We start from the raw sequence: 204,983 nt of genomic DNA on the forward strand, positions 1-204,983 counted from the left end.
TTGTGACATCCAGCTAATTCGATACCTTTTTATGTTTGGATCAGATCTAATTAAATGGGCCAAGGGTTCAATGAGGAGTGCAAATAGGAGGGGCAAGAGAGGACATCCTTGACAGGTGCCTCTTCCAATATGGATAAGGTCCGATTTAAAACCAGCATATTTGATAAATGCATTCGGCTTGACATGTAGAGATGAAATCCACTTAAAAAAATGCAGTCCAAACCTCAGTTTTTGAAGAATATTTTGTAAGTATGGCCATGAGACAGTGTCAAAAGCTTTTCTTATATCGAGCGCTAAAAAAACATGCAGGTAGACATCTGGATTTGGCAACCTGGGCAAGTGAAGAAGCTCTTCGTATATGATCACTTGCTTGGCGCAAGGGGATAAACCCAACTTGATCTCAATGAACAAGTTTGCCAATTACTGGATTCAAGCGGGTCGTGAGTATTTTAGCTAAAAGTTTTTAATGTCAATATTAAGTGAAATAGGACAGGGGTGCCATTAAAGTTCATATGTGTGGTTGGGGCGTGACCGGATGCAGGGATCTGTGTGTGTGAGTGAGACTGTGTGAGGTGTCTCCCCTCCGCTCCTTGCTTGCTTAGTCCTGCAGTGAAGTACTTGCCGTGCCTGGGGATCTGAAGCCGCTGGGGGGGTCTGCTCAGAGGGGGACTTCTTGACTACCTTGAGAGACCCGTGTAGCTGGTGGAGGGTCGGACGGGAGGCACCCCCGAACCCCCTAGACTGAACAGTAAGTCGAAGCCGTGAACCTGCACCAGACATGGACTAGCACGAGATCTCGTGAGATTCTGTGGGCCTTTAATACACACAGACACAGGTTTTGCTGGCATGGCATTTGAATACATTACACGGAGGAGAAGTGGCCAGAAGATGTATAGGAGAGGGAAAGGAGGCATAGTGGAGCACCACAGGAGAAGCTATAGGAGACCTGGCAAGTGGCTCTAACCCCCCCTCTCCTTAATAACAGCCCTAACAAAAAAAAAATCTTAGAGCACCCACCAAGTCCAGGAAGCGAGGTGTTGAGGAGCAACCACTCCAGGAGGGATCCCAAACAACGCGCTCTGCTAAGGAGAAGAGGAACCAGGCGGCGGCCAAGCTGGAGCGCTTTGCGCACACAACATCCCAGTCTCCTGCAAAGGGGGGCCACCCACAGGCAGCAACACAAGTTAAGACCCAGGCGGGGTCCTCATCAGATAGAAAGAGCCAGGGGCCGGCGGCTTAAAATTCAACCACCATAACTGGCGCCAAAACAGTGAGTACTAAAGGGCCTGTGGGAGAAGTACTTGGAACTGTATCTGTGATGTCTGGGACTGCCACTGTGGCTGGCCCCCGTATTGGAGGAGGAGCCTACATTGAGAGATGTATTGTACGTGGTTAATGCCTGTAAGGACTCATTACTAGCCTTGATAATCCGCTAAAAAGCATTAAGGAAGAATTACTTTCAATTAGTCATGAATTTTGTAAGACTGTGGAAAGGACTACCGCTCTAGAAGATGGATTAAGCACAGTTGAGGATGACTTTTACCTGTTAAAACAAGAACTTAAAGGGTTGAAGGTACAAGCGGAAATACAGGGGGCTAAGCTCGATGAAATGGAAAATAGACTTTGCAAAAACAATGTGAGAGTGATAGGCCTCCCAGAGCGGAGTGAGGGCTTTAACCCCATAGTGTAGGGGTGGTATAGGGAAATTTTTGGGCCTACTATTATTTTCAACACTCTTTATGTTTGAAAGAGCCCACAGAGTCCCTTTTAAAGCCCTGCAGGCGGAGGGCTATCCTAGGCCGTTGTTACTGAAGCTTCTCAACTATAACGATAAGGTGGCTTTGCGTCAACAAGTGAGAGAAATGGGGGACATTATGTATAATGGGGTCAGTGTCTCATTTTATTTGCAGAAGCGTAGAGCTGAATTTTTTGGAGAAATATAAAGTTGTATATGCCTTGTTATACCCAGCCCGCTTACGGGTGATGGCACTGGGCAGAACTTTTTTCTTCAGTTCACCGGCCGATGCAGCAAAGTGGTTGGAGGAAAACCGGAAAGACTTGTAGAACTGTAGAATGGAGTGGGCATGGAGTTGTATTGACTATTTAGTTCGGGGGGGGACTGGTTTTCTACTTGGGGCTTCTGTCCCCTGTCCCCACCCCCTTTTTTTTCTCAGTCATGCAAATACCCTTTTTTTTCTGTGGGAGCCTTTTCCCTTTTCTTTCTCTCTGTCTCCCAGTCTACTGTTTTGATTTGATCACTATATCACTATATGATCACTGGTCATCATAAAAATGTTGTTTAAATAGATGGGAGGGGAGACACACTTTTTGATTGGGTGTGATAGATGCATGTAAGAATGGGAGCAAGAGAGCACATGGGGCTCCCACATTGGTTATATTTTACACTAAAATTGCTAACGACACTGGTTTGGAATGCGAAGAGAGAATGGTGGGAGAAGTATGGAAAGGTCACAGGTGAAGCCCTTAGGGTAGGCCCAACTGGGCAGAGGTGGGGAGGCATGGAAGTAAGAGTGGCGGTTGGAGGAGGGGGTAGGGTGGGGGTATAAAAGTATGCACCACAAGTATTAAGGCAGATGGCAGGAATAGATAGAAGTGTGGGAGATTAGAGGAGGAAGGGAGACATGGATTGGAGGAAATATTTAGGGTGGAGGGAAGGGAGCGGAACTATTGGACTGCTTTTTTTTCTGTGTTTTCCTTTTTATTATCTACTCAGATATTTTTCCATGCCGGATAAAAGACGGGTCAGTATAAGTTTTTTTGAATGTTCGAGTCCTAGGGGACCCAACTAAGTGTCCATTCCTACTGTCTGCACTGGAGGGGAGTAGGAATGGACTGCTCTGCTTGCAGGAGATGCATTTGACCAGTGTTACTGTGCCACAAATTCGCAATCGGAAGTTCCAATACCATTCTGTTTATTCTTCCTATTGAAGGAGGGGTCAGCATAATGGTTGGGAGAGGAGTGGCGTTCTCCTGCAGGGAGAGTTGTATCTATGAACAGGGCCAGTATATATTTTTTGTTCTGCTCGATTGAGAACAGGCTATATGTGCTGGCAAATATTTGCCCCCCTCCCCCCCCATTTAAACTTGAGGTCCTGTATAGATTGTTGGAGTTTGCATCGGATAAAGTAGGAATTCCATTAATAGTTGTGGGAGACTTCAATTACGTTTTAGATAAGACCCTAGATAGATTCCCACCATGGAATTGCCTCAATACAACAGGATAGGGTCGACTATCTTAATTCTTAGAGGAAACGGTATTGAGCGATATATGCCGAATCCGCAACCCGCAGGAACGGCAGTACTCATGCTTTTCTAGCACTTACCTCACCCTTTCTAGAATAGATATGGCTCTAGGTAATAGGGAAGCAACATTGTTGGTAAGGAGCATAGAATATGGCCCAAGAGAAGTCTCGGACCACTCCCCGCTGTAACAGGCGCTCCGTGCGCCTGTTACTTCTAGTGGCTGGCGCTTTCGGCGCAGTAGTGCGTTCCGTGCTGGAATGCATACAGCGCTCGCGCGATGACGTCACCGCCCGGCGCCGAGTGCGTTCCAGCTTTGAATGTGGAAGTGCGCAGCTATCAAGGGCGGTTTCTTCAATTCAGTACTGATGCATGGCAGCTGTTCTTGTCTATAAAGGCATTCATTTGAAATAGGAACTTTGTTCTATTATTGTGAGCCGTTCCAGCCACGCTACAAAGGAGGCACCAATATGGCCAGCTAGCAACAGATCCTCCCTGCGTCCAGGCTGCCCATGCTGCAACACCGCTCCAGGCAACAACTACTACTTTAGTGGTAGAGTCCAATAGTGCAGCGCTCCAGTGAATAAAAAAAATATTTATAATAATAATGTGAATATATAAGTCCAAATAAGTATGATCATCAATGAAGTTGAAATGAAGGACCTCCACCAAGGCTTCAGTGTGCAGACAAGGAAACACACCACACCACCGTGCAATCAGTCTGCTTACCAGAAAGACATCATCATGGGCATATAAATCAAATGATGCAAAGGTCAGTGGCAGTCCCACTCCAGACAGGATGTATGGGTGAAAATGATGGTCCACAAACGGCGTCAATGGTAAAGAACGTCCAGAACTCACAAGGACCCAAAAGTGTATATTGCGTTCATCAGCAGGAGTATACCCAAAAATGCAGAGAGGAAATATATTTGCCGACTCGCAAGGTAATGGAATTCAACCCACTAATGAGAGGCCCGAATGTCTTACTTCACTTGCCTCTCCAACACTTGTCATAACAGTTTTGGACAAAAAATATCTTTTGATATAAATTTTCCTGATGTATTTTTGTACATCAATGAAGGCCATCGTATTAATTTACTTAAAGCGGGGGTTCACCCTATAAAAAAAACAAAAACATTTTTTTTCTTCTAGCATAAAATTCGGCATAGTAGCGCGAGCTACAGTATGCCTGTCTTAATTTTTTTATCCCCGTACTCACTGTTATATCGTACATAGAAGATTCCGACTGCCCACGGGGAATGGGCGTTCCAATCCAGACAGAAGGTGATTGACGGCCGGCTCTGGCGCGTCACGCTTCTCCGGAAATAGCCGAAATAGGCTTGGCTCTTCACGGCGCCTGCGCATAGTCTGTGCGCAGGCGCCGTGAAGAGCCGAGACCTACTCCGGCTGTCTTCGGGGAGCGTGACGTGCCAGAGCCGGCCGTCAATCACCCTCCCTCTTGAAAGGAACGCCCATTCCCCGCGGGCAATCAGAATCTTCTATGTACGATATAACAGTGAGTACGGGGATAAAAAAATTAAGACAGGCATACTGTAGCTCGCGCTACTATGCCGAATTTTATGCTAAAAAGTTGTTCTGCAGGGTGAAACACTGCTTTAATAAAAAGTAGAAAGATTTTTTAGCTACTAGAAAACCCATTATGTATTTTTTACCTAAGGTACATAAGAGTTTAACCAACCCTCCAGGGAGACCCATCATTAGTGGGTTGGATTCCATTACCTCGCGAGTCTGCAAATATATTGATGGCTTTTTGCAGCCCTTGGTGTCTGCTACTCCGTCATATGTTAAAGACTCAGCACAAGTAATCCGTAGTTTTGAGGGTATGGTGTGGAAGGAGAATTACATCATGGCCACTGCTGATGTGGCCCCCTTGTACACCATCATCTCTCACAGACACGGATTAGAGGCGGTGTAATTTTTTCTCAAAAGGGATTCCGATTTGATTCTCTCCCAACAGGAGTTAATTTTGGATTTATTAAAATATGCGATGATCCACAATTATTTCTGGTTTGGAGGGGTTCACTATCTGCAAAACAGAGGGGTTGCAATGGGCGCAAAATTTGCGCCCAGTATGGCCAATTTATTTATTGCCTTTGTTCCGCCCACCGGACAAGACGTTGGAACGCATTGGTTCCTTTTTCAGGCTTTTCCCATTAGCGCGCATGCGCGAGTGCGTCATTCATCACCTCGGAAGTAGTGATTGCTGGGTCCTCCTCATTCCCTGACTTTTGTGTACACTTCCTGACCATTCACTAGTACGATCGCACTGGGCATGTGCGAGCAGGAGTGTTTGATGTCGGAAATTGTGCACAGCTGCTTTTGCTGCCATGTGGGCCTATCATGGGCCCGGATAGCTTCTGAACATTTGTATTTATTTGGGCATTCTTGTATCTTCGGCCACGCCTCTGATGATATCCACATAGGATGAAACATGTTAGGCTGGCCGATACAAGTACGCTATGAGCTGCGGAGTTCTTATGTGTTTTGATGCCTGTTTGTTCCTGTAAGTACCATACAATAAACTGCGTGTTGCTTTTACCTACTGGCTTCACTATTGCTGTTTCCTCTCTGCATTTTTGGTTATACTCCTGCTGATGAACGCAATATACACTTTTGGGTCCTTGTAAGTTCTGGACGTTCTTTACCATTGACGCTGTTTGTGGACCATCATTTTTCACCCATACATCCTGTCTGGAGTGGGACTGCCACTGACCTTTTCATCATTTGATTTATATGCCCATCATGATGTCTTTCTGGTAAGCAGACTGATTGCACGGTGGTGTGGTGTGTTTCCTTGTCTACACACTAAAGCCTTGGTGGAGGTCCTTTATTTCAACTTCATTGATGATCATACTTATTTGGAATTATATATTCACATTATTATTATTATAACAATTTTTTTATTCACTGGAGCGCTGCACTATTGGACTCCTATTATTTTTGTTTGCTTTATCTACAAACTGTGCTAGCTGCTTTGTACTAATACTATTGTGTTTCTAAGTTAGCGCAGATATCTGTTCACCCTGTTTTTTTTACTACTTTAGTGCTATTGCACCTACTACAACCTTGAGGCCTTTGCTGAACACCTTACATCACGGATCCTCTATCTCCTGCATGGAAGTCTACAAACGGTTAAGTAGCCATTGTATCACTTGTAGTCCTATAAGAAGATCTACTGCTAGTTTTCCATCTAATATATCTGTGTTACTAAATCTGCCGTGTGGATATTAACATACTATTTGGGAGATACTGCTGTGCTAAGGACTGTTTGCTAAGGAGTACCTTAAAGCGTCAGCTACCCTCAAAATTACTAGAGCTATATTGCCTCTTTTATGCAACTACTATTACATCTGCAATAGTTACCTCATGTATGTAATTACTATTACCTTGGCTATATTGCTTTTTACCTTAGTCGCCTAATGCCCGTTCACCAGAGCTGTTACACCCGCTGATGCTGACAATAAATATCGGGAATAAAGTCCACCCAAGAGAATGGAAAATCAGTCCTTATTGGCTGGAACTGATAAATGACCCCGGAGAAGTGGTGACTGGATTAAATTAATTTGGCCAAATTAATGTGGGCATGGTGTCGGCTGGAGTGGTTTGGGACTCCTTGAAGGCCTATCTTAGAGGCCTTCTGATCCAACAGTTACAAGGACCAATGGGAAAGGGACATTGGGAACGAGACAATGCAGGCAGAGAGGCGATATGTCGAAGATCCAACCCCAGATAGACAAAGGGAATGGCTGAATAAACAGCAAGCTTATAAAATGGCCATTACAAGGGGTATAGAGAACAAGCCAATATTCCAGAGACGGTGTCCTTTTGGAGAAGGAGAGAGAGTGGGTCGTATGCTGTCGCTCTTGATTAGATCCAATACCCCCCTCCACTGTCTCGGCAGTTAGGACATAGAGTGGAGAGATCTCTACAGAAATAATGTACACATTTAATATGAATATTACTCGTCTCTTTATAAATCCAACAGAGGGGCTGGGAGTGAAAGGAGGGATGGTTTTCTTCAGGGAATAACAAAAGGACAGAATGGACATGGAGGCACTGTCCAACCAAAAGTCGCCGGGCCCGGACGGGCTCCCAATAGAAATATACAAATGTTATGGTGAAATATTTCTCCCAGAATTTCTAAAGACACTGAGGTGGACATTAATTAATGGGAGACTTCCCACCTCGATGTCGGAAGCTACCATCACAGTGATATACAAGGAGGGGGAAGAATCAATTGGATGTATCCTCTTACAGCCCAATATCACTGTTATGTACCAATGTATAAATTCTAGTCAAAGTGCTAGCAACCCATCTAAATGGATGTATTCAAAACCTTATACACTGTGACCAGTCGGGCTTCATTCCCAATAGGTCAACTAGTATTAACATCAGAAGAGTCTTTATAAATATGCAGATTCCAACAGACAATGAAGGCTCTAGGGCGGTATTGGCCTTGGATGCCGCTAAGGCTTTTGATAGCCTGGAATGGGACTATGTATGGAGCGTGCTAGAGAGATTTGGGTTTGACCCCTCCTTTATTAATTGGGTGAAATTATTATATACTGAACCAAGAGGGAAAATAAAAATTAATATTGAACATTCAGAGCTGTTTCAGTTGGAAAGAGGGACTAGACAGGGCTGTCCTCTGTCCCCCTTGCTGTTAGCCCTTAGGATGGAACCACTAGCAATTATGACCAGATCAATGTTAGGTATACAGGGGTTCCGAAGGCAGGCAGGGGAGGACAGGATAGCACTATACGCGGACGATGTCTACTATACCCCTAAAAAAATGTTCGAACTTGGGTGGAGACATGATGATAAGTGTCCTAGGTGCAAGGCGATAGATGATTTTCCTCAAATGGTGTGGAAATGCCCAAGGCTATTTAGATATTGGGTGAAGATAATAGATAGGATAAATGAAACCTTCAGGACCACATTGGAGCCGGCAGCCAAGACATGCCTGCTCGCGAGTATGGAGGAATGTAGAGTCCCGGCTGGCACTATTGAAGTGGTATTGAGGTGCCCTTTTCAGGCGAGGAAATTAATTGCACAGAAATGGCAGGCACAGACCCCCCCCCCACAGTGAGAAATTGGGTTGAGACCATAAACGCAATAGTCTGGAGTGAAAGAGTGATATTTGTCAGGCGTAGCAATTACGTGAAGTTTGTGAGGATGTGGAAACCTTGGCTGGATGATATAGTGGGTGTCCACTATAAGGGGATGATGGGGAGCGGACGGGAGTTTCTCCCTTGCTCCTTGCCACCCCCTGCTCATACTCCTCTTTTGCATAGGACCTCGGATGTTCTCTGGGCAGGGATGTTTATTAATTTTTAAAGCCTTAATAGCCGCAATGACTTCTATTGCAGAGATGGGACACTCAAATCGTTCATGGTGGCTTTGTGAGAGTGTTAGAAGGTTGATTTAGGAAAAAGGGCAATCGGCAGCAGCGTGATCAAAATTATGGTTGGGCAAATATAATTTAGCAAGATTTGAGTGGAATGTGTGTAAAATTTTGACAGGGTTACTTGTGTACAAATCACGGTTTAGTTTGTCACACAGATGTCGTAGCTTTTTGCAGTGAGTGTAAGGTTCAAGCTAATAGGGATATCTGGTTTGTTTGCTTTGAGGCAATAAAGGTGGTGTGATTTACGTATTAATTTATCTTCATTACTAGTAAAAAAAAAAAAGGGGAAATGTGTATAATTGGTTTGCGCAAAAGTTATAGCGGCTACAAAATAGGGGATAGAATTGTTTTTTTTTTTTTTTTTATAACTAGTAATGGCGGTTATCTGTGATTTTTTGTTAAATATTTATGCCACCTGTACAACGTTTAGGGCTTTATATCTTTTTCTCAGCTACATTTAGACTTTGATCTACCAAGATTGTACCAATTACTACCAGCTCAGGCACGCTATTCGTGCCCAGTTTGGCTCCCTGGATGATCCCACTGACCTGCCCCCCGTTGAAAAAACTGCTCAGACAGCCAGATCTCACTAAACTTGTCTCCACCTAATGCAGCCCATATGACTGACTTTAACCCCAGGTTTCACAAAGCTCAGGTAAAATGGACCTCTCTGGTAGATGAGGACTGGTCAGAATTTAGTGATACGTATAAAAACCTCTATTATTGTTTCCCAGGACTGCATCATACAGGTCAAAAATTTTCAACAAACCCACCTCACTCCGGCTAGGTTACACAAGATGGTTCTCCTACCCTCGGCTGCCTGTTTCCGCGGCTGTGGCCAAAAGGCCGAATTCTTACACTGCTTCTGGTCATGCCTGGTGGTCCGGGACTTCTGGGAAGAAGTGGGTGCCTTCATCTCATCAGCGCTAGGCCTCCCAAACATAATCCACCTTAAGAACTGCCCATTAGGCATTTTTGGCAAATTACACCCATCATCACATGCCAAGAGACTACTCTGTTAAAAAAAAAAAAAAAATCTATTTTACTGTGCTGGAAGGGCACACAAACTTCTCTAGAATCCCTTTGGTTAAAACTTATTAATGACGCTATCCCACTGTATAAACTTATTTTTAAACTCTAGGAACCGAACAAAATCTTCCACAAAATTTGGGGTAAATGGTTGGCTAGTCCACTAACCCTCTTGCAGCACTGATTGTACTACTATTGCTTGACCATTGATAGGCCAGGGATCTCTGCCTGGTCATTCGCTTTGCTATATCCTGGTATTATACCTGAGCCTTTTACCACTGTGCCTACTTTATATTTTGCACCGATGTCAGTTTATTTTTCTATGTTTGAGTGTATTGCCTAACATTTATGACCAGGTGGTATTATTGTTTTTTTTTTTGTATGTTTTCTATTTGTTGGTTTGTCTTAAACCGAATAAAAATATAATAAAAAGAAGTGTTGCACCCTCAGCCGGGTGTTGGCTAAATTAAGATGTGCTTAAAAAAAATCACTTGATTGATGTGACCCATGTAAAGTTCTATATCCAATAAATCACATATGCAGAAATACATCGGATGATGGAAAATACATAATACATTTTACAGTTGGTGATAAAATGGTAATTTGTGCTCATGAAAAAAATATCAAATATATAAAAAATAAAGGCCAGTGATGGTGAGCAAATGCTTAATCTTGCTTTCGTGCGGTGTGTGACTATATGTGCTCGTTCTATATATGCACTCACAAGAAACGTCTTACCCTCCTGGGGTATGATGCAGCCACAGTATTTGCCACGGTGTAGCAATCTGGTCAGCTCCAGATGTCTTTGGTGTTCCTCCAAAAATTATTATGCAGAAGAGAAAAAGTTGCCCATAGCATAATATTGTTAAAACTCTATTTTATAAAATTATGTGGAAATATACTCACATTCTGACACAATGTTTAAAGACAAAGCAAACACTGGCGCAGAAAAAGCTTGTTTATAGCCCAGACCGGAAGTGATGTACCGACATGCTTAAACTCCTGCCAATTCTCCGCACCTAGGTCCACTGTGGCAGGACGCACTCCAGGCCTGAAAGACACTGGGACGTGGAAGTTGCCTCTTAAAATAAGAAGGCAAGTATTCCACCAACTTAAATGGAGAACACTTTAGGCAAAGAAAATAAAATACAGTAGACATAGCCACAACCAGTCTGAGTATTTAACCAAAAATGGGGATCTGCCCACCACAGTTAGACCTATAGGGGGGGGGGGGGGGGGGAATATATGTTTTGGCATGTACTCCTGGAGGGTCTAGAAACACAAAACTGAGGGTCAGAGGAAGGGGAGGGCCTTTTAAATCATGTCTGATTAGTGTTTCTTGTAGAGGGCGGAGTCAGTTATCTCTCCAAGTAGCTGTCCTGGAAGATGAAGGGGGGGAAGCTGAGCCCTGACCCCTCATTTCTGCACTTGTGGTCTGAAATGCCTGTGAATAAATGTCCCCAGAGGGGTATTTTACAGCAAAGCAGCAGTGGGGGAAAAGGAGGCAGCATGCATCTGTAGGCTGCTGTAACCCAAGATCTGCAAGTGTAAACCACTATCAATGTGACCTCAGGTAGAAGATGTTTGGCTGGCATCCCGATTCCAGAGAGAAAAAGGTAGGGTATGCAAGCACAGTAACCTCCAAGGCATGAGGGGCTGCATGTGCAGAGCATGCTTTAAGCCATGCAGGAGTAGTACTGTGCCACATCATGCACCCTCAGTTAACTAAGGGGTGCCAAAATATGATCACCTGAAGGTAGCTGCATATAATTCAGCTGTAATACACTAAACATTTTTTTACCTTAATGCACATTCCCTGCATTAAATTAAAAAGCTTCATGATGTATGGCCCCTCACCTTATACTTACCCAAGTCCTATATCAATCAAGCCCTGTGCTCAGATGCAGCAACTCCTCCGAGGTTACAAGTACTTTAAAGAAGCCAGTGCCCTGTACCGTACCAATCATGAAATTATCCCACCCAAAGATCAAAACTTAAGGAACAAAGTAAATTGTATTAATAAAGTATACACAGTTGGTATAGAAAGTCTGACACAAAGCCTAAACATGTGACATGGTGGACAGGCTCTCTGTTAGGGACAGCGGTAAAATAACCACTAAGAAATGGCAATAAACATGATTTGGAATGCAGAAAAGAAGGCAAAGTAACGTGTATATACTCGAGTATAAGCAAAGATTTTCAGCCCATTTTTAGGCTGAAAAACTACCCCCATCGGCTCATACTCGAGTCAGCAGTGTAACCCATATGCAGCCATACCTTTTCATTAGTAAAACAGCATGTGTCTGGCGCTGTATAATCCAGTCTGTTTAGCCATCCAGAGAGGAGACCGATTGTTGTTCCTCTGTACTGGGAACACACCATCAGTCACCTCCCCCCTTGTGAGTCCCCTACAGTTGGCATCACTCCCTAGGATACACATTTAACCCATTCCCTGCCAGTCCCATTTAAACAATAATCAGCTTTTTTTTTTATAGCGCCGATCGCTGTATTAATGTGAATGGTCTCAAAATATTATCAAAAGTGTCTGCCGCAATATCGCAGTCACGAATTGCAAAAAAAAAAAAAAAAAAAAAAAAAAAAAACACAGATCACTGCCAAAACACACACACACACACACACACACACACACACACAATAAAAATGCCATAAATGTATCCCCCATTTTGTAGACGCTATAACTTTTGCACAAACCAATCAATATACACTTGAGATTTTTACCAAAAATATGTAGAAGAATATATATCGTCCTAAACTAATTTTTTCCTCCGTTTTTTTTTTTTTAATTGGATCTTTATTATAGCAAAAAGTAAAAAATAGTGTTTTTTCCCCAAATTGTGGCTTTTTGTTTATAGCGCAATAAAAAAACTGCAGAGGTGATCAAATACCACAAAAAGAAAGCTCTATTTGTGCGAGAAAAAAAAGGACAAACATTTCATATGGGTACAGTGTAGCATGACCGCGCAATTGTCATTCAAAGTGTAATAGCTCTGAAAGCTGAAAATTGGTCTGGGCAGGAAGGGGGTGAAAATGCCCCGTATTGAAGTGACAAAGCCGTGTGCAATGCGCTGGGTTTGGCTGTCCTAAGTCAGTAGGGTGCAAAAAAATATGAACAAGTAAAAAATAAATAAAAAAAATTGCCTGGAGAAGAATAAGAGCCCAATCACAACATTATATAGTCACATGACCAGCTCTCCCTGCTACAGTAAACAGAATTCTGTGGGCCACCGCAGTCTCCACAACACAACCTACATTTTATAAATGGACCATAAAACACAGCTTGGTGTGGTGTGTGTGTGTGTGTGTAACCCTGTGGGAGTATAATGGAGACCAGATAAAAACATTCAATGTCATGAAAGACCCCTTTATGTGCACTACTTAGAATTACCTGGTTTACTGCAGTAACTTTCCATAAAATGTGATCTGATCTTCATCTGCGTCATGACAATAGACAAACACAATGTGCTTAACCACTTACCCCCCGGACCATATTGCTGCCCAAAGACCAGAGTACTTTTTGCGATTCGGGACTGCGTCGCTTTAACAGACAATTGCGCGGTCGTGCGACGTGGCTCCCAAACAAAATTGGCGTCCTTTTTTTCCCACAAATAGAGCTTTCTTTTGGTGGTATTTGATCACCTCTGCGTTTTTTTTTTGCGCTATAAACAAAAATAGAACGACAATTTTGAAAAAAATGAATATTTTTTACTTTTTGCTGTAATAAATATCCCCCAAAAATATATAAAAAAACATTTTTTTTCCTCAGTTTAGGCCGATACGTATTCTTCTACATATTTTTCGTAAAAAAAAATCGCAATAAGCGTTTGATTGGTTTGCGCAAAAGTTATAGCGTTTACAAAATAGGGGGTATTTTTATGGCATTTTTATTAATATTTTTTTTACTAGTAATGGCGGCGATCGGCGATTTTTTTTTCGGTATTGCGACATTATGGCGGACACTTCGGACATTTTTGACACATTTTTGGGACCATTGGCATTTTTATAGCGATCAGTGCTATAAAAATGCATTAGATTACTATAAAAATGCCACTGGCAGTGAAGGGGTTAACACTAGGGGGCGGGGAAGGGGTTAAGTATGCCTGGGTGTGTTCTTACTGTGGGGGGGGGGTGGCCTCACTTGGGGAAACACTGATTTTCTGTTCATACATTGTATGAACAGAAAATCAGCATTTCCCCTGCTGACAGGAACGAGAGCTGTGTGTTTACACACACAGCTCCCGTTCCCCGCTCTGTACCGAGCGATCGCGTGTGCCCGGCGGCGATCGCGCCCGCCGGGCACACGCACGGGAGTCGGGGGCGAGCGGGGGGCGCGCGCGTGCGCCCCTAGTGGCGGCTAAAGGGTAGGACGTCCATTTACGTGGTCTCGCCTAGGAGAGCCACCTTGTGGACGTAAAATGACGGTGCGGCGACGGCAAGTAGTTAAGGGGTGTCAGTGGCAAAACAGCACAGAGGACGCTGCCACTCTCCAAAACACGTGTGAGCCTGAAATTTACCAAAGAGCACCCTAATCAACTGCAAAAACCACTGGGAAAATGTTTTGTGGACTGAGGATACAAAAAGATGAATTGTTCGTTAAGAATATCAAATCATCATCCCAATGGTTAGGTATGGTGGAGGTAACATCATGATTTGGGCTTGCTTCACTGCCTCAGGCCCTGGACCACTTGCCATCGAGGGGAAAAATGAATTTGCAAGTTTACCAAAACACCTACAGGATAACGTGAGGGTGGCCGTTTGCTTAGTGCAGTGTTTCTCAATTCCAGTCCTCAGGCCCCCCCAACAGGTCAGGTTTTCCCTCAGATGAAAAGGCTGTGGTGATTACTAAGGCAGTGAAACTGATCAAATCACCTGTGCAAAATAATGGCAATCCTGACCTGTTGGGGGGGCCTGAGGACTGGAATTGAGAAACACTGGCTTAGTGGAAGTTGGGTAACGTGGCAGGACAATGACCCCAAGCATCAAAGTAAATCCACAACAGACTTTCTTCAGGGCCAGTTCACACCACAAAAACACACTCCAGATCCATTATGGATGCTCTTCTGCAAGTGCATTTTTAACACTTTTTGATGTGTTGCCAGATACTTTTTTTCCCCACTGTACTGGGGTCTGGTACATTTTTGTTTGTGCTCCAGTGCAAGAAAAATGCAGCATATTCTACTTTAACCTACTTTTTTTTTCTGCATCAAAAATACATGGAAACACTGGACTGCCTGTGGTTGAAACACAGATTGCACTCAGCAGCTGTTGATATAAGAGTTTTGGCGCAAAGTGGGTAAAGAGATAAATATACATTTATTATCTCTCGATCCATCCATCAAATATTGGCATTCCCTCTTATTTTAAATGAGCATTAAAACAAGAAGTACATTTTGGTACAGGGAAAAAACCGAGCTGCAGCATCATTTAATGTTTCAAGGAAAAAAAAAAAGACATCTTTTACAACATCATTGTAGCAATAAGTTACAGTGCATTGCTAGTACACAATACAGTCCTCTTCAATAACTGTACAAAGAAAGTCCCCATTTTTTTATCTTATAAAGTCTGGAAGATCAATATAAATACTGCTCCAGAAAAAAAAAAAAAAAAAAAAAAAAGTTTAAATCCTGGACTCCAATGTTATTACAATGTTCTCTTCTATAGTCATCTGTAAAAACCCTTTGTTAACGTTGCAGCGACTCTAACTTTCGTAGCTTCAGTGGTGCGTTAGACGTAGAAGCAGCTTGATTTTGTTGGCAATCCTCTGTGTCTGGGGACTGGAACATTACCCGTCCTCTGTGGTTGAAGACATAAAATGAGGGATGGTTCCTTAAAGTATCGAATGTCCTTTGAAAAGGAATAAAAAAATAAAACCATATATTAACTGTATGCAGATATTTTCTGAGCTTGCAGGTTTTTATGGATATACTATACAACTCATAAATAAAATAAGGACGTGCTACAGCAGCCAGACCTCAATAACTGAAACGGGTAAATTAAGCGTAGCCAACTGCCAAGCACCCACCATATGACCAAATGATGCCCAAACAAGTTTGACCACAAAATGTCAAATCCATTCAATTTACAGTGGGGCAAAAAAGTATTTAGTCAGCCACCAATTGTGCAAGTTCTTCCACTTAAAAAAATGAGAGGCCACGCAGGCAGTTATGTGCCTTATACTATTGTTTACCGGTATGTTGTGACGTATGCTCTTGTATACTGTATGATACCTACTTTTCTCTGCATTTATACAATAAAATGTTATTTGATAAAAAAAAAAAAATGAGAGGCCTGAAATTGTCATCATAGGTATACCTCAACTATGAGAGACAAAATGTGGAAACAAATCCAGACAACCACATTGTCTGATTTGGAAAGAATTTATTTGCAAATTATGGTGAAAAATAAGTATTTGGTCAATATCAAAAGTTCATCTCATTACTTTGTTATATATCTTTTGTTGGCAATGACAGAGGTCAAACGTTTTCTGCAAGTCTTCACAAGGTTGTCACACACTGTTGCTGGTATGTTGGTCCATTCCTCCATGCAGATCTCCTCTAGAGCAGTGATGTTTTGGGGTTGTCGCTGGGCAACACAGACTTTCAACTCCCTCCAAAGGTTTTCTATGGGGTTGAGATCTGGAGACTGGCTCGGCCACTCCAGGACCTTGAAATGCTTCTTACGAAGCCGCTCTTTCGTTGCCCAGGCGGTGTGTTTGGGATCATTGTCATGCTAAAAGACCCAGCCACGTTTCATCTTCAATGCCCTTGCTGATGGGAGGAGGTTTGCACTCAAAATCTCACAATACATGGCCCCATTCATTCTTTCATGTACACGGATCAGTCGTCCTGTTCCCTTTGCAGAGAAACAGCTCCAAAGCATGATATTGCCACCCCCATGCTTCACAGTAGGTACGGTGTTCTTTGGTTGCAACTCAGCATTCTCTCTCCTCCAAACATGACAAGTTGTGTTTCTACCAAACAGTTCTACTTTGGTTTCATCTGACCATATGACATTCTCCCAATCCTCTTTTGAATCATCCAAATGCTCTCTAGCAAACCTCAGACGGGCCTGGACGTGTACTGGCTTAAGCAGGGGGACACATCTGGCACTGTAGGAGCTAAGTCCCTGGCGGCGTAGTGCGTTACTGATGGTAGCCTTTGTTATGTTGGTCCCAGCTCTCTGCAGGTCATTCACTAGGTTCCCCTGTGTGGTTCTGGGATTTTTGCTCACTGTTCTTGTCATCATTTTGACCCCACGGGGTGAGATCTTGCATGGAGCCCCAGATCGAGGGAGATTATCAGAGGTCTAGGTCTTCCATTTTCTAATTATTGCTCCCACAGTTGATTTTTTCACACCAAGCTGCTTGCCTACTGCAGATGCAGTCTTGCCAGCCTAGTGCAGGTCTACAATCTTGTTTCTGGTGTCCTTCAACAGCTCTTTGGTCTTCACCATAGTAGAGTATGGAGTGTGACTGTTTGAGGTTGTGGACAGGTGTCTTTTATACTAACAGGTTCAAACAGGTGTCATAATACAGGTAATGTGTGGAGTACAGAGGAGCCTCTTAAAGAAGATACAGGTCTGTGAGCCAAAAATCGTGCTTGGTTGTAGGTGACCAAATACTTATTTTCCACCATAATTTGCAAATAAATTCTTTCCAAATCAGAAAATGCGATTGTCTGGATTTGTTTCCACATTTTGTCTCTCATAGTTGAGGTATACCTATGACGACAATTACAGGCCTCGCTCATCTTTTTAAGTGGGAGAACTTGCACAATTGGTGGCTGACTAAATACTTTTTTGCCCCACTGTATATCCCATCAAGGAGGTCTTTACATGTACTTTGTAGAGATCATAACATGCTTTGTGGTACAGAGATTTGAATCTGATATTGTGCTTAATAAGCAATGCAGAAAGCTCTTACTTTAAAGTGGTTCTAAAGGTTTGAGTTTTTTTTACCTTCATACCTTCTCTGTGCAGCTCCCCCCCAAATAGTTCAGAGTCCCACTGTTATCCAGCGATCGGCTCTCTGGGGACTCTCCCTCCTCACTGGCAGAGACAGAAGGGGGAGCTCCATTAGCTCCTGCTGCTGTCAATCACAGCCAGTGAGCCAATAAGAAGATGGACAGGGCCGAGCTGTGGCTCCATGTGCAAATTGGCACGCAGAGCCGTGGCTCAGGAGCAAGCCTGCATTGTTAGCTGCTTAATCCGTGAGCACAGCCAAAAGGAGGGACCAGGAGCACCGGCGAGGGACAAAAAAATAAAAAAAGAAGAGGTTCGGTGCTCCTCTATGCAAAACCATTGCACAGAGTAGGTAGGCATTACATTAATTTCAATTATGAAATAATACAATTATAATAGATACTGTGACCTTTTGCCCATTCGGAGCAAAGTGATAGTATGTGTAATACCAACAATAGCCGATTTATGCTGACCCCCCCTCCAGCGCTCCCCTGCTGTGGCTGGGACTGCAAAATACCCAGTGCTTTTAGGTATGGAAAAACATATGACGACCTCCCATGATACAGTGCTCAAGCATTGTCACTTGATGAAGAGGGTAGTATTACCAAACAACCCCCCCCCCCCAAATAACACCAGGTATTTTGATGGCAGATTCAAATCGAGGAAGCAGCAGTGGGAAGCGTTCAATTATAAAGTGGTTGGGAGAGGGCTTTGCACAAACATCCTGAATGAGCAAGAGAAAATGGGATTTAAACACTTATTCATTCAGAAGTGTGGAGCAAATGAGAGCTTACTCGTCCAGAAAGATCACAGCATAAAACAAACAAAAAGTACCAAACCAAAGTGGAGTCCAAATTGCTTTAACCTCCTCCCGCCAAAACCTCCCGGCCTGAGGTTGAGGACTCCAGAAGGCGAGGCTTTAAAAAAAAAAAAAAAAAAATCACATGACTGCTGTGGTTGGCTGTCACGTGATCTGAAAAATCCTGATCGCAAGCAGCGATCACAAGCTTTCGGTTAGACGCTGGTAACTGTGCGGGGAGCGCACATGCTCTCGGAACAGCTGCATTGACAGCAATTCATGTAAATATGCAGCCTCTCGGCGCCGAGAGGCTGCATATTTGCGTGCGGCCACCACCAAGGGGTTAAAAAGTATGGGAATTGGAAAAAACAAAACCAAAAAAAAAAATAACACGTTATCCTAGATGACTGTGGCACCGATTCCAGCTGTTTTCTGCCGCCTCTAAGACAGAGAACTGAGTGATCAAACACCATTGATCACTCTCGCTCCCCAGCCTGCAGTGACTGTTAGTCACCAGCTCTCTGCTCTGCCAGGCTGTGGAGGGGGGCGGGAGTGGCCGGCTCAGGTGCTCAGCAGCTCCTTGAGAGGCAGTTGCCGGTGGATCCCGGCATGTTGAAGCCTGCCGTCAGCTGAAAATGGGCCACAGAAGTGCAGAATGAACTGCACTTCTGTGAGCCACAGGGGAAGTATAGCCAAAAAAACTTTAACCACACCTCTTAATTATTCATCAGGTCATCACAGGGTGATTTGCTGTCTCAACTTATACTGACATATGCTGCACAATTGTTCTCTTCTTTTACCAGCAAACTATTTCAATATTTTAAACGAGCCCTGAACTACATCAGCTGCTTTATGTGATCACGAACAATAAAGGATATTGAACTGCTTCATAATTCATGGCACTCTTGTTGTAGATTTTATGCTTTTAAATTCACAAAACTAACACACCAGGATAGGTGTACTTACTTTCATATCATCAAGTGAGATTTAATAATTGGTCATGTGGCTTTATTAGATAGCCAATATCCTTGTGTTACAGTATCTTAACACAAAACCAAAAATATAATACAGTGTATATTGAAGCTCACTAGTTCCAGGTATGGTGCCCGATTAGTTTTCTTTTTGCAAGCTTTACCTGGCAATCTTGCAAAAAAAATAAAATAAAAAAAAAACAACACTTCCTGTCCCTGTATGAATGTCACTCCTGCTCGTATCTATGGAGGAAGCCATGGTTGTCATCCCAGGCTACTCTCCTGACTACAAACATGTCCGTATCTAATCATCTCCATTACATGGGGGACAAGGTAATTTCTGGCATAATCAACAGGTGTTTGCTAAAGTTCTTAACCACTAAGCCTGTTTTCAGACTCTGTTTACAAGATTAAAACAGTAATTTTCTAGCAAAAAAAAAAAAAAAACTTAGAACCCCCAAACATTATAAAAAAAATAAAATTCTAATGGCCTAGAGAATACAATAGCGGTCATTGGAATACTTTTTGTCACACCGTATTTGCGCAACGGTCTTACAAGCACACTTTTTTGGGAAAAGAAAAAACACTTTTTTGAATTAAAAAAAATAGTAAAGTTAGCCCATTTTTTTTTTATATTGTGAAAGATAATGTTACGCCGAGTAAAATGATACCAAACATGTCACGCTTAAAAATTGCACCCGCTCATGTAATGGCGTCAAACTTTTACCCTTAAAAATCTCCATAGGCAAAGTTTAAAAAAATTCTACAGGTTGCATCTTTTGAGTTACAGAGGAGGTCTAGGGCTAGAATTATTGCTCTTGCTCTAATGATCGCAGTGATACCTCACTTGTGTGGTTTGAACACAGTTTTCATATGCGGGCGCTACTCACGTATGCGTTCGCTTCTGCGCGCGAGCTCGTCGGGACAGGGTGCTTTAACCACTTCCCGCCCAAGGACGTCATATGACGTCCTGGACTTTCAGTGGGGATATCTGAATGATGCCTGCAGCTACAGGCATCATTCAGATATCCATCTCTTCAGCCGACGAATCCCTGCACCATAAGAATGATTATAGGCGGCGGGAGGGGACGCCCCCCCTCCCGCCGCCATCCGGTGCTTCTCCGGGCTCTCCTTTGCCATCGGAGACCCGGAGAAACGATCCGCCGGCGTCCGATAGAAGCCATAGAGTAGACGGTCACCAGTCATCTCTATGATCGTCGGAGGCCCGGGCGCGATGTTATGACGTCACGCCCGGGTCCTGGAATGTAAACACAGCCGCAATCGCGGCTGAAAGCATTAGATCAGTGAATTTTTTTTCACGGTCTAATGCTTTCCAGCCTGGAGGAGAGATGTGGGGTCTTATTGACCCTGCATCTCTCCATAAAGAGTACCTGTCACAAACTATTCCTATTACAAGGGATGTTTACATTCCTTGTAATAGGAATAAAAGTGATCCAAAAAAAAAAAAAAAAGACAAAAAAAGTGTAAAAATAAAAGAAATTGAGTAAAATTAAAAAAAAATGTTTCATTATTTTATTTTTTAACGCCCCTATCCACGGTAGCTTGCGCTTAAAAGCGAACATACACGCAAGTCCCGCCCACATATGTAAACGCCGTTCAAACCACACATGTGAGGTATCGCCGCATGCGTTAGAGCGCCAGCAACAATTCTAGCACTAGACCTACTCTGTAACTCTAAATTTGTAACTCGTAAACAAAAAAATAAGCGACGCCTATGGAGATTTTTAAGTACTGACGTTTGGCGCTATTCCATAAGTGAATTTTAAAGCGTGACATGTTAGGTATCTATTTACTCGTCGTAACTTCATATTTCACATTATACACAAAAATTGTGTATTGTGTAAAATTGCGCAAATACTGTGCGAGATAAAAAAAGTTGCAATGGCCGGCATTTTATTCCCTATGGTGTCTGCTAAAAAAACATATATAGTGTTTGAGGGTTCTGAGTAATTTTCTAACAAAAAAATTATGATTTATGCATGTAGGAGAGAAGTGCCAAAATAGGTCCGGTATGGAAGTGGTTAAAAAAATAAATAAATTTGGTTTTATTGATTTTTAATTTTATTCATTTTAACACAAAAAGAAAAAAAAATGGGTCACTTTTATTCCTATGACGAGGAATGTAAACATCCCTCGTTATAGAAAAAATCATGACAGGTCCTCTTAAATATGAGATCTGGGGTCAAAAAGACCTCAGATCTCATATTTTGACTAAAATGCAAAAAAAAAAAAAAAAAAATTAAAAATTTTGGCATTTGAAAAAAATTACAAGAAAATATGCCTTTAAGAAGCATAGGCGGAAGTGACGTTTTGACATCGCTTCCGCCCTGCTATGGAGACAGGTGGGGGCCATCTTGCCCTCACTCATATCCCAGCCAAGCAGGACGCGATGGCCTCCACCGACGGCTCCGGTTAAAGGCGGAGGGCACGGGGGAGGCCCTCTCCCGCCGCTGATAACGGTGATCTTGCGGCGAATCCACCGCGGAGACCATCATTATCGTTAACAGGACCGCTCACAGGAAAGATGGATATCTCGGTTGTGGCAGCGGCTGCTGCCGTTGCCGAGATATCCATCTTTAAAGTACTGACGTACATGTACATGAGCGGGTCCTTAAGTGGCTAATAACATAATGCAGCTGCCCCCCCCCCCCCCATCAACCAATCTAATGAATACAATAAAAACATCATACTTATTCTTTAATTCTGAAGTGGCATCCATGTCTTTAAACTCTCCCGCAATGTGAACTATGCCGTAGCAGGCCACTACAAATGCCAGCAAGGTTTGTAGAACTATCTGCAAGCAAGAGAAAGAATGTGTTAGAGGGCAACATGGAATAGATCACAGTTTTAATCTGTGAAATACCGCGAGATCATCAAGGTGAATCATGTAACGTTCCGTTTAAGAACACACAGATTAAATCAAGTACATTCTGGTGCTCAGTTGACAAACCAAACCATTACCCAACTTTAAAATGAGGGCACACATGCATTACACTGGATTTCTGGGCTATTCAATGTCATTTGTTTGCTTGTGACCCCTCCCCCACACATTTGCAGGATCAAAGGGCAATATCTCCTCCCAGGCTATACTAAACTAGTAGCCGCTGTCTTAGTTTCTACTAGGGAAATGTGGTACTGTGAATATGTATCCTCTAGAGCAGGACTGGGTAAACTACGGCCTGGCTGACCTTTTAATCCGGCCCGTGGAGTGCCAACTACGGGATTGTAGTGGCTGGGCGAATGACATCTTGCAATGCCTCCTCCTGGCTAGTCAGTGGCTGGGCCAGCCAGCAGCTAGTGGGGGGGGCGGGGCCATGGGCAAAGTACGGATTGAGCTGTACGTGCAGGCGCAGGCAGGGAGTTGACATCACGCTAGATGTGAGGAGCAATCCATGCGGCGTGGATGTGATCAGTGACTTGCCCTCCTAGGTGCAGGAAAGTCCCGAGAAATGTCATAGTCATCGGGACTTTCCTTTGGATCTGAACTGATGGTGAGTGATGTTTGGTTGCTATGGTTTGCAATATATTGGTGCCATTAATCATACAATGAACATCTTCCTACTTTTTTCAAGACAAAACCGAGAAAAGAAACATAAAAGGAAAATAACAGGGTAAGTCTGCATGGCTGTCTGAAACGAGCCATGATAAATTGCAGAGTTCCTAATCTCTATAGGAGGAGACGCTGTGAGATGTCATTCCCCATCACCTCTCCATCCTCCTGGTGCAATACACAGGTGAGTCCATGCCATGTATATTACAACCCTAACGTATTACACCAGGAGGATGGAGAGGTGATGGGGAATGACATCTCATTCCCCATCACCTCTCCATTTCTTATGTCTCGTTCATTGTATGATTAATGTTGCAATCTTGCACATGGACTGCTCACAGACTGAAGAATAACATCCATTATTCTATACTTCTCCTTTCTACTTTCTGTGGTGTCGGTCCCTTGTCATGCTTTGTGCCCATTTTATCTTCTCTTTTTTAGTTTCTCACATCATCAGCTGGTTTAATTTTAGCAGCAAAATCAAATGTTAGGTTTCTTCAAAGAGAGGGAGAGAGGAGATATATATATATATATTAATTCACATACACACCATCCATCTACTCTTGGTCTGGCCCCCGGGTCCAATATATGAACCCTGGAGTCAAAAAGTTTGCCCACCCCTGCTCTAGAGCAAAAATGGTTCTGATTTACATGAACAAGAGCCATTTCCATAAACAGATTCCTTTATTCAGCTGAAAGAAGAAATCTGACCGTTCCATTTTGTTTGGATTCTTATAAAGTCAGCCCACTATGCAACAAACAGTATGTTAAAGATCTGCATTTATTTTGCCATAAAATGACAGACAGACATTTTCCATAACATTATCTGTACTTTAAGTTTCTAGTGAGCACTGCTGCCTTGCCAAACACAGTTCCCGTTTCATGAAGGCAAAACCCTTTTGGGAAACACATGCCTCTGGGCTCTCCTGCTTCTTACTGTACTCTTAAACCATACTGCTAGGGATTTATCAAAACTGAAGCACCTTTGCATAGCAATCTTTAATGTTCAAAATGTAACTGATTAAGCTGAAGATAGAAGCCAACTGGCTGTTTTGCCATGCACAGCCGTTTCAGATTCTGTCTCTCCGTTTTTGATAAATTCCCCACAATGGATTCTGTCTACAACGGTCTCTAAACCAAGTGCCACTGCAACCCCCTGGTCTTTTAAGACAGTGGGCCATCAACCCTGTCCTCAGGACAAACCAACAGGCCAAGTTTGCAAGATAAATTAAATACATCACAGGTGATATCATTTGCTGCTTAGTGATTGCAGTATTTTTGTCTGCATCTCCAAGGTAATACATAAAATCTGGCCTGTTAGTGGGCAGAGGACAGGGTTGATGACCACGGTTTTAAAAGGGTCTGAATGTCCAGAGGACATCTTCCTGATTAAGCGATTTTTATTGGCTCACAGTGGTCACATGATTTGAAGATACAGAATGTGTGGGAGCATGCAGCAAGCGCGCTCTTCAGTACAGGAACGCCATTTCTTGTGGATACATGTGCGCAGGAACTTGGATTTAAAGCGGGGGTTCACCCTATATAAAAAAAAAAAAAAAAAAAAAATTTCCCTCTAGCATTAAATCCGGCATAGTAGCGCGAGCCTACTCACTGTTATAGCGTACATAGAAGATTCCGGGGAATGGGCGTTCCTATGGACAGGGAAGGTGATTGACGGCCGGCCGTGGCACGTCACGCTTCTCCGGAAATAGCCGAAATAGGCTTGGCTCTTCACGGCGCCTGCGCATAGCCTGTGCGCAGGCGCCGTGAAGAGCCGAGACCTACTCCGGCTGTCTTCGGGGAGCGTGACGTGCCAGAGCCGGCCGTCAATCACCCTCCCTCTTGCTAGGAACGCCCATTCCCCGCGGCAGACGGAATCGTCTATCTACGATATAACCGTGAGTACGGGGATAAAAAAATTAAGACCGGCATAGTGTAGCTCGCGCTACTATGCCGGATTTTATGCTGCATTGTTGTTAAGGAGGGTGAACCACCGCTTTAAGGCCCATCTTCTGATTATACAGTACAGACCAAAAGTTTGGACACACCTTCTCATTCAAAGAGTTTTCTTTATTTTCACGACTATGAAAATTGTAGATTCACACTGAAGGCATCAAAACTATGAATTAACACATGTGGAATTATACATAACAAAAAAGTGTGAAACAACTGAAAATATATTTCATATTCTAGGTTCTTCAAAGTAGCCACCGTTGGCTTTGATTTTTGCTTTGCACACTCTTGGCATTCTCTTGATGAGCTTCAAGAGGTAGTCACCTGGCGCAGCACCCCATCACTCTCCTTCTTGGTCAAATAGCCCTTACACAGCCTGGAGGTGTTTTTGGGGTCATTGTCCTGTTGAAAAATAAATGATGGTCCAACTAAACGCAAACCGGATGGAATAGCATGCCGCTGCAAGATGCTGTGGTAGCCATGCTGGTTCAATATGCCTTCAATTTTGAATAAATCCCCAACAGTGTCACCAGAAAAGCACCCCCACACCATCACACCTCCTCCTCCATGCTTCACGGTGGGAACCAGGCATGTAGAGTCCATCCGTTCACCTTTTCTGCGTCGCACAAAGACACAGGGGTTGGAACCAAAGATCTCAAGTTTGGACTCATCAGACCAAAGCACAGATTTCCACTGGTCTAATGTCCATTCCTTGTGTTCTTTAGCCCAAACAAGTCTCTTCTGCTTGTTGCCTTTCTTTAGCAGTGGTTTCCTAGCAGATATTCTACCATGAAGGCCTGATTCACACAGTCTCCTCTTAACAGTTCTAGAGATGTGTCTGCTGCAAAAGGTGGCTACTTTGAAGAACCTAGAATATGAAATATATTTTCAGTTGTTTCACACTTTTTTGTTACGTATAATTCCACATGTGTTAATTCATAGTTTTGATGCCTTCAGTGTGAATCTACAATTTTCATAGTCATGAAAATAAAGAAAACTCTTTGAATGAGGTCTGTACTGTATATATATTTTTTTCCCCCATACAGCCAACGGGAACAGGCTAAGAATATGTGTATGTACATAGGACTGCTCCAAGGACATTTAATTCCAAGTGGCAATAAGGGCAAAGACTGAAGTGAATATGAGTATTCTTTGTATAGAGAATATTTCTCAAATTTGCCTGGGCCAAGCCTAAAGGACATACTTGCCATTGAAGTCTGTTCTAGAAAATTTTATTTAATTTTGTACTATATACTTGCCAAGCACCCTGTAACCACCATCTAAAAAGTAAACTTAGCCATGTGGCTCACCCTGATGTTCCACAATGGGGGGGGGGGGGGGGCGCTAAGGTTCTGCAGTGACCCAAGCACTATATGCCACATATGGATGTTAGCTATAAAAACAGAGAATTGGAGGCTTTCCTACATCTGCTTTTCCACTGCAAATATGAACCTAATATTTTACATGTGGCTCATTTATTCAAAGAAACCTTTGAATAAATCTCTTTTGAAAATATAGACCTCTTTTGAAAATATATTCTTGCTTATTAAAGTGGATGTAAACCTTCACATATACCCAGTGAAGAACACAGCCTCAGGTGATACATAGAAATTAAACAAATCTCCCTACATAAATGTTTTATGTATATCTGCTGTCTTCAGCTTTCTACATTCTTTAGAATGTGCACATGGTGTTAGAAAATGTTCTTCCTGTTTCAGCAGAGGGAATCTGGGCATACACTTCAGCCGATTGGAGGAAAGGCACACACCCCCACTCAACATAGGCAGAGGAACAAAGAAACTTGCAGAGCTGTATTGTGAATAGACAAGCTCTCTGCTTATCTGCCTCCAAGCTCGCTCCCCGACACAAATTTCAAGCTGCTTTTATCTCCTGTGTTAGAGAGCTTGTCAGAAGTTATCATGCTGATAACAGAGGAATGGAGTAGCAGAAAGAGAAAGAGAGGGGACTTAGAGCTTTGTAGAGAGATAAGTAAACACTACAAATAAATGTGCCCAGGTAAGATTTCATGAATGGGGTTTACATCCACTTTAACTTTTGAGTAGTTTAAGAACGAAGGGGTAGCTGAATGCAATTGCAAGTATAAGCAGTGCTGGACAAATCCTAAGAGCCAAGTAGCCACTGCTCCTTAAAAATTAAAGGAAGCGCCCCCAATTTTATTTTTTCCTAGTAGTAGTCAATATAAGCAGCTCTAAATAACAATCCTGCTGGCTCCTGGATTGGACATACTGGCTCTTGAACTACATATTTGTTCACTTATGGATAAAAGAATTTGATGAACAAAATCCTATTTTCAGATCTGCACTTAATGAATCCAAAATCATGATAAACTAACTGAAGCCAGCTTACATCTATTGGTAACGTCTCATCTTCCTTTTCAGTCAACCGCATATAAGAACGATCTGAAACAGAATGTAATTAAAGAAAAATGCTTAAAATGCATTCAATGCAGCAAGGAGTATAAAAACAGGAGATTGTAACAAGGTAAAGAAAAACTACAGGGATTTTGGATATACACACACACACACCAGAAAGATTTAAAGGAAAACATTTTTTTAGGATGAGGTAAGTGAAGGAGGACTGCACTAAAGTAAAGGAAGCTATTCAGGAAAACATTTTTTCCCCTTTACAACCCCTTTAAAGGAGTTCTCTGACCTAAAACTTTTAACCCCCGCTGTGCCCGGGCTGTAAAAATATACAAAATAAACTGTCACTTACCTGCCTACGATCCCCCGTTGTTCCGATATCGCCGTCCCGTTCTCCGGTCCCGGGCCCCTTCCGCTTCCTGTGTGTCGGTGACTCATAGTGCGCTCAGCCTATCAGCGGCCGCAGCAATGTCCCGTCGTGGCCGCTGATAGGCTGAGCGCACTATGAGTCACCGACACACAGGAAGCGGAAGAGACCGGGACCGGAGAACGGGACGGCGATATCGGAACAACGGGGGATCGTAGGCAGGTAAGTGACAGTTTATTTTGTATATTTTTACAGCCCGGGCACAGCGGGGGTTAAAAGTTTCAGGTCAGAGAACTCCTTTAAGTTGGAGTAAAACCATTTATTAGAGAAAGCATGCCAGCGAGATAGCAGATGCATCTATGTTTGTATGAATATTGTTTTCAAATGCAGTATTATAATATGGTCAAAGAAAACCCAACATATTTAAAAAGCTCCTATTTAACCACTTGACCACTGGGCACTTAAACCCCCTTAATAACCAGACCAATTTTCAGCTTTCGGTGCTCACATTTTGAATGACAATTACTCAGTCATACAACACTGTACCCATATGATATTTTTGTCTTTTTTTTCCCCCCACAAATTGAGCTTTCTTTTGGTGGTATTTAATCACCGTTGTTTTTTTTATTTTTTGCGCTTTAAAAGAAAAAAAGACTGATAATTCTGTAAAAAAAAAAAAAAAATTCTTGGTTTCTGTTATAAAATTTAGCAAATTTGTAATTTTTCTTCACACATTTTGGCCAAAATTTATACTGCTACATATCTTTGGTAAAAATAAGTACAAATTGGTGAATATTATTTGGTCTTTGTGAAAGTTATAGCGTCCACAAGCTATGGTGCCAATATCTGAAAATTGTTCGGGGTATTGCAGAGTATTGTGCGGGGGTATTGCAGAGTATTGTGCGGGGGTATTGCAGAGTATTGTGCGGGGGTATTGCAGAGTATTGTGCGGGGGTATTGCAGGGATGGCTGGATATGTGACTGCAATAGTCACAGATCCAGCCCACAGCGCTGCTCACACCTGTTCTCTCCTCTCACACAGTACCGATCGGTACAGAGAGAGGAGGGAGGAACCGGCGTCAAATGACGCCGGTTTGTTTACATGTGATCACTCCGTCATTGGACGGAGCGATCACGTGGTAAACAGCCACTATCAGCGGCAATTTACCGCAATCCGTGATGCGCCAGGTCCTCTGGACCCATCGGTCAAGGACACTCCCGTGTGCGCGCCCCAGGGAGCGCGCGATTCTGGGAGGACGTCCTCCCAGAGCTAAGGAACCGCCTTGTAGCTGCAATTCGGCCATGAGGCGGTGATCAAGTGGTTAAAGCCCAAATCTCGGGTACAAAAAAAAAGGTTTTACTAGGGTTGTCCCGATACCACGTTTTTTAGGACTGAGTACAAGTACTGATACTTTTTTTTTTATGTACTCGCCGATACCGATACTTTTTTTTAAATGTGTCCCCATATGCAGCCATGTCCCCCCACATATGCAGCCATGTCCCCCCACATATGCAGCCATGTCCCCCCACGCTCATCCCCACCCCTTTCCTGACCGGCCAGGCTGCATGCTCAGATAAGGGTTTGGTATGGATTTTGTGGGACCACCCCCCCCACACCATTTTTTCGGCATAGGGGTTCCCATTAAAATCCATACCAGACCTAAAGGCCTGGAATGCTCATGGAGGGGAACCCATGCCGGTTTTTTTATTTAAAATTTGGCGTGGAGTTCCCCCTCATAACAGCGGTGAGACTTCCCTCCTCTCTCCAAGGTCATCAAATCCGCAGCTAAAACGCAAAGGAACCGCTGAACAGCTGATTGAAAACTTGGCAAAGAAAACGGAGCTCAAAAACGCAACGCACAAGTGTGAATCCGGCCTCACTATTAAGGTTTACAATTTAGAACAGTCAATACTCCGAAGCACTTGCATTCTTTTCTTATGTATCCTGGATATCGCTTCTGCTTCCATGCCTAAGGCTGGCCCCGACATATTGGACTTCCTTTACTCCCCCCTCTCTTTTTTGCCACAGTGCACAGCCGTGAACTACAAGGACTACATAGACTTTAATTCAGCAGGATCTACCATTGTTTTTGGGCCACATATGTATGTCAGTGTCTGAGACACCAGCATGAGCCCTCTTTTACTGGCATAAACCCCTCACCAGATCCTAGGAGCAGGGACATCTATCAGAGCCTAAGCGCTCCAAAGGGCAGAAAAAGCAGGCCAGCTAGTGATCAAGGGAAAGGCTGGAGGTAGATGAGGGAGGAACAGAAGCTCTGACCACTGAAGGAACTAGCAGGATAAACCCATGGCTTAGAGGGGAGAATAACCCTGCAGGGAACCTGCATCCCAGGCATTGTCCAGGGAGGATAGTGGGGGCAACTACTTATTGATCCACTGAGGTTGCAGATAACACTATAGAGACAGAGCCGCCTCACCACAGAAGTGAAGAGGCTGTTGGCCAGGGTAACATTGCGAATGTGTGCCCCAAGACATTTAAATTGCTTGCCGCCCCAGTCCAGAATGGGGTTGTCGCAACTGACCCAGCGAGTAGTTAAAGGTCTGAGTGCACTTGTTGGCCAGACTGGAGTGACCATTGGATCTAGATTATCCAGCCCATCGCCTTGCCCAGCTGTTGACTGAAGATCTCCACAGAAAGCTTTTTTTTCTATGGAACCCACAGGTCCCAGCAGGGAACTAGGTCTTTACTCTTGAAACACATAGAAATAACTGAGCTGCCTATAACAGAAAGGTGGTTCATACCAGCTAGGGCCTAGTGTCCTACTCCATTAGGTGGCGCTATAAAACCCTGTGGTCAAAGAATTGAAGATCTGTGGCTCAATCAAACTAAGGTACCTTCAGACTGTCAGTGTGGCTGTCTGCCCGTACCTCATAAGGGCAGGCAGTTACTGAATGACAAGAACCATAAATGAACTACCTAAAGCACCCATTAAGGTCCTGGTAGTTCATTGAGAACTACAGGCAGTCAGCCACACTGGATGGCGGTAGCTGTAGTTCACCCATGCTCAGAAAGCTGAATAAATGAGACGGCCGCATAGGAGGAGCCCCGCATGGACACAGATTGTTTTTTAAGCGGTGACAGCGGATGTGGGGAGAAGTTCCCTGGCCCACTGTCACAACAAAACCTTAAACCCCTTTCATAATGAGGCAGTTTTCATTTTAGCGCTAGAAATAGAGCCTGTAAAGCCCCTAAAACCTGCCTCCCATGCTGCCCGAATGTGAAAGCCTGAGTGCTTTCACACTGGGGCGGTGCGCTTGCGGGACATTAAAAGTCCTGCAAGCAGCATATTTGGGGTGGTTTGGGAACGGTTAGCGCTCCTGCCTATTGCAATAAATGAACAGCGCTTCCGAAAAGCGTTTCGGATGCGCCGCAACAGATGTTTTTAACCCCTTCTTTGGGGTTAAAAGCACCCCGCTAGCATTCCAAACACGCAGCTTAAACAGTGGTAAACCGTCGCTAAAAGGAGCGGCACTTTACCGCTAATGCACGGACGGCCCCAGTGTGAAAAGTGGAACTCTACTCCATTCTAATGATGTGACATCTGCAAGCTCCTTCACTGGAGCCAACATTTTCAGCGATAACATAAGAACATAAGTTGCATCAACCAGAAATTCATTCATCCTGGCAAATGCAGAAATTGTACACATGCACCGCTCAGTGTACATCATCGGGAAGAAGGCGGGTATTCAGACGGTGGCTAAGCAGCAGCTTCCAGGTCTTCATGAGGTGATCCTGCCACCTCCTGAATGCCTGTTATTTTTCTGGCACAAACATGCCCAGTGTCTTGCAGGTGCGGCTCAATTGACTTAAAGGGGATGTAAAGGTAAAAAAAAAAAATCCCTAGCTTCCTTTACCTTAGTGTAGTCCTCCTTCACTTACCTCATCCTTCCATTTTGCTTTTAAAATATCCTTATTTCTTCTGAGAAATCCTCACTTCCTGTTCTTCTGTCTGTAACTCCACACAGTAATGCAATGCTTTCTTCCCGGTATGGAGAAAGCCTCTTGAGGGGGGCAAACAGGAGTGTCAGGACGCCCACTAACACACAGCTCCTTTGTCTATCTGCAAAGTAGAGTGTCCTGACACTCCTGCTCGCCCCTGAAGAGGCTTTCTCCACACCAGGGAGAAAGCCTTGCATTACAGTGTGTAGTTACAGACAGAAGAACAGGAAGTGAGAATTTCTCAGAAGAAATAAGGACATTTAAAAGCAAAATGGAAGGATGAGGTAAGTGAAGGAGGACTGCACTAAGGTAAAGGAAGCTATTCAGGGGAATAAATAAATAAATAACCTTTACAACCCCTTTAAAGTGGTTGTAAACCCCACTTTTTGACTTTTACCTACAGGTAAGCCTATAATAAGGCTTACCTGTAGGTATAAAGAATATCTCCTAAACCTGTACGGTTTAGGAGATATTCCCCTCGCAATGCGCCGCTGATTGCAGCGGCGCATGCGCGGGGGGGATCCTCGGCTAACGGGCTTGCCGGAATGAAATCTCCCGAGCGCATGCGCGGGAGTGACGACATTGCCGCTCCAGCCAATCACAGCGCTGGAGCGGCGATACCCGGTAGACACGCCGGAGCAAGATGAACCAGGTAAGTTCCCTACACCTTGTTTTAAGGTAAGTATTTCATAATGAGCTAGTATGCGGTGCACACTAGCTCATTATGGCTTTTACTTTTCAGGTGTAAAAAAACAAAACAAAAAAAACAGATGCGGGTTTACAACCGCTTTAAATGGGCGAGTTTGAGTCAGTACCACCCGTCAGCTCGATATGCCACACTAAATTTGTCCAAAGCACTGCGGCATGTGTACAGCCCCCTTTGGCTGTATGGCAGATCTTAGGGTGGGGGCCTAAAACTGTGGCTTAACCGTATGTTTTTATTGCCCCCTGTCCACCCACCTGAAAGAGGCAGAAGAGTACATCTCTATGCAACACATATCCTGCAAAGTCCTTCATTGTGTGTGTGGGGGGATGGTAAAGCCCTCATTAGCACACCCGACAGGTGTACCAAATAACGGTTTAGACTTCTACCCAGGCCTGATAGGGACCGGTTGTCTTTATATGGAATCACATTTCCCCAGTCTTCTATTTCAGAAATCCAACTCAGTACAATAGCTTCGTCGGCCGCTCTCACCCCCCTCCTTCCCCGGCCTGACAGGCCGAACACACTGCATCTGCCTTTCTCACACACAGCCCTTAGCACCTTTTCTGCACCGGATCCCGACTTACGCTGAGCCGCTGAGAAGGCCGCATGTGCCAAGGCAAAGAGTCCGACCCCTACCAGCCCTTTCCAAATCGAGGACGCCATTTCTCCGAAGCGCCTTCACTCCCAGTTAATACAAACAGCCGGCGGTCGCTGTCCGTGACGTCACACACCCCGTCGACGTTTGATTACGACAGACGTATGACCGTTCTCCCGCATGCGTGCGGGCGCCATGTTGTGGTTGTCAGGATTCAATCTGAGTGTTCTTTGTTAGCAGCGGCTGCTAGATAGAATTATGCTGACTGTTGTTACTTTCTATTGGTAATTCTGGAAAAGCATGTGTCATAATAATAAAGCTCTGGCAGGAAACCAATAATGATTTTAATGTACACAAATAAAAAAATAAAATAAACTAATGTTAAGTATCATATATGTCAGCTGATCGTTCACCTCCCCAACAAGATATCTGATTGGATCCTCCAGTCTCCCCCATGGAGCGACAGATGTCAGCGAAAAGTGACATTTTCGCTGACATCTGCCGCTATCGATTCCTTCTGCAAAATCCAGATGGTTCTATTTTCCATCCGTCTAAAGCAGGGGTCTCCAAACTGCGGCCCGAGAGCCAGATGTGGCCCTTTGCTAGCCTTTTTCTGGCCCTCAGGGCTTTATTCCTCCCACTGATATGAGGCACTATTCTTCCCACTGACTCCAACAAGGGGGCACTTTTTCTTCCACTGATACCAATGATGAGATACAATTACTCCTACTAATAGGGGCACCACTCCCTATCCTACTGATGGCAAACTACGAGGCCATATTTATTCTCACCAATGCTGGGCCCGGGGCTTTTTCTACCCCACTGGCCACAATCCAGCCCTCCTAAAGGCTGAAAAACAATAAACTGGCCCTTTGTTTAAAAAGTTTGGAGACCCCTGGTCTAAAGGATCAGATGAAAACTGGCGGTCAGTTTTCACCCAATTTCCCCATAAAGAAGAGAGGGACTGGGTCTGTCTCTGCTCTGCACAAAGAGCAGGACGAACCTGTTATCCGCCTGCTCAACAGGGATCAGCGGAGCGATAGCCCACTGAGCAAGCAGAGTCTGTCAGGCAGAGCCGCCCATGTGAAAGGGACCAAAGTGAATAAATGTCCATCCTTAGTCCTCATGCAATAACAGTACTGTGAATAAAGGTATGACACTAAGAGAAGGAAATCTTCCACCGCCTCAGGAAGCACACACAGCCTCTTACCAGAAGCAGTTGACCACCTAATTACAAGTGGTCACGACATGCAATAGTACTCCTGGAATGGTTCACAAGGGACCCCACCTATACACAACACCCATCTATCCTTCTATCCAATGGAAAAGAGATAAGAGGCAGTCCTTCTTATATCTGTCCATCCTCCAGGAAGCATTCTGTAGCATCACTAGGGGCAGTGTTTGTCCATGAATCATTGCCACCCGACCTGGGTCAGATCTCTAGTGACAACTATTCGTTGATCTCCTATAGCTCAGTCCATCAGTGATCTTGGCAGCAGTGGCTTTCTTTGAAGCTTTGTTTGCAGACGAGTTAATCATACACTTCAGTCTTTATTACACCAAGTGGTCTGGAGCCAATCTCTACTCCACCGCCAGGGGGCATGAATCAACACCCTGCTGGGTCAACTTGCAACTTCCAACTTAGGCCACCTTGCTGTATCAACCAGGAAGTAAAACTCCAGAAATATGATATTAAAGCGGTAGTAAACCCGCTGCTGGTTTTTTTTTATAACTGAAAAGCTAAGCCACAATGAGCTAGTATGCACCGCATACTAGCTCATTATGAAATACTTACCTTGGAATGAGGTGTGGGGAACTTATCTGGTGCACGCCGAGGGAGATGTCATCTTGCCTCTGCGTGTCTTCCGGGTATCGCCGCTCCAGCGCTGTGATTGGCTGGAGCGGTGATGTCGTCACTCCCGCGCAAGAGTGTGGGAGACTTCTTTCCAGCAAGGTCCGGCAGCTGCCGGGCCTTTAGCCGAGGATCCCTGCTGCGCATGCGCCACTGCAGTCAGCGGCGCATTGCGAGGGCAATATCTCCTAAACCGTACAGGTTTAGGAGATATTCTTTATACCTACAGGTAAGCCTTATTATAGGCTTACCTGTAGGTAAAAGTGGTAGTACAGAGTTTACTACCACTTTAACCACTTGCTTACTGGGCACATATACACCACTCCTGCCCAGGTGAAATTTCAGCTTCCGGCACTGCGTCGCTTTAACTGACAATTGCGCGGTCGTGCGACGTGGCTCCCAAACAAAATTGACTTCCTTTTTTTCCCACAAATAGAGCTTTCTTTTGGTGGTATTTGATCACCTCTGCGGTTTTTATTTTTTTGCGCTATAAACAAAAAAAGAGCGACAATTTTGAAAAAAAATGTAATATTTTTTACTTGTTGCTATAATAAATAGCCCATTTTTTTAAAAAACGTTATTTTTTTCTCAGTCTAGGCCGATACGTATTCTTCTACATATTTTTGGTAAAAAAAAAAAATCGCAATAAGCGACTGGTTTGCGCAAAAGTTATAGCGCCTACAAAATAGGGGACAGAATTATTATTTTTTATTATTTTTTTTTTACTAGTAATGGGGATCTGCGTTTTTTTTTTTGAAACTGCGACATTATGGCGGACACATCGGACACTTTTGACACATTTTTGGCACCATTCACATTTATACTGCGATCAGTGCTATAAATATGCACTAATTACTGTATAAATGTGGCTGGCATTGAAGGGGTTAACACTAAGGGGTGAGGAAGGGGTTAAATGTATACCCTGCATAGTGTTTCTAACTGTGGGGGAAGGGGACTGACTGGGGGAGGTGATCGATCTGTGTCCCTATGTACAAGGGACACAGATTGGTCTCCTCTCTCCCTGACATGACGTGGATCTGTGTGTTTGCGCGCCCCCCAGTGGCCCAGAGGAGCGGAGGCCGTAAAAAGACGGCGGCTCAGAGATTTACAACCACCCTGCGGCCGTATAAAGTCGTAAGGCCGTCAGGAAGTGGTTAAACCATGTTGCCTTCCAATACAAGGGGAGGAAGGAGATAAGGAGGGCTCCAGAAATTATCTTGGAAAAGGATTGTGAGAGCTATGTGTAATTTGGTGCGTTACCTTCTGAGATACAGCTTATTGTATATTATTATATCACTGCTTCTGGTCTCTGCCTGTTCTACCTCTGGTCCCTAATGGAATAAGTAGCTGCATAAGAAGTCTATAAACTGTAAGCAGTGAGCACAGAAACACTCTGTCAGAATTGTTGGTGTGTCGCAGTTACAAGAGGGATGTTGGTAAAAATAATACTTTCATCAGTGCCAAAACTCTCAGTTTCAATCATTCAGCTGCTTAGGTGAAATTTGTGTGAACAAAAAAAATGTTTTCTTTATTTCGAGGATATTTTGTTGACAGTTAGGCAGATTCAGGTATAGTTACGCTGGCGTATCAGTAGATACGCCGTCGTAACTCTGAATCCGCGCCGTCCTACATTTAAGCGTATGCTCAAACTGAGATACGCTTAAATGTTGCTAAGACATGAGCGGCGTAAGTCTTCCTACGCCGTCGTATTTTAGCTGTCTATTTACGCTGGCCGCTAGGGGCGTGTACGCTGATTTACGCCTAGAATATGTAAATCAGCAAGATACGCCTATTCACGAATGTACGCTCGCCCATCGCAGTAAAGATACGCCGTTTACGTTAGGCGCTTTCAGGGGTAAAGATAAACCACCAAAAAGATGGCGCAGCCAATGTTAAGTATAAGTTGTTGCCTTGAATATTTATGGGGCCTTAGCCAATCCCCAGTAGTGGGCTGAAAGGGGACTGAGTTCACCTCATAAATAGACACAGGCCATGCCAGTAAGGGCAGTCTGGTGGTAGACAGACGGAGATGCAGTGTTGAGGAAGCTGTCAGTGGCCCTTGAGGCAAACCCCTAGTCTGGGAGGGCATTGGGCCGGGGCTTGGGTGCTGGAAGGATCCTGCTATAACACAGAGGAGGAAAACTTTCCTGGAGGCATGGGAGCAAGGGAGCACAGAGTGAGTAGTGCAACACTATGGGGACTACCAAAGGGGGAGACTGCCACATGTAGCCACTCTCCCTTAAAGACAGCGGTGTGCTTAAGGGCCCTTTCACACGGGCTGTTCGATCAGGTCTGCTTGTCAGCTCTTCAGGTGGACCTGATCGGATTGCAGTCTCCCCTATGGAGCGGCAGATGTCAGCGGTGACATTTTCGCTGACATCTGCCAATATCCGATACAAAATCCAGACGGGTGGTGGTCCTACTTTCCATCTATGTGGCGGATCAGATCGGATGAAAACAGGGGGTCTGTTTTCATCCGATTTCCCCATAGAAGAGAGCGGAACTGGGTCCCTCTCTGCTCTGCACAAAGAGTGGGACGGACCTGTCACCCGCCTGCTCAACAGGGATCAGTGGAGCGATCCCACACTGAGCAAGCAGAGTCCGTTAGGCAGAGGTGCCCATGTGAAAGGGGCCAAAGTGAATAAACCATCATTGGTCCTCATGTGATAACATTACTGTGAATAAAGATATGACCCTAAGAGAAGGAAATCTTCCACCTCAGTAAGCACACACAGCCACTTACCAGATGGAGTTGACCACCTAAATACAAGTAGTCAAGAAACGCAATAGTACTCCTGGAATGGTTCACAAGGGACCCGGTCCACCAGTATATACCAGCTTAGAACTTTCCCACACTGAATTGGCCAAATTGTAAAAGGCAGTAATCTTCCAAGTATATATCTCTATATTTCTTATAAACCCAATTTTATTAGATAAAAAGAATGCACTCACATGAATCCAGATAAGACACAGCACGATAGCAATGTTCCAAAGTTTCAAACCAGTAAAATGGCCATGCTCCACTCCGGTACGTGATGACATCACATGTCAAAGCTCTACCCTATGCGTTTGGTCATCATAAGACGACAGTAACACTGCCAGTTTCTGCTCTTTTTCTGTTGTAGGATGACAACGTTAAACAGAGGCTCATAATGCTGCAGTAGCATTTGTCACCACATGTTGCACACTTCTGCTTTGGAACTACAGGACACAATACCTTTGAGGTCCTGTTGTCAGCCTTAGACCCAGGCAGCCTCACCTCCCCGGCCTGTCCCAAGGAGCAAGATTGGCTAAGGAAGGCAGTGGCGACATCACACACAGGCTTCAGTCCACCCAAAGCTCTGGTCCCCAGAGACAGGAAGGAATTGAGCTGCGGTCACTTGAGGACTACAAGGTGCAAATAAGAGTAGGATAGAAGTGCTTGCTTAAAGCGGTTGTATAGTCCCAGAATTTTTTATTTTTTTTGTCACCTGTAAGGAAAAAGGCATAATGAGCTAGTATGCACCGCATACTAGCTTATTATGAAATACTTACCTTAGAACGAGGCATCGGTAACTTACCTGGTCCACACCAAGGTAGCTGACATGTTGCCGTCACTCCCGCGAATGCGCGCGGAAGACTTCTTTCTGGCAAGGTCCGGCGTCTGCCAGGCCTTGAGCCGAGAATCCCCTGTGCGCATGCGCTGCTGTCAGCGGCTCATTGCGAGGGGAATATCTCCTAAACCGTAAAGGTTTAGGAGATTTTTTTTTACCTAAAAAGGTAAAAGTACAAAAAAAGTGTGATGCAATTGCCTATATGCTTCAGTCTAATGCTCTCCCTGCTAACTTAATGCTGTTGGTTACAGGTAACAGGTGTTTTATGTGTGATTCATCTCTCTCTGTAAGGACTGTTCATATGTTAAATAAGGCTAGCTTTTGAAAGGCCTTTAATTGTGTGATAACCCTGTCTACAACCTAGTGATTCTCAGAGGTGTTAATAGGTGTCAAACTGGAAGCAGACGAAACGTCTGCTTAGGAAACTCAAGTGTGTGAAGGTGGTTTGTTGTGTAAGGAATGTGCAGTGATTAGACATGATAATTGTCGGTCGGTGCCGACCTGTCTGGAATGTTTTAGTAATTAGCCTTAGTGTGTGATTGGGTTGGGTGGAGATTTCATTGTTGCTTCAATGTCTTGGACTGTATAAAAAGCTGAGAAGAAAAACCATTAAAGGCTGTGTTGTTCAAGCAGTAAGCTGGTCTCATGTGTGGCTTTCTGGGCGATTCCAGGGATATTCCTCCTCGTGGAATATTGGGGTGATTTTCGTTATGGGAAGAAGGGAACGTTGACGGGGATATCATACCGATACCGTCACAATTGGTTGGTAGCAGCGGGATCTTCCCTTCTATTCCCCTTTACACCCGGATTCCAAGCAGACACTGGAAGAACTACTGGAAGTTCGTGGAAGGATTGCTATCAACAAAACCAAGCGGGTCATCATAGCAGAATCAATGGAGCTAGACCAGGAGGACGGGATTGCAGCAACGCCAGCAGTACAAGAGATGGAGACACCAGTGATTCAGGAGGAGGAATCGCCAGCCAACAAGCTAATGAGAGAGAAGCTAGCTTGGTTCGGCCCGAACCCAACGCCGGATGTGGTGCTGAAAGTGATGGACATGTTAGTAAACGCAGAGCTACAGAAGGATAAACAAATAAGGGACGCAGAGCTACAGAAGGATAAACAAATAAGAGACGCAGAGCTACAGTTAAAACTGGCAGCAGTCCAACAAGCAGCCGCACCTTCTACGAACAGTGAGTACAGCACAGCAGACGCAAGGAAGATTCCGTTTAGCGCTTTTAAAGCTTTTGATGAAAAGGACTGTGAGATTGATAACTACCTGACGGATTTTGAGCGACAATGTAACCTGCACCGAATAGCGAGAGGAGAGTGGGTTGCAATATTGTCAGGCAAACTGTCAGGCAAAGCTTCTGATGCTTTCCGGACCGTGCCAGATCAGGATATCCATAGCTACGCCAGGGTTAAAGAAGCGCTCCTGGCTCGTTATGCAGTAACCCCAGAGTCCCACCGACAGAAGTTCAGGGACTCACGCAAAACCACGGAAGACTCTTACGCGGAATGGGCATGCCAGCTGTCCCTGTCGGCCTCTAACTGGGTTAACAGCAGCCAGGCCACCACCGCAGAGGACATTTTGCAACTAATGCTCCTGGAGCAATTTTACAATCACATCCAGACGGACGTCAAGGATTGGGTGAGAGATCGCAGGCCCATGACTCTACCAGAGGCCGCGAAGTTGGCGGATGAATATGCGGATACTCGCAAGACAAACCAGGTCACACCACGGGTACAACCCCCACAACCAACGGCGCCCTCACACCCACCAGCCGCTAGATACCAACCGCCTAACAGACCGATGACATATAGCCCTCGCTACCCACGCCAGGAGGACAACGAACAACGCTGCTTCCGGTGCAAACAGTTGGGTCACTTCAAGCAGAATTGCCCCATGAATGACAACACCAGGTCAAATTGGTCTCAACCTGGGTACCGCCCACCAGCAGCAGCCCATTGTGTAGACTCAGCTTGGGATCCCCAGGAGCTGGGTCAGGAAGAACCATTGGGCACCCCTTACGAAGCCCTCATGGTACAATCTGTTATTACGGACAACAGGGAACACCATTGTCAGCTGGTCATGGGCGACAGCCATGAGCCGGAGGGGCCTTGGAGGGAGCTGGGCAGAAAGAGGCACCGCCAGCTACCCTCCAAGAAGAAGAGGTCCTGGAAGTCATTTAACCAGCGGACCTGGGAGGAGAAGAAGCGACTGGAGGAGATGGAATCGCAGCGGGCGTCCCAGATGCGGGCCGAGATGTTCGCCAAGGGCCCACCGGTGGCCCCTTACACCACCACCCAGTTCCTGATGATGAAGGACCACGTTGAAAGCCTGCAGGACATGAGCAAGCAGGATCTGATCCGTGAGTACATAGAGCTGGAGGAGTGCATAAGCCGCATGGAGGAGGAGAACAACCACCTGAGGTCACAGCGGGCTGACCCCCCCAGGCTCCATGAACTGGAGATGGAGCTGGAAAAGCTCAAAGAGGAGAACCGGCGGCTGCGGAGGGAGCAGGGGGTGGCTGACCTTATGGGGCTCTGAGTCCCCTCTCTCCCCCCCCCCCCCCCCGGACTCTGAGCACCAGTGCTACAGCACTTCAACAAATATAACTTTTTCTTTTTATGAATCTCCTGTGATTGTCACTTCAGAGCCATAACCTGCCCCTCCCATGGCGGGACACCTAGATGGCGGCGCACAGACCCATTCGCCATCTTCACACTGACTTCTGGTGACTTTGCAGATCGCACAAAGACTTGGGGACTGACCGACGTGTGATCTGAAGACCCGGTGGCATACCTGAGTCTGAAGCAGTTGCCAAGGGAGGTCAGTCACGCCAAACGGAGTTAACCTCGGACTAAAATCTCTGAACCCGTCAACCCTACTGGACCAGGGAAGGTCCAACCGGGTTTGCCGGAGCAGGGAGAAAAGGGGGGCCATTGTGATGCAATTGCCTATATGCTTCAGTCTAATGCTCTCCCTGCTAACTTAATGCTGTTGGTTACAGGTAACAGGTGTTTTATGTGTGATTCATCTCTCTCTGTAAGGACTGTTCATATGTTAAATAAGGCTAGCTTTTGAAAGGCCTTTAATTGTGTGATAACCCTGTCTACAACCTAGTGATTCTCAGAGGTGTTAATAGGTGTCAAACTGGAAGCAGACGAAACGTCTGCTTAGGAAACTCAAGTGTGTGAAGGTGGTTTGTTGTGTAAGGAATGTGCAGTGATTAGACATGATAATTGTCGGTCGGTGCCGACCTGTCTGGAATGTTTTAGTAATTAGCCTTAGTGTGTGATTGGGTTGGGTGGAGATTTCATTGTTGCTTCAATGTCTTGGACTGTATAAAAAGCTGAGAAGAAAAACCATTAAAGGCTGTGTTGTTCAAGCAGTAAGCTGGTCTCATGTGTGGCTTTCTGGGCGATTCCAGGGATATTCCTCCTCGTGGAATATTGGGGTGATTTTCGTTATGGGAAGAAGGGAACGTTGACGGGGATATCATACCGATACCGTCACAAAAAGACTATACAACCGTTTAATGCCCCATAGTTTTCTCCAGCACTAGGACTGCCTGTGTGTGGCTCGCTCTCCCCTTGTTCATTCTGTATAGGGTATATGAAAGACAAGAGCAATGCAACAATAACATACGTCCAATAGAAGTTTCATTAAGCATGATACAAAAGTGGGTAGCCAATACGTTTTGGGGGCTCAAAACGTTCTCTTCGTCAGGGATCATATAGATGGGGTGACAGTGCAGCAGCCACTTACCTTTTCCATCATGAAATCCAGGTTATCTTGGAGTGCAAGACTCCCACAACATATATCTGTTTTTTCATTCTACAACGTTCTTTTGTCAACAACCCTACTAAGATTGCGTCCAATTGGCTAATGAATCAGGTGTGCAACACTGTGGGGACTAATAAAGGGGGGAAACCGCCACATGTAGCCAGTCTCCCTTAAAGACAGCAGTGTGCTTAAGGGCCCTTTCACACGGGCTGTCCGATCAGGTCCGCCTGTCAGTTTTTCAGGCGGACCTGATTGGACCTTGAAGTCTCCCCTATGGAGCGACGGATGTCCGCTGACAGCCGCCGTTATCTGATCCGATCATGACCGCAAAATACAGATGGATGGTGGTCCTATTTTGGATCAGATCGGATAGAATCTAATGAAAATGGACAGGCGGCCCGTTTCTACCCGATTTGCCAATAGAGGAGAGCGGGACTGTGTCCGTGTCCGCTCTGCACAGCGGAGCGGACAGGACGTCATTGGGGATCAGCAGAGCCACAGACTGTTCTCTCCCTGGCTGTGCATGAGTGGGGGATCCCTTTCAGGGCTAGGACAAGGGGTGGACAGGAGGGACAGCTGTCCCAGGCACAGCAGAGCAAGGGGACAAAGAATGGACACCAGGCAGTAAATCCATTCTACGACATGCATTGACAGGGGGGTGCAGTTCTGCATCCTTGCCCTGGGCACTAGACAAACCTGTCCCGGTACTGCACACAATCCATGAAAATGTTGCGCCTGTGAAAAGACAGGGTAGGGTATTGACCTTTAGTGAAACTGTGTGTGACACTTTCATGTAATGTAACTGCACGGGGTGGGCAGGACCCAGCAGCTATCAAACTCCAGCCAATAATTGGGCTGCTTAATAAAAAAGTGTTGGGCCACATACACGTAGCGGCCGGCCCGGATCCCATCCCATTGCCTGGTGTTTGATAGCTGCTGGGTCCCACCCCTGACATCAACGCTCAATTTTGACAGTTGGTCTCTCTCTCAGTTACATTACATGACAGTGTCACGCACTCACCGGCTCTGACAAGCAGAACGATCTGCTCAGGGGCTGCACACTCATTGGATTCAGACTTTCACAGTAGTCCCACAGACAGATCTTGGGAGACAGCCGCCACCGGTGACTGTACGGTACCACGGCTGTTTTCATATCCATACAATATACTCCTTACTATGTGGTCATACTATATACTCCTCACTATGAGCCCGGCTGTGAGAAAAAGTGTGAAACTCCCTCTCCTCTGTCAGTGTCAATCAGTGCCACCTGTCAGTGTCAATCAGTGTCACCTATCAGTGCCAATCAGTGCCACCTGTCAGTGTCAATCAGTGCCACCTGCCAGTGCCAATCAGGGATACCTGTCAGTGTCAATCAGTGCCACCTGTCAGTACCAATCAGTGTTTCCAATCAGCGCCACCAGTCAGTGCCAACCAGTGCTACCTTTTAGTGCCAGTGTTTCCAATCAGTGCCATCTGTCAGTGTCAATCAGTGCCACCTGCCAGTACCAATCAGTGGCACCTGTCAGTGTCAATCAGTGCCACCTGTCAGTGCCACCTGTCAGTGTCAATTAGTGCCACCTGCCAGTGCCAATCAGTGATACCTGTTAGTTTCAATCAGTACCACCTGTCAGTACCAATCAGTGTTTCCAATCAGTGCCAATCAGTGCTACCTGTCAGTTCCAATCAGTGCCAGTGTTTCCAATCAGTGTCATCTCTCAGTGCCAATCAGTGCTTCCAACCAGTAGCATCTGTCAGTGCCAATTAGTGCCACCTGTCAGTGCCAGTCAGTGCTAATCAGTGTTTCCAATCAGTGCCCCCTGTCAGTGCCAATCAGTGCTTCCAATCAGTACCATCTGTCAGTGCAAATTAGTGCCACCTGTCAGTGACAGTCAGTGCTAATCAGTGTTTCCAATCAGTGCCACCTGTCAGTGCGAATCAGTGCTTCCAATCAGTGCCACTTGTTAGTGCCAATCAGTGCCTCCTAATATCAGTGCCAACCAATGCCACCTATCAGTGCCAATCAGTGTTTCCAATAAGTGCCACCTACCAGTGCCAATCAGTGCCAGTGTTTTTAATCAGTGACCATCAGTGCTATATATCAGTGCTGCCTATCAGTGCCCATCAGTGCTGCCAATAAATGACCATGAGTGCCACCTATCAGCACCCATCAGTGCTGCCTATCAGTTCTGCCAATTAGTGCCCATCAGTGCTGCCAATCAGTAACACTGAATGCTGCCAATCGGTGCAGCCTATCAGTGCCAATCAGTTCTTTCTATTAGAGCCAATCAGTGCCAATCATTGCCAGTCATTGCTGCCTGCCAGTGCTGGCAATCAGCGCCAATCAAAGGGCCTGGTAATGGACTGGGGGGGGGGACCAATGCCATTTTTCTCAGTAATTTTCATCTATATTGCAGTTTTAAAATACTTTTTTTTTCTTTAGAAAATTTATTTTGTTGTGGTATTGTTCTAAACACAGGAAAACTGCGCCACTTTACAGGTAGGGATGAGCTTCGAGTTCAAGTCGAACTCATGTTCGACTTGAACATTGCCTGTTTGCCTGTTCGGTGAACAGCGAACAATTTGGGGTGTTCGCGGCAAATTCGAAAAGCCGCGGAACACCCTGTTAAAGTCTATGGGAGAAATCTAAAGTGTTAATTTTAAAGGCTAATATACTAGTTATTGTCCTAAAAAGTGTTTGGAGACCCGAGTCCTGCCCCAGGACGTTTTTTCGGGAGCAGTGATTTTAATAATGCTTAAAGTGAAACAATAAAAGTGAAATATTCCTTTAAATTTCGTACCTGGGGGGGGGGGGGGGGTATAGTATGCCTGTGAAGTGGCGCATGTTTTCGGTGCTTAGAACTGTCTCTGCACAAAGTGTAATTTCTGAAGAAAAAAAAGTCATTTAAAATCACTCGCGGCTATAATGAATTGTCGGCTCCCAGCAATTCAGAAAAAAATCATTCATAAAAAAAAGCATGGGGGTCCCCCCAAATTCAATTACCAGGCCCTTCAGGTCTCGTATGGATATTAAGGGGAACCCGCCGTCAATTTTAAAAATTTTTTACGTGGGGTTCCTCCCAAATATCCAGTCTAGACCCTTCAGGTCTGGTGTGGATTTTAAGGGGAACTCCACCCCCCCCAAAAAAAATGGCATGGAGTTCCCCCAAAAATCCACACCAGACCCCTTATCCGAGCATGCAACCTGGCCGGGCACAGAAAAGAGGGGGGAGACGAGAGAGCGCCCCCCCCCTCCTGAACCGTACCAGGCCACATGCCCTCAACATTGGGAGGATGCTTTGGGGGTCTTTTGACGGGGACAAGGGCCTCATCCCCACAACCCTTGCCCGGTGGTTGTGGGGGTCTGCGGGCGGGGGGCTTATCAGAATCTGGAAGACCCCTTAACCACTTCCCGCCTGGTCAATAGTCCCACTTTTGTATATAAATGCAGCCCCACTGTATATATAAATACAGCCCCACTTTTGTATATGAATGCAGTCCCACTTTTGTATATGAATGCAGCCCCACTTTTGTATATAAATGCAGTCCCACTTTTGTATATAAATTCAGTCCCACTTTTGTATATTAATGCAGTCCCACTTTTGTATATGAATGCAGCCCGCTGTATATATAAATGCAGCCCCACTTTTGTATATGAATGCAGCCCCACTTTTGTAAATGAATGCAGTCCCACTTTTGTATATAAATGCAGCCCCACTTTTGTATATAAATGCAGTCCCACTTTTGTATATAAATGCAGTCCCACTTTTGTATATAAATGCAGCCCCACTTTTGTATATTAATGCAGTCCCACTTTTGTATATAAATGCAGCCCCACTTTTGTATATAAATGCAGCCCCACTTTTGTATATTAATGCAGCCCCACTTTTGTCTATGAATGCAGTCCCACTTTGTCTATGAATGCAGTCCCACTTTTGTCTATGAATGCAGTCCCACTTTTGTATATGAATGCAGTCCCACTTTTGTCTATGAATGCAGTCCCACTTTTGTATATTAATGCAGCCCCACTTGTATATTAATGCTGCCCCACTTTTGTATATTAATGCAGCCCCACTTTTGTCTATTAATGCAGTCCCACTTTGTCTATGAATGCAGCCCCACTTTTGTCTATGAATGCAGTCCCACTTTGTCTATGAATGCAGTCCCACTTTTGTCTATGAATGCAGTCCCACTTTTGTATATGAATGCAGTCCTACTTTTGTCTATGAATGCAGCCCCACTTTGTATATTAATGCAGCCCCACTTTGTATATGAATACAGCCCAACTTTGTATATTAATGCAGCCCCACCTTGTATATGAATGCAGCCCCACTTTGTATATTAATGCAACCTCACTTTGTATATTAATGCAGCCCCACTTTGTATATTAATGCAGCCCCACGTTGTATATTAATGCAGCCCCACTTTTGTATATGAATGAAGCCCCACTGTGCATGGCACTCACCATGGCATTGCCTCGATCACACACAGCAGGTATCTCCTCTCCCGACGTGTGTCATGGAACAAACAGGAGCTGTAGGTCTGTGTTCGGCAGGGCAGTGTGCTCTAGCAAGGTCCCCTCCCTAGACGGGCTTGTGTGATAGAAAAAAACACTGATTCAATCAGTGTTCCATCTCCATCTACTATCACACAAGCAGGCCTAGCACAGACAGCACAGCCGAACACAGACCCAGCTCTCACACACAGCGAGAGATGCCCGGTGTCATACACGCAGGAGAGAGGGGGAGCGCTGCAGTCAGCTACAGCTCAAAGCAGCCTCAGGACAGGCAGCCTACCGGGCTGGGCCAGTCCGGCCCTGGTGATGAGAGATAGAGAGTGAGAGACTCGGCAGTGGCAGCTGCAGGCACCGCAAAGCAGTTTTAAAAAAAAATGATAACATTTTTTTTTTAAAAGCCAATGTGACATGATTGTCTCGGGGGGGCAACTACCCTGTTCCCCCCCCCCCTGAATCCGCCGTTGGGTGGAGTTGCCCTTAAAATCCACACCAGACCTGAAGGGTCTGGAATGGATATTTGGGGGGAACCCCACGTCATTTTTGTTTTAATTGACGGCGGGGTTCCCCTTAATATCCATACCAGACCTGAAGAGCCTGGTAATTGAATTGTTGTATAACACATGATGTGAGGAGTACCGTATTTATTGGCGTATAACACGCACACGCATATAACACGCACCTAATTAAAAGGGAAGTTTCAGGAAAAACTTTCCACAGCCCCCTGCGTATAACACGCAGGCACAGTTTACCCCCCATTTCCAGGGTAAAAAAGTGAGTGTTATTCGCCAATAAATACAGTATATTGTATGACACATGTAGGAGTATATTGTATGACACATGTAGGAGTATATTGTATGACACATGTGAGGAGTATATTGTATGACACATGTGAGGAGTATATTGTATGACACATGTTAGGAGTATATTGTATGACACATGTGAGGAGTATATTGTATGACACATAGTGAGGAGTATATTGTATGACACATGTGAGGAGTATATTGTATGACACATGTGAGGAGTATATTGTATGACACATGTTAGGAGTATATTGTATGACATATGTGAGGAGTATATTGTATGACACATGTGAGGAGTATATTGTATGACACATGTGAGGAGTATATTGTATGACACATGTTAGGAGTATATTGTATGACATATGTGAGGAGTATATTGTATGACACATGTGAGGAGTATATTGTATGACACATGTTAGGAGTATATTGTATGACACATGTGAGGAGTATATTGTATGACACATAGTGAGGAGTATATTGTATGACACATGTTAGGAGTATATTGTATGACACATGCAAGAAGTATAATGTATGACACATGTGAGGAGTATATTGTATGACACATGCGACGAGTATATTGTATGACACATGTGAGGAGTATATTGTATGACACATGCGAGTATGTTGTATGACACATGTGAGGAATTTATTGTATGACACATAGTGAGGAGTATATTGTATGACACATAGTGAGGAGTATATTGTATGACACATAGTGAGAAGTATATTGTATGACACATGTGAGGAGTATATTGTATGACACATAGTGAGGAGTATATTGTATGACACATGTGAGGAGTATATTGTATGACACATAGTGAGGAGTATATTGTATGACACATAGTGAGGAGTATATTGTATGACACATAGTGAGGAGTATATTGTATGACACATGTGAGGAGTATATTGTATGACACATGTGAGGAGTATATTGTATGACACATGTGAGGAGTATATTGTATGACACATAGTGAGAAGTATATTGTATGACACATGTGAGAAGTATATTGTATGACACATGTGAGGAGTATATTGTATGACACATAGTGAGAAGTATATTGTATGACACATGTGAGGAGTATATTGTATGACACATGTGAGGAGTATATTGTATGACACATGTGAGAAGTATATTGTATGACACATAGTGAGGAGTATATTGTATGACACATGTGAGGAGTATATTGTATGACACATGTGAGAAGTATATTGTATGACACATAGTGAGGAGTATATTGTATGACACATAGTGAGGAGTATATTGTATGACACATAGTGAGGGGTATATTGTATGACACATAGTGAGAAGTATATTGTATGACACATAGTGAGGAGTATATGACACATAGTGAGGAGTATATTGTATGACACATGTGAGGAGTATATTGTATGACACATGTGAGGAGTATATTGTATGACACATAGTGAGGGATATATTATATGACACATGTGAGGAGTATATTGTATGACACATGTGATAAGTATATTGTATGACACATGTGAGAAGTATATTGTATGACACATGTGAGGAGTATATTGTATGGCACATGTGAGGAGTATATTGTATGACACATAGTGAGGGGTATAGTACAGCACATGATGTGAGAAGTATATTGTATGACACATAGTGAGGGGTATAGTACAGCACATGATGTGAGGTCGGAGTCTCTGTGGGTCGGTGCGTGTGGCAGACCTATACCGTGGCAGTGTATTGGTGGGCGGGTTCCTCCTCCCGGGGGCGGGGCAGTTCGGGCGCTCTGTCTGATTCTCGGGAAGGACTCTGGTTCTCAGATCGGCCCCTGTCATGGCGCCGTGCGGTACGGGAATGCCAGGCTCCCGGGACAGGGGACTCAGGGCGGCAGTGCTGGTGGTTTTGATGGCGGTAGGCCTGAGCCTGGCGGAGGAGGACAGTGCCATGGAGGAGGTAGTCACCGAGAAGCAGGCGGAGGCCAGTCACCGGCAGGACAGTGCCAACCTTCTGATCTTCATCCTGCTCCTCACCCTCACAATCCTCACCATCTGGCTCTTCAAGCATCGCAGGTTCCGCTTCCTCCATGAGACCGGCCTGGCTATGATCTACGGTCAGTGTGTGTGGCCCCCAGGAGCCCCTCATGGCACTCGGGGAGGGCTGTGTTATCTCTGCACTAATCTTGGGACAGGTGTCAGGAAACTTTATTGGGGTTCTCAGGTTGTCCTGTCTGTCAGATGTAGATTGTGACATGTGGGGGGGTTCTCATTGTCTCCCCCACTTCTTGAATGATGAGAGTTGGGGGTGACCCAGCATGTGGGGGGATCTATCCATTATCTTCCATTGATGGAGAGGAGACAACTATGGATGTGGAGCTATGAATAAGACTTGGAAATGTGTGAAGTGGGGGGCTTGTTGTACTAGCAGGGATTTAATAAAGAGTTATTCACACTTTTTTTTTCTTCTGGTGTTTTTCCTTTTAGAAGTATGGGCAGGTGCGCTCTTTCCGGATGGGGCAGGTGCGCGCTTTCCGGATGGGGCAGGTGCGCATGCTTTCCGGATGGGGCAGGTGCGCATGCTTTCCGGATGGGGCAGGTGCGCATGCTTTCCGGATGGGGCAGGTGCGCATGCTTTCCGGATGGGGCAGGTGCGCATGCTTTCCGGATGGGGCAGGTGCGCATGCTTTCCGGATGGGGCAGGTGCGCATGCTTTCCGGATGGGGCAGGTGGGCGATTTCCGGATGGGGCAGGTGCGCGCTTTCCGGATGGGGATGGTGGGCGATTTCCGGATGGGGCAGGTGGGCGCGCCAGTTTGGTAACATTACTGACCTAGGGGATGAATTCAGGTATTGCCTCTACTTTAAGAACCTGTTCTTATGGTGGTACTTGGAACCATACCTTGGCTCCAGTTATGTGATATCCTGGAGCTCCCCGCTGGCATCTTCAAGCTCTTGGGTATCATTTACTGCCTGCTTCCATTGATTGTGGTGATGTGCCCGTAACGCATGCGCAGGAGTTCAGTCGGCTTTGGTATTGCGTGAGGCCCTGCTCCTCTCTCCTATTGGCCAGGGGAGAAGGAGGGAGCCCTGTGGTGACGTCACAGCTCCATAGGAGAGGATACCTGTCCCCTCCCCCCGAAAGGTGCCAATTGTGGCACCGGAGGGGGGAAGGAATAAGATGAGCGGAAGTTCCACTTTTGGGTAGAACTCCGCTATAAGGATACCTACCATAAGGGTACAGCATGTTTTATATGCACAAGTAAAGAGCACCTGTTGCAGTCTAAAGACTTTTCATGTGAATTTGTTTTTTTTAATGTTATACATTAATATTGATTGTGTATATTTTTATTTTATATTACATTTTTAATGCATGCATGAATGAATGAATGAATTTATGCCTTTTGGCACGAAGCATTGCAATATTTACTGCATATACTTGTGAGTATTGGTGGTAACCCCTAAGGGGGGGACATGTATTAAGAGAAGTTTTTGTTTGTTACATATTTGAACGCACATCTTTGGGAGGATTACTGAACGGGGAGGTGTTTTTATAGTTTTGGTTTATTATATACTGTTATATTAATTGATCTCACATTGTATACTAGGGCTGTTTACAGGACAAACTCAATAGAGGGAGTTTTATTTATTTATTTATTTTTTATGTTTTTTAAATCTCGGTGACAGTCACTTTAGGTGGATTTTGCTTTCTTAAAGCGGATGTGCCACTAAAAAAATATATTAAAAGCCAGCAGCTACAAATACTGCAGCTGCTGACTTTTAATATAAGGACACTTACCTGTCCTGGAGTCCAGCGCCGATCGCAGCAGATGACGAGCCGATCGCTCGTCACCCTGTTGCTCCCCCCTCCATCCACGGTGAGGGAACCAGGAAGTGAAGCGCTCCGGCTTCACTGCCCGGTTCCCTACGGCGCATGCGCGAGTCGCGCTGCGCCCGCCGATTGGCTCCCGTTGTGTGCTGGGAGCCGAGTGTTCCCAGCATACAACGGGGGACGGACTGGAAGCAAGGAAAAAACCCGTCTTTTGCCCGTATCGTAGGGCCGGAAGTGGGTGCAGATACCTGTCTGTAGACAGGTATCTGCACCCCCCTCCCCCCTGAAAGGTGTCAAATGTGACACCGGAGGGGGGGAGGGTGCCGATCAGGGCGACTTCACTTTAGAGTGGAGATCCGCTTTAACTGTTTTTTATCTAGAGATCGACCGATAAGGATTTTTCTCTGGCTGATGCCGATATTTAGAAATCGGGGCGGCCGATTGATGATGCCGATTTTTGCGGCCGATATTTTAGGCCGATTTTTTTTTTTTTTTTTTTTTTTTGGCAGGTGGCACTGATTGGCAGGTGGCACTAATTGACACTGGCAGGTGGCACTAGTTAGCATTGGCAGGTGGCACTGATTGGCAGATGGCACTGGTTGGAACTGTCAGGTGGCACAAATTGGCACTGGCAGGTGCAACTGGATGGCAATAGTTGGCACTGGCAGGTGGCACTGGTTGGCATTGGCAGGTGGCACTGGATGGAAGGCGGCACTAATTGGCACTGTATGGTGGCACTGGTATTGACACTGGCAGATTGCACTGGATGGCAGGTGGCACTGGTGCAAAAAAAAATGGTGTCACCAACCCCCTCAGTACAGACCCCCTTTCCCTCCAGTATAGACACCCCCCCCTTGGTACAGACACCCCCGCTCTGCCCCCCTGTAGTACAGACACCCCCCCTCCCTCAGTATAGACACTAGAGAGCTGTGTGTGTGTGTGTGTGTGTGTGTGTGTGTCCCACGAGCGCGGGCCCCTCCTCTGTGGGTGTAAACAGAGGAGGGCTGCCGCTCTGGGTGTACCAAGATGGCCGCGGCCCTGGAGCTAGGTTGAAGCCGCGGCCTTTCCTGATGCTGTGACCGCAGCGGCAATCCGCGGATCAGTGTGCCGATCCGAAGGGGGTGACCCCTTCGGATAACGGATCAACGGTGGTCCGTGGCACCACTAGCGGCCATGTTAAATATCGGCCTAATTTGGATAAAAATTGTCCGATGCCGATTTCTCCAACGGCCAAATTTCAACTTTTCCATTATTTCAGAACTAGGGAACTAACGATTATGTTAACTTTTATGGTATCCAATATCCACCTTGCCACTTTTGTGTACTGAAAAGTATTGCAGTAAATCATCACTGTAAACAATAGAATGCCCTGTAACAGAAGTCTGTTCTCACCCCTGTGGTATCCCAAGTCCCCTCCAGTACCTCCCCTGAGTTCCTGTGGTGTAGCCTCATTCAATCTCTTCAAAGAGTCGAGATCCTGATGATCATGGCTGATCTCTCAGGTGTACCAGTTTATGAAGCTGAGATGGAGAACATGTTCTTCACTTCTCATCACAGGACACACCCTTCTGTCATTCACTTTTACACAGATGACCAGTTTATCTGAAGATCTCACTGGCCATCTCTGTAAAATATCTCCTCCCATATTCTCTAGCTCAGAGGTGGAGAATATGAGTGAGAAGCTGCTGTAATGTTAATCAACAATAGCAAGCTTAAAGACGAAGTAAACTTATTTATTTATTTTTTTTCTGCAAAAATAAACCATGTAAGAGAAAGGCATAATGAGCTAGTATGCATACTAGCTCATTATGAATGACTTACCTGAGATCGAAGAACGCCATGTTGCCTTTCAGTCTCTTCTGTTTATCGCCGCTCCGGCACTGTGACTGGCCGAAGTGGCCATGACGTCACTCCCGCGCATGCGTGGGACCGGCATGATCCCATTGATCATGGGATCATGCCAGGACACTCGGTGCGCCTGCAACATTTGTCTACGGTGAGCATGCGCTGTAGACATCGGTGCAGAGTTTTCTGCAAATATCTCCTTTTTATAGCACTTTTTGATGTGAAAATTACAATGGTTCCAAAAATGTGTCAAAAGTGTCCGATGTGTCCGCCATGATGTCGCAGTCACGAAAAAAAATCGCTGATCACCACCATTAGTAGTATAAAAAAAAAAATTTATTGATAAAAATGCAATAAAACTATCCCCAATTTTTTTTTAATTTTTTTTTTTTACCAAAAATATGTAGAAGAATACGTATCGGCCTAAACTGAGGAGACATTTTTTTTTTATATATATTTTCTGAGGATATTTATTATATCTATTTTTGTTTATAGCGCAAAAAAATAAAAACCGCAGAGGTGATGAAATACCACCAAAAGAAAGCTCTATTTGTGGGAAAAAAAGGACGCCAATTTTGTTTGGGAGCCACGTTGCACGACCGCGCAATTGTCAGTTAAAGCGACGCAGTGCCGAATCGCAATACCTGCATATTGGTCTGGGTCTTAACCAGTTAAAATGCACGTTAAAAGTGTCAAACTAAAAGTGTCAAACTATATGCTAAAATAAGCGCCAAAGTGTGCATTACAAACTACACCAAAATGTGTCTTAAAATAACCTGTGCCAAAATGTGTTTAAAAAAAGTGCCAAAATTCACAATAAAAAAACCACGGTCAGATGCACGTTAAAGCGGGGGTTCACCCAAAAAACTTTTTTTAACATTTACATTCAGCCGAGTTGTCAGAATGACAATCGGCTGTTTTTTTTTTTTTTTTTATCGCCGTACATACCGTATTTTCACCGCCGCTTCCGGGTATGTCTTCTGCGGGACTGGGCGTTCCTAATTGATTGACATCCTTCTGACTGGCGCATACAGCGTGTCACGAGTTGCCGAAAGAAGCCGGACTGCGAGTCGGCTCTATACGGCGCCTGCGCACCGACGTTCGGCTTGATTCGGCAACTTGTGACGCGCAGTATGCGCCGGTCGGAAGGATGTCAATCAATTAGGAACGCCCAGTCCCGCAGAAGACATACCTGGAAGCGGCGGTGAAAATATGGTATGTACGGCAATAAAAAAAAAACAGCCGATTGTCATTCTGACAACTCGACTGAATGTAATGTTAAAAAATGTTTTGGGTGAACGCCCGCTTTAAAAAAAAAAAGGCAAAAATGCATATAAATAATGCAAAATTTGCCAATTAAAAAGTGGCAAAACACACATTTTAAAGTGTGTGTGTGTGTGTGTGTGTGTGTGTGTGTATATGTATGTATGTATGTGTGTGTGTGTGTGTGTGTATATATATATATATATATATATATATATATATATATATATATTATAAAAAAAAGTTTAAAAAGTGCTAATTTTCATGTAATAACACGCTGTTTTTCACTTTTTAAACTCAGCTGCTCTGTAATCAGGTGTATCAGGAGATCGCTTCATAAACAGGGTGATAGAAAAGATTTTTCTCTAAGAACTGCAATGAGATAAATATCAATGTTTGGTAAACATACACCATGATCAGGAATCATAATTTATGGCTTGACTGTAGATGCAGGTGATATAGCCTTTAAATTATTTCTCCTGAGGTTTTGGATCAGGGTCTATAAATTCATTTATACCCTCACCAAAAATAACTTGGCCAAGTCCCCAAAACATGTGTTACTGGGTTGTAAGGTAGAAGAAGGCTCCTCAATTTCATATTTTATATGCGCTAAAATCGCAATAGCCAGGAACTGGAAGTCGGCAGCCATACTGTTTGACCAACATAAACTTTTTTTTTTTTTTTTAGCTCATCTTGCAGGATAAATTAAAATAATTTGAAAGGGTATGGGGTCCCTGGATTGAATATCTGACTTATGATCCCTCCGGGCAGTAGCTGACTGACAGGTTTCCTCCTGGAGTCCCCCTTCCCTTGTATTCGTTCCACCTTCTTGTACTTTTTGACTTCCCTTTTCTTTTTTTGTTTTCCTCTCCTCTTTTTCTCTTCTACTTGGATTTTGATGTTGTAGGGCCTGGACTGCATCCTTTCACGATTGGGGGGCGTACTCTGGGACCTGTTTTAACTAAGCCAATACTATAATATAGGACATATTAAGATGTTTCAGACTTAAAGCGGTTGTAAACCGCATAAACTTTTTTTTTTTTTTTTTTTTTTTTTTAAACCTGCAAGGCAAAAGGCATAATCAGCCAGTATGCACCGCATACTGGCTGATTATGAAATACTTACCTCGGAACGAGGTGAGGAACACTTACCTGGTTCACGCCGAGCGAGATGTCATCTTGCTCCGGCGTGTCTTCCGGGTATCGCCGCTCCAGCGCTGTGATTGGCTGGAGCAGCGATGACGTCACTCCCGCGCGTGAGAGATTTAAATTCGGCAAGGTCCGGCGGCTGCCGGTCCTTTAGCCGAGGATCCCCCCTGCACATGCGCCGCTGCAATCAGCGGCGCATTGTGGGGGGAATATCTCCTAAACCATACAGGTTTAGGAGATATTCTTGATACCTACAGGTGAGCCGTATTATAGGCTTACCTGTAGGTAAAAGTGACAAATAAGGGTTTACAACCACTTTAAAGTCTGCTATACAGCTCGCGTTAAAGCTGTATATGAAGCTGTAAGCTAAGACAAGACAGTCATACGACAGGGACGTGACTTTGATCCCCCAATAATTAGGGGGAACTCCACGCCAATTTAAAAAAAATAAATAAACTGCATGGGTTCCCCCTTCATGAGCATACCTGGCCCTTTGGTCTATTTTAAGGGTAACCCCCACGCTGAAAAAAACGGCATGGAGTCCCCCCTAAAATCCATACCAGACCCTTATCCGAGCGGCCAGTCAGGAAAGGGGGTGGGGAGGAGCGAGCGCCTCCCCCCCCCCCTTCCTGAGCCGTACCAGGCCGCATGCCCTCAACATGGGGGGGTTTGGTGCAGGGGCACCTTGCCCCCATGTAGATGAGGACAAGGCACCCTTCCCAAAAACCCTGGCCGTTGGTTGTCGGGGTTTTGCGGGCGGGGGGCTTATCAGAATCTGGGAGCCCTCTTTAATAAGGGGGCCACCCACCCTAGGTGAATGAGTAATGGGGTACATCTTAGCCCTACCCATTCACCTGGAGGAAAAGTGTAAAAAAAAAATAAACGCACTGCACAGGTTTTTAAAATTATTTATTAGTCAGCTCCGGGGGTCGTCTTCTGACTTCGGGGGTCTTTCGTCTTCTCCGCTTTCTTCTTCTGCTCTCGGGTGTCATCTCCGCGCTCCCTGGTGCTTCTCCCGCTCTCCGGTTCTTTGTTCCTTTTGCCGGGCGTCGCCTTCTTACCTCTTCTCTGATGTTGACTCAACGCTCCCTCCCGCTGTAATGCCGGGTGTGCGGTGCGCAACAATTATATAGGCCTCTTATGTCGTCACCACCTGGAGCATGCTGGGACTGTGACGACATAAGCTCCCTTGTGGTTAACTCCCAAACTGCAATTGTCATTTTCACAGTAAACAATGCATTTTTTATGCATTTTCTGCTGTGAAAATGACAATGGTCCCAAAAATGTGTCACAATTGTCCAAAGTGCCATAATGTCGCAGTCATGAAAAAAATCGCTGATCGCCGCCATTAGTAGTGTAAAAAAAAAAAAAATGCTATAAAACTATACCATATTTTGTAAACGCTATAAATTTTTCCGCAAACCAATCGATAAACGCTTTTTTTTTTTTTTTACCAAAAATAGGTAGAATACGTATTGGCCTAAACTGAGGAATTTTGTTTTTTTATATATATTTTTGGGGGATATTTATTATAGCAAAAAGTAAAAAATATTGATTTTTTTTTTTCAAAATTGACGCTCTATTTTTTGTTTATAGCGCAAAAAATAAAAACCGCAGAGGTGATCAAATACCACCAAAAGAAAGCTCTATTTGTGGGGAAAAAAAGACGCCAATTTTGTTTGGGAGCCACGTCGCACGACCACGCAAAAACTGGCCAGGTCCTTTAGCTGCCTAAAGGTCGGGGTCTTAAGTGGTTAATATTAGGACACTTGCCTGTCCATCAATCCCATGATGTCAGCATCCCAGCTAATTTTACGATCAGCTCTTGGGTGCTGCCGCCATTTGTGGTAAGGTTCCCTACTGCAGGGCTCGAAAAATTCCGGGCGCCAGGTTGCAATTGCGACAAGAAATTGTGACCTGGCGCCCGCGCTCGCCGGTAATTGAGGCCGCGGCCTCAGTTACCGGCCGTCACGGGCCCGGCGATCGCACGGTGGGGGCGCACGGAGGCACAGTGGTCGGTAATTGAGGCCGCTGCCTTGTGAAGTGCCAAGCTTCCTTCTGTGACCTGCGCCACCTGGTGGTGGCCGTTGGCATTACAAGTAAAACAGCATAGAACTGCTGTTTTACTTGTCAATGAGGTTTGTATTGATGGTTCAAACCACAGTCCTGCATTGCTTAAAAAATAAATAAAAATCCTTGCACAATTTCTTTGGCAATACATGTGTCTTAAATAGGAACTTCCATGAAATTGTGAAGAGAAAGGACTGAAGCTGGAGAATATCAGTAATCTGATTACATATTAGAACATATGTAATTTTTCACTGCCATCTCCTTCCCCCAAACATTATATATTTTTTTTATTCTAACACCCTAGAGAATAAAATGGCGATCGTTGCAATACTTTCTGTCACGTCGTATTTGCGCAGCGGCCTTACAAGCGCACTTTTTTTGGGAAAAAAATACACTTTTTTTAATTAAAAAATAAGACAACAGTAAAGTTAGCCCAATTTTTTTTTTTATATTGTGAAAGATAATGTTACACCGAGTAAATTGATACTCAACATGTCACGCTTCAAAATTGTGTCCGCTCGTGGAATGGCGACAAACTTTTACCCTTTAAAATCTCCATAGGCGACATTTAAAAAATTCTACAGGTTGCATGTTTTGAGTTAGAGGAGGTCTAGGGCTAGAATTATTGCTCTCGCTCGAACGATCGCAGCGATACCTCACATGTGGTGTTTGAATACCGTTTACATATGCCGGCGCTACTCACGTATGTGTTCGCTTCTGCGCGCAAACTCCGCGGGGCACGTTTTCTGGCTCCTAACTTTTTTAGCTGGCTCCTAGATTCCAAGCAAATTTGTCAAACCCTGCCCTACTGTGCATGCGTGCTGCGCTTTCTAACTGGTGCGGAGCAAGGAGGAGGGGGGCCGAGGTCTCCTGGAAGTGGGTCAAAACAGGTACCAGCATCCCCCCGAAAAGGTGACAAATCTGGTGACAAATCTGGCATTGGAAGGGAGGAGGAGGAGGCAGATAGCCGGAGCTTACACTTTTGGGTGGAATTCCAAACAGTACAAACTTGTATAGCCCTGACATCAAGTCCAGTATGATAGAACTTAGACAGAAAAACTGAGGCTCTGGAGCCACAATCGGAACATATTTCTTTTTTTTGGTGCACAAATGACACTAATAAATATGGATTACGATTGGTGTATTTGATATGTTTACAAAGCATAGACGTAGCACACCGGTTGACAAAACCTTTACACAAGAACTCAAGGATTCCTGTAGTGTGTGTGTTATATATTCCATAAAGATCAGATATTTTAAACATTTACCACACTGTGTGCCCAGAATGACTTCTTTATGCTCTCAGGATAACTCTAGTGCTGCCAGGTACCATGGTGTAATTGAAAGTGTTATCTCCAATCGCTGTAGGACAAACAAGTCTGTTTGATGTTCTGGTATTGTTACAATTTCTGTGTAACAAACGCTAATCACTGATTTACATTTTCTTGAAAAAGTGACAGATCTGTATGTGCTTGGAGTGCTGTGCTTTATTACACATAGAAATCTTATCATTTTCTGAGCTAAAATATCCATACATGATGAAGTCGAGGAAATCAGCTGCTTGTCTGAAGATCTGCAGGTAGATCGGTTTGATCTGCGGTGAATTGTAGTTTGGGAGGGAGCCCAAGCAATTATTATTTCTGAAATGTATGCTTCTGTGCAGTCTGGACAAATCTGTATGTGCATGCATATGCTATAAATTTAGTGCAACATTGCTTTTTTTTTTTTTTTTTTTGGGCAGTTGGTACCTATTTCTGACAGGTGCCTGCTCCCACATCCGCCTACAACCTCTTTAGATGCATCACATGTCCCAGGAGGCTGCAGGATCAGTCTGCAAGTGCAGCAATTCTCATGCATGGGATGGCTGTGAAACAAGTCGCAGTCGGGCTTCGTACACACGGGCAAGAATCTCGTCAGGAAAAAAAACTTATTGTTTTTCCCGGCGAGATTCTTGTCAAGAATCTCTTGCCGCCCGAGTGTACACACAGACCTTTCAAAAGAACCGCGGTTCTCTTGAAGGGCAAGAACACACAGTGACGTCATAGCGTATGACGAGCATGCGCTTGTCACATTCGATGCTGTCGCCGCCATCTTGCTTCACTCTACCTATGCCGTGGAAGCTACTGCGCATGCGTCAGTCATTTTGAGCATGCGCAGGTTTCCACAGCGACAGGTAAGTATACACACTCTGGGGTTTATCGTCGGGAAACGGGCCGACAATAACCTCGACGAGAGCAGGATCTCTATTTTTCTCGTCGAGATTCTGGCCAGATTTCCAGACGAGAAACCTGAAGCCTCGTACACACGCTCGGTTTACTCAGCAAGAAAGCTCTGCCAGCAGTTTTCTTGCTGGTTCTTGCCAAGAAAACCGAGCATGTGTACGAGGCTTCAGGTTCTCAAGCCAAGATGGCGGTGCTGGGGACCGAAAGATCGGCAAACAACTGACCTGGGCGAAGACGTCGCTGGGCTCCTGGACTGCTGAGTACTTGTTTATTAAAGGCCAGCAGCTACAGTATGTGTAGACGGGTATACTTTTTTTTTTTTTTTTTTTTGAACATCGGTAAAAACCTGAACTAAAGTGACACTAAATATCTTTATTCTCATGAGATAGACTTATCAGCTGAGAATGGACATGGATGGATCAAACTTTAGAAGGTCACTGTTGATTTGGCCAGATTTAGATCTATTTATGAGTGGCGGAGCTATAGGGGTTGCTGCAGTTGCACTTGAGACTGGACGGACCCTGCCGTTCTGCCACTGTCGGGGGGGGGGGGGGGCCAGCAGTGGGGGAGGTGCGATCGGCAGCTCTATGGTGCCAGTGGGCTCTACCAGGGGCTTGTAGATTTCTTTCCGAGTGTCCAGTGTATACAGTGGAGAGGCGAGGGGTTGGGGGGGGCTCTGACCCGAGCAGGTATCGGTTTCAATGAGTCGCTCTGCTTGTACACAGTTGCTGATGCATGCCGGAGTCAGAGGCCCCTCTCCTCTCCGCTGTATATGCTCGGGAGAAGAACTACAAGCCCCAGGGAAATCCCCCTGCCTGTGGACACCATAGAGCTGACGATTGTGCCACCTCCCACCTTCATCAGCCAGGTACACGTGGAACCTCTGGAAGATGGGGGGGAATCAGCTGTCTGGGACCCTGATGTAAGGAGGGGGGGCTTTCTCAGCACACTAATGTAAAGTAGGTGCCCTCTGGGGACCCCAATGTAGGGGGAGGCTGTCTGGGGACCCCAATGTAAGTGGGGAATGCGCACACACGCGTATGTATATACATGTGTATGCCCACCCAAGTGTATGACTTTCTTTACTTCGCTGCTATGGGCTCTAGCCCGAGATCTTTTGTAGACCACGCAACAACCCTGGTGGGGGCCCTTCATGGTTTCTTGCACCGGGGCCCTGGAGATTCTAGTTGCCTCTGGTAATGGGGTGCGGTTCACAGTGTGAACCTAGGCTTACTCCTCCACTGCTTACTGACAATAAAAACCAGACAAGTTCTTGATGTTTTCAAAGATCAGTACACACACTGTAACCACACATAGTGACCGGACACTGGTATCTGAACCGTACAATTACATGCCCATGGGATGAACCTAATTGACTTTGTATAAGTCCCAGTAGGGACTTTGAATACATTTCTCAGATCCATATTATTGTAACTCCATATAAGCCACAATGTATCCCCCCTAATAGTCCCAGGTTGGTGCACAGACATATGACTAAAACTGATGTCTTGGGTCACGGTATTTCTTCATATTGTGCAATGTGTGATAATTATCTTCTCCTGTGTGGGATCACTGATGTTCTGTTGTTCACAAATGACCTTAAACGGTATAATTATGGTGTGCTTGTAGTATCACATGGACAATATCAGCATCTTATCAGTGCCATAAACGCGCTGCTGAATGATATCGGCATAGTCTTATTGCTGCATAACTGAGATCTCACTTCTTTCATAAAGGGGAAGATGCATACAAAACCTATTGCAGTAAAAATGTTTTAAAAGATACCGCTCTTTGTGCACCTTTTATATACAGTAAAACCTTGGATTGCGAGCATAATTCATTCCAGAAACATGCTTGTAATCCAAAGCACTTGTATATCAAAGCCTTTTTTACAGGGTATAAAAGAGAAAAAAGGCACCTCCTAAGCGTGGCAATAAGTTGTTAAATGTTGTACCTTCATTAAATGTAACCATATTGCTACAATTGGAGGCTCCTCTCTTCTTTTTTTATACTTGGTTGTGACATGACGCTACTCTTATATTAAGCCATCGCTTGTATATCAAGGCAAAATGTATTAAAACATTTTGCTTGTCTTGCAAAACGCTCTCAAACCGAGTTACTCTCAGACCAAGGTTTTACTGTATGTTTTTTATTTGGTTGTTGATTAGAAATGCACAGGGTACATTGTAGTATGTTAAAGCGGTTGTTAACCTACAAAAAAAAACATTCCTTTAAAGCATGAATAACTGCACAGTGCTAGTGCTGTGTAATTTGCCCCCCCCTAGATTCTGCCCTCACCTGTAAACTGACCACGGTATATCATGGCTGCCGAGCCCTGACACCGTGGTCAGTGTACATGCCTCTGTCATATGCAGCCCTGCTCTCTGCTCACCTTTGTTTCCTCCCCCCTCCCCTCCCTGCCTGTCAGCTGGTCTGTGTGAGCCGCCTCTCCCCTCCCCTTGTAGCACCGCTCCGAACAGTGCACGCAAGCACTGCAGCCCCACTGCTAGTATAACCTGTAGTGTATGTACTGTGTGCCTTTTTTTACAAAAAATGTATACACTATACACCTGATGTATACACTACAGAGTGAGATGTGAGCTCGGCCCCTCCCTAGTACATGCATCAGGAGAGTGCAACGGGCGGTTATACTACAGGTTATACTAGCAGTGGGGCTGGCGGTTCTTGTGTGCGCACTGCCTTAACAACCCCTTTAAAGCGGAGTTCCACCCAAAAGTGGAACTTCTGCTCATCTTATCCCCCCCCCCCTTTGGTGCCACAATTGGCACCTTTCGGGGGGGGGGGAGGATACAGCATCAGCTGCTGGTGCCGACATTGTTGGACTCCAGGACAGGTAAGTGTCCACTTATTAAAAGCCAGTAGCTGCAGTATGTGTAATGAATGAATTAATGAAAATATATATAATTAATTTTTATTTTTTTATTATTTATTTATTTTATCTGCCTAGTTTGTACATGCATAAAAAAAATCAATTGTTGGGATCACTTCAGTCATTACTGTCATAGTTATAGCATGCCATTTGCAGTATGTAAGGCTGAACTGCAGTACACTTGATAGGCTCCTGGTGTAGCTCTTACTCTCTCGATCTAGTGTACAGGTGATTACAATTGGTTAAAGTGGTTGTAAACCCAACCACACATCTTGCACCTACAGGTAAGCCTAGATTAAAGCTTACCTGTAGGTGCAAGAAATAGCTCTTAAACCTACATGGTTTAGGAGATATTTACAGTAATTACAGGCACCGAGGTCTACGGCGCATGTGCGCCGTAAACGATGGCGCAGGTGCACTGAAAGTGCAGTTTTTTTATGAATGGCATTACCTGGTTTAATGCCGTATTCCTGCGCGCATGCACGGGAGTGACGTCATCGCCGCTCCGGCCAATCACAGCGCCGGAGCGGCGAAAACAGGAAGTATCTGTGAGGACATGGCGGCGGGGAACGAGGAGGACTTTGGGGGCTTCGATTTCAGGTAAGTGCCACATAATGAGCTAGTATGCATACTAGCTCATTATGCCTTTCTCTTGCAGGTTTTAAAAAAAAATAAAAAAATATTTTTTAATGCAGCTGCACATGGAAGTGTGACACGGAGACAACACACACCCCCTCTTTGCTCCCCCTGGGTCCAGATTCGAAGCTCTCTGCTGGCTACCAAGCCTACAAGCTATCCAGCTATTTGAGCCATAACAGAATCTGGGACTCGGTTCAGGGACCCTAGTCGGAGTTTCCGTTGCCGTTCGCCAACTATTACCTTTACAAATCGTGCATTAGCCAGAAGTTTTCTACCTCCATATACCATGATGTTTTAAATAGCCTTTCATATGCCTACTTGGCTGGTTAGGTAACAGCATTGTATATGCCACATATTGATTACCAACGGTCTGTTCCACACATTGCTGCAGAGACCTTTTTTACCTACCGTTATGCTCCTGATGAAGCGTCCTGAATGCGAAACATGGTGAGTAAAAGCAACATCCATCACTCCGCATATCCAATCCAGTCCTAAGGATTTAAAAGTCTTTGTTTACCTTCTGGTGCTGTATGGTTTTGTCTATACGACCATGTGTGCATAAGTATAAGCTTTTATGTAATATGTCCTAAATTGTGTACTGTGATAATATGCTGATTCTGTACCGTTTTGTTCAAGTTCTGTATATCATAATTTTTTCTTGGTACACCCCTTTTCTGTGAATAAATATATTTATAGATTTTCTACAATATTTACTTGTACTGTCAAAAGTCCATTCCATTAGCCTAGATTAATCTCCAGTTGCATATTATCGGGACGTTGGTACACTTTAACATTGGCATTCACAGCTTTTAGTCGCCCTGTGGTTTATGCACTTTTTCTCTAGCAAGACCCATTTAAAGGTTTTATATATCGCCAACAGTTTGTTTGCAGCGCTTAACAAAATAAAGGCAGACATTACCGTTACATTACAATTTGTTACAAGAGGAATCGGAGGGTCCTCATTAGAGCTTACAATCTAAAAAGGGAGGGTCAATTGATACAAAAGGTAATGGCTGTGGGGATGAGCTAATGGAGGAAGTAAAACGGTGTTGATTAGAAGCAGGATAGGCTTCTTTAAAGAGAAGATTTTTCAGGTATCGTCTAAATATGAATAGATTAGGGGACAGTCGGACAGATTGGGGTAGGGAGTTCTAAAGGATGGGAGAAGCTCTGGAGAAATCCTGGAGATGACAAGGGAACTAGAGAGTTGGAGGTCTTGGGAGGACCGAAGAGAGTGGCTTGGTTGGTATTTTGGGATTAGGTTAGTGATGTAGCTGGGGGCCGAGTTGTGGATAACTTTGTAAATTATTGTTCGTACTTTGAATTTATTCGTTGGGTGAGTGGGAGCCAGTAGAGGGATTGTGTATATTCAACTGTGACAGGCTCTTCCCAAGCCAGCACCTTTCAGTGAAAGCCACCACACCTGTATATTGAAACCTTTAGCAGCATTTTTTCTTTTTCTCTTCCTGTGCAGGTTCACAGTGGTGGCAGCTCCACTGCAAGGGGTGATTTTAATTTTCCCTGGAGTCAAACCTGCCATACACTAGTAGATTTTTTTTTAACATCTATATGGACATTCTCATACATTTCTCGTACGTTTGAGGAACTGAGAAATGTTAAGCTGTCGTCAACTTTTTTTTTTTTTTTTAAATTGTACCTACAGCTACACAATAAGGCTTACCTGTAGGTACAGTGAATATCTCCTAAACTTGCAGTGTTTTGGAGATAATCGCACTAGATGCAGCTAGTGACGTCACTGGTGCATGCTCTCTGAAGGTCTGGCATTCCATCCTGGATCTTCATAGTTTGGTGCCCGAGTCAAGGGCTCCCATGCGCAGGAGTGACATCAGTCTCGACCACTCACACAGCCGGAGCTCGCAGACCCAGAAGGAAGACCAAGGCTTTCATTCCAAGATAAGTGTTTTATAATGTGCTAGAATGCAATGCATAATTGCACATTATGCCATTGCTTGGAGGGGATTTTTTTTTTTTTACTTTGTGTGGTGTACTACAGATTTTAAGAGGTTTTCCACTTTGTAAAAAAAGGAATTAAGTTAGCAGCTACAAATCCTTTAGCTGCTGACTTTAAATAACAAGACACCAAGTGTCCAGCGCTGTCTCACCTGAGCTAGATCCCTAGCCTTCATGATCCCGGCGCTGGTATCTTAAACATACTGCTTATGGCTTCGCAGCTGGCTGCCAACTGCACATGTGTAAGCCACTCCGCACTTTGTAAATGGTCCCACAGTCTTCTGGGACCTGTGACGTGTCCCAGAAGACTGCGGGAAGAGGGAGAGGAGAATCTCTGCTTGGATCACCTAGGCGATCCGAGTGGGATTGTAAAAAAAAAAAATAACCTGCCAAATGTGGCAGAGGAGGGAAGGAGGAGGACTTAAAGGGATTGTAAAGGTAAAAAAATGTTTTCCTAAATGGCTTTCTTTACCTTAGTGCAGTCCACCTTCACTTACCTCATCCTTCTATGTTTGCTATTAAATGTCCTTATTTCTTCGGAGAAATCCTCACTTCCTGTTCTTCTGTCTGCCGTCCTGCCGTCGGCCGGGTCCTTCCTTTCCCACGCCGAAGCGGTATTTTCGTCAGGGCCCACGGGCAAACCCTCCCAGGCTGACAAAGGCTCAGCTGGGGGATTAAAACGTCCCTGGGTGCGTAAGCCGATCACGCTGGCACTCAAACCCACCAATGTATGTAGCCTTCCCCCGCCCGTCTCTGGGGGTCTGCGAGGTGGTCTCTTTAGAGTACTAGAGAGGGTTCCTTCCTATCCACCGAACAGATTTTTTTTCCCCTTGTGTCTCCCTCTCCTTCCGGCTCATCGGTCTGCCCTGGGGCAGTGTGGGACTTGCTAAGCTGTGGGGTAATTTTACCTGTCCTACAGGACAAGAGGTTTGAGGGTTTCTATTCGAATCTGTTCTTGGTCCCGAAGATGGACGGGGTCCGTCCGATTTTGGGCCTCAAGCCCTAAACGTCTTTGAACGTTGGGTAGTTCCGCATGGAATCTCTTTGTTCGGTGGTAGCTGTCCCCATCCAGGGGACTTTCTGGCGTCCTTGGACATCAAGGACGCATACATGCATGTCCCATTTTGCGCAAGTCAGAGGTTTCTGTGCTTTGCGATGGGGAGGACCACTGTCAGTTTGTGGCCCTATCTTTTGATCTGGCGTCCGGCACCAAGAGTTTTCACCAGGGAGCTCGCACTTACCAGGTGCTGTAAATCCTGTCTACTGATCATTGTCCTAGTACTTTGGGCGATCAGGATATGCCTCTCCTCGTGGCCGAGGAGGTTGCAATGTCGTCCGATCTGGATTCAGCCAGAAAATGCCACGGCCGTGGCTTTGGTCTACCATCAGGTATACTGGCAGGCGGACTACCGGAGTCACCAGAAGCTGGACCAGGGCGATTGGTCTTTGTACTTGGAGGTGTTTCAGCTCCCTTGCAGGAGGTGAGACTCGCAGGGCATGGATCTCCTGGCCACTCATCTCAACCGCAAGGTGTTGAAGTTCGTGGCCAGGTCTAGTGATCCTGTATAGATGCGTCGGTTAGGGTTTCCCATTGAAGAATATGGCTAGGACTGAGGAATTGTGACCTCCCCCAAAGGTCACAGGGTGTGGCTGACCCACCCCCACCAAAGTATACCGCCTACCCCAACTAAGTCGGGGAATGAACAAGTCGGGGAAAGCGCCTTGATGCTCGCGGCCTTTTCCCAGGATCGCGGCGAGCTGTGGGCAGGATGTTTTAGGCGAGGCCGCGGCTTCGGCCTAGTCCTCGGAGCGCCGGTCCTATGGAACAAACTTTTTTTTTTTTTTTTTTTGCCCATGTCCACCTTCCAAGCCCCCACTCGCCAGGACGCTATTTCTAGTCGCATGGCATGGTGACCGGGATTTGTCAAGCCTTGTACTAGGCTTTAAAGCAAACATTCTTACTAGTGTATGGCCAGATTTAGGCTTTTAATAGATTTGGGGTTGGGCTTGATGGTCTTCAATGGCAGATCTCTAAAGGTCAGCTCTGTAAGTATAACTTTATTTACAACTTGTCTTCATCACCTTCTCTTCAAGTTATTCTTTAATTTTCAAGAGTTCCTTTTGTTCATGTTTTCCTATATCAATGAACCGGTTTCACTACTGTCCTTATTAAAGTATACATTCGAAACTACAAGGTAGAGCGTGGCGTGATTACAGCAGATGCAGCAAACTTTAAATATAGATTTTCTTGTGAGGTTTCTAGAACTGTAATTTCATTTTCTCCTGTTGGTTTGAAGCTTTATTATTTTTTGTCTGCAGAGAATTGTCTAGGATCTATCATCAAGCAGCCAGTAGAAGCGAAGTCCTATTTTCCATGGCTGTACCTGGTGACAACTAGTTTCACTGTATTTTCTCAAGTGCTGGAACGGTGTTGTCTTAGTGGAAGTTGTTTTTCCATTTTCTCCCATCTACGGTGTTACTTTGTACATAAATTCAGTTATTTTTTCCGTTTCCAACATGTGACTTTTAAGCTATTATATTTTTTCTTTTTTTTTTCTTTTATGTGGTGTGAAAATTGCTCATGGCGTCAGTCGCCCCTTTACGTGGTTTTCCATTATAATACAGAGTTGGTTCAGAGGGAAACCCAAAACTATGCTGTAGGGCAGGGGTGGCAAACTCAAATTCATCGGGGGCCGCATCAGCAGTATGGTTGCCCTCAAAGGGCCGGTTGTATAGGACTATGCATCTACTCTTTATTATCATAAATAATTGCGCTACGTACACAGTGGATGGGCCAGGATTACGCTACGTACAGAGTGGAGGGGTCAGGATTGCGCTACGTACAGAGTGGAGGGGGTCAGGATTGCGCTACGTACAGAGTGGAGGGGGTCAGGATTGCGCTACGTACAGAGTGGAGGGGGTCAGGATTGCGCTACGTACAGAGTGGAGGGGGTCAGGATTGCGCTACGTACAGAGTGGAGGGGGTCAGGATTGCGCTACGTACAGAGTGGAGGGGGTCAGGATTGCGCTACGTACAGAGTGGAGGGGGTCAGGATTGCGCTACGTACAGAGTGGAGGGGGTCAGGATTGCGCTACGTACAGAGTGGAGGGGTCAGGATTGCGCTACGTACAAGAGTGGAGGGGTCAGGATTGCGCTACGTACAGAGTGGAGGGGTCAGGATTGCGCTACGTACAGAGTGGAGGGGTTAGGATTGCGCTACGTACAGAGTGGAGGGGTTAGGATTGCGCTACGTACAGAGTGGAGGGGTTAGGATTGCGCTACGTACAGAGTGGAGGGGTTAGGATTGCGCTACGTACAGAGTGGAGGGGTTAGGATTGCGCTACGTACAGAGTGGAGGGGTCAGGATTGCGCTAGTGGAGCTCGCGATCCCACCCACCCGCTCGCTGGGAAAGTGCTGCTGCCTGTTGTCTTAGATTTGCCGCAGTGAGGTGGGGGGGGGGCCTCTGCTTGGAGGCTTGGACCAATCACAAATTCTCAGTTTCACCTTCTTTGTCATGGAATACCATCTTCGAGAAATGTAACCCCCCCATCCCCTTAAAGTGATTGTAAAGTCAGAAGGTTTTTATCCTAATGCATTCTATGCATTGATAAAAAGCCTGTGTGCAACAACCCCCCCTATCTACCCAGCAATGTCCGCGGGCGCCTTGGCCATCCAGGACTCTACCTCCTGCTTGTCTGAGACACAGCAGTGGTGGTGGCATTGGCTCCCACTGCTGTCAATCAAATTTTAATCAATCAGGAGAGGGGGTGGGGCCAAACCGCAGCTCCATCTCTGAATGGTTACACGGAGCTGTGGCTCTGCTCGGGTGCCCCCATAGCAAGCTGTTTGCCCTGGGGGCACTCGAGGTAGTGGTCAGGAGAACCGAAGAGGGACCCGAGAAGAGGAGGATCGGGGCTGCCCTGTGCAAAACCACTGCATGGAACTGGTGAGTATAACATGAGATATATATATATAAGTTCGGCTCTATACGGCGCCTGCGCACCGACGTTCGGCTTCTTTTGGCAACTCGTAACGCGTAGTATGCGACAGTCGGAAGCCTGTCAATCAGATAGGAACGCCCAGTCCCGCAGAAGACATACCCGGAAGTGGCGGTGAAATAAGGTATGTACGGGGAAAAAAAAAAAACAGCCGATTGTCATTAGGACAACTCGGCTGAATGTAATGTTAAAAACATTTTTTTTGGGTGAACCTCCACTTTAATAAATTTCATATTATCAGACATACTGCACTTAGGCGCATTTTTTCTTTTTGTTTGGGCCTTTAATCACCTGTTGGTATCAGACTGCAGCTCTCATCCAGGTGCCACCTACAATGGGGCCAGACAGATGGTAATGAACTTGAAGACGAATCCCCGTGAGATCAATCTCAGTCACTGATGATACCGACATCACTCAGGACACACCATACTGTACCGTGCAGCAGCCGATAGTTCGCGCATAGGTAGTAATTGGTGGTGATGCGCATGACCCATTGACACATAGAAAAGCCGAGCAAGGATCTCTCTGCACCTGGGTATTTGAATAGACAACCTCCTCCTTTTTTTTTTTTTTTTTTTTTTTTTTGTTCTTTGATATATTTTAGTCAATGAGCTACTATGACCATGTACGAAGTGTTTCCACATGTGTTGATTTTGTTCCCCACGGGTTTCTGTGTGCTGCAACAGAGAAGACGGCCACTGACTCCTGGTTTATTACTTTGTATAGCCAGAGTTGTACATGTCTAGTGGTACAATATGTTATTGGAGAACACCTGTAATGTTCATTTTAATATGTTTGAAAATCAATAATCCTATGCTGCTTGTAATCATCAAACGTTCTGATTTCCAGGCCTCATCGTTGGAGTGGTGCTGCGATATGGTGTCCATGTTCCTAGTGATGTCAACAATGTAACCATGAGCTGTGAGCAGGAAATGAGCCCAGCCACACTGGTAGTGAATGTGAGTGGCAAGTTCTACGAGTACACCCTGAAAGGGGAGATCAGCTCTCAGGCGCTGAACAACGTCAAAGACAATGAAATGCTGCGGAAGGTGAGACTGGGTGGATGGTGGGTACATTATGGGCATGTATCAATGAGCCTCCTGCAGCACGCACTTCACATGTAAAAACTGGTTAGTCGCTGTACATTCTGCAGTATTAATAACTTCATTTTATGTGGTAGGTCCGTTCTAATCCTCGTTTTACAACCTTGTTTTTTCATATGATTAGGTACATATGCACCACAGGCAGGCTCTGTCTGGCTGCAACCTGTTTAGAGATGTCTAATTTTGTCCAGAGAAGTAACCTAGTTACATATTTTACTTGTTAATGTTGAGCTATAGATGAGTGCACTGACATTCTTCAGTGTGTCTGGATAAAGGTAATGTATTAAAATAAATGTTTGTCAAGTAGTAGAAATATGATAACGGAACTAAAGTGGTTGTAGAGTAAGGTAAAAAAACTTTCTGTATGTAGCATCCCCTGAAGCCTCCCTAAATACTATACATACCTGAGCCTGATCTCATTCCAGCAATGTGCACGAGAGACTCTCTCGCTCCTTATTGACTCTGATACAGCAGCAGGAGTCATTGGCTCCCACTGCTGTCAATCGGAGGCAAGAGCCGAGCCGACTCGGGAGTGAGCATGTATGAGTGCCCGCATAGCAAGCGGCTTGCTATGGGGGCACTCATTGTGGGGTAGAGGAGCCAGGATTGCCAGCGTGGGACCCCAGAAGATAATCAGGGCTGCTCTTTGAAATTCCATTGCACAGCGCAGGTAAGGATAACATGTTTTTTTAAAACAAAAGAATTACCTTTTAATATTACTGCTCAGAATTGTAAACTAGCTGTGTGACTATATTTGTGTGTTTTTACATATAAAACAAAAAGTTCATGTCTGGTGTGTTGAATTACAGTTATAATTGAATGTTTGTTTTTACAGTGCCTTGAAAAGTATTCATACCCCTTAAAATTTTCCAAATGTCAATGTTGCAACCAAAAACGTACAATGTATTTTATTGGGATTTTATGTGATACGGGAATTCTTATGGCTTTCCTTCAACAGTGGCTTTCTTCTTGCCACTCTTCCATAAATGCCAGATTCGGATGGATTGCACAACTATTAGTTGTCCTGTGGACAGATTCTCCCATCTGAGCTGTGGATCTCTGCAGCTCCTCCAGAGTTACCATGGACCTCTTGGCTGCTTCTCTGATTAATGCTCTCCTTGCCCAGCCTGTCAGTTTAGGTGGACGGCCATGTCTTGGTAGGTTTTCAGTTGTGCTATTCTCTTTCGATTTTTGGATGATGCATTAAACCGTGCTCCCTGAGATGTTTCTAAGCATAAAGGCTTGGAAAATGTGTGTGTGTGTGTGTGTGTGTGTGTGTGTGTGTATGTATATTAGTATGTGTGTGTGTGTATAACCTAACTGTGCTTTAAACTTCTCAACGCACAACTTTATCCCTGACCTGTCTGGTGTGTTCCTTGGCCTTTATGATGCTGTTTGTGCACTAAGGTTTTCTAAAAAAAACTCTGAGGGCTTCACAGAACAGCTGTATTTATACTGAGATTAAATTACACACCGGTGGACTCTATTTACTAATTGGGTAACTGAACACAATTGGTTCCTTTAGATTATAGTTAGGGGTATCAGAGTAAGGGGGCTGAATTCAAATGCATGCCGCACTTCAAATATTTGTAAAGAAATGTGAAAACCATTTATCATTTTCCTTCTACTTCACAATTATGTGTCACTTTGTGTTGGTCTATCGCATAAGATCTCAATAAAATACATTTATTTTTTGGTTGTAACATGAAAAAATGTGGACATTTTCAAGGGGTATGAATACTTTTTCAAGGCACTGTATATCACGTGTGGTTTTCAATGTGAAGTATTGCATTTTAACTGTTTTTTGCATGTTTGTAAAATGCTTTTCCTAAAGAAATTGGTTCATCTAGCTTTTTTGTGTGGCTATGCATGTTGAAACGCAATGGTCTGCGCTTTTCATGCCCTGCCACTCATTCCTACAGGTATGCTAAACCAGTGTTTTCCTGGTACAAAAAGGTTTGACGGAATTAAGCAATCGCAGAGTTAATAAATACAAGATACAGGGCGTACTACAACAAACGATCACACCTTGGTTACAAACCGGGACAATTCAATATGCAATTCAAAAAATAACAGGGTTCAAGATGTGTGATAAGCAGCATCATAATGTATTGTAAAAAATTTCTCATATCGATATTTTGCCAGAAGATTGAATACGGTTACCTTATAAGAATGTAATCAGTAGGTGAATAGGGGCATGCTCCATTTGAAAGATTAGCAATGCTTAGGTGGTACAAAACTGAAGAGAAGGGAACAAGGAGGTAGTAAGAGTTAGGCCCCTTTCACACGGGGCGGATGAGTAATGATCCGCCCCGTGAACCTCCGTATGCTCAGCGGGGATCGCTCCTTTGATCCCCGCTGAGCCGGCGGATGACAGGGTGGTCCCGGCACACTGTCTTTTCCGTCTGCAGAATTGGAAGAATGCGGAGGCGGGTGAGATCATGTGTCAGCAGATGTTCATCCGCTGACACCTGCAATCTCATAGGGACCAATGTATGTCCCTTTTTCATCCGCAGACGTATGGATGAAAAAGCGGACATACGGTCCGCAGGTGTGAAAGGGGCCTTATAGACCTGGAGGAAGAAGAAAGGGGGGGGGGGGGGGAAATGGGTGTACAGTATTTCTCAACCTTTTTTCAATCAAGGCACCCGTTGCAATTCTGAACACTCCCAAGGCACCCCATTCTGAAATTTGGGTAACTAATATTTTTATATAACGCATCAACATCCACGTACTTAAAACGTATTCTTCCACAGCAAATACGCCTTTGCACACTGGTATTCCAATCTTTCTTCGCTCTCACTCCTCTCCCTCGCTCAGCTAATGTGATTCCAGTGCTGACAGAGGAGCAGAGGAAGGGCAAACAAGTTTGCTGTGCAGATGTCTGACATCTTCCTCAACCAATGACCTTGTTGGTACGCTGGTGGCTGGAAGGTTGTAGTGAAGCTCAATGAAAACCTGTGACTTTATATAACTAAAGGGCAGGCTTCATAGGCGTGCGCACAGGGTGTGCCAGGTGTGCCCAGGCACAACCTAATCACCTCCTGCAGTGAAGATTCCCCCTGCTGCCCGGTGCCCCCTCCAACAGCATGGCAGGCTTCCCTCCTATCCCATAGGCTACTGCAGTGGGCACACACACACATGATATTTAAGGATGAGTGGGGGAAGGGGTAATGTCATTTACCGGTCCCTTCCCTTTCTGAATGAACACAGTGAGTTTGGTACCGTGTTTTTGAGCTTTCAGGTGCACACCCTAATGCTACAGGCTGCGCACACCTATGGCAGGCTTGATCCTCCTGCTGGCTTTTTATACAATTTTTTTTTTTTTTTTTTGTGACCCTTTTTAGTAATTTTGCCATGGCACACCGGAAGAAACCCAAAGGTACCTTGATTGAAAAAGTCTGTACTAAACTATAGCTTGCAGGCTTATTTCAGAGTTGTGTACACATCAACACATAGTTATTGTATGTGTTAACTTGCTAAAAAAAATAAAAACGTTAACATGCTTATTCTCCTGCAGTGATGCATGTGTTTTGCACAACAGTTTGTAAATAGGCTGCATTGCTATTTGAACAAGCTCCCCTGATATGAATGCATTATCTATATACATTTTTGTCTGTTTTAAACTAGTGCGGCACTCTATATTTTAAGAAGTGGTTTTGCATATATTACAGTGCAAACCATGCCTTAATAAGTGGAATTCATACTCGAATGCCTGTAAATCAATCTCAATAACTGTAAGGGCTCTTTCACACGGTGCGGATCCGAATTGATCCGCTCCGTTAGCCCGTTTGGCTCAGCGGGGATTCCTCCGTTAATCAGGGCGGTCCCCGCACACACAGTGCAGAGACCGCCCTGTCTCTCCTCCGCTCTCCCCTATGGGGAATCGGATGAATACGGACCGTGTGTCTGTATTCATCCGATCCGTTCCGTCGGACGTAAGAAAAATAGGGTTTTTCAATCCCATAGGGATACATTACAAGTCCGTAAACGGACTCGTAATAAACGGACCGTTTGTCCGTGCGTGTGAAAGGGCCCTTATTCATTTACATCTAATAACCACCTCTAATGCATACTATTGTACTCAATGCCAGTTTGATACACAATTTTTTGTGGTAAACATGAAAAATCTCTAAAAGTCCCAAAATATAAAGTCCACTATGTGCAAATTAAAGTAGCCAGTGCTCAGACTCCATGGCATTTGTATTCTTTGGTGAAACCTCTCCATGATCCCCTCCTTTGCCACCACACTCGCCAGAAAGATGACCCCTTTATAAAAGGTGGGTCTACAACCTTTTTTTTTTTTTTTTTTTTTATTCGACCTCCTTCTTTCCTGGTGTTCCTGTTCTGTGTTGAAGGATTATCCACTGGTTACCTCCGTTATGTGTGCATGTATGGCGAGATAAAAAAACCAAGGCAGTCTCCTATAGCATAATTCAGATTTATCTGAACCAAAAAAATTGAGTATCAATGCTTGCATTACACAATCCAAGAGCGCTCCATAGTACTTCCTATATCCATCTGTGTTCCATTGACCGGAAATAGGAATGCGGAAGTGACGCCAACAAACCCAACACATTTTGTGAAACTTGTCATCAGGAGGGGCTGCTGAGGCCTTTTATGTGCAATGGAGTCCCCCGCCAGCTCCTTCTCAGAGAGCAAGTTATATAACATCATCTTTATTTTTTTGTATTTATTTTTTTTTTAACAATTAGGGCCCAAACAATTTTTAGATTATGAAGTGACATTGCATCAGCTACTTACAGTATGTATTATGGCTTTCCGTCTTGCATTTTTAGCGATAATTCCAAGCTTTCTCTGGTTGAGGTGGAGATTGTGATATCCACTTGCCTCTCGAATTTTGTGCTGACTGCAGATGGGAAGTGGAACAGCGGCCACATACCATATGTAGTTAATTCTACTACAGCATGTTTTAGCACACACAATGGCCACATCCCTTAGTAATGGAAATAATTTGCTTCGTACAGCTTGGCCCAAACAAACTATTTAAAGTGTCTAAAGACGTCCTGGGCTTTGTGGTGGTATATCTGAATGATGCCTGCAGCTACAGGCATCATTCAAATATTGCCATTTTCAGCCGGCGATTCCCTACACCATAAGAACAATCATAGCGGCTGGTCAGCCACTTTATTGTTCTTACGGGTGGGGAGGGGGGACACCCCCCCCCCCCTCTGCTGCTTCTACAGACTCACTGCTGCGATTAGTGAGTTGGAGAATGGATCTGCTGGCCCCGCATGTCCACCATAGAGATTTCTGGTGGACCAGATGTGCGGCGGAGTCTCTATGGTCGTCGGAGGCTGGCCAAGATATTATGACGTCATACCCGGCCTCTGCATTCAAAAAAACAGCTCTGCCTCGGCTGGGAAGCCGTGATTGTGGGTTTTTTGTGTGTTTGTTTATTTTAGGCTTCCCAGCCTTGAGGTGAGATGTGGGGTCTTATTGACGGGGAAACGGGTCTAGGGACGTCCACCTAGCACTTGAGAGCCGCGCTGTGGACGTCTTTCGGGTCTCAAGTGGTTAAAAAATTATCATTTGTGCATGTAGAAGAGATGTCGGAATTGGCCTGGTTGGTAAGTGGTTAAACACACGTGTGTGTGTGTTTGTTTGTTTTTTTCTTTTTTCAAATCTCTGGTGGGACCCGAAGGTTAAACAAGTTTTAGAGATTACCGCAATTGCCATAGTAAAATTGTAAACATAATGGTGTCGGTGTGCAGCGTCAATATTAGTTAAAAATATACAGTAAAACCTTTGATTGCGAGCATAATTGTTCCAGAAACATGCTTGTAATCCAAAACACTTGTATATCAAAGCAAATTTCCCTATAAGAAATAATGGAAACTCAAATGATTAGTTCCACAACCATTTATTCATAGGTCCTTCAGTTTATAGACCATATAAAAATGTCCATCCACAAATGGCAGCCTCCGCAAGGGGATAAGAAGCAAAATCCATCAGGAGCTACGAATTATAAAATTGGAGAGGCGCCTCTAAGTGTAGCAATATATTTACATTTAATGAAGGTACAACATTTAGAAATTTGCATGGTTGAAGATTGAGAGGCACATCTAGGTATGCAGGCATCCAAGATAAAGCTGTCCACATAGACCATCCTCCGCACCGCCGGCTCTCATCACTGTCAGTCTACAATGGTGCCCAGGAAGACTACCCTGCAGTAGAGCGATCTGAGAGCGAGGCTTGAACTGTTTATGGAGCGCAGAGTGGAAGGTATGACGTTAATGGCGGTGAGGAGGATGGTCTATGTGGACAGCTTTACACCAGATGCCTGGTATACCTGGATGTGCCTCCTAATCAACCATGTGAGTTTTCTAAATGTTGTACCTTTAAATGTAACCAGATTGCTACACTTGGAGGCACTTCTCTTCTCTTTTCTTTTATACTCCAGTTATGACATGACACTACTTGTATATCAAGACATTGCTTGTATATCAAGTCACAATTTATTAAAACATTTTGCTTGTCTTGCAAAACACTCTCAAACCAAAGTTTTACTATATAACAATTTTTGTCAGGGTGTATCATCAAGCATTTTCTCTTGCTTTCTTTACAGGTTACATTTGATCCTGAAGTTTTTTTCAACATTCTTCTTCCGCCAATCATATTTTACGCAGGGTATAGCCTAAAGCGGGTAAGGTATAGAAGTTTTCTCAGTCAGTCTATCGAAAACCAAAATTATAAATGTATTGCCATCTTAAAATGGTTGTAAACCTCAGGCATGAAATATGAACACAGCAGCATATCTTTTTCTAGTGTGTACTTGTCTCAATTAAGAGCACCAAGTGTAATTTCTGTCTGCTGCTTTGTTCCTCTATCGGCATGAATCACTTCTGACAGTTTTTTCAGGCACCAAGAGAAAATGATGACAGGGGAGGGATCTCCAGAGGATTGCCAGCCTCAGCTCTGTTCCTGTGTGCTGTTTGAAGGGGGGGGGGGGGGGGTTCTCTCCAAGCCGCTCTCAGAGCTCTCCTCACTGAGCTCTGCAGAGTGCCACTTCAGCTCCATCCCCTTTGTAGTTCACAGAAGATGGTTGAGAGTTCAACCGGTCCCACAACATGACAGAACAGGCTTCAGATTGGTGTCTGTGCATACCTTTTTACAAGCTTACTTCAGCACTGTGGGTGCCCCATATTCCAGGGAGATGTAATGGAGGTGTATCTGCTCTTCCTGGTAGCATGAAGTGCTGTCCATTTTCTTAAAGTGTTACTAAATCCAGGACCCTGCATTCACTATATCTGGCCTCCCACAGTACACAGAACATGGAAATGCAATTGTTTTAGTAAATATAAACTGCTAAATGCCTTTTCTCATTAGCAGTATATAACAGTCTTGTGACTTCTATCAGTATCTGGTTTAAGCGCGTAGGAGGAGTTTTTATTCTCCCCTGATTGTCCTATAAAGTTTGCAGGACCCCTGACTGTCTGGACACTGCTGATTGGTGCTGAATTGATCACATGCACTCTCCCAAGGAAAAAGCTCTATAGCAATACACACCAAACTGAGCATGTGCAGAGTGCCTCCAAGCCTCTGTACTAACAGGAAACACTTTACTGTTCATACTGGCCCATTACTGTAATGCGTGTCCTATAGGAGCATGTGGGAGGCAGGTGAGCATTCAACACTACCTTTGAAAGGAACTTGTACTTTGGGTGCCAACTAATGTTATGGGCAGGAAATTCTCAAGCTTGAATTGTAGTTGTGGAGCATGATATGTAATATTTGGGTATGAGCAAGTAGTATTTCGAGTTTTGATATACAGGGTATTCTTGAATAGCGTGGCTTCTGTGTAGGAGAGCCAAAGCCACAGCTCTTCTGTTGCAGTTCTGAAAGAAAAAATTACATCTGGGGTCGTATTCCACCTCTTTCTTTTGGCAGAAGGTGCCATTTAAAAATGTACTTTTAGTAGTTAGGCTTTTAATGCGTAGGTAACATCTTGCACGTCAAGAGGCTAAAACAAGCTTATGGCAGCAATAGCACCCTTGGGCTTGTTTTGTGTTTTATACACCATTCAGGGCAGAGAGATTTGTCAGGGACTCTGCACGTGGTGTTGCAGGTTTAAATCGGATACTACTTCCCTGGGTCCTGTTAAATTTGGGAGCCTTTTAAGTGTCTCCTATGAGTAACTCCGGATGGAGGTCCTAGCATGTGATTTAGATATCTTTGCAAATTTAATAGGGCATGATACCCAAAATAAGGAATGTGTATTTTGCAATTTTAGTTTTTTATAATTGCTTTCATGTTGGCATGTCTTTGTGCTCAAAACAACTTTGTAGCAAAACTCGGTTTCCAATGGGTAAAGTGTAAACTAGTTGACTAAAATACGATTAAAACTAAAACAATTGAGATGACTAAAATGAGACTGAAACTAAAATGGCATTTTAGTCAAGACTAAAACTAAATTGAAATATGACTTTAAAATTAACACTGGTCTGTAGTGCATGTTCATACCTCAATAACCTAAATAATAACATATTAGATTTTTCTCTTTAGCAGTATATAATCGGTTTGGAAATTGTAGAGAAATGCTTAAAGCGGGGGTTCACCCTTAGAGGGCACTTTTTCCCCTTAGATTCCTGCTCGTTTTCTCTAGGGGAATCGGCTATTTGTATTAAAATATGTGCAGTACTTACCCGTTTTCGAGCTGCATCTTCTTCCCTCGCTTCCGGGTATGGGCTTCAGGAATGGGCGTTCCTTCTTGATTGACAGTCTTCCGAGAGGCTTCCGACGGTCGCATCCATCGCGTCACGATTTTCCGAAAGAAGCCGAACGTCGGTGCGCAGTATAGAGCCGCACCGACGTTCGGCTTCTTTCGGCTACGAGTGACGCGATGGATGCGACCGTCGGAAGCCTCTCGGAAGAATGTCAATCAAGAAGGAACGCCCGCTCCCGAAGACCCATACCCGGAAGCGACGGAAGAAGATGCAGCTCGAAAACGGGTAAGTACGGCTCATATTTTAATACAAATAGCCGATTCCCCTAGACCGAACGAGCAGGAATCTAGGGGAAGAAAAAATTTTTTTTTAGAAATGGGTGAACTCCCGCTTTAAATAATGCATTACAATTTACACCCATTACATTTTATATAGATAACTAAAATTCGTTTTAGTCAACTAAAATGATTTTATTCGACTAAAATGTAATACAATTGCAGAAGACTAAAATGGGACTTAAATGTAATTTTAGTCCTAAGACTAAAATGAAATTTGCTGCCAAAATTAACACTGCTGTTTCTACTCTGCATCCAGGGGTGAAGATATGAATCTAATAGGACTACCTCCTACATGTTGCAGCAGGCAGGGGACTGAAAATAATATATAATATCTATTTAATTTTATATGATGAGAAAAAGAATTAATAAAAATACTACTTTCTAATATAAATTCAAATGATGATGCTGTGCCTTTTACATATTTCAAGCTATTGGATAATGTATTTTAATGAAATTTATATTGTTTCCACTTGCCGGTGGGTCACCCAGATGTAGAAATGTAGAAGTAAAGTATTTGTATTCACTGTGGAAATCATGTAATAAACCATTCTGACATATGTATTTTTCAGAGGCACTTCTTCCGAAATCTGGGCTCTATCTTGGCCTATGCCTTCCTAGGAACTGCAATTTCTTGTTTTGTCATAGGGTAAGTATTTCTTGTCTGGCTGCAACACCAGTATGACATTGTGAAATATCGGCTCATAATTTTGCATGAATTTTTGTCTGTTTCTAGTGTCTCTGATGTTTTTAGTGTCTGATGTTTGAAGCACAGATGCTCTGACACTGCCAGAACTGTGAATGATATAATGTAAACCAGGGGTAGGCAACCTTGGACAGATGGATATCTAACTAAATAATTAAGACTGCAATGGGCATGGCCTGGCAAGTGATGGAGTAAGACGCGGGTAGGAGGAGCTCCTCTTGCCAAATATCCTGTGTACCAGCCTGTGTGAGTATCCGTGATTTTTCTCACCCACGTACTTGCCTGTGGACTTCGGGGTTGGGGCGGTACATATCGCCATCAAACAAACCCTCCGATGTGGCGGAGAAGTTGGCCAAATATTGACATGAGGGTGACGAGGAGCAAGCCAAAGATGGCGCCGCCAAATTTCCGGGGGAGGATCGCCATGCAGCAGAGAGGGCGACGGTGTTGGAGGCTATAGCTGCTCTTCAGGGCACCCTGACAGCAAAAAAAATAAAATAAAAATTAAGACTGCAAAGGTGTATTGACCCTTTATTCAAGTAAATGAGTGTTAGGCCTGATTCATAAGGGAAGGAAGGTTTGACCCCTGGACTCAAAGTACATACACTCGGCTGCATTGTAGGCTGGAGAATACTGCTGATCCATCTTGTAACACTACCAGCCCAGCACTGAGGACCTAATGTTGCAGATGGCACCCTTGTGCAGCTTGGTGCCCCTCTGGCACCAACTTCTTGTCTTGCTGTTATTTCGGCTAATTCCACTCCACAGGGACTTGCTCTGCTGCATGAGTTTCCCTGAATACACCAGATCTTTGAATTGCTGCTCTAAAACAGATGTGTCTCGTGGTTTGGCAGCATTGACTGGACAGATCTTTACTGCTCCCTGATTGGTGCCCGCTCTCTCGTTTTCACATCTCTAAATTTTTAAGATGCTTCAAAATGCCTTGTTTTGAATTTTCTTCAAAATCTCTAACCACGTGTGGTTTAAAATGTTTTTTCTAGAATTCTACCTGCAGTACAGGTGAAACTAGAAATTAGAATATCGTGCAAAAGTTTATTTCACTAATGCAACTTAAAAGGTGAAACTAATATGAGATAGACTCATTACATGCAAAGCAAGATAGTTTAAGCCGTGATTTGTGATAATTGTGATTATGGCGTACAGCTCATGAAAACTCCAAATCCACAATCTCCGAAAATTAGAATATTACACGCAATCAATAAAACAAGGATTGTACATAGAACAATATCGGACCTCTGAAAAATATAAGCATGCATATGTACTCGGTCATTGATTTGGGCCCATTTTGCAGCAATTACTGCCTAAATGTGGCGTGGCATGGAAGCCATCAGCCTGTGGCACTGCTGAGGTGTTATGGAAGATCAGGATGCTTCAATAGCGGCCAAATCTTCTACATTGTTCGATCTCATGTCTCATCTTTCTCTTGCCAATGCCCTGTAGATTCTCTATGGGGTTCAGGTCAGGCAAGTTTGCTGGCCAATCAAGCACAGTAATCCCACGGTCATTGAACCAGGTTTTGGTGCTTTTGGCAAGTCAGCATCCCATAGAGCTCGTCTGCGGAAGGAAGCATGAAGTGCTCCAGAATCTCCTGGTAGACGGCTGCGTTGATCCTGGACTTAATGAAGCACAGTGGACTAATTCCAGCAGATGACATGGCTCCCCAAATCAACACAGACTGTGGAAACTTCACACTGGACTTCAAGCATCTTGCAGTGTGTGCCTCTCCATTCTTCCTCTATTCTCTGGGTCCTTGGTTTCCAAATGAGATGCAAAATTTGCTCTCATCAGAAAAGAGGACTTTGGACCAATGAGCAATAGACCAGGTCTGTTTTTCTTTAGCTCTGGTAAGACGCTTCTGATGTTGTTTGTTGTTCAGGAGTGGCTTGACAAGAGGAATACGACATTTGAAGCCCATGTCCAGGATTCATCTGTGTGTGGTGGCTCTTGATGCTCTGACTCCAGCCTCAGTCCACTCCTTGTGAAAGTCCCCAACATGTTTGAATTGCCTTTTCCTCACAATCCTCTCCAGGCTGCTGTCATCCCTGCTGCTTGTGCACCTTTTTCTTCCACACTTTTCCCTTCCACATAACTTTCTATTAATGCGCTTTGCTACAGCACTTTGGGAACATCCAACTTTTGCAATTACCTTTTTGAGGCTTTTTTTCCTCCTTATGGAGGGTGTCAATGATCGTTTTATGCACAACTGTCGGGTCAGCAGTCTTTTCCATGATTGTGATTCCTACTGAACCAGACTGAGAGACCATGTAAAGGTTCACGGACCCTTTGCACGTGTTATGGCTTAATTAACTGATTAGAGTGGGACACGTTGAGCCTAAAATATCGCACCTTTTCACAATATTCAAATTTTCGGAGATTGTGTATTTGGGGTTTTCGGGAGCTGTAAGCCATAATAATCACAATTATGACAAATCACTGCTTGAACTACCTTGCTTTGCATGTAATGAGTATATCTCATATATTGGTTTTACCTTTTAAGTTGCATTAGTGAAATAAATGAAATTTTGCATGATATTCAAATTTTTCGAGTTTCACCTGTATATGAAATGATTTCTAGTCACCCATGTAACAGTTATCAACTCTCTAAAAAGGCAATTTTTAATTATTTTTATAATTCTAGCTGATTTTGCCATTCAGCCCATGGCTTCGTTTAGCTACTAATTTTAGACATCCTGCAGAAAAGCAGTTTTGTCCAGGGTGGATTTGATTTAAATCACTAGTAAAAAGGCTTGATTTAAATCATAATTTTTAAAGAGCAACTGTCATCTCTGTCCCGAAGCAGCTCCTCTGACCCGCTGTTGACTCACCGACAGTCTCATTCACTTTAATGGGACGGCTGGTCATGCGGCAGTGACACAACAAGGTGAGGAATGTGGCGGCAGCAGGTGAGTGGATGCCACTAACAGAAGCTGCTATGATGGATCTTAACCACTTGCCGACCGCGCACCGTCGTTATACGTCCACAAGGTGGCTCTGCTGGGCGAGAGCACGTAATATGACGTCCTCTCTCCCAGCCGCCACTAGGGGCGCGTGCCGCCCGCTCGCCCCCGACTCCCGTGCGTGTGCCCGGCGGGCGCGATCGCCGCCGGGCACACGCGATCGCTCGTTGCAGAGCGGGGACCGGGAGCTGTGTGTGTAAACACACAGCTCTCGGTCCTGTCAGCAGGGGAAATGCTGATCTTCTGTTCATACAATGTATGAACAGAGGATCAGTGTTTCCCCTAGTGAGGCCACCCCCCCCCCCCACAGTAAGAACACACCCAGGCATACTTAACCCCTTCCCCGCCCCCTAGTGTTAACCCCTTCACTGCCAGTGGCATTTTTATAGTAATCCAATGCATTTTTATAGCACTGATCGCTATAAAAATGCCAATGGTCCCAAAAATGTGTCAAAAGTGTCCAAAGTGTCCGCCATAATGTCGCAATACCGAAAAAAAAATCGCTGATTGCCGCCATTACTAGTAAAAAAAAATATAATAAAAATGACACAAAAATACCCCCTATTTTGTAAACGCTATAACTTTTGTGCAAACCAATCAATAAACGCTTATTGCGATTTTTTTTTTTTACGAAAAATATGTAGAAGAAAACGTATCGGCCTAAACTGAGGAAAAAAAATGTTTTTTTATATATTTTTGGGGGATATTTATTATAGCAAAATGTAAAAAATATTCATTTTTTTCAAAATTGGCTCTCTATTTTTGTTTATAGCGCAAAAACTAAAAACCGCAGAGGTGATCAAATACCACCAAAAGTAAGCTCTATTTGTGGGGAAAAAAAGGACGCCAATTTTGTTTGGGAGCCACGTCGCACGACCGCGCAATTGTCTGTTAAAGCGACGCAGTCCCGAATCGCAAAAAGTACTCTGGTCTTTGGGCAGCAATATGGTCCGGGGGGTAAGTGGTTAAGTGACAGGTGCTCTTTAAATGTAAGGACTCATTCTTGCTGGTAGTTGAAATCTTTATTTACAAACAAAATAAAGGTTTCCTATTTATAATAATAAGCCGTCAGTTTAGTAAAACTGCAATATCAGAACCTATTCAATCGGTTTGTTTACATAGATTTGCAAAACTATTTTTTGTATCATGGTTACTGTTAAATTGTGTGAATGCATCAATAGAGTGCATGTTATCTCTGCTTGCAGAGCTTGGATTTATTGAGTTTACAAAAAAAATGATATCATAAATGGTAAACTATATTTTAGATATATTTTTACTCCGAGTGCATTTTACTTAAATTTTTGGATGATGATCGATTTTTAAATAAAAAAAAAAAACAGATTTAAATTAATTTGAAATGTAAAATCTTTTAAATTTTGTTTTTGTTTTTTTTCTTACACAAAAAACAATGATTTTTTTTGATTTTTTTTTATTTGATTTTTTTACCCTGGTTTGGTCTTAGGGTAACTTTCTAAATGGTCCTATAGAAAAAGTTGCAGTATATAGCTTAATTTCTTCTAATTATTTTCTGCTCCTTTCTTTTGCTCCTTTTTGGTTTGTATTGGAATATGACTTGGTATACAATTGGAAGCATTTTTTTAATATCTGTCTGATTCGTGCAAAGAACTGTTGATCCTGTCAGATATGTAGAGCTTCCATATGTTGTCTTGTTATTTAGCCCTTCATTGTTATATTGGTCTATAGAATGGTTGGCCTTTATATTGTAGGTATTTGAGTGGTTGAGTAGTATAGAGTGGTTCAAAAAATTGTTGTAAACCTCTGCTATGAAAAAAACATACGCCTCTATAGTGTGTACTTGTCTCACTAAGTTTCATTTCTATCTGCTACCTCATTCCTCTATCTGCCCGAGTCAGTTCTGACAGATTTTTCTGACACCAAGTGGTAAAAGGTGACAGGGGAGGGAGCTCCAGCACAGCTCTTGCTTGAAAACTTCAACTCTTTTCTGAGTGCTGGGTGAAGGTGGGGTGGGTAGCTTCCCTCCAATTGGCTTTCAGAGCTCCCATTCACTGAGCTCTACATAGTGCAACTGCAGGTTCCTGCCCCCTGATTTCTAAAAAGCTCAAATAGCTATATAAATTCTTCACTTTGGCTGTAGAGAAGAGAGGGCTGCAGGTACAACTTGTGTAGGAATATGTGTTTCATCTCTGTGTACCACTTGAGGCCAGTCACTTAACTGGGTATATGTAAGGGTTTACGACCACTTTAGTTTCATTAATGCTGGTGTTTTGCAGAGACCGTGGGCCTTATTTCTGAAAATGAGGGGAAACGCATCTAACGCTCCCCTTTTCTACAAACGATAATCCAGCGTTTCTTTTTTCACCAATTTCCTATACTGTCAAGGGAAGCAGCACAGACATTTTATCCCACAGACACTTCCTTAAGTACCGGTACTTCTGCTCTGACACCTGTAAGCGACCTTTGGACCAGAACAATTTTTAAATATCTGCTATAGACCTTTTTTTTTCTTTTTGGCAATAAGCTTGTCATTCAAGTGCTTGTAAGCGCCTGAAATAGAGCATATCCCTCTAGTGTGTACTAACCTCAATCTACAGTACAAAGTGTGATTTTTATCTCCTGTCTCTATCTGCATTAGTCACTTCTGACAGGTTATCCAGATACCGCAGAATCTTGGAACGACCCTGCCCACCTCCATCACACAGAAGGTGATTGATGGCCTCAGCTGTGCATATGTCTTTTTGAGACTCTGTAGAAGGGGGTGTGTTTTGTCTTCACTCAGGTCTCGGGTTACACTTGGTTACATTCTATCTTATGGTTACATTCTATCTTTTGTGCAATGTGTGACATAAGATCCTTGCACCTTGCCTTCTGAAGCGGAGACATAGCCTTTGATCCGTGTTTTTTAGAATACTGTAGAGGAGAGACTGCTGCAGATAAACAGGTACAACTTGTGTAGGGGGATTTGTTTAATCTGTGTATCACCTGAGGCTTGTCACTTTACTGGGTATACTGCTACTTTAAGATAACAGAACACATATATTTAAGGACATGAGCTATTTGAGGCTTTGCAGTAGCCGGGTAGAAGAACAGGACGTGCTATATATGTCCTGTGTACTTGTAAAAAATGGTGCAGCACTTGTATAGGAACTGAATCACTCATAACATTAAATGTAATTGAACAATAATAAAGTTCATATAAAACTTCTAGTAGAGATCACTGGTTCGGAAACCGACACCAACACCCAAACACACTGCTTCTTACCAAAAGGAAGATAAAAACTTGCACGACAATCTATCAATAGTGGCTCTTCAACAGCAAAGGGTGTAGAGAAAAGGGAGAAGCTCCTTTAGTAAAAGTCAGCAATCCTGGATTCCTCCCAAGATAGGATCCTAAGCAGCATGAGCATAATCGGGCCCTTAACCTCGTTAGCAGAGAACCCAGAAAACAAAACACTTCATAGTGCAGACATCCCATTAAGTAGTTTAATAAAGAAGTTGATACACTCACATTTATCAAGTACATATCAGGCAGATAAAAAAAATAGAAGAAAATTCCAGCGCTTCTAACCATAAAGATGGCCGCCGTGTTGCGTTGCACGTTACAGCCTCCTCCCTACTAGTTTCGCCATCACTAACGTCTTCAGGGCCGTGGCCTGACGTGCAGTGCGATGATCATAAATGGGGGACGGCGGGCAGGACGCTCGGTGCAATCCAATTACAGGAAGCAAGAAGTAAAAATGCGCTCCAACAACAGGAAACGGTCATGGATACGATCAAGTTCTGTTCGAATGAGGTATTCTGGTACACTAATCTTAACTATTCCATAATAACAGTGAATAGGTTGGATAGTGTTGCATTGAAATTCAAATGGCAAGAATAAAAAGTAGCGACCGCACTGGGAAACAGCGCCATCTTGTGGTTTTGATATAAATATGGCTAGAATAACAACACAAGGTTACAATCAACACCATTATACTCGGCAAAATCTCTATAATTGCAAATCAAAAAATACATAACATCTAAAAATACTTTAAAAAGGGTCAGATGACAAACTCTTAAACCATAAAAAGGAAAAAAACAGACTTGGCGTAGTTAATAACTCATAATCAACTATTGTTGATGAAGGAATTTACATCCCACTCAAGATTCATGCCATGGGGAGCATAGCATTTAACTTGATATATCAGTTTGGTTTCTAAACGTGATATTTCTCTAACAGTATTGCTACCTCTCCAGTAATTTTTAAAATGGTCAATCCCTAGGAACACCGTACCTTTGGGATCCCGATTGTGGCATAAATCCTAATGTTTGGATAAACTGTTTCGGAAATCCTTTCTTGATATTGGCCACATGCTCACTAAGTCGTAAATCAAGCATGCGAATGGTACAGCCAGTATATTGAAGCCCACAAGGACAACAAATAACGTATACCACATTCTTCGTGGTACACGTGATAAAAGGCTTAATCGGAAACCATTCCCCAGTAGCGCTAGAATTGAAAGATTCAGTCCTTCTATTCATATTGTCATTAATTTTACAAATGGGGCATTTCCTGCGAGGGGAAAAAGCCACCCATATTCTGAAAAAAGGACAAGTTCTTGGGGAGGCTCAATGACGATTAGAGCTACTTGTAAAAGGAGTGAAGGAACACCCCTAAATAGGCAAATATGACCCTAACACCCTGTCATTTCAGAGTATGCCCAAATGTCTCTACTTGACTGACTAGTGCTGGTGGGATAATGTAGTTGGAAAAGAACTTAAAGGAATCATCAACTTCCCTCAACTTGGGGACCAAAAGGTCCTCCCTGCTCCTCTCCTCATCATGTCTAATGGCTTCCTCTAGCTCAGATAAGCGATAACTTTTCTTCAAGAACTTAATTTGAAGTACTGAGGCCCTCTCGGAGGAAGTATTTCCTATCAGTACAGTTCCTCTTAAGTCTCTTAACTGACTTTTGGGCACTGATCGCAACCAAGCGGCATGGTGAAAGCTGCTAGATTTAATATACAAGTTGGGGTCAGTCACTTTTCAAGAAAGTGGAAGTACTGATGTTCTGTGTACATTCAAGTCCTCAAATGGGTAAATAAGTTACAGGAAGGCTAATCTCTGAAAACTAGGGCAGCAAATAATGGAGGTGTTTCCAACGGGAGCCAATCAGAATTCTTACTTCCCACTTCAGCTTAGAGTATTTAAGGTGCTGATTGGTTGTTACCATATTTTTTTTCCTTTTAATAAATTCACCATATTGGGTGATTATAGTCTGCTTGACGTGCCTGCTTTTGAGTGATTGGATGCTGTGATGCTCACTCAAGGAACATATGATCACTATGGTCCTCTGCACTCTGAGAATTAAGTAGGGATCAGTCTAAAAGGCTTATTGCCTTGTAACAGAGAACGGCTTCCTTTGCATGCAGAATTATACTATGTTGTATTTTCACTCTAGTACTATGTGATATCACAGTGACTTTTTCTTTACATCCCTACAGCAATTCTACCACTGTATTGATTTTGTAAAGTCCTACTGGGAAATGAATCTACAGGAATTTGAACAATAAATGATGAACAACTTTTAGTCTGTTTCTTTCTACCCTAGATCTCTTATATATGGGTGTGTGAAGCTTATGAAGGTCACTGGAACACTTGGTGGCGATTTTTACTTCACGGACTGCCTATTTTTTGGAGCCATTCTTTCTGCCACTGATCCTGGTAAATGTACATGTGGTTCATGTGTTGAATTTTAATGGTGGGTGGTTTCCTTACACGCTTGTCCCAGCAACATGTCATTGGCCACGGGGGGGGGGGGGGGGGGAAGAAGACGGACATTGGCAGACTTTAGCGTGCAGATGTAAACATACTTCCATTTTTGGATGGGCATTGCAATTTTCTTGATAAATGCAAAGTATCCTCTCGCTGAATGAGGTGGAGAGGGGGGCATTAATATGATCTCCACCTCATCCATTCAGCATTTCATTCATTGGATAACTACAAGGTATTTAATGAATGTAGAGTAACCCCTTTTCTGCTACTGTGCGGAAGCCACTCAACATGGCACCAAAAATATTGCAGCTATCACTGTAGCAGCTTGGGCTACTAGAGTGATATAGTATACACAGAGGCTGATCTGGAATCGCACATACATACTTGAATTGGACCCATCCTCTAAGGGTGTTTAACAGCAGCTCCCAACACAGAGCTTAAACAGATGAGGCAGACATGTTGTGTAAAATGATGAGACTTAAAGTTCTGATATGAGGACGTGTGTGTGTTTTTTTTTTTTATATGTGACACAAGCAGTGTGCGTTCCCCAACTAGCGGTTCGGGGAAGCAATGCTGAGAGATGCATAACAGGGAAATTGAAAGTATATGATTTGGGGCACATTGAGGAACAATTATTGTGGCACTTTTCTTTTTGTAAACCTAAATTGAAAAATGTAAATAAGTCTGAGGGTTTAATGATACTTTTAAGATTTTATACATTGTCATTGTATAGTAGTTCCAGTTATCCAGGAATAAAATATTAACAGGTTATATACCAAAGGTTTGAGTTCAGGCTTATACTTTTTACATTTGTTTCAAATCCTCTTTTCAGTTAGAGGAACGATTAACCGCTTAACGACCGGGTCACGCATATATACGTCGAAACAATGACTCCTGTGGGCAGATCGACGCGCTTGCATGTCCCCTTTTAAGATGCGGCATTGTGGGTGCACGGCGGCGCCTGTGTAATTTTTATTGCACTGATCGCTGTGTCAAGGACAATGGTCCCAAAATGGCATCAAAATTGTCCGATGTGTCCGCCATAAAAATCGCTGATCGCTGCCATTACTAGTAAATAAAAATAAAATAAAAAAAATGTATTAAAATGCCATAAAACTATCCCCTATTTTGTTGACGCTATAGCTTTTGCGCAAACCAATCAATAAATGCTTATTTTTTTTTTAACAAAAAATATGTAGAATATCTATCTCTATCTATCTATCTATCTATCTATCTATCTATCTATCTATCTATCTATCTATCTATCTATCTATCTATCTATCTATCTATCTATCTCAAAATTAAATATATATATTTTTTTTAATCAAAATTGTCGCTCTATTTTTGTTTATAACGTAAACAATTAAAACCGCCGAGGTAATCAAATACCACCAAAAGAAAGCTCTATTCGTGGGGAAAAAAATATGTCAATTTTGTTTGGGAGCCACGTCGCACGACTAAGCAATTGTCCGTTAAAGCGACGCAGTGCCGAATCGCAAAAAGTCTCCTAGTCTTTGGGCAGCCAAATGGTCCGAGGCTTAAGTGGTTAATGATATTTCTGGGGGTGTTTTGTACACCAGTTGTGTACAAAACACCTCCAGGAGCCATATTGCATTTACTTTATTAAACCTATTTTGTCTGTGCTTTGGCAAAAACAAAATCTGGGGCTGTACAAGTTTAATTTTCTCTTTTCATGATTAAAATTTCTATATTGTGCCAAATGTATTCTTCCTTTTTTGTTCTAGTGACTGTCCTTGCCATATTTCATGAGCTGCAAGTTGATGTTGAGCTCTACGCCCTTCTATTTGGTGAAAGTGTCCTGAACGATGCAGTTGCCATAGTATTGTCCTCGTAAGTCCTCTGATACATGTTCTAAAGGTTTATTGTTGGTGTTCTGTAACTATCTCAATGTGTAGTGCATATTCCAGACTGACATGCAATGAAGGACAGCTGTGAGAGCATCCTTGTTCATGTGGGTTGGGCATATATATTTTTCAGATTAACTTCTAAAAAGAAAACCTGTCCTAAGACATTTTATAAATAAACCTTTTGCATTGATCAGTATGTGTTACATTGGATTACACATGTCCTTGGGTTCTGTCAAGTTTGTACACTTGTCTGTCTGTGCAGCATTGCCTTTTGCCAAATATAGGCACTGCCACCAGTATTCCAGTGTCAGAGTCAGGGCCAGCACGTATACAGATACCATGTGAACACTGAATCTGGTCCGGCTGAAGCAGGGTATAGAAAACAAGGGCGCACCAGCCTAGTGTATTACCGTTTTAGATACATTTTATTAAAATACAATATAAAACCTACTCACAATTGTAGTAGATAGGTACGCTGTAAAGTAATTCTATAAATGGCTGCAGCATGTAGAACCCAAACCGCACTCTGAATGGTCATGGAAGATGTGATGAGGGGCACTGCCGGCTGACGCGTTTCAAAGCACAAGGCTTCTTCATCAGAGCCCAGCAGTGTGCTAACCTCAGGAAATCCCTTTATATATATATATACAATATATATGCTTTGTGGTGCACATGCATGTGTGTATATGTGTGTGTGTGTGTGTGTGTGTGTATATATAAAGGGATAGCACACTGCTGGGCTCTGATGAAGAAGCCTTGTGCTTTGAAATGCGTTTGACCATTCAGAGTGCGGTTTGGGTTCTACATGCTGCAGTCATTTATGGAATTACTTTTTTACTGCGTACCTTTCTACTATTGAGAGTAGTTTTTATACTGTATTTTAATAAAATTATCTTAACGGTAATACACTAGGTTGGTGCGCCCTTGTTTTCTTTTAGTTTGTTACTAGGAAACCCCCATCCACGAAGGGCAGCAAGGCCAGTGTCATCGTTATGGACTATTGACTGCCTGACAATCCACTCATGTGCAGGAGCGTTTGTTTTCTGTTATCTGAAGCAGGGTATACACAGGCTGAAAATCAGCTGCTTCAGCAGAAACTAGCTGACTTTTGGTCTGTGTGTACTGCTGTCTGCTAAACAGAAGCAGATTGAACAGTCCTGCTGGAAAACCAGCATTTCGTCCATGCTTGCAGCCATTGCCTGCATTTGTGTATTCTGGGGAGGGGGCCGGGTTTGGGAGTCCCTGCTGTCAGAATACTTTAGCGTGGCAGTTGAGATCCCTGCCTCGCACGTTGTTGGTGTTGATGTGGAGATCTGTCGTGTGGTGTTGTTGTTGTTGTTGGTGGTGGTGTGTTTTTTTTTTTTTTTTTTTCCCTCCAACCAGCTAGTTTAAGCCGGCCATACATGGTTCGAATTTCTGCTGAATCAACTAAGATTTGAACCATTAATAGGCAGGCTGAATGTACAAAGTTGATTGATCAATTAACTTGGCTACAATCAGCCTACTGGATATAATCGCTGTATTCTCCTGGGGAGGACCGCTTCCCCCGCTCGCCTCTGAGCTTGATAATAAAATGTGAAAGTTATTTTGTACTTTAGGCCTTGGAACAGGTTTGAGGGGAAAAAAACATTATTTTATTTATTTTTTGCAGGTCAATTGTTGCTTATCAACCAGCTGGAGACAACAGTCATACATTCGACATCGCAGCTATGTTTAAGTCAATAGGGATATTCCTGGGCATATTTAGTGGATCCTTTGCAATGGGAGCAGCCACTGGAGTGGTCACAGCATTGATATCCTCTACTATGTTACTGCGTTTTGTTTCCATAATGTAGTATAACAAATATGTTTTATGTTTCTGCATATATTTATACATGTGATATGTGTGATATGTGTGATATATTTGATATATAAGTTACAACAGATGCTGCAGATGTACTTTTTTTTCTTTGTAATTTGAAGCGTATAGTAAGTTTTTCAAAAACATTACATTGACTGCTCCTTAACACCCCTTTACGTCACAAAGTTCACCAAACTGCGCGAGTTCCAGTTGCTGGAGACGGGCTTGTTTTTCTTGATGTCGTGGAGCACATTTCTTCTGGCTGAAGCGTGTGGTTACACAGGTATGCTGAGTGATGTCTACATTCTCCACTCTTATATGTGCTATTATAGACTATATATTGGCTATAGGTTGCCACCAGACAAATGGTCCTTTTTCTTTTTCTTTTTTTGACACAGTAAGGAAGGGTAAAACCCCTGCTGGTGTCCTTTTTTCTGACTGTTGTGCTGTTGGGGAGATGTCTCTTTATTGCCTATCTCAGAGAAGCAACAGGAAATTAGACAAACTTCCCAAAGTGCAGGGAATTTCGCTGTTAGATACTTGTCCCCAGAACAGATATCCTAAATGCAAGATTTCCCCTTTCCTCATGTTATGGAGACTGCTCTAAAATCTTAGATTTTTCTCTTTATTTCTTCATGGCAATAATTACTAGTACTACTAAGGGCTGAACAGTGTGACACAGCAGTAAAAAAAAAAAATTTGACGGGGGATCTAACCCTTCCCCCTCAATCAAAACTTAAAGGGTCACTAAAGGATTTTTATTTTATTTTTTTTAAATAACAAACATGTCATACTTACCTCCACTGTGCAGTTCGTTGTGCCCCCGATCCATGTCTTCTGGGGTCCCTCGGCGGCTGTCTCTGGTCCTCCCCGCAATTAGTCACCACAGTCATGCGAGAGCTCGCATGGTGGTCACTAATTGCGGGTGCACTCCCGTGATACAGCGTATCACTCGGCCCCGCCCCTCGGCGCGCCGCATCACTGGATGTGATTGACAGCAGCGCCAGCCAATGGCTGCGCTGCTCTCAATCCATCCGATCTAGCCAATCAGCGGCCAGGCTGAGCGGCGAACAAGATATCGTGACCGCGCAGGACTTACGAGGGGTCAGGTAAGTATAGCGGGGGCTGGGGGGGGGGGGGCAGCAGCAGCAGATGTTGTTTTCACCCTAATGCATAGATTGCATTAAGGTGAAAAAACATTTTCCTTTACAATACCTTTTAAAGGGTTTTGGATACAGTGGCGAGGGATTAGAACACCTCAGTTTTTTTTGCTGTGTTTATTGCTGTCTGCTGCCCAGTTATTCACTTATTTATATACTATACACTAAAGGAAAAATATCAAGGGGGGGGGGGGGGGGGAAATGAGCATATTGAAAATATTATTTTATAACTATTTGACTTAAAGTAGAAGTACAGCCAAAGCTCTTTTGATCTTCTATGGATCACAGGAGTGCAGTTTGTTTTGCACTCCTGTGACCCATTTTCAGCAGAGAGTGTGAAGAAGTCTGTGCTCTGCTGATGTTAGTCGGTTCAGGCTCTACGTCATCACAACCAGAGAGTCAGGATCCACCAAGATACCTGGGCCGACACCTGGCTCCACCTATCAGTGAGCCGCTAAGAGCCTGAGCCGGCCACAGCTCAGCGCCCCAGTGAGCGAGGAGGGAGCAGAGAGCTATGACTGACAGTCACCAGCTTTCTGCTTGGGAAACTGAGAACCGAGCGATCAGCGGTGTTCGATTGCTCAGTGTAGAGGCACTGGGGGACAGATTCAGTATCATACCAATGCTGTATCCACCTAGGTAAGTATGAATTAAAAAAATAAATAAAATTTTTAAGCTTTAATTCAAATTTTGAACGACCCAATAAGAAGCCAAAATGATTTGATTGCTTTCAAATGTGCAATGTTGAGAGCTTTTCACCTGCACATTGGATTGTGTTTTTATTTTGATCTGAAAAAACAAGCAGAAATTGTTATGGAGGGGAAAAAAATGAACACACACATTTCTGTATATTATTTAAAGTGTTTGTAAAGTTATATGTATTAATTACTTTGCTCCTCTGTTTTAGATCCCTGTTCAGTACAGTGTATTTTCCTAAAATTATAATTTTAAATGCCTTCTTTGAAGAGCCCTGCTGTGCAGTCATGTGACCTCCCTGTTTCTCTTCCTGAGTAAGCGAGTGCAGTGGGAGGGGCTGAGATTTCCATCCGATAAATGCAAGCTAGCAGAGGGAGGTCACATGACGGCACAGCAGGGCTCTGCAAAGAAGGCATTTAGGTTTGTTGTAGGAAAACACACACTCTGCACTGAACAGGGACCTAAAACGTAGAGGATCAAAATAATGAATGTGTTTTTTTTTTGTTTTTTTTTTTACGTTACAAGCATTGGAGCAACTGCAGGGAATATAATTACACAGGCATGGGAGGGGAGGGGCAGGGAGAGGAGATCGGCTCTCACAAAGACTACGGAAGAGACAGAGAGGGGCTGAGGCGATAGCTGGATGACTTAGATCGGAGCTATCTGAGATTAACAGCCATAATAAACGTGTTCTGTTTACAGAGGGGGGGACCGGAGCAGGCAGGATCAGCCCAGGTATTTTACACCATAGAAAGGGACAGTTGACATGGCAAAAGCACTGTGCTATACCTCGTGCCTTTTAAAGGGACGTTTTTTTTTTTTTGTTTTTTTTTTTAAGGTTGCAACCACTTTTATTGGAAAATTGTGTGTATGATTGGTTTGTATTTAAGCACTTGAACACATAGCGATTACAAGTACTTCTGTTTGCAGGTTAAGATTGATTTCTGACTGGTTGGCTATAACTTGATGTTCTTTATGTGCAGGCGTGGTTGCAGTCTTGTTTTGCGGCATAACTCAGGCACATTATACCTACAACAATCTGTCTACAGAGTCACAAATTCGAACAAAACAGGTATGTTCAATTCAGAGCAAAGAGTTCACGCATAAGTCAAGGACCAAAATTGAATAGTCCTAGGCTGTATTTTCAGCATCCATACATTTAATGAGTCGAAGGAATATGTACATTTTATATATGAATGGCTCTCTAATTTTTTTTTTTCTTCTCCCAATATAAAACAAACTCCCCCCCCCTTTTTTTTTTTTATTAAATATGGGAGGGGGGGGGGGGACAACAACCCTTAGAGAGATACACTTATGCTTTTGTTTAAAACATGATTTGAACAAACTTAATTATTTTCCTCTGCTTTGCCCACAGCAGTTGGCTAGATTACTCCTCTACTATAGGTCAGAGAAAGATTATTCTTTAAATGCCATTAACTTTTCTAGCGGTTATTACTTTAGACATGAGGCCCAGTGGTCTCCAAGTGTAGACCCTATTTTAAATGTGTTTCTACAGTAAGTTTTGATTTGGACTCCAAGAACATAGCAGTAGTGGTTCTCATTATAGGGATTTGGACACTGATTAAAAAAAAAAAGTATTTCTACATGTTTTGTGACCTCTTATCCTTAACCTCCTACCGCCCGCTGTATAGACAAATGACGATGGGCAGGGTGCTCTTGTTTTGGGCCTACGTCAGGTGACAACGCCCAGGCTCGCTACAATGACGTGTCCAATCACAGCTGATCACATGTAAACAAGGAGATGCCATTTATCAGCTCTCCTCGCCTCACACTGGCAGTGAGAGGGCAAGAGAGCCGATCGGCGGTATCTCCTCACAGGGGAGACCTGTATAGGTAATCGGGGCACTGATTGATCATCTGTGCCCATTTGTGATGCCACTCTGTGCTACCTAACGGTATACATTAGTTCTGCATTTTAGTGTCTCCTCAGTGCCTCACGATCAGCGTCCATCAGTGAAGATGAAAAATTACTTATTTACAAAATTTTCTGACACTAACAAAAACGTAATTTGGGTACAGCGTTGCATGACTGCGCAATTGATATTCAAATTGTGACCGCAAAACTTGGCCTAGGCAGGAAGGGGGTGAAAGTGCCCTGTATTGACCTGGTTAAAGCCTAACTGCTGTTTTGTTTTTTTTAGGTTGGGTAAGTATTATGCATTTTGTACTGTCTTGAAGTAAACAATATAAAACGTATATCACTGTGATTTATACAGAAGTAAAGAGTTTACATAAATATATATGTAACCTGAAAATATGTTTAACAAAAGGGGGGATTGGAACAAGGTGGGACATTAATTGTGCCTCTGAGGAGTGTAGAAAATTGAATCCAGAAACATTGATTTATAGAAAAATAGATGCATTTTTTATTTTTCTGCGGTAAGGCAGTGCATTCTTTAGATAAAAATCAAGTAAAAGTAATTTACAGTCTTGAAGTTTGAATTCGGGGTGTGCAGGTCCCAAACAGTGAAAGTGGTATGGCCAATGCGTTTCACGGACAAACGCATGATACTAGCTGGTACAGGAAAATGATTGGAGAGAGGAAGAGGAAATTACACAGTAGGAGACTGCTAAAAAAAACTTGCAGAAGCTCTAACCATCAAACAAGAAAAATAAAAAAGGGGCGCACCAGCCTAGTGCATTATCCTTGGGATAAATTTTGTTAAATAGGTCCAAAGAAAACTGCTCAAGGCCCTTGTCATCTCCTCTGTGAGCACCTGGAGTACATCTGTTTTAGACTCATTGCTGCTACTTTGGAGACTGTTTACAGTGTGAGCCATTCCCCTACGTTTGCGTAGTTTTTTATTTTTATCAATTTTTATTAAAATTTATCTGGTGCGCCCCCTTTTTCTTTTTCTCGTTTACTGTTAGGATACCACTATTCCTGTGGGCAGCAAGGCCAGTGACGCACCATCGCGATACATAGACTGGTAATCCACTCGTGTGCAGGATTGTTTGTTTTCTGCTATCAAAAAGCTCTAACCATCCCCTCCTGTTTCCAGAATAGATTGTTTTGGCTGGAGTTTATCAACCGAATATGCATACTAGGGTTGTCCCGATACCACTTTTTTAGGACTGAGTACGAGTACCGATACTTTTTTTTTCAAGTAGTCGCCGATACCGAATACCGATACTTTTTTTTAAATGTGTCCCCAAATGCAGCCATGTCCCCCCCACATGCAGCAATGTCCCCCCACATGCAGCAATGTCTCCCCACATGCAGCAATGTCTCCCCACATGCAGCAATGTCTCCCCACATGCAGCAATGTCTCCCCACATGCAGCAATGCCCCCCACATGCAGCAATGTCCCCCGTATCCAGCCATGTCCCCATATCCAGCCATGTCCCCCATATCCAGCAATGTCCCCCGTATCTAGCAAGGTCTCCCCGTATCTAGCAAGGTCTCCCCATATGCAGCCATGTCCTGTCCCCCTTACCTTCATCGCGGTGCATCCCTGCTGCCGCCGACTGCTTAATACGGGCGGGAACATTACAGCTTTGAATAGCTGTAATGATTGGCGCCGCGCTGCAGATAGACACTCCCCCTTGCTCGGGATTGGACAGTTCACCCGAGCAAGGGGGAGTGTCTATTGGCGGCGGCGGGGGGGGGGAGAAAGTATTCTATTTTGGTATCGGGGGTATTTGCGGGAGTACGAGTACTCCCGCAAATACTCGGAATCGGTCCCGATACCGATACTAGTATCGGTATCGGGACAACCCTAATGCATACTGAAACTAGAAATCCTCCTAACACCCTAACCTTGCTTCTGGTGAGGTTATATGGCTTGCCAGAATGCTTGCACATACCTACAGCTCCGCACGTTGCTCATATTTGGTACCAAGCAGCCAGTTATGAATTCTTGAGACCTGCTATAAACATAACCGCTATGTTACATCATGTACATGTGCAGAGAGATGTGGTTTAGATATCTCCAGACTAATTCTGGGTATTTTCTAGTTTAACTTGACATAAGGAAAACGTTGTTTAGTTTTTACACTAATTATTTCCCCTTGTTTCTCCTCTCAGTTGTTTGAGCTCTTGAATTTTTTGGCCGAAAACTTCATCTTCTCCTACATGGGTCTGGCTCTCTTTACTTTCCAGAATCATGTCTTCAATCCCACATTCATTGTTTTCGCTTTCGTATCTTTTTTTCTGTACTCATCTGTAATGTATTTGGTAGAATTGAGTCAAAGCTCTAGTCTCTTGTTTACTTTGGATATCAACAGTAAAAAAAGTTAGTAATTAGTTTGTATGTCACATGTCTGTGATATACAGTGCGTTTTGGATGTTAAAGTGGTTGTATAGGCTGCATTTTTTTTTACCTTCTTGCATTCTTTGCATGAAAGTTAAAAAAAAACTTGTGTGCTGATCCCTCCTCCCCCCCACAGCCCCCCCATTACTCACCCGAGCCCCCTCCTGATCCAGTGACATGCACCGGAGGCTTGGATGTTCTCTCCCTCTCTCCAGGAGCCATTGGCTCCCACTGCTGTCAATCACAGCTAGTGAGTCAATTTGGAGGAGCAGGAACTCTGTTTCTTGTGAACACATAGTATGGGGTTATGGAGCAGGCATGACATGTTTTTGTCATTTTCTTTAAAAAGAAAGAACCCTTTTTAATATTTTTAAATTCTTCAGCCTGATGAGGGGTTTAAGGCAAATGGTTTCACAAAGTTACAAAAAAAAACACGTTTTGTGTGTGTATATGTGTAATATGTATATAGATATATAGATAGAGATATTGGTAGCTCTGAAAGGCCACTTTGATTGTTAATTCACAACATTTCCTAGGCCTAATATTACAAATCTCAGCTAAAATGCTCTAATTCTGTGCCATGTTAACAGTCAGATCATTCAGACACGCAGAACTCTATTATGCTGCTGGAAAATGTTTTTTGTCAGCTCTTCCTAATTTGCGATGCGACACAGGGTGGATGGCAAAGCATGCATTGGATGCTGTGACGTGGAACAGGAAGTTATCTTGTACCTTTTGGCAAACCGGGGCAAGCTTGGTGAATGAACACATGGACATGGGGTAATCAATTAGCAATGATGCTACAAACTGCAGCCAAAACATGTGAGCCAATAATTACAAGGTAAAGCAAACAATACCTTTTAAATGTTCTCAGGTTAAATAGTGTGGCTGCTTTCTGGATCCAGCAGGCTAGAATGTATATGCTTTCTGGATCAGCACTCCAACATATCTCTGTGGTCTTTGTATATTGTTGTGCCTGTGCTCAAGAAGGACCCACACTGAATGCATGTTGTAGCTGCAGTTATGGATGCTCTAACGCCATCTAAACAATAGACATCAAGATGGATCTGTTGAAGCAGTATACATTTATCTGTTTCCATGACCCCTTAGAACTATATTCTATTTGGATTTGTAAATTGTAAGTTTTGTGGTATTTCTACAATTAATCGTAACCATATTCTGTGTACGCAATTAGATTCCTTAACACTTCCTCACAGCTTGCAGTCTTCATTGGCAGAGCTGCTAATATTTATCCTCTCTCATTATTGCTTAATCTGGGGAGAAGAAATAAGATTGGCTCAAACTTCCAGCACATGATGATGTTTGCAGGTATATCCGCTTTTTTATAGTTTGGTGCACCTACTTATAACATTACTGTATATTTAAATTTTCTTGTTAATATCTAAATATCTAAAAGATGTGACTAGTTAAATATGTGCATTACAGAAGCTACACCTGAAAAAGAAAAGCTTTTCCTGCATGCTGCTTGTAGGTTGTCTTTTTACATGAGTGATCTTCTGTAAGCTATGTAACCATGCCAAATGTGACCAATAATTGTACAGTGCCTTGCAAAGGTATTTACCCCCCCCCCCCCTTTGGCCTTTTACCTATTTTGTTACATTACAGCCTTTAGTTCAATGTTTTTTTAATATGAATTATATGCGACGGATCAGAACTCAATAGTCTAAGTTGGTGAAGTAAAATAAAATATATTTTTAAATTATATTTTTTTCAGAAATAAAAAACCTGATAATTGGCATGTGCGTATGTATTTGCCCCCCCCCTTGCATGAAAGTGAAAAACATCTGACAATACCGCCCCCCGAGCCCCTGTTTTACTTGCCTGACCCTTCGACAGTTCCACGCTCGCCCCCTGTCATCCTCCTAGTTTCGGAGCCTGGCTGTTGATTGGCTACACTGGATGGATTGAAAGAAACACAGCCATAGGCTCGCGCTGCTGTCAATCACATCCAATGACGCGGCGCGCCAGGGACGGGCCAGAGTGATACAGTAAGCGGCAATAGCCGCCGGCTGTATCACTGGAGCGCGCCCGCAGGAACTCAACACCATGCGAGCGAGCTCCCATGAAGGTGTTGAGTTCTTGCGGGGAGGAGCAGAGACAGACGCCAAGGGACCCCAGAAGACCAGGTTCGGGAGCACTCTGTGCAAAACGAGCTGCACAGTGGAGGTAAGTATATGTTTTGTTTAAAAAAAAAAAAAAAACTTTACAACCCCTTTAAGTACAAGTCAGGGTTGGGTTATAAAAATCAAATCCATCATAACCAAATGGAAAGAACATGGCACAACAGCAAACCTGCCAATAGACGGCCACACACCAAAACTCATGGACCGGGCAAGGAGGGCATTAATCAGAGATGCAGCACAGAGACCTAAGGTAACCCTGGCGGAGCTGCAGAGTTCCACAGCACAGATTGGAGTATCTGTACATAGAATGACAATAAGCCGTACGCTCCATAGAGTTGGGCTTTATGGCAGAGTGGCCAGAAGAAAGCCATTACTTTCAGTAAAAAACAAAATGTCACTTTTTGCGTTTGCGAAAAGGCATGTGGCAGACTCCCAAAATGTATGGAGGAAGGTGGTCTGGTCTAATGAGACTAAAATTCAACTTTTTGGCCATCAAAGAAAATGCTGTCTGGTGCAAACCCAACACATCACCCAAAGAACACCACCCCCTCAGTGAAACATGGTGGCAGCATAATGCTGTGGGGATGCTTTTCAGCAATCTGGACTGAGAAACTGGTCAGAGTTGAGGGAAAGATGGATGGTGCTAAATACAGGGATATTCTTGAGCAAAACCTGTACCACTCTGTGTGTGATTTGAGGTTTGGACGGAGGTTCACCTTCCAGCAAGACAATGACCCCAAACGCACTGCTAAAGCAACACTTGAGTGGATTAAGGGCCGCAAAGGTGACTCTACAAACTATTTACTTTTTAGGGGGGTGAATAGTTATGCACATTGACTTTTTCTGTTATTTTGTCCTATTGCTTGCTTCACAATAAATAAATAAGAAAAAAAATATTTTCAAATTTGAGGGCATGTTCTGTAAATTTAAATGATGCAAATCCTCAAACAATCCATGTTAATTCCAGGTTGAGGCAACAAAACATGGAAAAATATCAAGGGGGGGGTGAATACTTTTTGAAAGCAACTGTAAAGTTGTTTGTTAACGTGTGAATATTAAAAGATCAGTGTCCTCTGCCTGACAGGAATCAATACTGCCAGCAAAAGATCATTCACGTTTTCCTGTAGAAAAGTGCAGTAAATGGACTGCCTCCCACCCTAATTCTTAAAGGGGAGTTCCAGCTTTTTTTTATGTTAACAACTACAAAAAGTGTAGCTGCTGGCTTTTAATAGACACTCCCCTGCTCCACGGTCCAGCAACGCGCGGCCGGAGCTCTGCTCCTCTACCCCCCCTCTCCGGCCGGCGTCTTCATTCTTAGTGTGGGCACCCGGCGGTGACTGCTTTCGGCTTCACGGCCGGGCACTGATTGGTCAGACGATCACGTGTCCCAGGCGATTGCCTACAGGAAAGGGCTGCTGTAGACGATATGACGTATCGCCTGGGCGGAAGGAGGAATGTGGACAGTTTTGCAGAAACACACTAAAGTCAATTTAATATGGTTTCCTATGGATGTAGTTCACATCTGTGCATTTTAAAGAGAGGGCCAGGATTAATTTTTTTCTGGTCTTTGGTTCCGTAGACTTCAATGGATCAAAAATATGTATTGAAAAATGCACCTGCCTTACCTCCGTACCTCACTTCCATGCTGCTCCATTCAGGCCTGATTCACACCTATGCAGTTTTAGTGCTTTTTGCAGATTTGCACTACAGAACGTGTTCCATAGGAAACCATGTTAAATGGACTGTAGTGCAAAATGCAAAAAGCACTAGAACTGCATTGGTGTGAATCCAGCCTTAGCCTCTGTGATGGGGGAAAGAAAGGAGCCTCGAATAAGCTTCAAACTGACTTGTCAATGCTTAGACAGGATTATAGACTTCTTCCATGGCCCTGTGTAACAGAGCTAAGCTGATAAGTCACCTAGCAATATTGCATAGGAGAGGGTGCTTGTGGGACATGCTTACCCATACCAAGAAGTGCTGGGTATTTTCTGTCTCTATGTTCATTTCTTTGTTTTGTTTTGTTTTTTCTTCCATTCAAAACTCAATGCCAGTTTTGTGATATCAGATTGCCTAATTGTTTTTTATTTAACTAGTGACACTTGTATGGTCTCAGGTTTACGTGGAGCAATGGCATTTGCTTTGTCTATTCGAGACACAGCAACATACGCCCAAAAGATGATGTTTTCTACCACACTTCTCATCGTGTTTTTCACAGTCTGGGTATTTGGAGGTGGCACCACCGCTATGCTCTCCTGCTTACATATTAGGTAAGTGTGAACTGATGCGGAAACCATTAAAGGTACTTTGTTGCAGTCCATTCGCTATGGGGTAAAAAGAAAAATGGAAATATAATTTGAATAGTAAATTGAACACAACTGTGAAAGTACCTATTGCACAGTCGTAGTTTGTACTGTCCAGATGACTTAAGCCAGGGGTTGACAAATTTGCTTGGAATCTAGGAGCCAGGTAAAAAAGTTAGGAGCCAGAAAACGCTCCCCGTCCCGACGAGCTTGCGCGCAGAAGCGAACACATACGTGAGCAGCGCCCGCATATGTAAACGGTGTTCAAACCACATGTGAGGTATCGCCGCGATTGGTAGAGCGAGAGCAATAATTCTAGCCCTAAACCTTCTCTGTAACTCAAAACATGCAACCTGTAGATTTTTTTTAATCGTCGCCTATGAAGATTTTAAAGGGTAAAAGTTTGTCGGCATTCCACGAGCGGACGCAATTTTGAAGCGTGACATGTTGGGTATGAATTTACTTGGCGTAACATTATCTTTCATAATATAAAAAAAAAATGGGCATAACTTTACTGTTGTCTTATTTTTTAATTAAAAAAAGTGCGCCTGTAAGACCGATGCGCAAATACGGCGTGACAGAAAGTATTGCATTGATTGCCATTTTATTCTCTAGGGTGTTAGGATAAAAAATATATACAATGTTTGGGGGTTCTAATTAGAGGGAAGAAGATGGCAGTGAAAATAGTGAAAAACAAACATTAGAATTGCTGTTTAACTTGTAATGCTTAACTTGTAATACCAACGGCCACCACCAGATGGCGCCAGCTCACATCTGGTGGTAATAACTTGTAATACCAACGGCGCACCACCAGATGGCCCCAGCTCCCAAAAAAAAAAAAAAAAAATTTTTATTTTTTTGCCCCCCCTTCCAATTCAAGTCGCCAGGACCCTATTTCTAGTCGCCATGGCGACCTGGCACCCGGGATTTGTCGAGCCCTGACTTAAGCTGTTAGAATCTCAGCCGATTCAGCAGGAGCTAGCTAAGATTAGAACCATGTATGGGCAGGCTGAATGTACCCAAGCGTATCAATCAACTGGGGTACAACCAGCCTGTCTCATTTTATATGCGATTATAGCTAGCGACTGTTATAGCCACTATCAATGGTCACTGTGTTCTCCTGGCGGGAGAGTGGGTTTGGAAGTCATCCCCACTGGATGGTTCAGCAGGAGGGATTCTCCTGTCAACACTGTGTTGATGGGGGAATCAAGCTAATTTATTTTCTGAAACCTGTGGTTGCAGGACAAAAATACCCTCCGGCTTTGCCCAGCCGTATTCCTGTTTTTTTTTTTTTTTTTTACATGTTCACGATCTGTTTATTTAGAAAACCATCACATTTGATTCCATCAAATTTATTCTCGTTTATGTCCACTAGATGTCACCTCATTTCTATTAGCATTCTGTATTTTCATGAAACAAGTGTTGCCCACACTTTAGTAATTGGAAACATACTGTAGTTTGCGTAACTTGATTTGAAAAATGTAAATGTGTACTTTGTGTTTAACAATATGGTGTATAGCTTCATAAAATGATTCCTGTGCAGCAGGGTTCTTTGTTATTAAAATCTGAATGTCATGACTATAAAACACAGCTGGGCATGAGTATGAAAGTTGCACAGAGTCCATGTTTTTGTTGTCCTATATGGCATAATGCACAAAATATAAATCTTCTGTGGCTAAGCAAAGTGTTTGCTGTGTGGATAATTGCAGAGGTTTTGTGTAAAATACAGTAGAAATGCATAATATTGATGCACTATAAAAGAGAAAACTTCTTTAAGGCTGAACTGAAGACAAACCTCGAAATGCAGATGGAGCTGTTTTTACCTGATTTTTTTTTTTTTTATATTCTGTTCTTTCGGTCCAGAGATTTACATAGCTGTGCCACACAGCACAGTCCTGTATGGCAGGAAAGAAGACATGATCTTTCTCTGCTACAGCTACAGTTTCACTTTTACTTGCAGGTCTCCTCCCAACCCCCACCCTGTGACTGAGCAGTAAAATACAAACCAGCACACCTATTGATCTCCTCTGACCAGCATGCTGCAGCACACCTAATTTGACTGTTTTTGCGGTTTCTCCCCCTCCGAGCTCTGCTCTATAGGGACTTGTGTATCCAATACAAAGTTAAATTCAGATGCTTGCATTGCTTGCGTTTCCCCAAAATTGTATTTAATGATGTATTTTTTATATAGCTGTATCAATTTGTGTCTTTTATATCTCTTGGAGTTGAACATTTAAAGTGGTTGTTAAGCCACTCTAACATGTATGCACCATCAGCACTGTCTCCTATTGTGTCCCCCTTTGTGTGAGTTATAAAAACAAAAATGCTGTAATTTCAGAGCCGAGATCCGCAATCTCATGACCGACTAGCTCTCTCCTTTCCTCCTCTGACAGATGTAGTGGGAGGGGCCGAGATTCTCCTGCTGACGTCAGTCAGGAGTGGAGAAGGAGACTAGCAGAGAGCCCGGCCGGTCATGTGATCACGGATCGCCGCTCTTAAATGAGATATTTACAGAATTGGAAACAAAGGAAAAAATTACCGCGCTAAAAACAATAAAAATCACTAACAGAGCTGCAACAACAAAGTGTCATACATACACAATGCAAGCAAGGAAAAAAGGAGATGTTGCGCTGGTTAAATGTGTATACCTAAACAATAAAATTGATGTGAAATAAAAATGCATAAAATTGAAGCCAATAAACCCAAAATCAATGGGAAGCTATGAAAATATTTTCATAGCTTCCCATTGATTTTGGGTTTATTGGCTTCAATTTTATGCATTTTTATTTCACATCAATTTTATTGTTTAGGTATACACATTTAACCAGCACAACATCTCCTTTTTTCCTTTTTTATTTACAGAATTATTTATTTTAAATCGCACATAGAGGGGGACACTACAATAGGAGACAATGCTGAAGGTGCATACATGTTGGTCATGCAAGCAACAGAAGGGGGTGGGCACTGTCACGAGTTAACAGGCAGGGAGGGGAGGACACCGGAGCATAGAGGAGACAGATGGCAGAGCTGCGGATGACTGAGGCACGTAAACTAACCACGGTGTCGGTGCTCAGCAGTTTGCATAGGGGGAGGGCAGAAACTGTCAGGATCAGCCAGTGTTTTTAGGTATTACTGGGGGCCAAATGACACAGCCAAGCACTGTGCTGTATAAATGGCTGTATAAAATGCTTTAACCACTGGGCACTTAAACCCCCTTAATAACCAGACCAATTTTCAGCTTTCGGTGCTCTCACAATTTGAATGACAATTACTCCGTCATACAACACTGTAACCAAATGAAATTTTCATCCTTTTTTTCCACACAAACAGAACTTTCTTTTGGTGGTATTTAATCACCTCTGGGTTTTGTTTTTTTTGCGCTAGAAGTGAAAAAAAGACTGTTTATGTTAAATTTAGCAAATGTTGTATTTTTTCTTCATAAATTTTGGCCAAAATTTATACTTTTACATATCTTTGGTAAAAATAAGTACAAATTGGTGAATATTATTTGGTCTTTGTGAAAGTTATAAAGTCCACAAGCTATGGTGCCAATATCTGAAAATTGATCACACCTAAAGTACTGACGGCCTATCATTTCTTGAGACCCTAACATGCCAGAAAAGTACAAATACCCCCCAAATGACCCATTTTTGGAAAGAAGACATTCCAAGGTGTTTAGAGGCATTGTGAGTTTTTTGAAGTTGTCATTTTTTTTCCCACAATTCTTTGCAAAAACAAGATTTTTTTTTTTTCACAAAATGTTAATATTGTTAGGTTATTTCTCACAAACAGAACAGCATATGCATACCACAAATTTCCCCCTCAAAACACATTCTGCTATTACTCCCGAGTATGGCGATACCACATGTGGTACCCCAAAACATTATATATGTTTTTTTAGCGAAGACCTTGGAGAATACAATGGTGGTCGTTGCAACTTTTTATCTCGCACTGTATTTGCGCAGCAATTTTTCTAGCGTGTCTTTTACAAAACAAAAACCGTTTTGTGCTTTAAAAAAAAAAAAAATCAGTAAAGTTAGCCCAATGTTTTTGCATAATGTGAAAGATGAAGTTAAGCTGAGTAAATAGATACCCAACATGTCACCCTTTAAAATTGCAGACGCTTGTGCAATGGCGCCAAACTTTGCTACTTAAAAATCCCCATAGGCGACACTTTAAATATTTTTACTGGTTGCATGTTTTTAGTTAGAGAAGATCTAGGGCCAAAATTATTGCGTTCGCAGAGATACCTCACATGTGGTTTGAACACTGTTTTCATATTTGGGCGGGACTTGCGTATGCGTTCGCTTCTGCATGCAAGCTACCAGGGACAGGGGCGCTTTAAAAAAAAATTATATATTTTATTGTTCATTTTACTTTATTTATTTTAGTTTGATACATTTTTGATCACTTTTATTCCTATTACGAGGAATGTAAACATCCCTTGTAATAGGAATATGGCATGACAGGTCCTCTTTACAGTGAGATGTGGGGTCAATAAGACCCCAAATCTAGCCTCTAGGCTGGGAAGCCTGAAATAAAAAAAACATTGATCGTAGCATTGAGTCCGTAGAAGCGGAGGGGGGGGGGGGTATTGACGAGTATTGCGGTGTATTGCAGGGTATTGCACAGTATGGGGCAGAGTATTGTTTATTGCACAGTATGGGCAGAGTATTGGCAGGGATGGCTGGCTGGATCTGTGACTGCAATTGTCACAGATCCAGCCCACAGCACTGCTGCTGCCTCCGCTCTCTCACCTCTCCTCTCACACTGTACCGATCGGTACAGAGAGGGGAGGGAGTAACCGGCGTCATTACATGATGCCGGTTTGTTTACAAGTGACCGCTCCGGTCACCCGGCGGTCACGGACACTCCCGTGTGCGTGCCCCAGGGGGCGCGTGGGAGCGCGATTCTAGAAGGCCATTAATTAACGGCCTCCTTGAGTTAAGCAACCGCCCTGTAGCCCTACTTTGGCTATGGGCCGGTTGTTAACTGGTTAAAGGAGCAGAATCCTTTTTTTCTCTTCCGTTCATGGACGGACACAGCAGCAATTGACCTTAGGGTATTATCCTCCCTTTTAGGAGATTGACTAGGCAGAAAAAACAGCATGTTAAGTGTTACATTCCACACAGTACAGTACCTCCCAGGGGGCGGTTCACCCGGGTACATCCCCCACTCTCTGCTCTGCAGACCCAGTTTTTTTCTGCCTAGCAAGGAGAATGAGATGGCTCCTCTGGGCCCATGTGCTCTGAGGCTTTTTTTGCAATTTTCTTGCTCTTTTTTTTGTTTTCCTGCATTTTTGGATCCTGAGATCTACAATCAACTGCGGACCTGTGTGATAGGCTGGATCCTCTATCCTTGTAGTCCCCCAAGTTCGGCCATCAAGTATGTGTCAGCCTTTAGCTACGCGCTGGGCCGTCCACAACATGCCCCGTTGCTCCAGGGGTGGCGGGTAAAATATACGCTCCAGGGCACACATATGACCGGGCTCTATGTCCGTGTCAGTGTGCCGGGCCGACAGTCAATGCCGTAACTGCCCGGACATTGATTCTGTCCGTGATGCCTCCAGCCGGTGGTCGCAGGACGGGTAAGTAGCAGTCCCCTTGCTTTGGTAGGGTGGTGCGGCTGGTGCATTCCCGGGGAGGTCGATCGGGGGTCCACCCTGCTTTCCTCTCTGCCTTCCTCTCCCTCCTTCCCCGCATTCTGGGTGGTCGGCCGTGAGGTGGGGGTCTGCCTGGGGGGCTCCATTTTGTGGCTGGGGGCTGTCTGCTATAAGGGGTGCTGTTTTGCTGCCGTGTGTGCGGGGGGCCTGCCCGGGGGTCCCGGGTGTTTTCACTGTCACTGTGTGTTTTTTACTGTGCAAATGGCCGCCTTCATTAGAGTTTGGCGGCCATTTTCTTGTAGCCCACATGTTCTTTTTGCGTGTCGGCGGCCATTTTGGATGGGGTTTTAGCGAACGGCTCCAGCACACTTCCTGAGGGACGGCACAGCACGGAGCAACGCTCTGGGGCAGACGGCAGCATACAGGCCTGGTCGGGTGTTGAGTCCTCTGGGGGGTCCCCTGTTCTCTGCTGCGGCCGGTAGGGTGGCCTGTGGGTCTTGCCTTGCACTCTAAGGGTGGCAAAAGGGTGGGTCAGCATGGCGTCCGAACCGGATGCTTCTCCCCCAGACATGCCAGAATTAAACCTTAGTGCCCCTGTACCTGCGGCCTCTGTGGATGCTATGACGGCAGTCCTAGAGGCGTTTGTTGCCAGGATTGAAGCGGCGCATGGCCAGAGGGGGGGTAAAAAGCGCCCCCACCCATTTCTGCTCCCGGCCCTGGTTCCAAGGTGTCAGAGGATGCAGGCCTAGTCCACACAGACAGTGAGGATGACTCTGCTTCAAGGTCAGCGCATGATAGGGCGCTAGTGGGAGCTCTTATCACTGCGGTGCGGGATACTCCGAAAATTGAGGATTCAGCGGACACATCAGAGGTGTCGGTCCCTTTTTGTGTTCCGCAAGCTGGCCCGCACTGCAAAAGTGTTTTCCTTGTGTTCCTTATCTGGAAAAAAAATTGTACAAGGAATGGGATCGGCCGCAAAAGGTTTTTGCTGTTCCAAAATGCTTTGGTGCTCCGTTATCCTTTTGAGGAGGACTTCCTAAAAAAGTGGACATCTCCTCCATCAGTGGACCCCCCTGTGTCCAGACTGAACAAGGCGACCACGTTGCCTGTGGAAGGGGCTACCGCTTTCAAGGACCCCGCAGATAGGAGAGCTGAGGCTGTGGCCCGCTCCATGTTCACAGTGGTGGGGATGGCGGTGAGACCGTTCTTTGCTGGGTCTCTAGTGTCAGACACTTACTGAACGGGCAAATTTGTTCAGGAGTTGGAGGAGCATCAAATTTGTCTGTGCGCCAGCCCTGGATACGTTTCCCTTGCTATCCAGGGCCTCGGCCTACGTGGTGGTGTTGCGCCACCTTGTCTGGCTGAAGTGTTGGTCTGCGGACCAGTCTTCTAAGAAGTCCTTGGTGGACTTACCCTTTAAGGGTGAAAGGCTTTTTGGGGCTTCTCTAGATGACATCATAAAGGATGTCACGGGAGGTAAGAGCACTCTGCTCCCACAATCTGGTAAGGAGCCTTGCCTCCTTTACCGCCCCCAATCGTTTTTTCGTCCGCCCGGTGTGGCAGGTAAACGTTCCCAGGGCGCTAAGGCGGCTCGGTGGATGTCTCTTCTTTCTCTGGGTTTGTGAAGTAGTTTCCTCGGGGTACAAGATAAAGTTTCTCTCTTGTCCGCCAAACAGATTTTTTCCTTCCAACCTCCAGCTTCCCCCGGATCGTCGGCAGGCCCTGTTTGGGGCTGTTCAGGATCTGCTGGTCAGGGGGGTGATCGTGCCGGTTCTTTTACTGGAACGGTTTCAGGGTTTTTACTCCAATCTGTTTGTAGTCCCCAAGAAGGAAGGGGTCTGTCCAATCCTGGATCTCAAGGCCCTCAACTGTTTTTTTTTCAGAGTGCAAAAGTTCAGGATGGAGTCGGTTCGCTCTGTAGTAGCGGCACTCCATCAAGGGGACTTCCTGGCGTCCTTGGATATCAAGGACGCGTACTTGCATATCCCCATATGCGCAAAGCACCAGATATTTCTGCGCTATGCGGTCGGGGAGGACCACTTTCAATTTGTGGCCCTCCCTTTCGGCCTGACTTCGGCGCCAAGGGTTTTCACCAAGGTGCTCGTCCGATTCTGGCACCTGCTAAGGCAGCGCGGGATCGCTATTGTAGGATACCTGGACGACCTTCTCCTGAGAGCTTCTTCAAGCTCAGAGTTAGAGGTGGATGTGTCCATCACCTGCCAGACCCTCCGGGAATTTGGTTGGCTGCTAAATGTTCAGAAGTCGGTGTTGGTACCGTCTCAGCGCCTGGAATACCTGGGGTTGGTCCTGGATTCCTTGGAGGCGAGAGTTTTTCTTCCCACGGAAAAACTACAGACACTGTCAACTGCGGTGCAGCGGTTGGTGACCCAGAAGTGGTCGTCGCTTCGCTATTGCATGCAAGTTCTGGATCTGATGGTGGCCTCTTTCGAGACGGTTCCGTATGCTCAAAATGACACTCGTGTGTTACAGAGAGAAATTCTGTCACGTTTGTACAAGCTCCCTTCGTCTCTGGATTACCAAGTCCGGGTGAGTTGCCTGGTCAGGTCCTCCCTAGTGTGGTGGCTGACGTCTCCGGTGCTTCGGGCCGGGAAGTCGTTCCTGCCGTGCCACTGGACGGTGGTCACGACGAATGCCAGTCTCTCCGGCTGGGGGGGTGGGCGAGTCTGGGGTGTTCAGTCAGCCCAGGGGTGCTGGATTCGGGATGAGTCTCACCTGCCAATCAATGTCCTGGAACTCTGGGCGATCAGGCTGTGCCTCTCTAAGTGGTCTCTGAGACTGCCCGGTCAGGATTCAGTCGGACAACGCCATAGCTGTGGCGTATGTCAATCATAAAGGGGGCACACGGGGCTCGGCTGCAGCGGCGGAAGTCGCTTACATCCTCCGGTGGGCTGAAAAGAACGTTCCGGCTCTTTCGGCCGTTTACTTTCCAGGCGTAAAGAACTGGCAGGCGGACTACCTAAGTCGCCAAACGCTAGACCAAGGAGAATGAAACACATCCGGGTGTAGCGAACAGAGTCTGTGTCTGAAATGGGGCACTCCAGATGTGGATCTTCTGGTGTCCCGACTCATTCGGAAGGTGTCGCGGTTCGTGGCCAGGTTAAGAGACCCGTGGGCAGACGCGTCAGACCCGTTGGTGGCACTGTGGGGTCACTATCGCCTAGTCTACGCCTTCCCTCCTCTGAAGCTTCTTCCCCGTCTGCTACGCAGAGTGGAGGCTGAGGGGATACCAACAATCCTGATTGCTCCGGATTGTCCCTGGTACGCGGATCTGGTGCGTCTGGTGGCAGATGTTCCGTGGCACCTGCAACTGCGAGAGGATCTTCTGTCGCAGGGTTCTATCTTTCATCCTGCTTTACAGTCGTTGGCTTTAACGGCGTGGCAATTGAGAGCCAGGTGCTGAGGGACCGGGGTCTGTCGGATTTGGTAATCTCTACCATGCTGCGAGCGCGGAAGATTTATATAATACGTGGAAGGCTTACATCTGTGTGAGGAGATGAATTGGCACCCCCGTACATACGTGATGTCCCAGATTCTGCTGTTCTTACAGCGTGGAGTGGATCAGGCTCTCGCCTTAAGTACGATTAAGGGGCAGATTTCGGCCTTGGCTGTTTTCTTTCAGCGACCCTTGGCGGCACACTCTCTGGTGCATACGTTTGTGCAGGGGGTTCGGCATGTGGCCTCTCCTGTGCGTTGTCCTCTTGTCTCCGTGGGACTTGAATTTAGTCCTCTCGGTGCTTCAAAAGCCTCCATTTGAGGGCATTAGGGAAATCCCTTTATTGACTCTTTCCCAGAAGGTGTTTTTTCTGGTGGCAATTACATCGGTCAGACGAGTGTCTGAATTGGCGGCCTTGTCTTGCAAGGCTCCCTATTTTGTCATCCACAGGGATAAGGTGGTGCTGCGTCCGCAGCTGTCATTCCTTACTAAGGTGGTTTCGGCCTTTCACATTGAGGACATTGTTCTTCCATCCTTGTGTCCTCGGCCGGCGAACCCAAAAGAGGCTGTGTTGTATTCTTCGGACGTGGTTCGAGCCTTACGGGTGTACCTGTCTGCTACGGCTCAGTTTCGCAGGTCGGATTCACTGTTCGTGTCGGTGACTGGTCCCAAGAAGGGTCTGGCGGTCTCGTCGGCCACTATTTCTAGGTGGATCAGGCAGGTCGTGCTTCAGGCCTATGCCTTAAATGGGCGGGCGCCCCCCTTCCCAGTTACGGCGCATTCGACCAGGGCAATTGGTGCCTCTTGGGCTTTCCGCCATCAAGCGTCTGTTTTACAGGCGTCTAAGGCAGCGACCTGGTCGTCAGTCCACACCTTCTCAAAGTTTTACAAGGTGGATGTGAGTGCATCTTCGGATGCCTCCTTCGGCCGCAAGGTTGAAGTTCCTCCGTTGAGGAGCTCTGGTTTGTTTTGGGGTGATGTTGGTTTGCTGTGTTTTCCCACCCCTCGATTTGACACTGCTTGGGGACATCCCTAAGGTCAATTGCTGCTGTGTCTGTCCATGAACGGAAGAGAAAATAGGATTTTTGTAAAATCCATTTGTCAGCGTTCATGGATGGACACAGCACCCACCCCTCCTTGGTCTGTACTGCTTGTTACGAACTGGGGCTGCAGAGCAGAGAGTGGGGGATGTACCCTGGGGAACCGCCCCCCTGGGAGGTACTGTACTGTGTGGAGTGTTTAACACTTAACGTGCTGTTTTTTCTGCCTAGTCAATCTCCTAAAAGGGAGCATAATACCTTAAGGTCAATTGCTGCTGTATCGGTCCATGAACTCAGAGAAATGGATTTTACGGTGAGTACAAAAATCTTATTTTTTTTGCTGCTACCTTGTAATGTGAGCTTCCAAACCTCTTCTGTTTTCCCTCGCTTTTGTTTGGGATGAGCAGTGCAAGTTAGTTGCGGTCATGTGCACTGCTCTATGCATGCTACACATCCTATAGTCACTACTTCATCGCAGGAGTGAGCAAGAGAGGGCGGCTATGTTCCCACATACTATCTGACCATGGAGAACAAATTTAGCCACCCTGTAACAGAAAGTCTGATCACAGCAGTAACAGCAGTACACATTTGGAGGGGGCTGAGAGCAATAGAGGGTACCTTTCTGTGTTAAGAATACATACTTTGAATTATTTTTAAACTAGAGTTTTTAGTGTCACTTTATTATACACAGAGGTTCAGTTAGGCAGAAGATTATCCCTTTTTTCCTCTTAATTCTCTTTACAATATTTTGTTTCCACCTAGGATTGGCTGGCTTGCTTCAATATTCTACTGTACTTTTGTCTGTGAACTCCTAGGTTTTTATTTTATTTTTATTTTCCAATTATTTTTATTGCAATTTCCACAAGAGTACAAGAAACGTCACATTAACGGGCAAATGGTGTACGTTGGTTACATGGCAGTGAACAAAATGCCTTGGCAAGGTAACATGACATGACATATATTCAGTGAAAACTATTTCCTTCTTTGTGAGAAACCATAATAATAATACCTGAAGGATATACTATCTCAGGTCCAGTCATGTACCGCCCCTTCACTATTGTCGGAACTTGAGAGAGGGGCTGATGGGGCCAGACAATGCCTTCAGCCTCCTCCAGCCCACAGTTCATCTCCAGGGTGCAGGTAAAAAGTCTTCTCCCAAATGACATTGCATTGCCACACACGGCCTGAGCGCCTCAGGCCCCTTTCACATTGAGGAGTTTTTCAGGCGGTATCCCTCCTTCTGCTGACTGGCATCCGGACAGTCTTTTAAATGTTTTTTGTCCTCCTGAATATGTATGTCTGTGTATTGATCTGGCCAAAAGCCTCACTGGCTCAGATCTTACTATAACTGTTTTTAGCCACCCTGTTAATTATATTTTCCTCATATCATGTGTTATCATTAATAAAAAAGTTTTATTTTTGAATTAACTATTTAGTCAGTGTATTCACAATAGTCCCACTAGTTTTCAGTCCTCTACGATTGAAAAACCTTTCTATATATGCAGTCAGGGACTGAATCACTGACCTAAAACACATGACACACATCAATAGCCTCATCCTTTTACTTTAACTATATCGTTTCATAACAGACGTAGACCATTCTTAAAAACTGGTTGCTCGAAAAGACATCCGGTGTTTAGGAATAATATTCCAGGGTTGTTGTAACGGAACCCCAAATGGGACAGGGGTTAACACTGTTTAAAGATATTCCATTCCGAACCCAAGACAGCTTATCGACAGTCCACAATCCGGCGACATGACCCATACGGATTTCCACCCAGAAACGAGACACACAGCTCTGTTCTCTGGTTCAACAGCAATAGACCCTTTAATGAGAAACTCAGGCTCTTTATATACAGTCAGCAACCAAATATGAACAATGACTCAACTCCACCCACAACATTACACAATGGTTCCTAACGAGCCTCCAATACACATCTTTTAGGTAGACATCATGACTCCGGCTTCTCTCACCTGCTATACAATACACATTCCTTTAGTAGACATAATTTACAGGAGCTAATTAACTACAGCTGACAAGTCAAACGTCTATCCTTTAGACTGTGCTAACTCACAACACACATCTATCATCAATAGAACTTTCACACAATACAGTGTCAATTAGCATAACACCATGAAAGGTTCTTGGGAGCCATAGTAAGGTTAATTTACATTACAGTAGCAGACGATATTAACACCTTAACAGTCTGTGTTCCCACATTGAATGAGTCACTCATTCAATTGATCTGTTGGGTTCAGAATCAACAAACAGTAATATTTTCAAGATATCCTGAAATACATTGTGAATTATCATTACTGCCCCATCTCATGTAGTCCAAGATATTATTTCTCAGTCATCCTATGCCCCTAGTGGACATGGGATGACTTTAGACACAAGAGTCATCGGTGAAGCTGAAACAGGAGTACCCCACACCCTTCAAGAGCCTCTGGGTCCCACGGGCCATTCCGTTACAGGTGTATTCTTCTGTTTTTGGCTTTGACATTTAACATAGTCGTTAATGCATTTACATTACCTTTTTTGTTTTTATCGTTTGTGTTGTAGAGTTGGGGTGGATTCAGACATTGACCATTTGGTAAGTATCAATGTTGCTTACTTGAGATTTTTTAATGTTTTTAAAACTGTAGGCTGCTTTCAATTACTTTCACTTGTTTCAGTGCTGTTCATATCCCCTTTTAAGTGACCGCATTTGTATATCCAAGTTTTTTTTTTCCCCCCCTAAAATATATTATATATTTTTCTAAATATACTTTATTTGTGCAAGACCATCATATTCTGTAGCACTTTACAATCGGAAATGTTCAGTGTCTATTTAGGTAAACAGGCACTGTTGTCCGTTTTATTTTTATTTTTTTGTAGGTTTTAATGAATGCATGATTTGGCAACATTGCTTAATTAAAGGACTCTAGCCCCCATCAGTGTTCTGTACTTGGAAAAAGTTGTCCTAAACAAACATTTTGGAATCCTCCCTCGCAGGTTAAAGTGGCGGTTCACCCGGAAATGACAATTTTTAAGATTAGATTCACGCTCATTTTGTCAAGGGGAATCGGGTAGTTTTTTTTTTTTCTAAATTGAAGCCGTACTTACCGTTTTAGAGATACATCTTCTCCGCCGCTTCCGGGTATGGGCTGCGGGACTGGGCGTTCCTTCTTGATTGACAGTCTTCCGACAGTCGCATCTATCGCGTCACGATTTTGCGAAAGTAGCCAAACGTCGGTGCGCAGGCACCGTATAGAGCCGCACCGACGTTCGGCTACTTGTGACGCGATCGATGCAACCGTCGGAAGCCTGTCGGAAGACTGTCAATCAAGAAGGAACGCCCAGTCCCGAAGACCATACCCGGAAGCGGCGGAGAAGATTGCTCTCTAAAACGGTAAGTACTGCTTTGTTTTTAAAAAAAACTACCCGATTCCCTTTGACAAAATGAGCATGAATCTAATCTTAAATTTTTTTTTTTAGGGTGAACTCCCGCTTTAAAAAAATTTAAAGGCAGAGCTAGGGTTGTTTTTTTTGTGCGACAAATGCACATTTTTGGTCACACACAGTTCAAATTTGGGCCCTCGGAAAATGCATAAAAATACATATTAAGAAATAATGAAAATGTTGGCACTTATGTGTAAACCTAGCCTAAAGAATGTCCCAGGTTATAATTGGTGGGGGGCGGTCAGCAGGTGTCGTTAGAAATCAATCTAAATACTGTGTATTTGTCAGGAGACAAACTCTGCTTACCTAGTGGTGTCTTGCTTGGGTTCTTTGCATCACAGACCCCAAAAAAGCATGCAGCATGTATCATAACAATATTGCAGTTCCTTGTAATTATACTGGTTATAGGTCAGTAAGCAGAAATGGAGGCCTACATATTTATCTCATGTGAAGTACAACTAACCTTCAATTTTACGTCATTTCGCCAATAGTTATTGTGAAAAACAAACCTAGATCAGGGGTCTCTAAACTGTGGGCCAGATGCAGCCCTTTGCTTGCCTGGATGCAGCCATTTGCGCACTGTTCCTCCCTCCTACTGATAAGTGGTACTATTCCTCCCATTGATGCAAGGCTCGGTTCCTCCTCCTGACGCCTATAGTGGGGGACTACTCCACACACTGGCACCAATGATGGGACATTTTTTCTTCTATTGACACCAGTGATGGGGCACTATTCCTTCTACTGTCCCCACTGACATAAACGGTTGGGTACTATTCCTCCCACTGATGCCAACGATAGAGGACTAATTTTTCCTCCTACAGACCACCAAGTTTACTTCTCTCACTGGCCACAGTCCTAAAGTTTGGGGACAGTACAATGGCCTCTTTTTACTACAATTATATATATATATATATATATATATATATATATATATTAGTGCTGTCAAACGATTAAAATTTTTAATCGCGATTAATCGCATTAATGTCATAGTTAACTCACGATTAATCGCTCTAATTTATGACGAATTTCCCCACAAATATCGCACAATTCTGCAAGTGATTATAATTTATTATCGCTGTTTTCTAGCTCATATAAAACCATTTTTGACATAAAGGGACACTTTTGGACAATCTACAGTTTTTCAGGCAGAAAGAATAGTTTTTATTTTATAAAAGAACATGTAGGGCACTGGGCAGACCACTAGGGACAAGGGGTGTGTGTATTTTTTACATACAGTACTGTAATCTATAAGATTACAGTATACTGTGTGTATTGTGTTTGTTTACTTTTTTAAATTTGGCGCCGTTCTCCGCTCCCGTGCGTCGTAACGTCGCAGGGAACGGAGCTCGGCGGCACACAGGCACTGTGAATCGAGCGAGGAGGACCCGCCAAGCAAGGAGGACCCGCCAAGCAAGGAGGACCCGCTTGATCACACAGCGGGGTGGCATCGCTGGATCCAGGGACAAGGTGAGTAACTTGCCTGTGAATCCAGCGAGAAGGTAAGCCGCGCCGCTGCACACTCTGCATGTCCACCCCGAGGGCTCCTGCGTTAATCGCGCAATAAAAATATTGACGGCGTTAACATGGGTTTGCGTTAACGCCGTTAATATCGCGTTTAACGCACAGCCCTAATATATATATATATTTGTATTGAAATGTAAAACAGTACAGTGCTCAAAATACACGTGAGTGTGGAGACACAGCCGTCATGGGTATATGATGCTTATTGTATCTTGTTGCATAAGATACAATAGGATAGTGAGACAAAATACAAAAAAAGGAAAACCGATAATGGGACGCAACGAGGCAATAAGTCAAGGTACATGCAGGTCTTTTCAACAGTACATCATAAAATATAGGCTAGAGTTACGGTTACAGAAAGGTAGACTAGAAAACCCCATAATGGCTAGACATAATTCAGGCGTTGTACGATGTAAGCCAAGGTTTCCATGCTTTCTCGAAGATGGGTAATGAGTCAGATTGCAAGGCTAGTATTCTTTCCTACAAATGTCAATGGGTGCCCTTTTGGAAAGTTTGGGGACTCCTGATCTAGAACCTACATTTCTGAAAATAGATGGCTTATTTGCAAAGTGCCAATAAAGCAACTATTGTACAGCAGCAAAGAGGTGCAGTAAAATGTTTGTTGCTTTGAAATGAAATCCAGATAAAAAAATTGACTGTTAAAAGATTAACAAGTGTGATGTAATTCTTCAACAATTTGACCAATTGATGTAAACAGCATGTCTGGCTGGGTATGCGTGGGTGGTAGACTGTCTGAGCATAGCATGTGCCCCCATGTTGCTGTGGGATCAAATGACAGCCGGGTCCTGTCATCTGATATGGATTAGAAAAGTTTGCATCTATTTTATCTCTGAATTCCTGAGAATCTGTTTTCATAGTCTGCTGATTGAACAGATTAGGAAAGTCACGATTATCTTTTCTTTTATGCCATGACATTCTTTGGTACAGTAGACTTTTTTTTTTTTTTTTTTTTTTTTTAGGGCTAAAGATGATGTAACATCGTGTAGTAATGGATGTCTTTTGTCCTTGTTCTAGGGAATTCCTGAGAGTGAACTAAGGAGTACAAAAGCAGAGAGTGCCTGGCTTTTCAGACTATGGTACAACTTTGATCACAAGTATCCTTTTACTTTGTTGCAGTTGAACTTTGAGCTATGCAATTCAGTGTTTCATGATCTGAATTGCCTGCTTTTTTTTTTTAAATACATTCCTAAAGATGACACATAAAACTGTATGAGTAAAGGAACAAACTTGATCGTTGTAAACTATCATTCACCATGGAATTATGAATGTTTCTCTAGAATTTTTTACAACGCTAACCATCACCTTTTTTCTTTCGTTCATGGACTTCCACAGCCTTAAAATTGACAAAGTGGGAAATAGCCTTACTTTAGGCGTGACTAGGCAAAAAGTGTTAACAACTTCAAAGCTAAACAGCCCCGCCCCGGGTGCGGTCCTACTGGCTATATCCCCTCCGCCTGCACCAAGCTATTCAGTTTTTTCTGCCTAGTTAAGGAGAAGACATGGCTCCCTTCGGGCCTGGAGGCTTTATTTCAAATCTACTTTGGATTTTTGGTTTTATTTTTCAATTTTCTCTTATCACCTTTCAGGACGGCACCCGAGAGATGATGGCTCCTCCCTGCAGGAAACACAATCACATGACCGTTTAAAAAGCCCCACCCTTCCCCTTGCTCCCCAGTATTGATTGTGTTTCTCCGAACACAGCGACACGTTTATTTTTTTAAGAAAACCTAGAGACCGGGGAGGGTCGAAAGGTACCCCTGTGAGACAGGTTTTAGGGAGGCCGGGGAGGGCTGAACTAACCTGTAGACTTCGGTCCAAACTCACAGGTCGCCCCCTATATACACCAGTGCTCTGAGCTGCGGGGAGGTGAGCCATCACTGAGTGCTGTTGAAACCACCGCCATCCGAAAGTGCTGTTCCCGGGTCTTCTAAATTCAAATGCTGCGTTCCAGGCCTCATTCTGGTAACAGGAACCGCATCACAGGAAGTGGGCGGTTCCCGGCGGCGTAACCCGGAAGTTCCTGTCGGCAACGTGGGACAGCGCTGGGCGGTGGGCAGGTCGGCTTGTGGACAACTCGTGCAGGAGTACCGACACCCAGGACCGAGTCACCCTCCTCATGGAAGAGGACGGAAAGACAGATGCGACCGCTGGCAGATCCAGGTCGGGGGTTGGTAAGTACGAATCCCCCTGGAAAGGGAGGAGGGAAGCAGTGAAGATTTCCCAAACTTTTAGGGAACGACCAGTGCAGGATCTGGCCCTTCTTCTCGTCTGCTTTCTCTCCTCCCCAGTACAGCCAGCAGTCTTGGGGGGGGGAAAAAGACAGAGTAATGTGTGTATACCTCATGTCTTTCAGAATCCCCCAGCGGAGCCCAGGAGGCCTCAGCTCAGTCTCCTGCCACTACAGGGCATAGTTCCTCTAAGAAATGTGGGAATTGTAGAGAGAAGCTCCCCAAATCTTACTCTAAACCTTTCTGCTACAAGTGTATCAATACCTTAGCAGGGAAAGAGGCTGCTGCAATGATGAAGAACTTTCTTGCATCCATGCAAACAGAAATGTTAGCAACAGTAAAAGCTTTCCGGGAGGCAGCTGGTCAGACAGCTCAGACCGGAACAGAGGATCTTACCCCCAGGGAAGGCACTTCCTCTCAAGAAAACCCCTTTTCTAGGGGCCCAAGTGCCTTCTTCACATCACCGCAAATTCCCCCTCTGGGTGAGATAGAGGGTGAAGAAAGTGAGGTAGCAAGCTTACCCAGGTCTCGGCACAGCTCAGGAGAGGTAGACAGGGACTCCATTAGTCAGTCTCAGGAAGACGTGCGTCTTAAGAGACACCTCTTTGCCGTGGAAGATCTGGAGGGTCTCCTCCAGGCAATTTACGCCACAGAGGAGATCCCAGAGACCCCTAAACCAGCATCAGCATCAGCACAGGATAAGGTCTATAGGGGTTTGGGCGACACCCAGTCTAAAGTGTTTCCCTTACACCAGTCCCTTAAGGAATTAGTCCTACAGGAGTGGAGAGATCCCGAAAGGAGGATAATCAAACAAAAAACCTGGAAAAGAAGGTTTCCCTTCTCCCAGGAGGACGAGGAGGTATTTTTTAAACTCCCCAGACTTGATGCGGCTCTGTCGCAAGTCACTAAACTGTCTGATCTCTCCTTTGAGGATGCTGGTAACATCAAGGATTTGATGGACCGTAGAGCAGAATCTCTCCTTAGAAAAGCTTGGGAGGCCAACTCAGCAGCACTGAGTCCAGCTCTAGCAGCAGCTTGCGTAGCTAGGAACACCGACATATGGGTGGAAACGCTCACCGAGCACCTGGCTCAGAACGCTGACGCAGAAGAAGTGGTTGAATCACTTTCAGTGATAAGGAAAGCAATTGCTTACCTAGCAGATGCAGCAATAGAATCTGCACGAGCGTCAGCTAAAACAGTAGCCCTCATTAACTCAGCCAGGAGGGCAGTTTGGATTAAAGCCTGGGAGGGAGATGCAACATCCAAAGGTAAATTATGTGGCATCCCCTTTCAGGGTTCCCTGTTGTTTGGCAAAGACCTAGATGATGTCCTGGCCAGGTCATCAGAAAAAGGCAAAAAATTTCCGGTTAAACCCAAAAAAGAAGTTTTCAAAAAAACTTTTCGAGGCCCCCAGGGGCAGGGTAAACAAAAAGCCAAAAAGGAACCTTACAGGCGCTGGAACTTTGGTAAGGGGAATAAGAGGAACAACCTGCTTTTCCCTCCTCCAAAAGCCGGCGACAAACAAGCCAAGTGACGCCGAGATCAAAGTGGGGGGTCGACTGTCCCAATTCCTTCCCCAATGGGAGAGAATTTCGAACAGTCCTTACATTCGCCTAATAATTAAAAAGGGCTATCGTCTAGAATTCCTGACGACACCCCCCTCTACGGTCACACTTACACATCTTCCCAGGGATGCCCTGAAGAGGTCTGCCCTCTTACAAGGCATAAGGGAGTTAGCAGAACAACTAGTGATAGTGCCGGTACCAAAGGATAAGCAATACCGGGGATTTTATTCCCATGTATTCGTAGTTCGCAAACCTTCTGGAAAATACCGTTTTAATAGTGAATCTGAGAAACCTGAACAAGTTTCTGGAATACAAAAAATTCACTATGGAAAGTATCTACTCGGTAAGAAAGAACCTCATGAAGGAAGCCTTCATGGTGACCCTAGACCTCAAAGATGCCTACCTTCACGTGCCAATTCATGTGGATCACCAGGCATACCTGAGGTTTGCGGTCGTAGTGGAAGGAGAAATCCTCCACTGGCAGTTCAGGGCACTACCATTTGGGCTAACTTCCAGCCCAAGGATATTTACGAAGATCCTAGCGGAAGCAACAGCATTCCTACACCTACAGGGCATATCCCTTATACCCTATCTGGACGACTTACTGATATCAGGAAAGTCTGCCATTCAGGTCTCATCGGACGCCAACAGGGTAATAGCAGTCCTGGAGAGTCTAGGGTGGATAGTCAACAAAGAAAAATCCTCCCTCAAACCAGAGCAGGTCAAAACCTTCCTGGGATATATAGTGGACACTCGGCAGCAGAAGCTCTTCTTACCAGAAGACAAGGTGTTAAAGCTAGCCTCAGCGGCAGGGGACCTAAAAAAGAACCCCAGACTCTCCAGAAGAAATGTTCTGAGAGTCTTAGGCCTTATGTCAGCCAGCATTCCAGCAGTGGTCTGGGCCCAGCTTCATGCCAGGACACTGCATTTCTTCTTCCTGTCCTCATGGGACAGAAAGAGGGAGTCCCTAGACCAGGACATTCTGCTCACCCCCCAGGTCCTGACCTCCCTGGAGTGGTGGACGTTTCACCAAAACCTGAAGGAAGGGCGACCATGGGCACAGTGGAATCCAGTGAAGGTTACCACCGATGCCAGTTCCGGGGGGTGGGGTGCCCACCTGGAAAAGAAAAAAGCTCAGGGGCAATGGGACAGCTTGCTAGCTCGCAGGTCATCCAACTACAGGGAGCTCAGAGCAGTGGGGGAAGCCCTAATAGCCTTCCAGGAAGACATCAGGGGCAGAGAAGTCCAAGTAAGCTCAGACAACTCCACAGTGGTAGCGTACCTGGGTCACCAGGGAGGGACCAGATCCAGTCCCCTACTAGAACTATCCAAGGAGATCTTGGAATGGGCAGAAGGAAGAGTAGTCTCTATTTCAGCCATACACATAAAGGGGACGAACAATACAGAAGCAGACTTCCTCAGCCGTTACCAGTTGAGGCAGGAAGAATGGGAACTGAACCCAGAGGTCTTTCAAACTCTGGTCCAGATCTTCGGAAATCCAGAGATAGACCTATTTGCCAACCGACAAAACAGGAAGGTGGGAAGGTATTTCTCGATTTCCAGGGAACCACAGTCGGAGGGTCTGGACGCACTATCCCAAACCTGGGACTTCGGGCTGGCCTATGCTTTCCCGCCGGTGGTGCTTATTCCGCGAGTCCTTCAAAAACTCAGCAGGTCTCCAGGCCAGATTCTTCTGATAGTACCATGGTGGCCAAGAAGAACTTGGTTTGCAAACCTAAGATCCATGGCGATAGGAGAACCAATAAAACTCCCGTACAGGGCAGATCTCCTCAGGCAGGGCCCAGTACTTCACCCCAAGCCGGAATTTTTTCAGCTAGCGGCTTGGTTAGTGAGCGCCAGATCTTAGAACGCAAAGGCTGCTCAGAGAAAGTCATTAGTACTCTCCTTATGAGCAGGAAATCAGTAACTCAAAAGATTTATCTTAAAGTGTGGAAGACCTTCTGTTCCTGGGGTAAGAAAAGACAGGTATCCTCAACCTCTATCCCGGTTATCCTGGACTTCCTCCAGGATGGGGTAGACATGGGATTAAAAGTTAGTACCCTTCGGGTCCAGATAGCGGCCCTCTCAGTCTATCTTGACAAAAGATTGGCCAAAGAGGACCTTATTAGACGTTTTTTGTTGGCTAGAGAAAGAGTTTCTCCAGTCCAGAAACATAGTTGTCCGCCTTGGGACTTAACTAGGGTGTTAGAGGCGTTATCTATACACCCATTAGAACCTCTGGAAGAGGTTTCCCTTAAGTTTCTAACTTTAAAATTGACTTTTTTGTTAGCCATTACCTCGGCCAGGAGGGTAGGGGATTTGCAGGCGCTATCCATGAAAGAACCCTTCCTGAGAGTACAGGCAGATAGGATCACTCTTAGAGCAGACCCCCTGTATTTACCTAAAGTGGCATCCTTATTTAATAGGACGCAAGACATAATATTGCCGTCCTTTTGTTCTGAACCAAAGAACGAGAAAGAAAAGAAATTTCATTGTTTAGACGTAAGAAGGTGTCTTCTCACCTACCTAGAGAGAACTAAGAGTTTTAGGAGATCCAATCACCTATTAGTTCTACATGCTGGGCCCAGGAAGGGACTGCAGGCATCAAAGGTCTCAGTCTCAAGATGGATTAGAGAGGCTATATCCAAATCCTATATATGCACAGGAGCGACTGCTCCCAGTAAAATCAAGGCTCACTCTACTAGATCCTTGGCAACTTCCTGGGCTGAGAAAGCAGGGGCCTCCTGGGAACAAATCCGCAGCGCGGCTACCTGGTCCAGCCATCACACATTCCTGAAGCACTATCGTGTGGAAATGTTATCACAGCAAGACTTAGCCTTTGGTCGAAAGGTTCTACAAGCTGTGGTCCCACCCTGAAGGTAGGCCTGTGTATACTTGATTATCCTCTCGGGTGCCGTCCTGGAAGGTGATAAGAGAAAACCTACGTTAGGCTTACCGGTAACGGTATTTCTATGAACCTTCCAGGACGGCAGGCCTACTTCCCGCCCTATGTGGAGGGAAAAGGTAAGTACCTATAAGGACTACGTCCCTTGTGAACCAGTTCAGAATTACTCTATTACATACTGGGGAGCAAGGGGAAGGGTGGGGCTTTTTAAACTGTCATGTGATTGTGTTTCCTGCAGGGAGGAGCCATCATCTCTCGGGTGCCGTCCTGGAAGGTTCATAGAAATACCGTTACCGGTAAGCCTAACGTAGGTTTTTTTTTTTTCCTGTGATCTTCGATCAACTGCCGACTGGGCGACAGGCTGGATCCCAGATCCTTGTATTCCCACCCCAGTTTCGGCCATCGAGCGTGTGCTGACCATAGTTGCGCACTGGGTCGTCCACGACATACCCGTTGCTCTTCGGGTGGCCGGTAAGCTAGATGCTCCAGGGCACGCATATGACCGGTCTATAGGGCAGAGTCGCAGCAACCGGGCCGACAGTCGCCTCCGTTACCATGCGTGAGATGGTCTGTCGAGGATGCTTCCAGCACAACCCTCAGGAAGGGTAAGTAGTAATCCCTTGCTTCGGCAGGAAGACAGAGCTTTGCATCCCTGGAGAGATGAGTAAAGGGCCTTATCCCCTCTTCTCCCCTCCCTCCCCCTGGGCAGGGGTTCCTCTGGGGCGCTTCACTTGAGGAACCATAAGTCACTAAATCAATGTATAAAGCTGCATAAGAGATTCTGCTTACCTCTGTGTCCTGCTCCATGCTGTCGGCGGCCATGTTTGGTGTGTCCATGCTGTATGTCTTTACTTGCACAATGTATAAAGCTGCATAAGAAATTCTGCTTACCTGTGTGTCCTGCTCCATGCTGTCGGCGGCCATGTTTGGTGTGTCCATGCTGTATGTCTTTACTTGCACAATGTATAAAGCTGCATACGAGATTCTGCTTACCTGTTTGTCCTGCTCCATGCTGTCGGCGGCCATATTTGGTGTGTCCATGCTGTATTTCTTTACTTGCACTGGCGGCCATGTTCTTGTAGCCGCATCTGTATTGGTCTAGCGACGCTCCGCGGCCATTTTCCTGGTGATTTCTGCTGATGTGTATTGACTGCTGCATTACTCTGCTGAACTGTGGTTTTCTGCCCTGTTGCCCTCTAGTGTCAGATCAGCGGCCATTGTTCCATGGATCAGACCATTTAAAAACGGCAGATGAATAGATACATGCTGCTGACTGAGCAGTCTGAAAGATTAACAAAAATAGCAGCCCCACAAACGGCCTTCGATCCCAGCTTTGGAGAGCACAGATCGACAGACACCACTCTGCAGGAAGCAGCTCTGCTATCTAAACCATCTACTACGGTTCCTGGGTGTTGAGTCCTCTGGGGGGGAAGCCCTCGTCTCTGCTGCAGCCAGGAGTGGTGGGTTACTTGTTTGGGAGTCCCTGAGTCAGATGTGTGGACAGCATGGCGTCAGAAGCAGACGCTTTTTCTCCGAGACATCTGAGCTGGCAATTGATGCCCCTGCACCCGATGTATCGGTGGACGCTATGTCGGCAATCCTAGGTGCCTTTGTGGCCAAGGTGGAAGCAGCGCGTGGGAGAACCGGGGCTAGAAAGCGCCCCCTCCCCCCACCATCTTCTGGGGACAACTCGGATGCGGAACCGGGTCCAGCTAGCGCTCATGACCCTGGCTCTGAGGTATCTGAGGATGCGTACCAAGATCGCCCAGACAGTGAGGACGACCTCGGACCCAGGTCAGCACGCGATAGGGCTCTAGCAAGTGACCTTATCACCGCAGTACGAGATACTCAAAAAATAGAGGGGTCTGCAGAAGCAGCAGACGCGCCGGTCTCTTTTGGGTTCCGTAAGGCAACCCGCACTGCTAAAGTGTCTCCTTGTGTGTCTTATTTAGACAAACTTTTATACAAGGAGTGGGATAAACCACAAAAGGTTTTTTCAGTCCCTATAAATCTACCCTCTAGAAGAGTTTCTTGAAAAGATGGACCTTGCCCCCGATAGTGGACCCTCCTGTGTACAGATTAAACAAGCTAACCACCATACCAGTAGAGGGGGCTCTCGCCTTCAAAGACCCTGCAGACGATGAGGCTGAGGAGATCACCCGCAACCTGTAGACGGTAGTGGGTTCAGCGGTACGCCCAACCATAGTTGGGGCCCTGGTGTTTCAGACACTCACGGAATGGGCAAAGATGCTGCTAAATGGGTTACAAGCACGTCAGGCTTCCTCGAACGAGGTAGCCCTAGCTGACCAACTAGTGCAAGGCCTAAAATTCATTTGTGAATCAGCCTTGGACACTATTCCTCTGCTGGCCAGAGCTTCAAGTCAGGCGGTGGTGTTACGCCGTCTTCTTCCGTTAAAGAGTTGGTCCGCTGATCAATCTTCCAAGAAAGCCCTGATGGACTTGCCCTTTAAGGGCGACAGACTTTTTGGAGCTTCCCTGGATGACATATTAAAAGATGCTACAGTAGGTAAGAGCACACTGCTCCCACAGTCCAAAAAGGGGAAGGAGCCACGCCATAGACAATGGCCCTTATTTACCGCACACAAGCGGTTGGTTTTTTTGTCCGCCCAGTACGGCGGGTGAAAGACCTCAGGCCGATCAAGTGCCTGCTCAGGGGGACAAAAGTCCCTGGTTTCGCAAACCTGCAGACAAAGCTACGTCTGCATGAAGGTTTGCCCCCACCCATCTCTCAGGTGGTGGGACGTCTTCGCGACCCGGTGGACATCTCAGGTCCCTGACCAGTGGGTTTGCAAAGTAGTGTCTTCAGGGTACAAGATAGAATTTCTATCTTGCCCACCAAACTGATTTTTTCCCTCCTACAACCGACTCGTCGGGAAGCCCTATTTGGGGCAGTTCAAGACCTGCTAAAACGTGGGGTGGTTATTCCTCTCCCAGTTTCTGGAACGGTTTCAGGGGTTTTACTCCAATCTGTTCATAGTACCAAAGAAGGAGGGCGTTCACCCAATTCTGGACCTTTGGGCCCTCAATTGCTTTGTGAAGGTACAAAGATTCCGGATGGAATCGGTTCGCTCTGTCGTCAGTGCCGGGGGACTTTCTGGCATCCTTGGACATCAGGGATGCCTATTTACATGTCCCCATATGCACAAAGCATCAGAGATATCTGCCTTTGTGGTCGGAAGACCACTATGAATTTGTGGCTCTCCCCTTTGGCCGGGCATCCACCCCAATTCTTGCCCTACTAAGACAGTGACATCGCTATCGTGGGCTACTTTGTCAACCTGCTTCTGAGGGACGCTTCAGCCTCAGAATTAGAGGTGAGCGTGTCTATAACCTGTCGAACCCTCCCACACTTTGCTTGGGTACTGAACATTCAGAAGTCAGTAATGGTACCGAATCAACGCCTAGTATATCTGGGGTTGATTCTGGACTCCTCAGAGGCAAAGGTTTTTTTTTTTCCTGTTGTTTTTTTCATTTTTTTTTCCTCATCGGCCACCATTTCGAGGTGGATCCGACAGATCCTGATCAGAAAGGGTCGGGCACCTCCCTGTCACGATGCATTTGACCAGGGCAATGGTGCCTCTTGGGCTTTCTGACATCAAGCGTCTGTTTCCCATGTGTGTAAGGCGGCGACCTGGTCACCCGGTCACACTTTCACTAAACTTTACAAGTTGATGTGAGTGCATCTTCGGATCCTTCTTCGGCCGCAAAGTATTGCAGGCGGCTGTTTAGAGTTACTACTCCTCAGTTGAGGAGCTCTGTTTTGTTTTGGGGTGAAGTTTAATTTTATGCTGTTCCCACCCCTCATTTTGACACCGCTTTGGGACATCCCACTTTGTCAAGATTAAGGCTGGCTCCGTCCATGAACGAAGGAGAAATTAGGATTTTATACTCGCCATAAAATCCTTTTCTCTGAGTTCATGGATGGACACGGCACCCACCCCTCTTTTTTTAAGTTTGTACTGCTTGCTACGAACTGAACTGCTTGGTGCAGGCCGAGGGGTCATAGCCAGTAGGACCGCACCCGGGCGGGGCTGTTCAGCTTTGAAATTAACACTTTCTGCCTAGTCACTCCTAAAGGAAGGCTATTTCCCACTTTGTCAAGATTAAGGCTGTGTCCGTCCATGAGAAAATAATTTTATGCTGAGTATAAAATCCTATTTTAACCACTTGTCACCCAGGGCATTTTTGACATTTATCTCGTACATGTTAAAATTAGCTTTTTTTTTTCTTTGCTAGACAATTACTTGGAACCCCCAAGCATTGTGTATTTTCTGAAAGAAAAGGCCCTGGAGAATAAAATGGTGGCTATTGCAATTTTTTATATCCTGTAATAATTGTGCAGCTTTTTATCAAATAACATTTTCTGAAAAAATGTTCAGGGATTTCTTCAGTGGCATAGAGGACTTGGGACTCCTCCAGGCTAAGCCGAAGAGGTGACTACTTAGCTTGATGTGTTCTACGTCACTATCCGGACCCAAACCGGCCTCCTCATGCGAACATTGTATAATTCCATTTTTTTGGATACCAGACATGTTTAAAGCTGCATATGCCTGTGAAATGGCAACAAACTACAGTACGTCAAATAAAACCAAAGAATTCCAAGCTCAGCTTACCAACCAGCCTGCAACCAACCAAATTAACCTGTCTAACAGTATGTGTTAAAAACAGGGGTTTAGTTGCACACATTGGCAGATGCATGCGTAAGCTGCAGGCCCCACCAAGGCACCCTGTATACTGCAGACCCCAACTTTAAATTTGAAGTCTCCACAGTGGGAGCACATGTATTTTGATGGATAGAGGGGCAGATGACTGGAGGGAGCCAAACCCCCCTAAATGCGCAGGAACACACTAGACACCCAGCACATTGCAAAATGGCAGCAAAGGTGTCTGACCAATATGTCAACAATACAAAAATTCACTGCCCCCACCCAGATGTAGTCATAGGTGACACTTTAAAAGTCTTTACAGGTTACCAGTTTATCGTTAAACATGAGTTCTGGCACTAAAATTATTGCTCCCACTATGACACTGGCAACAAAACCTACCTCGCATGTGTGGTGCAATCACTGTTTGCATATACATGCAAAACCTTTGTGTCTGTTTGCAATTGTAGTGGAATTAGGTGCTTTTAGAGACAAAATTCACACCTTCCAGGATGGCATCACATAGATGATAGGCTCCACCCTACAGGAAACGCAAACAAATCACAGCTGTTTATAAGGCCCCACCTTACCCCTTGTCCCTCCAGTATTGATTGTGCTTCTCCCACAGCGTAACGTTTGTTTTTCTCTGACCAAAAGACTAAAAAAGTTGATGGTACCCCTGTGAGCCAGGTGTAGGAATGCCGTTGAGGGCTGCACTTGCCTGCCGCCTCAGGCCTTCTCAAAGGTCGCCCCCAAAAAGGCATTTGTTCAGGCGGTTCACGCATTTCAATCCCCGCCATTGCACGCCGCTCAGTAGCTTGGGTCTCCTCCCTGGTCTTCCCCTGGAGCAGCGGGCGACGTTTTGCCAGAGTCCAAGCGATCTAACACCAAGGGGAGGACTTGGCGGGCTCCAAGCCTCACTCTCAGGCTGAAACTTCCTGTCACAGCAGGAAGAGGTGGAGCAACCCCAAACGCGCTCCAAGAAGTGGGTTAAAAGAATGGAGGAGATGCTGGACCCACGTGGCTGCAAAGACTGATGCATTCCTGCCAACAGTCTGTCTGAGCACACCTCATGGACAAAGAGGATGCAAAGACGGCACAGATTGCTGCAGGCAAAGCAACCCAGGACCGAGTAAGTGCCGTTTTCTTACCTACTTGGGGGTTATTTGATACCAGATTTGATGGGCCCTGGTTATCCCCCACATCTCCTTTTGGGGAAAGAAGGTGCCTGCAGCCATGATACAGGGGGCTATGGTTTGTTCCCTTTTTTCTTGCAGATTCCCCCAGCGGTGCATAGGAGGTCTCCGACAAACCACCTTCCTCATCCGCTAGCATCAGTGCCAGTAAAAAGTGCAGTAATTGCTGGGAAAGATTGTCAAAGTCCTATTCCAAACCTCTTTGTTATAGGTGTATTAACAAACTGACTAGAAAAGAGGCCTCCGGACTAATGAAAGATTTTCTCAAGTCTGTAGAAGAGGAAATGTTGGCCATTATACAAACTTTCTGCACCTCTACTCGTACATCCCTAGTTCTAGGTTCAGAGGGACCCTCATCACAGGAGAGTTTACGATCCATGCCAGGATCAAGTACCTCCTTTCCTTTCTCCCAGGAGCTTTCCCCGGCTCAGCCTACAGAAGAGGATGAGATAGAGGAAGCAGAAAGTCAGGCAAAGTCTGAGCTCTTTAGATAAGGAGGCCGACTTGGGTCCGGATAGTGATGTAGAAAACCTCAAGCTAAGTAGTCATCTCCAAGTCCTCTATGCCACTGAAGAAATCCCTGAACCAGTTGAGGAAATCTGCACAGAATAAGTTGTACAGGGGGTTGGTTAAAAACCAGGCTAAGATCTTTCCCCTGCACCAGTCCCTAAAAGATGTGGTTCTTCAGGAGTAGAAATTTCCTGAAAAAGGGTTTGGTCAGTCCTAAAACCTGGAAGAGAAGGTTCCTCTTCAAGGTGGAGGTTGCAGAAATTTATTTTTAAGGTCCCAAAGTTGGATGCCGCACTCTCCCAGGTGACAAAGTCTGACCTCTCTTTTGTGGACTCTGGGAACAATCGTGACGCAATGGACCGCAAATCAGAGTCCCTGCTGAAAAAAGCCTGGGAGGCCAATTCCTCGGCTATGGCCCCTGCTTTGCCAGAAATAGAGACTTCTGGATAGAGAAGCTGTTGTGTTCCTGGCTGACACGGCCGTGGATTCTGTTAAGGCAAAACTGTGTGGCTTACCTTTTTGAAGGATCCTTGTTGTTTGGCTCAGGCCTTGATGATGCTTTGTCTAGGTCCTCGTATAAAGGGAAACTTCCTGTCAAACCCAAACAGGAAAGGCACCGAATTTTTTTTTCGAGACAAAAATCGTCAAAGGTCCAAGAAGGAACCCAGCAGAAGGTGGGGTTATGGTATAGGCAGGGCAAAAAGGTAATTTGCTCTTTTCCTCTCCAGGCCAAAATCACAAAAGATCCCAAGTGATACCAAAATTATGGTAGGGGGCAGACTGTCTCATTTCATTCCTCAGTGGGAGATTTCAAACAGTCCTTACATCATCAGTCTGATCAGGGAAGGCCATCGCCGAGAATTCTCATCAGAGCCCCCACCTCTAATCACGTTAACACATCTTCCCAAGGATGCATTAAAAAAGAAAGCCCTATTAGACGGCATTCAGGAACAGGTAGTAGTTCCGGTTCCAAAAAGCCAGCTTTACCAAGGCTTTTACTCCCACATTTTTGTGGTACCCAAGCCATCAGGGAAGTATCGCCTTATTATAAATCTCAGGAACCTAAACGGATTCCTAAAATAAAAAAGGGTTTCCATGTAGAGCATTTACTCAGTGTGGAAAAACCTACTGAAGGATGTCTTTAGGACCACCCTGGATCTCAGGGATGCCAATCTATATGTCCCGATTTTTATTTTATTATTTTTCCCCAGAACACCAAGCTTTTTTGAGATTTTCGGTGGTAACCCAGGAAGGAGTTTTCCACTGGCAGTTAAAGGTACTTCCCTTTTGGGCTACCGCAAGTCCAAAAATCTTCACAAAGATTCTAGCAGAAGTGGTGGCCCATCTCCCCTACCTGGACGACTTGCTCATTTCCGGTCCATTGGCCACTCAGGTGGGAACAGATACCCAGAAGGTGATCTCTGTCCAGGAAAGACAGGGCTGGCTGGTAAATTTGGAAAAATCTGTCCTGGAACCAGCTCAGGTCCAGACCTATCTGGGGTTTCGTGTAGACTCTTGGGCTCAAAAGCTGTTCCTACCCAGGGAAAAGGTGGAAGAGGTTGTCTCGGCCATCAAAAGGCTGATGGGAATCCATGTGTGCTCCAGGAAAAAAAGCCTCAGGGCTCATGTCAGCCAGCATTTCAGCAGTCGTCTGGGCGCAGCTGCACTCAAGGGATCTGCAATCCTTCTATCTTTCCTCTTGGAATCCATGCAATCCATCTTTCCGGTGGGCGAAGCCCTAAAAGCCTTCAAAAAAACAATCGCAGGGCAAGAAGTTCTGGTCTGTTCAGACAATGCTACGACCGTAGCTTATCTGAACCATCAGGGGGGAACCAGGTCCAAAATCCTTCTAACTTTAACGAAGGGGGTTCCTGACCTGGGCCATGCACAGGTTAGTTGTCTTGTCAGCAGTCCACATTAGGGGCACAGACAACTAGGAAGCAGATTTCCTCAGTCCCCAACCTGTCAGACAGGGGGAATGGGAACTGAACTCAAAAGTGTTTCGAGTACTAGTCCAAAAGTTTGGCTGCCCAGAGATGGGCCTCTCTGCCAATCAAAAGAACACAAAGGTAAAGAGGTTCTTTTCTCTCTCTCAGGAAAGAGTCGGAGGGCTTGGATGCTTTAGCACAAAACTGTACCTTCCAGTTGGCTTATGCTTTCCCCCCTCTGGCACTGATTCTGTGAGTCCTCCAGAAACTCGGCCAGGGTTCGGGCTGTGTCCTCCAAGTGGCCAGTGGTGGCCAATAAGGGCTTGGTTTGTGACCCCCAAAGGCACTATCGGTATCGCCTCCCTGGAAGCTCTCATTCCAGACCTTCTCTCGCAGGGTCCAGTGCTGCTCCCCAGACCGGGATTTTTTAGTCTTGCGGTCTGGTTAGTAAGTGTCCGTTCCTTTTTCAAAGGAAAAGGTTGCTCAGACAGTGATGCACTCTCCTGAGCAGGAAGCCAGTGGCGAGAAAAAAATACTTTTAAGGTTTGGAAAGTTTTTTTGTACTTGGTGTAAACGGAATAAAATGGTTTCCACCTCTATTCTGGTAATACTGGAATTCCTCCATGATGGGGTAGAAAAGGGTGTGGCTGTCAACACTCTTTGAGTACAAGTGGCAGCTCTTTTGGTTTTTCTTGACGCTAGAATTGGGATGGAACCTTTTTAATTTAAAAGATTTTTGGTAGCCAGGGATAGGGCTACCCCAGTCAAATATGGGTTTCCACCTTGGGGACCCAACGAGGGTTCTAGAGGCATTATCTAGATACCCTTTTAAACCTTTTTAGAAGTTTCATTTTAAGTTTTTGACAATAATACTAGCCTTTCTCCTGGCAATTACTATTGCTAGGAGGGTAGCAGACCTAGAGGGTCATTCCATTAAAGAAACTTTTTTGCTGATCCTACCCAATAGAATTTTCCTCAAGCCAGATCCATTATTTCAGCCTAAGGTGTCTTCAGACTTCCATAGGACTCGGGTAATAACCTTACCATCCTTTTGCGAGAACCACAGGAATGAGGAGGGGGTAAGAAATGTAATTATTTTAGATGTCAAGAGATGCCTCCTTGCTTATCTACAGAGGGTTAAAGAATTTAGGAGAGCTAATCCATCTTTTAATCCTCTTCTCTGGACCTAGAAAGGGACTCCAAGCCTCAAAATCTTTAGTCTCTAGGTGGATAAGGCAAGCCATTATTATAGCTTACGAAAGCTCAGGCATACCTGCACCAGAAAAGTTGAAAGCACACTCAACTAGTGCCCTAGCAACCTCCTGGGCCGAAAAAGCAGGAGCCTCCTGGGAGAAAATTTGTAGCGCAGCCACCTGGCCCAGTCAAGACACCTTCCTGAAGCACTACCGAGAGGGAGGTACTATCGCAGAAAGTCCTAGCCTTCGGTTGACAAGTGCAACAGGCAGTGGTCCTACCCTAAGGTCGGCCCGTGAATTTCTTTATTATCCTCTCCTGTGTTGCCGTCCTGGATATTGAGGTGAGAAAACCGACAGTTCCTTACCGATAACAGTGTTTCTACAAAACCTTCCTGGACGGCAGGCCTACTTCCCGCCCTGTTATGGGTGGAGGAGTATGTACACATTAGGTGGCAAGTACCTAAATGTTGGCATAACTCTTGTGAATCGGTTGGGAGTTCTACTTTACAACTACTGAGGGACAAGGGGTAAGGGTGGGGCCTTATAAACATCTGTGATGCGATTGTGTTTCCTGTAGGGTGGAGCCTATCATCTCTCATGTGTTGCCATCCTGGAAGGTTTTGTAGAAACACCATTATCGGTAAATAACCGTTCCATTTTTACATTACATTTATTTATTTATTTTTGGCCAAATTTATTGCTATCGCAAAGGGTGAACACCACCCCTTGTGATAGTTTTGGCCAGTGACAGGTACCCTCTTCTTTTAAAGGAGGCAAATCGGCCAGAGGAAATATGGGAACAAATGTCTCTCCTTTTGTGGGCAGCTGGCCTGACTGGTTACAGAAATCCTGGGCTCTCCAGTAGAACGGTAGAGCCCTGGAATGGTGGTGGGAGTGGGAGGGCCGCTTCTAAAACTTGTTAAAGGTATCGGGTGGCTGTACAGCCGCTCGGATCACTTTTACACAAAAGCTGATCGCAGGCTATGAAATAAAAAATAATTTACCAGGATCATAGCTGCAGGGGCCTAAAGACAGCAAGCAGATAAAATGCACAAAAATATGCAATAATGCATGCAGTCATCAGAAATGCATAATGCTGCTTGCGCATAGAAAAGGGCTCCTTAAAAGACTTTGCTTTGCATCATTAGATAATGGAAAAACATTCCAGTTATTTATTTTTTTGTACATTTTCCCATTAACTTCTGTGCTTCTAAATTATTTTTACATTAAGGCCCCTTGCACACTGAGCCACAGGCAGCGTTGGCAGTAAAGCGCCGCTATTTCTAGACGCGCCTTATTGCTGTTTCAGTGGCGCTATTCAGCTACTAGCAGGGCACTTTTAACCCACTAGCGGCCAAAGTAAGGGTAAATGCGCCAGTGTATCACCGAAGCACTTTGGCAGCGCTGCCCATTCATTTCAATAAGCAGGGGTGGTGGAGGAGCAGTGTATACGCCACTCCTCCACTGCCCCAAAGATGCTGCTTTTTTTTTTTTTTTTTTTATGTCCTGCATTTTAAAGCACCCGTGTGAAAGCACTCGGACTTTCACATTGGCGTGGCAGGGGAGCCGTTTTTCAGGTGCTATTTTTAGCCTTTTAGCGCCTGAAAAACGCCTCCGTGTGACAGGGGTCTTAAACAACTCTGATGCAAAAATGAATCTTCTAATAAAAGGTATCCATGCCAACTGCACTGTGGTTTCCCCAATGACATCTATATCATCACTGTGCCCACTAAGTGCAGCGGGGGACACAGAAGATGGATATTCACTAAATTGTTACTCTTTTTGTTAAAATAACTATCTCCCCCTAGATGGGATTTTAAAGGCCAAACAAAATGTTAAGGTAAAAAATAGATCTTTAATGGAAATTAGTACATATACTGGCACTTGACATTAAAGTGGAGGTTCACTCTAAAAACACATTTTTTACATTAAAAAGTACAATAGTAAGTACATTTCATTTCGGCAGGTTTTATTTTTTTTGCTCTGTACTTACCTTTTATATCCGGATTTTGTCCAGGGCTTCCGCGTTCTGACGACTCCGGGACTGGGCGTTCCTATCCCAGCCTCAGGGTTCCGATGACTGCGGGACTGGGCGTTCCTATTCTTCCGTTCGATGATTGACGGCTTGTGAAACAGGTGACCTGTCGCACAACGCGCGTCACCAGATTTCCGGAAATACCCGAGCTAAGAGTCAGCACTATACGGCGCCTGCGCCCGCCGTGTAGAGCTGACTGCGCAGGCGCCGTATAGTGACGACTCGCAGCTCGTCTCTTTCCCGACGTCTGGTGACGCGCGTTGTGCGACAGGTCACCTGTTTCACAAGACGTCAATCATCGTACAGAAGGATAGGAACGCCCAGTCAAGCAGTCATCGGAACCCGGAAGCCCTGGACAACATCAGAATATAAAGGTATGTACCAAAAAAAAAAACTGCCGAAATCTATTGTCCTCAATATGCTGTATCTGCTAGATGCAATTTAAAAAATGTTTTTTGGGGTGAACCCCCGCTTTAATGCACACAAGTACCCATGGTGCATGTAAAAACAACAAATATACGAGTACAATAACAATAAAACCGTACGTGTGCCACAGACAAATGGCAAATAGACAAAAAAGCACTCCTAGTAGATGTCATCTACTAGGAGAGTGCTTTTTTGTCTATTTGCTATTTGTCTGTGGCACACGTACTGTTTTATTGTTTTTGTACTCGTATATTTGTTGTTTTTACATGCACCATGGGTACTTGTTGTGTGCATTAATGTCAAGTGCCAGTATATGTACTAATTCCCATTAAAGATCTATTTTTTACCTTGACATTTTGTTTGGCCTTTAAAATCCCATCTAGGGGGAGATACTCTTTTTGTTATACGTTGCCAAGGGATGTGGCCAATACAAATGTTATATATGAACCAGTGAGTACCTCTTCCTCTTTGTTGGTTATTTTAGGTTTCTAAAGGGATGTTTGTCAGCTAAGAAGCTGCTGCTGTTTATATTAATATAAGCCAATTTCTGCTGGAAATTTTAGCTTGATTGACAAGATGGGAGTTGGACATTAAGGCTACGTTTCCACTAGTGCGATTTGGGACTGCAAAATCGCATGACAAGCCATACCTCAAGATTTCCAATGAGTTCTGTTCAGATCTATGAAACTTCACTACTTTAGTCCCACTTTGATGTGACTTGAGGTCCATAGACCTCAACAATACACAAGCATTGTTTTTAATTTTCATCAAAATTGTGGCATAACAAATGCAAAATTGCGTGGCTTTTAGTTTGCAATAGTGGAAACCTAGCCTAAAAAGAGATGCGGATTTTAAAGGGGGAAGCAATAACTGCGCACTTTACTTTTTTTGTTCTATAAAAAAAAAGTGATACTCTAAAAACAAACTTATCTGTTTAAGTTACCAGGACCACTTTAAGAATTGTCAAATATTAGTGTGTGTACTTTTTTTAAGTAATGCGGGTGTAGGTTTTTTTCCTTATGTGTAGCTATCTGAAACCTCTGTTAACACACAGTGGACCACCCCTCACTGCAACACTTCCAAGTTGCTGTGGTCCGATTGCAAGATGCCTAACAAGTCCACAGGCCTATGAGGTAAGGCATTTTCAGTACTTGCTTTTTTTCAGTGTGCAAGAAAATGTTATACATCATTAGCGCATTATGTACAGATGGTGAAACCAATTGTTTTTATTGCCCTCAATGAAAATTGTGCCGCTTTTTTCTTTTTAATACATCATGGGACACCGAGTCGGGCTAATATTCATTACCTGCTGGGTTATACTTCATCATGGGGCAGCACAGTGGTGTAGTGAGTAGCACTCTCGCCTTGCAGTAAAAAGGGTTGCTGGTTTGAATCCCGACAATGACACTACCTGCCTGGAGTTTGCATGTTCTCCCTGTGCCTGTGTGGGTTTCCTCCCAGTACTCCAGTTTCCTTCCACACGCCAAGGAAGGTTAATTGTCTTCTGCCTAAATTGGCCCTAGTATATAAATGCGAGTTAGGGACCTTAGATTGTAAGCTTCTTGAGAGTAGGGACTGATGTGAATGTACATGTATATGTAAAGCGCTGCATAAATTGACGGCGCTACACAAGTACCTTAATAATAATAATAATAATAATAATAATAATAATAATCAGAACGACACTGGTAGATCAAAGATCTTTAGAAAGGAAGTGCCCCTCCTTGTATAACCCCTCCCATATGGGAAGCACATCAGTTTTTTACCAGTGTCTAAAAGGTGAATGGCACAGATTGGTGGAGCTCTCTATTTCCAAAACCGGTTCACAAAAATGAATCAAGGGATTGACCGATCGGATCCATTTGAATACAGGCTTTTATGCATAAATAAATGGTAGCCGAGCGTTGCATAAGACGACTGACTGATCATTCAAGGTTTTGCCTGCAAGCTGCCTCTGAGCACTGGACCCTGCGGAGTGGAAATCCTGGAAACTACAGTGCTAAGGCATTTCCTGCAGGGTTGCTATACAGGTCCAGGGGAGTGGACCCTAAAACTGAGTTGCCCAGTTCCTGAAGGTCCGGTGTAACTGGAACCCACAATCAAGGGTGAAAATTGGGCCCTTTGTTTCTAAGTGGCCCTGCGCCTGAATGGGTAAGTGAAACCCCTTTATTATGTTGTGGGGTGTCCCAATAATTGTAACAATCAGTTAAGCTAGCTAAGGGCTGGACACCTGTATGCAGTGATCATACGGGGGAGTTTTGGGATAACTGGGTGTTTGCAAAGTGTACTTTCTTTCTGCTTTTGTCTAGCTGTTTTTTACCTTACATGTGCACATTTTTACTTGGTTCACCATGGCGCACAGGCGTTCGCAGGTCCGCTGCTGTATATTCAGTTGTTTGGCATCCAGGGTGCATACGGCTTTGTCGCACATGCGCAGTGGTCTTTATTCTGGCGCACAGAGGTTTGCGTCATACGCGAATACAGCTATGCCCTTCTGCTGGGACCCAGCACCCCTTCCGCACGCATAGAATGTCCCAATGCGCACCCAGCTTATTTAAGCTGGGTAAGCCAAGCATGTGGTGCTTCCAAACGGCAGCTGTGGGACACAGAGCAGGCTCTGAACAAACACTTGCAGTGGTTTATTTCTTCTTACCTGGGTCACCAGGTGTTGCTTGGCAGGCTAAAGGTGCTTAGCATGATTGTTGCATAGGGGCTTTGTGAACCCTATTCAAGGGTCTCCCTTCAAAAGGGTGTTGTCACACACACCCAAGTACTCTGTTTGTGACTATCATGTCTTCCAAAAAGAGGAGTGGGACTAACGCTACAGGGAAGGGCATACCTATGTCATCAGTAGTTTCTGACGAACCTAGTCCTATCCCTAATGCTGTATCCCCTGAAAGACCAGAGGCTTTCTGGCAATCTGAGCGACTGCGCCTATCTGGTATTGTGCTTACAGTAAACGCTGCTGCTTCACCCTTTATCTCCTAAGGATGAACTGTCCTAAGCCCTAGCCGGGTTAGAGCACAGGATTGCTGATATGATCGCCAACATCCCCTGGGGTAGCAGGACGCGTGACAAATTTCCCTCCCCGGAGCCTCCTAGTCTGGAGCAGGAATGGGTCGAGAATGGGGAAGAGCTTAAGGCTCAGGACTTTAATGGAGTGCCTGGCAGATGAGTCTCCTTCCAAGCAGTCTTTACAAGAGGACATCAAGCTGATGTCTACCTCTCAGTCACAGAGGTTTCTCATCCAGACCTTGACCGAAATCGTCCGTTCTGCCTTTAAGTTGCCTCTTACAGAGGTAAATGAGACCCCCCCCCCCCGGGTTCTCTTTGGGATCTCTGAGACCTTTTCAGGCCACACCGACCTTCCCCCTACCCCCCTGTTGGAACAGGTGGTGTATGCTGATTGGGAACATCCTGATAAAATTGTTATTCTTCCTAGACGGTTTCCCTTTCATATACCATGGACGAAAGGTTTGTTAAAAAATGGAGCACGCCAGCAGTCGATGCAGCTGTCTCTTCCTTAAGAAATGAACTTGTCCGGTAGATGATGCACAGGGCCTGAAAGACCCCGTTGACAAGAAATTGGATTTATTAATAAAGGCTTCCTTTTCTTTGACCAGTGCAGCTATTCAGCCAATTGTTGCAGCAATTGGTATTTGCCAGTCCGTAAAGGATAGGATCCAAAGGCCTAGTTGGCCTAACCAGGAGGATGAGCTGCTTGAAGATAAGACAGATATTCCTCAAGCGCTGTGTTTTGCTGTTGATGCCTTAAAGGATGCTATACAGCAAATTTCTCGTCTGGCTCTCATGTCTGTACATATGCGCAGACTCTTATGGCTAAAGAACTGGTCAGCCGAGCTTCCTTGTAAAAAGTTATTGGACAAATGTATCCAAAACATTTCCGGAGGGAAGAGCTCTCTTCTTCCTGTGAAGAAAAGCACCCAGACGTCCCTTATTTAAAACTTCAGGCTCTGCCTCTTAAAATGTCTCGGCACCAGGGCGGTTCCGCCACCCCCAAGGCGCTAAGGCCAGGGGCAAGCCACAGGGCCAGGGCCAGAAAAAGCCCTGGGTGAAAAATTCTTCTAAACCCAGCACCAAGCCCTCCTTTTTGAGGGGACCCCCCCCACTCCATTGAGTGGTGGGGAACGTTTGCTGGACTTTGCATAAATTTGAAAAACCAACAATTCAGGACAAATGAGTCCCCTCAATTATATCTTGCGGTTACAGGCTGAAGTTGCGGGGGAATGCCCCCCAGAGGTTTTTAAGATCAGTGTCCCCTTGGATTCTCAAAGAAGCTTGTTACTTCAAGCACTACATCACCTAGTGCATCAAAGAGTAATTGTAGCGGTTCCGATACTCGAAAGGGGCACAGGGTTTTTCTAAAACCTGTTTCAGAAACCAAACGGGGACACCAGGCCCATTTTGGACTGAAGATCCCTGAAGGAAGTATCGAATGATGCAATCCTTTCGGATGGAGTCTGTCTGCTCGGTAGTAACCTCACTTCAGAGGGGAGACTTTTTAGCCTCCATCGATATAAAAGCTTGCGTATTTACACATACCTATTTTTCAGCCTCACCAGAAGTTCCTACGGTTTGCAGTAGAGGAACGTCAATTTGTTTTTGGACTGGCTACAGCCCCTCTGGTATTTGCAAAGGTCCTAGCACCAGTACTGGGCTTTTTAAGAGCCCAAAGTATTCTGGTGCTTGGACGACCTCCTGCTTGGAGATCACCCAGTACAGGCTCTAGAACAGAGCATAATACACACAGTATGGTATTTAAAGAGCTTATGCTGGATCATAAATACATAAAAACTTGAGACCAGCTCAGAATTTAAAATATCTAGGTACAAGTAAGAGTATTCTTACCACCAGTAAGGATCTGTGCCCTGAAGAAGGGGCAACAGACAACCCTCCATTTGGCTCTGTATGAGCCTGCTAGGGAGGATGGTATCCTCTTTCGAGGCAGTGCCCTATGCCCACTTCCACTCCAGGCCCTTACAACAAAGCATTTTGTTTGCTTGGAACAGTTGAAGAAAAGCCCTGGATTACCCAATGTGCTTATCCCCTCAGGCATCCTTAAGCCTAAATTGGTGGCTGCAAGATCAGAACCTGCGAAAGGGAAAATCCTTTCTTCCAGTAACCTGGTCAAGTACGGACTACAGATGCCAGTCTCATGCTGGGGAGCAACCCTAGACAGGCTCTCGGCCCAGGGGAGATGGTTAGGAACAGAACAGATCCTGCCGATCAACGTCCTGGCATTATGGCCAGTACGTCTGACCCTACACTCCTGGACGCTGAAACTTCAAGACTATCCTATCAGAGTCCAGTCCAACAATGCCACTGCAGTGGCATATAAAAACCACCAAAGCGCGGTACCAGGAGTAGTTCAGCTCCTAAGGAGTTGAACTACATACTTGCCTGGGCAGAAAGATGTGTGCCAATGGTATCGGCAGTCCATATCCCGGGAGTAGAAAACGGGAAGGCAGATAATCTCAGTTGATTGATTGATTGATTTTTGAGCTTAATTAGGCGCCAAATGCCCACTGTGAAGTGAGCGTCTAAGCGCCGCTGGTGAGATGTAACTTTGAATCAATCCGTGGCGAAGAAGAGAGAGAAAAGAGAAGAGAGGGCGGTAAGAGGAAAGGGTATCCAGCCCTTAGGGGAGCAAGAGGAAAGAGCCGTGAAGTGTATGAGAAAAAATATAAAAGAAAAAAGGAACAGTGGGGATACTAGAGGAGGGGTAGAAGACATCATAGTTATTAGAGAGGCAAGTGGCCCCTTCAATGAGGGGGCGGACTGTAAGAGGGAAAATAATATAAATTTAACCATAGGCCTGGATGAACAGTTCCGTCTTTAGTTTTTTTCTGAAGAGGAGCAGGTTAGGTGTCATCTTAAGTTCCAAGGAGAGGGCATTCCACAGCATGGCACCCCTACTCTGGAGTCGTTTGCCTCCCATGGAAGAAAGTTTAGATGGAATGACTGTGGCTAAATGTTGGGTCTTGGATCTTAATGGGCGCGAGGGTTCATAGTGCACCGCCAAGCTGTGTAAGTACTTGGGACCCAGTCCCCAGTATGCACGGAAGAAGATGCAGAGCGTTTTAAAGATCACTCTCTGCTCGATAGGGAGCCAATGAAGTGATCTCCTGGCCAGGCTAATATGGTCTCTTCTCGCTAGACCGAGTACAAAGCGAGCAGTGTGGTTCTGAACCACCTGAAGCTTATGGGCCCATTTCTGCGGGGCACCCAATAGGAATACGTTTGCCCCGTCTAACCGGGAATGGATAAAAGCCTGGGCAAGTAGTGATCTGTTATTTTGGGTGAATAGATGTTTTACTTTTCTGAGGAGCCTTAGATGGTAATTGGCATTCCGCAGGATGTTTCTGAAGTGGGGAACAAACGAGAGGGTGTCATCGATTATGACTCCTAGGTTTTTTACCTGCTTGGCTGGAATGGGTGTGGGTCCGAAAGACAGAGGCCAAGCAGCCAGCAATAGGGGGCTAGTAGGACCAATTAATAGAACTTCAGTTTTAGCTGCGTTCAGTCCAAGCCTATTGCCAGCCATCCAGTCCTGTATTTCTACCAGGCATTTCGCCAACTGAACTGGCTGCTGAGGTCCTCTTGCTGAATCAACCAGAATTTGTGTGTCATCGGCATAAAGCTGACACTCCAAGTTATTGTTCTGGATGATGTCAGCAAGAGGACGAACATAGCAGTTAAAGAGGAGTGGCGATAGAGCACTCCCCTGTGGAACTCCGCATGTCAGAGGTCTTGGGGTAGACCGGTGTGTTCCCATCTTGACACATTGTGTTCTCTCATGGAGAAACGAGCGTATCCAACTCAGGACCACCCCGTTAAGACCAAAAAGATTTTTTAATCTGTCCAACAGTATATCATAGTCGACAGTGTCGAATGCTGCGGAGAGGTCTAGCAAAATCAGGGCTGCCGACCCCCCTGCGTCACGGATTGTCAATAGTCTTTCTCGCATGGCCAGCACAGATATCTCGGTTCCTCTTCCCGGACGAAACCCCGACTGGGTGTCATGGAAGAGGTTACCCCCCTCAAAATGGTTTTGTAGCTGCCTGAAGACTACTTGCTCTAGGATTTTTGCCAGGAAGGGGATGGCGGAAATGGGCCTGAAATTGAGCGGGTCATTTATGTCTAGACCCATCTTTTTCAGAAGGGGTGTTACTATGGCATGCTTCATTTTTCCTGGGACGATGCCTAATTGCAGAGAAAGGTTAATAACTTTGCAAATGTCCAGGGCCAATGTTTTTGCGTTGGCCTTCATGAGCCACCCGGGACAGATATCATCCGGATATGATGATGCTTTTAAGTCTCTCATAATTTTCAGTATCTCCCCAGGGGTAGTATCTGTAAATCGCATAAGACCTGAATGGAAGCCAGATGATATTGGTTGGTCTAAGGGTCGCATAACCTGGTTGGTAGATGTCCGGATTTTCTGTATTTTGGCTTCAAATGACAGAAGAAGGCTGGAGCACATTTTATCTGAGGATGGTATGGAAGAAAAGTATTTTTTGTTGTTAAAGAGGCTGGATGTGATTTTGAATAGTTCAGCCTCTTTATTAATAGCTTGGGCTATTTGGGCATTATAATAGCTTCTTTTTTGGAGTTTTACGTGCTTGCTATACACTCTGCACTGGTTCCTGTAGGCCAATTTGTCCTGCGGGTGGTTAGTTCTGATCCATTTGCGTTCAAGCTGACGTCTTTTGGATTTTAACTCTCCCAGTGAGGATGAATACCAAGGGCATGATTTAGATTTTCTAGGCCTATTGTATGACGTAGTGATGGGCGCCACTTTGTCAAGGGTGTTTATTAGTTTTTGTTCAAATGCATCCATGGCCTGTTCTAATTTTTCCAAATCATTTTCAATGTCGACTAACTTCTGTTCTGAATTGCCTTGGCTGTTAAGATAGGCTGAATGAAAGGTTTCATCGCTGATTTTTGTAAGTTTTCGGAAAGGCTTTGATCTTTCCATCGGGGGGCCTGAGGTATTTTTTCTGGGGGCTAAGTCTGGCAGAGTGTATTTTAATAGATAGTGGTCCGTCCATCCTGTCACTGTTGTAGATAGATTTGTGACTTGAAGATCATTAGAGTATAGCGTCAAGCTGATGTCCAAGGATATGAGTTGGCCCCTGAACTTTCTGCTCGAACCCCATACCCTCCAGGTCTTCTAGGAGGTCCTTGGCGTGTGGTTCTTCAGTCTGCTCTAACCAAACGTTGAAGTCTCCTTGAATTATTAATTTATCCTGGTTAGCAGTTAGTTGCATAATATATTCATTAAATTCTTTGACAAAATGGCCGCTATATTCTGGAGGTCAGCAGATCTGCCTGGGGAATGGTCCCTACACCCAGAGGTGTTTCAGGAAATTTACCAGCATTGGGGATGGTCAGAAGTCGACCTACTGGCATCCAGATTCAACAATAAACTACAACCGTTTGACTCTCGGACAAGAGATCCCCTGGCAATTGGAGCAGATGCTCTGATAGTTCCATGAAGCCAGTACTCCCTGGTTTGTGCTTTCCCTCTGATCCCTCTCCTTCCACTTTTGTTGCATAGGATTCAGAGAGGGGGTCCTTGTCATTCTGATAGCACCAGCCTGGCCCAGAAGGCCCTGGTTTCCAGAGATTGTCATACTGACAAGACTGACCGTGGACGCTTCCACAGCACCCCGACCTACTGTTTTAAGGTCTTATATTCCACCCCAATTTACCAAAAGTGGTGTCGGCTTTTCATTTAAATCAGGACATTATTTTGCCTTTTTTCTCTCAGCCTCGTTTGGCAGAATAGGGACGACTGCATTCTTTGGACCTTGTCAGAGCAGTCCAGGTTTATTTGTCTAGATCTGCGGAGATCAGAGGATCAGACTCTTTGTTTTGTTTTTGTTTTACCAAAGGGACCCAAGAAAATGCAGGTAGCTTCCATTGCCAATTGGGTCCGTCAATTGGTCATTCAGGCCTACGGTCTGAAACCTAAAGATCCCCCCTTTTGGGTGAGAGCTCATTCTACCAGGAGTGTAGGAACCTGCTGAGCTTTTCGCCATCAGATATCTGTGGCTCAGATTTGTAAGGCTGCTACCTGGTCTTCAGTGCATACATTCACAAAATGTTATCAAGTGGATGTTCGGGCAGCCGAGTTTTCGGCTGCAGGTTTCCGTATAAAGTTCTGATGGCTATTATTATTTGGTAGGGTGTATCTCTCCCCTCAATGCTATTGCTCTTGGATGGCCTAGCAGGTAATGAATATTACCCATTTTCCTGGCTCTGGCTTCTAAATGAATCTGTCCTATTGGCTTCGTCAATAGCGGCAGATCTAAAAAGGGCGCTTGACCACTATTTTTGTACCAATACTGACTCTGACAACCTACCTTTATACTGTGTGGAAAGCATACGAGTCATAAAGGGGAGGGATATTCATCAAACATGGCTCATATCTTAACAAAAAAGGCACCAGGGCGTATCTGACCATCTACCCTAAGTGAACAAACTGGAAACCCTCCAAAAAAAACCCTTCCATGGAATTAACCTTTCTCAGAAACCAACTGAAATCGCTCTGTCTCGGCTATCCAAGGCTATCTTGACCAAATGCAGGGTGTAGCTTTTATTAATATGGGGAACGGCACAGGAAGTCCATGACCACCACCCTCCTGATGAAAAAGCAAGAAGTCTTATTCTTGCTATCACCACTAAGGGGGCATTCAAACCTCATTGGTAATAGAAATGGTAATAGAAATGGTGAATTTATTGTATGATACAACTTGACCACTGACCTACAGACCCTTCACTACAAACGCATGAGTAACACATATGGACATATCCCTGGCAGTCGGGTATGCCATCCCTAGGCACACGAACCTCTTTTGGAAGAACCAATACTGCCTTTTTGAACTGACTCAAAATGGGATAGGACCTTGGACTTGATGGGTACACACTTGACTATTTCATACCATATCGAGGACTTCTGGCACCCCATTTTTTTGCCTTGTTCACAAAAACTTCTTCACCTTACTGCTTTAGCGGCCCATATCTGTTCTACCTAAGGAAGGGAAAGACTCCCCACACTGCTTGAATTACAGACCTATATCTTTTCTCAACATTGATCTGAAGTTATTCGCCATGGACCTCTTCTTTGACATGCATTAAATTCCCTGATGTTATGGTGAAAATAATGCATAAGGAAGTGAGCCATTGCTGCTTGCCAGTCCTTAGATGTGGTTGCATTTGATTCCAGGCTTGCACTGCTGCACAAAGGTTTTATACCTGCATGCATAGAATGCATGAAGATAAAAAAAATCTTGAGACTTTGGAACCACTTACTGACCGGGCCATAGCCAAATGACAGCAACAGCGTGGTGGAATAATTCTGGAAGGCGTACCCCAACGTCCTCCCAGAATCACACTCCCGCGTGCCCCTGGGAGTTGGATAGCCTGTCAGTAACCTATAGCCTACCAGTGGTGATTAAATGCCACCAAAAGAAAGCTCTTTGTATGAAAAAAGGACAAAAATCTCATATGGGTACAGAGTGTTGCATGACTGAGTAATTGTCATTCAAAATGTGAGCACTGAAAGCTGAAAATTGGTCTGGTTAGGAAGGGGGTTTAAGTGGGCAAGTGGTTAAGCTCTAAACTTAAGAGAATGGCCCATGGCAAGCTCATTTATACATCCCACTTCCAGCTCCCCTGTATTACCTGAGGACCATCATAATTGGCTAACGACCCTACGCTTGTCCTCCTTTTGTTCTGTCCTATTCTCCTCGTCCCAGACTCACAGACCCCTAACGGATTTCGAGCGGCTGTGCTCTCTCTCAGAAACTCCAAGACACTTGCTCTCCTCTATATACTCACTGCTACACGCATTGATACATGATCAACCTCCCCCTTACACAAGGAAGTGGTCCGCGGATCTGGGAAAGGAACTCCATGCAACGGACTGGCAAAAATCATATTACTTTACACACAAATCCTCCATCTCCTGTTATTCTCAGGAGAACAATTTTAAACTCCTCTCCCGATGGTACAGGGACCCTCTCTCTTTACATAAGATATTTCCATCTATGCCCCTGGTATGTTGGAGATGTGGCTCGTTAGATGGTAGCTACCTCCGTATTTGGTGGGCCTGCCCGGCCATTCAGCCCCTTTGGTCTCAAGTCTTTGCCATTATATAATACGCTCTATAATCGTCCCCTGACACCGTCACCGGAAATAGCCTTATTGTCCATGTTACCTGGTTCCATGGCATCACAGAAGGATCGTTTACTACGTTTCTTTTTGTCGGCAACGAGGGAACTTATACCCCTATTCTGGAAATCTACCTCTACCCCCCCATTATCCCTATGGGTCTCTTTAGTTAATGATATCATGCGTATGGAGGAGAATTCAGGACCTTATGGCTCTTGTGGATTGATTACTCTTCTTCTGATTCCTTGAAAACGTTGCTGACGCCTCAAATTCAGTCCTAATGCTAGATCCGCATGCTCTTTACACGACTGGATCGTCGTGGCCCGCTCGGTCCTCGGTTCCCCCCTCCCTCCTCACCCACCCGTCTTTTTCTTTTCTTCCTATCTTCTTCTTTACTTTCTCTCTTTCTCTTTTTTATAATGACCAAAGGTAGTTTTGCTACTTTATGTTCTCTCAGTTCTCCTTATTTCTCCATATCTATCATCATTGACCGACCAACATTGGTGATAAACTGATTGAACCCTTGTAGATTATTTATTTTGATGATTCTCAAACGATTTTTGTAAACATGTTCCATCCTATGCTATAGACATCTAATGTTTATAAATGTTGTATTTTTTTTTTTTTTTTTTAAATACTGAAATATAATAAAAAATATATTCACCCCTAAACTTAAGAGAATTTCCATATCTCTTGTAGAACCAAGAACAGTTAAAGGATGATGATTCTGACCTCATATTAACTGATGGTGACATAAGCTTAACGTACGGCGACACAACGGTGAGCACAGAATCTACAGCATCAAGACGAGGTGTTGGGAACAGCACAGAGGATGGAATAGATCGAGAGTTAACCTGCGGGGATCATGAACTTGTCTTAAGAGGAACACGTCTGGTCATGGACGAGTGTGAAGTGCCAGGAAATCTGCAAGTTACCAGGAGGCCAAGTCCAATGTAGATTTCTGTTTTTGCATTATTCATGGGGGAAGGGTTGTACTGTAACATTTTTGTGTTTTTTAATTATGCCAGTATGTTGCACTACCTACTGCATGGCTCCGATTGTCTGAGCTGTATAAAAGCTATTTAAATGGCGTCCAAAATTTAACTTGCTTTGATGCTGCTTGTGAAGATCACGTTTTGTTTTGGTTAACTCGTCTGATTGCACTTTAGGTGAAGCCATTCAACAAAGTGTAGCAATCGCACACAATGCTGTATGGCGAATATCACAACCCTCCCAGCTTGTTGTGTGAAAAGAATCACCAAGGTTTTATTCTGTTACTTGAAATATTACTTGGGTTTAATTTATGATGTCAACTTTTTACTGTTAATTGAAGGAATTTGTTTAAACTTTTTTTATAATCAGTTCTATTTCAGCATTGTGTTTGAAGAGCAAGGTTTTGCTTTTCCTTTTTTCTGCAGCTGTTTCACTTGTAATATAGCAGATTAAGGAAAGTTTTTTTAATCTAGAGCAGGGGTCTCCTGATGTCAGTGGGAAAAAATAATGCCCCATTGTTTGTTTCAGTGAGTAATTGCACCCCATTGTTGGTGTCACTGGGAGAAATTGTGCCCCTTTCATGTGTGTGTGTGTGTGTGGGGGGGGGGGGGATTACCACCCATTGTTGGTGTCAGTGAATGAAACAGTGACCCAAGGGCCCAGATAAAAGCAAGCAAAGGGCTGCATCTGGCCCCTGGGCTGCAGTTTGGAGACTACTGATCTAGAGTGTGGTAGAAGGGCAAACCTATTGCAAGTGAAGCTTGTGCTGCTTCGTTGCATACTAAAATAAAAAGGTACCAGTGTGCAGTACAGAAGCCATATAATTGTCTTCATGGTGGATCACTGTTGATTATCTGGGCTTAGTTATTGAGATGCTAGCTCTCAATAGGCATGTTTAAAGGTGTTGGCATGACATTATTTCCAGTTGTGCTAGCAAGTGATGCCAGTTACAACAGATTTGAAATGCATGGAGTGGTGCTCCGTGAGCCTATGATGTTAACAGACTGGGTGGCACCGTGGCGAGAGGGCATGCACCCTCCTCAGTCTGTGTACTATTTTTGGTGGGTATACAGGTTGTTAAAAAAATAAAAATAAATTTCAATTGATCACATAGTCACTCCTCACGTTCTCCTGCAGTCTACAGTCTATACTCTGGCCTCCTTATCAGATGATTTCTCATAAAACCCTTAAGGAAGTCTTTGTACTGGAAACATGGGTACAACTACTCAAAGGATGTTTAGATTGCTGAATTTGGGGTAGGATGCCAGATTAAGCTGGGTATACATGGTACTGATTTTCTCTTATACAGCATGCAGCCTGAAGGAGAAAAGTGATTAATTACCCATTCCACACTAAGCGGCATTGATGGAGAAATAAAAATGTTTGTTAAAAAAAGTGGATGGAGGCATCTCCACTGTCAGGTATTGTATTCAGAAGCTGTGGCACACTTGGCTGTTTGAATGTGATGGCACTGTTTTTGGTAGCCTTCTTCTTCTTTTTTTTTTTTTTTTTTTTTTTGGTCTTCTACTTTCTCTTGGTCTTCTACTTTCTCACTATCGGTCACTCGGTGTTCGTTCTCTTCTTTCTATCGTTTTTCCTGCCTCCTTTTTTTATTTATTTTTTATTTTTATTTTGCAAATTGCCTTCTGTTTATCTTAGGCCTTGGCTTCAATTTTTCAACCACCAATTGCTTATTCGTTAAACTACTTGAGAAACATATGTTCTAACCAGTAATTTTTCTACCCTTTAAAAGTGTACTGTGTTAACTATAACTGGGCCCAATGTTCATGGCCGTTTTCTTGAGTTGGAATGGCATTATCTTTGTTTCTCTTATTTTGTGGCACTGCCAAACGGTGACTTCATCTGAGAGGATGCAGTCATTGTTCGGCTGTTAATTTTTCACCCACCTCCGTTGCATTTTAACTGGACTTTTGACAAGCTGGGTGGTGTTTGCAGGGCCTCCCAAGGCTGAAGTTTATGATGATGATTCAGCAGGCACCAGCCAAAATGCACGCTATTTTTGAGCCGCCTTTAAATAATTCTAACTTGTTCCTTGTGAACTATTTTTGTGATGTGGCCTCACTACATTTCAATACCATTTTTATCAAAGATTGGCTGCTTTCTCTGTCAAAATAATCAAGTCAGGATTTGTGTGTTTTTTTTTTTTTGCTTCTTTCAAAGCCAGAGTTTATTTTTAAGTGTGCATTCCACAGACACATGTTGCGACACCACGTAACCACTTCCTTACTCCTTTTTATTCCCAAAGACTTTGCTTTTCAGAGTCGTACTAAAAAATAGACACAGCTTTTTAACCCAGGTTAGGCGGTAGAGGTAATTTTTAAGACTAGTTAGGCTTGGGCTGGAATTATAATGTAAACTGATACTCTGAGATCCCATGGTGACTAAGTACCAAGGTCCTGTAATCCCTGCTGAAGTTTGAGATCCGAGTTCAACTTTGCTGATTCTGCGCTGTAGCAGAGCATCTAATGTTAATAGTTGGGGCTTGATTTCCTGAGCAGTATTGTATTGTTTCCCATAGATATGATAGAATAAATGATAGAATATGTATTCGTTTTTGTCTTCTGGAAATGGGTGCTGTTTTAATTATGAGTTTCAGCACTAAAAATGTGCTCACGTACGTTTTTAACCACTTAAGACCCGGACAGTTTTTGCGATTCGGCACTGCGTTGCTTTTACTGACAATTGCGTGGTCGTGCGACGTGACTCCCAAACAAAATAGGCATCCTTTTTTTTCCCACAAATAGAGCTTTCTTTTGGTGATATTTGTTCACCTCTGCGGTTTTAATTTTTTGCGCTATAAACAAAAATAGAGCGACAATTTTGAAAAAAATGCAATATTTTTTACTTTTTGCTATAATATCCCCCAAAAATATATAAAAAAAAAAGTTTTCCTCAGTTTAGGCCGATACGTACTCTTCTACCTATTTTTGGTAAAAAAAATCGCAATAAACATTTATCGGTTGGTTTGCGAAAAAATTATAGCATTTACAAAATAGGTGATAGTTTTATTGCATTTTTATTAATTATTATTTTATTTTTTTACTACTAATGGCGGCGATCAGCTATTTTTTTCGAGACTGCGACATTATGGCAGACACTTCGGACAATTTTGGGACCATTGTAATTTTCACAGCAAAAAATGCATTAAAAATGCATTGTTTACTGTGAAAATGACAATTGCAGTTCGGGAGTTAACCACAAGGGGGTGCTGTAGGGATTGTGTGACCTCATGTCTGTTTCTAACTGTAGAAGGCAGTGGCTGTAGGTGTGACGTCATCAATTGTGTTTCCATATAAAAGGAAACACACGATCGATCACGGCGCAACAGTGAAGAACGGGGAAGCTGTGTTTCTTCAGCTCCGGGGACCGATCGTGGGACTCCAGCGGCGATCGGGTCCGCGAGTCCCGGAGCTTCGGACCGGGTCACGTGCATGCGCCAGCGCGCGACCCCACGGCTGGGCTTAAAGGACAACGTACAGGTACGTTGATGTGCCATTCTGCCGACGTATATCGGCGTGAAGGGATCCTTAAGTGGTTAAGCATCTGCAACGACGACTGCTGGTTCTCTGAGAAATTGTCCAACTGGCTTTTTCAAATTTACTTCTAGTTTCTAGTCACTACAGTAGAAAACAAACTTCCATTTGAGCCCACTAACCATTCAAAAATCGAGCAAACATTCCTAAAACTCAAAATTTCAAAGATCCCGTACCATATGGTATTAGTCACTGACCTACAACAGTCATTTACATATCAATTTTCCTAGTACCTGATATACTTATGCTGGTTGCATGACTTGCTAGGTAATGAAACTGGAATCGGGATGAAAGTCCTGGAAAGGTGCACCATTAAACAAGTCGGCAGTGGCAGCTCCCTTGTTTCTGTCATTAGATTCCTTTTAAATCAAATACTAAAATATGCATGGCAATGGCTGCATCAATAGTGCTATTATTCTGAAAGTGACATAAGCCAAAACAGTTGGTAGTGTCAAATTTTGGCTATTTTAAACCTCTGAACAGTAAACCCGTGGGCAGGCTATGAGGATTCAAGTATTTAAGCATTCATATAGCTCAACTCTAAATAAAGTCAAATCTGCCTCCCCGCCTACTTTTATACAAGATTTATTACTATTTTAGTCAACAGGCATATAAAACTTACCCTGTACCCTGGTCCTTCGGCAGCTGGCACTCTTGTCTTCTATGCATCCACCGCAGAATGTGGACAAGCCCTAAACATGATCATGTTCAATGCAGGAACTGTGGTGGCTGTTGGCGCTGCATTGTACATGATCACATCAGAAAGATCAGTGAAGTGGAATGACCATATAGGACTAGTCATTGCCACTGGAACTAATGGTAAAGAAGCCTGTGGGACTATGGAGTAAGTTAATTAATCCTCTTTTAGAGCCCACCTAGGCTGAATGAGCAATATAGCCTACATAAACAGCAGGTTCTCAGAGGGGAGAGCCAGCAGCTAAATGGGTCAGAAATAACTTACCTGTATTTCGAATATATAAATATATATTCTAATAAAATAAAACTTGAATGTACACTTTTTGAACCTAAACCATGACTATAGCTCCGCTTAAAGGGGAAAAAAGTGTACTGCACATTTTATAAAGCACATCAGTGTGCTTTACAGATGTGCTCAGAGCGCCGGCAGCTTTGGGACTCTGTGAACAAACTCGGCGAACTCTGAACAAAAAAGTCACTTAACTGACTCTCCACCAATCGGAGCTCTCTGCTCAGTTAAGTAGAAAACTCCATGGGGCTTCACCAGCTACAAACCTTGTCCAAACTTTATGAATGGAATGTGCTGCAATGTGTCTAGTGCAGTGGTGCATGATCCCATGCACTAATATGCTTAGATGATTTGAAATCTAAATGTTTCCAATACTTTACTCTTCTAAATACAGTATTTTGTATTTCTATAATAATTTAAAGAGGTCTCCTCTCTAATGCTGCGTACACACGATCGGTTTGTCTGATGAAAAGGTCTGATGGACCGTTTTTCATCAGACTAAACCGATCGTGTGTGGGCCCCATCGGTTATTTATCCATCGGTTAAAAAATTAGGAACTTGTTTTAAAATTATCTGATGGATAAAAAAAACCTATAGAAAAAACGATAGTCTGTAGGCACGTCAATCGGTTAACAATCCACGCATGCTCAGAATCAAGTCGACGCATGCTTGGAAGCATTGAACTTGATTTTTTTTCAGCACGTCGTGTTTTACGTCACCGCGTTCTGACACTATCGTTTTTTTAACTGATGGTGTGTAGGCACGACTGATCATCGGTCAGCTTCATCGGATAACTGATGGAAAAATCCATCAGACCGTTTTCATCGGATGGACCGATCGTGTGTACAGGGCATTAGGCCTCAGGTACACTGCTGCTGGTAAAGGGATGTTGAGTATTTTTTTCAGCTACCCCTGAACTCTTCTGTTATCTTATCAGTACATGTACACATGGGTCATTTATAGTAGTTTCTTGGCAGTTGAGTGTAGAAGCTTTTTTTGTAATGCAAAAAAAATGGGTTTGGATGGATCTTCAGAGGCATTTGAAACGCCAAATGCCTGTACCAGCTGGTGAACGCTGCTAAACATGGTTACTTGCATTTTAGCAGTGTTTCATTTACTTTATTTTTCATCTTAAACAAAAACTTTTTTTTTTCTTTTTTACAAACGCTTCTAGACGCAAACACGGTATGTAAACACAGCTATACTGCCATTTAAATCGTTCAGGAGAGGTTAAACAACGTTCTGTGTACACAAAGCCTAAAGTGGGGTCTACACCAGTAGAATTTCATTCAAGATTTTTTCATTTTAAGAGTGTTAAGAATTTTCATTTTTCTAATCATTAGTGGGGATAGACTTGTTTTTGACCGTGGTGTCGAAGAAATTGGAAGGCGCATTATGGAATATTTTTCTCCACTGTACGAATTAAGTGTGTGCCACTTTTTGTTCAGTAAAGTCCGTTCATTCCAAAATGTAATGTTAAAATCAAACTACTTTTGAATAACACTCTAGTATACTGAGAATTTTTGTCTTGTGGGGATGGTGATCACAAGGACAGGAAGTTAGAGGGGGTTCTCCCACAACAAAGACTTGGACATTAGTTAAAGGATATGTTCACTTTTTGTAAAACGTTAAACCCATATTCAGGCTGTAACATGCTACAGATACATTGGCCCCTGCACTCCCTCTACCCCCCCCCCCACCCCCCAAATCCCCCATTTTGACAGCGAGCAGGGGATCTTCTCCCCCCACCCACTGTCGCAATCTAGACAAAACCTAGCTCCATGCAAACACAAAGGCACCAAGGGCTACTGTGGAGTGTGTATGGTTGTCCTATACCCAGAGATTTCGTTTTTTTTTTTTTTACAGGGCAGAATTTACATTTGAGGGAGCCGAGTTATGTGCAGGTAGGAGTGGGCACCTTTTAAGATGTTTGATACAAAGCTTGGTTATTTTTATCTAGAAGTCCATAAAGGTTTCCTTTAAAAATTACACAATCCATATTTTTAATTTATGTATGTTTAGCTTCCTGTTCAGCAGGTACCTAGTACAAGTTATCTATTATATTTACTGGTATGCTTTTTGTACAGTCATTTGCTGTAGTCATGCTGTGCCTACAGTTTTTAAAGTGCCATTTCTTTCTTCACACACTTGTTCTGTTTAAAGCCTTTCATAGACAAGAGTTGTAGTTTGAAAGAAAGTAAGAATAAATCCCATTTTCTAAAATTCAAAGGTCTTTTGTATCCAGTTTTCTGAAACTACAACTGTCTGTGTGTGTTGCACTTACAGATTCGATTATTCCTTTTTCATACTGTTGTAAAAGAAATAAGTGTAGAATTTGGAAACTTGGGGCAACACGGCCATATCTTCTTCAGAGACTGTTCAATCTGGCAATGTCCTTTTTAGGTTCTTACACTTATACACTTTTTTTTATTATTATTGTAAATGGTGCAACTTGTAGCTGTGCAAAGCTGAAATAAGGCTAACCACTAAATAGAGAGTTGGAACAAATACTGCCTATAGAAACTATCTGTCCAACAAGGGATTTGTAATCCTGTGCAGTCAGTTTTGTGAACCAGGCACACAAAGCTAGCTACTGGATACTGCACATTAGGTTGTTAATGAACACTGTTCCATAAAATAACCCTAGACTACTGTTTGGACAAGGAAAGAGCAGCAGCATGCTGATGAGGGCTTTCCTTGGCTCCTTCTGCTCTTCTTTGTCAGCACATGTGCATGCAACACAAACTGATTGGCGCCTAGTCCTTGCCTTTTTCAGCCGGGATGCTGCTATGGAGTGGACTGCAGGAGGCAATTAGGCCAAATTTAGGTACTTGATAAATTGTATTTATTATGTGTATAATAATTTATAATGGATACTAAACTCGATTCATTGTTGTTTTTTTTTTTTCCTATTCCGTTTTCAGTTTGGCTTTGAACTACAGTATTCTTTCCCACATTAGCCATGCTGTGCACTACCTGAATTCTGTAAATATGTATGTCAGATGTATGATGATCTTAAATTAGTTGTCTGTTTTTTCATACACTGCCTTACAAATACACTGCCAATTGCTTGTGTGTGTATGTGTGTTTTTATTGACTCTGTTCATACATGTATAATCCTGTATTTATCTAGCACCTGGTTTTTCCAACTAGGATTGCTTTTTATGTTTTATAACTAGAAAATGCATTTTGCTTTTGTTTACACTAAAACTACATTTTTATTCAACTAAGAAAAATGATATATTTCTTTACTAGTTACAATTACCAGCTACTGAACAAAAATAGACATGCAGAAAGAATGTTATCCATGAGCTTTTTCTGAGTTTTCTGTTATCCATGTTGGGATTTGGTGGCCTGCTTTTTAAGTTCTTAAACACATTATGGGTTTATTATAACCATAGAGCATGCGTGGACATAATGTACTGTATGTGTTGGCATGCATTTTTTCTATAATGCTGTAGTGCATTATTTTTTTTTTTTTAATTCCTTGCACTGAAGTTTATAGGAAGTAATACCATTTGTCCTGTCCGTGCATCCAAACACTGTTGGTGTGCATGAACCCTAACGTATCAGTCCACAATTTTTATATTGGTTTGGGTAAATACTAGTTAGTGCACTTAAACCCTGTTCACTTATCTCATTAGGAATGAGTGCTTTCATCTCTGGTCACATTTATCTAATGTAAGATACCGTACATTTAGAAACCATCCACAGAGACCCAAGCTTGGCTTGTTTTACAAAGTGGAAATTGCTAGGAGTTAAGTTGCTAGTATCTCGCAGAGGTATCGGTAACTGGGTGATTAATTCACTTGGCCTCCCAAAAAATTCAAAAGGTTCATCTTTGAAACCGTTTTTTTTTAACATTTATTAATGCAGGGTGCAAACTGACAGCCGCCATGTAATCATTTCTCTTTCTGACTGCTCTAAACGGACAAGAGGTGATAAAAACATTTGTTGTAATCTATGTATTTACTAAATGGGCACCTGTGGGTTTTTTTTGTTAAATGTCTTCACTCTGCCATTCTGTGAGCTAAATAATGTGACCCTAAATTTTATTCCGTTCCATTTTCAAGTGCTCAATAGCAGTGCCAAATTAAGTGTTTTTTTTTGTTATTGCAGAGTAAGTCATCAATAGATGAACTTGTGTATATGTTTGTTTTATTATTGGTTAATGACATTTGGTTTGTATTGGATCTATTGCTACATCATATCATTTAGCATGCAAATTCAAGTTGGAGGACCCACCACAAGAAGTATGGGTCCGCAGGAAAAAATCAAATTTAAGCCAGTGTCTGTTAATTTGCCATAAGTATTGTAGTAGTAGTAGTAGTAATGGTACATTTTAAACTCTTCTTAAGCAGACTCGGTTGGATCTGCTGCCCGGGAATCCCATTAGTTTGGCTGCTAGGATACAAGTGGCCAGGTCTCACCGCATCCCTGGTGGTTATCGCATCGGCAGCTGGAACTCCCACACCAATGTTTTTTTTTTGTTTTTTTTTATGAACTTCTGCAACCTGGCTGCCTGCTTTATAGCAATTAAAGAATCTGGCTAGCGAAATGACAGATCTAACTGAGCCCATCACTGCTTGAAAATATTGATGGGTCGAACAGGGAACCTGGGTGCGAGTCATGTAGTTGACATGTCCCCCAGTAGTGGGGGGGGGGGGGGGGGGGTGGTGTTAATCACACCATCTCAGGAATTCTGCCTAGAGTGGCTGACATGGCTGGCACTTTGTTTTGAGGATAGGAACAAATCGGAAAATGCTTGAAACTTTTTCTTTAGGTACCTAACGCACCTACTGTAGGACCTGACACTTTGGACAAAAATAACTGCAGCCTTTTTTTTTGCTTAATATTTTGTGCTTCCTTTTTGTTTTTTGTTTGCCAAATCTATAAACTGGTTTGCATGCTGTTGTAGCTCCACCACAGTGTACCATCCCCATGTTGCCTAGGTTTGCTGTAAATGAAGTCTGCTTAATATATTTATCTCCCTGATGTAATATTGGCTTGTTTTCTGTGCATTTATATTTAAATTATAGTGTGCCTTTGTATAGTTACAGCTAAAACAAGGGTAATTTTTCCTCAGTGTCCACTTTTCCCAGTTCAGTAACCTCTACTAAATGTGGTGCCTATAATTTAAATATCTTAATCGTACATCGTACACTACAGGACACAACATTTTGTTCCTAGACCCTGGGTTATAAACCGCTACGTTCATTTAATTTGACACTGGCAAAAGCTTTTATGGGGCTGGCCCTTAGTATACCCCATAGGTAATGGACCCCTTCTGCTGTTTGAACTTTTTTTTTTTAAGAAGTACTTTCTTCGACACATCAGTCAAGCTTTGACTGCCTATTGCCCTAGGGCTCACTAGTGGTTTCCAGATTGGTTACTATTCATGTATATAAGAGGAACCGGACCCAGCAGCAGCAGGGCTGGCCTTTGGCCACTGGATGCTGTACTTATTGCTCTCCTTTGCATGTTGTGTAATGAGTTGGCTTCAGGGTGCTATACAGGTCCAGGGTCATGGTTGTTTCGTATGGTACCCAGACGGCTCCTTTTGGGCTATGCCCACCATTATGGGTCAAAGCCTGGACCAGCAATGTGGAGAAAGTAAGACAGGGTTTGCCTGTACCTTTTACATACTGGTTCCTGGCCATACATTATACAATTTTCTTGTTAAATTTCTTTTAGAGTTGCCTTCAACTATGTAGTGCAAGGGCCTATTTGGTTGCATACCAATTGAGAGTGTTTAAGTTTGACCTCCTATTATGATTTTGCTAAATCCTAAAGGAAAATTATATATAGTGTATGGCCAGCCTAAAATCTACATTTAAAATGTTATTTCACTCTAGCTTTTGTCTTTTGATTTAGACTTGTAGGTACAATTATTCCAGTCTCTATCTGTTTAAATTTGGTCTTTTCTTTCACCTCAATACTGGAAGTTCCTCTTTAGCTAACATAGTGCTTATAAGACTCCTAACTGTGCACTTTCAGCTGACGCAAGCTGATTGTTTACATTCTCACATTTTGGCTAGATACCTCCTTTTTCTGTTCTCTGCAGCCCACATGACTATGAAGTCACACATGTGGGTGTATACATAGTGGTAAATGACATACCCCTCCCTCCCTCCACTATGTCCTCCTATTGCTAAATACTATGGGGGCGGATATAGTACGCTGATTACTTTCACTCAATAAATATAAATATGTATTAAATGCATATAATCTCATTGCTAATACATGTAAAGTCAAAAAAGACCCATGGATGCAGATGCCATCTGAACAAAATGAAAGCTAGCGTCAATCATCTGACACTGTCTACACTATATTAATGCACAGAAAATACACATTTGTGTCTGAATGAACATGGGTAGCTGTGGCTCTGCTGGGGTGCCCCCACAGAATGCTGCTTGCAGTGGGGGCACTCAACAGGAGGGAGGGCCTAGGAACTCGGAGAGGGGGACCCTAGAAGAGGAGGATTGGGGCTGCTCTGTGAAACCACTGCACAGGGCAGTTAAGTATAACATAACATGTTTGATGTTTTTAACTGAAAAAATACTTTATCACTAAGTTTTTCTTAAAACGTAGCATCCTTGCCTACTCTGTGCGATGGTTTTTAGTTTTGCGCAGATCAGTACTAAACTTCTGGGGTCCTCTGTCACTGCTCCTGGCTCCTCCTTCCCCTCCCAGTGCCCCCATAGGAAGCCTTGTATATCTTTCTAACTCCTTTGCTCTCGCACTCCCCGTACACACTCTATTCCATTAAGTTTATTTTCTTTCTCACCCTCTGCAACCACCTGGGGCCTTCCTCAGATGTTCTTGCCCATGCAAAGCCCTCGCCTTGTGTTCAAGAGGATTTTTCTCCTCAAAGGTCCTTTGTAACAATGGAACCTTCTTGTCTCTGTTGCCCCTGGCAGCCATAGTTCTGCCTTGTCTCTCCCCATTTTCTTCTTGACAACCCCCATTTTCTTCTTGCACTATGAGGACAAAGTATGGAAGCCAGTCCTCCTTGCATTCCTGATGCTCTTCCTATCGCCGTCTGTGGGAAGGTCATTCTACTTCCTCATGTCCCGCCTTAAGGATATTTTACACAATTTGTGGTCTCACCTTGTGGGTGGACAGTTATCTATGGCTGCCTACCATGTCTTCTCTTTGGAATCGATCCCTCTTCTGTCTCACCATCGGGCGGTTCCTCTGTGGAACAACTTCTATCTTTTTCACCCAGCTGGGTGTTTTTTTTTCCTAAGGCTCCTGCCCCCAGGGCATGACTCGCCCCTCCCTAGTTAAGCCCATTTTCTCAATAGTCGTTTTTTTTTTTTTTTATTTTTTTTTTTTTTTACAGCATCTAGTACTTTTTTTTTTCTGCCAGGTTGTTACAGGGCCACCACCTGTTTCTTTCACGTTTTCAAAAATAATTTTCAGACAGGAGGCTGTTGCTGCTGTTTTGTTGTCCATTTATTGGATTATTACTTGGTTACATCTTATAGATAGATCTTGTTTCCTGTACTATATAATATCAAAGTTTTGACATACCCATAAATCCCATATTTTTCTGTGATCTCCTGCGTGCCAAAAAAACGACCCTCAGGAAGTAGGTGGGATTTTATGGGTTCACTGGGGTGCAGTCCCAGCAAAGCTTTTACCAGAGCCTAATTGCCTGAAGGTAGTGTCCTATAACCCATGGTTTAGGAATCCACTTGAGTGTCCTGTACTGTACTGCATAATATGGAATTTACAGGTTCGCCACTTTCTGTATTTTTTTTATTTTTTGTAAAATGCTATAAGGTGGCCAATCCTTGCATCAATGCTGCCACTCGGTGCTTCTGTGCATTTTGTCTGCAATACTTATGAAGTCATTTGTTTTTCTGTCAGCTAAATCATTTACATTTTTACAACCGTTTCTTAAGATGTAAAAAGTCTTCAATTGTGTGTTGTATTGTGTACAGTGGCTGAGTTCAGCGAATTGTTTAATAAATGATTCATTACTCTTGGAAGTTGAATTTGTGGGTTTGCTTTTTTACTGAAGCAACAGTAATTACTGCTGTTTTTTATTCAGTGGTAAAATGTTTTTTGTTCACTTCGGTTACCTTAACCTTTCGAAAGCCATGGATTTCCGAAGATGGAGTTGATGAGCCCAAAAAGGTTGGTGCATTTTGGAGCATTCTAGCTATCTTGGAACCTATGTTACTGATGGCACCAACAGAGATGGCAGGAATATCGGTAAGCTGACCTTTACTGTTAACAGGGTATCAGTGTAGACAATTTCCACCTTTTAGCCACTTGACGCACTCTAAAAGTAGATTTACTGCGGACGGCAGCTGCAGGGTCAGGGATGTACTGGTACGTCCCCTGGGGTGCACAACATCGGGAACCCATGACTGCTGTGTCCAGTGGACACAGAAGATCACGATACCCCCCCTGCTCATAGTGACTGGGTACCAATCATTGTAATCTGTTGTGTCCACTGTTCATAGCGACCAGAGAATCGTGATCGCTATGATTGGTCATAGCGATCACATGATTGCAATGGGTTAGAAGTGGGTATAGCTTCCATTTGACTATTTTTCTTACTCTTGTGATGCTGTGATTTGGCCCACAGCTTTCACATGGTACCTGGACCAATCACAGCACCCTGTAACATTTGATTAGCTGTAGCCAGTCACAGATCAGAATAGTAGGCAAGCCACCATGAATGAAAGCCTCTCCTGACAGCTAAAACTATTGCTTATAACAGGGGATCATCTGTTATAAGCAATATGGTGTGTAAAAAAAAAAAAAAAAAACCCTCATCACCCTCCCCAGAGTAGTACAGTGTCACTATGAAGACACTGAACTACTCTGGTGCCAGGATGTAATGTTAATTTTTGTACAGTGTTGAATAAGCAGTTGCCAGTTAACAACTTTAGGCTCACTGTTTTATGCACTACAGCACTTTGATTCACGTTTTGTGGCACTAAAATGGTATGTATCTATTTATTATATCTTACTGTATGGCACTATATTTGATTTATTTGCATGTTTTTATATAGTATAGGTATTTACATTAATATAGATTTCTCCTATCACCTTCCAGGACGGCACACCTGAGATGGCTCCTCCCCACAGGAAACAGTCAATTGACAGCTTGTTATAAGTCCCCACCCTTCCCCTTGATCCCCAGTATTGATTGTGTTTCTCCCGAACACAGCGACATGTTTGTTTTGTTTTAAAGACCTAAAAGACCGGGGAGGGTCTAATGGTACCCCTGTTGAGGCAGGTTTTAGGGAGGCCGGGGAGGGCTGAACTAACCTGTAGGCTTGTCCTTCACACAGGTCCCCCAAGTGTGCACCAGCGTTCTGGCCGCAGGGAGTGCGCGCCATTGATGCATTTCAAAATCACCGCCATTAGCCGCTCTCTGCACTTCCAGGTTTTCCTATATAGGAAGCACTGGTCTCCAAGCCTCGTTCTGAACAGCCGCCCTCACAGGAAGTGGACGGCGCCGACTCAGTGCAACCTGGAAGTGCTAGGAAACGCCGGGAGACAGCATGGAGAGCAAGGCGGTGAGAAGCGGTCACCTTGCTCTACCAGCCCCTCTAGCGGTACCAGCAGCCCAGGACCCAGCCAACCTCCTCATGGAACAAGAGGAAGGGAAGGCAAATGTGACTGCAGGCAGATCCAGGTCGGGGACCGGTGAGTAAAAACCCCCCTTGGAAAGGGAGGAGGAAAGGGAGTGAGAGGTCCTGGCTTTTAGGGGTCTGAGATCCCTGGGGCCAGCCAGAACAGGAACTGGATTTCTCACCTCACCTTACCCTTTCCCCTCCCAGTACAAGCCTGCAGTTTTAGGGGAAGACCGAGTAATGCTATGCATATGTGTTTCTCTTGTCTTACAGAATCCCCCAGTGGAACCCAGGAGGCCCCAGATAAACAACCTCCTGCCGCTACAGGGCATAGCTCCTCAAAAAATAAAAATGTGGGTACTGTAAGGATAAACTCCCACTCAAAGTCCTTTTGCTATAAATGCATTAATAATTTAGCAGGGAAGGAGGCTTCTGCAATGAAAAGATGTCACATCTATGCAGACGAAAATGCCGGCAACAGTCAAAGCTTTCCGTGAAGCTGCCGGGTAGTCAGTAACCCAAAGTCCTGACATAGAGGAGCTTACCCCTAGAGAAGGCACATCCTCCCTTCTGAATGGGACCTAGTGCCCTTCTCCCACCCTCACAATCACTCTCTCTAGCCCAGGTAGAGGAAGAAAAGGAGGGCGGGGAGGATATGGAAAGCCAGGCCAGGTCAGAACACAAATCAGAGGGGGAGTTGGATCTAGACATGTTAAACCAGATTCAGGAGGATGCAAGGTTTAGGAGACGCCTCTTCACCGCAGAGGATCTGGATGGACTCCTGCAGGCAATATAGGCCACTGAGGAGATTACAGAAGCCCCTAGAATAACTTCAGCATATAGGTATATAGGGGGCTGAGCTAGGCTCAATCCAGGGTGTTTCCACTCCATCAATCCCTAAAGGGTCAGGGCCAGCTACTATGAATCTGGCAGGTAGCTCACGATGGTGCATTTAGAGGTTTTTAGCCCCTTAAAGCCTGCCTCCTAAATGTTTACCCATAGGGTGGGGTGGGCACAGTAAGGGGCACCCTTGTGAACATATTATCCTTGAGGGGGGTTGCTTATGTGCAACATCTCCAAGTTCCAACCTATTATTTCCTCCTTGCATTGCTGCTATATCTATCATTGTGTAATAGTTAATCAAAACCTCTTGTGGCTTGGGCTACAAACCACATGTGGGCTGTATGAGAAGCATAAAATGCTATCCTGCAACCCTTAATTGAGGGGTTCCTGATGCAAACCTCTATGCTAAAGCTACATAAACTAGCTTGTATTTAGTGTGAAGCCCTACAGGTGTCTGATTGCCTCCAGGCTAAGATTGTGATCACCTCTTCCTGGGAGACTTAATTGATCTTTTGGGTCTGTGCTCGTTAAGACCTTAGATGCTTGGACTCCCACCTGTGTGTGGGCTAGCTACACCTACTCAGACTTATGCAGTAGTAGAATAGCATCTACCACTACTGTGGTATAGTCAGTGGTGTATTTAGGTTTTGTGCTGCCCTAGGCCTGACTAAACTCGTGACCCCCTAATTTAAATATGACCCATCCCTTCCTGTGAAGGCCACACCCCTTCCTGTTTAAGACCCACCCTGACATTTTCGAGTTGAGACACTAGTTCTGAGGGCCTGCGGGGTGGTGGGGCAATGGATTCCCTTTGCATAGATTTCATCTCACTTCCTGTTTGGCTATGGGGCAGGAAGTGAAAGGAAATCTATGCAATGGGACAGGGATGGTAAAAAAAATAAACTGACAGGGGCTCTAACTCTCCCTTACTCTATCCAAAATGAAAAAATAAATAAAAGTGTTGCCTATAGTTCTACTTTAAGCACAAATTTCTGATAATTTTATGGAGAGGACTAAGAAGATATAACCATTCCAGGGGTGCAGCAAAAAACATAGCACAGTGATGGTTTGTGGTCAGGACCAGGATGATAGGACATTTAAAATTAGAAGCAGCGTCCCCGTACCCCCTTATAGCTGTGGAATGCCAGCCGTCCGGAAGCAATGCGGCCGCTTTATGGGGGCGCTAGACTAATTCAGCCCAGTCCGCCCCGTAAGACTTGCGCTACACTAATAGTGTAGCGCAAGCCGGCGGGGACTCTTTCCATGCTGCCCCCCTGCAAAGTGCTGCCAGGATACAGCCTTGGGTATAGTCACACACCTCCGACTTCCATTATTTGGAACTACCATGTTCCTTCACTGGTGGGTGAAGGATTAGTATCTGGAGTTCAGGCTATGCCTAGGATAGATTGTTGGTCTTGCCACACATCAGAAATGCACAACATTGGAAGTTTTTTTGTCTTTTCCTTTCTATAACTATCTTATGGCTCACTAGAAATGCATAATATTGATTATGTGACTGTACACTGTTGCTTATCAGAAACGCATAACATTTAATTGTTAGTGACACTTCTATTATATAACCGTACACTATTGCTAGTCAGAAATGCACAACATTGAATTATTGGTAGTGACAATTCTGTGGGTTATGCGACTGTTCACTGTTGCTATTCAGAAATGCACAGCATTAAGTTTTTTTCTAGTGACATTTCTGTTGAAACAGTTACTCTGTTCTTACCAGGCTCCTTTCTGCTTAGTTTTAATGCATCTACCCGCAGGGTTATAAGGAGCCTTTCACATCTGACATGTCAGCATTCAGAAAAGAAAGAAGAAAACCAGAAGTTGGGTATGCTTGGTTTCATACCTGTCCAGTCCTCTGAGCCCAGGGAATAAGCTTCCCTTAATCTATTATCCGTAAGTGTCTTTTTTCCTTTTCACCATGTCTATGGCAAACAAATAAAAGGGGGACCCACAAGGATTGTCTGTCAGGAAGCCTTTTTCTAAATTGTTCTCCTGAACAGACTAATGGTTTAAAACCAGATGTTTTGTTGACCAAAGTAGTTCCTTGTTTCACAGAACAAATCTCTGATTAGTCTTTTTGGTGGTCCTATGCAGCAGTTAGACATTATAGACCGTGAATGGCTAGAATGTTGACACAGTCAATCTTTCTATCTTAAAATCTGAGCCTGTGAATTTTTTACCTATAAGAGCCCATGCCACCTAGATCCTGCATCTGAAGATGAGGCAGGGGCATAGGTGGAGCAGACCTGCAGGTCGGTTACATGATCCAGCTAGGATACCTTCATCACACACTAGGGAGTGGAGGTAAAAAAAATTCAAATCAAAATCTGACATTTAGCAGAAAGGCCTTGCAGGCAGGGGTCCCATCCTAAAATAGGCCTGTTGGTTCCTTTATTATCCTCTCGGGTGTGCCATCCTGGAAGGTGATAGGAGAAAACCTACGTTGGACTTACCGGTAACAGTATTTCTACAAACCTTCCAGGACGGCAGGCCTACTTCCCGCCCTATGTGGAGGGAAAGATAAGCTAAACGCTAGGTGGTAAGTACATATGTGGAACGATGTCCTTTGTGAACCAGTTTGGGATTACTTTATTACATACTGGGGATCAAGGGGAAGGGTGGGGACTTATAACAAGCTGTCAATTGATTGTGTTTCCTGTGGGGAGGAGCCCTCATCTCTCAGGTGTGCCGTTTTGGAAGGTTCGTAGAAATACAGTTACCAGTAAGTCTAATGTAGGTTTTACAGCGGTTTGTGACATGCATCACAGTATAATTTACAGATGAAATATATTTCATTAATTTTCATTTGGGAAGAATTTGGGTGAGAGAGCGCAGCACATTCATTTAAAAGAAAAGCAACAGGTTTTGCAAGGATTTTAGTTATTTTATTTTGCGAATGGGGGGGTCTGATAGTCACATCAGACCCAATGTTGTACAATCTCAAATGAAAGTGCAAACTAATATTCGGATGAAAATTAATAGTGTATAGCCAGCTTTTGGTAGTGGGCCTGTCACATCAGCAGAAAATGATTGTGTATAGAGAGTGCAGGACCCCCCCCCCCCCCCCCAGTGCAGACGGTAAAAACAGAAGGTATGAAATGCATTGGATGCAGAAAATGCTGCTGCTTGGGGTCATGTGACAAAATACTGAAGCATGTGTTTGGATCCTGCGCAAAAGGAGAGTCAAAGTGTTTTTTATTTTTTTATTTTATTCTCTCCCCTGTGCAACTGAATCAACCAACCAGTTTTCTAGGCATTTTGTTAATTGACATACCTCTGCGGGATGCCACAGCAATGACTGCAGTCAGTACGTTTTAGGCTTTCTGTTACCTTGAAGTGAGCAGGGTGGACTGAATAGTAAAGGTTATTATATGCGTTAGAAAGGACATCTCACCTGCAGTGCTTGTTTATCCTTGCACCCAGGCAGTGGTACAAATAGCAGCCAGAGAGGGTTTGCACATGCTGTGGCAAAAATTGTAATCCCGTTTTTTGGTGGGAACCACCGCTACTGAACACGACTCATTCAAGTCAATGAGGCTTCATTGTAACTGCGCAATGCATGGTTGGAATGAGGCAACAAAAACATACCACCTCTCGGGTGTTCTCTCTAATGTGATCCACTGCAGATTGCTTTTCAGAGGGTGGCAAGGGCTGCCGTCTGTGTAAATTCAAAAAAAGTGGACAACAAATGTCAAGTAGACGTATTGTCTGTGGTATGCATTGTGAGTTACTAATGGAATACAAAATGGCAATTAAAAGAGGTTTGTCTGGATGCGAAGCTTAGTATGTTATGGTGCACATAGCCAAGAATATTATTATTTGTACTTGCAATGTCTGCAGCAGAGTTGGGAAAACAACCTTTTCATGCAGTGATCCCTGCAGATGTCTTGCTGTAAGAATGTTTGTTTATACTGAAATAATAAGTGTGTTGTATTTATGAAATTATGCAAATCTTTGTTTTGGGAGATTTACATTTTTTCATAAATACTAACAAGAAAGATAATATCACATTTCTACGTAAGTTCTTATTACAAAATACCACGTTTCAGTATTAGAATAATGGTACATTTTAGACTTGGTAACTTTTAGTTAATAGCTTTCCATGGCTTCACGGACTTGTGTAAACAAATGCTGTTTACTTTAGCACAGTGATTCCTTCTCGAAACAAACAGATCTTAAGAGTCGGTTCACACTAGGGCGACGCGACTTCCAGCACGACTTTCAGAAGCAACTCCAACACGACTTGAGCATGAACCACGGGGATATTTACAACACGACTTGAAGTCGTCTCCAGGACAGGAGACATTCCAGTGGCCAATAAAACAACCATCAGCTCTGGGAGAGGGAGGGGGAGGGAGGGGTTTGCCTGAGAAATGTATGTTATCTTCCTGGAAAGTAGCTTCAGTTAAGACAGTGATCTGACTTCTGAGGCGACTTCCATTGAAATCAATGGGTACAAATCGCCTACAAGTCGGATTGAAGTAGTACAGGAACCTTTTCTGAAGTCGGGTCGCCTTGAGTCGTGTGTATTAACACCGCTCCCATTCACTTCCATTGTTTTTCTCTACAGCACGACTTGAGGCGACATGAAGTCGGATCGCAAGTTGCCCCAGTGTGAACCGGCTCTAAGAGCCGGTTCACACAGGGGCGACCTGTCAGGCGAATCAGCCGCCTAACAAGCCGCAGTCTGCTCTATTCAATGGAACCGTTCTAATAGGAGTGACGCAAGTCGCTCTGACTTAGAAAAAGGTTCCTGTACGACTTTGGGGGCTATTCGGGACGACTTGCATTGACTTCAATACAGAAGTCATTTTGCAAGTTGCCTCTCAAGTCGTCTTGAGATCGCCTTGCCGAGTCGCTCCCAAAGTTGTGCCGCCTGTGCCTGAACCGGCTCTAAAGCCAAAAACACTTTTTTTCAATATTTCAATATATGGACCATTTGTTAACCATATATGAACTTGGTAATTTTAACCAACATTCACTTTTGAATTTAGAATCAATCAAAGGTTCAACACATACAATTATAAGACTTTGACGTCAGTTTTGTGAGATATGACAATATATGTATCTCCCTTTGTTTTAAAAGCAAAACAAATTCATACTGCAGTTAAAATTCCAAAACTGAACTGCCACTATTGATTGGAGTAGTCAAGCATATGCGCAACCAAACTTCAATTACCTAAAAGGTAAAATAAACAGAGCAATACTTTACCAGGACTTAAGAATTCTGTAGTTTTGAAAAGCATCAAGTAGGTGAGTCCCAAGGGACTACTTCCAACCTCCTACATCTTTCCCCCTTTAATGTCTCCCAGTCTCTCTCCAGATTCCTCTGAGATCTTACTTTAGCCTAGCATCTTTTCGCATTCTAGCATTCTCATCCTAGCATCTGTTATCTGTAACTACTCTTTTTTCCTACACAAGAAGGTGGGTGGGTGTCACGACTACGTAATTGATGAAAGATGAAGGGCTGTTACCATGACCAAGTCTGGTGTGCCATCTTGAATTCCTACTATTTTCACCTCTAGAGGCAGTGTTGTATACAAAATTGATTTTAATGTTATTTTCATGACCTTGGCTTGGTAAAACATCATTAATTGTCAAAATCTGCCCAACCACCCCATCTATCTAGTCTACTGTTTAAATACATGCTTATGAGAAAAAATACCGCACACAATTTAGCTGGGGCTGTTAAATTCCTTAACACGGATCATTGGAATTTAACCGTCTGAAAGCATTAGAAGCTGTCTTAATTATGTATATAAGTACTACAATATAATAATACCAAGTAGCTTTGGTCAATATATTACTTGTACTTTGAATAATATTATACGTATTTGAATTGGCCCCTTCTCTCATGACTCAATTCTGGAAATACCAATTAGGTCTATAAGCTCATGTGAATTGAGTCTCTCTTATTTTCTTATCGTTTTATTTTACCAAGTTTATAAACCTTTAATTTATAACCTAGAAAGATGGTAGACAAGATTTACACAGTCTCCTTTTGAGACGTTCTTGAGCAATCATGAACTCCGATTCAACTTTAGAGGGAAAATAGAAGGGATCACCACTCCAGGTGGGTCACTATGTAGAGATGGACTGACTCAGGATACCGTGGGTGCTGGCGATGCACTGACCATGCATAAGATAAGAAGAAAGGGGATGGATAGCCGCACTCCAATGACCAAACGGTTGTCTTTTATTCAAAAAAGCACAGCAAGTACATCACTTCACAAGGTGCAACAAAGGAACAGGTAGATAGCCGACGCGTTTCGCACTGAGCTAGTGCTTAATCATGGCCATGATTAAGCACTAGCTCAGTGCGAAACTTCGGTACTAAAAATCTCCATAGGCAAAGCTTTGAATTTTTTTACAGGTTACCAGTTTAGATTTACAGAGGAGATCTAGTGCTAGAATTGTTGCTGCCACTCTAACGCACGCGGCGATACTTCACATTCGTGGTTTAAACATCGTTTCCATATGTCGGCGGGACTTGCGTGTGCATTCGCTTCTGCGTGCGATGCTACCTTTTTTTTATTCTATTTTTTTTTTTTACTTTATTTTTTACACTTTTTTTTTTTTTTCACTTTTATTCCTTTTTACAAGGAATGTAAACATCCCTTGTAATAGGAAATGTGTGTGACAGGTCCTCTTTATGGAGAGTTGCGGGGTCAATAAGACCCCGCATCTCTCCTGCAGGCTGGAAAGCCTGAGATCGGTGAAAAAAATGTCACCGATCTCCTGATTGGTGTTGCTTACTAGCCGCAATTGTGGCTTTGTTTACTTATGGGTACCCGGGCGTGACGTCATCGCATCGCGCCCGGGCTTCCGATGGTCATAGAGATGACTGGTGACCATCTGGTCACCAGTCATCTCTGGTCTACTTCCTGTCTACATCTACTTCCTGTCTAAAGACCTTGGTCTACCAGTGTCTATTCACCTGATGGAGTATAACCTAGCAGGTAATGAATATTAGCCTGACTCTGTGTCCCATGATGTATCTAAAGAAAATGATTTTACAGGCAAGTCTGCTGGAGACCTAATTAAAACAAATCTATAGTCATCGTGGAGTTGACCTTGAATATAATCTGTGCTTCTCTCTGTGTAGTAGAAACTCTCTTCCAGTTTTCGGAGCTAAATTATGCGTTTCCAACCTTGGCTATTCTACCTTGGGTGGTAGAGAAAATCTGGGTAGAAAGTGCATACATGCTTCTAATAGCTCTTCTCTCGCCAAAACAAGCCTGGTTCATACTTCTAAAATGCCTGTTGGGGGCAGAACCCTGTACCTACAATGCAATCTCCTCCAACAGGGCACAGTTTTTCATCTGTGTCTGGAACCCCTACACTTATCAGATCAAGTAAAAGCTACTATGTGTATATACAGCCGTGACCAAAAGTTTTGAGAATGAGACCAATTTTAATTTTCACAAGGTCTGCTGCTTGTGTTTTTAGATCCTTTTTTATCAGATGTTACTATGGTATACTGAAGTATAATAACAATCATTTCCTAAGTGTCAGAGGCTTTTATTGACAATTGCATTGAGTTTATGCAAAGATTCAATATTTGCAGTGTTGACCCTTCTTTTTCAAGACCTTTGCAATTCGCCCTGGCATGCTGTCAATTTCTGGGCCACAATCTGATAGCAGCCCATTCTTGCATAATCAATGCTTGGAGCTTGTAAGAATTTACGGGGTTTTATTTATTAACCCGCCTCTTGAGGATTGACCAAGTTCTCAATAGGATTTGGGCAAGGTTTTGGGAGTTTCCTGGCCATGGACACAAAATTTTGATGTTTTGTTCCCCAAGCCACTTGGTTATCACTTTTGCCTAATGGCAAGGTGCTCCATCATGCTGGAAAAAGGCATTGTTCATCACCAAACTGTTCTTGGATGGTTGCTCTAGAACAGAGGTTCTCAACCTTTTAGTACCGTGACCCATTGATAAAATTTCACAAGTTGTTGGGACCCCTAACAGTAAAATTATTTTCGTAGCGTGGGTTTACAGCACCCAATGCAAGTCAAGTAACTTGCACCCCTAACCCACAGAAATTTAACGCTCCCTGAGTCCCCTCCACCTGTACAGTATTAAAACCTCATATGGTACATTTTAGGATGTACCACTCTTTGTTCTCCTCCTATTCCCTTTTATCTCTCGCTATCCTAATTTCTTGTTTTTCCCCCCCAACTTTCTCTCTAGCCGTCTTTCTTGTTTTTTTCTCTTATTCTTTTTCTTTCTTCCTCCCCCTTTTTTTTTTTCCTCTCCCTTCCATGTATTCTCTGTTTTTTAATTACTTCTCTTACTCCTTGGTGGAGGGGGAATGGGATGAGTGGCAATGCTGGGGGGAGTTCTGATCAGCCAACTTGGGTGCTCTTGATCAAGGTCATCTGCTGATCTGAGAACTGTAGGGGGGACTTTTAATGGCAACTATAATCACAGGTAGTATTATTATGCAGTGTGTCTCCGACTTTGTGGTGTCTCGTAGCAGTGACACCTATGCTGAAATCAGGAGATAGGGTCTCCTCCAGCACCTCCCACCTCACAATCCTCACCAGTCAGCGGACCTCTAGTCTCTGCTCCCCAGCCATGCCGTGAACTGAATGGGCGGCTGCGAAGAGGCTAAGTGGGCAGCTGTGTGCTCCAGGAACAGCCCAGCTGGGTGGCCACCGGCTCCAGAGGCAGCCCTGCTGAGCAGCTACAAGAAGGCTGGGAGAGTGGTGCAGGCTTCAGGAACAGCCCAGGATTTGGTGACCCCTGGCAAATCGCCATTTGACCCCCGAGGGGGTCCCAACCCCCAGGTTGAGAACCACTGCGCTAGAAAGATGTTAGTTTTTTTTGTTTTTTTGTACCATTCTTTATGCATGGCTGTGGTGTTGGGCACAATTCTGAGTGAGCCCTCTCCCTTGGATCAGAAGCAACCTCCACACATGAATGGTCTCAGGATGCTTTACTGTTGGCATGACAAAGGACTAATGGTACCGCTAACCTTTTTCTCTCCAGACAAGTTTTTTTTCTGGATGCCCCAAACAATTGGAAAGGGGATTAATCTGGGAAAATTACTTTACCCCAGTCCTCGGCAGTCCAATCCATGTACCTTTTGCAGAATATCAGTCTGATTTTCCTAGAGAGAAGTGGCTTCTTTTCTGTCCTTCTTGACACCAGGCCATCCTCCAAAAGACGCCCTTCAGCGTGCATGCAGATGCACTCACACCTATATGCTGCCAGACATACAGCTGAATCAACTGTAGGAGACAGTCCTGGCGCTTGCCATACTTTTATTTATTTATTTATTTATTTATTTATTTTTTTAAGCCTCCTTCACGAATGCAATGGAAATGTGTGTTTTTTTTTCATTATTATTATTATATGAAATTAAGTGTATTTTCATGGCAAAGAGGGACTTTTACATTTTAATTGCAATTCATCTGATCATTCCTCAGTATTCTGGAGTATATGCAAATTGAAGACATAAAAACTGAGGCAGCAGACTTTGAGAATTTTTTTTTATTTGTGTCATTCTCAAAATTTTTAGCCATAGCTGTATGTAAATATAAAATTACACCTAAAATATACTACACTATGCAACCCAGAAAAAAGCGGAATACCTCTGGAATTTACTTCATACCTAGGGGACTTTTCAGACTGAACAACAAATTGACTCTTTGAAGCCACTGAAAATTCCTAGGGTTCTGGACTTCCTACAAGCTGGCCTGGACAAAGGCCTGATACCAGCCACACTGAAAGTACAGGTAGCAGCCCTATAGGTAAACTCCAGAAAAAATGTATATCTTTACCATTGCTTTTGTTGTGGATTATTTAAAGCTTCTCTTTTGTAAGCAAATAATTCCATGCGCTAATGAGCACAATCATAACTTTCTTGTATAATGCCAGGAAAAGCATGCTTGTATCTCCAAGCAACACAGACGCTGGTATCACCTTGAGCTCAGCAGACCATCCTCACTAGGATGAGCAGTTTTTTTTAATTTATACTGTAAACATGAATGACAAAGGATGGTGGTGGCTTTAGAATCAGCCAATCAGACACTTGTATTCTTTCAAAAGAACCAGTCACACACATGTATATATTAAAGTAGAATTCCAATAGTGATGTGTGCAGATGGTCGTGTGCAGAGCCATGTGGCCAGCCCCTTGTGAGACGGTGTCTCACAATTTGAAAACAAACTACATGGCTCTGAACACTATTGTGTGCACACCATCCCACCGCTACCAATGATGCGAGCAGTAATCCTATAATTTTTCTTTAATCAGAGAACAAAAAAGAACATTTTCATTGGTGGAAGACCATTGGCTGTGGAAACCTTCCCATGGACGCAGCAGATCTGTTGGCGCTTTTAAGAATGTTTGTTCATGCCTCACCAAGGGACTGGCCACCTCATGGTGACTGCATTAACGCTCCTAGTAAGCAGATGTGCGTACATGGGAACCATGGCATAACCATGCAAAAATTATGGCCCACTGAGCCATGATAGAGTAGAGTACGGCTCACGTCATTGGTAGCAGTGGGATGGTGTGTACACAATCGTGTTCTGAGCCATGTAGTTGGTGTTCAAATTGTGAGACCGTCTGTGTCTCACAAGGGGCTGGCTGCATGGCTCTGCACACGTCACTACTGGAATTCTATTTTGAATATATACGTGTGTGATTGGTTCTTTTGAAAGAATACAAGTGTCTGGCTGATTCTGAAGCCACCACCTTCCTTTGTTATTCATGTAGTATAAATAAAAGGAGCTGCTCATCCTAGGGAGCATGGTCTGCTAAGCTCAAGGTGATACCAGCGTCTGTGTTGCTTGGAGATACAAGCATGCTTTTTCCAGCATTATACAAGAAAGTTATGATTGTGCTTATTGGAGCTTGGAATTATTTGCTTTTAAAGAGAAGCTTTAAATCCACAACAGAAAAAAAAATGAAACCGCCTATTATACTTTTTACACTCTTTTAGGCGTGTGTATTTATGCAAGTGTACAGCTATCTACATACGCCTGCTTTCTATGTACATACACTTTCAGAAACTCCTTGGACCTGAAAAAGATGCTTATAAACAAAAGTAATTACTCTATCCTTCATCTTTAACCTGCAAAGAATGGCAAACAATACAACATTTGTGTACATTGGTAAATTGTCACTGGCGTTCCTCAAATTTTCCACAACTCTTTTTGTAAAAATACCATACCTCCTAATTGTTTTCCCATGTCCTATTTTTCCTCTGTCAAAATAATACAAGATGTTTTTTGAGTGGACACGGTGAGGGGCGAGTGACCCCCTGTGAGAGCTGTACCAGAGGCTAAGGGCTGTTGTGTAAGTAGGTATATGAGGCTGTAAAGACTATTTAAGTAATTCCACTAGCGGTAGTTAAAAATGCATGTAACCAAGCTAAATCCTGGTGGCTGTCTCGCGCCACCTCTGTCTGGCAGCAAAACTGAGTGGCACATATTGGCTTAGGACCTCAGCCTGATACTGTGTGCCTCCTAGCCAAGCCATTGCCCCCCTAGATCTTTTCTAAACGTTAATGCAACTCTAAGCATGTGGCGCTCTATCCCGCAAATGAACTCGGACTAATAATGTTTAACTATCATCTCTAAATCTAGCCACCCTAGAGTTGCTCACTCAGGACCTATCTCTACGACATTGGAGTGAAGTGGGTGTGCACAATATTGGATGTCTACATACTGCACAGGGGGTTGACTCGTTCAAGAACAAAAGTATTGAGACGCCTGTCTTTACACACACATCAACTTTAAATGGCATCCCTGTCTTGGTCCGTAGAGTTCAATATTGAATTGGCCCTCCTTTTGCCGTGGCTTTTTCCTTTCGAATCCCCATGGCGCACATGCGTTTTCAACAGTCATTGGTTTGGCCGCCATTGTGCATGATGCTTTGCCGCACGTGTGCAGTAGTATTTTCTCTGGCACACCGTTTTGCGTCATACGCAAATACAGCTACGCCCTTATGTGGAGACCGTACACTTGCGCACGCATAGAATGTCCTGGCACACACTCGGCTTATTTAAGCTGGGTAAGCCAAGCATGTGGTGCTTCCAGAAGGCAGCTGTGTGACACAGAGCAGGCTCTGAACAAATACTTGCAGTTGTTTGTTTCTTGTTACCCGGGTGCTGGGTCACGTGGGTCACCAGGGGTTGCTTGGCAGGCTAAAGGTGCTAAGCAGGATTATTGCACAGGGGCTTGATGAGCCCTATTAAAGGGTCTCCCTTCTAAGGGGGTGTTGTCACACACACCCAAGTACTCCTTTGTGGCTATGAATGTCTTCCAAAAAGAGTAGTGGGACTAACACTACAGGTAAGGGCACACCTATGTCATCAGTTATCCCTGATGAACTTGGTCGTATCCCTAGTGTTGTATCCCCAGAAAGACCAGAGGTTTCTGGGCAGTCTTGGCCGCTGCGACTATCTAGTATTGTGCCTACAGTCAACGCTGTTGCTTAACCCTTTATCACTAAGGATGAACTGTTCTCAGCCCTATCTGGGTTAGAACACAGGATTGCCTCGATCCCACAGGGTGGCAAGTAGCGTGACAAACTCCCCCCCCCCCCCCCCTCCCTGGAGTTTCCTAGTTTGGAGCAGAATTGGGTTGAGAATGGGGAGGAGCTAAAAATCTCAGGATTCAGTGGAGTGCCTGGCAGATGAGTCTCCTTCCAAGCAATCTGGACAAGAAGATATCCAGTGGATGTCTGCCTCACAGTTGCAGAGGCCTCTCATCCAGACCCTGGCCGAAATGGTCCGTTCTGCCTTAAGGTTGCCTCTTTAAAAACAGAGGTAACTGAGCGCCCCTGGTTCTCTCTGGAAACCCTGAGGCCTCAGGCCGCACAGTATTTCCTCCTACAACCACTGCTGGCACAGGCAGTGTATGCCGATTGGCAAATCCTGATAGGACCTTTATTCCTCCTAAAAAGGTTTCCCTTTCATATCCCATGGATGAAAGGTCTCTTAAAACAAAAAATGGAGCATGCCAGCAGTAGATGCAGCTGTCTCTTCCTTAAATAAGAAATTAACTCATCTGAGATCCTCTTTGGGTACTGGTTGCTGTGGGTGTTTGCAGCAGCACTAAGGGGCAGGAATATGGCCGGTAGATGTTCACATCTTGCTATATCTGTTTCCTATACCTAACTGGGTATGTTTTAGGTTCAGTACTTGCATCATTGCATCTTTCTTTTACAGCCTTCCTTTCAGAAAAGATGTAGCAAGTCAAAGTAAATGTTCTGTTACTACTACAGGCTCAATCTTCTTGAGTAGTGATCTGCATAACTTACCACCAGCATCACAATGTGCCTAATGAACTCAGACTTCCAACTTGGAGCAGAGCTTCTGTCATAAAGTTGCCAGGTTCATTTTTTCCCAGTTCCTCTCCAGACACTGATAGCTGCCATTCCAGCATTCAGAAGGGAGAAAGGATTTGAACAGGGGCTGGGACAATTTCAAAGACTGTCAGTGCAGAATAAAAATTAAAACTGAATTGCACCCCCCCGCTCCTACTAGCTTCAGGGGTCTATTTTTACCCATTATCTGTGCCCTTTTCTGATCGTGCTGGTTGGAGCGGAGGGAATATTTCTTCAGTTTCGGGTGCATACCCATTCAGCTCCGCTCGCATGTTCTAATGCCTTGGCTCAAGTACCGGCCAGCCGCCTGCCAGATTATCTCCTTGCCTTCCCTGGCAGAGTGATCTTCCTCCACTCCCCACCCAGTAGTAGCCGGGGCCCGGAGAGTAAGACTTGACAGGCTGTGAGGCGGCAGAGTCGCTAATTTCCGCCATTACTAGTAAAAATATGTCCCTGGATTTCTTTTAAAAAAAAAAAATCTGGTCACCTTTACTATTATCTAAATGTCCATGGGTAGGTATCTCGTTGAATGAACATTGTGTAGGATGAGATCTATAGATTGTAGATCAACCTTTTAGCTTTGCTTGTTCTGTAGCCCAAATAAAGGCAAGAAAACGTTGAAATATGCAATGATGGAAGCCTACCAGGCATCATTGCTGTTTCCCCTGGAAAACATCGAAGCTCATTCACACAGCGCAGGGGCCATTTCTTGGGCTGGAATGGTTAGCGATTCTCCTTCCCAGATCTTTAAGTCCGCATCCGGGTCCAGTTTCCAAACCTTCATAGACATTACCCAACCGGGCCTGTTCTCTAACCAGAAACAGGCTGTTGGGAGATAGGTGCTTAAAGCTGCGGTCCTGCCCTGATCAGGTAGTCCTATTTTGTCCTCTCTGTAAGCCATCCTTGAAGATGATATGGGAAAAGCAGTGTTATTACCTAACTTTTTCCAGTAATCTTCCAGGACGGTGCCAGTTCCCTCCCTTCTGTGTTGGTGAGTGGCAATGTAGAACATAGAGTAAGAATAAAGCTACGCTAATGAGGGTTTAATGATACTTATTCTGAAGCCTTTGGTTATTTTTTAATTAGTGAGTAACTTTATATAGCGCTACAAATGCGAACTAAATCGCCTCAAGGCATGGATATCATTCCACCTATTCTAATTATGCACAGGGGGGTGTCCGTTCTGGTGCGGAAGGGCCTCCCCTTCTCCTGTGACAGGGTGGTGCTGGACCCTAAGGGTCGGTATATTTTTCTCCAATGCAAGGTGCAACACTACTGTTGGTGCTTCCCTTCTCCATGTGCGAAGCCCTGATAGTGGTGCTCCCTAAACCTGACAAAGATAAGCTGTTGTGTGGGTCGTACTGTCCAATATCATTATTGAATAGTGATGTGAAGGTGCTTGCAAATATTCTAGCCTTAAGACTGCAAAAAATTATCCTCCATCTTATTCACAGGGATCAGGCAGGGTTCATGCCTGGAAAGAGTACGTACGACAACATCCGACGACTTTACTTGCACATTCACAGGGCTGCTGCGGTCAAAAAAAGTGGCCTGGTGCTATCTTTGGACGTGCTTAAGGCCTTTGAGGCCTCGTACACACGACCGAACATGTCTGCTGAAACTGGTCTGCAGACCAGTTTCAGCGGACAGATGCGACCGTGTGGGGTTTGCAGCAGACAAAAGTTTTAAAGCAGGCTTTAAAACTTGTCGGCTGAAAACCCGTCCGTCCTACATGTCCGCTGGTTAGTACACCTAACCAGCGAACAGAAATCTCCCGCATGCGTCGAATGGATTCGACGCATGCGTGAAAGTATTTTACTTCCTGGTTTGCGGACGCGTCGGCGTCAACGTCACCGCGCTGTCTGTCCACGGGGATTTCGGTTTGATGGTGTGTACAAGCATCAGACCGAAATCTCCGAGCGGACATGTCCGATGAAAACGCTCCGCGGACCTTTTTTTATAGGACATGTCCCCTCGTCTGTATGGGGCCTGATACTGTTAACTGGTCCTTCCTGTGGGAGACCATGCATCGTATGGGCTTTCGTGCCCAATTTATTCAGTGGGTCCGTTTTGATTTACACCAACCCTAGGGCCAGGGTAAGCACTAATAGATATTTCTGATGTTTTTACTTTGCCGAGGGGCACCAGGCAGGGCTGCCCGCTCTCGCCGCTCCTGTTCGCTTTGGCCATTGAGCCTTTGGCTCTGGCGGTGCGGCAGATGGCGTCGGTGGGTGGCATCTGTTATGGTTCCCTTTCTGAAAAGATTTCTCTCTACGAGTCTACGCAGATGATGCCCTAATTTATCTGGATGGTTCTAAAGCAGTCTTTTGTTCCCCCAATAGGTGTGGTGGAGGAGTTTGGGAAGGTCTCCGGGTTGCAGGTAGGTTGGGACAAATTGGTGGCATTCCCTATAGGCCCTATACTTGACTATACCTACCTCTCTAGGTCTAAATTGTCCGTCCAACCTACGTTTTTAAATATTTGGGGATACATATTAATGCGGATTTGTGTTCTTTTGAATGTCTTAATATTACCCCAATTATATCACACATGGAGACCAGGTTGAAAACTTGGGCCTCTTTACCGCTTAATCTCATAAGTCACGTGAATATTTTCAAGATGATATACCTACCCAAATTTTTATATGCGTTTTCGGGCATCTCCAATTTTTTTGTTGAAAAAAATAAACTCACTCCTCTTCACCTTTCTCTGGCAGGAGTCAAACCCACGAATTGCTAGGGCCTCTCTTCAGGCTAAGTTTGGATGGAAGTTTGGCCTGTCCTAATTTACTACTGTATTTTATAGCGTCTCAACTTGCATAAGTTTGATTTGGTTCCTGGAGGCCTCCCTGACCTGTTCCACCGCCCTATTGACTGCTCTGGTGGGCTCCAGGGACTCGCTGGTTGATGATCTACACAGGTCTACTCCCGGACGCTGCTCCCGTAACTCCCCGATAGAGGTTAGCTGGTTGGCTGGCATGAGGTTAACGGGGTGCTCACGGACTCGGGCGGGGTGTCTACCAGAGCTCCCCTGTGGCAAAACTCCAACTTCCCTGAACTCCTGGGTCACCCGGATTCTAGGTGGTGGACCCAATTTGGGGTCACACACGTTTCCCACATCTTTGTCAATGACAAGTTTATTTCATTTGAGGACCTAAGAGTAAGGGGTGGGGTAACGGATACATTTCTATTTAAGTATGTCGCTTCGTCAAGCAGCACGGGCACAATTTAAAGGTCTGACCCAGGAGCTCACTGAATTGCCTCTGGAGGCTCTTAAGTCTTACTCCGATATTGGGAAACTGGTCACGACAGTTTATTCCCACCTGCAGTTGGCAGGGGTTAAACCCTTCCAGATTGCTCAGCGGAAATGGGAGGTGGACATTCCGAGGCTGTCCGAGGAGGGGTGGGAGGAGGCCTCGGAGGTCTGCTTCCTCGATCTTATCGGGTCTAATGACCGGTATGTACAATTTAAGTTTATACACCAGTTGCATTATACTCCTGCCAGGCTGGCCCGCATGGGTCTCATTTCTATTGCTTCCTGTCCACCGAGGCCAATTATATACATATGTTTTGGTCATCAATACATCAACGTATTGAAAGGACTTGTTTTCTTTTTTTAAGGACACCCTGCACTTCCCCATTCCTCTCACTCCGGAGGTCGGATTGCTGGGAGTGCTCAATGACTTTATATCTACAATTCATGCTCGAACTCTGATACGCACAGTTTTATTCTATGCTAGGAAATTGATTCTGTTTCATTGGAAGAGTGCATCTTCTCCTGATATTCAAATGTTGTATCGTATGGTGAATAAGGTCTTACCCATCTTTTAATGTATATACAAGGGCAGGTCTTGTCCCCAAAAATTTACCAATATCTGGCAGCCCTGGCTTGATATAGCGGACTCCTTTTTGGAAGGATACCCCGCTCTCTCAACCATAATGGGCTACAAGCAGGAGTGATGAAGGTTGTTCTGGTTGTTGCTGGATGGCTAGGGGGTGTTTGGGGTGTGAGCGGATCTGGGGGTGGGCGGATGGATGGTCAGGGCTGTTGCTTTTGGTGTGTGTGTGTGTGTGTGTGTATGAGTGTGAGTAGCTTGATTGTACTACAACTGACGACAGGTATTTCTACTGTTTCCTATGTTTATACGCTATGGGGCCCAGTGCGGTCCACGGTGGTTACCCTGGAGCACTTGTTAGGCCGCGTACACGCCATCGGTCTAAACCGATGAAAACGGACCGAAGTTCAGTTTCATCGGTCCAAACCGACCGTGTACGGCCCATCAAAGTATAGAACTTGCTTTAAAATCGAACAAATGGACCGCTGACCGATAGGTCCAAACCGATGGTTAGTACACAAAAGCATTGGTTCAAAACCCGTGCATGCTCAGAATCAGGTCGACGCATGCTTGGAAGCATTGAACTTCGTTTTTTTCAGCATGGCGTGTGTTTTACGTCACCGCATTCTGACCCGATCGGATTTTGAACTGATGGTGTGTATGCACATCAGACCATCGGGCCTCTTCAGCGGTGGACCAATAAACGGTCCGTCTGACCATTCTCATCGGGTGGATCGACCGTGTGTACGCGGCCTTATAGTTCCTCCGTTGAGGAGCTGGGGTACTTCATATCACGGGGGGAAAAAATTTGGTGTCTGCTATAAAAATGTTGTCTCTGCGTTAATCTATGCAAGAGCTGTAACCGTTGCTGTGCCTTTTTTATGATTGTATTTGCAGAAAACAAATAAACAAAGTTTAAAAAAAAAAAACACACTTGGGATAGATTTTTGGAGGGGAATAACTGCATATAAATACAAGTACCATTTAGTTGTAATAATATGATGGAGGGCTCTGAATAATGATTGAAATATAGTCGGGTGAGCACAGATATGGAAAACTTAATACAAAATGTAAGTGTTGTTGTTGGGTGGGGATATGTGATGGTAATGTTTTGTATGTTTTTGTTTTTGAGTTTTTTTTTTTGTATAATGAAAAAAATGACAGTAATAAATTATTTGATTGGCTACAGCGCCTTGTGGCAATTTTTTAATGTGATCGTCCAACCACGCTTCAGAAAAGTTGGGTCTTAAGTTTTTTTTCTGAAGGCCCGATGATTTTACTCCAACCGAATGTCTGCGGGTAGAGCGTTCCATAACCGAGGTCCTTGGACAGCGAATCATTGTTCTCCTTTCGTTTTGTAGCGAGATTTGGGGATGTGGAGGAGGTTCTGATTTGTTGATTGGAGGACCTGATTTGGGGTGTAGTGTTTTATTTTCTCACATAGGTATTGCGGCGCGATTCCTTGCGTGCATTTGTGGGTGAGGCAGAGGGTCTTGAATGTCACCCGGTCCTTTACGGCTAGCCAGTGGAGGGTCCTCATGGCCGTGGAGATTGGTTCCCACGTTTTTTTTACCCACTACCAGTCTGGCTGCCGTGTTCTGGACAACTTGTAGATGAGAGCATCTGGTATTTCGGTAGTCTTTGGTAGAGGGAATTTGCGTAGTCAAGTCTGGAATTGATGAGTGTTCCCACTACTACTGCTGTGTCTTCTTTCGGGATGAAGGGATGAGTCTGCGCAGCAGGCAGAGAAGATAGTGAGATCCGCTGACCACCGATCCTATTTATGCGTCCATAGACATGTTGGAGTCAAAGATAATTCCAAGGCTTTTTACTTTATTGCTAGGGGTGATGGTTTGTCCAAAGATGGTGGAAGAAACCCAAGTCATCCTGGAATTAGTCTTCCGGTTTGCGTGTAGAAGGAGCAGTTCTGTTTTGGGTTTAAGGATACTGAGGAGCTAATGCATGTGCAGTGCTTTTTTATGATGTGGATCATGTGTTTTCTGTGCTAGGTGGGAGGAACCCATCTCTAAGCTGTCCTGGAAAAAGTAATCGGGTAATAACACTTGTTTTTAAAACATTGATTGTACTTTTACTCTTTGTATTAATAAATCAATCATTTTATTATACTTTTATTTTGTTTGATTAATAAATTATGTTGCTAAAAAAAAACCTTGGGAAGGATTCAAATTTTTCGGGGTGTGACTCTAATTCATGCGTTTTCCCATTATCTGTGCAAATTAAGGGAATTCCTTGGAGACCCCCATGTCACCAGAACTAGTTTCCCCATTGGAAGATTTCCCCTTTTTTCTTTTTAGGGGATAGCCCAAAATGTGGTATCTTATTTTTACTTTCAATGATGTTGAACAGGACAAATGGAGTGAATCTCCTTAACGGCGGAGGCACAGATGGCAAAAAAATCACTATCCAAAACTAAAAAAAATAATTAGTCTTTTAGTTATATTTTAAAGTATTCTCTATTTTTCTAAATCTTTGCTATAGTCCTAGACCCCACTAGCAATCCAGGAGCAAATCTCCTTTTGTACTATTGATTTAGGTAATGTAATTTTATCTTTTAAATCGAGTCACAGTTGCGATTCATATTCCTGGTGGAACAGTTCATTTCTAGCTAGTGAGTCTACAGCTGCTTTCTGTTGCAGCAGACACTGTTTTTCATTCCATTATACTGAGCTGCTGGAGCCCAAGTTTGGACTGATTTGTCTCTTCTGGCAAGCCAACGGATACATTTTTGGCCAGAGCCAACTGAAAAATATTTTATCCATTTTTATTTAAATGCAGTAACCAGAGATCAGTGGGAATGCAAACAAAAATGGCTTGGTGTGGTGGGTTTAAATGTGTCTGTGTTTTGCATTTGAAACCTCACTGTTCATGATAGGAAAACTTGAACATTAATTGTTCTACTTATTAAAACGTTCAATTGCTTGCCTGTGTGCAATATAGCAATATTAAGGTACCCACATAGTACACACGATTCAAAAATCGTATGGGAAAAATTCATATGACGAATGCTGATTTTCTGATTGTTTAGTATGGTGCTTTCGACAGACAATTTTGCTTTTTTTGCAGATAAAAGCTGGATGTGCAGACTATAACATTTTTGTTGGCTGTGAATGCAACGGTCGATTTTTCATTTTGGTAGTATGGTTTTAATACGAAAAAAATCATAAGAGCAAGACTACGCATGCTCAGAAACGAAAGAATACATACAAAACTATTCAACACATTGCGTCACTTCTGATGTTTGTATTCTGTCGTACAATTTTTATTTCGTATCGTGAGTAACCTCTTCACATTCAACATGAGACAGCATGCCACAAAAAAAGTTCAGTCGTCCAAAAATCGTGTGTATGAGGCTTTAGAGGTTGGAATAATGGACAATTAAAATAACAAACTTAAACTTGCATGCGCACATTTGTATCAAGTGATGGTGTTTATACTAAGCAGACATCCCTGGCACTAGCCTATTTGGCCAGTTTTTCTAGTTTTTCTCGTGTTTTTTTTTTTTAAAATTGGTAAGCCAGGGCTTGTCTGTAGAATCTGAAGATTGTTCATACAATTTTATGCAAAAATGCTCCGTCTGTCTGACGGATGGCTTCTAGCGCAGTGTTTCAACCTTTTTAACTTCCATTGGTCCGCAGTCACTGAGTCATCAGTGCCCCCCTTTCACAGTTTGCTCTCCTCCTTTTCAGAGCCCTCTGCATCCCCTTTCAAATCGGCATACTCCAGTCCCCCCCCCTTTCAAATCGGCATACTCCAGTCCCCCCCCTTTCAAATCGGCGTACTCCAGTCCCCCCCTTTCAAATCGGCGTACTCCAGTCCCCCCCTTTCAAATCGGCATATTCCAGTCCCCTCTTTCACATCGGACACCCCATTTCCCCCCTTTTACATCGGACACCCCATTTTCCTGTAAATTTTACACAGAAGAGTGGTAAAAAAGCTTTAGGCCCCTTTCACACAGACGTCTGTTCTGCTGCAGTTAAAAGCATGTTTGTTTTGCTGGAATTCAAGACTCCAGGCACAGTGGTCAGCTGCATTTGTACAGTGCGATTAGCTGCGGTTGCATTTTAGCCGTGGCACAATATTGAACGGGGATCTGACTTGGATCCCTGCCAATACCAAGCACTGTCTGGTATGAATCTTGAGGGAAAACTCTACGCCAAATTTCAAATAAAAAACCGGCATGGGTTCCCCCTCCAAGAGCATACCAGGCCGCCCCACCCCAAAGCACTCTGTCCCCATGTTAAGGACAGGGCCTCTTCCCGACAACCCTGGTCGGGGTCTGTGGGCGGGGAGCTTATCAGAATCCGGGAGCCCCCTTTAATCCCGGCCCCCCCACCCTAGGTGAATGAGTATGGGGTTTTTAAAGTAATTTATTAGTCAGCTCCGGGGGGCGTTCTGCCGGGGCCCCGCTTTCTTTTTTTAAGCTCTTTTACGAGCGGGGCCCCGGGCTTCTTCCTCTTCTGCTGGGGGGGTCCCGGTCTTCACCCCAGTCTGGTTCTCTTCCGCCGGGGGGGGGCCCGCTTTCTTATTTAGCTCTTTTATGAGCGGACCCTTCCCGGGCTTCTTCAAAGTCGTCTGCCAGGGAGGGGGGGAGGTTCCCGGTCTTTACTGCCGTCTGGTTCTCTTCTGCCGGGGGCCTCCGCTCTCTTCTTTAGCTCTTTTATGAACGGGGGGCCCCGGGCTTCTGTCGCCCTCTGCCTTCTTCTCTTCTTCGATGTTGACACATCACCGATTTTATATAGGCCTCTTATGACGTCAGTCCCATCATGCTCTGGGTGGTGACGATATATAGGGGTGGGGTCACCCGGTGATATCCGCCCCTTTATATCGTCGCCACCTTAAACATGATGGGACTGTGACTTCATAAGAGGCCTATATAAATCAGTGCGAGCCACGCACACGGCATTACAGCGTAAAGAAGCAACGTGTCGACATCGAAGGGCAGAAGGCGACAGATGCCCGGGCCCCTCGTTCGTAAGAGAGCGTCCCCCGCGGTAGAGAACCAGGTGGCGGTGAAGTTTGGGACCCCCCCGGCAGAAGATGTCGAAGCCCGGCCCCCACTCGTAAAAGGGCTTAAAGGGCAGAGCGCCCACCGGAGCGGACTAATTACTTTAAAAACCCTGTGCAGTGTGTTTTTAATTTTTTTTTTTCCCGCCAGGTGAATGGGTAGGGGTACGGTGTACCCCATACTCATTCACCTAGGGTGGGGGCTGGGATCTGGGGCCCCCTTATTAAAGGGGGCTCCCGGATTCCGATAAGCTCCCTCCCGCAAACCCCGACAACCAATGGCCAGGGTTGTTGGGAAGAGGCCTTGTCCTCATCAACATGGGGACAGGGTTCTTTGGGGTGGGGGGCCGTAGAGCGCCCCCCTGCCCCAAAGCACATATCTCCCCATGTTGAGGGCATGCGGCCTAGCACGGTTAAGGAGGGGGGGGGGCGCTCGCTCATCCCCACCCCCTTTCCTGACCGGCCAGGCTGCGTGCTCGGATACGGGTCTCGTATGGATTCCGCAGCTAAAAGCACCATTCTATCCGTCCATGTGAAAGGGGCCTTAATGTCAGTGAGACTGGTCAACAATTATGCAAAACGCCTACAAGAAGTCATTACTATTAGAGGGCAAACCCAGCTTCTGAGGCCAAGGGTGTATGTACTTTTTCCATAGTACACCATTACATGTACGGGTGCATCTCCAAAAATTTGAATATCATCAAAGTTAATTTATTTCAGTAATTAAATTCAAAATGTGAAACTCGTATATTGTACAGTGATTTAGTTCAAGCATTTCTTTCTTTTAATTTATCACTCCACTGTTTAACTATCCCCACTCTGCACCTATGGGCCCAGATGGGACTGCACCTATGGGCCCAGATGAGACTGCACCTATGGGCCCAGATGAGACTGCACCGATATAGTTTGAGATTTCCATACATTAGAGGGTTCCACCATTATTGTGTTATTGAGTAAGTTAGCGCTGCACGGTTTTGATTTTTTTTCTAATGCCGACATTTACTTGTGCTCATGTAAAGCATCGTGGCCCGGCTCTTTGTCGTGGCTAGGGATTCTCACACACTATGCAAGCACTGATTGCTGTTAGAAAGGTCTTAAAGCGGCAGCAGGAGGAGTATTTCTAATACTGTTAACAGCAGAGTACAATGTGAATAATATATAATTATGGGAATGTATCTACAGTTCAGTAATGATTACATAAAGCATGTAACGGCAATTTGTATATCTCCTGTTGTGGCTGGAGGGGAGAGCACAGACCTGATTTGCATATAAGAATGTAACCTATCTATACTGTGTGTTACGGAGTAGTGTGGCTGGCTGCAGGATGAGAGGTGTGATTTTTGTTGAAGTGGGCTTGTTCACATTTAACATGTACAGGCCTAGTGTACCCTCTGAAATTCACATCAACCCCAAGGATTCATGGGAAATGTAGTTAGAGAGGAATATGATGTAATCACTGTTCTAATAGCAGAATACATTATGCATTTTTTTGAACAGCGCTGACTTCCTGAAAATTTAAATTGGACTTTCTCTTCAATGGTAAGGCATTTCACAAATGTAATAACTTTAGTGTTTTGTGTAGGGGGGTGTACTAATATGGGATTTTTTGACTATCCCGGCGTTCTGCTTTAAGTACCGGTAAGTCGTAACCATTTTCATTAAAATTATTAAAATCAAATCTGATGGTTTTAAAATGGTATGCCTCGTCTTGTACGCCCAGTCGCCTTATACGCCGGTATAGACGGTAAGATGTTTGTTATTAGAGACTTAACGGCATAGAGTAATAAGCCCATCTCCCTGCAAACAGGAGATACCAGAGGAGTGTAAAAACAGATAGGTGGAAGATAAATGAAAAAAAGTACTAGAAGCGAAATCTTCCAATGGGAAACACTAGTTCCGGTGACCTGGGGAGGTCCAAGGGATACCCTTAATCTGCATGGTTTTCATCTCGCTTCCTATTTGACTTTGGCACAGGAAGTGAAGCAAGATCTCTGAAATGGGATACAGATGCCAAAAAAAACGTGGCGATGGTTTTTGCTCTATCCAAAAAAAAAAGGCTGTGGTTCAGTTTTTCTGACTGGGAGTCATATGATGTCCTGCAAGATAACAAGCGCGCACCCGCAGTCTGACACACCGCGACTCCGATCTAGGTAAAGAGCCTCTGACGCAGACTCTTTACCATGTGATCACAGTGCAAACAGGAAAAGGCGTGTATTGGCTTTTCCTCCATCGTATCTGACAGCCGCAAATAGGTGAGAGCAGATCGGCTGCTCTCCTGACGGGGGGGGGTCTGTACTGATAGATCATCAGTGCATCCCACCCAGGACTACCAGGGATGCCAATCAGTGCCCATAAATGATGCCAATCATTGCCATCACAAATTCCTCAGTGCCACCTACGAGTGCCCATAAGTACGCCTATCAATAGCCGTCAGGTCTGCAAACCAGTGCCAACATCAGTGCCGCCTTATCAGTGCCTATCGGTGAAGAAGAAAAGGTACGTATTTACATTTGTTTAGCAAAAAAAAAAAACCCCAGTGGTGATCAAATACCACCAAAAGAAAGCTCTATTTGTGAGAACAAAATGATAAAAAAAATTGGGTACAGTGTTGCATGACCGCGCAATTGTCATTTAATAAGCACCAACGCTGAAAGCTAAAAATTGGTTTGGGCAGGAAGGGGGAAAGGTGCTCTGTATTGAAGTGGTTAAAATGGAAGTTACATATTATGTTAAAGTATAACTTAAAGCGGATCTCCACCCTCAATTCGACTACTGATCCATATTCCTACTTCTCCAAAATAATGATGAATCGGCTATTTTCATTTAATTTATTAATCGTGTACCTTATTAATCAGCCTGCCTTCCGGTCTGCCCCCCCCCCTCGGGTTTCCGACGGGTTTTCTTCAGTTTCCTGTGCCGCGCTGTGTCTGCTGGGAGCCAGTGTCAGAGCTCCGTAATTATAACATTCCGCTCTGTTACCAAACATCGCGCGACTTCGTGACATGGATGTAAACAAAGGAAGGAGCGGGCGTTTTAAACTTCTCACTATCATCACAACGGGGCGGGAACTTTTCATTACATACGAGATCGAGCTCCCAGCATCCACCGCAAATAGGAAGTGCCTGCTTGTGGGAATCGAACGCCCAAAGCAAAGATGGCGACGGGAGGAAACGAGGAATATAAGTATTTATTTATTCTGGACGGATTTACAGCGGTGCGGCGGTCGGACACCAGAAACGTGAGTTTAGCACAGCAGTGCTATTACACATTGAAATAGCCAATAAAAAAAAAACAATTTGGCGTGGGAGATCCGCTTTAAGGCAAAACGTTTTCTTTTGCGTTTTAGGATGTAGTGTGGAGGGATTAAAACAACTCTCAGGTTTTTATAGTTGTGTCCATATTATGGAGATTCATCCTCACTATTTGGCCCCTTTCACACTGGCGCTATTTTTAGAATCAGCGTTTTAGATCAGTTGAACATATATATGTGCTAATACGTATATTTTCCTGCATAGATAATAAGATATTTAAAAGTAGAATTAAATGCCAGAATTTATAAAAAAAAAATATGGATAGATTAAGGAAGGGTTATAAACCATCATTTGCCATTTGTGTCCTATTTGGGAATTCTCCCGTCACTTCCTGTCCCATAGCCAAAACAGAAAGTGAAAGAAAATACCTCCCAAAGTGAGGGAATCCTTAGATTCCTCTACTCCTGTTATATCATCAGTCCAAAATTTGGGGATTTTCTTTTACTTTCATTCTTGGTGATAATGGGGAAAAAAAGACCTAGGGCTTCCCACTGGAGCACTGTGCTAGCAGGATGGTAAAAAATGTCCTGCTAGCAGCATCTTTGAGGCTTCATATTCACCACTCCTACAGTGCCTCAAAGATGCTGTCTTAAAGGGTCACTAAAGGAAAAAAAAATTATTTAGCTAAATAGCTTCCTTTACCCTTCTGCAGTCCTGGTTTCATGTCCTCATTGCTCGTTTTTGCTCTGATGTTGCTGTAATACTACTCTGTTCTGGACACTTCCTGGTTGCCTGGCTCCTTATAAAAAAAAGTCATGCGAGAGTTTAGTTTCGTTTTCCTAGCCATGACTCTCTATGGCACTGTCCAGCACAGAGGCATAAAATAACATGCAAAGACTAAAACTAGTTTCAGTTTCGTTTTTGCATCTAGAGGCACATTATATGATTGATTTTTATCTATTTTTAATCGTTAACTATTATGTCTCTATACCCTGTAAACAGTCATTTCAGCAAAAAAAAATTCCTTTAGTGATCCTTTAAGTTTACTTGCCTTGATTTCTGCCATATATAGAGAAGTTTTATGATCTAGATCTGTTTTCAGAGCTCATGTCAAAGCATACACTGCTGCATAGCAACAATATATACTGATTTGGGGAAACCACCAAATATTTTTTTTCACACTTTATTTGGAATGACAGCTACATTTATCACGTGTTTAAGCAACTTTGCCCTGTCTGTTGCTAGCGCTGCTAGTAAATTCAAGCAGTTTTTTGAGCACCAGGATAACGCAAAGCAAGTTTGGAAGAAACCCTGGGAGAGAATAGAGACATGTTCTTATTTGGAGAAATATGTATCCAATGCTTTTAGGCTGATGTAATGGAGAACACAGGATGCTACTGGCAGAATGTTCTAAAGTATACATGAGGGTAACGTAAACAGATCTGTAGAGATGCAGGTGGATAAAGGCAAACCATGTAAACTGTAAAACATGATATCACTGTTGGTGTTTAGGTAGCCTTTCTGAACTAGGATTCCTTGAGCAGGGGTGACTATCTCACTTGGTTGAACCACTGAAACTTCTCCCTCTGTCTCACAAATAAGTAACCAGTGGTCTTATCTTTTTAGCTGTGTGTAAGGGTGGCCCCAGTGTATGGGGCGTTATTCCCACTAGTTACCAATGTATGGAGTATTTCTCACTCTGAACAATGATGTAATAGGGCAGTCTTTCCACTGCCCATCAATTTGTAAGGGCAAGAGAATAACCTTCTTGATCCCCTTCAGTCTGGATTTCATCCACAGCACAAAACAAACCGTCATTATTCCATACTCTTATGCTGGTTACACACGACCGTTTTTCATGACGAGAAAAATTAAATTTTTTTAATTTGTCATGAAAAACGGTTGTGTGTATGCTCCAGAGCATTTTTCTCGATGAGAAAAATGCCCGTTAAAAATTTAGAACCTGCTCTATTTTTTCTCGTCGTTTTTCACGTTGTGAAAAACAGCCATGTATACACTTTAACGAGGGGGGGGGAAACGCGCATGCTCAGAAGCAAGTTATGAGATGGAAGCGCTCATTCTGTCCGCCCGTCGTACGCATTGTACGTCACCGCGCTTTGCTAGAGCATTTTTTTTCACGAACGTGTGTATGCAAGGCAGGCTTGAGAGGATCATGACAAATCGCGTTGAGAAAAATGTTTTTTTGCATGACATGAAAAATGGTTGTGTACGTGGCATTACTCTTGGACCTCTCCGCTGCCTTTGATAGTTGATCACACCCTTCTCAAAAAAAAAAAAACGAAATCTCACCACACGTTGTGTCACTTACAACTCCACTTCCTCCTCTCCAGCACCTCTTGCTGTTGGGGTTCCCTAAGGTTCTGTCCTTAGACCTCTACTATTCTCAATCTACACATCCTCCCTGGGTCAGCTGATGGCCTCCCATGGCTTCCACTACCATTTTTATATGCCGATGACACCCAAATCTATCACTCTACCCCTCAGCTCACCCCATCAGTCTCCTCACACAACACCGATTTTACTAACAGACATATCAGCCTGGATGTCGCAGCACTTCCTCAAACTGAATTTATCTAAAACCGAGCTCATATTTCCTCTCCCACTTGCCCCTTCCCCTGACTTCTCTGTCAAGATCAATGGTACAACTATCAGTCCATCCCCATATGCCAGGGGTAACCCTAGACCAGGGGTGCCAAACTCAATTTCATTGTGGGCCGCATCAGCATGATGATTTCCCTCAAAAGGGCCGGTTGTATCTGTAAGATTAGATGTCCAGCGCAACCCCCTACCTTTACATTAGATGTCAAGAGCCACCCCACCATCAGAAGTTGAGTTCCCCACTCTCCCTTACATCACAATGCCCCCCTTTCCTTATGTTGCTGCTGGGAAGAAATTGGATGCATTGCTTGAAAGCAGAAAGTAGGTCTGGAGAAGGACCAGAGGAGGGCTGAAGCTCTCCTGCAGGAGAGGTGCGAGGGCCACATGAAATGGCCTGGAGGGCTGGTTTGACAATGAATGACACTTGCAATCTTTAAAGGCACAGAGGAGGTGGTCCTCAGTCAAATTCTGCACATATGAGCCAGGCCCCCCTGCTATGCAAACAATACACTACAAGCCAGCTGGAGGAAAGGCGGCCCTGTGAACAGTGATTGGTCCAAAGGCAAAGGTGAGGGAGTTTGAATGAGTGATGAGTGAGTGGGCTTGGCTGAAACAGAGTTCTCCATTATCGTCCATGCAAGGTTGAATGAGGAGCTCGGCTGGGGGAAGGCCTACAGCTTGTGTTTGGGCCTTACTAAGGCCCAGACTGGCCTAGGCCTAAGACATGTGGTCAAAGCCGAGGGCTTCTCTATGAACACCTGAGCTTAGTCATGAGGAGATAGCTGAAAGGACATGTTAAGTATCTTTCTTTATTATAACCAGCATTGTTTATTAGGCCATAGATGTGTGTTATTAGAACGTGATATTCCTACTTTGGAGGAAATAAATGTAACTGTTTTTACTCAAATGCATCTGTCTTTATAACTAGCATCTTGGCCTTAAGCCTAGTACACACTGAGTAGAGGATATTAGCAAACAAGGGACTCATACACAGTAATACAGATGCAATAGTTATTTATAATATAGGTTACATAGAGAGGATAGATAGAGAGAGAGCGATAGAGAGAGATAGAGATATATATCTCTATCTATTATAGCATGTTTGATACTTCACCCACCATCTTCCGGGGATAACTGACGCAGGCTCGGGCCCAGTTACTGCCCCTGACCCTGGGTCTGATGTATCTGAGGATGCGGACCATGACCGTTCGGACAGTGAGGATGACTCTGTGTCCGGGTCAGCGCATGATAGGGCACTGGTTTGAGCACTTATTACCACGGTGTGGGATACTCTAAAATTGGAGGATAAGGCGGACGCATCTACAGAGATGTCGGTCCCCTTCAGGTTCCGCAAGCCGAACCACACTGAGAAGGTGTTTCCCTGTGTACCTTATCTTGATAAACTTCTATACAAGGAATGGGACTGGCTACAAAGGACCTTTTCGGTCCCCAAATGTATAGCGGTCCGTTACCCTTTTGAGGAAAGTTTCCTGAAGAAATGGACTTATTCTCCGATAGTGGACCCTCCCTTGACCAGGTTAAAAAAGGTGGCCCCGCTTCCTGTGGAGGGGGCTCCTGCTTTCAGGGACCCTGCGGACAGGAGGGCTGAGGCAGTGGCCCGCTCCCTGTTCATGGTGGGGTCAGCAGTGCGTCCGGCTGTAGCCGGGGCCTTGGTGTCTCAGACTCTCACTGAATGGGCAAAAATGCAGGGCCTTAAGTTTGTTTGCGAGTTGGCCCTGGATACGATTCTCTTGCTGTCCAGGGCCTCGGTCTCTGCGATGGTACTGCGTCACCTGATGTTGGTCTGCGGATCAAGCTCCTAAGAAGGCCTTGATTGATTTACCCTTTAAGGGTGAGGCTTTTTGGAGCCTCGCTGGATGACATCAAGGATGCTACGGGAGCTAAGAGTACTCTGCTCCCGCAATCCAGAAAGGGTAAGGAGCAATGGAGGCAGGGGGCCCTCCTCCGCTCATAAGCGTTTTTTTTCATCCGCCCGGAGCTGCAGGTAAATGCTCCCAGGCCGATAAGGCGCCGGCTGAGGGACAAAAACGTCCCTGGTTTCGCAAGCCTGCGACCGCATGAAGGTATTTCCCCCTTGCCCGACATTCGGGTGGGGGGGTTGTCTTTGCGCGTTCGCGGCTTGGTGCACTTCACGGCTCTCTGACCGGTGGGTTTGCAAGGTTGTTTTCTCAGGGTACAAGATAGAATTTCTCTCTTGCCCACCTAACACAAATTCTTTCCCTCCAATTCTCAGCTTCCTGTTTGGGGCAGTACAGGATCTGCTGGCGCGCGGGGGGATGGTACCCATGCCATTGCAGGAAAGATTTAAGAGGTTTTATTCAAACCTGTTTGTGGTCCCAAAGAAGGAGGGGGTCCGACCGATCCTGGATCTCAAGGCCCTTAACTGCTTTGTGAAAGTCCAAAGGTTCATGATGGAATCTGTGCGCTCTGTAGTCGCGGCACTCCATCCGGGGGGTTTCTCTGGGATCCTTGAACATCAAGGACGCTTACTCGCATGTCCCTATATTTGTTGGACATCAGAGGTTTCTGCGTTTTGCGGTCGGGGACGACTAATAATTTGTGGCTCTCCCTTTTTGGCCTGGCATCGGCACCAAGGGTTTTTACCAAGGTGCTTGCCCCGATTCTGGCCCTGCTGAGACAGAATGGAATCGCTATTGTGGGTTACCTGGACGACCTTCTTCTGAGAGCTACTTTAGGATCAAAATTAGATCGCCACTCAGACCCTTTAAGACTTTGGTTGGGTTTTGAACCTCCAGAAGTCGGTGTTGGTGCGAGAGTTTTCTCCCTGTGGACAAATTGCAAACTCTTCAGGCGGTGGTAAAGCTGCTGGCATCCCAAAAATGGTCCTCGCTGCTTTTTTGCATGCGAGTCCTGGGTCTCATGGTAGCCTCCTTCAAGGCAGTACTGTATGCTCAATTCAACACTTGTGTTCTACAGAAGGAGATCCTGTCCAAATGGGACAAATCTCCGTTGTCCCTGGATTGTCAGTTCCAGGTGAGCCACCTGGTCAGGGCTTCCCTGGCCTGGTGGCTGAGATCTCCAGCCCTTAAGCCCGGGAAGTCATTCCTCCCCTTCCACTGGACAGTGATCACGACTGACGCCAGCCTGACCGGCCGGTGGGGGGTGGGGGGTCGAGTGTGGAGTGTCCAGTCGGCACAGGGTCGCTGGACACAGGACAAGGATGTTCCTTGTCTTTTTTGCAGTCTTCATTCTGGGGGTAGAAAACTGGCAAGCAGACTATCTAAGTCGCCAGTAACTGTCATCAGGAGAGGTCTCTCCACTCTGATGTCTTTCAGGCAATATACCAGAGATGGGGGACCCCAAATGTAGACCTGCTAGCTTCCAGGCTCAACAGGAAGTTGGACAACTTTGTGTCCAGGACGAGAGATCCGCTGGCTTACGAAACTGATGCTCCAACAATTCCTTGGAAGCAGTTTTCACTGATCTATGCATTCCCCCCAATCCCTCTCTTACAGAGATTGCTAGGCAGGATCAAGAAGGAGGGAATACCTGTTTTCCTAGTGGCCCCAAATTGGCCCAGGAGGCCCTGGTACGCTGAGATCATAAACATGGCGGTAGGAAGACCTTGGGCGCTTCCACTATGTCATGACCTGCTGTCACAGGGTCCAGTGTTCCACCCTTCCTTACAGAAGCTAAATTTGACGGTCTGGCTACTGAGACCTACATTTTGAAGAAACAAGGACTCTCTGGTCCAGTTCTTTCTACACTCAATGCTAGAAAGCCAGCCTCCAGGCTAATCTACTACAGAGTCTGAAAGGCGTATGTTTCCTGGTGTGAATCCAGAGGGTGCAATCCTAGAAAGTATGCTATAAGTAGGATTCTCTGCTTTTGCCAATTAGGAGTGGATATGAAATTGGCCCAGAGTACCATCAAGGGTAAAATATCGGCTCTATCGGTCTTTTTTCAGAAACCATTGGCATCTCATTTCCTAGTCATTCATTCAGGGAGTACTGCGGATAAATCCGCCAGTCAAATCGCCCTTTTGTCCCTGGAATTTGAACTTGGTATTATCGATTCTGCAAAAGCAACCTTTTGAACATATTTGCCATATTCCTTTGATTCTTTTAAGCAGGAAATTGGCCTTTCTGATTGCCATCTCTTCTGCTAGAAGGGTATCGGAGTTAACAGCTCTTTCTTGTAAAGAGCCTTATCTAATTTTCTCACAAAGACAAAAATTGTACTACGCCTTCATCCTACCTTTCTTCCAAAGGTGGTATTGGCGTTTCATATAAATCAACACATTGTTTTGCCTTCCTTTTTTCCTGAACCGCGAACAGCGGAGGAAAAGTTATTGCACTCTCTAGATGTAGTGAGAGCAGTAAAAGTGTATCTGCAGGCTACAGCTCGGATACGTAAAACGGATGTTTTGTTCATTGTGCCAGATGGTCACAAGAAGGGCCAGCTGGCATCAAAACCCACCATGGCTAAGTGTATTCGTCAGGTACTTGTTCAAGCTTATGGTTTAAGAAATGAGGTTCCTCCTTTTCCTGTTAAGGCGAACTTGACCAGGGCAATAAGTGCTTCATGGGCAGTGCATCACCAGGCTTTGATGGCTCAGATCTGTAAAGCTGCAACTTGGTCTTCAGTCTATACATTTACCAAATGTTATCAAATAGATGTAAGAGGATTCTGCCTTCGGGCGCAGTGTGCTGCAGGCAGCCGTCTAGGGCTTCTTGTCTGTTGGCAGCCTGCTTGATCTGTGTCTCCCACACTTCATATAGAGCATTGCTCTGGGACGTCCCACTATGCAATGACTAAGGCTCTGTGTCCCGTGGTGTACGATAAAGGAAGTAGGATTTTTTAATTAACAGCTTGCCTGTAAAATCCTTTTCTTTGAGTACACCACGGAACACAGAGCCCCCCCCCCTTCTATGGGATCCTTACTGCTTTGCTACAATAACTAAGGTACTTCCTGTATGGGAGGGGTTATATGGAGGGGAACTTGTTTTTATTGGTTGTGCCAGTGTCCAATCAGCTCTGGTGTCCATACAACCCACTATGTAATGACTAAGGCTCTGTGTCCCATGGCGTACTCAAAGGATTTTTACAGGTAAGCTGTTAAAAAATCCTACTATTTTGCATCATGTTTTGTGTTATGCATTGACACCTGTGCTTTTGTATTCTTTGTTACTTACTCTTGGCCTCATTTTCTGTGTCATACATACTCCTGACCCATGCTCTCTCAGCACATGTACTTCTCACCCTGCGCACTCTTCATTATGCAATGCTGGCTCTAGTGCTCTGTGCGTTATTTACCACTGACACCCTGTGTTTTGAGTGTTGTGTACTCCTGATCCCTGCACTTTATGCGTCATGTACTCATGACTACTTTGCTTGTGCACCATGTACTCCTTACCCCTGCCCTTTGACTATTGGAATTACTGGCCCCTACATACTCCTAAGCCTGGGTTCACACTGTACCTGACTTCAAAGTCACGCGACTTTGAAGTCAGACCCCAGCGCAACTTTACCATGGCTTGCATGTGACTTCTTTTAACAGAAGTCAATCCAAGTCGGACCAAAAATAGTGCAGGAACCTTTTTTTTTAAGTTGGAGCGACTCAAGTTCAACTTCTGATGCGACAAGGGTGCCAAAGTCCTTACTTATGCACTTTTGCCTTACAAACGCCTGACCCTGAGTTGTGTGCTTTGTTCTTTTGTCAGCTGCACTATGTGCATTAAATACTCCTGTTCCCTGTGATTTTTACACTTCGTACTCCTTTTTCTTTGCACTGTGCATTACATACTCCTGATCCCTACAATCTATACTTTGCATGCCCCCAAAGGCCTGGATACTAATAACTGTAGGTAAAGTTGATCCAGGGAATATCTGATTGCCTCTTGGGCTATCATGAGGATTTTTTTTCCCCTCTGGAGCATATTGGATCATACTGTATTGTTTTTTTTTTTTTTTTTGCCTTCCTCGGAATCAACTTTGGGTATTGGGCAGTATATACAGTTGTGCTCATAAGTTTACATAGAAGGACCTGGCTCCCTGGGGGCCCATTGGTCCTAGGAGAACTTTTTTTTTTTTTCATCCTGAGATCTACTATCAACTGCCGGTGGGGGCCAGGCTGGATAATATAGATCCTTGTAGTCTGGCCATCAAGCGTGAGCAGACCTTTAGCTGCGTGTGGGGTTGGCCACGACATACCCCATTACTTTAGGGGTGGCCGGTGAGCTACATGCTCTAGGGCTCACTTATGACCGGGCTACTGCAGTCCGTGTCATGGTGGGCTGTGGCCGACGGCTACCCCATACTATACTGCGGTGGGTCTGTCAGGAACGCGTCCAGCAGTCCTCGCAGGGATGGGTAAGTAGGTTCCTCCTGCTCTGGCAGAATGGAGCAGCTCGGCTTTCCTGGGGTGGTCATTTAGGGGGTCTCTCGCCCTCCCTTTCCTCTCCCTCCGTCCTCCCTTCTTTCCCATGCATTTCTGGGCCTGCTGTTTTCCGGGGCCTCTGGGGGCTGTGTGTGGGGTCTGCTGCCTGTGTGGGGTGGTCTGCCATTAGGGGGGGCCTCCGCTCGGAGGCTCTGTGTTGCAGCCTTCTTTTACCTCAGATTGGCGCCGGCGCCATTTTCAATGCAGCTGGCAGCCATTTTCTTATAGCCGCACTGTTTCTATTGTATTTGCAGTCAGCGGCCATTTTCTTGTAGCTCGCGCTCTTTTTTTCATGAGGCGAATGGTGGCCATTTTGTTGTGGCTTTAACATAGGTTTTGGCTCTTTCTGTACGGCGCAAACGGCAGATCACCTCAGAGACTCCTCAGGCACACACTGTACTGTGTGCTAGTGGCGGACCGCAGCGATAATAGCAACCAAGTCAGGGCGGTGAGTTCCTTTTGGGGTGAACACTTTAGTCTCTGGCAGCAATAGGGTGGCTTGTTCATTTCAGATACCTTGACTTGATCCCTGTGTGGCTGTCAGGTAAGCGGTATGGCATCAGAGGCTGGGGCTGCTTCCCCAGAAATACCAGTGATGGCAACTGGTCCCCCAGCACCTGCAATACAGGTGGATACTTTGTCGGCAGTCCTGGAATCATTGGCTGCCAGGGTGGAAGCGGTGTGTGTCCGTAAGGGAGGTAAAAACACCCCCTCCCCCCACCATTGTCTGGGGACAGCTCTGATTCAGACTTGGGCATGGCCATGGCGCAGGGCCCCTGTTCTGAGGTGTCGGAGGACGCGGACCGTGACCTTTCAGACAGTGAGGAGGACTCTGTGTCCGGGGCAGTGCAGGAGAAGGCGCTTGTGGGGGCACTTATCACTGCGGTGCCGGAAACCCTCAAATTGGAGAATGCGCCTGGGGCATCTGCTGAGGTGCGGGTCCGTTTTGGGTCCCGTATGTCGACCCGCATTGCTAAGATTTTTTCCTTTGTGTAATGTAAACCACCCGCTCTGTCCCCAAAAAAGGCAAAAGTGCAATAGTGCAAAAAGGTGCAATGGTGCGAACAAGATCATTTTCCTAACAAGGACAGATAAGACCACTCATAGAGCATAATGAAGCATTTCTCCGTATGAGGCGTCCACTGGGAAAAGAGGCCTCATACGGAGAAACAAAGCTTCGGGCGGAGCCAAGGATCCTGATGTCACCACACTCAAGCTAACTGGCTTGAGCCGCGGCTGGCCGCTTGTTGCATTCTTCTGTTCGATTGACAAACTTTGTTCATGTTTCTGGATGTCAGTAACCCGGTACTCAAAGGGTATTCTTTTTATGAACTTACTGCACCATGAAGCCCTTTTTTTCTTGTTTCCAACATGCTTTATTATGCACTGAGCGGTCTTACCCACAATAAAATCTCTCTGAAAGAGATTGTTTTCAGTCCCCTGGAGGGTTAGTGGAGCAGAGGACCTGGATGAATGCATGATTGCCTGCTGTGGATATCTGAAGTAACCTCACATGCTAAGCTCATTAGATCTCTGTGATAGAGATCCGGTAAGCGGCCCCTTTTATATACCTGTTATGGATTTTTACCTGCCTGATGGAAGTATAGGATGAAGATTTGCACCTCTGCTCCTGTGATTACAGCCAAATCTTTACAGTTGACTAAACGGACACTGTTTGAATTGTTTAGTTTATACTCCAGGTGTTAGGCTTGTGTGTTTTTATACAGTTTTTTTCACGCATTTGCACTTTGTTGCAATCTTATGGTTGCGCATTATTTTAACTTTTTAACAATGTTTTTCCTTCATCTGTCTTTTGATAAATTTATAGACAAAGAATCGGAATGGCCACAGAGGACCTTTGCAGTCCCAAAATGCATAGCGGTCCGTTACCCTTTTGAGGGAAGCCTTTTGAAAAAATTGGGCATCCACCCCGGGTTTGTGGACTCCGTGTCTAGGTTCAACAAGTTCATCACAATTCCGGTGGAAGGGACCCCTGCATTTAAGGACCCTACTGAGAGGAGGTCCAAAGCGGTGGCCCGGTTCATGTCGGCTCAGTATTGGCCTCGGCCCTGGTGTCAGACTCTTAAGTGGGCAAAATTTTGCACCGCAAGCTGGAGAAGCAACAGGCTTCCCCTGTCTGTGTGGAGTTGGCTGACCAATTGGTGCATGGCCTTGCGCATTTCTGCGATGTAGCTTTGGATACAGCTCCCTTGTTCTCTAGAGCCTCAGTATCTGCGGTGGTACTACGTCGCCTAATTTGGCTAAAATGCTGGTCTGTGGACCAGATTTCCAAGAAGGGTCTGGGAGATTTACCCTTCCAGGGTAAGAGGCTATTTGGAGGCTCACTGGACGACATTATTAAGAATGCCACTGGGGGGAAGAGTTAGAGGTCGACCGATATGGGTTTTTCTCAAGTCGATGCCGATATTTAGAAATCGCGGCAGCCGATTTATGATGCCGATTTTTTTTTTTTTTTTTTTTTTTGGACCGATATGTTAGGCCGATATGTTAGCCCGATTCCCCCCCCCCCCTTCATCTCATAAAATCTAACAGTTAGACCCCTTTCACACTGGGGTGTTTTTCAGGCGCTTTTGGGCTAAAAATAGCACCTGTAAAGTGCCTGCAAAACTGCTCCCCTGCAGTCTCAGTCTGAAAGCCCGAGTGCTTTCACATTGAGGCGGTGCGCTGGCAGGACGTTAAAAAAAAAAAAAAAAAAGCCCTGCAAGCAGCATCTTTGGAGCAGTGTATACCGCTCCTCCACCACTCCTGCCTATTGAGATGAACGCCTGCAAATCGCTTCTGCCGTGGCGCTACATGGGAGCATTTAACCCCTTAATCGGCCGCTAGCTGCTAGAATGATGGTCCAGTGGTTAGGCAGTTCTGCGGGGGAAAAAAAAGTCAGCAGCTTCAAATACTGCAGCTGTTGACTTTTAAAATATGGACACTTACCTGTCCTGGGTGCCCGCAATGCTGGCACCCGAAGCCAGCCGATCTCTCCCTCTGGTGCTGTCGCCACCATCTTCAGTAAGGGAATTTAGGAAGTGAAGCCTTGCGGCTTCACTTCCTGGTTCCCTACTGTGCATGCACGAGTCACGCTGCACGATCTCACTGGTCCCTGCTGTCTTCTGGGACCTGTGCGTCTCCCAGAAGAAAGCTGGGGGCGGATTAAGCGCCAGATGTGGTGTAGGTCACCACAGTCACTGCAGTGATCTATGCCCGGAAGAGGGAGCAAATACCTGGGATTACGCAGGTATCTGCTCCCCCCTCCCCCTGAAAGGTTCCAAATGTGACACCGGAGGGGGGGAGGATTCGGAAAAGAGCAAGTTCCATTATTGCTCTGCTAAGTAATACAGAAAATGTCTTACATTTAAACACAACAAGCCTCCAATCACTGCACTTGTATGTATAATGTAGATATAAAAAAAATATTTTATATATATATATATATATATATATATATATATATATATATATATATATATATATATATATATATAAAATCTAATACACAAAAACAGGTAATGAAAACTTTTGGACGATAAAAAAAATATGGGCTATATCTTTACTGTTTATTTTATTTTTATTTGTTAAAGCATATTTTTTTCCCAAAAAAATGTGTTTGAAAGACCGCTGTGCAAATATCATGTAACATTAAATATTGCAGAAATCGCTATTTTATTTCCTAGGGTCTCTGATAAAAAAAATATATATATAATGTTTGGGGGTTCCAAGTGATTTTCTAGCAGAAAATACAGGATTTTTACTTGTAAGCAACAAGTGTCAAAGATTTAGCCTTTAAATGGTTAAAGCGGAGTTCCGTCCACAATTTCACTTTTTAAATATAAATACCCCTGTAATACACAAGCTTAATGTATTCTAGTAAAGTTAGTCTGTAAACTAAGGTCCGTTTTGTTAGGTTGTTACAGCATTTAGACACTTTATAAAATAGAAATTGACTGGGGCCATCTTAAGTGTGGGCATCATGAAGCCAGACTGTATGACTTCCTGGATTTCAGCCTTGCAGATCTCGCACATGCTCAGTGCTGCACAAGCAGTGTCAGATCAGGTTTCAGCACCTGTGCTGTCCAAGTCACATGATTCTTTGAGACTGGGGAGTGCACAGACTCCTGGAAAGTTACACCCACTACATTCCCAGGAGTCTGTGCGGTGTAGGTTAGGAAGCATTAAAGCGGGAGTTCACCCATTTCTAAATTTTTTTTTTTTCTTCCCCTAGATTCCTGCTCGTTCGGTCTAGGGGAATCGGCTATTTGTATTAAAATAGGTGCAGTACTTACCCGTTTTCGAGCTGCATCTTCTTCCGTCGCTTCCGGGTATGGTCTTCGGGAGCGGGCGTTCCTTCTTGATTGACATTCTTCCGAGAGGCTTCCGACGGTCGCATCCATCGCGTCACTCGTAGCCGAAAGAAGCCGAACGTCGGTGCGGCTCTATACTGCGCCTGCGCACCGACGTTCGGCTTCTTTCGGAAAATCGTGACGCGATGGATGCGACCGTCGGAAGCCTCTCGGAAACCTGTCAATCAAGAAGGAACGCCCATTCCCGAAGCCCATACCCGGAAGCGACGGAGAGGATGCGTCTCGTAAACGGGTAAGTACTGCACATATTTTAAAATAAATAGCCGATTCCCCTAGTAATAACGAGCAGGAAGCGAAGGGGGAAAAGTGCCCTCTAAGGGTGAACCCCCGCTTTAAGCACCTAGGTGCAGGAAGTGGGAAGATTAACTATTCTGCCTAGCAACAACACTTTGAAGGCATCTAAAAAAAAAAAATTTTTCGTAAAGGACTAATGACATTTTTTTAAAACTACTGATGTAATGTTATATTTATGGGTGGAACTCCACTTTAAACTGAGAACTCTCCTACACGGAGTTCAGTTCATTGATAAGTAGCAACATTGTACTGTATATCTTTTCTCAAAACTTGGCAGACTGCCCAGGAGAGAGAAGTCTTCCACGGGAAACTTCAGGCAACTTGCATTGACTTCTATTACAGAAGATTTTTGCAAGTCGCGCTGCTGAAGTTTAAATCGGCTTGTTTTACCGTACAAATCGGCCGATGCCAATTAATTAAAAAACGCCAAATATCGGCCGATATATTGGTCGACCTCTAGTAAGAGTATCTTACTCCCACAATTCAGAAAGGGTAAGGAGCCACGCCGTAGGTCAGGGCCCTCCTTCTCTGCTCAGAAGTATTTTCGTCGGTCTGGGCCCTCAGGTAAGCGTTTCCAGGCTGACATGGGGCCAGCTGAGGGACAAGTGTCCCTGGATTCGCAAGCAGAACAAGCCTGCTAACAAATCTGGGAAAGCATGAAGGTTTGCCCCCGCCCAATTGTGGACCTCCCTACTTTCCGACCAGTGGGTTTGCGAAGTGGTTTCATCAGGGTACAAGAGTTTTTCTTGCCACCAAACAGATTTTTTCCTCAAACTTCATCTTCTCCCGGCTCTTCGGAATGCCCTATTGGGCAGTGCAGGACCTGCTGAGGCGCGGGGTAACAGTACCTGTGCCGCTGCCGGAAAGGTTTCAGGGGTTTTACTCCAATTTGTAGTCCCGTAAAAGGACGGGGTCTGTCCAACCCTAGATTTCATGGCCCTCGACACCTTTGTGAGGGTACGAAAATTCATGATGTAATCAATTTAGACTTAGAGGAGGATGTGTCGATCGCCAGTCAGACTCTTCAGGAGTTCGATTGGGTACTGAACCTACAAAAGTCAGTGTTGGTGCCAAATCAGTGCTTGCAGTATCTAGGGTTAAATCTGGACTCCTCGGAGGTGAGAGTTTAACTCCCCTTGGAGAAGTTGCAAACTCTTAGGTCGGCGGTGAAGCTACTGGCATTTTGCAGGTGGTAGACACTGTGCTTCTGCATGCAAGTCCTGGGGCTCATGGTGGCCACCTTCGAGGCGGTACCATATGCCCAGGGTCGTCTTTAATATGGTTTGGGCCCTGGGCAAACATTTTTTTTGAGCCCCCCCTCCAGCTTATTTTGGGCCTGGCTGGTTCACATGTATGTGTTTTGGCGGCCCTCATTTGTGCAGGCACAGCAGCCCATTGATTTGAATGGGCTGCCATGCCTTTGTTTCCTGCAGAAAAAAGGTGCATTCAGCATTTTAAAAATAGTTGCCTTGAAATCCATTCTGCTTTTGCACCATGCTACTTATCTGCAGTTCTTGCACACACAAACGCACTGTGTTTTTAAAAGCGTGACTTCAACGTCTAAAAATGCAGCAAATTTGACAGTGCGGGAACTGCAGATAAGTCACAGCAGACAGCAGAATGGACAGACAGTGCTGTTTTTCAGTGCTTGATGGGCATAGGTGTGCCGTGTGCGCA

The 204,983-nt window shown here is 44.4% G+C and overlaps 2 protein-coding genes across 2 annotated transcripts; one reads left to right on the forward strand and one right to left on the reverse strand.

The window, feature by feature from the left end:
* Nucleotides 1-15,030: 15,030 nt before the first annotated feature.
* MMGT1 (membrane magnesium transporter 1) lies at nt 15,031-33,255 on the reverse strand. The gene is made up of 4 exons (XM_040323737.1): nt 32,992-33,255; nt 27,357-27,409; nt 22,177-22,280; nt 15,031-15,580 (listed from the first exon to the last, which is right to left on the reverse strand). The coding sequence occupies exons 1-4, from the start codon at nt 33,068-33,070 to the stop codon at nt 15,418-15,420; spliced, it is 399 nt and encodes a 132-aa protein (XP_040179671.1). The 5' UTR covers nt 33,071-33,255; the 3' UTR covers nt 15,031-15,417.
* Nucleotides 33,256-49,308: 16,053 nt separating this feature from the next.
* SLC9A6 (solute carrier family 9 member A6) lies at nt 49,309-149,255 on the forward strand. Its single transcript, XM_040323738.1, has 16 exons — nt 49,309-49,632; nt 70,244-70,443; nt 77,087-77,164; nt 80,092-80,168; nt 88,774-88,886; nt 90,683-90,788; nt 92,457-92,598; nt 92,823-92,928; nt 95,485-95,573; nt 98,550-98,663; nt 99,993-100,104; nt 103,033-103,186; nt 115,879-115,909; nt 119,314-119,393; nt 137,980-138,085; nt 148,851-149,255. The coding sequence occupies exons 1-16, from the start codon at nt 49,356-49,358 to the stop codon at nt 149,106-149,108; spliced, it is 2,043 nt and encodes a 680-aa protein (XP_040179672.1). The 5' UTR covers nt 49,309-49,355; the 3' UTR covers nt 149,109-149,255.
* The last annotated feature ends 55,728 nt before the right edge of the window (nt 149,256-204,983 follow it).

This window comes from Rana temporaria, chromosome 9 (assembly GCF_905171775.1).
Source record: "Rana temporaria chromosome 9, aRanTem1.1, whole genome shotgun sequence".
NCBI classification, from domain to species: domain Eukaryota; kingdom Metazoa; phylum Chordata; class Amphibia; order Anura; family Ranidae; genus Rana; species Rana temporaria.

Excerpts from the sequence above, each read along its gene's own strand:
- MMGT1 (XM_040323737.1), bottom strand. The coding sequence starts at position 33,070 with ATGGCGTCCTCGATTTGGAAAGGGCTGGTAGGGGTCGGACTCTTTGCC. Across the intron at positions 27,410-32,991 it reads GGCCTTCTCAGCGGCTCAGC|ATCGTTCTTATATGCGGTTG; the intron begins GTAAGTCGGGAT and ends ATTCTGTTTCAG. Across the intron at positions 22,281-27,356 it reads ATGAGACGTTACCAATAGAT|ATAGTTCTACAAACCTTGCT; the intron begins GTAAGCTGGCTT and ends TCTTGCTTGCAG.
- SLC9A6 (XM_040323738.1), top strand. The coding sequence starts at position 49,356 with ATGGCGCCGTGCGGTACGGGAATGCCAGGCTCCCGGGACAGGGGACTC. Across the intron at positions 80,169-88,773 it reads ATTTCTTGTTTTGTCATAGG|ATCTCTTATATATGGGTGTG; the intron begins GTAAGTATTTCT and ends TTTCTACCCTAG. Across the intron at positions 88,887-90,682 it reads TCTTTCTGCCACTGATCCTG|TGACTGTCCTTGCCATATTT; the intron begins GTAAATGTACAT and ends TTTTTGTTCTAG.